The 273,958-nt window shown below is 41.0% G+C and overlaps 40 protein-coding genes, 1 long non-coding RNA gene, 2 other non-coding genes and 1 pseudogene across 55 annotated transcripts in view; 18 read left to right on the top strand and 26 right to left on the bottom strand.

Moving 5' to 3' along the window:
• The window catches only part of LOC127772933 (uncharacterized), an 822-nt gene extending 42 nt beyond the window's left edge, over positions 1-780 (bottom strand). The window contains exon 1 of the mRNA XM_052298929.1: positions 1-780. This exon is cut by the window's left edge and continues 42 nt beyond it. Within this exon, the coding sequence (XP_052154889.1) occupies positions 289-693 (405 nt within the window). The 5' untranslated portion in view covers positions 694-780 and the 3' untranslated portion in view covers positions 1-288.
• Positions 781-3,360: 2,580 nt separating this feature from the next.
• Positions 3,361-5,124, bottom strand: LOC127772513 (E3 ubiquitin-protein ligase RDUF2-like). Its single transcript, XM_052298441.1, has one exon. It carries the CDS (start codon positions 4,801-4,803, stop codon positions 3,643-3,645), a length of 1,161 nt encoding a protein of 386 aa, XP_052154401.1. The 5' UTR covers positions 4,804-5,124; the 3' UTR covers positions 3,361-3,642.
• Positions 5,125-18,835: 13,711 nt separating this feature from the next.
• Positions 18,836-24,860, top strand: LOC127773698 (pumilio homolog 1-like). Its single transcript, XM_052299833.1, has 9 exons — positions 18,836-19,600; positions 20,023-21,284; positions 21,681-21,822; positions 21,904-22,011; positions 22,539-22,751; positions 22,845-22,955; positions 23,595-23,789; positions 23,923-24,097; positions 24,193-24,860. Exons 1-9 carry the CDS (start codon positions 19,199-19,201, stop codon positions 24,234-24,236), a joined length of 2,652 nt encoding a protein of 883 aa, XP_052155793.1. The 5' UTR covers positions 18,836-19,198; the 3' UTR covers positions 24,237-24,860.
• A 645-nt stretch (positions 24,861-25,505) lies between these two features.
• LOC127773699 (uncharacterized) lies at positions 25,506-31,755 on the bottom strand. The gene is made up of 3 exons (XM_052299834.1): positions 31,482-31,755; positions 26,423-26,637; positions 25,506-26,084 (listed from the first exon to the last, which is right to left on the bottom strand). Exons 1-3 carry the CDS (start codon positions 31,753-31,755, stop codon positions 25,506-25,508), a joined length of 1,068 nt encoding a protein of 355 aa, XP_052155794.1.
• A 3,713-nt stretch (positions 31,756-35,468) lies between these two features.
• LOC127773347 (uncharacterized) lies at positions 35,469-43,929 on the top strand. The gene is made up of 3 exons (XM_052299412.1): positions 35,469-35,751; positions 42,703-42,917; positions 43,351-43,929. The coding sequence occupies exons 1-3, from the start codon at positions 35,469-35,471 to the stop codon at positions 43,927-43,929; spliced, it is 1,077 nt and encodes a 358-aa protein (XP_052155372.1).
• LOC127774650 (uncharacterized) lies at positions 38,033-39,500 on the top strand. The gene is made up of 3 exons (XM_052300929.1): positions 38,033-38,187; positions 38,269-39,219; positions 39,287-39,500. Exons 1-3 carry the CDS (start codon positions 38,053-38,055, stop codon positions 39,437-39,439), a joined length of 1,239 nt encoding a protein of 412 aa, XP_052156889.1. The 5' UTR covers positions 38,033-38,052; the 3' UTR covers positions 39,440-39,500.
• Positions 43,930-46,607: 2,678 nt separating the features above from the next.
• LOC127774651 (cytochrome b5) lies at positions 46,608-48,533 on the bottom strand. The gene is made up of 3 exons (XM_052300930.1): positions 48,172-48,533; positions 47,154-47,220; positions 46,608-47,034 (listed from the first exon to the last, which is right to left on the bottom strand). Exons 1-3 carry the CDS (start codon positions 48,259-48,261, stop codon positions 46,778-46,780), a joined length of 414 nt encoding a protein of 137 aa, XP_052156890.1. The 5' UTR covers positions 48,262-48,533; the 3' UTR covers positions 46,608-46,777.
• A 3,938-nt stretch (positions 48,534-52,471) lies between these two features.
• Positions 52,472-54,722, bottom strand: LOC127774075 (cysteine protease XCP2-like). Its single transcript, XM_052300346.1, has 2 exons — positions 53,798-54,722; positions 52,472-52,902 (listed from the first exon to the last, which is right to left on the bottom strand). The coding sequence occupies exons 1-2, from the start codon at positions 54,656-54,658 to the stop codon at positions 52,687-52,689; spliced, it is 1,077 nt and encodes a 358-aa protein (XP_052156306.1). The 5' UTR covers positions 54,659-54,722; the 3' UTR covers positions 52,472-52,686.
• Positions 54,723-61,432: 6,710 nt separating this feature from the next.
• On the bottom strand, positions 61,433-62,865 carry LOC127774480 (uncharacterized). The gene has a single exon (XM_052300738.1). The coding sequence runs from the start codon at positions 62,558-62,560 to the stop codon at positions 61,640-61,642; it is 921 nt and encodes a 306-aa protein (XP_052156698.1). The 5' UTR covers positions 62,561-62,865; the 3' UTR covers positions 61,433-61,639.
• A 1,450-nt stretch (positions 62,866-64,315) lies between these two features.
• On the bottom strand, positions 64,316-69,279 carry LOC127774151 (probable serine/threonine-protein kinase WNK2). The gene is made up of 9 exons (XM_052300435.1): positions 68,969-69,279; positions 68,838-68,875; positions 67,672-67,899; positions 67,137-67,360; positions 66,906-67,063; positions 66,034-66,211; positions 65,885-65,965; positions 65,644-65,790; positions 64,316-65,555 (listed from the first exon to the last, which is right to left on the bottom strand). The coding sequence occupies exons 1-9, from the start codon at positions 69,239-69,241 to the stop codon at positions 64,831-64,833; spliced, it is 2,052 nt and encodes a 683-aa protein (XP_052156395.1). The 5' UTR covers positions 69,242-69,279; the 3' UTR covers positions 64,316-64,830.
• A 13,752-nt stretch (positions 69,280-83,031) lies between these two features.
• LOC127773162 (uncharacterized) lies at positions 83,032-87,468 on the top strand. Its single transcript, XM_052299195.1, has 15 exons — positions 83,032-83,513; positions 84,198-84,371; positions 84,466-84,574; positions 84,666-84,809; positions 85,009-85,113; positions 85,466-85,549; positions 85,684-85,799; positions 85,893-85,994; positions 86,083-86,196; positions 86,318-86,374; positions 86,488-86,554; positions 86,643-86,696; positions 86,784-86,858; positions 86,958-86,993; positions 87,080-87,468. Exons 2-15 carry the CDS (start codon positions 84,343-84,345, stop codon positions 87,191-87,193), a joined length of 1,206 nt encoding a protein of 401 aa, XP_052155155.1. The 5' UTR covers positions 83,032-83,513; positions 84,198-84,342; the 3' UTR covers positions 87,194-87,468.
• A 726-nt stretch (positions 87,469-88,194) lies between these two features.
• On the top strand, positions 88,195-92,587 carry LOC127773161 (uncharacterized). Of its 2 annotated transcripts, XM_052299193.1 has the most exons (10): positions 88,195-89,082; positions 89,656-89,711; positions 89,794-89,876; positions 90,066-90,144; positions 90,481-90,591; positions 90,706-90,765; positions 91,092-91,201; positions 91,320-91,403; positions 91,921-91,958; positions 92,138-92,587. In XM_052299193.1, the coding sequence occupies exons 1-10, from the start codon at positions 88,248-88,250 to the stop codon at positions 92,206-92,208; spliced, it is 1,527 nt and encodes a 508-aa protein (XP_052155153.1). In that variant the 5' UTR covers positions 88,195-88,247; the 3' UTR covers positions 92,209-92,587. The 2 variants fall into 2 exon arrangements, with proteins under 2 accessions (XP_052155153.1, XP_052155154.1); XM_052299194.1 differs by lacking the exon at positions 90,706-90,765 and having other exon boundaries at positions 88,196-89,082.
• A 115-nt stretch (positions 92,588-92,702) lies between these two features.
• LOC127773163 (protein DEHYDRATION-INDUCED 19 homolog 6) lies at positions 92,703-95,052 on the bottom strand. 2 transcript variants are annotated; one of them, XM_052299197.1, is made up of 6 exons: positions 94,833-94,898; positions 94,139-94,157; positions 93,962-94,074; positions 93,483-93,560; positions 93,080-93,324; positions 92,703-92,972 (listed from the first exon to the last, which is right to left on the bottom strand). In XM_052299197.1, exons 1-6 carry the CDS (start codon positions 94,896-94,898, stop codon positions 92,867-92,869), a joined length of 627 nt encoding a protein of 208 aa, XP_052155157.1. In that variant the 3' UTR covers positions 92,703-92,866. The 2 variants fall into 2 exon arrangements, with proteins under 2 accessions (XP_052155157.1, XP_052155156.1); XM_052299196.1 differs by lacking the exon at positions 94,139-94,157 and having other exon boundaries at positions 94,833-95,052.
• Positions 95,053-98,095: 3,043 nt separating this feature from the next.
• LOC127774084 (transcription initiation factor IIA subunit 2) lies at positions 98,096-104,363 on the bottom strand. 3 transcript variants are annotated; one of them, XM_052300357.1, is made up of 4 exons: positions 104,227-104,363; positions 103,857-104,097; positions 103,712-103,762; positions 98,096-98,613 (listed from the first exon to the last, which is right to left on the bottom strand). In XM_052300357.1, the coding sequence occupies exons 2-4, from the start codon at positions 103,983-103,985 to the stop codon at positions 98,473-98,475; spliced, it is 321 nt and encodes a 106-aa protein (XP_052156317.1). In that variant the 5' UTR covers positions 103,986-104,097; positions 104,227-104,363; the 3' UTR covers positions 98,096-98,472. The 3 variants fall into 3 exon arrangements, with proteins under 3 accessions (XP_052156317.1, XP_052156319.1, XP_052156318.1); XM_052300359.1 differs by having other exon boundaries at positions 103,857-104,005; positions 104,227-104,355; XM_052300358.1 differs by having other exon boundaries at positions 103,857-104,000; positions 104,227-104,354.
• A 4,016-nt stretch (positions 104,364-108,379) lies between these two features.
• Positions 108,380-120,160, top strand: LOC127773361 (ABC transporter D family member 1). The gene is made up of 26 exons (XM_052299425.1): positions 108,380-108,588; positions 108,835-108,917; positions 109,038-109,320; positions 109,590-109,814; positions 110,868-111,065; positions 111,256-111,710; positions 112,705-112,843; positions 112,918-112,996; positions 113,791-114,029; positions 114,138-114,442; positions 114,526-114,631; positions 114,725-114,889; positions 115,375-115,474; positions 115,559-115,667; positions 115,935-116,025; positions 116,326-116,450; positions 116,561-116,710; positions 116,806-116,878; positions 117,555-117,735; positions 117,829-117,987; positions 118,373-118,513; positions 118,609-118,815; positions 118,926-119,080; positions 119,175-119,227; positions 119,318-119,396; positions 119,576-120,160. The coding sequence occupies exons 1-26, from the start codon at positions 108,526-108,528 to the stop codon at positions 119,660-119,662; spliced, it is 4,050 nt and encodes a 1,349-aa protein (XP_052155385.1). The 5' UTR covers positions 108,380-108,525; the 3' UTR covers positions 119,663-120,160.
• A 274-nt stretch (positions 120,161-120,434) lies between these two features.
• TRNAL-UAG (transfer RNA leucine (anticodon UAG)) lies at positions 120,435-120,514 on the bottom strand. The gene has a single exon. It is a non-coding gene; the product is annotated as a tRNA-Leu (tRNA).
• A 951-nt stretch (positions 120,515-121,465) lies between these two features.
• On the bottom strand, positions 121,466-121,537 carry TRNAC-GCA (transfer RNA cysteine (anticodon GCA)). Its single transcript has one exon. It is a non-coding gene; the product is annotated as a tRNA-Cys (tRNA).
• A 283-nt stretch (positions 121,538-121,820) lies between these two features.
• Positions 121,821-130,635, bottom strand: LOC127773707 (uncharacterized). Of its 2 annotated transcripts, XM_052299845.1 has the most exons (16): positions 130,175-130,635; positions 129,843-130,056; positions 128,455-128,744; positions 127,794-127,970; positions 126,872-127,648; positions 126,708-126,781; positions 126,534-126,596; positions 126,347-126,435; positions 126,153-126,248; positions 125,376-126,035; positions 124,652-124,726; positions 123,538-123,608; positions 123,395-123,452; positions 122,927-123,131; positions 122,781-122,831; positions 121,821-122,652 (listed from the first exon to the last, which is right to left on the bottom strand). In XM_052299845.1, exons 1-16 carry the CDS (start codon positions 130,417-130,419, stop codon positions 122,162-122,164), a joined length of 3,636 nt encoding a protein of 1,211 aa, XP_052155805.1. In that variant the 5' UTR covers positions 130,420-130,635; the 3' UTR covers positions 121,821-122,161. The 2 variants fall into 2 exon arrangements, with proteins under 2 accessions (XP_052155805.1, XP_052155806.1); XM_052299846.1 differs by lacking the exon at positions 122,781-122,831 and having other exon boundaries at positions 121,822-122,652; positions 130,175-130,634.
• Positions 130,636-131,111: 476 nt separating this feature from the next.
• LOC127774708 (uncharacterized) lies at positions 131,112-132,421 on the bottom strand. Its single transcript, XM_052300990.1, has one exon. It carries the CDS (start codon positions 132,309-132,311, stop codon positions 131,295-131,297), a length of 1,017 nt encoding a protein of 338 aa, XP_052156950.1. The 5' UTR covers positions 132,312-132,421; the 3' UTR covers positions 131,112-131,294.
• A 2,053-nt stretch (positions 132,422-134,474) lies between these two features.
• Positions 134,475-137,018, top strand: LOC127772490 (pentatricopeptide repeat-containing protein At3g51320-like). The gene is made up of 2 exons (XM_052298418.1): positions 134,475-135,551; positions 135,667-137,018. The coding sequence occupies exons 1-2, from the start codon at positions 134,477-134,479 to the stop codon at positions 136,257-136,259; spliced, it is 1,668 nt and encodes a 555-aa protein (XP_052154378.1). The 5' UTR covers positions 134,475-134,476; the 3' UTR covers positions 136,260-137,018.
• Positions 137,019-137,083: 65 nt separating this feature from the next.
• LOC127772491 (uncharacterized) lies at positions 137,084-140,466 on the top strand (annotated as a pseudogene).
• Positions 140,467-141,855: 1,389 nt separating this feature from the next.
• LOC127775190 (uncharacterized) lies at positions 141,856-144,300 on the top strand. Its single transcript, XM_052301509.1, has 5 exons — positions 141,856-141,870; positions 142,579-142,814; positions 142,881-143,508; positions 143,667-143,819; positions 143,944-144,300. The coding sequence occupies exons 1-5, from the start codon at positions 141,856-141,858 to the stop codon at positions 144,298-144,300; spliced, it is 1,389 nt and encodes a 462-aa protein (XP_052157469.1).
• Positions 144,301-145,166: 866 nt separating this feature from the next.
• LOC127774108 (PH, RCC1 and FYVE domains-containing protein 1-like) lies at positions 145,167-150,396 on the bottom strand. Its single transcript, XM_052300387.1, has 6 exons — positions 149,858-150,396; positions 149,218-149,327; positions 146,878-148,938; positions 146,601-146,747; positions 145,868-146,415; positions 145,167-145,472 (listed from the first exon to the last, which is right to left on the bottom strand). Exons 3-6 carry the CDS (start codon positions 148,798-148,800, stop codon positions 145,337-145,339), a joined length of 2,754 nt encoding a protein of 917 aa, XP_052156347.1. The 5' UTR covers positions 148,801-148,938; positions 149,218-149,327; positions 149,858-150,396; the 3' UTR covers positions 145,167-145,336.
• A 4,207-nt stretch (positions 150,397-154,603) lies between these two features.
• On the top strand, positions 154,604-157,090 carry LOC127773263 (actin-97). The gene is made up of 5 exons (XM_052299300.1): positions 154,604-154,759; positions 155,114-155,187; positions 155,279-155,672; positions 156,005-156,618; positions 156,743-157,090. The coding sequence occupies exons 2-5, from the start codon at positions 155,128-155,130 to the stop codon at positions 156,806-156,808; spliced, it is 1,134 nt and encodes a 377-aa protein (XP_052155260.1). The 5' UTR covers positions 154,604-154,759; positions 155,114-155,127; the 3' UTR covers positions 156,809-157,090.
• A 141-nt stretch (positions 157,091-157,231) lies between these two features.
• Positions 157,232-159,634, bottom strand: LOC127773264 (uncharacterized). Its single transcript, XM_052299301.1, has 6 exons — positions 159,475-159,634; positions 158,948-159,034; positions 158,528-158,624; positions 158,083-158,374; positions 157,916-157,970; positions 157,232-157,593 (listed from the first exon to the last, which is right to left on the bottom strand). The coding sequence occupies exons 1-6, from the start codon at positions 159,556-159,558 to the stop codon at positions 157,516-157,518; spliced, it is 693 nt and encodes a 230-aa protein (XP_052155261.1). The 5' UTR covers positions 159,559-159,634; the 3' UTR covers positions 157,232-157,515.
• A 4,006-nt stretch (positions 159,635-163,640) lies between these two features.
• Positions 163,641-166,001, bottom strand: LOC127774386 (WAT1-related protein At5g64700-like). Its single transcript, XM_052300618.1, has 6 exons — positions 165,746-166,001; positions 165,581-165,643; positions 165,385-165,501; positions 164,891-165,302; positions 164,289-164,440; positions 163,641-164,167 (listed from the first exon to the last, which is right to left on the bottom strand). The coding sequence occupies exons 1-6, from the start codon at positions 165,916-165,918 to the stop codon at positions 163,933-163,935; spliced, it is 1,152 nt and encodes a 383-aa protein (XP_052156578.1). The 5' UTR covers positions 165,919-166,001; the 3' UTR covers positions 163,641-163,932.
• Positions 166,002-170,565: 4,564 nt separating this feature from the next.
• LOC127772987 (WAT1-related protein At5g64700-like) lies at positions 170,566-172,556 on the bottom strand. Its single transcript, XM_052298992.1, has 4 exons — positions 172,173-172,556; positions 171,993-172,055; positions 171,740-171,856; positions 170,566-171,498 (listed from the first exon to the last, which is right to left on the bottom strand). Exons 1-4 carry the CDS (start codon positions 172,343-172,345, stop codon positions 170,697-170,699), a joined length of 1,155 nt encoding a protein of 384 aa, XP_052154952.1. The 5' UTR covers positions 172,346-172,556; the 3' UTR covers positions 170,566-170,696.
• A 10,631-nt stretch (positions 172,557-183,187) lies between these two features.
• Positions 183,188-185,185, top strand: LOC127772605 (V-type proton ATPase 16 kDa proteolipid subunit-like). Its single transcript, XM_052298554.1, has 3 exons — positions 183,188-183,382; positions 183,461-183,746; positions 184,800-185,185. The coding sequence occupies exons 1-3, from the start codon at positions 183,301-183,303 to the stop codon at positions 184,930-184,932; spliced, it is 501 nt and encodes a 166-aa protein (XP_052154514.1). The 5' UTR covers positions 183,188-183,300; the 3' UTR covers positions 184,933-185,185.
• Positions 185,186-186,866: 1,681 nt separating this feature from the next.
• LOC127775166 (zinc finger transcription factor YY1-like) lies at positions 186,867-190,230 on the top strand. Its single transcript, XM_052301487.1, has 6 exons — positions 186,867-187,151; positions 187,235-187,293; positions 187,415-187,614; positions 188,218-188,307; positions 188,749-188,889; positions 189,306-190,230. The coding sequence occupies exons 1-6, from the start codon at positions 187,030-187,032 to the stop codon at positions 189,903-189,905; spliced, it is 1,212 nt and encodes a 403-aa protein (XP_052157447.1). The 5' UTR covers positions 186,867-187,029; the 3' UTR covers positions 189,906-190,230.
• A 445-nt stretch (positions 190,231-190,675) lies between these two features.
• Positions 190,676-194,185, bottom strand: LOC127775153 (serine/arginine-rich splicing factor SR45-like). Of its 2 annotated transcripts, none has more exons than XM_052301474.1 (11): positions 193,898-194,185; positions 193,716-193,804; positions 193,286-193,332; positions 193,112-193,192; positions 192,817-192,985; positions 192,396-192,615; positions 192,252-192,317; positions 191,683-191,799; positions 191,516-191,588; positions 191,365-191,402; positions 190,676-191,261 (listed from the first exon to the last, which is right to left on the bottom strand). In XM_052301474.1, the coding sequence occupies exons 1-11, from the start codon at positions 194,074-194,076 to the stop codon at positions 191,189-191,191; spliced, it is 1,152 nt and encodes a 383-aa protein (XP_052157434.1). In that variant the 5' UTR covers positions 194,077-194,185; the 3' UTR covers positions 190,676-191,188. The 2 variants fall into 2 exon arrangements, with proteins under 2 accessions (XP_052157434.1, XP_052157435.1); XM_052301475.1 differs by having other exon boundaries at positions 192,396-192,612; positions 193,898-194,184.
• Positions 194,186-202,807: 8,622 nt separating this feature from the next.
• Positions 202,808-204,012, bottom strand: LOC127773144 (protein PHOTOSYSTEM I ASSEMBLY 2, chloroplastic). 2 transcript variants are annotated; one of them, XM_052299173.1, is made up of 5 exons: positions 203,849-204,012; positions 203,596-203,748; positions 203,415-203,474; positions 203,277-203,323; positions 202,808-203,132 (listed from the first exon to the last, which is right to left on the bottom strand). In XM_052299173.1, exons 2-5 carry the CDS (start codon positions 203,716-203,718, stop codon positions 203,045-203,047), a joined length of 318 nt encoding a protein of 105 aa, XP_052155133.1. In that variant the 5' UTR covers positions 203,719-203,748; positions 203,849-204,012; the 3' UTR covers positions 202,808-203,044. The 2 variants fall into 2 exon arrangements, with proteins under 2 accessions (XP_052155133.1, XP_052155132.1); XM_052299172.1 differs by lacking the exon at positions 203,849-204,012 and having other exon boundaries at positions 203,596-203,842.
• Positions 204,013-205,412: 1,400 nt separating this feature from the next.
• On the top strand, positions 205,413-212,433 carry LOC127773310 (YTH domain-containing protein ECT2-like). Its single transcript, XM_052299360.1, has 8 exons — positions 205,413-205,593; positions 206,928-207,066; positions 207,164-207,282; positions 208,356-208,748; positions 208,885-209,700; positions 210,502-210,714; positions 211,078-211,260; positions 211,974-212,433. Exons 2-8 carry the CDS (start codon positions 206,928-206,930, stop codon positions 212,025-212,027), a joined length of 1,917 nt encoding a protein of 638 aa, XP_052155320.1. The 5' UTR covers positions 205,413-205,593; the 3' UTR covers positions 212,028-212,433.
• A 358-nt stretch (positions 212,434-212,791) lies between these two features.
• Positions 212,792-217,116, bottom strand: LOC127773311 (uncharacterized). Of its 3 annotated transcripts, none has more exons than XM_052299362.1 (6): positions 216,851-217,116; positions 214,976-215,143; positions 214,783-214,853; positions 214,020-214,125; positions 213,231-213,363; positions 212,792-213,125 (listed from the first exon to the last, which is right to left on the bottom strand). In XM_052299362.1, the coding sequence occupies exons 2-6, from the start codon at positions 215,053-215,055 to the stop codon at positions 212,991-212,993; spliced, it is 525 nt and encodes a 174-aa protein (XP_052155322.1). In that variant the 5' UTR covers positions 215,056-215,143; positions 216,851-217,116; the 3' UTR covers positions 212,792-212,990. The 3 variants fall into 3 exon arrangements, with proteins under 3 accessions (XP_052155322.1, XP_052155321.1, XP_052155323.1); XM_052299361.1 differs by having other exon boundaries at positions 214,976-215,137; XM_052299363.1 differs by having other exon boundaries at positions 214,976-215,137; positions 216,997-217,108.
• Positions 217,117-219,364: 2,248 nt separating this feature from the next.
• On the bottom strand, positions 219,365-225,066 carry LOC127773738 (tubulin-folding cofactor E). The gene is made up of 15 exons (XM_052299905.1): positions 224,737-225,066; positions 224,097-224,267; positions 223,309-223,355; positions 222,707-222,853; positions 222,550-222,624; positions 222,184-222,293; positions 221,960-222,087; positions 221,690-221,751; positions 221,371-221,478; positions 221,258-221,292; positions 220,968-221,036; positions 220,490-220,581; positions 220,325-220,401; positions 219,840-219,917; positions 219,365-219,692 (listed from the first exon to the last, which is right to left on the bottom strand). The coding sequence occupies exons 1-15, from the start codon at positions 225,035-225,037 to the stop codon at positions 219,594-219,596; spliced, it is 1,599 nt and encodes a 532-aa protein (XP_052155865.1). The 5' UTR covers positions 225,038-225,066; the 3' UTR covers positions 219,365-219,593.
• Positions 225,067-225,646: 580 nt separating this feature from the next.
• LOC127773740 (GTP-binding protein YPTM1-like) lies at positions 225,647-229,075 on the top strand. The gene is made up of 8 exons (XM_052299908.1): positions 225,647-225,870; positions 225,964-226,036; positions 226,160-226,207; positions 226,323-226,370; positions 227,266-227,337; positions 227,588-227,743; positions 228,092-228,195; positions 228,720-229,075. The coding sequence occupies exons 1-8, from the start codon at positions 225,857-225,859 to the stop codon at positions 228,823-228,825; spliced, it is 621 nt and encodes a 206-aa protein (XP_052155868.1). The 5' UTR covers positions 225,647-225,856; the 3' UTR covers positions 228,826-229,075.
• Positions 229,076-229,196: 121 nt separating this feature from the next.
• On the bottom strand, positions 229,197-231,475 carry LOC127773739 (ras-related protein RABA2a-like). The gene is made up of 2 exons (XM_052299907.1): positions 231,182-231,475; positions 229,197-229,875 (listed from the first exon to the last, which is right to left on the bottom strand). Exons 1-2 carry the CDS (start codon positions 231,350-231,352, stop codon positions 229,384-229,386), a joined length of 663 nt encoding a protein of 220 aa, XP_052155867.1. The 5' UTR covers positions 231,353-231,475; the 3' UTR covers positions 229,197-229,383.
• Positions 230,496-233,557, top strand: LOC127773741 (uncharacterized). Its single transcript, XR_008017627.1, has 3 exons — positions 230,496-230,608; positions 232,750-232,802; positions 233,304-233,557. It is a non-coding gene; the product is annotated as an uncharacterized LOC127773741 (long non-coding RNA).
• A 4,241-nt stretch (positions 233,558-237,798) lies between these two features.
• LOC127773737 (methionine S-methyltransferase) lies at positions 237,799-247,736 on the top strand. 2 transcript variants are annotated; one of them, XM_052299903.1, is made up of 12 exons: positions 237,799-238,116; positions 242,460-242,653; positions 243,029-243,235; positions 243,328-243,423; positions 243,643-243,831; positions 244,044-244,232; positions 244,306-244,542; positions 244,625-244,759; positions 245,006-245,311; positions 245,422-245,601; positions 245,894-246,859; positions 247,188-247,736. In XM_052299903.1, exons 1-12 carry the CDS (start codon positions 237,861-237,863, stop codon positions 247,503-247,505), a joined length of 3,273 nt encoding a protein of 1,090 aa, XP_052155863.1. In that variant the 5' UTR covers positions 237,799-237,860; the 3' UTR covers positions 247,506-247,736. The 2 variants fall into 2 exon arrangements, with proteins under 2 accessions (XP_052155863.1, XP_052155864.1); XM_052299904.1 differs by lacking the exon at positions 237,799-238,116 and adding an exon at positions 240,394-241,375.
• A 1,522-nt stretch (positions 247,737-249,258) lies between these two features.
• On the top strand, positions 249,259-251,971 carry LOC127772746 (E3 ubiquitin-protein ligase CHIP-like). Of its 2 annotated transcripts, XM_052298707.1 has the most exons (8): positions 249,266-249,561; positions 249,665-249,732; positions 249,817-249,880; positions 249,953-250,051; positions 250,484-250,617; positions 250,803-250,947; positions 251,044-251,154; positions 251,587-251,971. In XM_052298707.1, the coding sequence occupies exons 1-8, from the start codon at positions 249,445-249,447 to the stop codon at positions 251,710-251,712; spliced, it is 864 nt and encodes a 287-aa protein (XP_052154667.1). In that variant the 5' UTR covers positions 249,266-249,444; the 3' UTR covers positions 251,713-251,971. The 2 variants fall into 2 exon arrangements, with proteins under 2 accessions (XP_052154668.1, XP_052154667.1); XM_052298708.1 differs by lacking the exon at positions 251,044-251,154 and having other exon boundaries at positions 249,259-249,561.
• A 1,437-nt stretch (positions 251,972-253,408) lies between these two features.
• Positions 253,409-255,601, top strand: LOC127772634 (eukaryotic translation initiation factor 3 subunit F). The gene is made up of 6 exons (XM_052298586.1): positions 253,409-253,723; positions 253,827-253,906; positions 254,299-254,528; positions 254,926-255,047; positions 255,126-255,239; positions 255,328-255,601. Exons 1-6 carry the CDS (start codon positions 253,505-253,507, stop codon positions 255,415-255,417), a joined length of 855 nt encoding a protein of 284 aa, XP_052154546.1. The 5' UTR covers positions 253,409-253,504; the 3' UTR covers positions 255,418-255,601.
• A 1,056-nt stretch (positions 255,602-256,657) lies between these two features.
• On the bottom strand, positions 256,658-256,981 carry LOC127773346 (uncharacterized). Its single transcript, XM_052299411.1, has one exon. The coding sequence runs from the start codon at positions 256,979-256,981 to the stop codon at positions 256,658-256,660; it is 324 nt and encodes a 107-aa protein (XP_052155371.1).
• A 238-nt stretch (positions 256,982-257,219) lies between these two features.
• Positions 257,220-259,054, bottom strand: LOC127773268 (polygalacturonase inhibitor 1-like). Its single transcript, XM_052299308.1, has 2 exons — positions 258,961-259,054; positions 257,220-258,651 (listed from the first exon to the last, which is right to left on the bottom strand). The coding sequence occupies exons 1-2, from the start codon at positions 259,052-259,054 to the stop codon at positions 257,399-257,401; spliced, it is 1,347 nt and encodes a 448-aa protein (XP_052155268.1). The 3' UTR covers positions 257,220-257,398.
• Positions 259,055-259,070: 16 nt separating this feature from the next.
• LOC127773267 (probable phosphoribosylformylglycinamidine synthase, chloroplastic/mitochondrial) lies at positions 259,071-264,931 on the bottom strand. 2 transcript variants are annotated; one of them, XM_052299305.1, is made up of 4 exons: positions 264,682-264,931; positions 264,148-264,263; positions 259,878-264,064; positions 259,071-259,454 (listed from the first exon to the last, which is right to left on the bottom strand). In XM_052299305.1, exons 2-3 carry the CDS (start codon positions 264,211-264,213, stop codon positions 259,883-259,885), a joined length of 4,248 nt encoding a protein of 1,415 aa, XP_052155265.1. In that variant the 5' UTR covers positions 264,214-264,263; positions 264,682-264,931; the 3' UTR covers positions 259,071-259,454; positions 259,878-259,882. The 2 variants fall into 2 exon arrangements, with proteins under 2 accessions (XP_052155265.1, XP_052155266.1); XM_052299306.1 differs by having other exon boundaries at positions 259,071-259,410.
• Positions 264,932-266,252: 1,321 nt separating this feature from the next.
• LOC127773269 (polygalacturonase inhibitor-like) lies at positions 266,253-267,292 on the bottom strand. The gene has a single exon (XM_052299309.1). The coding sequence runs from the start codon at positions 267,290-267,292 to the stop codon at positions 266,264-266,266; it is 1,029 nt and encodes a 342-aa protein (XP_052155269.1). The 3' UTR covers positions 266,253-266,263.
• Positions 267,293-273,958: the final 6,666 nt, after the last annotated feature.

The following is a 273,958-nucleotide window of genomic DNA, read 5'->3' as shown; positions in this document are numbered from 1 at the left end:
AGCAGCGAGAGACAATGAATATGTATATCAGAGACAAAGTAGCTCAGCAACACAAGTACATTGAATTTAAGTAGCGATTGATATATAGCCGGCTTGGAACACTGGAATTAGACCATATATATGGAATTATTCCAGCGTTCCAAACTAACGATTATAGTATATAGTTATATAGACGACGCACACAGATGGTGAGATACACACATGTATATAGTGATCAGATGATCAGAAGCTGGCAGCTGGATGATGATGGATGGATCGTCGATGAAGCAGGTAGGTAGAGATGGATGATTACTTGTCGATCTGGCCGAGCTTGCCGAGGCCGTTGCAGTTGGGGCAGACGATCTGGGGGAGGTCCTTCCGGGCGGCGTTGGCGCGCAGCGTGGCGCCGCCCTTGCGCACGAACCCGGCGCCGTCGCACTCCGGGCACGTGTCCTTCCGCGAGAACAGTATCGGGAACGCCGTCCCCACCAGCGCCACCGCCACCGCCCCCGCGATCAGGTACGTGTTCCCCTCCGCCGCCACCTCCCCCACCGCCGCCGCCCGCCACCTCCTCCTCCTCCTCCCCATCGAAGAATTGTTATTGTTGCAGCAACTCCAACTCCAACTACTCCTCCCCCGCGGCAGCAGCAGCCCGCCGGTGGCCGCCGGCGCATTCACGACGGCGGCGGCAGTGGAAGCAGGAGAAGCAGCCATGGGTGGCTAACGACGAGCTAGCTAGAGCAAATCGATCAGTGCAGTACGCTAGCTGCAATATGAATATGATCCTCACACTCAAGGCAGGAAATGCATGGCGAGAGGATAAGGGAGGCGATTCCTCTCCTCCATGCGATGCGGATAAGATGACCGGGTCCCACAGTCCAGTCACAGTCAGCACTGACACCCCTAAACTTAAGGGTTTAGTTTTTGGCCCAATTAGGGCCGCACGTAAGTCCAAGCCCACCTTCATCTCCGGCCATGGCCTCCGCCGCTTCCTCCCCTGCCGCTGTAGCACGCCACCGCCGCCTCCGCCGTCAAGAAAGCCCGCCAAAACCCTCCGCCGTCGGCTTCTCATTTTCCCAATCCAACACGGCCCGAGGGGGGTTCGGAGAATAAAACTCCGACCCCCACCCACAGCCTGTTCGATGGAATGGCAGCACGGTGAAGAAGAATCAACGTGGTCGATCGGCTCAACATGCATGGCCGGCCGTGTGGGTCTTGAAGATGTGTGTGATCTGTCATGCGCATGGGAATTGGGAAATCAATCTCACATGATTCACATTGAGATAGTACAGATGCAGTACAAGGTAACAAGGCTGAAGCAAGAGCAATGCGTCCGTACCAAGTGAATCGTGCAAGGAGGGAGATGGCAAGTTGTTGTGACCATCTGCAAACTGATCGTGTCTGTTTCACCCACTTCATTTACTCTCTAACATTTCTCACCCAACATCAAAGCAGTATATATATACTGTCCGTCTGCCTGTCTGGTTCATCACATATCAAGAATTTTCTGGACCTAAGCTAGGAATAGAAGTTGCAAAGCCTGTAATTCATCGGAGCTGATCGAACACATATGGTTTTCTTCATAGACATAACAGAGGTGAAGAGTGTGATTGCATCCGAGCTCCAATCTTCAAGCTTTACATGAAGGTAAAAAAAAAGGTGAAGTAGGATGTTTACTACATCTGACAATGCGCTGGAGATGTCAACACACGCAAGGAAAGAAAATTGACTTTCTCCGTGTTGCTTGCGGTTATAACTCAGCCACCTAAGTAAAAGGAATCAGGGAGAAAATCCATGTATATTACTACAGACTTTCAGGAGTTGGAGTTACCGAGTCGGGCAGAGACTTATCATTTGGAGGCTTGGAGCTGCACTAAACTGCAATTAAGGAAATGGGAGGTAAAGAAAGAGAATAAAAACCAGAGCAATCGGTCAAGGCTAGGACTATGCATCAATGCATGTGTCATGCGTGAAAGCAACATATCTAGATTGATTCCAAGCATGCCCAACAGACCAAGCTCTCTCAACAATCCGGAACAAGTTTCTGAAAATGCTCCAAAGGTGGGTCGTTTTCAGGTTTCCTGAATTCCTGAGCTAAAGATCTACACAAGACCACAGTAATATTGCAGTATTTTCCACATGTCATCACAACAATTTTGCTTGCTCAGTGAATGGAACCAAACTTTGCCCTTTGTTCAACTCAATGGACATCCACCGAGTCACCAGTGTGGTTTTGTAACAACTGCAAACAAGCATGTCCATGTCACCCCAGGAAAGAATCTGAAACGTGGTAAATTCAGATGCCTACCACCACTTGCTTGATTTCTTCTCATCACAGGACAATGACTTCCACTCGAGTAAAAAGAGCAAAGCAGAGACCCTTTTTCTTCCGTTTCAACATCACAGTCGTACAAAACAAAGCCAGAAACTGTTCAGGGACAAGATGATGGCATCAAAGATACTGTGCCAATACTTGCCTGTATATTCTGCAGACAGAACTGAACAGAAAATTAGCAATCGTACCTCAACTTGGACCAACCCTGCTCGCATGCAGTTGCAGCTCAACTACCAAAACAGACATCAGTGGCAGGATTAAGGGCAGGGCTTAATCATTGGACCTAACCTACGTACCAGTACATGCATACATACACTGCAATGTTGTGCAAACAAAAAAAAAAAAAGGAAGAAGGAATCGTTGCAGTTTAGTAGCTGCATTATGCCTGTATATGGGCCATGCATGAAAGGAGCATTTCTTGGTTGGTTTACCAAATGAAATAGTTGTACAACGCTGTCAGTACTATTCAAGGACTACTACAAGGTAAGGTTTCAAAGGAAGGCAAATTTTACTGCAGAAGGTAGTCAACCATGGGGAGAATGTACAAGCCAAGCTTTTACTGCACAACACATATGAGATATGTGCTCAGATGCAGGAAAGGAACTCAAATGCAGTACAGGAGAGTAATTCCATGTGCCTGCAACTTTCTATGTTGACATCAGGACAATGATGTGTAAAAATCTTGTCTCAGATAAGTCAAGGAAAAAGGAAGTACTACTAAAATATCTGCTACATGAGAAAGGCTACAGACAAATTACAGTGGTGGATTTCGTGAAACTGAAGTTCTTTGGTTCAGACAAATGAAGCAAAGACGTGACAAAAACTGGATCCAGGAAATATGATCATCAAACCAATTATAGAGGTGATAACGTAGCATGATAGCAGTCCTCCAGAAACTATCAAGCCATGAGACGTCTGCATTTCAACAGAAAGCTGATGAATAGGTCGAAATTCAAGAGGCCAAGAGATTTTCTGGAACAAGATTTTTATTGAATCCTGCAAGACTGCAAACATCAAAATGGTTTCATTCATTCCGTTCTCACAGATGCAAAGAATCATTGCCACAATGAATTTGAATGAATCATAGAATTCCAAGCGACATTTGCTACCAGCAAGAGCAAATTCATCACTCTAAACAACAAATGCTCATTTCAGAATCACCATCGTGGGCATCTTCTTCCCTGCAAGTTATCATCTACTAGTAGATGTGATGCTGCTCCTATGTACAACACCAATTCTCAATTCTGTTCTACTACAAATTTCTTTTCCTCTAAATACATATGCGCGAAATGGAAACAATCGACGACCTTCCTTACTTCAGTTGAGGCCTATCTTTGCACCATGGCGTCGGCATGGCCATCTTCGAGCCTCCAGCTCGTGCTCCGGCTTCTTGAGCCATGGCTGAACACGGCGCTCCGGTCAGACGCATCGTTCAACTCCGGCCTCGAATGCGAAGACGAGGCCTGAGAATTCGACGAATGGCTGCGACCAAAGCACGAGAACACATTGCGGAAGATGCGCCTAATGGCACTCCTCTCCGTCGATCGGCTCTGCCTCGAACCCCAGGAGATCCTCCTCGGCGCGCCGCCGTTGTTGAACCCTCCATCCATCTCGGTGTACACAACTGGAAGCTCCCTCTCCTCGGGCCTCCTCCCTCCGGCGAACCTACCGACGGCGAAGCCGCCTCCGGGCAGCCTCCAGATGGTGAGGCCGACCGTCTCCTCCTCTGTGCCGGCATTGCTGGGCCGCGGGCGGGCGGCGTCGGTGGGCATCTCGTGGCGGCAGACCGGGCAGGAGTTGCGGAGCGCGAGCCATGGGAGGATGCAGTCCTGGTGGTAGATGTGGCTGCAGGGCATCTCCCTGGCCTCGTCGCCGAGCTCGAAGGGCTCCTTGCAGACGGCGCAGTGGGAGTCTGCGCCGACGTGGGAGGCGGCGATGGTGACGGTGGGCATGGACTCGACGGAGGCCTTGGAGGCCGGTGGGTTCTCCCTGGCGCGGGCGAGGCCGCCGGCCTCGATCTGGGTGAGCTGGTCGAGGAGGCGCTCGAAGCCGGAGCCCATGAGGAAGTCCGACATGGTCTCCGGGAGCGGGCGGAGGCCGGAGCCCGCGCCGTCGTCGTAGAAGAGCTCGAAGCTGGTGGCGGCGGCGAGGGAGTCGTCGTCGCCGGCGGCGGCGGGGGAGCGGCGAAGCACGATGACGGGGTTGAACGGCGAGCGGTCGCCGGCCGCCGCCGCCGCCGCGGCGCGGCGCGTGCGGCGCAGGCGCAGGTCGTTGGCGTGGTGCGCGCGCGGGCGGCGGAGGTAGGCGGCGCGCGGCGGGGGCGCGCTCATCTCCTCGAGGAAGCCGCCGCCGCAGTCCGGGCAGGCGACGGCGGAGTCGTCGTGGGGGGCGGGGGCGCGCACGAAGCGGTCGCAGCTGTAGCACCAGTAGGAGGAGGCACCGGCGGCGGAAGGGGGGGAGGAGGAGGAGGAAGGGGAGGAAGAAGCCATCGATCGAGACCTTCTTTTGTTTGGTGTGTCTCAGATCTGCCCGGAAACCACCGCGCGCAAGAAGGGATGGATATTGTGTTTGGGTTGTTGCTGTTGACCTCGCCTCCTCTACCGGCGGTGGAGGTGGTGAAGGGGGTTGGTTGCCGAGGCTCGGCGGCGCGGCCGCAGCAGCAGCAGGAGGAGGAGGAGAGGAACGGCGTGGTGGTGGGAGATTGGGCGGAGGAGAGGAGAAGAAGAGGGGAGGAGAGGAGAGGAAACGCGTCGCGAGGAGGAAGAGGAGTGGAAAAAGGAGTAGAGAGAGCTTTGTGTCCTTTCTTCTTGTGTTCCAAGTTGGCAACTTGCTTTGCTTCCTCACGCCGTTATCCTCCCAAACCACGCGCATTTCCTCATTTCCTCCCTCCCTCTCTCTTTTTTTTTTTGTTCTTTTTTCTTTTGCAAATTTCAAACACGAGATTGCCTGATTAGCATAGCATCTGATTTAAAGATTTAACCTTTTTTTAAAAAAAATAAATAATAAAAAGTAGGTTTGAATAACTTTTACTTACTACCTCCGTTCCAAATCGCTCTGGCTAGCTACATACATAATCATGAATGCTTGAATTTTGGAACATATGAGTATCTTATTATGGTAAATAGAATGATAAGCAAAATCCATAAAATCAGTCCTGCAACCAAAGTTCAATTCTTTTTTAGAAAAAGAAAAAATGAATTAACCTAGGAGTAGTAATTATGGTCTGTTTGTAGTAAAAGTATGAAATTTCGTGGTATGTTCGGAATGAATGCACGTGCACATCTCGACGGAAAACGTTTGACTGGGGTGACTGTTTCCAAAGGAGAAGAAAACGCAAAGGCATTAACCATGAGAAATGGACATCAGCGCAAGCAGTAAGCTGGACACAGCTAGAGCTAAACAGCTTTTAGCTAAGCTTGTTGTTTGGTCAAGTCATCAGTGAGGACAAGTCGTCGTCAACCAAACCCACCGCCACGCGGACAACCCATCGCTACGACGCCGTCGTCGCCGGCGGAGCCCACCACCGCACCGCCATCATGCGCCGTTGGATCGCCGACGACCAGCCATGTCCGTCCATCGCTGTCTCCACGCGCGGATTTACCATAATACCCTCCAACCATTGGTAGCTGGCCCACTGCCATCGCGGGCCCACCACCAATCACTTACTGACTGGCTCAACGTGTGGTAGGAGGAGGAGTACGGCCGTACCCCGTGAAACTATTAACTGCTGATAATAACTGCTTTATTACACACCCACATTTATTTTGCATTCATACTACTACAGTAAGATTATTATTAGCATTTTCTTTTTTAGGTAATTGTACAATTTAAATTGCTCTTTTAGCTTTTCCTGACCTTTTTTATTTGGTTTCTGTACACTATTTTCTTTTAGCTTGGAGTAGTTTGGTGATTTCATAAACGGTCAACGGGTTGGGCAGCAAAAGAGAAAGCAGGAGTAGTACAAGTAGTGTGAATGGAACGGTTGCAATTAAAAGGGAGAAGTGTCTCGTGGTTTTTTTAGCGGACAGGAAGGAATAAAGGAGATTAATTATTTATTAGACAGATGTTCCACCGAAAATTTGGATTATAATTGAAACCGGAGTATTGCGGTAGTAGGAATCCTATGCCCATTTCCACCAAATCTCTTGGACAGGTGGCACCACCAATATTAAGGCTGGGATATTTCTTCTTTTTTTTAGAACTTTTTTTTAAGAACAACTGGGCTATTTCTTGGTGCCCTTTTATAGACATGTTGTCGCGTCTCCACGCACGTCCTTTTATTTTAGATTTTTACTGATAGTATTTTATTTGTGACCGTGTTTTTTTTCGAAAATACTATAAGTACGATTTTATATGTACGATCATTATACGATTGCTAACATACGTTAAATGTTATGTGTTGCTTCGTTAGAAACGGCCAGAAAATACCATGGGATTTGACTGACAGATGTTACATTGTACAAGTATCGTACGCAAATAATCGTACGTATAGCAGCTCTCCTTTCTTTTACAATGTTTAAAAACTTGGCGATAAATGGTAGTTACCAATGAATTTGTATCCACTAAATTTTCTTGAAGGAAAAAAAAAACATATACTCGTGGAGCTAGCTAGCAGCTAGGCAGGTCAAACTAACCGAAGACCGAAACTAACCCACTTAATTAATCTGCGAATTAATTAATTAATTACTGGTTAAGAGTTCGTTGTTCTGGTCGATGATTGATTGTTGTATATTCATGCTTATGATCGGCGCGGCCAAACTTAACGCGCGTTGACACGGCTCAAAATTAACCTACTCTTCCATTCACCTATAGTGCTCTAACGATTATAGGATTAATTAACCTTTTTCTTTCTTAATTTTGCCTACGTGTCTTGTTTGATTCAGATACATAACTAGCTGGAGTACAACTAGTACAAGAGGATCGAGGTTAAGGTAGGACAGCTTATTTAATGAAGAGTAATTAACTGTGATACAAGACAAATATGTTTTGGCGCTCTAGATGAAGCTAGCAACTCAATTAATAGTATTACTCGATCAAAGCTAAATTAGCTTCCTGGCCAACTCCTTGATTGGAGGAAAACTAGCTAGCTAGCAACATACATGCATGTGCATATCATATAGTACAAGGATATATTTATGCATGCTTAATTAGCCACCATTTAAGCTCGCATATGGACTGACCTGGTTGGCTTAATATTATACTTAGCTCAGGGTTCATCGATGAACATGGATATGAGTACCATACAATTATTGGCAGCTCTAGTTCATGGATGATTTTTTTTTCTTCAAAGACTTTTTTCCGCGGATAGTTTAATATATATGGTTATTAATTTCGATGATTCTACCGATTGATATGATTTCTACTTTCAGCTTGTAATGTACCCTTTGACTGAATTCTTAACTTGTCACTATGTTTTAAATTATAAAACGTTTTGCTTTGTTTTCTAATCAAACCTTTTTAAAGTTTGATCAAGTGTATAGAAAAATATAGTAGTGCTTTTAACATAAAACAAACATATTATCAAAATATACTCAATGTTATTATATTTAATAAAACTAATTTGGTATTGTAGATGTTGCTAAATTTTTTATAAAATTAGTCAAACTTAAAGGTATTATACTAGAAAAAGGTTAAAACAACTTATAATATTAAACAGAGGGGTACGATGGATGTGAATGGATCAACTCTTGTTAGTTAAGCTATATAATTATAAAGTTAATCCACATTGCTTAATGTAGTTACTATTACCTTACATCATCTTAATTGTTTTTAACATTTTAGTCATTTATCTATAGTGTGAATTGCCTTTCTTCTCTTATGAAGTCGCGCACATACATATCATCTCAATTATTTTTAGTTTTTTTTTGCCACAATCACCTCAAATTATTTTTAGCATTTGGATCTGATCTTTTATTAGTTTTCTCTTATGAAACTACATCATCTATATTTCCAGTGTCAGAGGTTCACCTTATATTATTCTTTAGCATTTGGATTACTACTACTACTACTACTACTACTACTATTATCTATTTTCTCTTATAAAACTACATCATTTATATTTCTACAATTATAGGTTCTATTTAGGTGTTATTGGGTAAACAATGTGAAGGCAGATTGTTTCTATGTGGTTTAGTTTGGTGATAGATGATTTCTCTAGATCCACTCGTGATATTCTATGACATCGATCATGCATGTTACAAGTATACTTTAGCTACCTGTGTCTCCGGTGCCTTTCTTTAATTCTTTTTTTTATGTATCTGTGCAGCCTATTTTAAAAATATTCTCCGGCCGGCTATTAATTTGTTAATTAACTAACTAATATGACCTTAGGTGGATTTTGTTTGCAAATGTTAATTAGTTGGCATATTCAGGCCGTGATAGGTCCCTAAAAGAGATATATACATATATCGATCGTCATCAGCATAATAAGTAGTTGGGGAGCTAGCCCAAGTTGCTAGCTAAGCAAGCTTAACTTATCTTAGCAGGGGACACACATGCATGACATATCATCTACTAATTAATCATCTATGCTACATGTACGTACTAGGGCAAGGGTTAGCTATCTATATATTAGCTGGTCAACGATCCATCTCAATTATAATTGCCTTGTTTATTGATATTGTGTGTATATGTACACAATTATTTATTGATACTGTGTGCATATGTACACAATTAATTAATTTGAGCTATTTAATGGATATGTTATATCAATTTTTTCCATGAAAACATTTCAATATTATATACAGTGGTGGAGGCAGCTTCTGAGCAACTGAGATGGCTGCCTAGGCTCCGCCACTACCACCTCCACTATCGATCGACCATCATTAACATTCATCAAAATTGGTCGATCATACTATGAATCACCATTCAGTCGTCATTCGGGCTTGACGGTGTCGTTGGCTCCGTCACTGGTTAACTAAATGGTTATATACATATTTTTTCACTAAAAATGATGGTATATGCAGCTCATGGGTTAACTACTTATATATACTACAAGATGACCGCGTGTTGTTGCAAGACTTGGTTAACATCAATTTATTAGATAAGAGGTATAATCTCAAGAAGAAACAAATAGCTTTCTTGGAGAAATTCATTTTAGCAGCCCTATCAAAATTTGTAGATAATTTAGGTACCACATGTCAATTGAATGAGCGTTCAGCCATAAAGCTCTTTTATACGGATTGACGGCTGGATACATGTAGATATGTGTGGAGATGGGCCAATGTGTTTATGTGGGCTACATTTAGCACTGAGGAGACGAAGAGACTCACCCGGTGACTGATGGGTTGGGCTCTAGGCTGTATTCCATCCAACGTCTAAAAAGTAATCTAATACATTCATCCAATGGTTTATAACTTGATGATGACGTAGAAGCACGAGGTTTAAGTTTTTAGCCTTAACTTTATAAAAAGAAGGGATAAGCAACGACCAGCAGATAGCTAGCTTAATTAGCTTGCATTGGAGGTGAAGAGATAAACACGCACGTAGCAGCTAGTGACATGGACTTAATTGAGGGTTTAATTTGATTAGTCAAACATGGCAACTCATCTCACACGTACGCCTCATATCGATCCCTCTGATCTGAAGCTAGCTTAATTTGGTGCTGCTGCCAACTAATAATTAATTATTTAGTGTGACTTAAATATTACGAGTACTTAAGATTTTGGTTGGCCAAATCCTAACTCTAAAGTGAGTCATACATGCATGACAAGATGATGAAGAACGTATAGTACTTGTGAATTGTGATGGTATTCAATTCTGATGGATCGATGGTACCAACACAAACACCTCTACCAAACTTTATGAAACATGTCACACGCGGTTTTGCATTAGTCTAGACATGCATGCCAATCACATTAATTAATTTTAATTAGTGATTAATTAATTTGCAAGGCTAATTTTTGTGAAGATACTAGTATTTTAGACGAGAGGAAAGGGAATGTGGTTTTTTAATTAATTTCTTGGCCAACCTTTCAACTCTCCCCTTGCATATATGCGTACGTGGTTTCCTGGACTCTGTCAAAAAACTGAAAAGGCGATTACTTTTGTTCTTAATTGAATCGGCAGCTCTCTGGCATTCCTCTCTCATTTTTTTTTTAAGAAAAAGCCGATCGATCGAGCTAAGGCACATTAATATATATCGCATTTTAGGCATTTGATAAAATTGGTACTCAACAGCTATATTTGTGCTGCTTTAATTGGTTGAGTTGAACTGATCTAATAACGTACTCACCCATCTTATGGAAGCAGACATGCATGTTAATATATATTCAGCGAAAATTAGAAGTACTTTTACCATAGGCAACAAGTCGATCACCATATATTTCAGAGGGAATATTAGTACTATATAGTACAGGGTGATGAAGGATTTTTTTTCATTTTTAATTTTTTTAATATTTACAGAAATATTATATCGGCGAAAAGATTTACAAAAATAGACCCTGCCGCCCTCCATTTGGGCGGCAAGTTGTGGCACATGGACACATGACGGTCATTTTGGGGCTGTGAATTTTGCACGTGGCCCCCTTGCCGGGCCTCCGTGCAAAATTCGCAAGGGAAGCAAGGGGCTCCAAAAAGAACTAGTGCCGCGTGCCACGTCAGCTTGCCGCCCAAATGAAGGGCAGCAGGGTCTATTTTTGTAAATCTTTCCACCGACATAATATTTCTGTAAATATTAAAAAAATAAATTTAAAAAAGAAAAAAATTCGTGATGAAGCGGCTTTTAGTTGGAATAAGGCCCAAAAATTAATTGTAAAGTGCTTGGATGTGATTAATGGGCTGGGCCATATGCGCACTACCCTGGATAGTAGATAATGGGCCCAACAACAAAACGAATATGAACAAGTTCACCTCTCTCCCCTCAACTTTACACCGAGTTTGTTTGACATCCTTTATCCTCAATACTAGAAACCTTCACTCCTAATTAAACTATATAATTTAGGTCCCATAGCAGTATAGATGTCTGGTTTCGCTGACGTGGCATCATAGTAAAAAAAAAGTATGTGGGGCCCACATGTAAATGAGAGAAAAAAAATGTGAAACCAACATCTCTTCTTTCTTTTCTTTCTTCTCTTCTCCGGAGGTTGCCGGCGGCAAATGGGGGAGAGGCGGCCACCTTGAGAGGCTCCGTTGCCGCCACCGCCGCCGCACCCGACAACGAAGCAGAGCTTCCACAGTGGCGACAACGGCAGTGGATCGGACGCCGTTGATGTCGAAGGCTAGCGCCGGGGACGTAGCTTGGGCGGCCGATGAATTCGAAGCGTCACGGTGGGCGCGCACCATCGGTCGCTGAGCGACTTCGTGGCGTTCCTCGAGGGCGGGTCATTGGCCCCAGGGTCCGACAATGGCAACAACGACGGCGGTGACTAGCACGCCGTGACGCATACCCGTTGCTTCACTGTGTCCAGCTCCACAGCCATGAACCTGTTGGTGGCGTTGCCGTCGGTGGAGGTGTTGGTGAGCCCAAGGAATTCATTGTGGCTATCAACTGGCGGCTCGTGGGCGCTGCTCTCTTCACAGCCACTCGGAGGCTCACCTCCCTTCACCGCATCACAAGGCGGAGGCGGAGGCGGTGTGACAGGTGGAGGCGTTGGTGAGGCCAAGAAACCCGTCGAGGCTAACAACCGGCCGCTCACAGGCGTTGCTCCCTTCACCGCAGCAGCGGGCAAGCGCGGCGGTGGGCGGAGGCAAAGGTAGCTAAGGCGGGCGGAGGTGGTGGCGGCTCCCCCGCCCTGGGAATGCTGTACAAATTCGACGTAAAGTTGAGGGACGACGGCTTATTACAAACGAATATGTTCTGATTAATTGCAGTATTTCCTGAACTTCAAGTAGCAATATATGAGCTGGCCATCTATGTTTCCTTTTAATTGAATATTACCAGAGCTTCACTTTCTACGGCAGCTTAGCAAGCTAACTCTGTCCCAAATTAACATGTCCATACTGGTAGCCATAATCTTTTTATATTTTTTATTTTAAGACAGAGGTAGTATAAATAGGTGGTACTATATTGCAATATTAATTACTTTCGTGTACATCCCTCTAAAATCTTTTATATTATGGGTCGGAGGGAGTAACATTTTAGCACAAAAGGAATACACTGATATTTATGGTATAATTTATTCAGATGAATTTGCTCCATGCAAATTTGTTTCATGCAAAATTCCTATTCGGCCAATACATACTCTGCGTATATATAACTAACTAGTTAGATGTTGGTGTGGATTAGGTGCTAGCAAGCTTCTTAATTTAATTTCTATCAACTACTGGATCGATGGACACACAAGTTGTTGAGCAAGTTGGATATATAGTTACTACGATTAATATACGCAAAGTTCTCGATGAACATATATACATATCATCAGCTCGATCGTCGTGGGTCACGTGTTCATATATATGCTTGCTCTATAAATACACATCAACCAGATGAATCCTTTCAAGCCGTGCAGAGATAGATTAAGATTAATTACAGACAGAGAGATCATCAAGCTAATTAAGCCAGCTACGTATACTAGTTAGCCGGCGAGAATGGGCGGTGGTGTGCGTTCGGCGGCGGCGAAGAGGTCGTGGCCGGAGGTGGTGGGGATGACGATGGAGGAGGCGAAGGCGGCAATTCTCAAGGACAAGCCCGACGCCGACATCGTGGTGCTGCCGGTGGGGGCGCCGATGACCCGGGATCTGCGCCCCAACCGCGTCCGCATCTTTGGCAGCGCCACCGTCGCTGAAACCCCCAGGGTTGGCTAGACTAATTTACTGCATGTGTCCCTTGCCTGCTATACTTATTAGCTTAACAATTTAATTTACTGCTTGCATTGTTCTTAATTAAGAATAAATTAAGTAATCGTAATGCGTACTTATGTGTCTACTGGGATGGATCAGCATAGAATATGCAGTAAGCCAGCTTGGATCCATGGCCATATATATGTACTATCGCGGTTGCCTCAGTGTACGTGTTTCCATTTTCCATGTTATGTATCTGTGTATTTGCTTACAAATTAATACAACCGTAATGCATGATTATGTCTACTGGCGGGATGGAGCATGCAGTGATCCATCTTACTACTCCTGCCTGTGTTTCCATTTTTGTGTTATTATTATTCATATATAATATGTACTCCCTCCGTATTTTAATGTACGACGCCGTTCACTTTTTAACTAACGTTTGACCATTCGTTTTATTCAAATTTTTTATGCAAATATGAAAATATTTACGTTATGCTTAAAGAACATTTGATGATTAATCAAGTCACAATAAAATAAATGATAATTACATCATTTTTTTAATAAGACGAATGGTCAAATGTTAGATAAAAAGTCAACGGCGTCATATATTAAAATATGGAGGTAGTATTTGGTGTATTTATTTGGAGTACAACATGATGACTGTTACCATTGCTTATGTGGTTTTCGCAAGCTGCATTTTTTATATGTAGAAAATTTATTAAAAACTCTGCATGGTTCCGCATAAAACCAAAGTGCACCTACATCCCCGAGGCTAACACCATGCTCTCTAAAATTTCAATGCAATTCATGGACTTTTTTTTTTGGGTGTTTGAATCTACTGAAGATAGAGATGAAGATAAAGATTAAGGCTGCGTTCGGCAGAAGATGTTTCCAACTCCTCCTCCTCGTTTTCCGTGCGCACGCTTTTCAAACTGCTAAACGGTGTGTTTTTTGTAAAAAGTTTCTATACAAAAGTTGCTTAAAAAATCATATTAATCTATTTTTGAAAAAAAAATAGCAAATACTTAATTAATCACGTGCTAATCGCTACTCCGTTTTCTGTGCCGGGGAGGGTTCCCAACCCTCACTCCTGAACCCAGCTTAAGTATTTCACACAAAATGAGATGGTAATAACGTGTGATTAATTAAGTTTTAATTATTACAAACTTCAAAAATAGATTAACCTTATATTTTAGAACAACTTTCATATAGAAAGTTTTTGCACGAAACGCATTGTTTAGCAGTTTGAAAAGCGTGCCACTTTTATTAAAAAGTTTATCCAATTTTTGTTGGAGAAAAGAACATGGCATTTGTGTGGATACACTGGGTACCAACCTAGCAACCTTGTGACCTTGGGTTAGACTGTGTACTTTTGGAGCAGTTAAGAATCCTCCCCCCTCACATGCAAAACTGAGCGACAAATTAACATATGATTAATTAAGTATTAGCTCTAAAAATTAAAAAAATATTAGTATGATTTTTTTACAACAATTTTTATATAGAAACTTTTTTTTTAAAAAAGGTATGGTTTAACAATTTGGTAAGTATGCGCGCATAAACAAAGTTAGATAAACAAAGTTAGGTGACGTTGAGAGCCTTGAGGGAAGAACACATCCGACTAGAGGTCTCCGATTAGCACCATCGGGTTTTTTCTTTCTTTTTGATGACCGAAGAACTTTCATTTCTTACCCAGCGGCAGGATTACAATCATATTCTAAGCATTGCCGTAATGGGTTAATTAGGTGGGTCAACATCCCACTCTCCCCTGTCCGAGTACACACAACTAGTTTAGCTCATTCATGTGCAACTCTATTATAAGATCGATATGAGAGAAAATAAACTGAACCTCTATAAAATTCCAACTTAGCTCCTCTCTTTGTTTCAAGATAGTAGACACTTCCTAAGTTGGCTCATTAATCAACCAGCATCTTACACTGGTGGAGAAACCATCTTTGGTCGGTCGACCAAATTCTACAATAGTCCCGATTTAATTAAAAACCGGGATTAAAAATGATTTTTAGTCCCGGTTAAAAAAAAATTGATCTTTCCAACCGGGACTAAATATGATTTTTTAGTCCCGGTTCATCCCCTGTCAGAGGCATGTTAGGGGGGCGAGAATCATTAGTCCCGGTTGATACTACCAACCGGGACTAAAGATTACCACTTTAGTTCCGGTTGGTACTACCAACCGGGAGTAAAGATCATTTAGATCTTTAGTCCCGGTTGATAATACCAACCAGGACTAAAATTCAACGTAGTATATAATCCCTAGTCCTTATCCTCTCCTCCACAATCACAACCACTTCCTCACCCACAGATCGATCGTCCTCTCTTCTCCCCCCTCCCCTCTCCATCCTCCCCTTCCTCCTTCCTTCCCCCTTCCCTTCCTCCTCCCTCCCCTGGAGACGGATGAGGCCTCTCCTCCTTCCTTCCCCTTCCCTTCCTCCTCCCTCCCCTGGAGATGGATGAGGCCGCGCCGCGCGTCCTCCTCCCTCCCCTGGAGACGGATGAGGCCGCGCAGACACGGTGGATGGACGGACGCACAGGCGTGCGGCGCAGACGGCCGTCTCTGTTTTTTTTTTGATATTTTGTGATTCACTGAGACGTAATTTTGTGATTCATTGTATGGATTTGAGATGTATAATCTGTGATGTATTTGATTTGTGTGTAATTTGTTTAGGATTTGTGATGTTTTAGATGTGTGTGTATAAGTAACTTTAAGATTTGTAATGTGGATTTGGGATTTGTGATGTGGATTTGAGATGTTACTTTATTTGGGGATTTGGGGTTTGATTTGGGATGTGCATGCCATCCGATTCGGGAGAAAATAAAAAAGTAACAAAAAAAGAAAAGGAACCATCCGGGATTGTCCCTATCCTCTCTTTAGTCCCGGTTGGTAACGATCCATCTCTTTAGTTACCAACCGGGATTAAAGATAGATCTTTACTCCCGGTTATTTCACTCGGGACTAAAGATAGTGATCTTTAGTCCCGGATTCGTAGTCCCGGTTAGGAAACCGGGACTATAGGGGGTTACAAACTGGGAGTAAAGACAGTTTCTCCACCAGTGTTACAATCTGTTTCCAAGATCAGCCTTTGCACCTCTTGCTTTGGAAGCAAATAGAGAACACCACCTCCATCACCAAAGCGCTAAGTGAGAAGTCACACCATTATCTTCTTAAGAATTGTGACAACGAATGTCAACAATATATCTTTCTTAATATTAAGAGTGATATATCTCTAAAGTGTAGACTTTATGGTGGCGTGTATATATTTTTCTTTTCATTAGTAGACTTAATTGTCAACAATAACTATTAGCATACACATATATTAGAATGACAATAACTATTAGCATACACATATATTAGAATATTAGATGACAGTACAAACATGACCAATTTATCTAATAACAAATATGACCAATTTATCTAATGCCTTGGGTGAATACATGAATAAGTGATCTACCATTGTGATTTGGAGATATTTAACTATTTGCCACTCTTATGAGTGACAATTAAGAATTTAACATTGGACCTACATATTATAGGCACATAAGGGTTCATATGTCATAGGTTGTGAGTGGCAAATCTTTAATTGCCACATCTTAAAAGTGACAAAAAGTTAAATACCCTTGTGATTTGTAACACAAAAATAGGAGAAACGACTTGTTACATGTGAAATCCTTATATAGGCCATTTGACAAATATATCGACAGTATCACAAACCCTCCCACTGGGACAAAATAATACTACCTAAAAGTAATGATATACTCCCTCCATTTGTGTTGATTTGACATTGTATAGCTCAAAATTGAGCTAAACTATTTGCAGGAGGAGGTAGTATATTTTGATGATTATCTTTATTTTCCTCTTCCCTACATTTGCCTCGGTAAATTAATCCTCAATGGTATTTTTGTTCCTCTACACTCATCCTCCCTAGCATGTTTTGCGACAAACAACATTTGGCCACACCATTATTACAAGGAAAAAAAAATAACAAGGTGACGGCAACAGCTTTACTGCAGTGTAATAAGGCCCAGCTATCAATTTATCTAGTGGGCCGGTCCGGGCTGGGCCGGACAGGATGTGCAGTAGATGCAGATGATAGCCCAAGGCCTGGAATGGATGGTAGTAAGAGAGAGAGAGAGAAAGAGATGAGCACTTGAGCAAAGAGGTACACAAAGGAAAGAAGTCTCTGGAGGAGATGATGGAGTCACGTGCCATCCCATCCGTTTGGGATGCCACGGCCACTTAAGCTGACTCGTGCAACAAGAACACCACCAATAACTAAATAACTACTCCATCCGTTTCGAAATGTTTGACGCCGTTGACTTTTACCATTCGTCTTATTAAAAAAATTTAAATAATTATTAGTTCTTTTCCTATCATTTGATTCATTGTTAAATATATTTTTATATAGGCATATAATTTTACATATCTCATAAAAAATTTTGAATAAGACGAACGGTCAATCATGTGCTAAAAAAGTCAATGGTATCAAACATTTTGAAACGGAGGGAGTATAATAAGAGCAAGTTTAATAGTATAGCCAACTATTGATCCAAATTATCTATAGCTAATCTAATAGCCAATTCATACAATAGTTAACTATAAAAATATACTACACCATTAATACTATGTCCCACCTCTCATACACACATAACATCTTGGAGTCCGTGTTGCAGCTGGCTACAAATCTGCAGCCTACTTTCTTCTCTCTCTTCTCTTTTCTTCTCGATACGTGGTTATAGCTGGTTCATAGCTTGCTATTGTACCTGCTCTAACTATAGTATTATATATACCAATATTTTAATCTTAAAATATAACTAGTAAATGTTTATTTTACGAATATAATGGCTATATATCGCCTCTACTCTACGGGCTTGTTCACTTTGTTACCATTTTGAACCTTACCAAGTTTTGGCATTGCCAAATTTTAGTAAGGTTGCCAAAATTTTGCCAAGATTTCATATGTACTTATTAAAATTTAGCAACAAACTAAATATAGCTAAAATTTTGACAACTTTATCAAAAAAAAAATGGTATGGTTGAAAATGACATCAAAATAAACAGGCCCTACTAATAGAGTACTAGAAGTAAGTGCTACCGTTTTCCTTTCTTTTCCTCTTCCCTTGTCCACGATTTCTTTTGTCTCCCAGTCAACCCTCTTCTTTTCATAAAAAACAATTTATTCCGATTTTCACATTATCATAAAAAAAGCAAGTTTTAAATTGGGTTAGTGGTTATAACCTATATCTTTTCACTCAGCCAAATAAACTTTTGCATAGAATATGTATGTTCAATATATCATGGGAAGTTTTAATTCTAGTATTCAAACAACGAAAAGAATATAAGTGGGTAATCTTTTTTCCCGTATATAAAAGTTTATTTTTTGATTTATTTATAAAATTTGGAAAGAAAACATTGAAAAAGTTGGAAAAAAATCTACTTATTTGTCCACTATATTATTATTTTATGAAAAATTTACTCGTAAATTTACATAGTTCACGAGTTGTACTTGAATCGGAGTAAAGAAGTTGTAGCATTTTCTTGGAAGCATGTCGTTGAAGAGCATGAGCGCTGCTCAACCAAATCTCCATTTTCTAAATCAACCAAGCCTTGACCTAGCTTGCTACCACCATTCGTGCACACACATTCTCTCTTTCTCTCTCAGCAATGGCAAGGGTGGGAACCTCAAAACCCTAGGGCCCAAACCCTCCAGAAGATCTGGAACATCCAGCCAGAAATCCGACGGCCCAAATCACTCCGGCCGTTGTACTTAACTGAGCCGCAGCCCAGCTTCCTCCTCTCTTCTTCTTCTTCTCGCCTCTTCTCTTCTCTTCTCTTCCCCCACACTCTCTCACTAGCTTAGCTTAGCTAAAAAAAAGAAGAATAAATAAACTAAAATGGGAGCTTGAATCCCTCCCAAATCCGCACCATTACGCGCAATCCGTACACCTGCTCGACCCGCACATGGACCTTTCTTCTCCGATTCGCCCGCTCTGAGCAACCGGGATCCGTTTCTGCTGCCCATTTTTTGTTCTGTTTTGTTTTTGGTTTCTTGGGGGTGGAAATCTTGGCCATCTTTCTTGCGACTGTAATGGCGGGGGTTTTAGCTTGGTGAGACACTGTAGATCTCGTCGTCTTTTTTGATTTGGGTTTTTCGGATGGTGACGGAGATGGCGACGCGCGGGGAGGCGGCGGCGGCGGCGGCGGCGGCGGACCGGGACATGGAGCTCTTCCGGAGCGGGTCCGCGCCGCCGACGGTGGAGGGCGCGATGGCCAGCGCCGCCGCGGCCGCCGGCGACGTGTTCCTGGACGATGAGCTCCGGGCCGACCCGGTGTACCAGAGCTACTACTACTCCAATGCGCACCTCAACCCGCGCCTCCCGCCGCCGCTGCTCTCCAAGGAGGACTGGCGCTCGGCGCAGCACCGCCTCCGCTCCTCCGCCCTCGGCGGGATCGGCGACGGCAGGAGGCAGCCGGCCGCGGCGGCGCAGGGGGATGGGCTCGTGGGGTTGCCCGGGATCGACCTCGATCGGCAGGGGAGCTTCTCCAGTATCTTCCAGGTTGTTTGCTCGCCCTTTTGATGAATTAAAGATCTCATCATCTTCTTCTTCTTTTTTTACTTACTTTTTCAGTAGTATATGTCCATCTTGATTCAGTACTGTATGCTATGGGAGATGATATTCTTGACCTTGCAGCTGTGTGCATTTGTTGACTTTATTGCTACATGTAGTAATGTTTTTGTGTTCAACTACCATTTCCCCTTGCTGTCTCACTAGTCCACCTTACCCAATATGGTTCAACCACTTAATAAGCTTAATTGTTCTTATGATGGTCACAACTTCTATGGTTTTTTTGGCTTGGTTTGCTGATCATAAGCATTTTAGTACGCCTTTGTGAACTGTTGGTTTCCTATTATTCAGTTTCATCTTATCCAATCCAAGGTAATTGATCAGAGCTGTACAACTTGTTGCATACTATGCAGGAGAGCTCGTATCAGCTGGACATGGGTAAGCAGGGCGCCGACCGCAACAGTAGTGACTTTCTGGATTCTTCTCGGCCACAGTATGCTCTGCATCGTGAGACTAGTAGAGCTATGGGTGGTCTGCAGAGTGACAGCAATATACAAAGCTTGGCTGAAGTTCAGAACAATGATTCATCAGCACATACATATGCCTCTCTTTTAGGATCATCTCTTTCTAGAAGCGCATCTCCAGATCCTGAGCTTGTTAGGAGGGTCCCCAGTCCTTGCCTCCCTCCAATTGGTGTGAAAGTCAGTGCTGATGATAAGAAGAACAATGGTGGTTCATCTTCCTTCCGTCGAAGTTCGTCTGCTATTGGTGAATCTGATAATCTGATAGCTGCTTTATCTGGGATGAATTTATCATCATCTGGAGCAGCTAGTGGACAGCAAACTGTGACCCAGTCTGAGCTCTACCAGGATGTTGATAATGTCCGTAAGTTTCTATTTGATCGTCAGGGTGATCAATCAAATGGCAACCAGCAACACTCCTACATGAAACATCCCGAACAAGGACATTTTAAGGCACCTGATGGTTACTCTGCAAACTCGCCTAATTCTTCTATGATAAGAAATCAAATTAATGCTGCTAGTTTCACATCGTTTGACAATCTGTCTGCTGGATCAGGCTTTGCTTCTCCTAGGATCGGTTCTAGGTCCCCAGGTGGGACTTTATCTTCAAGGCAGAATTTGGTTGGTGGATCTAACTTTCTGAATTACAATGGAATTGGAAGTCCAAATGCAGCAACTTCTCTTCAAACAGCCATTGATCCGTCATATATTCAGTACCTTCAGGCAGCTGAGATTGCTGCCCAACTCGCAGCTAGCTGTGATGATCCTCTCATGGCCAGTGGCCATCTGGGAGGTTCTTATATGGATTTACTTGGTCCTCAGAAAGCTTATGCTAGTCCATTGCTTCAGTCACAGAAGAACTGTGGCTACTATGGAAACCTTGGATTTGGCCTTGGTTATTCTGGAAGTCCTTTGATGAGTCCTGTTCTTCCCTCTTCCCCTGCTGCACCTGGTAGTCCACTTAGGCATGGTGAACGCAGCATGCGCATGCAATCAGGTATAAGAAACTTTGGTGGTTCCTTTGGTTCATGGAATCCTGACCTAGGTGGAAAGATGAACATCAATATGATGCCTTCACTCCTGGAGGAATTCAAGAGCAACAAAAGCAAATCTTATGAGCTCTCAGAAATTGCTGGTCATGTTGTTGAGTTCAGGTACACTTGTCAATTTCATAACCTTGTAGCTTCTATAGCCTGCTGAATTGCAGTACTCAAGTACAGCGCGGCTACTAATGCTTTTGACTAGTTTCTTTTTTAATGATCAACCAAAAAAGGCTTGACATGAATAATAATATGGTTAGATTTATGATTTGGTTTAATCTAGTTTGTTCTCCATTTATTTCTTACAACATGTTTCTATCTATTTCCGGGGAAGAAAATGTTAGAGATATGCTTTGACATGTGCTACAGTATGTAAAAACATTAGTACAAGACATCAAGACATGTGACTGTTTCCATCTGATCTGTCTCTTGTTAACTATGAATTGTGACAACGCTTTTGTCCTTATTGATGTTACATGGTTTATCTACTAATAATTGACAAACTTGTAGTGCTGATCAATATGGAAGCCGATTCATACAGCAAAAGCTAGAAACGGCCAGTACTGAAGAGAAGGACATGGTCTTTTCAGAAATCATGCCTCAAGCTCTCACGTTGATGACCGATGTATTTGGAAATTATGTTGTTCAGAAGGTAAAGGGGTTAAGGGGAAAAACATAATCTCTTCAAGTGTTACTTTGTGATAAATATTCTTATAGTTTGTCATTTGACTAGTTCTTTGAGCACGGAAGCCCTACCCAGATAAAGGAATTGGCCGACCAGCTTATTGGACGTGTTCTTGCTCTCAGTCTTCAGATGTATGGATGCCGGGTTATACAGAAGGTGGTTATTACTGGATCTTTTCTTTAACCTTGGAAGTTATTAAGAGTTCTTGCTTTTTTGGAATTTTTTATCTGATTAATCTGTGTTATTGCCCTTTTGAATGGGTCCTAGTTGCATTTACTATTTAATGCACTGAAAACTTGTTCTACCTCTCAATACTTCCCAAGGACCATAAACAACTCCTTTTGCTTACTTATACAAATACATAAATGGTCAGAACCAAACCATTGGAAGAGCAGAGCAAAACAAAATCGTCGTGACTGATTGAAGTTGTGTGTATTTTTATCAGTGAATGGTACAATTCCTCACTTCTGATGTAAGACACCTCAGATGTATTCTCTGTCATCCAATAACAACAGTACCAAACTATGGAACACTTTCAGGAAATATTTTTATAGGCATTGATGTAGTCATGACTTGCTCTTATCTATACAAAGTACAGACCCTTTGTTAAGTGTATGAATGCATAAATGATTGAAGGATATCAAGGAAGGCAAAATCTGATGTCATGGATGATATATATGCAGGCTATAGAGGTTGTTGGTTTAGATCAGCAGACTAAAATGGTTGCTGAGCTGGATGGACACGTCATGCGCTGTGTACGTGATCAAAATGGGAACCATGTAATACAGAAATGCATAGAATGCATCCCTCAACATGCTATCCAGTTCATTGTCTCAACATTCTATGGTCAAGTTGTGATGTTATCCACTCATCCATATGGTTGTCGGGTTATACAGGTATGCATATAATATGCGTGTAATCAGTTTATGTTGAGGTTTACAGATGTTAATATGCAAACTCACTTGTCATCCTTCATGTGAAACTCCCAGAGGGTGCTGGAGCATTGTGATGATCCTACAACACAGCAAATAATGATGGATGAGATTCTCCAGTCCGTTTGCTTGCTGGCTCAAGATCAATACGGCAACTACGTTGTTCAGGTCTGCCCCATGACATTGTTGCAAATTGTATGATTTGTATCATATACCTTTTGAACCTAACCAAACTTCTAGATTGTTTTACCATTTACATAGTGTAACGTAATTACTTCAAAATGATTTTACTGCTTCGCAATTACTATGTGTGTTCTAGTTGTTTGATGCTTTCTTAAGATTTAGATATTTCTAGTCTTATGCTTTCTTAATGGTGACTTGCAGTGAAGTGAGGTAGACCATTTTCTGATTTTGCAGTAGCATCTTTAGGTTGTTTTTTTCCTGATCTTCCAGTATCGTACTCGTCCTGTCACAGTAATATGTAAATGAATGGATGGTTACTGCTAACTATCTGCTGTTGTTGAAACAACAATTATGATATTCCTAGTAGTTTTTCTAGTTTTTAATTAAGCCATAATTTTGTAATCCACGGTTATTCACCCTGTAAACTCTGTAAGAATTGGTTGTAGCTTCTCTGAAGTAAAGACCAGAATGCATTCCATTATCTAAAAAAAAAAGTGTCTGCTAATGTTGAATTCTGCTTCACTTTTCAGTCTTAGTTCTTAGAATCTTGGCATCCTATGTTAGTTTGAAGGTGTTTTATTTTCACTCTTTTTTTGTTTTAACATTGAACACACTACTTTACAGCATGTACTGGAGCACGGAAAACCACATGAGAGATCTGCTATTATCGAGAAGTTAATTGGACAAATAGTTCAAATGAGCCAGCAAAAGTTTGCCTCAAATGTCATTGAGAAGTGCTTAGCCTTTGGGAATCCTGTAGAACGACAGATTTTGATCGGTGAAATGCTTGGATCCACTAATGAGAGTGAACACCTTGAGGTTTGCATTCTTAAAACTTATACAAACCAAATTTGGCTTAAGATTTGTCCAGCTGCAAGTTTGCTAAATCTTGTAAGATGGAAAGCTGATTTTAGAGACCTGATGGAAGTTAACTGCGCTGCACCTGTTGCAGGTAATGATGAAAGATCAGTTTGCAAACTATGTGGTGCAGAAGGTGCTAGAGACTTGTGATGATCAGCAGAGGGAGGCGATCCTTACAAGGATAAAAGCACATCTGAACACGCTGAAGAAGTATACCTATGGGAAGCACATAGTAGCACGCGTAGAGAAGCTTGTTGCTGCTGGAGGTATGATTGTACTGTCTTATTGTCATTCAGCCATTGTTTCTTGCTGCCATAGGGACTAACAATGTTTAATATTTGTTGTTGCGACGCAAATGCAGAGAAGCGACTAGGGCTTCAACCAGCATGCACCAGTGCCGCCTGAAGGGCAAGCAATGCTGTACAGCTAACAGTGGCTAGGTTTGGTTTGCACTCACGTTTTCGTTTTTTGCAACTAAAAACGTAGGCCAGTATGGCCTATTTGAGAAATAATAAAAATACGCATCTTAAAATCGCTTGCACTGGAGAGTGTATATTATGTAGTTGAGGAGCACGCCGCAGGCAGCAGGGATGGATGATGGATTGAGTGAGTGAGTGATGTGTGCAAGTGCTAATCCAATATGGAAGGAAGAAGCTGTAAAGATGAGGAGGAAGAAGAAGATGAGTATACGTACTCTGCTGTACAAATTTTATTTAGCACTAGAGAGATGAAAAGAAAAGAGAGAGGAAGCTGTTAGCTGTCAATATGAGTGAGTGATGGGTTGTTGTTGATGCTGTAACATAACTAGAGTACTACTCAGGGCACAAAACTAGCCTAAGCCCTAAGCCTTGTTTTTAGTTTTTACAGTTTAAGCTGAAGTTATTAGTATCAGCTTTGCTGAACTGTTTGTTAATTTGTTGTGTCTGCCGTGTCATTGTGTGTTGTTAATCCAGTCATGTGTACTGTACTATGGTGTAATGTAATGTAATCCAGGATGATGTTGATGCACTGTTAATTCGGTGCAAGTAAGTTTCTTTCTTTTACTTGTCTCTGATCTGATGATGGAAAGTGTTATATATGTACTTTTGTTTTTTATTTTGTGCTTGAGCATGCATTACTGTTTTCTGTGCAGATTACGTGAGTTATAGGTGTCACAAAAAAAAAGAGGAGGATTGGGCCTGCCACCTGAAGGCCCATATCCTGCCCACCATGACAGAACCACCCGGCATCAGAGAAAGCATATCATGACGCCATCAGAGAAAGCATATGGAGCCGGAGCAGCAAGACGAGGAGGAAGCAGCAACAACACATCCCAAGACGTCTACCCCTTTGTCTCGTAATATAAGAGATATTATCTCTTCTACTTCTACAGTATAAAAGATTGTGTCATATTCATCAACTCCAATTCAAAACCTATTTTAACCCCCAACTACCCACTCACCACAACCAAAATCACATTTAATATGGGTATTGCAGTTTTTTTCCATCCTTGAAATATCGCTTATATTATGGGATGGAGGGAGTAGATAGCTTGTGCGACCTCACCACCTTCCACCTCGACTAGCATTTAATTATTTTAATATAGCACATAGTAACTACAAATATGACTTAGACTTAGAAACAAAAAAAATAAAATAGGTCTTAGATTTTTGGATGAAGGGAGTATATTCTATTCTAACCCTTGAAGACTGACCAAACAACTTTCACCTGCATCTTGTAAAGATCGCAATTGATCACCTCCTCATCTGCCCCTCTAGCAAGTGGAGTGAACCTCAAAGTGCGACTGGATACGTTATCATTCTGGTGAATATTATGGGCATGAATATTCAGTATCAATATCTCATTTGCTGATACTGCTACAACACGTCGCAGCAGTTGCATAACTCTGTCATCCCCAACTGAGGTTGCACCACAAACATTGCTATCATACAGTACAATATAATTCGGAACATCTGTTGTGCAAGCACTAATTTTTCCATGAAAAACTTTAGGGCCTGACAGAATCGTGATCTCAACAGTGCCCTCCAGGGCTTCCTTAACACAAGCAGATACAAGTTCCACCTCACTGAGCCTACTCTCAAAGGTTTCACTCACAATCTTAGACTTACGAGTGTGAAACTTCATCTCAAGCAACCCTTTACTAAATTCCTTGTCATTGCACTCTTCATTTTCCTTAATCTTCAAATTTATCTCAAAAAAGATATCATGGAAAACAATTCCTCTAGTTGGGCCCGTGAGAATTATATTTTCATTCTGCAAGAAAAATTACATAAGACATTAGCAATATGTCATACTAATGCTTTATATAATAATAAATTATAGAATTATCCATAGAATATAATATTGTTATTATTTAAATGACATGACTAACGAAAGTATAATACAATAATGTTACTTAATATTCAAATCCACGAAAAAGAAATAAGTATTGGTATTTCATATGAAACTAGGGATACGGTGGATGCATATAGACAGCATAAAAGTAGCTAGCTTCAGTATGCCTTAACTGTACAGAACTGTTAAGAAATTAGTTCAATGTATCATGTGAAATAGGGAAAATTGGAAGTGTTAAGAGATATTCTTTGAAACACCTCTGACTGGATAACTTGGCAATTGTTCCTATTGCGCCGGAAGATGAAGTTGCAGTTAAAATCTAATCCATCTCTGACTATCACAGTCCCATATAGATTGATAGGGTAACCAACATCTGACGATTTCACCTTCAGCGAAAGTACATTTAACGAGCCAGTCAACCTGTGGTCTTCTCTGATAATTGAATCTGTAAAGCGCATTGGACCATATTGCGCTGAGAAAAATGAAAATGTAGTTAGTTTGCAACAGGGAAGAATTTAACTGAAGTATACACGAGATAATGTCTCTGGAGTACAAAAGTCTCTAGAGGACATAGGTCTGCATAGGGTAAATAGAGTTTATCCTTTGTTTTGAGCTGTTGTTAAAATTATTTTAGCTGTTTCAGAAATCAAATTATTGCAGTTGGGACAGTATTTCAGCCATTTTTAATCTACCATGGTTGAGAAAGTTCCTACCATGCACCTGTCCGTTTGCTCAAATAGATCTATGAGCTTCAATAGCATACTGCATGCAAGTTAAATTCTGGTATTTTACCACCAAGGGGTATGATTGGATTGCCAATCCCTGCTTATCTTAGCAAAGCCAGTATGAGCTGTCTAATTCATCATATATATAACAGCTTATCTGTGTTTGACTTTGACCTGAGGCAAACTAGAACATCTCCGCCTGGTATTCCACTTCATCCCTGACATAGCGTTCCTAGACGTAGCATGCGTGGGCAGACAACAGCACCGTGATTTCCCTCCTCACCCTCCACCCTGGATTAAGCAGTCAAACATTTTATGCCTCTACACCCGCATCTAGAGCTCATGGCCAGCGTCTAGGCCCTCCAGTGCAAGGTCTCCAAGAAGAAATACAACTCACCGCTAATTCACAATCACTGCAGAAACAAGGCCCCTAGCAATGAGCATGTGGATTGGCCCATGGCAGCTGGTGGTCCTAACACTGACTATCAAGGGCAAGATGGTGAAATTGTGCCACCGAACCAAATTCCTTCTTCTCAGTCACCATCGCAGTTTGATGCTGCATGGGAGGTGAGGAAGGAATTGGGACAGACGACCATTTCATACCAGAAGTGGCAAATAGTCAACTGCCTTCAAGTGATCAATTGCAACATAAGGAGGGGGGAATGATCATGTGAAGAAAGGAATAATCAATTTTCCCCAGTTAGTGAGGATCCCACCTAGCTAGTGAATCTTAAGGAAACAGTTTTCTTCACTAACAACAGCTCCCAAGCAGATACATGGACCATGGTAGGGTTGGAATGGTAAGAATATATTTGTCTAATCTATTTTTGATAGAATGTGAACAAAATGTTTATCATTTAATGAACTGTATTAATTTTTTTCTGGTGCTTATTGCGTTGTTTCCTGTCCATATGTAGTTGAAAATTATTGACCTGCTATTCGCTGTGTGTGAGTTCAATCGGATTTCCTGGTTGAGAGGTGTCAACAATTTGATCCTGCGTAGTAGGCATTGCTTTATGGAATATATATGGCTAGAGATTAGTAGACGGCCACATACTACCTTTATTATTATTACAACTAGCTGGGTGGCCCGCGCAATTGCGCGGCTAGCATCTATATAAATTTATCTACTTTTAATATGATTTTACTTAAAATTTATTAAATAGTCATCTCGTTATATTAAGATTTTGAAGGACCAAACCTTATCATCCCCGTGTTTTAAATTTTATAGTTTTTAAAAGTCATCCATTATTTTTTTGTTGGCTCGATCTACCATTGTTTCTATTCATTCTCCTTGGAACCTTTGAAAATTGGATCTTATGATTTCTAGAGTTTATTGTCTTATTGGGTTTCGTTTTTATAATTTTTAGAAGTCCCATCAAACGCTGCCACTATACTCCTCTACGATCCGTCCGTTGTCCCATCTCTTTATTGTCATTGGGACTTTAATAATCAAACATAATTATTATTTGGGATCATTTTTTACTTTCTAGAAGTCCCGCCAAACAGAGTGGCTTGCCATTGTACTCTTCTGCGGCTCACCCGCTACCTCCTCTCTTTATTATCAATGAGATTTTAAAATCGAACATGATTAACATTGGGGTTTATTTATTTTTAATTTTTAGAAGTATCAAACCTTTTAAAATGGACCTTATAGTTTTTATAGTTTATTGTCTCGATGGGTTTTATTTTTATAATTTTTAGAAGTCTCGTCAAATGCTGCCACTATACTCCTCTATAGCCCACCTGTTGCCTCCTCTCTTTATTATCATTGCGATTTTAAAAATTGAACATAATTATTGTTAGGGTTCATTTTTTATTTTCTAAAAGTCTCGCCAAATCATTAACGGCTTTGCCACTGTTCTTCTACGGCTCGCCCGCTGCCTATACTCTTCTACAGCTCACCCGCTGCCTCCCCTCTTTATTGTCATTCAGATTTTAAAATCGAACATGATTATCGTTGGGGTTTATTTTTATTACTTTTTAGAAGTTCCGAACCTTTAAAAATTGGACCTTATAGTTTTTAGAGTTTATTGCCTCGTTGGGTTTTATTTTTATAATTTTTAGAAGTCTCGTCAAACGCGCCACTATAGTCATGTACGGCTCGGCTGCTTCCTCATTGATATTTTAAAAATCAAACATAATTATCATTTGGGTTCATTTTTTACTTTTTAGAGGTCCCGCCAAACCATCAGCGGTTTTGCTACTGTACTCATCTACGGCTCGCCCGCTACCTCCCATCTTTAATGTCATTGAGATTTAATCAAACATAATTATTATTGAGGTTTACTTTTTACTTTTTAGAAGTCTTGCCAACCACTGTGACTGTATTGCTTAACAACATATCTGTCATCTCTCCTTTTAATCATTATTGGGATTGTATTTGGGGTTTTGTTAATAGTTTTTGGATGTCCCATCAACCATCACAACTCTACTCATTTACAGATATGTTGCTTCTCTAATATTTATTGTCATTTGTCATCCGTGTTCTAGATGAAATTTTTGTTTGAAAATTTCATACTTTTCATTCCAATATTTTTTTATAAATCATATTCCTACGTGAAATCTTATAATTATTTTTCTATTTTCGGAATTTCTTTTATTTTTATTCGGAATTTTAATTAATCTCTTCACGTGTTCTACATTGTCTCCTCTTTCAATAGTCTTTATTTTTTCTTACGAATTTAAGTTATTTATAAACTGTATTCCTAGTTGAACTCTTATTTTTATTTTTCTAATTTCGGATTTTATTTTATTTTTTATTCTGAATTTTAATTAATCTCGTATTGTGTTCTCTATGGACTATTCTTTTAATATTTCTTATTTTAATTCCAAAGTTATTTTTAAGTTGTATTTCCACTTGAAATCTTATTTTCTTTTTTCTAATTTTGGATTTTATTTTATTTTTTATTTCAAATTTTAATTAATCTTGTATTTGGTTATTATATCAATGTTGATTATTTTTAATTCCGAATTTTAGATATTTCTGAATTGTATTCCTATATGGACTCTATTTTTCTTTTTTTTATTAATGTGGAAATTTCTAGCCCTACAGCGAACGTGGTGTCTTCTTTTAAAACTGTTTTAATAATATAATAGATAGATAAATATAATTTATCTGTATAAAACTATATCGATCAATATGCATCATATTAAAATCTAGATCCTGTAAATATTTCACTCTTTTACTATTAATATGGTAATTTTTACCGCTTTTCAGCTCTGCCCCATCCTCAGAGTAAGAACTTTGCCATATGGATCCTAAATATAGAGAAAACTATTAGGGAAGCTCGTTACTAAGAAAATTTAAAGAAGAAAACATAATGTCTCTACTCTCTAGAGATCACGGGATAGTGCAAAACTTGAATATGGTTGAAGGAGTTTGGCTGTCCAGCTGGTTTGCCTTCCATGCACATGATTTTGTACATGACGTGTCAATTGTGCGTATATACAATTTCTAATTTATCTATGCGTACAGGACGTGATTGTCTCGTGTCAGTAAATTAAGTTTGCTAATCTGATTTTGATTTCAAAGGGTACTGCGTAGAGCACACGTCAAATTCTATTTCCACGCTCTTTCATAAATACATAGTCAAGCCTTTACACATATTTTGATTAAATCTCAACTCTTATAGTCTAGATCTATTATAATCTAATGGTGTAGACTTTGTATTTCTCTCTTATTTTCGTGAAAATAATTTATAGACCTCTAGAGCAAACGTGATGTCTAATTTTAAACTTATCTTAATAATGTACTTCCTCCGTTTCAGCTTATAGGTTGTTTTGACTTTGGTCAAAGTCAAACTAATTTAAGTTTTACTATGTTTGTAGACAAATATAATAATATTTAAAACACCAAATTATTTTCATTAAATTGATAATTGAGTATATTTTCATAATATATTTGTCTTTGGTTTAAAATGTTATTATTATTTCTACAAACTTGCTCAAACTTTAAGCAGTTTGATTTTGACCAAAGTTAAAATGATTTATCATATGAAATGAAGGGAGTATTTTTTTAATGATGCTCATATAAAAATGCAGGGATGATTTGTCTGTAGAAATTTAATTTGTCGTGTACATCTTAGTTCTTATTTGTTTGAATATCTAAAAGGTGCTTGGTAGAATTTAAGTTCAGAAACTTGAAAGCAAAAGAGAACCCATATAACTTGCAAGTATATTTTTAAAATTAGCATGTGCTAGTCATTAAGAGCTTGTTGTAATCAGCTCAAAAGAACCTTTCTGCTTGGCTGGGAATCCGACTATGAACAGGAGTCCAAACATGATTTATATTGTTCGTGCTATATCTTTCTAAAATCTGAATAGGACTTACATATATATACAATCAATCTCAACCGTTGTAATCTAGATCTACTATGATCTAACGGTTTAAATATTTTTCTTTTTCTATGATTAATGTGGGAATTTCTAGTCTCCACAGAGCGAACGTGGTGTCTCCTTTTAAAACTGTTTTAATAATATAGATAGATAGATACAATTCGAATAATTATAGGAACAACATCATCCCAGTAATCTTGCAGTGTGATGCGATGATAATAACAACATACTAGTTGAGGTGTAGAGTACATACTCTCCTTGTCAAGGTCGAAGGTGGTGAGGTTGCAGAAAACGGCGCGGGTGTAGTAGCTGATTCCCGTCTTGGGGTCGTGCTCCCAATACTTGGCCGCCAAAGCACTATGCCTCGCCGACCTCTCCCTCATCTCCGGCGTGTCCAGAAACCACGGCTCCCGAGGCCGCGGCCGCCGGGGCTTTTGGCTCTCCTCCCGCCGCCTCTGCTTCGCCGCCGCTGCCGCATCCTCGTCGTCGTCCTCCACGAACAATGGAAGATCAAACACGTCCGCCATGGTGGCAAATAGCAAGAGCCTCCCACCTCCTCTCCTCCGCCGCCGCCGAAGCCCTCACCATCTCCACCGTGGAGATCGATCGATCCAGAGAGGAAACGAGAGGGAGAGGCTGGATGTATGGGCTGTAGATGGGTTGAGCCCTTCACGAAGTAGACCCAATTCTAGTACAGGAGAAGGAATAAGTTCACTTTGGATCCCCCCAACTAGAAAATGGTTGGCGTGATATTATAATTTATTTATTCAGAATGTATATATAAATATTCGGAAATGCTAAATACCGGTATACTGTCCCGACGGGATAGCATATACACCAACCAATCCACTCTTCTTCTATCTAGCTATTCTTTCTACAACATCTCTCTCACGCGTGCTGCTGCAACTAAGTCAACGATGAGCTCCGGCGTGGCATGGGTGTGGATGACGGAGGACGCGGTCGCCAGCGACGAGCTCCGACGCGACCGCCCCCGACGAGCCCCCGGCATCACGGACACCGGCGACGAGCTTCAGCGTGGCGTGAGGCACGGGCGGCAAAGGATGTGGCCGCGGCAACGAGCCGCGTGGCATGGGTGTGCATGATGGAGGACGCGGTCGCCGGCGATGAGCTCCGACGCGGCCGCCCCCATGAGCCCCCGGCATCGCGGACTCCGGTGACGAGCTTCAGCGTGGCGTTAGGCATGGACGGCGGAGGACGTGGCCACGGCGACGAGCCCGGCGTGGGGAGCGACGGCGGAGGATGCGGCTGACAGTGACGTGGTTGTCGGATTGCTGCCTGCAGCTCCAGCACCGCCGCCCACCATCCACGGCGCCGCTGTTAACACTCACCTCCAGCTCCATTCGCGTGGCCGGCCGGTGCATCCTCCGCCAGCGCCCCAACTCCGTCGCGAGCCCTCTCCAGTCGCCGCCTTCGTCGCCGGCCGTCGATCCCGCTGCGAGTCCGGGCCTTCATCCTATCCATCTGCTGCTTCGGGGGAGCAAAGAGACAAGACGGGGTGCAAAGAGCTTGTTGACCTGGTCATGGTTGGCTATGGAGTGTGGTAGAATTATCTTCTACGTTGTAAGAATTGCATGATACCTGATAGGTATCATCTTCTATGTTGTAAGAATCGTATGATACCTGATAAGTATCATCTCGATACCTGATAGGTATCACTCGATACCGGTTAGGTATCAGGACCTGATACATCGCAAGCATCACCCACCACGTGGTAAGAATCGCATGATACCTGATAGGTATCATCTAATACTTCGCAAGTATCACCTGATACGTGGTAGAATCGCATGATACCTGATAGGTATCAGGACCTGATACATCGCAAGCATCACCCACCATGTGGAAAGAATCGCATGATACCTGATAGGTATCATCTGATACGTCACAAGTATCACCTGATACGTGGTAGAATCGCATGATACCTGATAGCTATCACCCGATACCGGCTAGGTATCAGGACCTGATACATCGTAAGCATCACCCACCACGTGGTAAGAATCGCTTGATACCTGATAGGCATCATCTGATACCTCGTAAGTATCACCTGATACATGGCAAAAACGCATGATACTAACCGGTATCATATCGTTTTTGAATGGAATTCCGGTATATAGCAGCTATGATACTGGGATTGATAACCAGCAGGTATCGTTTATCAAGACCGATACCCACCATGTATCAAATATGATACCTGGCCATCCGGTTATCTGGTACTTGATACCAACCGGTATCACACACGATGCCTATTATGAGGCATGGCACCCACTCGGTACCAAACGTGATACCTGATAATAGACTTGATGCTCATCCGACGGTATCAGATGTGATACCTACCCAGTATCAGATTTGACACCTGGTAGCTAGGTAGGCTACTACTTGCTATACCGAACTAGCTTAGCTATCACATGAAAATTTTTTTTGCGTATGCGCGTGGACAAAATGACAAACGATGGGTTGATGGGGTGACATGACACACCTTTTGAGACACGATGACAATACACATGACATACTAATTGAACGGAAGGAATCGTCCGGTAAACTGCTTGTAGGCCTATACTGTCCGAACGGTATACCGGTATATAGCAGCCCTCATAAATATTATATGTCCCATAATATAAGGGATTTTGAGTTTTTGTTTGTATTGTTTGAACACTCGTCTTATTTAAAAAATTTGTGCAAATATTAAAAAAAATGAAAAGTTGTGCTTAAAGTACTTTGGATAATAAAGTAAGTCACAAAAAAATAAATAATAATTCCAAAATTTTTTGAATAAGACGAGTGGTCAAACAGTGCAAGCAAAAACTCAAAATCCCTTAAATTATGGGACCGAGGGAGTACTTTTTAAGTATCTACGAGTTGGAATAAAAATGAATCTAGTGACGGTAATTGGCGATGGTATTTCTGATATCTATATTTGAGAAATCTAGGAATTTTTATTTCCTTGATAAACATATTACACGAGCGTGGAGTTGCACCATCCTGCTGTGGCACCAGCGGGATGATGACAGGGGAGCGGCGTTGAGGAGGCCGCGGGCGGCAAGCTTCGTGGCTGGTGAGTTGGGAGGAGGAAGGAGAGCCCGGAGCAAGAGGCGGCATCCTCCTTGTTCGCCGCTCCGCCCCACTTTGGTCGATGAGAGAGGAGCCTGAGACAGCGATGTCGCGGAGAGGTTGACACCGACGCCGCCTTGGTAAGCAGTAGGTGCCCCAGCCTGCTCCCGTCACCGCCGTCCCTAGGGATGGCAATCGGGCGTGACGGGCACGGGTAGTGCCTACCCATACCGTGTCCGTGAGATTATTTGCTCCCGTCACCACCGTCCCCACCACCCTCGAGCTCCGGCGCCGAGCTCCGTCCCGCCACCGCCTCTCTCTCACCACCCCTCCATCTTTTCCCGCTGATTCCCAATCTTGTCCCCACCCCAATCGATAATAGCGGCATTGGCGGGCTGGCGGCTCACATCCAGGCCAGCACCGCACTGCTGTCTCCGTTGCCGCGGCTCACAGGAGGGGATGAGCCAACCGAAGGAGGAGGATAAGGCGGCGACATACGTAACAGGTGGCCTCGCACTCGTTAGGCGGGCCAACGCGTAGGTCCCATGTCTCCGCCGCCGCCACTCCGGCCCCCGCGCCGCCATCACTGGCCCCTGCTCACCGAAGGGGGAGTGAGATAAGGAAGAGAGAGGGAGGAGAAAGACGGGATAGATTGACATGTTGGCCCCACATGTCAGTGGGCCCCATATATATATTTTCTTTCGTGTGAATGACGAATGGGTCCCACGTGTATGTTTTCAATTCAAATGCCACCTATGCACCACGTCAATGACAGATCAGGTCAACACTTTCACGTAGACGCACGTCAGTGAAACTGCTCTCCAAAACCACTGGTTTTAACAGAGTAGGGGTCAAGATAGTGTTGCGGTTCAGGTTCACATATTAGACTTTTTAAGGGAGCCAAAGTGAACTTATTCCTTACGGAAACGATAAATTGGGCCTGGTTCGTAAAGGCCATTTTACCTCTACCTCCCAATCCTAAAACGAAAAGCCCAATCCAACCTCCCTCTTCTCCACGAGGGCGAGTGCGGCAGCGGCGGCGGAGAAGAGGAGGTAGGAGGATTTTGCCCTTTCTAGCTTCCAACCTGGTTCAGTCCGATCTGTTTCAATTTTATGGATTAGGGTTTCAATTTTAATTTTATTTATGGATTAGGGTGTCCGCGAAGGAATCTCCATGGCGGAGCCTGATCAGCAGCAGGTGGAGGAGGAAGACTTTGATCTTCCGTTTTTCGTGGAGGAGGAGGAGGCGGAGGTGGAAGCGGCGAAGCAGAAGCGACGGGAGGAAAGCCTGAAGCCCCAGCGGGAGAGGCAAATGACGTCGACGGAGGCGAAGGAGAGGTGGGCGAGGAGAAAAGAATTGTCGTCCAAGTTGTTCGAGTATGATCCCAAGACAGGAACCAGCTTCTACACCCGCGCATGGTTCCTCGACCTCACCACCTTCGACCTCGACAAAGAGAGTGAGTTTGCTCGACCAGATTAGCATGAGGTACAAGGTACATCGGATTAGTACTTATTTGTCGAAATCATGAAAATCACCATTAAACAGGTGGGATTGCAGTTAGCTGAGGGTTGTAGAATATCTGATTTCATAGTGAAGGGTTGATTTCGACTTGGCTAGAGTTGATAGGGGCAAAATATACGTCACCTAGAAAATAAGCACACAAAAAAAAAGCATAGTTATGAACTGAACTTAACTATATCCAATATTTCACCCATAGCGATATACAGTAAATGTGCGTGACATCTGAAGTATTATTATTATTAGAGTAAATTTCACTTTGTGCCAGGTTTAATAGCCAAAGTTTCAATATGGACCAGGTCTAGGCCCATGTTTTCACATAACACCGGGTAATATTACCTTCCATTGCACTTTGGATCGGGTTACACTGATTTGGGCCGCCACGTCGTCTTCAGCCCAATCTACATGAGCGGCGGGTGGTGGACTCGATTCACGGAAGAATTGTGCGGAGCCGCCGAGACACGATGCGTGGAAAACTCAGTAAAACAGATGGCCTGAAAAACTCTGGTTATGGCGAGAGGAACCGCGCGGGAAGTCACGCGGTAGGGCGTGAAGCCGAAGCTGCGAGGGTTCCAGCGCCACGCCGCCGACGCAGCGAGGGTTCCAGCGCCGCACCGCCGGCAGCGTCGCCACCCACTCAGCATACGGCAGCCCTCCCTCCCCCAGGCTGCAGTACTGCCTTGATTTGGATTTGGTCGGCCTAATCAGGATTTCGCCAGCGCTGCTCAGTGTGCTGTGGCCGCTCGGCTGCTCTCCTCTAATCAGGATTTGGTCATCTGTTGTAGCCATCAAGCAGCAGTGGCTCCATCATTCTTGATTCTTGCACGGATTGTAAAGGTAATCTACTTTAATCTTCTTCTCTCCTGTGTGTTGGTCCCAGAAGGAGCACCTTTCAAAGTTCAATCAGTGCACTTTGTATGCGATGCAATACTAATTAGGATCATTACATAAATTGCACACACTATATAGATGCACTAATAACAGAGGTTCTGCAATTGTGTACTGAATGAATTAGTTTAGTTTTTGAATGTGTGTGCATTTGCACAAGTAAGGTTGCAACCAACTATATAGTAAGATGTAGCTGTCAGTTTTGCCACTGAAAACAAACAAAGGAGGGCAGGTATATGTGCATATACCTGATGGAGAGATGAGATGAGGCCTTGTACACTGAATTATTGCCACAACATAGCAAAGATTGTACTTGGGACAATTTCCCCTTGCATTGACTTCTTGTCTTTAGTGGTACTTACCTACAAAATAAAACAACTTAAGTGACTGGTATCTTAATTGGCTAGTAAACTACTTATAAATTAAAATAACTAATCATTTAAACATTTTTTCCTATAACATAGTTTCCGATGTTATATTGGTTTAAATGAAGTTGTATTATATATGTTAGCTTCTCCTATGATTTATTTAAACAATTATTGCAAATAACATTTATATATATATAAATATAAATAAATATATATATATATATATAAATAAATAAATAAATATATATATATATATATATATATATATATATATATATATATATATATATATATATATATATATATATATGTTGCTGATATAGGATGGCTGGTGAAGTATAGTCAAGATAAGGTTAAGTGTGATTTCTTCATTAGAGCATCACAAGTTGGGAGCGAGAAAACCTTCATGGTTAGAGAGATGATTGCTCCCCACACATGTCCAAGTCATAGAAACTGCACCGAGTTGACAGCACATGGCTAAGCAAAAGATATGAGGATGACTTTTGGAGTGATCCAAATTGGAAGGTTGAAGCTTTTATGGCCAGATGTTTGAGGGAAACAGGCACATACATATCAAAAAGTAAGGCTTATAGAGCAAGGAGAAAGGCTACAGAGAAGGTCCTGGGCAATAAAGAAAAGCAATACAAGAGGATTAGAGACTATTTGCAAACATTAATTGACACCAACCCAGGCACTACAGCAGTGGTGACAACCATCAATAGAGATGTTTTAGGATTAGCACCAAGATTTAATGGACTATTTATATGTTTCAGTGCTCAGAAAGAAGGCTTTATAAATGGTTGCAGGCCTTTCATAAGTGAGTTAATAGTATTTGTAAGTAATTGATGACCTACCTTTGTATGATGTCTTTCTGTACTAATATATATATATGACTGTAAATTTCAAGTATTGATGGTTGTTTTGTGAAGCTAACAAATGGTGCACAGGTGTTGACAGCTTCAGCAAGGGATGGGAATAACAACATGTTCCCAATTGCATTTGCAGTTGTCGGAAAAGAGGACACAGACAGCTGGACATGGTTCTTAGAAATGTTGAAGTGTGCAATTGGATCTGGAGAAGAACATGGTGGTTGGACCTTCATGTCAGATAGGCAGAAGGTACATTACATGTCTAGATTAAAATCATTTCTCGTTAAGTAATGATATTCTTTCAATAAAAATGATCTTATTACTTTGTAGGGTCTTATGAATGCAATCCCAATTGTTTTTCCTGACAGCGAGCATAGATATTGTAAAAGGCATTTGTTGCAAAATATGGGCAACAAAGGTTGGAGAGGTGAGAAATACAAGGGTTTTGTTGATGCTACAGTTTATGCCACAACCGTGTGGGACTATGATAAAGCTATGGAAGACCTAAAAAAATTGAACTTGAAAGCTTGGGAATGGCTTATTGCAATTGGCAAGGAACACTTCAGTAGGCATGCTTTCTCACCTAAAGCAAAGTCAGACCTAGTTGTCAATAATTTGAGTGAGGTGTTCAATAAATATATTCTAGATGCAAGGGACAAACCCATTGTCACTATGGTCGAACACATAAGGAGAAAAGTAATGGTAAGGTTATCTTTAAAGAGGCAAGGAGGGGATGCTGCACAGTGGGAGATTACACCAATTGTGGCAGGAAAACTAGAGATGGAGAAGAATCATGCAAGATATTGCTGGTGTTATCAGTCTAACTTAACTACTTGGGAAGTTCATTGCTCAGATAGATCTTTCGCAATGGACATAAGTGCAAGGACATGTGCATGTCACAAATGGCAACTAACAGGAATTCCTTGCAAACATGATGTTTGTGCTTTATACAAGGCAGGGCATACACCTGAAGATTATGTCGCTGATTATTTTAGGAAGGATGCTTATATGAGAACATATACTGCAGTTATCTATCCAGTCCCTGATGAGCATAGATGGAAAAAAACAGATTCACCTGATATTGATCCACCAAAGTTTGACAAACATGTTGGAAGGCCAAAGAAAAGTCGACGTAGAGGACCAGATGAGGGTCCTAGGGTGCAAGGACCAGCGAGGAAGACTACAAGTACATGCTCAAACTGTAGAAGGGATGGACACACATATCGTACTTGTGGAAAACCTCTCAGGCCTGATCTTCAACTTAGGGCAGCAAACATTAAGGTTAGTTTGACTTTATCAATTTTACGGCCAATTTTTATATAAACAACTAATCTTTTCTGTTGTACAGGCAAGAAAACGTGGGGTTGCATCTTCGTCCCATGAAAACTCAAACGAGGCTCCTTCTCTTGGCATGATTGGTGGCAGGGGTAGTGCAAGGGGCCGACCAAGTGCAAGAGGGAGGGGCAGAGGCAGATTGAACACCTGGTTCTCAACACAGTGATGTCGCAATTTATTTTGTCTCAACAGAAGTCTAGGAGCAAAGAAAGTGGCCTTTGTTTTGGAGTACATAAGATAATGCAGGCTGTAGTACTTGTATAGGCCTTTTGGTTTATAGTTACAATGATAAACTAAAATCCTAGTAGTTATATAACTATAGACTTCTAATATATTGTAATAGTACTCTGCTATATTGTATTGTCAACCTTAAACTGTTAAAATAGGATGGAGTGCTTCATGCGGGTTTGCTCCTTCTATTTTGCTCAACATTTGTAATGCAGTACACTTTTGTGGACTTGTAGTTATATAGCTTTAGCCATGAATCCTTGATGTCAATTTGAGTACTCCCTGTGTCATCTAAACCATTAGAGGCACACCCTTGCACCTACAAATTTGGATGCTACTATTGTGTACATGTTAAGTTGCTCATATATTAAAGGTTCTCAGTGGTTGATTTTTTTTCCTTCACGGTTCAGTAACTGCAGCTGCTCTTAACTTTCGTATTATAGGGATTGAGAATAAATGCTCCAATTGTAGTCTACCAGAGAATGATATCCATCTGTTCTTTCAATGTCAATTTGCCAAACTAACCTGGTTTCTTTCAGATCTTAATTTTGACTATGGATCAATCAGTTCCTTTTCAGCTATTCAAGACATTTTGTCTCACCTTCTGTCAGTAACTCATGTAGATCATAATCTTCAGAAAATTTCAACGTCTTGTCCTACAATGGAGATGTTATTCTCCAATCCCTTTGGAGATGTTACCTAAACCATGTACTTTGCTTCTAGCTTAATAAAGTTGTTAAGTTCTCAAAAAAAAGATGGTTTAGTCTGAGGACAACACAGTCAACTTCATACTGTCCACATTATATTCAAGAGATAATAATATCCTGACCATAGTATTATCATTACATTTCCAAGCAGCTCCTATCTATCAAGGCTGGGCTACAAAAGAAAACATTACCAAAACGATCAGATCACAACTGGCCATGGGATGTCCTTGATACTTACAAACTACAAGGTCACCATCCCTTCATACTTACAAACTACAAGTTCACCAGCATACTGATCGTACTATAAAAGAACCACATTACCAAAGGACCATATCACAAACAACTACTCTAGTGATGTCCTTCAGACTACAGAGTCACAAACAACTTAGCAACAGCACTTACAAAAAGGGTCACCATCACAACAAGACCAATTAACTTGATCTTGACTAGGTCATCACCAATTGACTTGATCTTATCTAGGTCATCGACATGATTGATCCTTGCATCGGCCAACTTGCGTCTCTAGATGTCATCCTCGCGCAGCTTCCTCGCGTACAAAGACATCCAACTTTTGTTCACATCATCGAGCGACTTCTCAAGCACAATGTTTCTCTCACTAAGTGATAAAATTGTTTTTGCGGCCAGCTCATCCTATTCAGGATCCACCCATTTAACAAAATGGCACTTAACCCACTGCATAAAACACATGCTGATAAAATCAGTTTTGCACACAATATTTAGATATCTAGGTAGATGACTTAAATAAAGTACAAATGGATCAATATTTTGGCATAAGTAAAGATTATTTCACCTGTTTTGTTCAAATAATAGATAAATGAAGGACATTACTGAAAGCTTCCTCTATGATATGCATTAATTGACTTTTGCCTCAATATGACAAGCTATGGAAAATAAAGGCACATGCTTCGAATGGCACAGTACTACCTTTTTGGGGCAGCCTAGAAACCGTCTCCCTATGTTAACTCCTGAACTCGCAACTCGACGGGCTGGCCTTCTTTGACACAAGCATCTTAAATCTGTATCATGTTCTTTGCCATGATAATTGGGATCATGTTTGTACTCTAGCAATTGGTCGACTTCATACTCCTGCACTCAATATGGACAAAATTCCATTGCTTAGCCGTCCAAATACACACAAATCAATCTATTTCAACCAAAACGTACTCAAGTTTATCCTAAATAAACAACCCCCAATTAAATCCCAAACCCTAACTTACCCTTGCATCCTGCATCTTCTTAATCATAGAATCGATTGGCACATTGTCTGTACACGAAACAGACAAGGACATGCTTGATGCACACGAGATTATCGGCGATTCAACATTCACCCCTCGATTCGACCAATTCGAGTTGCTCGATTCCACTGCTACTGTAACCTGCTTGAGGTGTCAATTCACCGAGAATCACTAAAGTTGACATTAGAGATGGATCAAGGGTGGTAAATTGGATCACCTGGTGGCTGCTGAGTAGTGCTCCCATCGTGCGAGCTTGTGTAGTCCCCTCGGCGGTGGTGATGGAGACGGTGGCGGCCGCAGCAAAGACGGCGATGGTGGCGGACGCGACGACGACGGCGGCGATGGCGATGGTGGCGGACGTGGCGGCCGCGGCGACGACGGCGGCGGGGCTCGTGGCGGTGGCAGCCGCGGCGGCGGCGAGGCGCCCAGCCTTCTACTGCGCTAGTTTTCTCTCGAGCGGACGAGGCTGGCGCTAGTTTTATACGCGTCGTGTCTCGGCTGCTCCGTATGATTCTTCCGTGAACTGAGTCCACCAGCTGCTGCTCACGTGGATTGGGCTAAAGACGACGTGGCGGCCCAAATCAGTGCAGCCTGGTCCAAAGTGCAATGGAAGGTCATATTACCTGGTGTTATGTGAAAATATGGGCCTAGGCCTGGTCCATAGTGAAACTTTGGCTATTAAAACTGGCCTAAAGTGAAATTTACTCTTATTATTATTCTGTTTTCCTTTGTTTTGTGATGATTGTTTCATCAGTTTTCTGCATCTTGTGATTAAATTTTACAAAGGCTTAACAAAATTAAATACTACTAGCTAAATGCCCTGCATTGCAACGAAATTAAAAATAAATTATGTCATTACTTTTTCCAATGTTAATTGAAAAAAAAAACATATTTTCTTTGGAATTCGATGTGAATGGATGATGCTGGTTCATATGGCTCACCTTTTGATGTAGAGTGGTAGATGATGGATTCACTCATTTGAATTTCAAGCACAACCGTGGTTACACTGACAGCATGAACCTACATCAGTGGATAGGTGATGGTGGCAGATTCTCCACCACCCCCATTGAGGTCTTTTAAAGGAGTATATAGAAACCTACTGTTTTGACCGAACCCACGCTTGGAGCCTTTGCAAACTTCTCTCATTTTTGTGCATTATCAGTAAATTTCAGTACTTGCTTCCGTTAACGTACTATTCTTCCCCATGCGCAAACTTACTATATTTTCATTTCTCTCAGCACAACATGGTCCAATGCGCTTTGCAGATTCCATCATCAAAGAGGACCATCAATTCACTAGCTCCTTAAATGTACTCTCTGTGAAGATATTGTCCTCAGATGTTGGCTATCCTATCAATTTGTATGGGACTGTGATAGTCAGAGACATATTAGATTTTAATTGCATCACCATCTTCCGGCGCAATAGGGACAATTGCCAAGTTATCCGGTCAGAGGTATTTCATAGAATATGTCTTAGCACTACAAATTTCTCCCTATTTTATTTGATGATCGAACTTATTTCTTTACAGTCCTGTATGGTTGAAAGCATTCTAAAGCTAGATATGATTATGACGTTATCATATTTAAGTTGTCTATATTCATGTCTTGTGTGACTACTACATTTTTGTGGATATCATCATTATAAGTCATGTTTTGGTATCATAATTTCATTAGTCTTGTCATTATATTATAATTGTTGCAGCCAAATTACTGCATTTGATGAGCTCAGCCATAGCAATTCAATTTAATCTGAAGAAAGTTCTTGATCTGAGTCTATATGTTAAGGTGGTCAATATAGTAACAGGATTATATTCTATGAATAACTGGCATCTGCTTTTGTACGTAAAATTAGCGTGACATTGCTGACATTGTGTAATCCCCTTGTAGAACGAAGATCTAATTCTGACGGGCCCAAGTAGAGGAATTGTTTTTTGGGGTGAAATATTTTTTGAGATAAATCTGAAGATCAGGGAAGATGAAGAGTGCATAGACAGGGAATTTAGTAAAGGACTTGTTGATATGAAGATCTATTTTATTGAGTCTCAGCCTAAGATTGTGAGTGAAACCTTGGAGAGTAGGCTCAGTGAGGTGGAACTTGTATTTAACTGTGTTAAGAAAGCACTGGAAGGTACAGTTGAGATCAAGATCCTGTCAGATGCTCAAGTTTTTCATGGGAAAATTACTGCTTGCACAACAAATGTCCCAAATCATGCTGTATTGTTGTATGACAGCGATGTTGTTGGTTGTTCAACCACAGTTGGTGACGACAGAGTTATTCAACTACTGCGACGTGTCGTGGTAGTATCAGTGAATGAAATGTTGATACTGAATATTCATGCTCAGAATGACAATGTCTCCTCGGGTTGCAGTTTGGAGTTGAGTCCATTCACTAGAGGCTCTGATGAGGAGATTAGCTGTGGTCTTTGCAAGATGCGTGTGAAAGTTGTTTGGTCAACCTTAGAATAATAAGTACTGGTAGTATAATAGTTAATTAAATGATCTGTAAAATATTTGGTTGGTGTAAATAATAAATATTTGAGTAAATTTCACAGAACTAAAAATATTTTGTTCAAACTAAAACAAACAGCAGATTTAAAATGTTAAATCACAAAATTACAAATTCAGCATCAAATTATCGTGGAACTACTATTTAAGATGGAGTTTCACAAAACTACAGATTAACTAATAAATTTATCACAACATGTTTAGTGCTAATTTAATCATAAAAGTATAATGTTCATAGCTTCAATATAACGGTAGTGTTAGAGATTTAAACTCTAAAATATATAGGTTTATGATAACCTAAATATTAAATTTGTAGTTGTATGATACTTGGTCTAAAATCCATAGTTTTTTTTATAAAATTAGCGCTACATTTATAGTTCTGTGATATAATATCTTAAAATCTGTAGTAGATTTTGTGAAATTTACACTAAATATTTTAACCTCATTTCTCTTTATCTCCCATCACGTAACCCAAATTGTTTTTCTTGTTCCCTTGTAAAGTCGGAAAAAGTACACCGCAGGTCCTGAACTCGTCATCGAGTTATAAAAATGTTCTCAAACCGTAAAACCAGATATCCGACGTCTCTTAACTAATCAAAACCGGTCACAATAGCTCCTAGGGCAGTATTGCATCCGGTTTTATCCTACGTGGCAGCTGACTTAGCATGGGACCTATGTGGGTCCCACATATCAGCATGTTCTTTCTACTTCTCTCTCCTCCCCTTTCCCCTCCCCTTTCCACGGGTGATGGGCGTGATGGAGAGGCTGGGCACGATGTAGCGGGCTCGGCCAGCGGGGGAGGAGCTTGGCGCGGCCGGCGGGCGATAGGGAAGAACTGAGTGGCGGCAGTGGGGGAGGAGCTGGGGCCGTTGGGCGCAGCCGGCGGCCGGCAGGGGAGGTTGGAGAGGATGTTGAGGTCGGTGTCGAAAAGTTATATGGTAAACAAGTTAGAGTTCTACATGTCAGCCGTTGACCATGTAGTGGCATTAGTAAGATGTAGATGTAGACCTAGGGGTGAGTTCGGCACCTCTTTTTTCCAACCCATCTCCTTTGTTTTTCGCGTGCACGCTTTTTAAACTATTAAACGGTGTATTTTTTTAAAAAAAAGTTTCTACACAAAAGTTGCTTAAAAAATCATATTAATCCATTTTTGTAAAAAAAATAGCAAATACTTAATTAATCACGTGCTAATGAACTGCTCCGTTTTCCGTGTTACTGTTCCGCCGGGTTGGGAATCAGCATATGCGAACACACGCATGCTTGTATCATCTTCGGTGATAGCTTTTATAATTTATATGACGTTTCTACTTGAAATTGTTGTTATATTTATTATTACAGTTGCATTCAAAGTAACACAACATTATCATGCATGTTACTTGATTCACAGGACGATTCATGACTGGCCCAACTCGAGGACTCTTGGTACAAGACGCTGTGTATTTTGAGGTTGATCTCAGTATTAAGGATGACCGATTAAGAGGGAAGAGAAAAGGGCACAGCAAAGGATTGCTTATGATTGATGGCATTCAGAGTAATATAAATTGTCGAAATTAAGGTGAAAAAACAACACTTTTGTTGGTAAGCTGGGCACTGTGGAGGTTTTTTTTTTTTAAGTTTAGGGTTTAGGTTTTTTTTTAAAAAAAATCATGAACTCTTTATTCAACTCACATACTGGATAGCAAAGTTCGAGAGACTGAAATTGTCTCTAATATGATTAGCATAACATCTCCTGTTATGGGATATATTTTGACAAGAGTAAGTTGGATTTAGGCACCGTGGAGTTGAGATATGCAGTGGTTAAAGAGGCAGTGGAGGCTACTGTTGAAATCAAGGCTGTCGAGGGATGTTTCAGTGGAGAAGTCGCAGCCTGCACCACCAACATCCAAGATGGAGTAGTTCTTCTTGATAGCACAATAACATGCTGTGTGATGGATGACAATGGTGATGTCCAGTTATCTCGACGTGTCATGGCTGTCCAATGTAAGGAGAAACTTCTGTTGACCGTTGTTAATCAGGATGATATGTAGTTCCAACTGGCTGTGTTACGGAAACCATTGTTTTATTACTCCAAATATGCTTGTGAAGGTTACTTGGTCTGATAAAGCTGGATATTTTTTTATAGATAATGGAAATGGTTACGTATAAAGCTGGACATGTAATCTCTGTTGTGGCAAAATCAATTCATGTGGCGTGACTATATGGTTAACAACTCAGCCTGTCTTGAGTCTTGACTTGGTTAGGTTTCCCCTCTTCATCTGGTGAAACTCTACTATATTATCTAGTCTAGCCAACATCCTAGTACAATGAATCTAAATAGAGATATGTCCAAATTCGTAGTACTAGGATGTGTCACATCTAGTACTATGTTGTTTTTTTATAGGACTAGTACTAGGTTGGTTGGTTTTTTATGGTACGGAGGGAGTAGACATCCACTACACAATCCACATTATCGATCAGTTATAGAAAAGCTAGCGACACAAAAAACAAGCAAATGCAACACCTGTTAAATCTGCATTCCTAACAAACAGAAATTCAATAGAAACACCCGCCAATAAAATCACCACCTTGTGTATGTATAGGTTTCTAACAATTAATAACAATGAGCAGATCCATCATCAGAATGTATAACGATTAACGAGTACTTTGAATCTTATCGATCTTTACCGAAGTGGACATCCCAGGACCACAAAACCCACAGCATCTTCAGAACATTCGACGAATTCATGACATGTTACACTGGTATGAATCACACAAAACTCTTGCTAACTTATTCGGTACCTTCCACTCTTATAACACTAAGAGAACAGCACTAAGCGGACTCCGACTTGGTGTAGATCCTAATTGCAACAGCCAGGCCCAATATGGCGAGGGGAACCAAGAACTGGAGGATCTTGATGATGAACTCCGGGGTCTTGTCCTGGTTGTAGTGTGGTTGCTTTGGGGGAACGTACTTCGTCCTCGCGGGTATTGTGGATGTGTCGATGTCGCCAACGTAATACTCATCCATCATCGCGCGAGCAGTCGTGCTGTGCCCGACATCCTCAAAATCGTCAGTCGCGTCCTTGCCTGCAGAAGGTCCATGTATATTTCAAAGTGTAAGCTAAACCATCCATTGCAAACTCAGTTAATTCATCAGTAGTGGTCACTACTCAGAAGGCCAGAACATGAGAATTGAGAAGGCGTACCAGTTGAAGATAGCAAGACATCATCACCTCCTGGATGGTCCTCAAGGAATTTCGACACATTGTATACCTGGATAGTATTGCAGAACACTGGTGAGATCAGGTAAACAGGGTAGGTTCATCAATAGAAGCACTGTTACCAAGAAAAAACATTAATAATAAAAAACAGCCATATTATTCTTATCATGTCCAATATAAAAAAAACAGACTCTTAATGAAGTGTGTTTTAAGGCCAATCAACATGATTTACTTAGTTGAGCTGAGCCTTTCCTATGAAACATTCATTATTCTGTCCAGATGCCAAGTTGGAACAGAGGATTGATTCTTCAGTTGTACTAACAAGAAGCTCTTGCAGAATAGGCGCAGGGACAAATTTTGCAGTGTTTTACTGACAACGAGTGAAGAGTAAAAGAAAAAACAGCATGTAGAACAGGTTTTCATATGGAACTTGTTTAGGAGCAGTCAGTCCATGATGTTTGAATCTGCTAGCACTCACCCCTGTTTCCAGGTAAAGCCCATGTAGACAATCCAATCAGCAGGAAAGAAGAGAAGAATTCACAGGATTGGACCGATTCCTCAGGAGGTGCGGTGGAATCAAACAAAATTCGACTTTACTGGGCAGATCTGCCATGATCTAGCCACCATCACAGCATCAGAGAAGCAATAACCAACGAAACGAATCGAAATTCTATCTCGCTTATTTGGGGTTTAGTGGCCAGTCGATGAACAAGACCAAGGTTGGATCGAGGAGGGGAGGAAGAGGTTTGGTGGCTGCAACCAAGGGACAAGAGAAGTTGGCCACCGTCGGAGAAGACCAGATCTGGCAAGGTCCCCACGCCGGCGGCTGGAGGGCCAGATCTGCGCCGCGGCCAAGATCTGGTCGTGGACTCCGACCAGATCGAGGTCTCAGGACGTTGTTGGAGGATAGGGAACCAAGAACCAACGAAACGAATCGAAACATGAAATCGAATAGTACAAGTAAGTAAAAGCGTGAAAAGAAAAGAAAAACAAAAGATGAGACCTTTCCGCCGATGATGAGCCAGCAGTCGTCCTTGGAGTTGTGCTTGGCGACCTCCTCCAGGGTAAACACCTTCTTGTTGTCGTTCGACATCTTCTTCTCCTTCCTTTCTCTGTCTGTGTGTTCTTGGTTGGGAATTGAGATCCAAGATCAAGAACAGCAGGAATCAGAGGAGGGAGAGCGCGGCGAAAGACGAGATTTTTGCTAGGTTTCTCGTCTCGTGGGGATTCAGACTCAGAGAAAGAGAGAGAGCCCAACTCCTTCCTTAAATAAAGGAAAGCAATAATAAGAAAAGAGGAAAATTTCTGAGCCACTGAAACAAGGGAGAGAGAGAGAGAGAAACAAGATCGGAGTTTGTGCTGTGTTGGTGTAGGAGTGGAGAGCTTATATTAGCTTACCTACCCCCATCTCACCTTTCAATAAACGGCTAAACCCACACCTCTTTTCCTTCACCTTTTCCCTTTTCAATTCAATTTCTATTATCATAATTCCAAAGGGATTGGTCTATAATCACTGTCATTGCTTAAAATCCTTAATCGAATATATGCTACTAGCTCCGTACCCTAATATAAGGAATATTCACTATTTTTTTTTACGTTTGACCACTCGTCTTATTCTAAAAAAATTGTGCAAATATAGAAAACGAAAAAGTTGTGGTTTAAGTACTTTGGATAATAAAGTAAGTCACAAATAAAATAAATAATAATTTTAAAAAATTTTAAATAAGACGAATAGTGAAACAGTACTAGGAAAATGTCAAAATCTCTTATATTTAAGGACGGAAGGAGTATATTTGTCCCACCCAAACCGTTAATAAAAAAAAGCGTGCATGATGTGGTAGACGTTGTCGTAATAACCATGCGAGAAAACATAGTAGAATTTTTTTTCTTTTTGGAATCGTAAAACCGAGCAAGTAAATGTTAATCTTTTCTAATTGTATTTGAACTCTGGTTTTTATTCTTGCTTATTTGGAGAAAGGAATATTATGTTAGCCGCTCAAAAGTTGTAAGGTTGGTGGCTCTGCTGAGAGTCCAATTGAAGCACCCATTGACAATCCAAAACATATTCCAACTTTGAAGTCATTTTCTCTTATGACTAGTGACCATAGCAGTATCAAATCAAGCATTGTCTTTTTCTTATCCTATGAATTTATTTACAATTGTTTTCAGATCTACATCCTCATTTGTCTTTCAGATCCACATCTTCATGTGGATTACTCAAAGAGGCTATTTAACTTTCACATAAAGGAGTTATTGTTATGATATTTTATATATAGTTAAGAACGTTAATTAGAACTTTGTGGGTTGTACATGACGCAGGGTGCTTTGCATGTCTCATCTTCTTCAGTTGGAGGGAGCTAACACACCTACCACTAACTTAGTACTATCTAGATTACACATGATTCAGTGAACTTACAAACAAATTAAATGGCAAACCATCAAATTTTAGCAATATAATATAATGATATTCAAGTAGGCCCCAAATTAAATGCTAGTGCTAAATTAAACACAGTCCACAGAACATTAGAAGAGAAGATGCTATCAGTTAACAGGACAACAGAAGCTTCTGGAGTGAGTAGATCATAATTTGGAAGGTTAGCTGGACAATCTTGACAGGGAGAGGATAACTGAAACAATTTCAAAATAAAAATTAGAAGAAATTTGTGGCTGAATTTTATTTTCCCGGTGGCGCCCCCGGATTTGAGTGCTGTGGTCAAAGGCAAACCAACCTCTGCAAATTGTTTATGTCTAGCCTCTACTGCCTCAGTCAATTAGGAGTATATGGTCGACGTTTTCAGCTAATATTTCTAACATTTCACATGGCTTTTACCCTTAATATTTTTTTGAAACCTAAGACGGAACTTTGTTCCACTTTTATAATTAGAAGAAGAGAATTGACCCAGTTTATAAGGAAAATCGGGCCCGAAAACCGTACAATTGCACGGTTAATTACAGGAAAACCGGCTAAAACCCACCGCTACAGATCTAACAACGACAGCGGAGCCCAAACCAGGACGTCGCTGCTAGGCTAAACACAAAAGCGACACAACAGCTCCCAAATCATAGAAGAGGTGTTATCGTTGCCGAGCTAGCCGCCCAAGCGACCCAGTAGCACCGACTTCACAGCCGCAGCGACATTGAAGGCACGAAGGTTGCCAAAGCGAAAAGCAACTCCGACCTCCAACAATGGACATCAGTCAAGCCATCGAGGAGCCACTTCCTTCACACGGCCAACACCAGAACTCCTTGGAAGAGACTGCAACATGTCATCGTTGCCAAGCATCGCCGCACCCCATCAGCGAGCAGCTTCGACTTCATCAGCAAAAACAACCGAAGAGCTTGTCGCCGACCACAAGAAAGAAACGGACCCAAGAAAGCGAAGGCCTCGCCGAACTAAGGTATGAAAGCTTTTGAACCGAAAAGACTATCAACAGTCGTCGATGCGTTGGAACTTCTCCGAAGCGACGCCCCCAAGGAGGACACGACGCGTAGCGCCGCCGCCGCTTGTCCGAATTCGGAACTAGGTTTACACTTGGAGATTGCGGGGATATGAAAGAACGCCATGACAACGCCTCCAAGAAGGGAAACGGCGCCCGCGGGCGCCGTCGTCGTCGAACCGGCCAAAGGCACGGCAAGGCTTTCACCAGCATCTTCACATCACCCACACAAGCACCCCCACATCGATGACCATAGATTAGTCCAAGACGTCTCACAAGCAGCCATACCAACTCCACATCCGCCCATCGCCGCACATGAGCACGAGACTCGCCACCGCCAGAAGAAACCCCCTACAGAGCAGGAGGCGAAGAAACCCCCTACCGAGCAGGAGGCTCGCCGCCAGCAAGCAACCCCGCCGGAGCTCACGTAGGCGACGTCGCGCAGCCGCCGAGCTCGCCGGAGCCCACCCGAGCTGTGCAACGCCACCACACGCAGCCACCCCGTGCAACCAGCTGCCCTGGCTCCATCACCCGTACCACGACACTGCCCCTCACAAGCCGGTGACGTCCGCGCCACCGCAGCATCCGTCGTCACGCGCCGCCGCCAACGGAAGCCGATGCCGACGACGCGACCTCGGCGCGAGTGAGCCGCCGTTGCCAGCCGCGAAACCGACGCCCGCCCACCACGACGCCGCCCCTGCCTGCCGCCAGTCTCCGGGCGCCCCGCCAGATCCGGCCGGAGCCAGCCCGGATCTGGTCGGGGAAGTTGTCGCCGCCGTGGCTCCCCGGCCTCCGCAAGCGCGTGCCCACGCCGACCAGCCGCCGACATTCCGCGTCGCCCTGCACGCCGTGCCGCCTCCTCGCGTCTCCCGACGGCCGCCCACTACCAACGCCCGCGCCGCCATCCTCGCCGGCCGCCAGATCCAGCGGCGGTGGGCCGGATCCAGCCGCGTGGAGTCGGGACCGGCGGCGGCGGCACCGGCTCCCAGCCACGCGCGGCGCCACCGCGCGGTTTCCTGGCACGCCGCGCCATCTCCTCGCGCTGGAGACGGGCCGCCGCCAGGTTTTAGCCCCGCCGCCGCCATCCCGGCGAGCCGCGCGGTTTCCAGCGGCGCGCTTCGGCGGCGGCGAGGTGGGGGAGAGGAGGGGAGGGTGGCGGCGGCCGGGGAGTAGGGTTCGCCCCCGGTCGCCCGCGCGTGGACGACCGTGGGCGTCAGTTCACGGTATCACCTTTACCCTTAATATGAACAAGTTAAAATGATTCACACTTGGCCTAAACATGAAAAATGTTGAAACAGTATTACTAATTGATAAGTTGAGTGCGTGCAGTGTGCTACAGTGTCTCTACTTGAATTCATGGGCACTAGTCCTTCAATAATTCTTGCATTTTTTTTCATGGATTATTGACCATGATGGGCTCAGATGCTGACACCAAGTCTTCAAAACAAGATGCTGACTTTACTTCCTCCGTCAAAAAAAAGATTTAATTTTAGTCATGAATCTGAACATATAATTGAACTTTTTTTTAACGAATGGAGTAAGAGTATAGCTTGTATGCAGCAAATTACAAAATGTCGATTTCATTGTTTAGAAATACGTAAAAGATTTACACGCATCTTTGTACAAAATGTCGATTTCATGACATTTTTCTCCCGCGTGATACTATATTGTCTCCCATGTGTTTTCCGTTTTCGTACTTATGTACCTCTAAGTGACTTAGACTAAGTCCTACACATTTCAGTCGTGATTGCATATAAAACCAAACCATCAGGAGCAAAAATCAAATGCACACAAAACTTGACCAAACAAGCACCCTTATGAATGACTTTGGAACAGACAGTATCTGACTTTGGAACAGACAGTATCTTAAAAAGAAGCTTCTGACATTTATTATTTCATCGAATACAAACAAACAGCTTGTGCTTCTCTCTCTCTCTCTCTCTCCTCCAAATCTTTGGAAAGAAGAAAAAACAGTGGAATTAAAGGCTAATAAAACAAGAGGAGAAGAGAGAAACTTTGAAGGACCATCATATGTATGATCCTCATGTGTTGATTCAATTGAGTTATTTAGTAGTAGGAGTTTAGTTGTCCTTGGTGGGGTAAGAGGCCATCTTGTTGATGCCACATAGACCTTCACCTTTGCCAGTGCCCCTCTTCATGCGGATGTACCCCTTCTCGCCCCAATGTGGGCCCCATGAGTTCTTCACGATGATGTAATCTTGGCCCTTGCTTGTACCATATCCAACGGCCGTCACACCGTGATCCAGTTGCTCACCGCATGGACCATCAAACACACCCTGCATTTATATATCACCATCCATGATCATCATATAATTCTACTAATAAATATCACTTGCTCATCATCCATTTGGCTCATACAATGGTATACAAATATGTGGTTCTAAAGATACTATAAATATTTTTTTTATATGATAAATAGTAAAAAAGAAGTCCGCCTAAACATAATTATTTGACGTTTATAACAAAATTTAGTCTGAGTTTAAAATTCTGGTCATTAACAGTTTTCCAAATGCTTAGTGTGATAGACAAAACAAACGGTAAACGCACATTTGTGTTCAAATGTACTACCATAATATTATAAACTTATTGTATTTTGTAAATGCAAAATTCAAGATGCCCATAGCGAACGAAGCGGATTTAGACAGCTCATGTGATTGTTTGTTCGTCATGTTCCTCGTGCGGCTTGGTATGTTTTCTTTTCTATGTTTATAACATATTTTAGGCATTGTTAAATGGGAATTTACTTTAATATAAAATTGATAGTTAGAATTTTAAATTTTTGACAGAATATTTACTTATGTTAAACGTTTTAAATATATTTATTACAGAGAGAGAGAGAGAGAGTAAGATAGGAATAATATATCCTAAGGGCATGTTTAGTTTGCGAAAAGAAAATTTTTGGTGTCACATCGGATATTTGACCGGATGTCAGAAAGGGTTTTTGGATACAAATGAAAAAACTAATTTCATAACTCGCCTGGAAACCGCGAGATGAATCTTTTTGAGCTTATAACGGATTAATTAGGCTCAAAAGATTCGTCTCACGATTTCTCCCTAACTGTGCAATTAGTTTTTTTAATCTATATTTAATGTTCCATGTATGTGTATAAAGATTCGATGCGATGTTTTTGGAAAAAAGTGTTGGAGAACTAAGCCAGGACTAATACTGACCCCGCTGTAGAACTGGAAGTGGCGACCGGATGCTTCAATGGCGACGCTGACAGGCTGATGCGCCAACGCCTTCACCAGCGCTTGCTCGTCGTTGGCCGGCACGTCCTCGTACCCGGAGATGGTCACCACCGCCGCGCCCTTCCCCTCGTCGCAGTCGCCCTCCTCCATGGCGTACGGGTACGCCTCCTCCGTGCGCAGCCCGCCGGTGGAGGCGATGTAGGAGAAGGCGTAGTCCATGAGGCCGCCATTGCACCCGTTGTTCCCGTCCGTGCTGCAGTCGATCAGCTCCTGCTCCGACAGCGACGTCAGGTTCCCCGTCACGATCGCGTTGATCCCCTCCACCGCCGCCACCGTCGAGAACGCCCAGCAGCTGCCGCACTGCCCCTGGTTCTTCACCTCCGTCACCGCGTTCTTCTTCCTCCAGTCCATCTCCTTCGGCACCTCGCCGTCGCTCATCTTCCCGTACCTGAACTCCTCCGACGAGTAGTGCTTGCTGTTCGACCTCGTCGGCGGCGGCGTGAGGCCGAGGTAGGTCGCCTTGAACTCGTCGTGGGTGAGGTCGGCGAACTCGTTGAGCCCCAGCCAGTAGCTGGTGACCTTCTTGTTGATGTCGTCGATGTGGTTGAGGTTGTCCTTGAACACCTCGAACCTCCTCACCTTCTCCTCGAAGCTCGCGTACGCCTTCCGGTACTTTGCCACCCACTTCTCGAACAGCTCGATCAGCCGGTCGTGCGACGCCAGGTCCTCCTCCGAGTACCCGACAATGGAGAACTCGCCGCCGCTGCGGCCGGCGGCGCACGCGGCGCCGCCGCACAGGCACAGCAGCAGGAGGACGACGCCCACGGTCACCTTCGTCTCCATGTCGATCTCTGTCTGAATTTTTCCTCTTCTCCTTCTTCTTTTTTTAACTGAAGACGAAAGAAACTGTTTCTGAATTGAAGAGAGGATGCATGCAATGCATGGGGTATTTGTAGCCATTGATCCGGGCAATTTAATTTGCTTGGAAGCAAAGGCTCCGAAAGTGAGAACAGTTTGAGTGTTTGCCGAATCATGCCAAGGCTTTAAGCTTTGCTCTGAATGTCAGGCCGAGACTTTGCTTTCAAGCATGAATGCTGGGTGCAGATCGAGCTGCAGAAAAGATGGCTTTCTTTTCTTTTCTTTTCTTGGTTACATAGCTGCAACTTGAGAGAAGATAGATAGATAGATCTATCTGAGTGCGCATCAACATGGCTGAAAGAAAGCAATCGAGAATGGATGCAAGCATGCGAAGTCTCAACTGAAGAAAGATTGTACATGGAACCAACTGCAACCTGATGGATGAACGATCTGCATCAGTAAGTGCTTTTCAAGATAGTGGTTCCTGCATCTGCTGAAGATAGTAGACAGTGAGGACCGATTTCTATCTCTGTGCCATTGTTAAGTTAATGCCATCTCTTTCGTAAAGAGGATGTTGTCTGTTGGACCATGGTTTCTACTTGGAGTAAAACAGGGGCATCAAGTTCATCATACCATGTCATCTGCGTGCATACATCATTCTCTGACATACTATTTTTCTTCTGCACAAGATGCAAAAGTCAATATAAACTCGCTGGCTGAAGAATTGAAGGAGCAATGCAAATATGTTCTTGTTTTGAGCTTGTTCACGACCTGTATGCTCACTGTTAAGGTTGATACACAATTTACTAGTAAAAAACAGAGAGCCCTTTTCTTTCTTCTGAATTTTCACTTGAAATTACTAGTGTACAACTGTACATCAACAATGTGAATGCTAACTGAGCGTGAAATGCCATATACTCCTATCTTTTACCATTCGTCACTAATAAAAATATTCCGACAGATAATGGAAATAGTAGGCAGGAGAAGAGGGGAAATAGTTTTTTTTTTTTTTTTGAAACTGGGGAAATAGTATGTTAATTGTACGCAGAACTTAATGCAACTAATATGGGCCGCACGTGACCCCCCATCCCATTGTTGGGCCGCGAGGAATCTATATCCCCCTTTTGGCCCAACTAACTAATATGGGCCGCAATCCCCGTTCAGCTCCACGTAATATGGGCCGCCTTTGATCCCGGCCCAATAACCGTCGCCTTACCCCCAATCTGCTCCGGCGAATTGAAGAAATTCAGGCATTCAGCTGCCAACAGACCAGCATTGCCATCAGACTCTCTTCTCCAATTATGCTCAAAATCCCATCCTTCGGAGTTCAGATGATATAATATAATGTCGAGAGAGAAGAGAAAAGGACATCAAGATTTAATATCAGCTGAAAATTCCACAAGAACTGGATCGACAGACAGACAGTCAGTCAGGAAGATTTATTCGGCCGAATTCCACCATCACAACTCGACTTGTTTCTGATATTAAAATACAGTTATTCCATTACAATCTCACAGTTGCATTATCTATCACTCTAAAAGTGGCATTCTGATACCGAATGTCAATCATTCTTGATTATCATGAGTGAGATGTGATGCTCAGAACTTATCACTACTCCACATTACAGGCTTAACAACAAACGGTGGTATGTTTATATGGGAGTCTGATAGTTCATGATGGTTTCTCGTAGCTGTTCTGGTCCCTGAACTCTGATATCTTACTTCTGATCATATCCGCCACGTGAGGCTGGACGAACATGTGCGTTGGATCAAGCATGTGCAAGATGAACTTGTCTGATGCGGGCATTGAAGCATTCAGATTGACGATGAACTGTGCCATTGGCACATCACTGCAGAAGGGATTGCAAGCTGCTTATGCAAAGGAAACAAAAATCGATCGAATTAACCTGTGTTAGGAGCTTAATTACCAGGAGATGAACAATCCCTTGATTGCATTAACCATCTTTTATTTTCTGTGCTCTGGGCAGTAAAATATGACCTGGTTGGCACACAGAAAAACCATATCAGTGGAGTAGCAACAAAACTGCCAATGTACCCAACTAGCACAGTTGTATTGTAAAAATCGTAATAATGTGATGGGGTTACTAAAAAGCGGGAAAAGGGAGTTTGGCAAGAACAATGAGCCAAACAAACACTCACAAGTTTGCTCCTTGTAACACAAACTGAACAGGGTTTCTTATTGGTAGCTAGGGAAGTTATAAATCTTTTGGGCAAATAGAATGTGTGCCAGATCACTGGAGTAATCAGGGGCGGATCCAACTTGGGACTTTTCGGGGAACAAACAAACTGTTACTTGTATTAAGGTTAAGGCTCTGAAATTAAGGGAAGAGAAGCTAGGGTTAACGAACGAACGAACGCAAGCAAATTCCAGTCCCGATGGGGGAGAGAGAGATGAATCAGAAAGAAAGAAAGAGGCTCACCAGGATCCCCTCCCCTCCCCTCCCCTGCTCTGCTCTCCTCGCCAGATGGAGATCGCCGCCCCTCCCCTGTGTCTTGGCGGCGGCGCAAGGAGCGGAGGAGACAAAGAGACGGGAGATTTTCTTCTTTCTTTTACGCCACACAAAGGGAAGGGGAAGACATTATGGTTGGGAATTAAGAATTTGCTGCCAGGTCCCACATGTCATATACACATGAGGACCTACGTATCATGGACTGTAAGTAGTAAATTTTTAATTACCATATTTTAAAAATAGCAAAAAGTTAAAAGCCCTATACAAGTACTCTCAGCTTTATCTCAATATTTTACTATTTTAAGACTAGCTGTTGCTTTATAATGACTAGTGGCCCACATTCTAAATATTACTCCCTCCATTCCAAATTGATCTACCTACAGTTTTTTTGAGGTTATTTCTAAATGATCTATATATTTGTGTTCATTTATTAAGTCTATTCGTTATTTGTGTATTGGAGTAAATGGACATTGATGCATGCATCCATGCAGACAAGTATTTATAATCTACATGCAATATCTTGATTTACTATTGGATAGAAAATAGTGGAGATTGTGCATGCATTGAGTTTGTTGCTAGAGTAAATATAGTATGAGAGAGTTATTAGCATTTCTTGGTCTTGGTGCACCTATGAAATATGTAGATCAATTTGGAATGAAGGGAGTAACAAATTTGGTTAGCGATTTGTGTCGACAACAAACTCCTCATACTGCCAGCAACCACCAACTGTTACTCCACGCACCATCACCACCGCTCTTTCTTCATGAGCCACCATCGTTCCTCCTCTCCGTCTTTGTACGCGCAACCACACCCTTTAGTTACACTCCATGAGCCACCTTTTTTTTCCTCTCCCTCTCGCCATGCACACTATTGTAGGGACTCACGGAGGCAGGAGTCGACCTGATGAAGAGTGGAGACGCTAGATCCAGGCTTCTTCTTGCTGGATCCGGATCTAGCGATTCCCCATTTGCACAATTTGCATGTAAATTGCGAGACGGATCTTTTGAGCCTAATTACGCCATGATTTGACAATGTGATGCTACAGTAAATATTTGCTAATGATGGATTAATTAGCTTAATAAATTCGTCTCGCAGTTTACAGACAGAATATGTAATTTGTTTTGTTATTAGTCTACGTTTAATATTTTAAATGTGTCCGTGCATTTTAAAAAAAAATTTGGCACACAAAATGACCAGTAGTATCTTTCTCGAACGACATAACTCAATGCTACCCAATCTCAAATTCATTTTATTTTTTTGAGAAGAAAAAAATAACAAAAAAATGCATATGGTGGTGCCTACCTGCCTGCTGTGGATTGACAATGGCAAGTAAAAAAGAATTAAAGAAAGATGGGTGATGGCCAACAAAAAATGGACACTTTCTGCTGAAAGCTTGCAAAAGGGGAGGCAGGGCGACGTGTCACTCATGGTCCACCCCATAACCAATAACTGGATCATTTCATTTTGCTTTGTTTATACAAAGGCATCCCAAGAAAAAAGCACATGTAGAGCTACCTCAGTTCTCCCTTCTTCAGTTACTTCAGTTCTTCACTTCCACATCTTTCTTTTCTTTTCTTTTTTTTTATCATCAAATTAATACCTCCTCCATATCACTGTATCAGCCACATATGAATTAATATTTAAAGTACTAGAACAAGGGGAAAGATTAAAACTGAAGTCTGGCTGCATTTCATCGACGACCTTCCATTTGAATGGCAACAAGCATGCTAGATTGCATAAGCTACAAGCTACACAAGCTGTATTTATTCAGTTATCGTTGGTTGCGTAAACTTGAGCATTCTGAGCTGGAGATAGTTGAAACCACACATGTCAAATTGCTAATGTGCCTACGCAAGATCTATCGATATACATGCATGGCCATATGTATGCATAGTCATTCAGAGAATGTATTGTAACGAAAGAAAAGGTTTCTTTAAATTCAATAATTAATTTCATGTTGAATCATTCAGTCATACCTGTGAGCTTGTTGTCATACATGGCTGCTACATCACTACAATGCATTCAGTCATACCTGTGAGCTTGTTATCAAATTCAATTGATATGATGAACATGTAGCAATTGCAAACCAGCTAGCAAATGCATGTGCAAATGGGTTGTTGGATTAAAAACATTTCAGTTCTTCAGGCCACCTCAAATGCAAGACCCCTGTCCGCTGATCCCGGGCACACAACAAAACACAGACGCATGGACTCTAAACTAAATTAGTACTCCAGCTGCATGCTAGCCCATAAATCAGTTTCACACAATTCCAAGCTATAGCTAGCTTAGCTACCCACCATTTTAGTAGGAGTACTAGCTGCTTACTTAGTCCACAAACATACACCAAATTTAAGATCTTGCAGCTAGCTACAATAATATCTTGGATCACAAGCATAGCTTTCTTAGCTACTACTACATTTGTCTGTGATTCTTAATTAGCTTCTTCTCTTTTTTTTCTTCTAATACATTCGGCTGCAATGTGTGTTGATTTTGCTCGATCCCATTCTGCTACAAGTCAGTAGTTTCTCCATAGAATACTTTATTGAGAAAGACAATAGTAACAGTAAGTAATTATTTAATTATCTTAGTAGCTTTTTTTGTACAAGTCAATTGTGATTACAGAGGCCGAACCTTACTAAACAGGCAACCAGCTCTGGTTTGACCAAACTAGCTTGTGCAGAGGAAAAGGGATCAAACAAATGCAGGAGTCCAGTGGAGTGTCAGAAAACTGTTTTGCAGGTTCAAAACAAAGGGGATGGTTCAGATTAGGTGCTGTTTCCATTTGATTTGTTACATGTAGCTAGTGTGAATATTTTCATTTTATAAATGTACATTTAGGAGTTTAGATACAATTTGTACCCTCCTATCAAGTCACATTCCTGAACAAGACATAGATTTAGTTGGATGTTGATCTGCAAATTAAAAATACAAATTGAACTCACCCTCTAGGTCAGTCAAACAGTCACTGCTCTGGAAACAGAAATGGAAGGATAAAGATTAACATTTCCTCTTGTCTACATTAAACCAGTGAACTAATGATATCCTTTTGTTGTATATTAACTAATGGGGATTGAACAAATGCCTTGGAGACAAATGGCAGCAATCAGAATATAATCTTGTTAATTCTATCAATCAAAGTGTTGATTGGCACCAGCTATATCTTCCAACAGATGCAAGCTGCTAGCAAGGGAACAAATTGGATGTAGTTTGTTTATCCCCATTTTCCTCCATTGTTTTCCCTTGATGGAATCTTTACAGCCTTTTGGCATCTCACCAACACACACACGTCTCATATGTAAGATAATAAATAGGATACAACCTTGCAAATCAATTTCTCATGACAAACTGTCTAGGTACAATCTCATGTGGAATTATTATATATTCAAACTTTTCATTTTGCGCAACTAAACTACAGTACAGTAGGTATTTTCGGTAGAGCCCACATGTCAAGTGAGCAAACAGAAAGAGCAAACAGGAATTTTAATATTAGAATCCAATAAAAATCTCTTTTTTTTTCTATGAAACTCCTTTACCATTCGTAAACAAACTATGCATAAACTGTGTTTAATTAAGGATAATATGCATAGAGATCTCCACATTCAGAAGGTGATCATCATCAGGAACTAAGAGGTGAGAGGCATCAATCGATCACTTAGGATACCCTGGATTAATAATGTGAATATTTGGCAGATTATAGGGAAGAATTAATCAATTGGGAGGGGCCAAGAAGAAGAAGATTAGGATGGTGGATCCAATCTGTCACCTTTTGCGGTGGCCAATATATATATTTTTTCTTGGATCAGTAGTCATCAGTCTGATGAGTCAGTCCACAGCTGCTGCTGCTCATCACTGGAACCCACTCTCCCTCATCATCCCATGTGCTGCCCACCCAACAAACACATTGCACATTTGCAATGCAAACCTTGATTTCTCTCTCTCTCTCTCTCTTGCATATGCAATTAACTGTAAGACAGCTTAGTTATAAAGTGTTATACGCACAGCTAGCATGTACATTACTGATCACTGAATATGTGGTGTGGTTATCTCATAACTAAAACATCAACTTCTTGTCTGGCAGGAACTAACTGATCAGAGAGAGGTGAAACAGAGTTTTGACTAGACAGTAGCCCAGTACTGTGATCTACTACAAGAGATCTCAAATGAATCAACAGGAGATCACTAGGTTGCTCTCCTCTTGGCAATGGCATTACTATTTTATCATGTCTCTTGTTATTGTCATTGAGCTGATCAAGAGAATGGAGCAATAATGTATGTATATGCAAGGGCTCTTAATTAGAAGAATTAATTAATTATATCCAATTATATATGTTTCCTTCCTTCCTCAAAAAAATTATACAAAACCGAAAAAAATTCTTACTCCTCCTCCCCTTTGGCTCACAACTTCGCATTTTCGTTTCGATCGAGAATCCCCGATCTAATCAATATGGTATCAGAGCCAGCCGCCAATGAAAGAAGCTAGCTAGCTCAATAATGGATCAGTCGAGCTTCCAGGCGTAGAGGTAGAGACAGAAGCCGGTGGCCGGCGGCGGCGGCGGCGAGCCGTCGAGGAGCATGGCGGCGGCGGGCGCCGAGGCGCTGGAGAGGACGATGGGGCGGAAGATGAAGAGGGCGGGGCGCATGCCGGCGCTGAAGAGCCAGTCATGGACGTCCCAGTAGATCTCCACCTTTGCTCGGCTGAAGGTGACGGACTGGTTGCCTCTGAACTTCCATTGCAGGTGCTTCACCTGCACCGCCTCCTCGCCGTCGATCGCGATCGTCATCTCCATGTCCGCGTCGCCGCCCTCGCCGCCGCCGCCGCACTCGATCGCGATGTCGTGCACGGTGCCCTGGTCGTGGAACCGCGCCTTGGCCGCGAACCGCCGCTTCCCGAACACGTGCTCCCGCCGCGCCACGGGGACGGCGTCGCACGCCGCGGGCGCCGCGCGCGGCGACGCGCGCCGGAGCGCGTCCTTCCGCATGTCGCCGACCACCAGCACCACCTCGCCCGCGGCCTCCACGGCGACGTAGTAGCCCGACCTCGGCTCGGGGAGCCCCGCGCCGAACCGCGCGCGGCGGAGGTCCCACATGACGCGCACCGTGGCCGGCGCCGTGCCGGCGAGCTCGACGCGGCGTGAACCCGCGCGCCGCCAGAACTGCCAGGGGCGGAGGTCCACCCTGCACTCCGCGGAGGCGCCGTCGACGCCGGTGACGGACACGGCGAAGGAGTGCGACAGCATGTCCCGCGACCACGACACGGTGAGGACGCGCGAGTGGCCGGCGATCTTGGCGCGGTAGACCGACGCCGTGACGGCCCTCCCCGGCTTGTGGCCGTTGACCGGGATCTCGTCGGCGGCGATGTCGCACGACGGCGCCGGCTGGTCGCCGCTCCTCTGCTGCACGACGACGTGGTCCTGCATGGCTAGCTAGCTGTGATCGATCGATGGCTACGTACTACAAAAGGAGCAACGACGACGACGACGAGGATGACGTCATGCGCTAGCTGGTGACGACGATGAGCTTAGATGATCGGAGGCGAAGAAGAGAGAGGAGAGAGAGAGAGGAGGGCGGCGGGGAGAGGAGAGGGGGATATATACTCCAATGCACGGAGAAGAGAGAGAGAGAGAGAGAGGTGGTTGCATTATATTGCAGAGGTTGATGGGAAACAATGATAGGGTGGGTGATGAGATGAGCTCTCAACTTGTCAAGAACAATCGACTTGAGCTAGCAATGACCGAGACAGAGAGATTATGCATATAAATATAATTATTAGTATTGCTTATCTCTTCATTCACTCAAATTGACATGCTAGCTTGTACTACCTGCGTCTTTTGATGTACGATGTTTTTGATTTTTTTCATAAGTTTTGACTAATTTTTTTTATTAAAAATGTTAGTATAAATATGTAAAAGTATAAGTTAGTATTATAATTACTTTGATGATAAAACAAGTCAAGGTTAAATAAATGGCATTTATATAATTAAAAAAATGGATGGTTAAACGTCACGTTAAAAATCAACAACGTCGTATATTAAAAAACAGATGGAGTATTTGTTTATGGACTTGCTTGCAAGTTGCAACTTGGCTACTATACTAGTATTTTCCTTGTTAGCAACTGTAGTAGTACCACGAATGGATTCATTCATTCATGGAGTATAGTTTTTATATATAGAACCCAAGTTGCATGTGTATTTGGGTAAAAACCTGGTCTTTCTGCACAAAGATGTGGTTTTGGTTATTGCCTTATTGGGTTCTTGATGATGTGCCTTTTACTCCTTAATTGGTTTGGGTTTCTATCTGTGTGAAAAATGAAACAGTAGACTACTGATTAAGAGCGACGTGCATGGATTGGGGTGTTGTCATTTTGCTTTCAACTGCACTTGGACATGTTTCTCAGTTTGATGCACTGGATCCATATGCTATCATGGACTGAACTAATTCTAATTGCCATACACATGATCCTGAAATGGATAACATTACGTTGATCAGATGATGCCTAAATATAAATGCAATTAGCCAATTATGCATATTTGAAAGCCAGGCTACCATGAATTGATGTAGCTATAGCCCTTTGACACCAACATGTAACAGGATCAATAGTATATGTGATGTACACACTACATGTCCAAATATCATGGAGAGAGACAGATGAGCAAAAAATATATATGAACAGCTTTCATGGTCCACAAGTTTCCACATCTCCCTGCCTTGTATGGAGGAACTGATCATCATTCATTGATATACAATAGATCGATCCCAAAATATTGCATCGGAGGGATGGCTCATGCCACTTTTTGTACATCAACACAGATCCAAATTCTGTGTGCAGCAGCTAGGATCCCCAAACCTTCCTTGGGTTGGGGAGCCTCAGGTTTTCAGGTACACAGATTCAGATGCACACAAAATGGGATAGATATAGATAGATGCACACAAAAGAGCAGCAGCAAATGTGATGCAAGGGGACACACAAATCTGGGGCATGTGAGAGATGCTACTGGAGCATGTGTTGCACATATGTTGTTTATGCCATTGGCCATTTCAGATCTGCTGCTCATCAGTGGATGAAGCTGGAGATGGAGTGGAGACTTCCACAGCTCCATCCATCCTCCATGCATGGCACACTTGCAATAAGAAATGCAGGTATGTGTACACACAATCATAGATATCAGTGAAGGGAGTAAGTGCATAGTACAGCTCTATGGACTTGGGCAAGCATGTGGCACAAACATAATGGAAGTAATTGGAACTTATGTTTTTTCATTGCAAGTAGTAGTATGAAACAGCTCAAACACTGATGTAGTACATCATTAACATTAATTCTTAGTTCCAAAAATCATCAAATTACAAGGAAAAAAAAGAGAGGGAGAAAAACAAGGAGGTGCACTTCTCATGAACAATTCAGGAATACAGTAACACAATGGTATCTGCAGATTTTGTTTGGTGAGCAGAAACCTTTTGTCTTGCCTTCAAGAAACAAAAAACAAAAACAAAAATCCAGACAGCTACATCAGTATCGTATATGTATTGCACCGCTTGGTCACAGATTCCACAAACACTTGCAGCTCCTCCATTCCATGAAAAAAAAAAAAGAACAGTGAACAGCTGAGACCACCTTTTGCACAACAATAGTTCTAAACAGCTCCATGGCACCGGTACAAAAAAATCACACGGTGAAGATAATGTGTTGCAGCTAAGGTTTGTCTGATCTGTTTCTCTCATCTGCCTTCAGCCGGCACCTAGTTAAGGTTTCTTCGCGATGCTCTTCAGGCACACCTTTCAAGATGACTTCTATGTCAGCCTTGTGCTTCCTTCGCAGCACGTTGAGCTCCTCTTGCTGCTGAGCTAGCAAATTCACTAACCTCTCGCTAACATCTGCTTCAATATGCTCATCATCAAAAGACTGAGGACTGGTGCTGACAGAAGCTACTCCAGATTTCCTGTCAATCATAGATGGGTTTGGCAAGTCCACAGAAGTGCCAAGATTGCTGACTGTGTCATCAGTGTCATTCTTCTTCAATATCCCATTAGGCATATTACCACCAATATGTGGTTTGACTGCGGAGTGAGACATTTCAATGTTTCTTCTGGGCGAGTCCGACCAATACTTATGTCCGGAGGGAAGGTGTTCTTGGACAAAACCATTATGTGTAGCATTAGGCTCATTACGCAACTCAGAAGTTTCATCATCTGCTTCTGAACTGTCGGTCTCAGAATGAGCGCTTTCATCCCCTTGGTTTTCAACCGATTCTTCTAATGCCCAATCAGGAATATGAGCCCGTATTTCTGCATCTATCATTTCTGCAATCGCTGTAACATCCTGGTCAGTGAGATCTAGCTGCACGACCATCTCAGTTGCAACACTAATGGAAGTGTCTGCTTCAATGTCAAATGGGAAATGGATGTTTTGAGCATGACCTGCATATTGCATTTCAAAAAAGTGTAATAGAGGACAAACACCGAACAACATAATGAGAAGTAAAATGGGAATCCACAATAAAAAAACCTGTTGAATCAGCAATTCTCAGTTTCAAAAATATCGTATTCAGATCTTTCATCTGACTCTCGACTGTAATTATTCGACCAGCAGCTGCTTGTGGATCCATGGTGCTGTGTATGTACCTATCACTTGGGTGTTCTTCTGCAAAACTACCTGCATTTCATCATAAGATTGATATGTAAAAAGGAGAGAAGCTTCAGAACAATGCAATAGTGTTCACATCACTGTCACGTCATTGAACTTCTACCTGTGTGCTCCCGAATTGCCATAGATGATGCATCTCTGTCATATTTGTAACCCATGCTTGAGTTTGAACTGCCAGCACCATCTGCCATGTTTATCTAAGGTCAGATGGGGAAGGGAACAATTTTATAGTGTTGCCAATTCAGTCATTACCTGATGCCTTCGTATTTGACTGCAATGGATAGAATATTTTTTCACCATCATCTCGGAGAAATGGGTCCATCAATAGCTCTTGTGCTGATAGTCTTTGTGAAGCTTTAGCGATGCACTTCTCGATAAAAAATCTAACCTCAGGATCTTCAATCTTAGCCAGAGAACTAGGCTTTTCACCCTGTTGTACCAGCATCAAGAGATTGAGACAGTAATAGGGTGTAACATGATTCAAGTTTTAAAAAAAGGATGTAACATGATTTTCTACAATGATGATTGATCAAATAGGAAATCAATTGCCTTGGGCATATGCGACACATACAAAACAAAGTAATTTCATCAAAAACTTTAAGTTGCCAATGGATTTAGTACAATGGTGTTCCAAGGAATAGCTACTGAAAGTTATAGTTAATTTGTATCTGTGAGACTGTGACCAAGGTAGTAACTGTCACAAAGAAAAACTATTCAAACACCACCCATATGATGGTGTAATTTATCAATGGACCCACTATGACAGCCCAAAGTAATACAATTAAAACCTACAGTTAAGTCAACTTCTGGTACACAATAAAAACCTGAAAAACCCTGAAGCTACTTCTGCAATTTGTATGGCAATAAACCATGATTTCAACACAATCCTCGTTGAGAAAAAGAATCCTAGATACTGTCTTTAAACCATGCTTTTAATTCTCAAAATGGAAATTCATCTTCTGCCTACACCAGGATGGTATAGGGTAAGCAATGAATAAACCTTTTTGATAAAAGAAATATATATAAAATACGCCTTCAATATAAGCCTACAGGATCATTACCTAATCAAATCCAATTTTCAGAAAAGAAATGGTAAAAGCAATGGAGAGGATAAGTAGACTAACATCAGATACTTTCTTGTATATCTGCGCTGCATTGGAACATTCACAATATGGGTACTCAAATGTAACAAGCTCCAGTAAACACATCCCAAATGCATAGATGTCTACAAGCTCATTGTATTCTTCATCATAGAGTTCTGGAGCCATAAATTCTGGTGTGCCTACAAGAAAACAGAGGTTATATGAAAAATAAATTCAATTCCTAGTAAAATAAAAAGAAAATAAAATGCATACCAATGATACTGTGAGCTGAGCGTGCATTATCTAGGATGGTTGCTAATCCAAGGTCTCCAATCTTTACTTCACCCTGGTTTCCGTTCACAAATATGTTGTCACATTTAAGATCTCTATGAATTACTGGTGGATCATGACTGTGGAGGTAGACAAGGCCACTCAAGATTTGCCTTGACCATTTCTTTAATGCTCTAACATCTACCTTCTTGTGCTTAATACGGTACCTAAACAATGACAGAGAAATAGGAAAATTCTCAGTGAGAGAAAATTTGGGCATCCTATAGACCTGCATGTGTCTAGCATGCCGGTTGGCTCTACAAAATTTGCCTGTTTTGGTTATTGAAGCCATGCTAGGACCCGAAGAGTGAACTTGAGAACCAGTACAAACTTTCATTGATAATGTATCATTTTCTTTGACTTAATACTGACATACACAGCAAACTAATGTTAAATAAGACATGTCAGCGACAGAGTGCAGTTTGTTCATATTATTCAAAGAGCATAGTTATAATCAGATGGGAGCAAGAGAACAAACTGGCGCAGTGTCCCTGATGTGAAGACTTCTGTGATGAAATTTATGTTGTTGTTTTTCTTGTCGAGCCAAGAATTGTAGAACTTGATTATATTCTTATGCTTGAGGGTCTTCAGCAACCGGACTTCTGATCTAAGTCTCTCCAAGTCATCATTATTCCGAAGTATATCACCCACTTTGATCTGGTTCCAAGCAACTTCCAGACCTTCCAGTTGATCAAAAGCCTTATAGCTATGCCAGTAAAATTTGAATTAAGGATCTCAAGTCCATGTCGAAATTGGAGAAAATAACAGGAGAAGTTCACAAAGATACATGCTTTGTTTTGAGCATACTGCAAACATCTTTAAAAAAAAAAGAACTAATACTGCAAACACCTAGGAAGAAGTTTGTTTTGCTATCGTATCAGGTTTGACATTCATAAGTAAATGAACTGTGCACATGAAAACGACATAAGTACATAACCTTGATAACACTACAAATACATGATGATAATATGAAATTATTTTATCAAGCTGGTAGTCATCATGAAGATTACCCTTCTGCATTTTTAGTGTAAAGTAGCAACATAGTTTAGTTTTACATATAACAGCAGTTGGAATCCTGACGGTAGTTAATGCCTTAATGGACGTGGACAGTTCTGAGTGACATATTAAAACACACTATGACAAAACAACCAACCAAAGATTCACAGCAGCTTCCCTGTGCATTTCTCAAATCAGTTGTTGAATTAGAACAAATGTGAGATAGATCATAGGAGGATGTAAATTGATTGGAACACTAGCCAACCAGTCAAATGCACCCGATAAGAAGAGAGAAATGAAAGAGATCCATTCAGTCTAGAAAGAGGTAATGGGAGCTTGACATGACAAATTGGCAATGTTGATTCAAGTAATCATAGCAGGCAATGCCAAACACACATTGAAATCAACAAAACAAAATACTAGTATTCAAATCCCAAAAGAGGAGATGTAAAAAAAGTCGAAGGAATGTGAATTCAGCGCATCAAAAAGCTCTGAAGATTATTTATCCTCCCCAAGAAAAATGCATCCAGAACCGAAACAAACACCATGAGCTGCACCAAAATCGAATCTTAGACGCAGCACAACGGCCCGGGAACCATACGGAATCGCACGTCAAAGCCCAGAAATCGAGCGTGGGAAGAAGGATACACCGTCTTGAAGGCGCCCTTGCCGAGGACCTCCGTGTACTGCAAGAGGCGGTATGCATCACCGAATGAGTCGAAAGGATGGGAGGAGAAGCGAATCGAGGAAGAAGAAGAAGAAGAAGAAGGCATTATTACCCTTCCGTAGCGGGCGGTGGGGTCAACCTCGGCGAACTCCGGCTCGGTGTCGAGGAGGTCCAGCTCAGGCGGCGGCGTGGGCGGCATATCGATCTCGATCTCGCCGAGGAGGGGGTCGCCGGAGGCGTGGGGTGGCGGTGGCGGTGGCGGGTGATTAATTGGGATCACAGGGGTCTCGCTCTCCTCGCCTCGCAAAGGCCTCCCTTTTTTCTCTGCTCGACCTCGAAAGCGACCTTTTTTCCCAAACGCCAACTTCTTCCATTTCACCATCATCACATCACTGCTTCTTGCAAAGGAAATGGACACTTCTTCGATGATTCCTCCTCTTCCAAATTTGGCTTCTCTCGATTTTACCCCCACACTCTTGACTGCAGCTAAGTTGTTTGTTTTGTATATTTCACAATTCAATCCTTCGTCCAGCTTTAATCCAACACATAGATATATAGGGTGTGTTTAGTTCACATTAAAATTGAAAGTTTAATTTAAATTGGAACGATATAACGGAAAAGTTTGAAGCTTATATGTGTAGAAAAGTTTTGATGTAATGGAAAAGTTGTAAGTTTGAAAAAAAAGTTAGGAACTAAACAAAAGTTTTGATGTGATGGAAAAGTTGGAAGTTTAAAAAAAAAAGTTAGGAACTAAACAGGGGCATAGAATCATCGATCAAATAAATGATAAACTCTTTTGTTACATGGATAAATCTTGTGTGTCGTATGCTTCTCACTTTCGGTCGTTTACTCTACGGATGATAAACCATGAAAATAATAAATGAGTAAATAAAAAAGTATTAATTATGAGTAAACTTTTATAACTATATTTTTAGGGACTTAAAATTAAATGATGGAAAAAATTATGGTGAAAAAAAAACAGAAAATAAACTTGAATTAAGTTTTTAAAATTTAAATCATGGTTGTGCATGGTTGATAACCCAACGGATTGAGATTCTCTAACTTACTTCCCTCACTGACTCAAAGTCACTCAAAGTCAGAGGGAAGTAAGTTAGAGGATCCTCTTCCTAAGCCAACTAACAAAATGATGAGACACTCTTTGCCAAATGTCAGAGATGAGATAAATTTTTTCTTTTGAAAAATCAAGAGATTCTTATTGATAGTATTAAAGAAATGAGTTTTTACATGGCAAGTTTGTAGGCGATAACTATATCATTGTAGCAATTTATGATATACGATATCACCTTCATATGTTAATGCGTAACTTCATGTCACATTAGGCAACAGTATGTATGCTTCTAAAATATTTGACGTTTAGGACTAGATTTAGCTATACTTTTGAAATTTCTACCATCAATAATTTCTCAAATTCTTAGTTTAAAAACTCACATTGTCTTACGATATTGTTTCTCCTTGTGACTTGTTTGAATCATATACTGTTGACTAGAGGTAATAACGGTATGGTTAAAGATTGTTGACTCCGTATCATATTGTGTTAGGGAGAGACTCGCTGACATTTGAGAAAGGTACTAGGTAGGGGTGCTGTGTCGTGAGCGCATTGCAGCGTGAGAGGAAGAGACAACGGGAAAAGTGTATGTGGTACTGTTTGGCACAACTCCACATCTCAAATCCATGGTAGATTTAAACTTTATATGTGTTATAGGCATATCACAAGTGCCTTCAACCGAACCTACCAAAACAATCAATAAGTTGTGAGGCAAAGTACCAAAGGGCGAAGCACCTGCCAGCGGTGAAGGCGAATACCAGGCGACGAAGCATCTACCAAGCGGCGAAGCGGCGAATACCAGGCGACGAAGCATCTACCAAGCGGCGAAGCAAAGACCCTTCACCAGCATGTGGCGAAGCCAGTTAGGCTTGAAACGATTTTTTTTTATTTTTAATTTTTTTATTAAAATATTTACAAAACTAATTTTGTGTTTCAAAAATTTACAAAACTAGTCGCCCAGCGCCCTTTGGGAGGGCGATTTTAATGACATGGGAGATGGCTGTCGCCTCATAAGTAACGGACAGCAAAGGGGCCTGCCATTTTGCAGGCGGCCCCCTTGCGCCCTTAGAGAGGGTGGTTTAACACTGTGCGGAGGCCGCCTGCAAAAGGGTGGCGAGGGCGGCCTGGCTTTTTTGCAGGCGGCCCCCTTGCCACCCTTAGGGAGGGCGGTTTAACACTGTGCGGGGGCCCTTGCAAAAGAGCGGCGAGGCGGCCTGGCATTTTGCAGGCGGCCCCCTTGCCGCCCTTAGGGAGGGCGATTTTAGCCCCTCCAAGTATAAAACCCCTTCCCACTCTCTGATTTTTCATTCTATTCGCTCAAAATCCGAAAAAAGAGAAAGAGGGAGGGGCGAGGGGGGAGGAGAAGGGGAGCGGCGAAGCCCTGCTGGTTTGTTGACTCTATCACAGGTAATATATTCCTTCGAAATGTGTTTCCAGGTTTTTTTTGCATTTTAGTTTTATTACCATATACTTTAGTAGATCTGGAGCACACACACCCTATTTTTAGAATTTGAGACATAGGGCAAACAACTTATGTGTAGGGTCTTTAACTTAGGGCGTAGTATGTTTTTTGAAGAGATAGGGCATAGTATGTATTGATGAATGCGGCGTTAGATCTGGTTAGTATGATATGAACTTAGTTAACCTAGTTTCATCAGGCACAATGTCAAGTAAGGTCATGTTTCAGATAGTTCACGGTGAAGACAACCTTAGATTTGGTCCTGTATGTGTTGATCTGTCAGATTTTGTAATGACATTGAAGGGCATCGATAGGCCTATTGAGAGATCATTTAAGTCAATTTATAATTGGTTGAAGCAAGGATTTAGAATAGACTCAGAAGTCCACACAATGTCAGTATCTGTTTGTAGTGAGTCGTGCAACGGAAGGTTATTTTTGGGAACTCATGCCGATGCATATCACTGTTGCTTGGAAACGGTATCTGGAGATGGCTTTTGAAAGGTCATGGCCCTTGGTTATTTTTGTGTCAGTGCATGAAAATGATAGAAATCTTGCAATGGAAACCGAAGATGTTGAGGGTCCAAGCCATGTTGGGGATTGTGTTGAACCATGGGGGGAAAATGAGGGAAATGACACAGGGGTGATGCAGGCCATGGGTGTAGCGGATGAGGGGGAGAGAATCAGTACAATCATTGATGAAATGGAGAGGGAAGATTCGGATAACGAGCAAGTGAAGAGCGATGCATCATCCGACGAGAAAGGTGATGTAATGCCCACTGATTGGACAAACGAGGACTTCTCAGGACTTGTTATCTCAGAGGGGCATCATGTACCCTAGGAATACAAGGACAATGAGGTAATTTAGGGTGCTACGTATGCTCATAAGGAGGATATGAAGAAGGCAGTTGTCAAGGTTATGGATACCACATACCTAATAGTAGTTGACTAAATCTCGGCAGGACCCACCACATACCATGTCTTATACGGAAACAACCTTCGGATATAGGAGGAGTTCCGGATAAGGAAAGACAACTAGAGTTCTACATGGAAACGACAAGGACTACTCGGATTGTAACCATATTGGTTTCCCTAGTTCTATTTGGATAAGGGGACACCTATGGGTATAAATACAAGGCCCCCTAGGAGGAGAGGGGACACGGAACAATAGATCAAGACACAAGATCAACATATAAGCCAACATACGCCAAGACAAGACACCGGATATCGACTTTAGAGATAAGCATGGCTAGTCCCCTACGGTGTCTACGAATACTGATAGGAGAGACATAGCGCTGTCTCTGATCTCACCAGACAAGGATTAGAGGAGGAAGGCTACCCTGTTGTCGACTACGTGTCAGCACTTCAGACCGCCATATCGACAACAGATAAATAGGCTACCCCAAATATTGTACTGGTGTGATTATGGTAAATAAGAGCAACGGCCGGCTTCGGCCAACAGGAGTAGGGTTATTACCTGACAATTCAAGGGCCTGAACCTGTATAAAAATCCCCATCTCCATCTTTTTTACTACAATCTCGCATATATCATAGTACCAACGATCCCCATACTATGCAATACCGGAATCGCGACATCAAACGTCGACAGCAGTGAAGCATTGGCGGGTCTCATTGATGAGAGAGTTTAGGGTGGTCAAGTCAACCAATTATGTGTATGAAGTAAGGTGCGTGAAAGAAGATTGTCCGTGACGGGTTCATGCATATAAGGGTAAATGGAAAGATCATTGGAAAGTTAGCATTGTGACGAGCACCAGTGCCACTTACAAGGGGTGGAGAAGTATCACCGCAACATCACATCAGCTTTTGTTGCAAGTGAGATGTACAACAGTGTTGTCGATTACTCTGGCTTTGAACCAAGAGCAATTATTAGCCACATTGAAGACAAATTCAAGTACACAATGATGTGACCATGGCTACCACGGATACATCCGTTGCTCACATCATGGATGAACAACAAGATATCAAGTTCAAGTCCTCCAAGTGCTAGAATCCGATTCGGCCACCTACTATACTGCTGACTTCAAACGGCCGCCGAATCTTCATACGACCTCCGTTTTCGGCCCGTGAGTACTTGATGGAAAGCTCTCGGAGTCCTCTTTCCAATGCATCAAGCCTCATTGCCAAATTCCATCTTAGTAGGCAGCAACTGAAGAAACAAGGTGCTGCGACACCTGTAATGGGCCTATGGGTTTGTAACTTCGTCTGGGACCCCGGCCCAAGTGGGGCCCATGTGGGGTGCGCCCCAATCAGGTGGAGGACGACCTAGGGTCCTCCTATCTCTATAAATAGCTTGGTACCCCTTCAGGGTATTGCGGGTTTTGATTAATTGTAAGTTTAGCCATTGCTACTTCGCTTGCAGCGCGCGTGTCGGCTAGACCGTCCGTCTGCTTGTTCGGAACCCCACTTTATCGTGTATCAATTTATCTTTGTGCGTCTTGTCTATCTAGCAATTCAATTGCTTTATATCTTGTTCTTGCTTGTTCTCAATTGCTTGCAGGAATAAGGTTGATCTGCACCGGTAAGATCAACAACCCACGGAGAGGTGTATCGATCGCTAAGGCGCAATGCAACGTCTTGTACGGTTGTATTCGGATCGTCAACGTTTCTCCCAAATCGTAGTTATCACAACTCACCGAAAGATCGGGCCAACAACAGCCTTGAGTGTCGAGAGGAACTCAGGGTCCATCACACCATAACCTATGCCAAGGCTTGGAGAGCAAAACAGAAGGTTTTAGAGATGAGGTATGGCACTTTTGAAGCATCATATGATAATTTGCAGCGTCTGTTAGCCACCATTGCCTAGAGGAATAGCAATACATACTATGATGTGCATACATTTCCATTTTACTGTTGATCCTACCAAGAGTGTGCTACAAAGAGCATTTTTCTCATTGGGTGCTTGCATCAACGCATTTGTGCACTACCGGCCAGTATTATGCATAGATGGAACTTTTTTGACCGTTAAACACAGAGGTCAGATATTGACAGCGATTGGAGTTGATGGGAACAATCAGGTGTTACCAATGGCTTTTGCATTTGTAGAGAGTGAGAACACTGAAAGCTGGTACTGGTTCTTGGATAGAGTGTAGAGGGAAGTCGTGCATATGAGGCCCAATGTCTACCTTATACATGATCGTCATGCGGGCATGTTGCGGGCTATTGACTACTTGCAGAACAGTTAGGATGAGAAGGGAATTCCAGCTAAGTGGCCCGACCTTCGGAGTCGGTGGTGCATGAGTCACATGGGTGCTAATTTCTATAAGCAATTCAAGAACAAGCTCTAGAATGGCAGGTAAATCCCCTAGGACTCCCCACATGGCGGGAACATCCAGAGTGTCGTTGTGGTGACCGTTGTCAGGTGATAAGGTCCGTAAGATAACGAACTCGAGGACAAAGATGCTTCGTGTGTCCTAACATTGACGACGACGATTTCGTCGTAAGTATCTTTTTTTTGGGTACCACTAATCACTACTTTCATGCACTTACCTCTCCTTACGCAATTTTTCAAATAGGAGGAGGTTAGGAAATGTCAATTCGTACAATGGATCGATACGGTCAGAGTTACTTCCATTGGTGGAACGATAACGCAACCTGAGACGACCACGCAATTCATTCAGGCATGGATGGAGTACGAACGTCAGGTACAAATTGCAAGCTTAGACTGGAGGAACAATCCATTAGGTTTACCTAAATGGTCGGAGCGTCCAAAGTGCGGTTGTAGAGATCGCTGCCAAGTGGTTACCTCATTTGCAGAACAAACAATTGGTAGGAGATATTTTGTCTGCCCCAATGTAGACGACAATTTCGTTGTACGTCTAACAAATTCCAAATTTAACTAGCATCTGCTTATTATTATTATTCTATATGACTAACTATGTTTGTTTCCTAGGGCAATCCAAGGAGGTGCGGATTCACTTTATGGATCTACGATGTCAATCCAACATATGATGGCCAAAAGATAGCTACACAGGTAGAGTACCAGCGAGAGAAGGACCATCAAAATGCAATACATGTTGAACGACACAGAAGGGGTCGGTAGATAAGCTCAGGCTCGATTTGACAGGACCGACAAATTTGTATCTTTTATCCATGGCACTTCTTAACTATCTTGTCATTATAATGTTTCATTATTATGGTGTGTTGTTGTATGCGTCACGAATTATAAATTAATGTGTTTGTATCATTCCAATTTCCAAAGTTTCTTTGACGCCACGGTACGTTGTATCCTTATATTTTTATAACTTCTACCTTCAAATGTGTACATGATTCAACATACGCGAGAATTATACATAACTGACAATTTATAGGTAACAAACCCCCTCATCACCCTCCAATCTATATGAAAAATTAGATTATTCAAATTTTATAAAAATGTACGTACTTTGTTCGTTTCAAAACGATATTTTACCTAATTTTAAGTGCTAAAAAATCAGGTTTATGTAAAATACCTATTTCGTAAAATTTTAAGTGCAAAATAGTTAGGTTTATGTACTGAATAATTTGAAACCATTCCTCCTTCGATTTCGAAACGATGATTTACGTAGTTTTTAAAGTAACAATTAAATATTTCGATGTAAAAACACCCCTCGTTGGGTTCCAAACAGCCTAAACAAAGTACCATTCAATTCTAATAATATTTTTCTTGTTTTCACAATTTTTAAAGTGATGATTTACTACATTTTCTAAATGAACGTAGCTAATCGCCAGGGGCTGCCCTTAAAGTTGGCGGCCCCCAGCACAGTACAAAATCGCCCTCCCTAAGGGCGGCAAGGGGGCCGCCTGCAAAATTCTAGGGGCCCTCGCCGCCCTTTTGCAAGCAGCCCCTGCACAGTTGAAAATCACCCTCGCCGAGGGCGGCAAGGGGGCCGCCCGCAAAATTCCAGGAGCCCTCGCCACTCTTTTGCAGGTGGCCCCCCAAACAGTGTTAAACCGCCCTCCCTAGGGGCGGCAAGGGGCCGCCTACAAAATGCAAGCCCCTATAGCCGGCCGTTAGGCATGAGCCAACGACCGTCTGCCACGTCACGAAAATCACCCTCCCAAAAGGCGGCGGGCAACTAGTTTTGTAAATTTTTGAAACACAAAATTAGTTTTGTAAATATTTTAATAAAAAATAAAAAATAAAAAAATTCGGCTTGAAACAAGCCTACCACTCAAGAAGGCCCAACAAGAAACTTAGGACGGGATCTTTAGAGCCCATGGGCCCGCTAGTTGAGCAAAAAGACTATTGTTACCCTTGTAAATATCCTTGTCATAAGGATGGTTAAGTAAATTCCCGAGTAAACAAACCCTAGGGTTGCAAACCAAGGGTTGTAAAACTATAAATAGACTCCAAGAGATACGTAATAGGACATTAAATTTTTTAAGAAATCGATATATATTCCACTTTACATTCCCACATAATAGAGTGTAGTTTTCCTTTCAACAACGTATTTGTCAATCGACAACAATATGTTAAATTATAGTGTTTATTAAAGTTTTAAGTTTTATCTAAAATAGAGACAAAATAATTTATCCAAATGTTATCAATGTAATCGTGGATCTAAATCCGTGGATTTATAGAGCTAATAATCCCTATCTCCAAAAAAATTTAGATTCAGAATTGTGCAAGAGTAGATGTGGTTATGATGGAAAGGGATAAGTAAATGCTGATGGAAAGGGATAAGTATCGATAAAGTGTCCACGCGAACGCTTGTGAAACAGGAAACCCATGCTAGACTCGTCATATATTATAACTATTCACACATACTCTAAAATTAGATTTGGCCTAATAATATTAGTATATTATAGTGTATTTTAACCAACAAAATGACACAAAGCAAGATTCTATTGTTTAGGTTTAGACATAGTAACGGTGAGCCGATACCCACCCACAGATAACGGTAAAAAATCGGGACTGAAACCCTAATAATTTCACCTAAACAAATCAGGTCTCCTACAAGACATCTTCCTTTCAATATTCTACCTCATATTCCTCTTTGCGTCCATAAAAACTTTCTACACCTTTTTCTTTTCTGAAGCCACAATTCTCGGTGCTATCCCAACATAAGTAAATAATAATAATAATAATAATAATAATAATAATAATAATAATAATAGTGGTAGTAGTAGTAATAATAATGATAATAATAATAATAATAATAATATGCATCTTACAAAAATAACCATACATAAATCTCACTTATCACATAACAATGTGTGTATTTTGTAGAAAAAAAAAGAAACATAATTGTTACGTATATACCTTGTTGGTCGGTTTACTTGATCAATAGCATATTATTAACCTCAGAAACCATTTCATCGCTAACCTAGGTGTGTATTTCATTCCATCTAATTTCACCCACTTTACGTAGTAGAAAATTTATGCCACACGTGTTCTATTGGAATATTTACGTATTCTGCAGCAACAACACAACATTTATTGTTATATCCTTGAGATAATCAGTTTAATTTGCAGTTGATAAAAAACTAAAATTATCACCAAGTAAAGTCATGTATGAACCAAAGATCTCTTGAAAAGAAATACACATACAACAAGAATTACGGTAATATTGCAAGATGTGAGGACAAGTTCCAAATTTCTAAATTAGTTTCGTACATATGGATGGGAATACGCTTCTGTTGCCTTAACCACTCAATCATCTACTAAAATACAAGCATAAATGACAATGATTTATAAAGTTGAAATAGTGAAAGTGATTGGATACATTACTTATTTATTCTAATTGTTAGAGATAAAACACATGCATAAAAGAACACCACCTAAATATATACATACTGCAATATCATAGGTGACAAAGGGACGTCTTGGTGATGTGTAATTCTGGAGTGTATCATGTATTATTGGATGCCGCTGCTTATCTAAACGTAAAAAAGAAATGACTTAACTTATTTAACCATCTTTGTTCACTCGGAGATTAAGGTTTTCTTATTTCTCAAACACAAGAAAGAAACAATAAATGATTAAATATGTAAATTGTTGAAAATAAGGATGGAAAGATTTTTGAAATAAAAATAAATACAAATGGAACAATATCTTATTTGATATATAATAGTACTATCTACTCTTTGAACTTGAATTTATTAGGCTTTGCATACTTATAAGAATGCAATGCAGCACGATTTTGTATTGGCCACCAGTTAAACTCTTAAGATAAGTTATTAGATATATAATTTGACTATCCCATCACTATAGGAGAAACTGTTTGTTGTTGCCAGCGAGAAGATTTATCCTTATTTGCAATATAGTGTTTAGTGTAAGAAGAAGAAAATTTTTAGACAGATTGAGAGAGGGAGGCATAGAACATCACTATAGGAGGAATTGTTTGTTGCCAGCGAGAAGATTTATCCTTATTTGAAGTACAGAGTTTAGTGTAAGAAGAAGAAAATTTTTAGACAGATTGAGAGAGGGAGGTATAGATACATGCAAGGCAACATCATTAAAATAAAGATGAGAAGCAGCAGTAACAATTTCATTGGCATTGACATGAAAAAACTAATCAAGATAGGTCTGATACAAGGGCATGTCATCAAATGAATCCCGCATAGTGCTCAAAAGGAATGAGCCTGTCCCATCCTCACATATTCTCGAACGCAATTAACATAAATAAATTAAATAAAGAAAGAAAAAACACTCAACTGGATCATGGATGGACGGATTCGAGCTTTAATCCATAAATAAATAAAAAAATTGAAAAAAAAATTACCAACTGGGAATTTGATGATGATAAGTGACGGAGGAGATTTGCATGTCCACATTTTGTTGAATCCAAGAAAGCAATTTCTCCAACTCGAAATCAGTGCACTTAACATCTAAGGTAAGGATTCCCAAATGTAGCCTGGTGTTGTCGAATCACTGCTGCTCATCCTACATGACGCTGCCGCAACTGCTTTGGGCCTTCATCTCTCTATCTCTATACGTCGAATCACTGCTGTTCATCCTCCATGACGTCGTCGCCACTGCTTTGGCCTTCATCTCTCAATCTCTATACGACACCATGATGTCTCAGGGTGGGATTTATTTTGTGATCGCGGCAGAGATTTGGAGGGAGCCGATGACTCGTTGGAAGCAAGTTACTCATGTATGTGGCATATGCCCTGACTCCGACTAGAAAACAGATATGAGATGATCTCCACCACAAATCAAGGGAACTTTATGGGAGCAACTCCCTCTGTCCAAAATATAGGTCCATTCATTTCATACCAAAACATGCCCTACCATTTTATTGGCAAATTGAATAATATATGTGTTAGTTTGGATTAAGGCTTAATATTTGCCCATAACCACCTATCTGCTCATATTTTAGAAGTTTATCTACCATATGAGTAAATTTCATAAAACTACATATACTTTGCACGATCTATCACAAAACTACAGATTTAAGAACTTGTAGTTTTGTGATAAACGGACATACTAAATCTGTAATTTTGCTAAACAAGCTCTTAAATCTGTAGTTTTGTTATAAATTGTGCAAAATGCCTGTAGTTTTATGAAATTTACTCCTACCATATCAATCATCAATATTTCTCAAATAAACTGCAAGCTGATTTGGTCCAAATGATACTCCAGTACAAATAAAAAGAAAAGGAGATCCATGGACTTCCAAAGAACTCTCGATCGGAAAGATGAGAAGAAGAAACGAAGTTGTAAAATATGAACATAAACAAACTGATTTGTAGATTGGGATAAAAAAATAGAAAAAGAAACCGACAAACTGACCAGTTGCAAGTGCGCCGAAATTGAGCACATGCATGCAATGCACGCGGTGACTAACAGCTAGGGGTGGAAAAAAAGCTCGGGCTCGTGAGCTCAGCTCAGGCTTGGCTCGAGCTTGGTTGGCATGGCTCAGCTCGTAAGCCAAACAAGCCAAGCCCAAGCCTCCTTTTCAGCTCGTTGGTGAAACGAGCCGAGCCCGAGCTGGAGCCTAGGCCATCATGTGTTTATATCGATTATTTATTTTTTATGGAGTTATTATTTGTCAACTTGAAATTTTTCATTAAGATTTTAAAGAATTGAATATATAAACTTGTCAGGGTTACGGATAAGGTATACCCTCTATCCTTAGATGTACGTTGTATACTGATACGGTATACCCACGCGTATGCGGATAGTTTCCGTATACATTAAGGAAATCTATCACGTGATAGGGATGGTATTTACGGATGGAAGGAGTTCTACTCGGACAAGACTGGGTCTTTACCATATTATGAGGGGTCTGATATCTCCGAGTCCTACTTGGAGATCAACTGACCCGTGGTATAAAAGGGACCCCCTGGGCAGGACCTAAGGAATTGAATCTCACCGCCAACACACCCACCACAGCCTATGGAACTGGAGCGCGCAGGAGCCAAGTCACCGGGAGATCTAGTTGGATCAACTCGACTACGGTCTTGTTGGTATCATCAAGTTCTGCTATTCCCTTTGTAATCTGTGGTTTCCATCATATAAACCCATACCAACTGGATTAGGGCTATTACCTACCAAGGGACCTGAACCAGTATAATCCTTGTCTTTTGTTTGCTTGATGTTGTACTACGTAGATCCTCGTACCAACGGACCCCAATACCCTCTATATCCGGTCTACGGGTATCCCCCGTCGACAAAACTTATTTAAATTTTACAAGTTGATGATTTGTTCTTGCTTTTTTTAATAATTACAAAATATATATGAAGAGGTGTTTCAACAGGAAGGCTTGCAAGCCAGCTCGAGCTGGCTCGAGCCAGGAAACAAGCCAAGCCAAGCCGAGCTCAAGTTTTAGCTTGTTTCCCGAGCCGAGCCGAGCCGAGCTCAAGTTTTAGCTTGTTTCCCTAACTGAGCCGAGCCAAGCCAAGCCTAGTTTGTTGTGAGCCTGGCTCGGCTCGGCTCGTTTCCACCCCTACTAACAGTAGTAGCGACCACAAGCCCGGGCTCTACAGATTCTAGAGAGAATAGGGAGGGAGGAAGAGGCCGAGCAAGGCTATAGGACGATAACCGGCTCGAGACTTCGTCATTGCCTCCGCCATCATCTTGACATCTTCATCCTCTTCTTCTCGCTATTGCTGATGTCGGTTGCCGCTTCTCTTATTCGCTATATCCAGTACTTTAGAATGCTTTTGAGGGATACTAGACCATGGGATGCCATTGGATGGGACTGCTTAATGAATCAGTCCCAACCTCCCACCTCTCACATTGACCGCATCTCGAGCTCCCATGCCACAGAAGAAATGAAACACCGCATCTTGCAATGTATATATAATCAAAATTATTTTTCACCCATCGCAACGCACGGGTACTTTTGCTAGTAAAGTATATATATAATTATGTCATCTAGCTATTTTACACTTTATATGTTATCTATACTATTTATCATATAGAATTCCTGCAACAACACACAAGGTTTCATCTACTTAAGAGCATCCCTAGCAGCTCCTCTATCACGTACGCCATCCCGAAAATAGCGGATGAGGGAAGAAAAACGGGCTCCAGCAAACACGCCATCGCATCCTCTAATTTTCGCGCATCCGCCATTCCGGAGAGAGGAATGCTAAATTTGGCGATTCTCTCTCCTCACGCCAAATCACAACCGCTGCATCTGGGTCAAGCTCCCGCCCCCATCTAGAATTCACAGTGGCAGCAGAGGATGAGAAACAGGGAGGATCAGGGGCATCTCCGGCTAGATTGGCTATCGGAGAAGGAAGAAAGGAGGTAGAGAGGTGGCACCAACCAGATCTGGGCTGGGGAGGTTATTGGAGAAGAAGCACCGCCGCCTCCCGCAATCCGCGCCGCCGCTCCTCCGCCCGCGACCTCGCCGCCGTGCCGCCGCTCCTCCGCCCGCGACCCCACCGCTCATGCCGCCGCTCCACCGCCTGGCGACCGCCCGCCCCCGCCCGCGCTCCTCCGCCTGTGATCCCGCCGCCCGCGCCGCTCCTCTACTCGCCACCTCGCCGCCGTGTCGCCACTCCACCGCCCGGCGCCTGACCGCGCCCGCCGGCCATCACGGCCGACTGCGCTACGTCAGTCGTCGCCCGCGTTGACGGACAGAGAAGAAGAGAGAGAAAAGAAGGTTTGAGAAGGGTAGAGAAGAATGGAGAAAAGGCTGAAAAATAGTGCTTCAAATATAATATAAATGTATGGTAGTTAAAAAATATTACTAAAATATAGGAATGTGTGATATGGAGAATGTAATATGGATGATCCATTGGAACGGGAAGGGATATAAAGGAGAAATTTTTTTTGATGGCCATCCATATAGGCATTTAGAGGATCAAATTTGAATGAGCTGCTGTGGATGCTCTAATCATGCGTTATTGATTCATTTCGTTTTTCGAGCCGCAAAGCCGAACTGCAAACGGCTACTGTTTCCTGACGATGGGCTTGTCTAATTGACCGGCAATAAGATAGCACAAATTTAAATTTAATGAAAATTATCCACATTAAGTTTTACATGGTATTACTTCAAAATTATCCAAAGAAGAAGAAGAAGAAGCGGTGGCAGTAGGTCCCCAAATTAGACAAGAACATGTTATACTGTTAGGTAGTTGGCTACTTCCAGCTAGAAAAACAAAGAAACAAGCAAAGAAACATATTTTTGGAGAAGCCCCTGCTGCTGAGCATGAGCTACAAGTCTACAAGGATGCACATGCACGTTGTTCGTTGCATACACGATTTCCATGGTGGAGGGAGTCTGGGCCGTGCAGTGCATCGGGTGCGTGGTGGCCTGTAACCGGCGGGCGGGTCCACGTCGGCGTTGGTTGGTTGGAATCCTGTGGTTGGTTTGGCTGCCTGCCGTTTCTTCTCGCCTCGCCAACTTTCCCTTGTCCACTTTGGTTCCTTCTTCTTCCATTCCATTGTGTTGATGAGTTGAGTTGGCTCATCTCATCGTCGCCGTCCTTGAATTGCCGCCTCCCATCCCACGAATTCCGCCCCTCCCACCCTCCTGAGATCTCTCTCTCTCCCCCACCTCCGTATTTAGGTAGGCGGCGGGCGCATCACGTTCTAGTGCCCTCTCCTGCCCGCCGCCGCCGCCGCACAGCCGGCGATCGAGCGGAATTCCCATTCCTTTCCGCCCGGTTTCCGGCGCTGCCGCCCCCCTCTTACCATCCCGGGGGGGCCCAGACGCCAGGAGCTGTCGCCGGAGGTGAGATTAAATCATCAATCTTCATTCTTTATGCTCTTCTTTCCTTCTTCTGCGCCCCGCCCGCAAAAGAAAAGATCTTTCCTTTCTCCCTTTTCTTTTCTGGAGGCAAAAATAAAATTAACTTAAGCTCACCCTGTGGGTAGTAGTAGTAGGTAGATGGTTTGTTTGGATTTGGAATTGGAATTTCATATGGGCCCTTTGCTCTTTATGTTCAATATTATTTTTCTATAATAATAGATTGTATTTTTTTAATGTTGGGAATTGAATCTGGAGCTGCCTACCTTCTGCAGCCGTAAGCATAATTAGTGTTCAACTTGTTTGCACTCTTACATCATTGTATTACCTGGCATCTCTTAGGAGGAGTAATAGTAAGTAATTTATTCCCATAAATAGAAGCAGGCAGGTGTCTTCACTTAACATCAAAGAAATTTAGAGTTTTCATCCAGCTGTTCTCTCTTCATTCTACAGGATGCCATTTCTTAGAGCACTTGAGTTTCACTTGCAAATTGAGGAAAACGCCTTGTCTCTTGTTTTGCTAGTAGTATTAAATTAGACGTCACTGTTTTTAGAAGCAGTTGAAAAGGGTTCTGTTTGATCTTTACTTTATCATCATGTCATGCACAAGTTATGCACATAAGACAACTTCTTCAAAGACTTCTGACCCTCTGAATGCATGCACTCTAGGATTTCAATTTTTCGGAGCCATTTGATGCTAATGCCACACCACCACTCCTGCTAAAGCTGCCCTCATTATGAACTCGCTGGACAATGAGTAGCAATTGCACATTGCTGATTTCCATCTCCTGCGGTTACATTCGTACACGACAGCATGGGAAAACTTGCAGCTGTTGTTCGCAGGTTTGTATACTTCTCTTTTTATTTTGACCCCCTACACCCTCAGCACCAGAACTAATATCATCTCCTTGTTCAACTGACATGTTGATATTTGCAGTGTACTTAGATTAACAAATGAAAGCATGAGGATTGTTATGGTAACAATTATTGGAGTGCTCTTGGGCTTCTTCATTGGAATTTCATTCCCATCAGTCAGCATAACAAAGGTAAGTATAACAATGGTTTTGTCAACAGAACTGCATCATGTCAATTGACCGTAAGAGAATAACTTAATTATCTCTGTTTGAAATATGCCAGCTTCACTTTCCTTCTAGCTTTGTATCATACATAGAAGACAGAAACTCTGGGCTCACAACACAAGCTTTGCTTAATCACGCCTGGACTTCCGCCCGAAATGCAAGGGAAAACAGTTCTGAACCAAGTTCAAACACTACTTTGAAGGTACTTTATATTACTTTTCTGCACTATTAGTTTAGCTGTAGAGTACCATGAACCATTAGAATTATGTATATTCATTTGATAGTTGTCACAAAATCCTCTGCTTGAGTAAATGATGGTTTGCAAGTAATAGCTTGTATTCCTTGCCGCTGTTCATCCCAAAAGTATAAGGTCCATTGTAACAAAGATTTTGCTTTCACAGATTTATGTCCCAACGAACCCCAAGGGTGCAGAGAGACTAGCACCAGCTATTGTTGTGCCAGAAACTGACTTCCATTTGCGCAGGTTATGGGGAGAACCAAGTGAGGTATATTTTCTTGCTCAACATACTCGTATCATTTTATTGCCAAAAATATTTGGAATTCTGGAATCTTATCTTTGTTTGTTATTTGTTCTTACTTTTATCAAGCATATACTCCTTAATCCTTTTTCAAAGGTTTTATTTTACTGTGCCTAATATGTCCTGCTATTGAGAAATTGTTGTTATATATTATTACCATGTGTCTCTTCTTGTTCATCATATTCTGATAAGTAAAAACTAAGAAACGTTAACCTTATATGTCCTGGTTTTCAAGTAGTTCAAAATAGAAGACCTAAACTCTGTAGCTTTCCAAGACTGTGTTGGTTGGCATGCTGATATTATGATTTTGCATATGTAGGACCTGCCCTTCAAACCAAAGTACCTTGTTACTTTCACTGTTGGATATGCACAGAAAGAAAATATCAACAGAGCAGTGAAGAAGGTAACGTTGTTGTAACTTTAGTTTGCTTAACAACTAAAATGCTGCCATCCCCAGTTTGTTTAATTTGCTTTTCAGTCTATATCCCATTTCATTAAACTCACAGGGTCTGATCATTTTGTTGTTCCGTTCTGCAGTTCTCTGACAATTTTGCTATTCTGTTGTTCCATTATGATGGTCGGGTGAGTGAGTGGGACGAGTTTGAGTGGTCGAAACGAGCCATCCATATAAGTGCCAGGAAACAAACTAAGTGGTCTGCTACTTTGCTCTGATGCTATTGTCATTCTCTCAGGTGCTCAATTTTGAAGGATATCTTCTAAAGATTTATTTATGCACATACATGTAGGTGGTATGCCAAAAGATTCCTGCATCCTGATATTGTGGCAGCTTATGAGTACATATTCATCTGGGATGAGGACCTTGGGGTGGAGCATTTCAATGCGGAGGAGTACGCTTTTGCTCTTGATGTTTCAGTTGACCACTTGTTGATATGCCGTCATGCCGCACTAACATATGTCTGTCGATGTATATGATAGATACATCAAACTTGTCAAGAAATACCATCTGGAGATCTCTCAACCTGGTTTAGAGCCTGATCGGGGATTGACATGGCAGATGACAAAAAGAAGAGGTGACCGCGAGGTCCACAAGTGAGTAAACATGTTCTGCTCTGCAATAGACATTTTTCAGTTAGCAGAAACCCGCTATTCTGTTAATACTACTACCTTTTTGGAACCTAGCAACTCAAGATGCAATCTTTTCTTGTCATAGGGTTACAGAGGAGAGGCCGGGCTGGTGTTCTGACCCTCATCTTCCGCCTTGTGCTGCGTATGTGATTATTTCTCTGTCCTGAGTTTTGTCTACAGTACATCCCAATATGTATGGCGTGAAAGTGCTATCCACTTGAGTTAGGCTAACTAATCTATATTGCTGTTGTTCAGCTTTGTTGAAATAATGGCTCCAGTCTTCTCTAGAGATGCATGGAGATGTGTATGGCATATGATTCAGGTTTGTATTTCATAGTAAGCTCAATTAGTATCTTCGGGCCATTCATTTTTTTTCTTCATTTATTTGATTGTGTTAATTTCCTCTGCAGAATGACTTGGTTCATGGATGGGGCCTTGATTTTGCTCTCAGGAAATGCGTGGAGGTATAGGTTACCTTTTGGCTGTTAAATTTCACCGGCCTGGTAGAACTTCATTATGAATATGCTCACCAAATGCTTTGTGCATTTCAGCCTGCTCACGAAAAGATTGGGGTTGTTGATTCACAGTGGATTGTTCACCAAGTGGTTCCATCTCTCGGGAACCAGGTAAATGAGACATCTTCCTTTTTATTTTTTTTCCAACCAAGTGTTTGCATAACTAAAGTATGCTCATTTGATACGTTTTTGCATCCAAACGATTAACAGGGCAAGTCAGAGAATGGAAGACCAGCATGGGAAGGGGTAAGAGTCTTTGAAATTTTCCGCAGACATGAACACACTAGAACTGCGAGTCCCCTTGTTTGTAACCATAATGTTTGTTCGTTCAGGTGAGGGCGCGGTGCAGGAAGGAATGGGGGATGTTTCAGACGAGAATGGCGGAGGCGGAGAAGGCGTACTACAAGATGATGGGCATCACCCCTCCGAACTCCACACTGGTGTAGATCTAAGCTAGGCTGATTCTTCATCTTCATCTTCACTCCCATCTCTGCCTGCCTCTGTCTGAATGACGAGGATTCTGATGTGTTTTACCTGCTGTACAGACAGTTCTGATGAACTGATGATGAGTGTGTAGGTAGGTGGTCAGATAGAGTGTGGATTGGATGGTGATGATTGTAGAGCATACATTTACACATGAGGGAGGGAGGGCCATCGATCATGAGGAGGTGTTATACATACCATCTATAAAATCGATTATTTTGTGTTTTTGTGGTGGTAATATTGTTTTTGAGTTCTGATTGTTACTAAGGAATGAAAGGAATGCATGCACGCTTTAGAGAGAGTGCAATATGATATCTGGAGCATAAGAACTCTGAGAAACAAACATAAAATGGTGTAAATTACCTGGAATTTGTGATATCCATTCCAAATGAGGTGGTATCGGGCTTGTTTGGTTTGGAGCCAATTTTGCCCTACCAAAATCTTGGTAGTGCCAAAACATTGGTAAATTTTGGCACTATCAAATTGAGTAGTATTCAATTTGAACTATTGTGGGTAGAATTTGGTAGCAAACCAAACGTACATTTGCTACTATTAAAGTTACCAAAATTTTGGTAGGGTAATAAATTGGAACCAAACCAAATAGGCCCATTATGTCGTTCAAATTCGACGGCCCTATCGTACATATTTACAAACGAACAATAATTTGTGAATGAAACTTCTATATATATGTGTGTGTGTTCTTAGCGATCTAAAAACAAATGCTAAAAAATAAACTTCGGTGAAAAAACCCTAAAAAATCAAATTCAAATTTAAGGGTGGAAATTGAAATTTTGTCCGATAAGTATAAACATAAGCGTACAAAAATGAGGCCCTAATATCAGTGTTGGGAAATTTCAAATGCTATTTGATCCGAAACAGGGACTATTCTGCAAACAATTTCGGATCGTAATCAGGGGCTATCCTGCAAAATAGATTGGCCGCGTGCGTGTGCGTGTCCACCCTGATCGCCGTTGGATCTCCCCTCCTCGCCGTCACTCGCTGCCGGATAAGGAACCAATGCTTCGCACCGGCGGCGGAGCGCGAGCCACGGCGGCGGCGCAGCTGCTCTCCTCCTCCTCCTCGCCGCCGCCGCTCCGCCTCCCCCGACGCTTCCTCTCGCTGACGGCCACCCCCTACCCGCTCTACTACGACCTCCTCCTCTACCGCCCCTCCTACCCCAATCCGCCCAAATCCTCCGCCGCCGATGACCGCCACACCCGGCCCACCGACGACCACCTCGACCGCGCCAAGCGCCGGTACCTCCGGAAGCGCCGCAGCCGCCTCCTCCCCGACCCCGACGCCACCACCGCCAAGCCCTCCTCCTCCTCCTCGTCGGAGTTCGTGGAGCTGAAGCCGGAGGTGGTGGACTTCCCGCGGCTGCACGCGCGGGAGGAGGCGCTCTACTTCCACGACGCGTTCGCGCTACCCTGGGAGAAGGACAAGCACTACCGCATGCTCTACCGCCTCGAGAAGAAGTACTTCCCGGACCAATCCCTCGACAACGCCTTCGTCCCCGCCGACGCCTCGCCGCCTTCCTCCGACGCCGCCGACAAGGGCCTCGTCTTCTTCGACGACGACGATAACAACAAGGAGGCGGAGGTGAAGAAGAAGAAGGATGGCGAGGATCGAGGGGAGGTGTTGGAGAGGAAGGTGGAGGATTTCTTCAGGTCATTGAAGAAAGGCCCTGGCCATGGCGAGGCTAACGTGATGAAGGCGAAGAAGAAGGAGCCTCCGCAGGTGAGGCACGAGGCGGATGAATGGCCGCAGCCGCATCTCGCGAGCAGGAGAACGGAGCTGCCGCCGAGGTGGAACGGCCCGACCGGGACAGTCGTGCTCATCGACAAGCCCAAAGGTGATGCCTCTTTATCCTCTCTTGATGAACGGTCTAATGCACGTTTCAAGAGATTGCATCAGAATTTGGTTCTGGTGTAAGAAATTAGAATGTTACCACTATTTACACAATTGCGAGCTTGTGTGCAACATTGCAGTTATTCGTGCCAAATTATTAGCAAATAGGTAGATATAGTACATCGTGTGCCAACACTAATGCTTGCCGACAGCCTTTGTTTAAAATGGTGACTGGATGGATATAATACACTCGTACATTTGAATTTGCTGTATGTTTACAAATATAGTTTATGTCATGGTTTCATGATGAGAATCTTACCTTGAGAACTAGAGTTGTTGATTTTATGTATGTTAGGGTGGACATTTTTGAGCTGACAATTCATTTATCTGAGTATGAGCAGTACATATGTGGACTTTTAGATTAGTTCCTACTAGCAGCCGTTTTTGTTAATTTGTGCACAACAAAGGTGATTAGTAAATGTCTAAAAGAGACTTGGGGATATTGCTAGAAACTTATAACCTTCTTGTCTTCCACTCCAGTTTATGGAGCTCAACATATGCCTTTCTTGTAAACCAGGCTGGACTTCATTTACTGTTTGTGGAAAGCTGCGGCGATTAGTGAATGTGCAAAAGGTAATTTTGGGATTTTTATGGTAGAATACTGTGGTTTTAGATCTTTGCTCTACAGACATGTTTATTGAATATATGATGTCAGGTCGGGCATGCTGGTACTCTGGATCCAATGGCAACTGGACTGTTGATTGTTTGTGTGGGTAAAGCAACCAAAGTTGTTGATAGGTACTCTAATATTCTCAGTGAAAGCTATTTTGTCAGATTGCCTGGGACAATTTCCTGTGGCTTATCTTATTTCAAGTTCTTATTTGTGAGGATTTCAAGCGCTGCTATGTTAGAATTTGACCTGCAGTAAACCTCCTGTTCTAGCATTCTTGAAAACTTTCCTGAGTGAATGTCCATATGCTTTTAAAGATATCAAGGAATGGTTAAAGGCTATAGTGGTGTTTTTCGACTTGGAGAAGCTACATCAACCTGGGATGCAGATTCACCAGTATGTATCTTGTATTCTGATAAAATGACCTACTGCATATATTTCTATTAGGAACTTCAAATCGGGTTTACTTTTAACTTGTATGACACGTGAGGAATTAATACAGTAAGACAACTTATTAAGTACACAATTAATACAATTGTGTTGGTTTGGCCAATCTTGATTAATAGAACTTGAAGTGTGGAAGATTTTTATTGGGGAACAATTAAGTTAAATCTGGTTTTTTTGCTACATTTAATCCTTGTTAAACTTTCTACATCTATATTGACTTTGGTTCAAATTATGCTTTTTTTCTGTTTACATGATGGTTATGCCTAACCATCTATGTATCATCAGGTTATCCAGAGAGAACCATGGGAACACATTAAAGATGAAGATATTAGAAAGGTAGCAGCATCATTCAGGGGCGAGATATGGCAAGTTCCTCCAATGTTTTCTGCCATTAAGGTACACTATCTCCTATATTACACTAAACCTGTTATTGTTTCCTTGTAGATAAAGAGAAGTTGTTGCTAGAATTCTTCTGTGGGATTTGCTAACCTCGCAGTATCTCCTATACAGTTATGCTTGATAACACAGACTACAAACCATTTGAATTATATGCCGGTTGCACTATCTCAGGTTCTCAACATCTGTTGCTGTACTGTGAATTTGTGATTGCTGTTGTTATTCAACTTGTTAATGGCATAGGTGCAGTCAGGTTTGACTGTCCCTGGTTGGCCATTTGTACATTAGTTATTATCTTATGCAAAATGCAGAATTTGTTAATAGTTATACTTTAGGTCTCACAAGAAGATGCTGCGTAGTAGTTGGTAGAATGGTAGTTAACTGTGTAGCTTAAAGAATACATAGTGTCTTTAATCGTTATCAATCTATTGGGAGGAAAAAAAAATCCTCCAACTTGTGTTGATCAACCACAGAACTGCAATTAACTAAATAGATATCAGGTTGGTGGTGAAAAAATGTATGACAAAGCAAGGAAGGGTGAAACAGTAGAGCTTTCACCAAGGCGAATATCAATACACCAGTTTGATATTGAGCGCAGTTTAGAAGACAGGTATTCTTCCTAGTTTCCCCCTTTTTTACCTTTGACTTCCTTGAGCACAGATCTACATACGCTTGGTTCATACTGTTCGAGACTCCACCTGACATGATTTTTGTTTGTGTATTTCCAGACAAAATCTGATATTTCGAGTTATTTGCTCAAAAGGAACATATATTCGATCCCTCTGTGCAGATTTGGGGAAAGCGCTCGGAAGGTCTGCTTATTATTCGGATATTCGTGTACACAGCCTTTGTTTTCATTGTTTTTTTTTTTTTTTGGTCTTTCTGCTTCAGGCGGTTCTGCATTGAATGAGTTGATCTATGCATAGTAGTTCAATTGTTTAAAAGTGCAGAATAACCCATCTCCTTTTTAGGTTTCTAAGATTGTGATATCATCATATTAGGCTAGAAAATCACTTTATCCACTCTGAAGATAATAGAATTTCATTTGCTACAAGTATTTGCATGACATTGAACCAGGGGAAGATATTTTGAATTTATCTATTGCATTGTGGTCGGCTAGTTTCTGGTGTTGGTTCCATCATGATCTAATAACCAAATGCCGCCTTCTTTTCTTATTTTTAGGGCATGTAGTTAAAGATCCACTTATCTTTCAGTTGACGTCCGAGACTTGTCCTTTCTTTCCATTTGAGTTGCTGTTGTTGGACGTTTCCAACTTTACATCTCCTTTACATCGTGGTGACTAAATCAGATATCCATGTTTGCCTGCAGCTGTGCTCATTTAACTGCCTTGCGGAGAGACTCAATTGGTAAGTTTTCGTCTTGTGAATTTTGACTGGTTATGCATGATGATCAATTAATTTTACTGTAATTTGAACATCTCGTTCCTCAACAGTGAATTGTATATCAAAGTTATTCATACATATTTTTAAGGGACATAAGTTCCTTTGGTCCAGATCAGCCATCATATTTTAGTTTTACTTCGCAGGCGACTTTTCAGTCAATGATGCTTGGAGTTTTGCTGAGCTGGAGGAACAAATCACAAAGGGATATTTATGATTACTCACCATGCCATTTGGCAAAATTGCAGCCATCGTTGGGTTCAGTTTGAGTTTCAGCGCTTAGCGAACAATTGCTTTCTTCCAATCTTCCCTGGTAGGCAATTGGTCGTTGAGTACTGAGAAGCTATTAACCAACAGTAACGCTCAACCCAGAGATCAGCACTTAATCTGACGTTTCAGACCTTGGGGGAAAGGAATTCATTCTGGTGTCCCTGGACACTACGGATGTAGCAGCTTTATATATTGCAATGATGCATACCTGATGTAGCATGCATCCTAAATTTTGATGTGGAACATTGTCAACATTACGATGAAATAGAATGTGGTTATACTTGATTATGAATTTATGATGAAATAGAATGTAGTAGTAGCATCTCTTCTTTGTCGAGCCAGTTCCAGCGTCGTGTATATTTTTTATGCGCCAAAATGTTTATTACTGGGAAAGGTGATGTCCAACAAAGGTATAACTTGGTTGTCTCTCATCATAATAACTAAGGTTAAATTGATAGGATTACGATTGATGATTATATAGATATCCAAACATTGTAGGTATACATGTGCCGAAGGTCAGCATAAATGGCACATCATTCTGCACTTGTCCCAAATCCTGAAAAGCCTACCCAAACTGCCGAAATGAACCCTAGAGAAACAGTCTTCTAATAAGCAATTGTTGTCATCAGCATCTGCTTCACGAACTCGATTATCTGCAACCTCTCCTCAAGCTCCTCCTTTGATGCATCATCCATCACACCCTGCTCTCTCCTGCAAGCATCAAAGATTGCATTTGGATCAGTCAGCATTGTTCAGATTCAGCACAATTGTTACCAAATTTCAGGCTGCTCCAACAGCACCAACTGCACAATTCTTACCTTTTTTGATCATCTGAGGAAGATGAACCATGGCCCTCGGCATCGGCTTCGCTGCGGCGCGGCGAATCGACCGGAGGAGCGAGGCTGCAGCAGATGAACTGGGAGAGAAGAGGGTCAGGAGAGGAATCAGGAGCCGGCCTGCCCATGCAGTGTGAGGGTGCTTCAAAGTAGGAGTCCTCTTCATATGATCCCTTGTCAGCTGCTGCTGAGCTTGGCTTGCAAGAAAAAGAAGAAGACTTCCTCCTCTGTGGATCATGATCAAAATACCAAATGGCAATGAGCTACTACCAGTAGTAGATTTAATCTACAGGAGCTCCAATGTGGTTTGCAAATTGCAATGCCTGATCATGGCACTAGTAGCAGTGAAATCACTGTGAAAGCAATGAGAAATTGAGTACTCTACCTTGAGTAGATGTGAGTGCTGAACCCTGAAATGTTCATCAGTGTCCTTGTCAAGGTTGTCGGCGCAGATTGGACACACCTGGAGGAAAGTCATTCGATCAGATCATCATCATAGAGGAACTGATCCCAACAGTATCACCAATCTGAGAAGAATCACAATCTACAGTAAATCTTTGGAGAATATTTTGCTTAGTGAACTGTTCACCAAGCACCATTAGACTGAACAGAGGTGAGGACTATTTACAAGTTCACAACTACAGTGAACAACTTGTGTGTAGTTTACTACTCCTACTACACTGTGCAGTCTCATCAATGGATTATGGTACAGACTGGAAGTTTTTCCTTGTGAATTTTTACTGAAGTTAACACTGAAGCTTGATTCATCAAAATTCAGAGATGCATCGACAGGCACATGAGAATGCATTTGCAGCAAGAAGAGAAGAAAAGGAATAGATAGCAGGTACGGTGCGTTCTTCTTACAGCATTTTTCATGTCAAAGCAATGCTCCTCCTGGAGATGGTCACAAAGGAAAGGAACCTCCACCTCAATGTAGCAGAAGGGGCAAGGGATGTACTCCCACCACTCATCATCTCCTGAAAAAAAAAAGGAGAAAACTTTTAACCGGTAAATTCACAATTGCAGTTCTTTCTCCCACACCTGCAATTTCAGAGTACATCTGAAACAAACAAAAGAAAAGGGGGGCAATATGTTTTTTTAGGAAAAAAAATGAAGCTCACAATGCATATAAATTCCAAGCAACAGTGAAGGTTCCTTTTCTGAACTTTTTGTGTGACATTGTGTTGGTTATTTGACAATGGTAGTAAGTTCACACTAAACACCAACAATACCTCTCTCACACACACTCTCATGTGATCCGCACTGCGAACCTTTCGATTTACATTCACAAAAGAGATTAAACCGGTAAACACCACATGAAAATGCATATAATGATCCTGAATTAATTCTCCTTTTCTCTGAAAGGAATCCTGAATTAGTTCCAATGGAACAGATGTCAAACACCAGGAGAAATTCTCGCCACAAAAACCTCCCAAAAATTGCTGATTCTTTTGATGATAAGAGATCAAACATATGCAAGACAGGAGGCCATTGTCAAGAAATCAGTAAACATGGAAAAAAAAGAGGAAACACAGACAAGAGAAAACACTCCGAGAACTGAACTGAACTGAATACCCAACCATAAGAACCACTCGAGGAGCTCAAAGGATCCACCAAGAACCAAAATTTCCTTGGCACAGCACAAAACAAAGATCACCAAACAAGACATACTGGCAGGCCAAAGAACATTCAACAACCAACCAAGAAGAGATCAAAGTGACCAACATGTAGATACCTGAAAGTTGATAGTGGGGATGGCCATAAAGGTGTTGCCTCCCTGCTGCTGGTGGTAGGAAGCCATGGTGAGCCTCCACTTCCATCTCTCTCCCCTCTCACCACTCACTATTCACTAGTACTACTCCTCTCTTCAGTCTTCACTATCCTCCTCTTGTTTACCTCCACAACAACAACACATGCAAAGAGAGGAGTTGGAAAAGCCTTTGTTGCTCCTGGCTCTTCCTGTGTATTTATATGTGGCTGTCAGGACTTCAAGAAGCCTAGCCCTTTTAGCTGCAGGAATATTTCAGTGTGCATCTCAAAAGGCAAAGTGGAAATAAAAGGCTGGTAAAAAGGCAAAATAATGAGATATTACTTTCTACTTTTCCTCAGAAATTATTAAACAAGACACACCAGACACCACTGCACATTCTCATGAGCCAACATCACATGGAAGCTGTCTTAAGTATATGTAGAGAAATATCTCCATGTGTTAATGAAAGTAATATAATAGTGTAATGCAGTAATCATCTGCATTTGCCAGCAATTTGAAGAGTCAGCTAGAAATTAGTACTACGTATTAAGATAGGTTACTCTCATGCATCTTGCTCTTATCCAGAGTGTCCAACTTTAGATTACACAAACATGTGGGGTCAACATAGAGGCTTAATTTACTTCCGTCTTATTTTAAATGCAGTTATGGATTTTCGTGTCCAATATTCACCGTCAGCTTTATTTAATTTTTTTTTTAAAAAAAAGTCACACATAAAGCATTATTCATGTTTTATCATCTAAATAAAAAAAATACTAATCATAGAAATCTTTCAAATAAGACGGATGACTAAAGGTTAGACATAAACGGTGCAAAACTACGGTGTTTCTGGACGGAGTTAGTACTTTGGATTACACAAACATGCTGAAGCCTGATCAAGGCACTTTCATCTTTTGTCAGCTATCACTAACAAAACACACTGCATTGTACGGAACTCCATCAGAAAACAAGAAAAAATGGTGTAGAGATCATTGGGGGCATGTGGCATGTAGATAAACTAACATTGCAACTTGTGCTGCTAATTAGTGAAAGGAAAAAAGGAACAGTCAAGCTAGCAGAGGGTCGTTGCTGATTAGCCTAGTGTTCTTTGTGACCAGTCTTGCTCGTGTCTTACTTTAAATGTTTCATTTTTCTCCTTTTATGGTTGCCTTTTATCGCGTTTAGATAAACCTTTTTGGAAACTTGGAAGCCAAGTCTAATGGAAAAGCATCAACAGGAGGAAAGCTATAACAGAACACTTTTATGTATGTCCCTTTCACTAATTTACACATACATTTTTCTTCTACTCCCTTCATCTCTTTTTTGTTTGATGTTGAATTAATCAATGTCATACATTTTATTATTGAAAAAAATGCCATACATTTGGAAACAGAGAGGTAGTATATGCCAATTGTCACACAGAGCTCTGCATTTGTAAGTAAATACTCCTTTATAGGGGGATGAATTTTCTGTTAATTAATGTAATAAACAATCACAAAATCCTGGAATGTTGAGAACTTCAGTATAGGAGGATTGTTTCCCATTGCAACACTCGTCACTCGAGACGGTTTCCGGTGAACCCGGAAGGCCGGAAAAAGAAGTTGCAGACTCGCAGTTACTCTTTCTATATCAAAATAAACCAATTTCATATGAGATGTAACACCTCAGTTTATATTTATCAGATTTATCGTACGAGTTTGGTTTATTTTTGACGGAGGGAGTGCACTGAACACCACCACCACCACCCCGTTCTCCGTGAAGTGTGTGACAGTATCTTTGGTGGTCAGCACAGCACGGCAGCAGCTAGCCTGGGGCAGGACTGCAGCAGCAATGAAAGCTGAAAGGCGTCCTGTGGAGTTGTGGAAGCCATCTCACCATTGCCATTGCCATCGCCATTCCTCTCTCTCTCTCTCTGGCCTCTCTTGCCACACACCTTACATCCTCAAAAAGCAGACAGATAGAGACAGCCATTGTCAGGGTTCTCTGATTCTCTCTCTCTCTCTCTCTCTGTGAATACGTGTGTGTGTGTGTCCACTCAGCAGTCACTCCCTCAATGGCAGTGAGGTTGTGATGTGCGTGTGCCCAGCTTTGTGTGTTGGAGTAGTAGAGTCTTGCAGTGTTGTGTTGCACCGCAATATTATGGTGGTGTTTGTTTCTAGCACCAAATATGAAGATGGAAGTTTCCATTATCTAAAGAGAAATAAAGACGGAAATTACGTAAACAAGAAAGCTATTAATACACATGATTAGTTAAGTTTTAATTATTATATCTGTATTTTATAGCGACTTCTATGTAGAAAGTTTTTTATGAAACATATTGTTTAGTAGCTTAAAGACATGCTAACGGAAACTAATGTAAAATCTGCGTTTAATTAAGAAAAAACATTACTATGTGAAGACCTTTCGACTGGAGCTTAACTTGGAGTTAGAGGCCACCTTTCTCTCTCTGTCCTGGGGTTTAGGGGAAAAAGAGATTAAGGAAAACAACTAGAGTAAAAAATCATGTTTTTTTTCTCTCATCGTCCTTTCTTGAAGGCAGATCCATCTGCTTGCTTGTCTTTTTCCATGTTGGCTTGTGCATGCCATTGCTGAATGCTGATCAGCCTCAGCTGTGCAGTGCTGTGCTGAGCTGATTGATTCCCTGCAGTGCTGGCCTGTCATGCTCATGCCCTCTAGGATTGTTGTTACTGGTAGGAAGAGTACCTTGGTACTAGTTGTACTAGCAAAGAGTTGGCAAGATATTTCCAACTTTCTCAGACACGTTTCGACCGGTGGCTCTTCTAGTTCTACACCCTTAATTAATCTCTGTGTCCTGATGATCACCTTGCAATTGGCCATCAAACTGTCGCAGATAATTATAGTACTTACTTTGTACTGACAAGGATTAAACTTTTGTCCTTAGAGAATTCTGCCACACATGCATGCTTATGACCAAGGTCTGACTCATTTCATCTCTAATAATGCAACTGGGGAACAAAAATCCATCCAAGTTCTGCAAGATTATGAGAACACCTCAACTGGGTAGCAGGACAGTATCATTTAGAACATTAATCAAGTTATAATCCAAACAATACTCTGAATCTTGATATTAAAAAAGCAGGTAAACACAAAGCACCAAACATTTCTGAAGATCCAGCACGTTTGATTTGTTACCACTTCCAACCATAGCAATTTTTTTGGCATTTCGGTAATGCCAAATGTTGCTAGGGTTGATTTTGGCAAGAAATGAAACATGCCCAAAGAGCACATCATAATGTAAAGGTACCATTAACATAGGATCCGAAAAAAAGACGGGAAAGGAGGTATTTGTTCATGTTACATACAAAGAGTCATACAGAACCAAAGGGTTCAGAAATGAGGAAGGGGGAGGGTGACTCCGCACAATTTCTACTACTCCTCGTTTAGTCATTTATATCACATTATCAACACAGCAGTAGCATAACAATTACATAAGCATACAAATTAAAACAGTTGCTGCTGTGATATACTCTGGTAGCACATACGATTGTATTGACACACATTGATTATGAAACAAACAATGTGGTGGTACAGTACACTTCAGGCGGAGCCAGGTCTAGCAGAAGAGACTAACAAATACCAGGCAAACCCTGATCTCGCAGTTATCAATTTATTGGCTGAGTAGTTTGGAATCACAGGCCACAATCTTCACCTTGCCAACTTGTTCTGTAGTCTCCTCGTTCTTGAATGATGCTTCAGTCAAGATGAATGTCCATACATTGTCACAGAACCTGTAAGTGTGCAGGTGGCCCTGAGAAAAGAACATGCATCAGTAAACAGCCCAGCTACAAAATATCTGAAATACAGGCTCAAAAAGTTAGTCAATCATCCATCCTATCTAAGCTGTACCAGAGAACTTATTCTTAAATAAACAAAAAAAATCCATCAAATACAGGTCTGTTCGACATTGCGTCCAAAATGACAAGAGGCTTAAACTCATGTAACTAGAATGGAAAATTTCTGGAGCAGGATAGCAAGTTAGAAAAATAAAGAGTAAATTTCACAAAACTACATGTATTTTGTACAATTTATCACAAAACTACAGATTTAAGAGCTTGTTTCACAAAACTACAGATTTAGTATGCCCGTTTATCACAAAACTACAGGTACTTTGTACAATCTATCACAAAACTACAGATTTAAGAACTTGTTTCACAAAACTATAGAATTAGTGTATTCGTTTATCATAGAACTACACATTTAGTGTCTTCATTTATCACAAAACTACAAATTTAGTGTCTCCATTATCACAAAACTACAGGTTTTGACAATGCTAAAACCTGTAGTTTTGTGATAATGAAGACACTAAACCTGTAGTTTTATGATAAATGAAGATATTAAATCTGTAGTTTTGTGAAACAAGTTCTTAAATCTGTAGTTTTGTGATATATTGTGTAAAATACCTGTAGTTTTGTGATAAACGAAGACATTAAATTTGTAGTTTTGTGAAATAAGTTCTTAAATCTGTAGTTTTGTGATAGATCATGCAAAGTATATGTAGTTTTATGAAATTTACTCAAAAATAAATAAAACAGAGATTAATTCAAACTCCAGTTCATGATTTTTAAAATGGTAAAATTTCCATTAGCAAAACTCTAGTTCATGATTCTAAAATAGTAAGTCCAGTTTATGACTGATAAAACCATGTACATTTCTTAGCTAATGGTTAATGGAATGCCAGTTCTCCTGCATTTTCGTCAAAAATAAAACAGAACACGTAACATCTCAACACCACATATCATAAATGACATATTGTAGAGGTGATCCCTTCCTAATACAGCAATTCAGTGTGGGATTAACAATTCTTTGGAAAAGAAAAAGAGAACTGCGGTTTGTCAAAAGAGGGATTTCTTAAACCCACACAGTGACAGTTGTAAAAGAGTGGCCGGATATATGAATTTATCAATTATCGCATGTCTTCATACACTGGACATTATCAGGTAAAACACCAAAACAAATGAACTGGTAACTATGCTTCAACCATTTTCAGGCTAAACATACAAAATGGCTATGCAAACATTACATTTTACAAGTAAAAATGAAAATCAGAACATGCAATCTCCTTTGTGAATGTATGTCTTAGACAGCTGAATAGGTCCCAGCTGATGGGAGATTGGTCGAGAGTGCTCAGAGTTGAAAATTGAAAATTGATGGCCATGGTTGGATCATGAGGATTAAGTGTACTGCTAAATTGGAAAGGCCGAAACAACTTAAGGAACAACTAAGAAGGGGCAAGCAGCAGATTCACGAGAGTTCAGATGCCGACAAAACGTCATCTGCAATTTTGTAATATCATAAATGCTTTAACTGAAGATTTTTCCATAAGCCAAAACTAGAAATGGATGATAAAGGTGTGCCGTATTTAGAAGCTATAAGATAGCGTTTACCTCCTTTTGTTATGGGCATGGACCAGGCCCATGCAGCAGTTTAGGCATTATAAATTAGGAATTACTCATATAAAGGTAGGAGATTATCTAGTTAGGAAAGAGATGAGGTCTATTAGAAAGTTAGAGATAGAGATTGCACTGGTTTCTATGGTACTAGATATTAGTTCCTTGGATATCAAGCCTGTCCTCCCTATATATAAAGGGGTCCCACGTACTGCATTATCAATCAATCAATCAATGAATCTCTAAAGCTAGCCCTAGGCCTCAGAGCCTCTTAGCTCAGCAGGAAGAAGCCCTGCCTCTGCTATTAGAGGGCGAGTGCCCTATCCCCCAGTCTTTGCACCCTTACCCTAGCCAATCCATAACATTTGGTATCAGAGCCAACTGATGCTCCACCCTCGATGGCGTGCCGCGGGGATTTCAATTGGATGTGGAGATTTCGCCACCTTGAACCTCTCCCAACGTTCAATGGTGAGGATGATCCGCAAATTTGGTTGGAGAGTATTGAGCAGTTCTTTGTTGAGCAGCGAATTTATGGAGGAAGAGAAGTGGTGGATTGCATCAAGCCACCGGACCAGGTTTGCCGCAATGTGGTATGAGTTGATTGAGCGAGCCTACGGAATTCAAACTTGGCCAGAACTCAAGAAAAATATCAAACTTCGCTTTGATGATTTGCCGACTGCTACCATTGAAGTTCTTTCCAAGAAGATATCTGCTAGTGCTCGAAGACTATCTGTCCGCGAGGGGTGTAGTGTTATGGGCATGTACCAGGCCCATGCAGCAGTTTAGGCATCATAAATTACGAATTACTCATATATAGGTAGGAGATTATCTAATTAGGAAAGAGATGAGGTTTATTAGAAAGTTAGAGATAGAGATTGGACTGGTTTCTGTAATACTAGAGATTAGTTCCTTGGATGTCAAGCCTGTCCTCCCTATATATAAAGTGACCCCATGTACTCTTATCAATCAATCAATGAATCTCTAAAGTTAGCCCTAAGCCTCATAGCCTCTTTTAGCTCAGCAGGGAGAAGCCCTGCCTCTGCTATTAGAGGGCGAGTGCTATATCCCCCGGTCTTCGGACCCTTGCCCTAGCCAATCCATAACACCTTTCTAGTCTCCGGTAGCAATAGAGATCAATTCTTGCAAAACTATATCTAGGATAGCGTTTTACATACTTATCACATGGGTGCATGCATGCACCATAGCCCAGCAGGTTGTCATGGACAGATCTGTTCATCATCCAGGTGGATAGCTGCTATCAGGTAGTCGAATCTACAAGACAAACATGATCTTTCCAGCTATAACTAATTCTTAAATGCTATAGATTTAGCCCAACTCTTTTAGCATGGAGCAAAGCTCACCGATAACAACTACATAGCTACAGTAATATAATGCTCTTGATGCACCTTTCGTGAAAATGAGTCATATACAAATGCATCAATAGAATAACAAGAACAGTGCTGAACTATCTAGTGACTAATGGGACAAGAATAAACACGACAAAACGATTCACCCGAACTTGGTGAGCTGCCTGTTGCGTCTACAAATGGCCCAGAGGACTGATTGATACTACAAGCACAGTTAGAGGAGCAGAGCACTGAACTATGACAAGAATGGAGAACAGGGAAGTGTGATTATCGTACGAACCCAGCGATGAGCCCTAGATTGCTTGTGATCAGAAGGGAAATTGAGATGTTGAGTGGTCAAGTCGCTTCTTGGCACAAAAAAAAAAGGTATCTAGCAGAGTACCGTCTTATGTTTGGTACGGTTTCTAGCATCATTACTGGTTTGTTATTGAGCTCCAACGCTGTTTGCGGCTTGTTTCTCTTGCACAATATTGCAGATAAAGAAGTTCTAATAAATATGTACACACCAGGGTCACTTAGTTACTTTATTTCTTGTTTTGGTTTATGGGGAAAAATCAGTGTTTTAATATGGGCAATATTGCAATGTGTGAGTTTTTTTTTCTCGAAACCACAGGAGGACTGGGATTCATTTCATTAAGAAGAGAAATTGTACAACCGAGTGACCCAAAGGACCCCTACAGAAACACAAAAAAACATCACGGAACGCGACGTGCAACCGAAACACCCCCTAGGAGAAACTAGCCGTCCAGGGGGAGCAACCCACACAGAATTTCGAGGAGTGCCTTTGCTCCAGCAATACACCAAAGAGAACTCTCTCTAGCCACTGCATGCAAAACAGCCGAGATTCTCGGGGAGGCACCATTGAAGACACAATCATTGGGATGCTTCCATATTTCCCATGCCACTAGGATAATCAAAGAGTTCAGCCCTTTCTTTACCTCTTTAGGAGTATCCTTAACTGTTTTGAACCACCAGCTAGACAAGCGATTCATTGATGGTTGCAGTGCTGCAGCGCCCATCCAACCATTTGGAAGATTAAAAACCATACTTGCCAGGAAAAAACACAAGTCACCAAAATATGCTGTATAGTCTCCTCCTGATCGCATAGAGGACACACATCCGGGTGTGGCATTCCTAACTCGCACATGGTTGCGATGTGGTAGTTAGGGTCTGAGGCTATTGTAATGTGCGAGTTGCCTATATTTTGCATACTTTTGACTTCCATTTATAAAAAAGGGGCAAGGGGCCAGGAGTAAAGCGGATTACAGTAAGATACGTAAACAAGTCACCCATTGTTGGGCAAAAATATCAGTCCATTTCTGTGATTACCCCCAATTCACAAACAAAAAAGAATCTCTATCATGCCATAGAATAACAAACTACATGGGTATCAGAAAGAATGACACTAATCTTTATTCATAATTTCATTTTGGTGAGGATTATGCTGGCAAGAAAAGATCTTGACATTTCTCAGGCTTGTTTATCCAATAAAAGGTTTTTCTTTCTTTTCTTTTTTTTTGGGGCCAAACACAGATGAGCAGCTTGGAATCTGAGCAACTCAAGGAGTACTTGATGTGTTGCAAAATAAGATAAGTGGAAATATGCTTGTACAGCCGAAAAAATAAAAGCATATATGTGATAAGTGCAAGATTTGTCTGGTTATGCCCGTGTATTATGTTGCTGATAGGTCTTAATTCTGTTACTCGCTTACTCATTACTATAAAGTTTGTGCAATATCCCTCAGAACTCAGAGCAGCGTACACAGGACAGGTACGTGTCGAACGTGAATGGATTCCTTTATGAATAATAATAATAATAATATAATATATGCAAGAAACAAATTTTAGACTTGATTCCTTTAGCAAGGTGTGTACGGAAAAGAAAATCGAATGGCAACGCTGAATCCACAACCAAGTGTATCAATTCTAGCACTGGAGAAATTACATCACAAGCGCATATGAGTTCTCAAGCATAAATAATGAGTAGGCTCGAAACAGATAGAGATTAAAGTTATGCACAGCACAAGTAAGGCTTGGTTTTTTTTTGGGGGGTAGGAACAGCAACATTGCAACTCCGTGATAAGAGCAGATACCTTGATAGAAACCTTGCTCTTGACTTGGTTCTCCAAGGCTTCCGTCATAGACTAATCACATAGATGATAACAAACAAAATGAGGAGTCGAATTTTTCAATAGTATAGATAGTAATAGGTGGAAGGAGATATGGTAAGGTAGATACCTTATCAAACTGGACAAGAACTTGAATGGCGAGCTCCGGGCTGAGGGTGCCGCTGGAGACCATCTCGTCGAGCGTCTCAGTGAGGCACATGCCAATGGTGGACCTCCGGTAGAGCTCGAAGGTGGCCATGGGCGATGCGTGCGCCTAAACTTTTTGGGGTGGGGGGAACAAACAACAAAACTGTTGTTACTTGTAGTATTAAGAGAGGTTAAGGCTCTGAAATTAAGAGCTTCTTCCAGATCTAGAAGAGAAGAGAAGAGAAGCTAGGGTTAACGAACGAACGCGAGCAAATTCCAGACAAAAGTAGAGAGTTCCGGTGGGAGAGAGAGAGATGAATTCAGAGAAAGAAAGAAAGAAAGAGGATGGTCACCTGCAGGATCCCCTCCCCTGCTCTGCTCTGCTCTTGCCCGATGGAGATCGCGAGTCGGCTTGTTGGCGCAAGGAGAGGAGCGGAGGAGACGACGAGACGCCAGATTTCTCTTTATTTTACGCCAAAGAGAACCATTACTCGAGTTATTTTACAGGGAATATTTGCCACTCTTGGAAATGCTGCTATCCGCCCAAAACCAATTTTGGAAAATTTCAGGAAACGAATTCAGATTTTCTTTTTCTCGAAATCGGAAATATTTAGTATTTATAATTGCAATTATAGATAAATATAGCTCTTTTTCTCCAAGAAAATAAATTATACACCTAGTTATATTATTATTAATTGATAAAAATTATAAATATCGATTTATTGTTTCAGAGAGATATTGAGCTATATCTCTTCATGGATTTTAGAAGTTCAGCTTAAGGGGCTTTTATATTCCGATAAATATCTGTTACCGTATTCGCTCCATTTTCGTATTCGATAATATTTGATTCTATTTTTGTATCCGTGGTTTTCGTTTTCGAACAAAATATGGAAATGGAAACGATAAAAGAGTTTTTCGTCTTTTTCCAAAGCGTTTTCATCCCTACTCGAGTACTCCACCTTTATCTCAATTTTTTTACTACTTTAAAACTAGTTATTTCTTTATGATTATTGATGGCCCACATATATTGATAGTACTCAGAGAAAAAAAATGCAACAAATAAGGTTGGGGATTGTATCAACGGCAAACTCCTTAGACCACCAATAACCACTAGTTGCCGCTCTACACACCGCCACCACCACTCTTTTTTCCATTAGCTACCACTATTGTTCCTCCTCTCCGCCTTTACATGCATAGCCACACCCTCTAGTCATCAAGATGTCTTTTCCCCTCCCCCGTCATCATGCACACTATTGTTATGGTCACCGTTGAGGTTAGGGGTTGTCGGGTTTGCAGGGACTTGGAGTGGCAGGAGCTGGCCCGACAAAGAGCGGGGAAGCTAGATCGGACTCCTTCTTGCTGGATTTGACGATTCCCTAGCTTTCAAAAGGAAAAAGGAAAAGGCAGAGAGAGTTAGTGCGCGGAATGGTTGTAGAGCCACCGGACTTGAAGATGGATAGAATGGGGTAGTCCAAAATGAAATGTAAAGTTAGATGTTGTGTATATGAAAAAAAATGGTTAAACGATGATATAATATGAACACTTTCAAGAATATACAGTACAAACTACAATTTACCTTTTTTTTTTTCTCTAGCACAATTAAATATGAGTTGTCCATTACCCGATAGTCGCGCGATATGCTAAGCACACTACAGTTATCATCTGTGCACATCCATGGAGACCTTGACATCCAAGGGGGGGACGAAGTATACGCGGGCATAGCGACGACTAGGGAAATACTCTGTGAAAACGAGCTAAGTGTTGAAAACTCGTGAAATCATACCTAAAAGTTTAGTAAATTCATGAAACATTTGCTAGAGATATGTGTAGATTTGAAGTACATTCTCACCAAATGTCAAGTCCAAACTCAGCTTCATTTGAGAGTAATAAAAATGACAAATTTCAAGTGGATTTTCATTCCCAAATAAAGTTGAGTTTATTTGTCTTTTTTACCATTCACCTGAAAATAGTTACTATTCACCTAAAAATTATTTATTTTTACTCTCGAATAAAGCTAAGTTTGAACATAAGATTCGGTGAGAATGTAAATTTTTTCATGATTTTTCACGAGTTTTTAATACTTAACTCGTTTTCACGGCATATGTCCTCAAAATTTAGAATCAACAATTAACAACTTGTTACTGCTACGGGTTATCTTTTGGTACCAATATAATTAGGTGTACTACTTTATGTTTGATGTACTATTCCGCTGCACGTCGTCATGTTGACACTTTCACTACAGTAGATAGATAATCATATCTTCTTCCTCTTCTTTTTTTTTTAAAAAAAAATCATTTTCCTTCTTAAACAACACAGCATGAACTGCAGGCTGTAGATGCGTGCCGCCCTGTGCTTGATGATATGGTTGCGTGTTCGTATATGTGTTATATGTAATTAAGGTTGCAAAATATAAACTAAATAGAGATATAGCCGACCGACAAGGTGTATATACACTTGAATAATTAGATGGCCACTGCAGGCAAGCAATTAGACCGCAGAGGCACATCAGGGGAGGTATGAGGCAACTAACCATGTTCAAGGATTGTAGTTGGAAGCTCCAGTACCAGCCATCGCTATTGTCATTTTTGTCATACAATAAGCACTTCCAATTATGAAGCATTAATTAGCGGTCAGCAGTTTAAGCCATCGATTTAGTATGAATTCTGCAGGGTTTTATAGAATTCTGTGAAATTCTAATCAGAAAGGAATTGAGTGTTTTCAAGGAAAACATACGCCTGTAATTTGCAGGCTCGTGCATGAAATCCAACATACGGATTTTATCAGGTGATGAGAATTTGGAGAAAGATAAAGCTGGATAAACGAAGAGAGTGATTAAGAAACGACAGACAGCTAAGCATTCTTTTGTTTCTTCTTCAGAAAACAGATGGGCATTGTCACACTACAGTAGCTGTATGTAGCAGTCTAATTTGATACAATGAATGGGTAGCGGTGCAATGTTCAGCTAAAATTTGAGATTAAATTCAACCTTATTTTTAGCGAGGAAATTCAAATTAAAAGAAAAAAAAAACTAAATCTTTAGATGTCATCTTATAACTCAAGAAAACTTACAACTCAATTTGTCAAGCATTCAACTCAGATGTTCCAATTCTCATTTAAAAATAGCGTATCCCACGATTCAAGTTTTTTTAACAAATCCAAAGCGTTATAGTCGAGATAGGAAGCTTTCACTTTTGATGGAAAAAAAATCCAATTCGGCAGTTACAAATCGGTTAATTATTTATTTAGTGGTAATTTCGAACTTCTATTGTTTTAATTTTTAAGAAATGACAAAACAGCTAGTAGCAGCTATCGAGAACTTGTTTTATTTCTTCTTCAGAAAACGGATGGGCATTGTCAGACTACAGTATAGGATGGGGAAATCTAATCCCTTGTTTTTCAGATGATGGGTCCTCCCTGGAGTGTGGGAAAGGGTTGCAGTACAAATTTTAGGTTAAATTCAACTATTTAAAAAATAAACCTTGTGATGTCAGCTTATATCTCAAAACAGAACTTATGACTCTATCAAATTTGTCAAACACTCAACTCAAGAGATGAGCTTTCATCGAAAATATAGTACCATATGCCTCGATTTCTTACAATGTCCAATGCGTTATAGTCGAGACAGGAAAATAAAACAACTTACCATTCGACAGCTACAGATGGGTTAATCAATTTGTTTCCTGGTAATTTCGCAAATAACCGCCTCATCTTCTAGAAATGCAAAGAGTTTGTCGCGGGGAGAAAAGGGTTGGGGGGCCTTTCTTCCTGGGTTCAGTTCAGTAGACTTGCCGTTTAAGTTCTTCAGACTTGACGATGATGATGCAGCAGCAGCAGCAGCAGAAGCTTTAATAATGCTTGGAGCCAGCAACAGCAAAGAAAGGGAAATCCATCCATTAAAAATGACATTGCAACCAACCAAAACCAACAATGGACTACTTCCATACAGACCCTCTCAAGATTCTTGTACTCCCTCCGTTTCAAAATATTTGACACCGTTGACTTTTTAGCATATGTTTGACCGTTCATCTTATTAAAAAAATTTGTGAAATATGTGAAACTATATGTGTCCATGAAAGTATATTTAACAATAAATCAAATGATATGAAAAGAATAAATAATTACTTAAATTTTTTGAATAAGACGAATGGTCAAACACGTGCTAAAAAATCAATGGTGTTAAATATTTTGAAACGGAGAGAGTCCTACATCATTTTCAGGAGTTGTATTGTAATTCTGACAATTAGAGGATAGTTGTAGATTTATTATAATAAGGTTGATTAGTTCTCTGTAGAATATACCATTTGCAGAAATGGTCTCGAACGACTGCAGGAGCCAATAGGAACTTAACAAAGAAAATTAAGAATGAAAATAAGATTCTTTTTTTTTTTTGTTGAGAGAGAGAAGTTGCTAGTACAACAATCTGCAGATTTGAGAAAAAGGAAGAAAAGTTTTGGATGGGTTTGCAAAATGCAGAGAGAGAAGAAGGAGGAGGAGGCGGAAGAGTTTGTGGCGAGGAGGCTTCCAAATCAGTCGCTATCATACATCTCCCTCCCTTAAATCTCATCAACCCCCCCAAAATTTGTTACTTTCGGAGTATTTATTTACTAGCGCGACAGTGCCAATTTCGCGGCATCTACTGCTTCTGCTGCTGCATGCTCCTACTCGTCGCCGGCGATCTATCTCGCCGCCCTGCCTCCGCCGAGATCGACATCCAGGTACTTACTTGAACCCTCCTCTTCCCTTTCCCGGCTATAAAGATTCGTTTTTTTTTTCTCTCGATCTCCTCGCACCCCTCTCAACTCGCCCAAATTCGCCGGCGTTTCGTGGAGGTGGCGGCCTGGTTGGGGCAAACTCCTTCCGTTTAATCTTTCCAATTCCAATTCCAATTCGGTGGATGCAGCGGCGATGATGCTTTGCGGCGTCGCCTTGATTCCGCGCTCGACAATCTACTGTTTTTATAGATAAGATCTTCAGTGAGCGAGATGCCATCCCTGCAGCTGCTGCAGTTGACGGAGCGTGGCCGGGGACTCTTGGCCTCAAGGAGGTAACAAAAGTGCTTCGCCCAAAATACTTTCTTCTTCTTCTTCATCATCCTTTTGCTCCAACCTGGAATTTTATAAGAAGAACAAGGAAAAGAAACACATTCTTGTTTGTGTGGGAACAGGAAAACTCTTGCGGTTGTTTCTGGCGCGCTGCTTGCCGGAGGAGCTTTGGCGTATGCACGCTCAAGCCAAGGCCAACGGAGAAGGCGTTCAGAGGGTGACGATGCCACCACTGCATTGGCCAGGAATGGGGACAGGATGGGCCAAAATGGTGTGGATGGTAGATTGGCCGGAACAAAGCGAAGAAAAGGTGGCCTCAGATCTCTTCATTTCCTTGCTGCCATCCTACTGAAGAAGATTGGACCAAATGGCACCCGCTACCTTCTTGGCTTGACGTTAACTGCGGTAATTTCTGCCATTCTATGCTGCTGCTGCTGCACTCATTTCTCTATGTACATTCTTTTTTTTATAGAAAAAAATAAGATCATGATAAGTTCGTATCAGTAGTTCCCACGAAATAATTTCAAGCATCGAACAATTTGTAGTGCATAGAGAAAACATTCTATGATATGTAATAGTACCTAACACTGGATTTTCAAAAGCTATACATAACCTTATTAACTAAACAATAATATAAAATATTATTGTCAGCATTATAACAATTTCTTTTGCAGGTGTTACGTACTGCTGTGGGACATAGATTAGCAAGAGTCCAAGGCTATTTGTTTAGGGCAGCATTTCTTCGGCGTGTTCCAACCTTTACACGCCTAATCATCGAAAACCTAATCTTATGCTTTCTTCAATCCGCCGTATACCAGACCTCAAAATACTTAACAGGGTCTTTGAGTCTGCGCTTCAAGAAAATTTTGACAGATCTTGTCCATGCTGATTATTTTCAGGTACATTTTGGATCAATGTTGATTTTTTATTGGTTGAATTATTTGTTACTTCCCATTGCACACGTACCTCACTTGCATTCATCCCCTGTAATATCCTAAGAGTACCTTCCTAGCTTCTGTCTATCAATGGTATTATTCCAGCTGGTATGCCTGGGAGGACTGTGTCGTACATTGTTATAATGGTTGAAGAACTAAACTAGTGACCACTGCAGCCAAGATAATAGCTGATAAAACTAGAGTTTTTCATGCAAAGCATAGCTTTGCTATAGAACATAAATTTAAAAAATATCCTAAAAGTGTAGTGAACTGGGGGTTCACCATGCTATATTTATGTGCCAACCCTTATTTATAAGAATGTGTAATTTCATTCAACAATTTCAATCATTCCGTAGTTGATAGCCAAGGGTGTATTATTAATACTCGGCGGATATCATCAACCGTGCTAATCTTGGTATGGAAGTAATGTACAAACATGATGCTCACAACTTCCTGATATGTCAAAAAGAGATGTCTTTTCCTCACTGAGAAATCCAAAGAACCGGAAAACTTTTAAATGATCCTGTTGAATTTGACTTCATATTTTAAAGTACTGACTCCTGAAACTGAAATTGTTGATTCATATGTTTCTCATACCCCATCGAGAAAATTGATTTTACCAGTTTCTGCCTGAGGTTATCTTCCCTGGATTGGTTAAGAAATAACTTTCTATTTGTTCTAGCTGGTTTCGGTATTGAATTATCATATTTCTCATTTGTCAGTGATTTTCCTATGCTATTGAATTTTGCAACAAATTATAGATATGTTACTAATTACATTGTCTTGTCATAATTAAGATTGCGAGGTTTCTTCATTTTTATATTTATGTAGTTCCAGATCAGATTAATTTATTTTTTTTGTTAATTATTGTGGAATTACAGTTGACTAACTTGTGTGTGCATCTTTTAGGATAGAAATTAGCCCATCTTTTGATAATTTACTTAACACCTTCCATTATGATATACAACCTTAATAAGGTATATCACTGCTTCTTTTTTGCTGTATGGACAATTGCAGAATATGGTTTACTACAAAATTTCACATGTGGATCATCGAATATCAAACCCAGAGCAAAGGATTGCTAGTGATATTCCAAAGTTCTGTTCTGAACTAAGTGAACTTGTACAGGATGATCTAGCTGCAGTTGCAGAAGGATTAATATACACCTGGCGTCTCTGTTCTTATGCAAGTCCAAAATACATGCTCTGGATTGTGGTAATTTTCTAATTGAAAAGCTTGATTGCCATTTCATCTAGTAATGATACCCTTTAACAATTAGGATTAGTGATCAAATTATGCTACATTCCTCTTCTTTTCACTGATTCTGTAATGTAGATGGCCACTGCTTTCTCACCTTGTTATCTTATTAGAATATTAGATATTATTAAAAATAAATGCTTTTCAGGGATATATACTAGTTGCGGGTGGAGCAATTAGAAATTTCTCCCCTGCTTTCGGAAAGCTGAAATCCACAGAACAGCAACTCGAAGGAGATTATCGTCAACTTCATTCACGATTAAGAACTCATGCTGAGAGTGTGGCATTTTATGGTGGTGAGAACAGAGAAGCATATTATATCATGCAGCGTTTCCAGGCTCTTATTGGGCACCTGAATCGTGTACTCCATGAAAACTGGTGGTTCGGCATGATTCAAGATTTCTTTCTGAAGTATTTTGGTGCAACTGTAGCAGTTGTCCTCATTATTGAACCTTTCTTCTCTGGCCACCTCAGACCTGATTCATCCACACTTGGAAGGGCTGAAATGTTAAGTAATCTTCGATACCACACAAGCGTAATCATATCACTGTTTCAGTCTCTTGGGATCCTATCTATAAGCACAAGACGTTTAAATATTCTAAGGTAAAGCCATATCTTCTGCACACTACTGATAACATATAGGTCCAGTTCTGTCATTGCAGGCGGCATTTTGCATGCAGAAATTAGTGGGTGCTGTGTGCGGCCTACCAATCTAATTATCTGAATCTGTTTTAATGTTTTCTGTAAATGCATTTTATCAATTGGCAAGTCTTATGCTGCTAACTAAATACCTATTTGTTGCAATGATTTCAGATAAACATGTTAGTTCCAAACTTGATAATTTGCAACTGCACATCAATGCAGAAATAATGGGCTTGTTCACTTTGTTGCCAAAATCAACATTACCAAAATCTGGTAATGCCAAATTTTAGCATTGGATGTGTTTGGTTTGATGCCTTTTCAAATTTGGATGGTGTTTTTGTGAGAGGAAGCTTTCGGAACTACCAAATTTTGGTAGGATGACATTGGTAAGCGCATGTTTAGTTTGTTCCCCTACCAAAATTTGGTAACACCAAAATTTTGTAGCGTTGAAAGTGGCGATATAGACATAAAGTGAACAAGCCCAATCTTATTACAAGCTGCATGCACAAATGAACTAGTTGTCCAGTGAAGATTCTACCAACTAAAGAGGTGGTGGTGGGATGACAGAGTCACCACCATGACTAGGTTCTTTAGGCAGGAGAGATTTTGTCACAAACCATAAAGATCATAAACCAGTTGCCATTCTCCATTTCTCATGAAGAGCATTTCACTTCTTGGTTGCTATTCCAAGTATAACTCATATATTTGTCTGTGTATTGTTTCGGTGGAATATAAGTATACATGTTTCCTGTTCCTAATATATTTTACATATCTTTGCCCTTTTTAATATTTCATTGTTCTGTTGAAATCACACAATTTATGACATTGTATGCTGTTCATGGGGCAAACTTAATGGTGACCTTTACCACCATGGGTTGCATTTGCTATCTTTGAATTACTCATTTTCTTCCAACATGATTGTGACGCAAATGAACTTCCACTATTTTTTTTTCAGTGGCTATGCAGACCGCATTCGTGAGTTACTGGATGTTTCACGTGAACTGTCTGGGGTTCGTGATAAATCGTTAAATCATAATTCCTCTGCTGGAAATTATATCAGTGAAGCAAACCATATCGAATTCTCGGGTGTTAAGGTAATAACTGCATAAACTGAAGGAGGGTCATAGTCGCTATCTACTTCCAAAGTTCTCATATCAGGTCCTTGCAGGTGGTGACGCCTGCTAGCAATGTCTTGGTTGATGATTTAACTCTCCGAGTAGAAAGGGGTTCTAATCTTTTGATCACTGGTAATCCTCCCCTATCAAATGAATTTGGTTTAGCAACTTTTAACTTTTGTGATGTAAGCTGCACTTAACATTAAATTGATTGAAATTTGACCTTCTAAACAGGAGAAGATTGGGAATATATGTACCAGTGCATCTGTGCATGTATATTTCCTTTATATTTTGTATATCATCCTAAATCATCTGCTGTTATTTGATTACGTGGTTATGAAATAGTATGTGTCATGAGATGGTAGTTGCTATATCCACGTCTACTCTAGCCTCTGTTGATACCACTATGCAATTGTGAACTGTTCCCATGATTGCCTGTGCCTTCCCTCCCAACACATCAAATATGTAAAGTGATTCTGTTATTATTTCCATTCTTACTTTGTATTTGTCTATTCTATTTTCAATTCACTATCTGTGCTCTTAGGGCATAAACAATAGTTTCAAAATCGTAGGTTCTACAGTAGTAATTGAAAAGTCTTGTTGATGTCAGAAATTTTCTAAAAGAAAACCAATAAAAAAATACTGGCCCAAGGTTAACTACAGCATCATATTGCAAGTTCTGTGATTACATTAACGAAAAATTGCTGCTGTCTCGAAAGGCACTCATTTGCTAGTCATATTAGTTACCAGAGGTGCTACTACCAAGTTGAAACCATTACTGCTTTTGAAGGGCATGCTCCAAATTTACTGCTTAAAATTGTTGGATTATCTTATTTTGCATGTTGTGTTACAGATATTTCAAGTTTGATACATCTTTGCATGATATGATAACAAACTTAATCGTCCATTGACTTCTCTTATTTCAGGTCCGAATGGTAGCGGAAAAAGTTCTCTTTTTCGGGTCCTTGGAGGCTTATGGCCATTAGTTTCTGGTCATATTGTCAAACCGGGTGTTGGCTCTGATCTTAATAAGGAAATTTTCTATGTCCCGCAAAGACCATACACAGCTGTTGGTACACTTCGTGAACAGCTAATTTATCCTCTTACAGCAGATCAGGAGATTGAACCCCTTAGCTACGATGGCATGGTGGACCTTCTAAAGAATGTAAGTAATAGGATTCATATTGATACTCAATTTCCATTTATATTATGCTTTATTGATCTACTACTGAGTACAGGGACCTGCTGGATTGTAACCTTGCTCCTTATGCAGGTTGACTTGGAATACTTGCTAGAACGCTATCCTCTTGATAAGGAAGTTAACTGGGGTGATGAATTGTCCCTTGGTGAGCAACAAAGATTAGGAATGGCAAGGTTATTCTACCATAAACCAAAGTTCGCCATCCTTGATGAGTGTACTAGCGCTGTGACAATTGATATGGAAGAACGCTTTTGCAAAAAGGTTCGAGCAATGGGAACATCATGCATAACGATATCTCATCGCCCAGCTTTAGTTGCGTTTCATGACATTGTTTTGTCTTTGGATGGTGAAGGAGGGTGGGATGTCCAGCACAGAAGGTTGTAACCCTGAAATAACTCACTGAATGTTTGCACTCTAAAGTTAATTCGGTAGAAATTTAATTTTGCTCATGATTTTGCAGGGATGACTCATCCTTTTCTACTGAAGAGTCTGACTATACATTATTGGAAACTGATCGTAAATCTGATGCGCTTACTGTTCAAAGGGCATTTATGGGCAGGGCAAAGGTATATGATTTCTGAACATTTCTTACTTCATATTCTTTTGTTAATAACTAATATTGTCTGTGCCGCTGTTTTATGTGTTTTTTTCCATACTAGAGCAATGCTTCATCAAGGTCCAAAGAACATTGCTACACTACAAAGGTTATAGCAACTTCTCCCAAGTTGGAAATAGAACAAACAATACAAACACATAGAGTCCCGCATTTACAGTGCTTCCCAAGGCCTCTGCCTGCCAGAGTAGCTGCAATGGTCAAAATATTGGTATGCTATGTTCTGTTTGGTACTTCGCTAGTTTTCTCTCGTTGTTATTCCTCAACAAGTCAATATTCAGATAATACGGTACCCTAGTTACTGCAGATATTATTGCTAGGTAATACTCGGTTGCTCCTGTCTGCAAGTTAATGTATATCTGCAGATGCTAGAAATTTTAGTTTCTTAGTATACTAATGTAAGTATATACTTATGGAACTTGACAATTCCTTAATCCTTATTTGCCACTGGAATTTCCATGCAATCTCTTATGTGCCCCTGATGTCTCACTGATATCTGTCCCTGGACCCACATGTCATTGAAAGAACAAGGGGCAAATAAGGGAATGGGTAAACTTTCAGGGGCAAATAAGGAATTTATCTGGGTAAACCTGGACATATATCTAACCAAGCATATGGATTTATCTCATGGAAGCTTGTCTCAGATGTTAATATATTACTTAATTCTAATGCTGTTCTGATTTCCTTGCTCTTCAGGTTCCTAAGCTACTTGACAAACAAGGAGGGCAGTTGCTTGCTGTTGCACTACTTGTTTTCTCTCGAACTTGGATCTCAGACCGAATTGCTTCACTGAATGGTTGGCTTTGTTCAATATCTTACTAATGTCAGAACTCAGAAGAGCTGCAAATGAATTTCTTTCTGATACATCTCATTTTGTCAGGGACAACTGTTAAGTTTGTCTTGGAGCAGGACAAAGCTGCATTTATTCGTCTGATTGGTATCAGTGTCCTGCAAAGTTCTGCAAATTCTTTTGTGGCCCCATCTTTGAGGTAATCTGGGAGTACCTTCATTTCAGAAATTATTTTGCACTTTTATCATGGTATATTGAATAATCACTTCATGTTCCAGTATGAATAAAGCACCTGATGCTTTCTGGTCAACTCTTTGTCTAAAATATTATCATCTTCTCTAGTTGAGAGCTATTGACCTGTTGTAAAATTGAAATGCTCTTTGGGTGAATGTTTAGATGCTGGTAGATTTATGACTATTTCTCCATACAACTGAATTCATGGTTTTAATAATCTGTATTTTCACAGAACCCTTACTGGAAGACTTGCCCTTGGATGGCGGATTCGCCTGACCAATCATTTGCTTCAATATTATTTGAAAAGAAATGCATTCTACAAGGTACATCCTCTAGCGAACTGCATAGTAATAGTCTTCTTTTTAGTTGATGCTCAGTGACACTCAGAAGGGACGGTCTTTAAACATTAGGAAGGGTTGTCCGCCGGACTTGGCCCCTTTTATGAGGTTTAGACAGTGCGTTTGTCACTTGATGTCTCAACACTTGCTAAGTTCGCACCTTGTTTTAGTTTGGTGTGCAGTGGACCTGGGTTTTAGAGTTTAAGAATGAAAATGCATATTGCAACAGATGTAATACTAAGGGATTTTTGACTTAGGCTAAGTTATTCTAGTATATGCTTTTAGGTATTCAACATGTCAGGTAAAAGTATTGATGCAGACCAAAGATTAACACTTGATGTGGATAAATTGACCACCGACCTTGCTGGCTTAGTTACTGGAATGGTAAAACCACTTGTCGACATTCTTTGGTGAGTTATCTTTGGTATCAAGCATTCATATCTATACTTTGTTTCACTTGGTACATATCTATCATATCTAAAAACTCACTGTAATATAAAAATCAAAACAAATTTACTAGGTTTACATGGAGAATGAAGCTTTTGTCTGGGCGAAGAGGAGTTGCTATATTGTATGCTTACATGCTGCTAGGTTTGGGCTTCCTGAGAGCTGTATCCCCAGACTTTGGTCATCTTGCTGGGCAAGAACAAGAGCTTGAAGGAACTTTCAGGTTAATACTGCATACTTTCTTTCGTCTTTGCAGACCTGACTGCTTTGCTGATTTTTCTAGTTTCCTAGTTTTAACCTGGTGAACTATGTTACAAGGTTCATGCACTCGAGACTGCGAACACATGCTGAATCAATTGCTTTCTTTGGTGGTGGATCAAGAGAGAAAGCTGTGAGTTCCTTCACACTAGATACATAATACTTAAAATTTGTTTATGCCTGCTTGCCATTGTATTTGTTATCTGTCTTCTGGTTATATTATTTTATTGTGAATCATGAATAACAATGGGTAATTCAATGCCAGTTCCGTATTTCATACTTAACAATGATATATATTAACCATGATGTCTTGTTTATATTTTAATAGTTGGCTTCTTTAGATATATCCAGTTATTAAGTTTGTTCTGTTCTGTTTGACTTGTTTATATTCTAGGTAATGAAATAAACTATGATTCCTGTTTCTGTTTTTTAATGCAGTTTCCCTGTTATGACCCATTGTTCTTGCATTTATTGAATCCTTTTTATCAAAACAAATCTTCAGAAGTTAGCTTTTAGGAGAAGCTAACACATAGCTATTGCACCCTAAGACAAGAACATTCATAAGGCATCCTTTGTTGTTTGTATGCTTTATGCTTTGTTATTTTACATGCTGTGTTCCATAAAGTATCAATTGACTTGCTGACTCCATAATATGATACAATGGTGTACGTTACCTTTTGTTCTTTCAAGTTTTTACTTAGCTAGACTTTTTGGTTTTTTATTTTTCTTTTCAATAGTGTTTTCTGCACTATTTTGTTAGATATGATGAACTATAGTTTTTCTGCTAATGATTTATTCTCATATATCAGATTGTTGAGGCTAAATTCATGAAATTGCTTGACCACTCAAAGATTCTGTTGAGAAAGCAGTGGCTTTATGGTATTGTTGATGATTTTGTAACAAAGCAACTCCCTCACAATGTAACATGGGGTCTTAGTTTGTTATATGCTCTAGAGCACAAGGGTGACAGAGCTTTGACTTCAACTCAAGGTTAATAATCATCAAAACTCGAGGGGAGTTGGCACAACCACATTATTTCATCTTGAACTACACTAAATATTCTACTTTTATTTTGTACAACAGGAGAGTTGGCACATGCTCTGCGGTTCTTGGCATCTGTTGTGTCACAAAGTTTCATAGCCTTTGGTGACATTCTTGACTTACACAAAAAGTTCCTTGAACTTTCTGGTGGGATTAACCGGATTTTTGAGCTTGAGGAGCTTCTTCGTGTATCTCAAAGGGGTATATTTCAGATGGCTATGACTTCATTAATTTTTTCTTTAATTTCTTGGTGAAAGCATTCTTTTCCAGTACTTCATACATAGTAGGGTACAGTGATCATGCATTTCAATAGTAGCATTACAACCTTACAGGGCAATAGATAATCTTCTAGTGAGGCTATTCTATGGTATGCCCCTGTTTTCCTTAAAGATCTATTACATTATCCTATGACATGGCTTTTCTTGAGGAGTCTATAAGTGCTGTGAAACAACCTGTCTGATTCGGTTGAATGACAATTTCATGTTCATAACGTTATCAATCAACTGATGATATGCTCACTTTTTGAGCTTTCATTATATCTATTCATGGTAGCTAAGTATTGACTTTCGAACTGTTGTTTCCCTAGATACTTTTGTGCCTTCCGATGCCACTAGTGCAGAAGAAACCATTTCATTTCACGAAGTGGATATTGTAACACCATCGCAGAAACTGTTGGCTAGCAAGCTGTCGTGCAATGTGGTACAAGGGAAAAGCCTTCTTCTGACTGGTATGTGGCCTTTCTTCTGGCAACCTTTGAATACCTTTAATTGAGCAGTAACGGTATGCTGACATTTTTTTTTCTTTTTACCTTGGTTCCTGCAGGCCCCAACGGTAGTGGAAAGAGCTCTATTTTCAGAGTTCTGAGAGATTTATGGCCAGTGTGTTCCGGGAGAGTTACCAAACCTTCAGATGGGATGTTTCATGTTCCTCAGCGTCCATATACCAGCTTGGGTACTCTGAGAGATCAGATCATATACCCTCTCTCAAGGGAGGAAGCAGAGATGAAGATTTGTTCGTTATACAATGATGGTAGGTGTCACTTACCTATTGGAATATCTGGTGTTGAATAAATAACAGCTGTATATTTCAACCTTGTATTGTTCTATTTACAATGATACGGAAACTCAACGGCAATCCAGGTAACGGGTCTAGTGCTTCTAATCTGCTGGATGATCACCTGAAGACAATTCTAGTGAATGTTCGGTTGGTCTATCTTCTAGAAAGAGAAGGATGGGACTCAACTTCAAACTGGGAAGATGTTTTATCGTTGGGAGAACAGCAGAGGCTTGGGATGGTCAGTGTAAACTCTGTTTCAGTCTGTTAATTGCGATGACCAGTTGCCTCTTAAATCCCTTTTTATTGAAGTTGGAGCTGCTGTTTTCTTGCAGGCCCGTTTGTTTTTCCACCATCCTAAATTTGGTATTCTTGACGAATGCACGAAGTATGTGCTGAGCCATGACTTCGATTGACATTTCTTCTCTTTATTTGCTGATAAATTAGTGCGGTTCCTAAAAGATATACTTCATTGCAGTGCTACAAGCGTTGATGTTGAAGAGCATTTGTACAAGCTAGCAACTAGCATGGGCATCACTGTGATTACTTCCTCGCAAGTAAGTATTGACATGATTCTTGTGATAATGACCTGCTGTGATCATCATGATTGTTGGTAGCAAACATTAGTCCACTGTAGCACTGAAGCTTGTCCATCCTGAATGAATGGCTGAATCTATGCTAGCTACCAGACACCTTAGCTTTTAGTGTTGCTGAATCCTTACCCTGTTGTTAGCAGAGGCCAGCTTTGATCCCCTTCCATTCCTTGGAGCTGAAACTCATCGACGGAGAAGGAAACTGGGAGCTATGCGAGATCCACCAATGATTTGTCTGACCGGTTCGCATTTCTCGGCATTCGGCTTCCCAGTCCCAGCTGCTGGCCTGCTGCTGCTTGTTGATGTCAGGCTGTCTAGAAGTGTGTACAATTGCAAAGCAGCTGTTGTGAGTGAAAAGTACAGGTTTTCAGTCTCATTGTCTTTGAACAAAGAAAAAAAAAAGACCTTGTCGACAATTTGGCGTAGAACATGGCATTTGTAGTTTAGTTCATACGGAGGTAGGTGATGGGAGTTGCAGGGATGAGCATAGAGAGATGTGGTATTTGTTTTTAAGTAGATAATAAATGATAAGGTGATAGTACAGTACAGATCTTCCGGCATTGTTAATATTAATTCGATAAGTAATAATGTGGCTTCCTTCTTGCTGCCATCAAGTTATGGCATATAATGCATGAAAATATTGCATGTAAATGCCTAGTGATTCTTGAATATTGGGTTTGAAGTTGTATCGGAGTATCAGACTGCTGCTTCTTGTCCCCTTCTTGCAACTGCGTTATTGATTCTTCAAGCTTTGGGTTTGTTTGTCTTTACAATGCTGGTTCCTCATGAATGCCTGTGTAATAAATTATTGCTCTTGGAGATTCGTAATATTTTTGAAAAATGTATGTAATTGATTATTGTTATGGGAGATTCATAACATTTGTGAAAAATAAAATAAAAGCAAGAATAGTTGCGAAAGGAGGAATTACTGTTCTGGGAGATTCATAACATTTGTGAAAAAGAAAATTAAAGCAAGAATAATAGCAAAAAAGGAAAAAAAAATGACAGCTGTGGGATTTGAACCCACGCCCTTTCGGACCAGAGCCTAAATCTGGCGCCTTAGACCACTCGGCCAAACTGTCTTTGCTGGCTTACTGCATATAAGAATATTTTAAATGGTTTATAAAAAATTGGATTGACTAAAGTTTCTGCATGACAGAAGAACAACAAAAGATGATTTTTACTGTTAAAACACGTTAGAAACTTGAGTGTTTTATAGCCATACTCCTACTCGTATTGTGCAGCCTTTGAATTTGAAGTTCTAATTGAGTTTTCATACGAAGTGAGTATAATTCAACTGATTAGCTTACTTATAATGGAACTTGTCCACCGGGATTTAAGTCCTTGAAAAGAATGCTTGTATTTATTGCTGTTTCTTTTAGTGGTAGGTGATATACCCACAAACAATGAGGTATCTTTAGTGACTTCGTTAATCTTTGACATATGTTGGTCCAGTCTTTTGAAAGTGCCCGTAGGAGTAAGGTGTGTATTCATAGGGGTGAATATGCGTATATTGTGAGCGCATATATTTGTGTATTTCTAAATTAATTTTACGTGTTGTTTGTTTCCTACTCCATCTGCCTTACAATGTAAGCATTTTTGAAGTTTTTGATGGAGATTAAAAGAGAACTAAAATTTATGGTTGTGATGATAAAGTAAAAGAATAAATTAAATGTGAGATTTTTGTGATTTTCAAGATGATTAGATGAGAAAGTCCGTGGAGAAGTTGCTAGACAAATTCTATATGCTGTAAGTTGTATTTTAAGGTAAATGGAGTTTCCTATTTAGCTAAAAAATAATTAGATGTTTGAAGTTCAAAAAAGCAAAAATAAAGGTAATTAAAGAAGTTGTCATATTCTGGTACAAATTTTGGGTGTTATTTTGGACCAAAAATTGAATGTTAGAAGTGTTTGAAGTTCAAAAAAGAGGAATGTTTGAAGTTTACTTAAAACCAAATAATTAGATAACTAAAAAATTGATATATCTAAACATCAATGTTGAATTTGGAAAATTTTAAAAAAGACAACTATATAAGGGCCCATCCGGGTTCGAACCGGAGACCTATTGATCTGCAGTCAATTGCTCTACCACTGAGCTATGGACCCAATTGCTGTTAGTGCTGATTGTATTTTATTTATACTGTATAGTGCTACTGAGCTATGGACCCAATTCAATTTTTTTATTTTATAAATTAGATTAGATAATGGTGTGGTGCTTAGAACTATTTGCGTGTCCAGCAAAGCTAATGACAAAAGAAAAGGAAGGCGTTGCTTTAATTGCAAATAACTTTGCGGTACCTTTACGTGTGTACGCAGCTTATTTTTATTTTCCTACCAAACTTGCGTGCTACCGAGATAACTTAGATAGAAGGAAAATTGTTATGCACATAAGTCACATTGATTACAAGAACGATTCTTCTTTCCAATTGGCAACGAACCAAGCTCATTCATATTCACAAGTTGATAAACTCAGCACAATCACGAGGAATCAATAGAATACCTCGTCTTCTTCTGCCAATAAGTTTACCTAGCGGCTATCAACAGTTCAATGAGATAAAAAACGACCGACCAACCTAGTTAAACACTTAAAGCTCTTGCCAGATTGAGGCAGAGAAAACAATCGGTTAACTCTACTTATACCCATTAGGTAGGGTAAACCTACTAACATCATGTCCAAACTCCCCACATATTCACGGCGCAGGATAAAGAACAATTGGTTCGTTTCCTTACTTACATAAAACCCAGCTCAGCAATGTCGTCCAGTGGGATTTCTAAGGCGCCTGAAAGATCAAAGTCTTGTGGTACATCAAGATCATCAGTAAGCCAAGAACTGATATCGTTGCCCTGTTCGCCAAGCCCTTCTGTTCCAGCAAATATATCAAATAATCCAGGCAAATTGGTCAGGGGAGCCTCCGGCAATCGTGAAGCAGCATTCTCAGGATGGTTCCTTGGTTGCTGGGTAATTTTTGCACCCAGAGGAACTGACGGTCGAGGGGGCTCCTGCATTGCCGGTGTTGGAACCGACTCCACAGCTCTAGCAAGAACATTTCCAGAAGTCGATAATAGCTGTACTATCTTTTGCTTCGGCTTTGTCTTGTTTTTACGTTCACCACTCCTCCCACTGCCTGATGAATGACGCCCTGACTTCATACCAGAACCCTTGGCAGATGCATCTCTGCTGTGTTCCCTTTCCCTATCACTCTTGTTCCATTTTGTGCCACCTAAAAACGGATAAAGGACAAATTGATTAGTTTATGAAGCACGAGTGGACTTCTAGTACTGCAAATAGCACCTTCTAAATTTTCCCTCATGATTCCCCTAGGGCCCTAACACGGAGCGTAAGAATTACCATGATTTAAAGTACTTCTGTCTTGCTTTTGATGCTTCAGTCTCTCTACGCCTTAATACCAGAACGAAAGAAGGCATGAAATTATATTTGATTGGGAAGAAGAAAATGCATACTAATCTCTCTTATCAAAGTTGCACATGTATTACCTTCTGTAGATTTTGTGCCGCTGCTTGGCAAGGGCGCAGATAGAACACTCCAAAGGGAAGGCTCACTGAAGCAGCTTTTCGTTGTTTCCTCAAATTTTTGGCACCGCAAGAGAGTACGCTTGGCAAAATCCAAAGCAAGCTGTTTTGCAGCCTTGCTGGCAGACTTACTAGCACCAGCCTTGTGACTAGAACCAGTTCGCCCACCCTACAATTCATAAAGATACAGTCAGTGTCCAAGTCAAACAGTTTTCATCTGCATTACCCTTTCTTTTTGCTGGAACAAAAATATTGCAATTAGAAGGCATCATCAACATGGGTTGACCTCATAGGGATTAATAAAGAAATAAAAAATATCTATGACTCAACTGATTAACTTTGCATAACTATTAAGGGAACTTGGATTTTAGAAGAACAAGTAGTCCAACATAACTTTGAAAAACCAATCATGTAGAGATAAGTTTATACTACCTTAAGTTTTCGGTATGCCCTTTCAACCAATTTATTCATTGCATGTTGCTCCAAGCTCCTGACAGAAAATCTTAATGTTAGCCAGTGAAGCAACTCAATGCACTAAGCCTCTAAGATCTAATCCAAGAACATAAAATCCATACCTCTCCTCGATACTTTTTGTATCTTGAATTGCTTTCTCTAACTTACTTAATTTACATTTCTTTTGCTTCACCTGCAATGGTACCATTTTGATATACATAAGAGGTAAAGTGAAAATCATAAAAGTATTTTTATCTTCCAGAATATAGTAATACGTGAACTGATCTCAAAACAGGATAACAAGGATCATCGGCCTTAGCCAGTAGGTTGAATCTAGAAGGTTTACTGGCTTAAATCTAGAAGGTTTACTGGTTTAGAGCCAGTCATTGGAATTATTTTAAATGACTTATTTGAATTATTCCACTTTGCATATATACCCTTTCATCTTATAGTGATCTGCAGCCTACCTTGTCACCTTGATATATATATACTATTCCAATTTGGTCAAGTGGCTGTGACGCTACCAGCATTACAAGCAGGAATTAATCAAAGTACGATGGCATTCAAATAACATCTGATAGTTATCCCAGAAAATAATCGATGGCGCATTCTCAATCTATATTTTCCCATGCCAATTGATGTCACTTAATGCATAATTTCCATGGCTCCTATACTTCTAGCACATGTTGTATTATGGCTGGAAATAGAGGATTGATAGGGAAGATCGCCCTCAAGTCGCCGGCTTCTCCGGAAGACCGAGGCTCTGATCTGATTGACTTAGTGGGCAAGGCCCTTAATATCTTTATTGCTTAGTCCTTAATACAATAGCAGGCCCCCTTTATATACTAGGTGCCAATCTAATATTTAGGAAATCTAAGACAAACTAGGAATAGGAAACAGAATCCTAAACCAACTAGAATTAGATATATCTACTGATTATTCCTATTCCTATGGTATTTGATTCCATAACACCGGTCTATAACATGTTGATACAAGATGGGCAAGCCAACTTCAAAAATTGTCCACATGTGTTTCAAGAAATATTTTGGAAAAGAAGTCCTTAGACCAAAACAAGTTTCAGTAATATGACAAATATTTTGATGGTTTACATTTTACAAGGATCTAACGCAATCATTGTAACACAATGAAAATAATAGATGAGTAAGAGTAATAAGGTAAGCATCCAGATATAATTAGAGTTGAGGACATAATACTAGGAGTGGTTGTTGTTATAACCTGATCATGCAGCCTTTTCCTCAACTCTGAAATCATTTTATTGATGTTATTGTCCTCTCCATCATCTAGCTTTGGCTGAAAAGGGTAGTATTTGCAAGATAAGACAAGAATCACAATAGGAATTTACTAGGTAATTACATAAACTTCAACAGCCTGTGAAAAGATTTTACAAAGAATGCAACAGAAAATGACATTAGTCACCAGAAATAAATAACAGTTGTGCACTAAATGCAATCCTATAGATTCTTTTTCATGGATAACTAACAGAGTATAGTGACTGCATACTGTGACTACCAATGTTTAGGCTTAACTGATAAAGAACTGAATATCTTTCAGAAATCATCAGTGTTGATGGCTACTTTACAAGATTCCTTAAACTATGACAAATAACAACCATATAGCACAGCTTCCCACTTTAACCTTTATCTTGCTTATGATGAGATTCACACTGTCCGACAAAAAATAATTCTATGCATAAACCACATAAGGAAGGATGGCAGGGTAAATAGATGCAACATTAAAGAAAGAGAAAAACTATAATCACCATCAAACCAGAAACACCATACATTACTAAAATTTTGTCAATTACAAAGTTGCTACTTTTAAATTTTAACAAGTTTCCTAAAATTTTGGCATACAGACTTAAAAGAACTGCAGAAAGCAGAACTGAAGTATTGCGATGCAGATACTTTCCCCAGAAATGCAGAGTTTTAAGTAACCATACCACTGCCTCCGGGAAAATGCCAATACTTTGAAGCTCAATGAAAATCTTATCATTCACAGACATCTGTCCATATTGGTATTCATGTGGAGATGAAGAGAAGTTTTTTCCTGGCTTTTGACGTAGTGAAGAAGTCTGCGGTATCAAGTTATCAAAAGGGCCATTTTCAGGGTATATGAAATTGACTTCATCTGACAAATTATCATTATGGACTGAACTTTGACTACTTGAACTGATGAAACTGCTGGAAGATGTGAACCCATTGCTCAGGCTTTGATGTACAACCGAAGAATTGTTTGAGTTCATGAAATCAACACTCAATCCAAAATTAGATGATATGGCACTAGCCTGAAGTTCATTTCCTAAGAATCTGCTTGCAGCGCAAGGAACATGGCTATTAGAAAATTCAAAAAGTATATCTCTTTGTACAACATTGGGTTCCGAGATGTCCTCTTCCATAACTATAGCTGAAAGGAGTCTGTGTTCCATTGGGACCATCTCATGAAACCATTTGTCAGCTTCTATCTTTTGTGGTACATGGTGTTGGTTTTCCTCACTAGGAGAAAAACAGTCAATAGTTCCTTTTAATCCAACTCCATTGGTTTCGCTTTGCTCAGGTAAGATAGACGAATTAGATGGAACTAGCTCCTGACATGAAAACTCCTGCAGATTTTTGGGACATGCGATGTAAGGATACACACTCCATGAGAGATGAATTGCATGAAAGGAGGGAAAGATTTCCCTCTCTTCAAATAGCTAATGGCACAAAAAGTAACATACCGTCGTTTGCTGCCTGCTGTAATTGGTGGGTGCTAAAACATATTCACCATCAGGCACGCAAGACATGCCCAAATCAAGCTCTTCAACAATGTCAATCTGTCCACAAACTCTAAATAAGTGAGAATCCATCCCAATCCAACAAGGAAATAAGTAGTCAATCATCATGACACATCAGAAGCATACTGGGTACCAACCTGTTTTTTTAAGAAAGACAAATTTTCAGAGCTTATGAAAGTTAGCATGGGTTCCATTTTCTTCCAAAATGGGCCACAATATGCACCAACTGCACAAAAAAAAGGAATAAGAAAGGTATAAAGTGTCAATCCAAAGAGATGCTGACAAAGTTCATCAGGCAAAAATCAGATAAGACTGTATACACACCAATAGCGCCGCGAGCAGCATTTACAGCAGCTAAAAGTTCTTCTCGGTCATCTGTGTGTTCACCTGCATTGCACCACTAGTTAGTAAGATATATAAGCTAATGCCAAAATTTAATGTAAACAGCCAAAGTACATAGATAAGCGTTTCAGAAAATCTTTAGATGTCTAGACTCACAATTAAGAGCCTGAGGGAAACATGACAAATCGTTTTGATCAGAACCTTTCTTCATTGTGGGACGCCCCACCTTACTGCACAGACGTTTAAAGAATCAAATCAGTTCTACATCGAAAGTAAAATGCAGCAAATTGCCAACCCTTACCAAAAGGAAGCATGAGTACCTTTCATTCTTTTCAGATCCAGGTCGCCCACCTTTGTTTGGCTTTCTTGTCTCTGCAGCATCTAATTTTTCTTTCGATATGGAAGAGGAAGAGTACTCTTTAACATGCATAGTACCTCTGCCACTCCTCCCTTGACGACGGACACCACCATCTTGAAGCTCTTCTTTCAAAGGAATCGTATTTTTGTTTGATGAAACTATCGATCCTGCTGAATTACGGACTAGATTTGCAGCCTCGTTCTCCACCTCACCATTGTTTGTAGCTTTCTCCTTGACCTTGCGTTCTTTAACAGCTGATCCCTCACTTTCTGACAATCCAACAGGAGAAGGGATATCATTCATTGTGTTTGCCATTTGTGTATTGCTACTAGTTCCCTTTTTTGTAAGCACAACACCGCAGGACTCTGTAGATGTTGGTTTAGCGGCAATAGCTGTATCAAGTGGTGATCCTTCAGATAGGACTTCATCAAAATTTGAGACCGGAGAAACAACGTTTGCTCGTCTTGTCCGTGACATTTTCTGTGGACGTTGACCGACCCAAGCAATAGGAGGTGAAGAAGCATTTGAATGTATGGAACGTTTGCGGTTTGTCATGCCTCCCAAAAGTGATGCTTTATTTGAGTATGGTATTTCTTCCCATTCGTCGCTTCCTCCAGTTGAACGTTGGAAACTAGAAGCTGAACCCATGCCGTGTGAACCGGTTCTCGGTGCCCTGCATGCTTTAGCCTTGGGCAAAGGACTGATGCTTCCAGTTTGCATATCTTCAGAAGCTTGTGCTCTATACATGTAGAGAGTTAGCAAATCATTAGAACAATGATAGCATTGTACTGCTCATTCACACATATATAAAAACAATAATTGTATACTATGAGGAGAGGAATTCTATGGGTATACGCCAGAATGAAGTAATGCACTGTGCTTACCTGTTCCCTTTTACCATACCCCGCTCCTTTTCAATTCCAACATATCGCTCTCTTCTTTCATTTGGCAGAGTGGCATGATCTGTATCTGTCTTGCATAGAATACGGGATGAGTTGCTATTCTGCTGAGAACTTCCATCCATCCTGCTACCTGCATATTCCATGGCAGATGCTCCATGTCTGCAATGTAAGGATAAAGAAGGGTGAGTAGAGACAATAAGCTGGAACAGATCAAATAACCACATATAGTTCTGGAAGAGGATTAAAAGTGGAAACATAAACAGCATATATTCAATTGCAGCTTAATACAATCTGCATGGGCCAAACAAAATAAAGAGCAGATCAGCCCAAGGAAGAGGTCAAAAATAAAAACTCAAAACCAGTCTTCTGATGAGGGGCATATATATAGCAATAGAACCAATGTTTGACTTAACAATGTAGTGCATGCCAGCCCTGTTCCCTATTCAATTCAGTGTACTACCGCTCAATTAGTAGAGAACTCATTCACCTAATTATTTGTGAGTAATTTCCAGACTATTGAGCTTAAGTTTGGTATTCAATTAGACTGATTTTGAGAGAAAGTTGAACATGGCTGATCTGTCACAAAAAAGAGTTGTCTATATTGAAGGAACAAGAATAATGGTAAGCACACTGACATGATTACCTATGTGAAAGACCATCACTAGGTCGTGGGTTTGCTTCATTGGCTGGCCTGTGTTGACCCCCGGATTTAACATCTCGATCAGCATCGTTGCCTCTGTTAAGCACTGTTCCAATGGAGCGCTTGCGTTTCAATTTTTTCTCCCAACCTTCACCTCCAGTAGATAAACCCTGTAATTTGTCTTCGGACAGCCCAGATGTTCGTCCACAACTTTTTTCCTTCTCCACAAGTGAGCTTTTCTCATTATTAACTAAAGGGCTTTGCCTTGTAGAAATATTACCGCGTCCTTCCAACTGAAATATGCACATATAATGAAATAAGTTCTGAAAAATGGCAAATCGTGTCACAGGGAATATGGATACATGAAAATAATCTATTATAGAAGTTGTATAAAATGCAGAAGACAACAAGTGTCTTTTAGAACTTGAGGTTTTAAATGTCTTCTGGCACTGAAATGTGCTGGGCCACAGTAATTCAAAATCTCAGATATATTTGTTCAGCCAGTGCCAGGAACCCATTATTTACAGACCAAGCCCGCCCTTAGGAAACTCGCAAGCTTGCGGTTTGGTTCAAGTTTGAGGACTGTGTGTGAATTATGTAATGATTAAATTAGTCAGAGAGATTCAAGGTCTGATAGCAAATAAAAGTTATTCAGTGGTGAATTAAAGCACAATCACCGCCTGTACATCCTTGTACTGTATGGTCTTCTGGGATAACTGTGTGGTTTATTATGCAATCATCCCATCATTCAACATCTCAACTAATAAAGTTAACTGGAATTTAAATGATTTCCACCACTAAATAACCAAGAATAATGGTAGGGCAGTGCAGATGGCACGAAGCCAGGGACTAGCAGTTCAGCACTTTAGCAGAACAAAAGGTACTACTTGTTTAAGCTACACATTATAAGGAAGATCAGGACTGTAAAGACTACCATAGTGAACTCAACCTATACATTACATCTAATATTGTTGCAAATTGAAAACAATACGTTGAGGCCATAAGTGAGTAAAGACATTCAGGATTATCAAACCAAACCAATGTTGACACTCCACATTTCAAACTCCAAGGGGAATCAATACAAGATAGGGCTGTTGGTTCTGGTTTCCATCCAAACCATTTGCACCAACTGCTAACATGCGATGCTCGGGTCACGGGATCGCGCTCGCCAGACATGCAAGTAGTTGATGATCTTACGGTGGTTTTGAATACCCCCAAACTCACACAGTGACTACGACTACCCCAATGTAAAACATGTTGGTTGACTATGAACAAGAGTCGAGAGAGGCAGACCCTCCTAAAATACATGATTTTGATTGGAGCAAGCACAATTAATGTATAGTAGAGTTAAACAGAAATGGCGACGCAAGCAATGGAGAAAGCACACGAACCCGTCCATCCGCCAGCGAGGAGCGGACACGCTTGCTCATGACCGCAGAAGAGTTGCTGTTCTGGGCTCCAATCCTGAGTGCACCGGAACCAGAGGGCTTTTCAGCCCCAGCAGCAGCAGCAGCAGCAGGCTCACTCCTCTGGCGCTTCCGATTGAGCACGTTCCTGCACCTGTCCACCTTCTGCACCGCCTCCTGCATTGACCTCACCTTCTCCCTACTCGACTCGATGCAACACCACCACAAATTAAAATCGAGTCGAATTAACTGACACTGTGTATGACAAAATTGAGGAATTGAGAGGGGATGGCAATGTGGAGGATGGTTTGGAGTACCTGGCCTTGGAGGAGGAGTCGGCTACGCTGGCGCGGATCCGCCTGAGCTCTTGGGGCTTGTCGTCCGCCTGGTGCTGGAGCGCCCTCCTGAGCTCGCCGTGGCGCGAGTGCTTGGGCTCCACCCAACCAAGAGGTTCCAGCGAGAGGTACTGGGCGAAGGGCGCGGCCAAGGGAGGAGGAGGAGTAGGAGTGGGCGCCGCTTCGCCGCCCGACCCGGCGCTGGGGTCGCGGAGGGTTCCGGCCATGGGGGGCCGAGACGGCAGCCTCCTAGGGCATGAAATGCGGCGAGCGCAGGCGAAGGATTCCGCGGTTGCCGGAATTAATCGCGCGGAGGCGGAGGCGGAGGCGCTGCGCCGCTCCGGCGAGGGATTCGCCGGCGGGGTCTCGATTGATCTCGCGCGAGGCAAGGGAGGAGATGGGGGTGGGGTGCAATTGCAATGCAACAACACGAAGAAGAAGAAATCGCACAGAGTCAACTTTCGGCGCCTTCTCGGTCAATGACGGTAGCTTGCGAATTACTATTACAGCTTTTTTTTTTCCTTTTTCTTTTTCTGAGAGGTGGTAGTAGTAGTAATTGCTTTTTAAAAATGAATGAATGGATTCTTAACGGAATCAGATTAGCAGAAAAAGGGAATTCTTACAAACTCTTTTTTAACATGTACATAAATACACCACCGTTTTAAAATAAATGCAACCGTGGATATCCATATTTTGATTGTTTGCATTGTTTAAAAAAATATAAAAAAATAAAAATAGTAGTCACATATAAAATACTATTAATATTTTATCATCTAATAATAATAAAAATACTAATCATAAAGAAAATTTAAGTAAGATAAATGGATAAACGTCGAACAGTAAAACTGTGAACGAAGGGAGTAATGCTAGCTGGTAGTACTTGCAAATCAAACAAATCAAAATTATTATTGCTCGATATTTCAATTAAATATAATTGTCAATACAACAAATACCTTAGTAGTAGTAGTAGATGTGTTAATTATTATTCGTATACCGGCGACAGCAAGACAGTTAATTTTGTGTACGTACGTACGTATACGTAATTAAGTACGTATTATACATTAATTGTCGCGAGCGAGCGATCGTCTCCGTCCTCGTGTGTCTACACGTACTTGGCGTCGGTGACCATGGAGATGCCGGCGCCGGTGCCGGCGACCGTGGCGGGTTTGGCAAAGCGAGCGACGGCGCAGTCGGTGGCGAAGAGTCCGGTGGTGAGGAAGTTGGCGGCGCCGCCCATGACCGGCATGTTGGAGGTGACGTTGAGGGTGTTGACGTAGTCAGAGCGGTAGGTCTGGCCGAGCACGCCATGGACGTCGTCGGTGAGCGCCTCGAACTTGAAGCCGAGGTCGAGGTGGACGAGGCAGTCGTCGTCGGCGACGCCGTAGTTGTGGGCGCGCGACTCCTCCCGCGTGATGGGCACCGCGCTGGCCACGATGCGGAACACGCCCCGGAGCTCCACCACCACGCCGTTGGCCGGCGCGGTGCGCGTCACGGACAGCGCCGGGGCGCCCGGCGGCGACCAGCGCGCGCCGTCGTGGCGAGGCAGGTCGACGCGGTCGTCGTCGAAGGTGAGCTCGAGGTGGTCGGCGGCGGGGTCCCAGCGCGCGGCGCGGGCGGCGGCGAGGGCGAGGCGGTGGTGGCGGGCGCCGAAGAGGACGCCGAGCGCCTGGATCCAGGTGAAGTCGCGGGACATGGCGGCGTTGCGCTTGCCGATGAAGTGGGCGTTGACGTGGAGGGCGGCGTCGGAGAGGAGGCAGAAGTCGCGGTCCTTCTTGCCGTGGAAGTAGAAGTTGTTGCCGTCGCCGCCGGTGAAGCGGGGGTCGCCGCAGGAGACGCCCGGGTAGAAGTCGCAGAGGCAGAAGGTCTTGCAGGTGGGGCAGAGGACCAGGCACTTGGTCCGGCACCGGTCGGGGCACGTCGCCATGCACTTGGGCCGCCGCCGCCGGGTGTCCTCGCACGTGAACGCGCTGTTTCGCTTCCCCACTCCTCCCTGCTTCGTCGGAGTGATCACCACCATGCTGCTCGGCTTCGGCGGAGTCGCGGCGGACGCCAACGCCGCCGCGCACACCACCAGCACCGCCGCCGCCGCCATGAACGCCGCCCACCGCGGCGCTGCCATTGAATCTGATTATTGATCGATTCGCGGTACTCTTTCGATCGATCAATCAAGGGGAAAAAAAGCTTAATTAATTTGATCAAGTATACTAACAACACTATATATGGTTGGTTATGCTCAATTAGCTAGCTAGTGATCTATCGATATATATATATACGACGAATGCAGCAGCTGTGTCTTCTTAATTAAGTGGCTAGCTAGCTTAGCTATAAGGAACAAATTGCTGGGGGGCGTTGACCATGAAATTAATGCGTTCGTGATGGGTCAGCAACGCAGTTGACTACGCCTTCCTTTCTTTCGGTCGTCTACCTAAGGCAGTGAAAGTAATTATAATTAGTAATGCAGTACACTTGCAGGTATAGCTAAGCTAACTATATGGAGTAGGAGTATATAGTGTAGTGCTCTGCTCTCGATCGGTTGAACGCCTTAATTTCCCTAGCTTAATTAGCACTTATAATTATTTTTTTTGCATTGCTTTGGGAGTAAAACAGAATATGATATATAGAAACCGCGTGTTGTCTCATCATGTCATGTGCAGGTAATCTTACTTACTACGTTGCTCACACTAATTTAATTTGTTAATTACCACCCACACTTTCGAGTCTACGACGACGTCGACGTTATTAACTAGCTCATTACGTACGTGTTGCATTGCTTGAACAAACACGTACGCCGTAGGCCATCTGCATGGTCAGGTCAACTGCCAGCTCGCATATGTACGTAACGTGTGCTGTCATGTACGTCTATATATACATAAATACACACCTACACATACATGGGTTGCATATATATACAGTACATAATTGTAGATCGATCGATCGCTTCGTCATCACTGGTCAAAAGCCAGCCTTAATAAAGTGTTTCAAGAAATATTTTGGGGAAAAAAGAATCCTTGCACGAGAACGAGTTTCAGGAATAGTTTGATTTTGACTGGTTTGCATTTTACCAGGATCTTATGCAATCAATTAATTCAACAAGGTAAAAGTCATCCCCTTACCAAATTCCCTCCGCACACCAATGTGATGATGGTGTATTGCGATTGGATTTTAGTGAAACAAAGTCATTTATTCCACAATTACTATACCAACCTCAATCTTCAGTGAGAAAAATATTTTTGAAAACAATTACTACAAAAGCAGCTTAATCTTCCGTAGTCTTGTCCTGCAAATGTAATTAACCGATCGCCTCATCTTAGACGACGAGAATCGGTGAACTATAACAATTCCCTATCAATATATCTTTCTATTAAGCATTATTGTGAAAGCAAGACAAGAGCTCCTACATAAGTCCATAATTTATTTCTAAACATTTATATGTGATTAATAAAAATACAAGGTTTCCCTGTTTTTTAATTTTTATGTGTTCGTTATTTTGTTTTAAAAAACAACACTAGCTATGGTTACATGCTCTATATATATATATATTCTCTTTGAATGTTATATTGATGAAGTTGATTTGCTGGAAAATTTTCTTGTAACCACTCATAAAAAAGGTCAAAATACATGTTTTCTTTGTGAAACGGGTTTAGTACTTGTTTAAAGAGACATTAGCTGATTATCATAGGTTACCTTGAAAACTGAGCTTGATATCGAAAGTGAAACATCCACGGGCGGATCTACAGTAGAAAGGTCAGTGCCAGTTTCAGCAAAACCTATAACGAAACTGTTTATCTATATGCTATAACACCATGATCTAAGCATAATTAGTATACTAGGACATCGATAGACACGTTCTGACACCACCGAATCGATTATCTGAATCCACCACTGGAAACATCGTTTGTTCTTGTCCTTGTCTGGGGAGTTTTATAGCCGCAATAGATTCAGGTAGGATCTTCAGCCTCACAAATAGTTTAACTTAGCAACTAATATACAAAGAATTTGTTATAGAACTTAAAAAAATGTCAAATCTCACATATTCGCTAGTCATGTCATAGAATCTTGAGTTACGTTAAACAGGGCCTTTAACTTATGAGCAATAACCAAAACTTAAATTTTTACACTTAATTTTGGAGTCCTTTTATTTTAGACTTTTTTAACATTATCTTTTAAAATACAAACAACTCAAAAATAAAAAATGTTTTGCACTTTTGCCCCTGTTCCATTCAATTTTTTTTTTCATTGCTTAGGAGCGGCAAAAGGTTCAAGAGAGCAAACGCCTAAACCCCGATGGCGCCGGTAAGTCCAGCAGTGATGGCATCCCGGCCGGACCCCGGCGAGCTCCAAGCCTTCCTCCGCGGCCTCCGCACCCACCACGCCGTCCTCTGCGCCCACGCCTTCCTCCTCCGCCGCGGCCTCCTCCTCGGCCACCGCACCACCGCCGGCATCCTCCTCTCCGCCGCCACCTCCGCCTCGCGATCTGCCCACGCCCACGCCCACGCCCACCTCCTCCGCCTCCTCCTCCACCACCTCCCTCCACCCCTCCCGCTCTTCTCCCTCGACAACGCCCTCCGCGCCCTCGCCCCGCGCCTCCCCTTCTCCGCCCTCCTCTCCCTCTTCGCCGCCCTCCTCCGCTCCCACCACCCCGCCTTCCCTGCCCGCTTCTCCTTCCCCACGCTCCTCTCCAAAGCCTCCTCCTCCTCCTCCCCGCGTCTCCATCTTCCTTCCGCGCTCGCCCTCCACGCGCAGCTGCTCCGCCGCGGCCTCCTCTTCTCGCCCCCGCTCCACGCCGCCAACGCCCTCCTCCATTTCTACGCCGCCGCCACCCTCCTCCCCTGCGCCCGCAACCTGTTCGATGAAATGCCCTTCAGGGACGTCGCCTCCTACAACACCATGATGACTGCCTACGCTGGCGCCGTCGACGGCATTGACGCCGCACGACACCTGTTCGACGGAATGCTTCTGAGGAATGTGGTGTCATGGAACATCATGATCAACGGGTATGTGAAGGTGAAGCGCCCCGAGCAAGCTCTGGAGGTGGTGCGGTGGATGGCGGAGATTGGGGTCAGGGGCACAGCTGTCGCAATGGTTGGGGCAGCCACTGCGTGCGCAAGGCTGGGCAGGTTGGGGGCTGGGAAGGAGGTACATTGTGCTTTCCTGCGCCGTTTTGAGGAGCGTAACCTGCTGTTCTCGACTGCATTGGTCGATATGTATGGAAAGTGTCGGAATGTGGATGCTGCGAGGAAGGTGTTTGATCGGCTGAGCTTTAGGAATGTTGTTTGCTGGAACGCAATGATCATCGGCCATTGTGTGTATGGAGAACCTGGTGATGGGATTCGATTGTTTCATGACATGATTGGACAAGGTGGGTTCTGATTTCTGAGATTGGTCAAGATAGCAATATCCTGCTACTTATTTTGTTCCATGTTATTTCTAGTTCCTTATTGATCTTACACCTACCTTTTCAAGGAATGATCTAGACGATCAACATGGGCTGCTACCAGACGAAGTCACTTTCATTGGTGTCCTCTGCGCGTGTACCCGTCTAGCTCTCTTGGATGACGGGAAGGCATATTTTGAGCAGATGAGCACCATGTACAACATCAAGCCAACATTTGCACATTATTGGTGCATGGCCAATCTGTATGCAAGTGTTGGGCTTCTGGAAGAAGCTGAGGGTCTCTTAACGAGTATGCCAGAGGAGTTGAAGGCACATGCATTGGGTGGTTTGCTTGGGTTGTGCCGGTTCCGAGGGGAGTGGGAACTGGGGGAGCGGATAGTCCTGAGGTTGATTGAGTTGGAACCAAGCAATAGTGTTCACTATGCCCTGCTGTGCAATGTGTATGCTTCTGCGGGGAGATGGGAAGATGTTCATAGGGTGAAGGCTATCATAAAGGAAAGAGACGAGAAGCTCAGTCCTGGACATCGCCTGGTGAACTTAAACGAGATTCTTCATCAATTTAGGGAGAGGCAACCTGAGAATCAAGAAATATATGGAATCTTGGATGGCTTGGTGTCAAGACTGAAGTTAACAAGCAGAGTAAATGGGCAAATTGAATCTGGAGTTAAATAGCTCAGTGTACACTCACAGATTGATTTGAAGCTGTACAGAATTTTTTGGGGGCAACTAGCCGATTTCAAGTGGCTTATGGTTTTGATTTTTTGAGGGGTGTTCAGGAGGCTATGTAGATAACCCACATGTCTGACAGGGTTTCAAGAAGTGGATACTCGAGTGTGCTCACTATCAGTCCAAAGCAACTGAAGAGTCGGTTGGATCAGAAATGTTTTCAGGCTTTGAGCTGATATGTGCACATCACATACATACATATGCACCAAACAGCAAGTCTCTGAATATACACTTGCTTAGTGCCAGTGGAAGACAATTATATGAATAGAGAGAATTCTCATTCACTTTATAAATGCTCTCGATAACTAGCGCCTGCGTTCATCTGGTTTGGGCTTTGTCTTTTGTGGCATAGAAGAAAGGGATATATGTTATATTAAGTTAACTGTGATATCAATATCTGATAAAGTAAATTATAAGTATTTGTAATTTGTAGAATGGATTTCTTGCGGATGACAAGACATAAAATTTCTGACATATTAGTAAAGTAAAGATACATGAACCATTTCTATTGAACAAATGGAATTGATTATAGTTTATAGAGATACTACTAGTAAATAAAACATGATTTTTTTTCTATTAGTATGCTGATGAACAAGTAGAAGAGACGTGAAATTATTGACTCATAGGTAGATATGAGATTTCAATTTTTACTACTACTCCCTCCGTTTCACAGTGTAAATCATTCCAGCATTTTCCACATTCATATTAATGTTAATGTAGTAGTTAAGACTGAAGAGAGATGGCCCATACATATACTCCTACTTTTTTAAGTAGAACTAAAGAGAAAAAAAAAGGAAGGAAAAAAAAAAGAGAAGAAGCTCGTCGTCAATCGTCATCGCTGGTCACCTCCTTGCACTCTCAAGTCCTCTCTTCCTCCCCCGCCCTCCGATCCCCAAGTGCCCTTGTGCTACCCCGCGCCGCGCGCCGTCACAGTCGACGCTTCCGCCGCCGCCGCCGTCGTCGTCGTCGGTGAGTTCCTACCACTTCCCTCCCTCCTCCTACCTCTCCCGCAGACCAGTCAGTTGGATTTTCCCCCCCTTTTTTTGGGTGCATAATTATATAATATAATAGTCAAGAATCAAGATGGAATCCGTAAGAACCCTAGTTTGTTTGCTTACACATTCCCAATCGGTTTCAGCTTAATCCAACCGAACTAGAGGTAGATTACGATGAACCTGAAATCAGAAAGACCACCGTTCTGTTCTGTCTATCTATCTCTACATTGGATTGGATGGAGCCCCTGCCTCTTCCTGCCAAATACTTGCTGGTTTTGGTTTCTTTTTCTCTGCACTGCATGCAAATATAATCTCGTCTCGTTGATCTTCCCTTCATCCACGCAGGCAGGCAGCTCATGGAGGTTGCTACGCCCAATAATAACGCTGTAAGCCCTCCTTGATCCTCTGTTACTTAATTTATTCATCCTTGTACATAGTTTCTTTTTCTTAATAAACTAGCTAGGACCTGGTTAGGTATTGAGATAGCATTGGCTTCTCTTTTTGCCTGCCTGCAGCACCAGGTCATTGATGAACTAGTATCCAATGATGATGATGACGATAGGCTCAGCACCCTCCCAGATGAAATTTTGATCGACATCCTCCAACGCCTGCCGCTGCGCACTTCAGCACAGACCACCATCCTCGCAAGGCGATGGACCCATCTTTTCCCATCCATGACACATCTCAAAATAGATATCAATGAATTTGTACCACACATCCTCACTAGGCACAATGTGGCTCGAAGTATGGCCATGTCGTGGTACACCCAAGCACTAAGGACATTGCTAGCTCCTACAATTGACCCTGATCGGACCATAAGGACCATGCATCTACGCTTCTACCCCACAGACTCATACCTGCTCTCCATTGCCCGCATGGTCGACGATGCGGTTCAGAGTGCCAGTGCCAGCAAGATTGAGGTCCTTGACTTTGCCATTCTGAATGAGGTGTCCGAGGTGCACTGCACCGAGAAACAGATGTCACGATACGGGCGACGCTTCATGTCCTTCTTTCAGGCTTGCCCCAATGGATTCAGGTGCCTAACAAGCCTCTCTCTATGGGCCCTCAGGTTTCGGGATTCAGATATCCCAAGCCTACTAGGCTCCTGCCACCAGCTGCAGCACCTCCTTCTACGGGCTTTGCAATAGCGGTCGCAACTCTGTGCTCAAGATTGACGCATCACCATGCTCACAGCTCAGGACATTGAGGATGATCTTCTGCAGTTACATCAAGGTTGAACTCGTCCACGTTCCAAAGCTTGAATCAGTGGATTGTGATACATGGGTGGGTGTCAACCCTCCTGTTTATTTTGGTTGCGTCCCACTGCTTGACAAGATACGCTTCTCTTCCACCTGCCTTAAGATGCAGCAACCATTCGTGCTGAGCAGCTGGCTGTCCACTGTGCCAACTCTAACTAGTTTGCATCTGGACTTCCAATATGAGATGGTAATGCACCTCCATCTGTTTTATTCCTGCATGCATATTCATGGCTTCCATGTATATGTTTTGATGTTGGTGATTTCTTGTTTATTTTGCTGCCTGCAGGTTTGGATCATGCCAGAAGAGCCAAAGAAACTATTCCCCATATTTCGCAATCTTAAGGATGTATATCTTTACAACATTAGTAATGACAGTGGCCTCGACTGGACACTGTTTGTCCTTGAAGGCGCACCCTCCCTCAAGAGTTTTCATGTTAAGGTAAACCATGCATGATAATATATATGCTCCTGCCCAACATACACTTATTATATGCATGTGCCTTCTGTACCTGTACGTGCAAAATAAATATGTGCAATAGTTTAACTTTGGCCAATACTAATTATGTATTCCTTGTAGATATCTCACCACATATGTGGGGGGGATGGTTTTGAGCACAATGCTGGCAGTAGTAATGTTGTGTGGGAAGCATCATCTGACATCATCAAGCATAAAAACTTGAGGTTGTTGGATATAATAGGCTTTGACACAGAAGAGAATCTGATCAAGTACATAAGGCTCGCCATTCAGCGAGCTATCGCTTTACAGAGAATTCACTTGCATGAGAAGGAACCATGTGAAGACTGCGATGATATTTATCTCAATACGCCATCTCTGTCCAGAACTAGATTCCCTAACAATGAGCAAGAGAAGGATCTATTAAGAGAGCAACTCCTGCAGGGATTCTCATCGTCTATAGAAATAATAATAGGTTGTTACTAGTAATTGTTAGATTTTCTTTTCATGCCAGTAATTTTTCTAAACATGAAAATTTTGAATTTTGATATTCTTATATCATGGGGTTCAGAATGCAAAGTTTCCTGTAATTTCAAAATTCTTTACATTATTGATTCTAAAATCCCAAAATTTGAAATGCCAAGCAGGGGAAGACTGATTTTTTTCGGGCACTCAGTGCCACACAGGAGTCATCTGAAGGTGATGGCGTAGAAGATTTGAAGTTAGCTTGGTGGTGACATGGAAGGTTTCTCTTTACGTAGAATTGACTACTACCTTTACCAACGGTATATAAGAAATTCTCTCTTAACTTACAGCGCACAAGAACTTTATTTGGGTCATATGGTACATTTCTTTGTTAAATCCGGACATGTACTATGGCGTTGTTCTGATATTATGAGGTGATTGTCTTGTATTTCCCCCTTATTTTGTGTATCGCTGTAACCAATTGTCCATGTTGCCGTATCATTTGCAAGCAGTATCCTGAAATGTTTGCTCCTGGCTGATCTCATCTCAAATTCTCACTTGTATCCTGACCAGCATTCCAAATAAATCAAGGAATAATCTTGAGAAGAAAAATGGCATGGAGAAAAAAGTATTCTCTAGAGTAGAGAGATTATAGCTAACAACTGGAGTGAGAGCTTTGGCGTTGTTGGTGTAGGCTTGCAGCTTCAGACCTCCTGTCCTCCCGGGGCAGAGAAAAGAGTGGAAACATTTGTATATGGAAAGTACTATATAATTTGGCATTTAGAATGATCATGGGGGCTTAACTGTTTTGAAGAAAGACTACCCATACATCATGGTAAATACGTGTGTATAGTTATGGCACATATGCTATACGTTGGCAATGTCATGTGGTACTATGAAGAAATGAGGAGCATCAGAGCTCCTTTAAATAAAATCCGGAACACTTCTAGGAAAATGCCATCACCAATTTTATCATTTAATAGAAAACTCAACTATAATTGTTCATAAATAAAGAAACCATGAATAGAGTGGAAAAAAAAGGAGAGAGTTTAAGAATTTTCATAATAATGTGGTTTGATATGTTAAATTAGTACTTAAAAATTCATTGCAAATTTTATTTGAATGTACTGTATTTTTCTAAGTTGAATAAAACTGAACTAATTCTTATAAAACTTTGCAAAATTTATACTGCCCCTGTACTTAAAATAATGTCATTTTGAAAATCAACACAAACTCCTTTACACATATTTTATCATTGTTTTTACAAACTATATATCTATAAAAATGAAAATACAATTATACAGATAAACAATCATTTCTCAACAAAGATAATGCTTTTTAATAGCATGAAATCAAATACACGGGCTATAAAATCGACACACTTATTTTTTGTATAATAGAATGCTCCTTAGAAGCCAATAGGCGCACTGATCCTGTCGGGATTGCTAGCTGGCGCGTATGCGCCGCCGGCGCGTGTTTTTGTTGGGATAAGGTGGTTATACTAGTATTAGTCTTAGATAACGACACTTTGAGATAATGACAGCAGTAGATAAGATTTTCTTTTTTCCGCGAGATTTTTTTTAACTAACAAATTAAAAAGAAAATCTATATCTGAAGTCAAATTTTGAAAATTTTAAACCCACATTTAAAAACTTTCAACTTAAAATTTAAATTTTTTAAGTCAAATTTTGAAAATATTCAACTTTTCATCTCAAATTTGAAAACTTTCAACCCAATTTGAAAACTTTCAACTCGGATTTGAAAAGTTTCAATTCAAGATTTGAAAACTTTAAACACAGATTTGAAATTTTCAACTCGAGATTTTAAAACTTTCAACTCAGACGAAAACTTTCAACTCGAGATTTGAAAAGTTTCAAGTCCAGATTTGAAAACTTTTAAGTTAAGATTTGAAAATTTTCAAGTTTAGATTTAAAAACTTTCAACTCAAAACATTTGAAAAACACGTGTGCTAAAGATTAAAAAATAATCAGAAAAAAGGGAAAAAATCGTAGAAAAAACGAAAAAAAGGGCGTGGGGGAGGAGGCACAGCTCGCACGCGAATTAGCAATCCTGATTGTGTCATCTCCTACAGTTTCGCGTTGCTCCTCCTCCTAAACAAATTAGTAAACAATTTATACTTATATTTATACATGGATATGGATTTCCAATCAAATAAGGAGTCCGCTTCGGTCTCCGAATTCCTTCGCGTCGATCCTGAAGCTGACAGATACTTATAAACAAGAGCATCGTCCTGCGCTGCCCAAATTGACACTCCGGCCTCCATTAGAGTGGAGTAGTTTTTGTCCCCCCTGCAAATCTCGTCGATCCCTTCCCTCATTCACCCAGGCAGGAAGCTCATGGAGTCGGCAATGCCCAATAACGCTGTAAGCCCCCCCCCCCCCCCCCTCTTATATTGAGATTTTCTATGGATGGTCCTTGGCTAGTACTAGCTGTACTTATATTGAGAGGCAAAGTTACATTTAGGCCTTGTTTAATTCACGAAAAGAAAAATTTTTGGGTGTCACATCAAACGTTTGACCGGATGTCGGAAAAAATTTTTTGGACACGAATGAAAAAACTAATTTCATTACTCACCTGGAAACCAGGAGACAAATTTATTAAGTCTAATTAATCCGTCATTAGCAAATATTTATTGTAGCATCACATTGTTAAATCATGGCGTAATTATGCTCAAAAGATTCGTCTCGTGATTTACATGCAAACTATGCAATTGATTTTTTTTCGTCAACATTTAATGCATGTGGCCAAACATTTGATGTGACAGAAAAGTTGGAAGTTTGAAGAAAAAAGTTTGAATCTAAACACGGCCTTTGCAATTAGTTTTTCATTTTATCTATATTTATTGCTCTATACATGTGTCCAAAGATTCGGTGAGATGTTTTTGGGAAAAAAAAATGGAACTAAACAAGGCCTTATACCTCCTGATTATGCCATACACTATGAAATGAAATACCCTGATATATATGCCTCTCAAATACCTGGAAACATTTCTGCTTTCATTCATTCATCTTTGTTTTTCTTAAGGCCAATCCATCGGTATTGACAAATAATGTATCTTTCTCCATTACCAGCAGTGCCAAGTCGTCGATGACAGGCTCAGCGCTTTCCCGGATGAAATTTTGATTGACATCCTCCAACGGCTGCAACTGCCGACTGCAGCCCGGACCACCACTCTTGCAAGAAGATGGACCCATCTTCTCCAATCCATGAACCATCTTGAAATCGATGTTGCCGATTTCATACCACGCCGGTCTGCTCCTTCCCTCAAAAGGAACACCATGACTCGAGTCAAGGTGGCCATGTCAAGGTACACCCAAGCAATGAGGACATTGTTGGCTCCAAGAGCTGAAAGCCCTCAACTCATCATCATCAGGACACTGCACCTGTGCTTCTACCTCACTGACCCTTACCTGCACTCCGTTGGGCGCATGCTTGAGGATGCAGTTCAGAGTGCCGGTGGCAGAGCAAGCAAGATTGAGGTCCTTTCCTTTTCCATCCTGACCGAGGTGCCTGAGCTGCTTTGTACCGAGAAACACCTGGCACGATATGGGAGACGCTTCATGTCCTTCTTTCAAGCTTACCCCAATGCATTCAGGCGACTGACAAGCCTCTCTCTGTGGGCTCTCAGGTTTGGGGATTCAGACATCCCCAACCTCCTAGCCTCCTGCCTCCAGCTGCAGCACCTCACCCTGCAGGATTGCGATAATGGCAAGAGGTCTGTGCTCAGAATCGATGCACCAAACTCGCAGCTCAGCACGCTGACGATGGCCTTCTGCAGTTACATCAAGGTTGAGCTCATCAACGCTCCCAAGCTGAAATGCGTGGACTGTGATACATGGGTGGGTGCCAATCCTCCTGTTTGTTTCGGCTGCGTCCCAATGCTTGACCGGATACGTTTCTCTTCCACCTGCCACAAGATGCAGCTGCCATTCAAGCTCAGCGACTGGCTGTCGACCGTGCCAACTCTAACTAGTTTGCATCTGGACTTCCAGGATGAGATGGTAATGTACTGCCACAGTAACTGTTTGATTTCCTGCATTCATTCATTTGATTGGTCCTCTGATGCTATGAGGATTAACTGTTTCTAATGGATCCATTCCACCTGGCTTACATACGATGTGATGTTGGTGCTACTTTCTTGTTTATTTGCTGACTGCAGGTTTGGATCCTGCCAGAAGAGCCCAAGAAACTCTTCCCCATATTCCGCAAACTTAGGAATGTATATCTTTGCAGCATTAGTCTTGATTGTGGCCTCGACTGGACTCTCTTTGTCCTTGAAGGCGCACCCTTCCTCGAGCGATTTCATGTTAAGGTAAACCACACATGATAAATATGTTTCCTGCTCAACATACATATATATTGCCTGTTCCTGTAACTTGCAAAATCTGTGAGTGACAATGCAATAATCCTGGCTACTACGTATTAACTCCTTGTAGATATCTATCCACATATATGACGAGAATGGCTTTAAGAACAGGGCTGACAGAAGCAATGTTGTGTGGGAAGCATCATCTGAAAGCATCAAGCATAAGAACTTGAGGTTGCTGGATATAAACGGCTTTGAGACCACTGAGAATCTGATCAAGTACATAAGGCTTGTCATTCAGAGAGCTGTGGGGATACAGCGAATTCACTTGCATGATAAGGAACCGTGCGAAGATTGCGATGATATTTATCTCAATACGCCATCTCTGTCCAGAACTAGATTCCCCAACAATGAGGCAGAGAAGGATCTGTTAAGACAGCAACTCCTTCAGGGATTCTCCTCATCTATAGAGATAACAATAGGTTAGTACTAGTAATTGTTCGAAAAATGCGAGTTTTGAATTCTGATATTGTCATATCATGGGTTTTAGAATGCAAAATTCCCTGTAATTTGAAGTTCTTTACATATTGTTTCTAAAATCCCAAAATTTGAAATGCCAAGCAGGGGAAGATTGATTTTTTTTGGGCATCCAGTGTGCCACAGGATGGCGTAGAATTGGTGGTGACATGGAAGGTTTCTTACGTAGAATTGACTACTACCGTTACCAACGGTATATAAGAAATTCTCTCTTAACTTACAGCTGACAAGAACTTTAGTTGGGTCATATGGTACTAACATGTGAAGAGAAAATGTTAGCTAATACATTTCTTTGTTAAATCCGTACATTAACTATGGCGGCATTCTGATACCATGAGGTGATTAATTTGTGTATCGCTGTAACCAATTGCGGCATATGCTATATATGTTGCCGTATGTATCGTTTGCAAGAAGTGTCCTGAAATGTTTTGCTCCCGGTTGATCTCATCTCAGACTCACTCTCACTTGTATGATCCTGACCTGTCCAGTATCTTGGAATTGCCAGCCCAGCCCAGCCAAGCCGAAGCCCACATCCCAGCCCAACCTACTAGGAAACCAAACCAAAGCCCAGCCTACTGGGAGCTGGTAGTGTATGGTTGGGCTTTTTTTTTCTTTCGGCCCAAAATTTCTCATGTTTTTGGCAGAGTATGGAAGAGAAAAGAACATGATTTTGGCACACAACAAAATTTGGCTATTGACATGGAGTATCATAATAATATTATGGTACAGTAAAGATCGACAGGCTTTCTCCCAGTATATATATATATATATATATATATATATATATATATATATATATATATATATATATATATATATATATATATATATATGATGACGATGATGATCCTAGCTACTAGATGATTAGTGCCTCATCAGTTGATCATAACATTTTGCAGCCATTGAGTAGCCTTGCAAATCAATCTTGCAGTTTTTTTTTCTTTTCTATGCAAAAACAGCTTGTCCCAGATCCAGCAGCTTGTGGATCAATAGGCTGAGCGGGTGGAGGCTGCTGAAGAAGAAGACACTCTTTCAGAGCTCCTCACGTTGTATCTCTCGTACACCTTCTCACGGTTCTCGTTCCACCACTTCTCAGCCTGATGCTCCCCAAAACGTCTCCGGCTGCAAACAATTTTCAACACCCTAAACTTAGTATTATCGTTAGATAATAATCTTTCTTTTCACACAATCAATTACTCCATCCGTTTCAGGTTATAAGATGTTTTGACTTTGATCAAAGTCAAACTGTTTTAAATTTAACTAAGTTTATATACAAATATAGTAATATTTACATTACCAAATTAGTTTTATTAAATTAATAATTAAATATATTTGTATAATAAATTTATCTTGGGTTGAAAATATTACTATTTTTTCTATAAATTTGGTCAAACTTGAAACAGTTTTACTTTGACCAAAGTCAAAACATCTTATAACCTGAAACGGGGGTAGTAATTCAGTACTATCATCACTGCCAAACACAAAGCAAAATGACTTGTAGTTTAAAATTTATTCACCTGAAACGAACCCTCTTCAGATCCCGAGTCCCATCCAAGAGTGTTGTGAGTGTTATGTATACACCTGGTTCATACTGCTCGATCCATTCGGCCTGAACTTGGCTGCTGGATATTGATGATACTGTGCCTCGAGGCTTGTATCCATCCTCACCATTCTGAAGGGACATTGCATCTATGCTCACATTATCATCCCCTCTATGACTCGCAGTCAGCATATCGTCGCTGTTGCTGTGCGCTCTTCGATGAGGAACATCCAACTTGCAGGGACTAGTAATTCGATGGCTTTGAGCGCTGCCTTCACTAGCTTCGGTAGCATTACCTAGTAACCTGTGTTGGCTTGAGATTCCATTTGGATGCAATGATCGTCCAGAGTTCAGGCTTTGCGCATTTGAAGCATTGAGGAGCTCATTCCGTGGCTGGTGAGCTACGTTTATGCTAGAGTAGATTGCAATATGTGAATCAATGCCATTCGGAACGTGCACTGGCTTTGCCTCACTGACATCGTAAGTGCCCTGTTCTGGTGGTATCCGCTCAGCCATATCCTTCAGCTACATAATTTAGAGAAAGAGAGACACAATTATTACTGTATGATTTAACAACTCTTTATGATGAAACAGAGATATCCTACTCTTATTACTTTAGCCAACATATAGAAAGGAAAGATGCCAAGATGGCCATGACATGGTTTTAGAATTGTAGTAATCGAAGTGAACACAGGTGAGTTTGTTAATACCTGCGCTGTTAGAGATTTGATAACCTCTTTTGCAGCTTTAGATTTTGCAGATTCCTCTGCAACTAGTGTCATGGCCTCCTGAACTTTCTTGGCTGATTTATGCAGCTCAACTTCTTGATGCTCACAACGATGTCTGAGGTTATCAACCTGCACCAATAAAGGTATTAGCTACTAAGTTTCTTGCAATATTTACTCCACCAAAAACTAAGCTTATTGGCTTATTGCAACATAATAAAGCATCCAAGTTAATCTCTGCTGAATAAAGAGAAGTACATACTTGCGCATGCAGCCTATCGATTTCCTGGTTTAAGAGCTCATTTGTTTTTGCCAGATTATCGGTAGCACTTTTTGAGAAAGAAAGGCCATGAGTTGTTGGAACTGGTGTGGTTGAACGTGGTGGACTAGACTTTCGAGAGAAAGGGGAAACAGCTCTTGAAGTGGTTACTGACCGAACTGCTGATGTACGCACTGCTCTTGGAACTGATCTGTTCATATCTGCGCTACCAGACAAAGCAATATCTCTCAGCTGCAGTAGTGAACTAACTTGAGGAGTCCGGAGAAATGACAATGCATCAGTTTTCTTCCCCTGTCTTGCTGCCTTGCTATCCAAACTCCTAATTATATCCATATTGCTAGACAAGATGGTTTTCGATGCTTTGGTATCACCATTGCTTTCACCTGCAAGGTGGGAAACAATGTCCTTCCTCTTATTAAACGAATCAGAATCCGAGGCGTTCTTCAATTTCAAGAAACAAGAATCACAAACACGGTAAGGTTTCCCTGGATTAGGAGCCAATGCTGCTCTCAAAGCCTTTCTTGAGGTGCATGCATTACAATGGACAAGTCCACAATTATAGCAATTATGCCTCTTTCGAGTAAATCCAAATGGCTGTTGACATGATGAGCACTGTGATTGGTCAGCTCCAGAAACCCATTTGTGAAGACATATAGCAGCAGTGAAGTTTGCACCACATGCTATGTGCCGAACCGCTCTATCTTTCAGTGCCTCAACCTGTGTAGGTACCTTCCGATCCTCTATATCTCCATGGCCTAATCTTCCATTAGCTCCCTTTCCCCATGTAAAAACTTCACTCCTACCTGTCAATACTGCAACATGGTAGGATCCACAAGCAACTTGGAGAACATGTTCACCTGCAATCCTATCTTCGACCAAACATGGAAGCCTTCCATCTGAATTAGGATTTCCGAGCTGACCATAAACAGAATTACCCATGCTCAACACTTTTCCAGAAGTTGTCAAGCATACAGTAAGACTGTGACCACATGCTACCCTGTAAAAATCATAATCAATAAGCGAAGCTACACAGGTGGGCTTGAGTCGTGATTCCTTGTCACCATGGCCAAGTCGATGCTTGTCGCCATCTCCCCAGGTGAATAGCTTTCCAGCAGACACACTTGAACTAGAGTGAGTGACAATGACCTCCACAATAGCTGCAGTGTGCCATACACCACATGCAACTGCTATTGTTTTCAACCCTGAGAGTGACTCTACCTCCTTTGGACATGAAATGCTTGTTAGATTCCCATGGCCTAATACCCCGAAAGAACCATCTCCAAAAGTAAACAATTGGCCCATCGATGTAATCAAGGCTGTATGCCAGGTTCCACAAGAAACATAAGCAACTGGAAGACCATCCAGTGCTCCAGAAATTCTCTTGGGTATCCAATGTCCTGCATCAGTACCATGTCCTAGAAGTCCAACATTGTGAGTTCCATCTCCCCAGGTATATAGTTCGCCTGTTGTTGTCACAGCGCAAGTATGAAACTCCCCACAAGCAACAAAATCTACATTGCAAGCCGCTAAAGACTCAACAAGACGAGGATGGACAGAATCTTCTCGTGTTCCATGTCCGAGGCGACCTCCAGAATCTTCACCCCATGTGAAAACGTCTCCATTTCTTGTGACCAGTGCAGCATGCCTGACCCCACAATCTACATGATAAACATCAAGAACTAATCTGGATTCCAACGGCTTTGGGAGTAGGAAATCAGTCTTCTCCGTTGATCTAATTATAGTATCAGAACCAACTCGTACAGAGTTTTCGCAAAAAACTTCACCCCACACGTAGACATCACCTAAAGAATCACAGTCATCTTGTGCAGAACCATGGCTAGATGTACTAGGTGCACTAGAAATGCTTGCTCTAAGAACATCTGAAGATGCTCCCCTTGTGTGCATATTTGTCACATTTGATCTCCAGGTAACTAGAAATTGAAGATAATACTGTCCATATATTACTCGGTACTGTCTGGGAGTGCTTGCAAACAAAATGCTGATCAAACTATACGCTAAAATGAGTTGGATATCATCAATTGCCTGCACATAGTTAAGAGTTAAGTGAAAAAAATGCATGTAAACACAACTGAAATTTTTATGAAAGAAAGAAATGCATAAAGTTATGTGCGTATTGTAGCTTTTTGGATACCACATACTACTGTGCCTGTCATTTGAAGAAATGGATGAATAAATTCAAGACTGTTTTTCCATACAAGCACTAAAAATCCATAGCATATTCCATAGGCCATGCCACATCAAGACAGGGATTACTTGAAAAAAATAGGACCATGTTCCCAGTTCATAGGGAGAAGAAAATACCTTGTCAGGTGGTTAATGAAATGTGGAAATAAAACAACTGTATATAGTGTTGCTGTGATCCTCCAGAACAAGAAGAATGATTGGCTTCAGGCAACTATGTTCCTTGACATCTGAAATCAGGAAAAAAAACAACACCTCAATAACAACAAGGAAATATTCTGCGTGCAACTTGTAATGCACAAGCACATCAATTCTTTGGGGGAAATTAGATCACAACTTACAATGTGTGAAAATTAACATGACAAACATTTGCTTCAAGAAAAGCAAAATGGCTCTGTACCACTAAGATACAAATGATCTTACAACTAAACCGCGACAACACAATAACACTAGGATCTCTTTAATTCCCCATACATATGTAGCAAGCAGTGCAAAACACAAACGAGTGGTGTCCACAGTTGGAGCAAATATGCTCCTCTACAATTGGAGCATCTGGACCGAATGCCAGTAATCAGCAAATTTTAGCCCCCATTCTTGCATCAGAGAGCTACTAGAAACAACCGCCCAGTTAACCACAGAACACTAAACTTCACACAGAATGCAGAAAGGAGCTTCCTTTCCTGCTGTCCCAGCATCACCAGTCGCCCACGACGAACCCCAAACCGCAGAAAGAAGCAAATTTTGCGCAGGGAAGGCGTACCAGAGATGCAGCACGGGGCGGAGAAAGCATCAAAAGACAGCATCCATGGACTGAAGAAACCGCTCCGCTTCTATCTCCAAGATCCACATCCACCCCGTCGGAAGGGGACAGGTTGCGCGGCGGCTGTTGATCCACCTCGCTCTCTCTTTCCTTTTTCTGCTCAGTTTCTTGGCTGTTGATCACGAGGGATGGGGCTCCTCCTCTGCTTGTTCCTTGCTCCCATGAGCTCTCTCTCTCTCTCTCTCCTCCTTCTCTGTCACTACTCACTACTAATCTATAGTGCTTTTCTTCTCTTCTCTACCGGGCGGTGTTGCTGCAACTGCGGTGGTGTGTGCTCATCATCATCTCTCCCCACATGCTCTTCTTGTGTTGTTGCTTTGGACTCTTCACTCACTCACTCACTCTCTTTACTGCTGCTACTCCCTTTTCTGTTCTGATCTGTGCTGCTGTGCTGTTGAATATGGTATCACAAAGGTGGTACAGCTGGTCTTGGCCTGTTCCCTGTAATTTTTATCCTAATGACACTAGTATGTGTTTAATTACTATTGAGATCTGGTTGCCCCCTTGTTATTATCAATCTTCATCTGATTCATCCACATGCCTCTTTAGTTTCTGATTTCATCAGTGCTTTTATGAATGTATCATCTTGCTATATTTAGTTGCTGAGTTTTAATAAAGCTTTCATTATAAAAAAAATCGATGTTTTGATGAACTTAATTTCAAGTCCTAGAAAATGATGTGTGTTTTGGCAGGTACTCTTGTAACATGAATGATGGTAGGGTGATTGGGTCATCTTGGTTGAACTGAAATGGATTAGTGAATGGATGGCGTTGCTTACAAGAAGATCAAGTTGGGGAACAGGTTTTATATTAGAGAATCAGACTCTTGATTACAAAATGCACATCAAAATCAGTGGAGTACAAATCTCCAGTAACTTGCTGATGCTAATTAATACTCCTATAAGTTTAGTTTACTAACTATCTGTCTGAGCAGGCAATGTGGTTGCTTCTGACGAACTCCATCCTGTTCTTGGAGTCAGTAGTGTGTTGTCTCCCCTATAGAAACAATAGAATGTTTGCAAAGATACTCACTCCTAGCTAAGCTAAAGCCACATTGGTTCTTTTTAAAGCGGATTAGCAGTGGAGAAGAAGGCACATTATGTCAATAGGATATAAATACAATTACAGAGCTTAATTGTCCTAAGCTTTTCAGTCAGTAGTAAAGCAGTTTGTAAAGCATGCAAATGTTTTTTACCCACCATATGTACAGTACCTTCCTACCTGCAGCAGGTTCATAAAGGCTCAAGTACAGTACTCCTGTGTAAATTAAAGCAAATTAATTAAGATATGACACTTTTAGTACAATTGTTAGTGCCATGGCGACTGTCAGTCGTACTGTATGCAGTATGTCCTTGACGCATTTAAGGTGATCCAACACAAGTTTCATATGAAACCCATCTTCTCATTGATCATTCAATAATGTTGGTTGGAGTTCACATGACACTTGAGGATGAATAATCCACCTTCCTTTGTTTTTTTTTCCTTTTCTTTTGATCCCATTTTTATTTTGATGGTATATATAGGAAATTAAGTTCGATAGATATTGGGATAGAAAGATGTCCTTTATATCTGGTTTTTTTATAAAAGGAAATAATTGTAGTAATAGCAATAGTAGTTAGTCCAGACATGAATATTGAATAGTAGCAAATTAATTCCATGCACTGCCCATTTGCTAATTAATTACTCTAACAATCTGTTTGGTTTGGTGGACAAGTGGATCATTCAGACAACATAAGCACTCTAGGAACTGGCAGTTTCTCGGTCGCATCGATGGATCAAATGTGATTGGAATTTGACAGGACATTAGCTGCCATTTGGTTAATTATCAATTCACTTTTGTGTAGCTAATGAAGGGAGCAACAAGTACTTAGTGTGATTCCATTACCAATTACTCCACGCCAAGAGGCAAGAGAAGATCTGGTACTATATATACGTGTCAAGCATGGTCCAAGAAGAGCCATCCCAATATATATAATCCCATTTGCTCACTTATATATATATATATATATATATATATATATATATATATATATATATATATATATATATATATATATATCTTATTATCTAAAAAGTAATCCCATTTGCTACTATGCAAGATGCACGCGTGCATGTATATATTCTCGTAGTACCAATACATGATCTATCTTATCTATCAGAACAGAAGATCGAGTTGGCAACTCATATCATTGCTAGCCTTCAAACCATTGCCTCCAATCAACAAAAGTACAAATCGCTGGTCGCTAGCTAGCTCGACCAGCAATTCAATAAACAGATGCTAGCTGCGATGCTACGATGGCGATGCCAATATTGTCCGTAATGCATGGATTTTCCATGTCCTTTTTTTTTCTGCAAGGAAAAGAAGAGGAAAAGAATCATATTTGATCCTTCCGATCTACTCTCTCTGTCCAAAAGAAGAGAGAGAAAACCACGTCTTGACTCAGCCTATTCAACTATTTGCTCACCCTTAAGTCTTAACACATGCCTTTTTTTATTACCAGAATCATGTGAAATACCTACTTTGCCCCTTCCCTTTATCATGTGAAACTGAGTGGCGGCGTAGCGGTGGAGTTTGGGCTTGACGAGACGGCAAATGTGATGGCTTGGGCCGCTGCATTCCATCTTGTGCTGGACACATGCATCACCATCAAGTAGAAAAAGACGTCATGTTGCTCGGTGAAATCATTCAGCACGACGAGTACATGATCAAGATGTGTTGTGGAGATGGCACCACCGTATCATCTTAGGCGATAATGTCAAGATGGCTAAACTCCTACTCGAGCATGGTGCCAACGCGGAGGACATCAATGGCCTAATCTTGAGGACCATCGCTGAGAAGAGTGACCACACGTATGTGTAGCTTGTTTCCGTGTCGCACCAAGAAACAAGAAGACAAGCCCCCTCCCCCCAGCTATCTTCGTCGTAGCAATCATAGATAGACTGCAGGGGCGTGGCAGCGATCGTCCCAAGAGCATGGAATCATTGCCATTGTTTGTCGCGGTGAGGATGCACGTCCTCCTTATCCTTCGGCAGAAGCCACAATGACCCTGTGGATTCGGAAGTGAAGGCTGCCTCATCATCTATGGAGTCATAAACATGAACTTGGAGGAGAGCAGGTTGAGGTCTCGAGGATAGACTTAGAGGACAAAACGGTCATTTTACATGGCTCCATTGACAAAACCAAAATTAGGAACAATAATAAGTGATAAATAGTTAAAAATGGTTGTGGTGACTGCTTGCTACTACTGGGTTGCCTCAGCCAGCAAGGCAGGGTGCAGTTATTATAGCACCTAGCAGCAACAACAACGGCCACTTCACTCTTTTTACTTACTTGGTTCGAGATTGAGATTGGAGAAGAAGGAGACCTGACTCAGATCTCATCGCCGCCACCACCGAAGCTCTTCGGCGTTGAGTTCCCCTACCTACTGCTGCGCCAATCTCCACTCCACCAGCACAACACCGCCACATCCTCGCCGGTGAGCATCCATCCGATCCGTTAATCCTCTTTCTCATCTCTCTCCTCTAGATCTACCCTCGCAATTTTCTTTCTCGGATTTGCTTGCATTAAGCTTAATAGCTAGCTATCTTCTAGATTTGGATTTGGAGACTACTTTTCTCTTAGAGAAATTTAACAAAAGCTAACTTTATAATTTTGTTTCAACTTGGATCACCCCATTCTATCCATCTCTAAGTTCACTGGCTCTACTTCCGCTTCACCTCCAAGTCTAGGACTCTCTGTCACCGCTTCGCACACTAACTCTCTTTCTCTCTCTCTCTCTCTCTCTCCTTTTTCTTCTTTCCTCCGATAGTTGAAGAACCGTCAGATCTAGCAAGGAGGAGCCTAGATCTAGGCTCCTGCCTCCTTGAGTCCCTATAAGCCCAACACCCCCGGCCTCAACAACGACCATAGCAATTGCGTGCATGACGACGGAATGGGAAGAGGCATGTCGATGGCTATAGGGTGCAGCTGCGCATGCGAAGCGCGAAGAGGAGGAACAATGGTGGCTCATGGAGAAAGAGGGGTGGTGGCGGTGCGTGGAGTGGAAGCTAGTGATTGCCGGTGGCCTAAGGAGTTTGTTGTCGACGCAATTCTCTACTGAGTTCATCACATTTTTTTCTCTAAGTACTATTGACATGTGTGGGTCACCAGTCATTATGAAGAACTAGCTAAAGGTCTGTGCGTTGTAACAAATATTATAAGAGATAAAAGTAAAAGCAAAAATTACAAGGTTATAACATAGTTAATTGTTTAGGTATACAATGCCATATACAAAACAAAAGTATTCACATGTGAGGATCTTATGGATCCACATGTTAGCTTGTGACATTAAAGGTAAACTCGAACATCAACATTAGCATCATTTTAAGTAGTAAGTATAGATATACTTCATCCGGATTAATAATACTTGTCATTTTGGATAAGGACATGGTTTTCAAAAAACAACATTTACCACTATTTTTTATATAATATATGTAGTAATATTAATAAATATAAAAATTTATTGAAGTACTTTTAAGAACAATCTATATGTACGGTCACCGTATTTCCAAGACAAATATTTCAGATGTAATTTATAGTTAATGTTTTGAAAGTTTAACGATAGGCTTATCCAAAACGGTAAGTACTACTACACCGGAGGAAGTGCATGTGTAGTTTTATAGAGTATGGTAAAAAAAAAATGGAGATAAAGGCAGGTGTAGTGGAGTATCTATCTTCCCACCTTGGCGTAAAAGAAAAGAAAATCTGCAGTCTGTGTCGTCTCCTCCGGTCCTTGCGCGCAAGACCGAGTCGCGGCTGCCGATCTCCATCTGCCGATCGAGCAGAGCATAGCAGGGGATCCTGGTAAGCATCCACATCCTCTTTCTTTCTCAGAATTCATCTATCTCTTTCTGGGGATCTGGAATTTGCTTGCGTTCATTAACCCTAGCTTCTCTTCTAGACTAGATCTGGAAGAAGCTCTTGGATCTCTTAGTTCCAGAGCCTTAACCTTAGTACAAGTAGCACTTCGTTTGTTCCCCAAAAGTTGGATCCGCCCCTGCGAGTTTTGTGGTTTTTCCGGGTGCAAACTAGTATAGTAGAGCTTAAGAAATGAAGTACTCATCAATGATTTAGTTGAAGAAATGCGTCGTCGTCGAGTTGTATAGCAACAATGATCAGGCACTACTACTTGTTAAAGTATTAACTCCTTCGCTGCAGCTCTTCTGTAGGAAATGGCTGACGGTGAGGACATCCAGCCTCTTGTCTGTGACAATGGCACTGGAATGGTCAAGGTCTGATTTTCCTTTTCTTTTTTACTCTTATGTAATGTAATGTATGTCGTCTCCTGCTGAATATTACATTACATTACATTTCATCATGTAGGCTGGTTTCGCTGGGGATGATGCACCAAGGGCCGTGTTCCCTAGTATTGTTGGCCGTCCTCGCCACACCGGTGTTATGGTAGGAATGGGGCAGAAGGATGCCTATGTTGGTGATGAGGCACAGTCCAAGAGAGGTATCCTCACGCTCAAGTACCCCATCGAGCACGGTATCGTGAGCAACTGGGATGACATGGAGAAAATCTGGCATCACACTTTCTACAATGAGCTTCGTGTGGCGCCCGAGGAGCACCCTGTGTTGCTCACTGAAGCTCCTCTGAACCCTAAAGCCAACAGAGAGAAGATGACCCAGATTATGTTTGAGACTTTCAATGTCCCTGCAATGTACGTCGCTATCCAGGCCGTGCTTTCCCTCTATGCCAGTGGCCGTACTACTGGTATGTATGAACTCATCTCTGTCTTTTACTTCAATGAGGAGGGTTTGCTCAATTATGCACTTGTATGATCCACCTCTGCTGCCATACACTTTTTTTTAATCATTGCCAAGCTTCTACAATTAATGTATGATTTGCATCCATCTTTATTAATATGCTCATTTGCTAGCATCCTTTAGATACACTTCAATCTTGATATAAATGTTTTATTTGGATACACTTCAATCTTGATAGCAAGCTACCTGCGACCCCATTGTGTCCAGGCCTGAACAAACAGCTAACTGTCGACAAGTAATGTTTTTATTTAGAGGAGCTTATGTTTCTCTGCTCTGCAGGTATTGTTCTTGATTCTGGTGATGGTGTCAGCCACACAGTGCCCATTTATGAAGGATATGCGCTTCCTCATGCCATTCTCCGTTTGGATCTGGCTGGTCGTGACCTCACAGACTCCCTTATGAAGATTCTGACTGAGAGGGGTTACTCCTTCACAACCTCCGCTGAGCGGGAAATTGTAAGGGACATCAAGGAGAAACTTGCATATGTTGCCCTTGATTATGAGCAAGAGTTGGAAACCGCCAAGAACAGCTCCTCAGTTGAAAAGAGTTATGAGCTACCTGATGGTCAAGTAATCACAATTGGTGCAGAGAGGTTCAGGTGCCCCGAGGTCCTCTTCCAGCCATCCATGATCGGTATGGAGGCTGCTGGTATTCACGAGACCACCTACAACTCCATCATGAAGTGCGACGTGGATATCAGGAAGGACCTTTATGGCAACATTGTGCTCAGTGGTGGTACAACCATGTTCCCAGGCATTGCTGATCGTATGAGCAAGGAGATCACTGCCCTTGCCCCGAGCAGCATGAAGATTAAGGTCGTTGCTCCACCTGAGCGCAAGTACAGCGTCTGGATCGGAGGGTCGATCCTAGCCTCACTCAGCACTTTCCAACAGGTAGGAAGCTCCTGTTCATCTGTAGTTGCTACAATAATTGTTAAACTTTACTTTCTGGAACATATGTCTCATGATTAACCTGTGGTAACATCTAAAATCTGTTGTATGTCGTGTTGGTTTGCAGATGTGGATATCAAAGGACGAGTACGACGAATCTGGCCCAGCAATTGTCCACAGGAAATGCTTCTGATTTTCTCAAGTGCTCTGCTCTTGTCATCTGTAGTATCGAGTTATGTTTGATTCGTTTTTCTAGCTATGTATTGGAGATTTGCAGGCTATGTTTGTTTTTCTTTTTGGAGACGACTTCTCTATGTGTTCGATCAGTGTAAGAGTATCCTATGTTTGTGTCATCTCAGATTGTTTGTTTGAGTTCACTTGTCAAACTTGGTTCGTTTGATTGGTCAGAACTGTCTGTATGAGCTTATTGTTCTATACATTGCTCCAAGGGTATAATTATGTTAAATTTTGGATCTATTTCAATGTGGATTGTACGGTCTATGGAAGTATTGCACCGCAATCATGCTGAGACCCAATTTATTGGCTAGTACAAACATGGATGCACAAGCCTACCGCAGTAATATGCCATTAGTTTAGAATTAGAAGAGACACTGTATATTGCCTGGCACTCCAAGAATAAATTGGAGCGCTGAAATTTGTTTCGCTTCAACTGATTTCATGAAATTATACACGAATAATCGCTTCCTCAGTGACCACTCTAAACAAGTTTAATTGTTAAAAATGCCATCGAGAGCTGGTCTGACCGTCTAACAATCTTCTACACTTTTTTTTAGCAGATTCAACTGTCTCTTAGTGTGTTGAAGCTCCAGTAACCTCGTTAGTGATCTCCAGTAACATCTTTAGTGATAGTCTTCAGATTTCATTCATGAACAGACAGGGTTAGTCACTTGGTTTGAAAGCACCAGACAATGCCTTGTATGCTTCTACACAGCGTTTGAACCTTTCCTCAGCTTCAGCCTGCAATAATACATTAGTGCTCAGACTTCTGAGGGCAACATATGAAGTACTAACCATGATAAGGAAAAATGATGTAGCTCTTTCCTTTTCGCTAAAAAAATACGGCCTTTTCCTAGTATCACTGCTAGCAACTAAATTAGTATCCCGTATTTCTTGAGGTTAAATAACTGACAGCTTATAAGATGGACAGTATCCCAGTGTGGCTAACTTTATAACTACCAATCAGTCAATCACCTGCGGCACACTACTGATTTCTTACTAGAGAGCATGTGAGGATACCACCAAAAGAGTGTCAAAAAATAGCAAGGACAGCCGTAATGACCTGTGATGCTCCTTGATGTTTGTCTGGGTGCCACTTGAGAGCCGATGCACGAAAACTGCAGAAAACATTGCATCGAGAGTCTGAGAGATACAACCAATTAACAGCTTCAAGATATAGAAACGATCAAACTATGAGCCAATGCTGCAAGGAATGTTCATAACACTTACGCGGACTTAATATGATCAAGTTCTAAGGGACCTAAAGGTGGCAAACCAAGTGATATTCTATGGCTGCGAAGATTATCATAGCAAGGCTCTTCCTCATCTACATCACTTTCATTCCAAACTCTTTCCCTTGATTTATTTGATTGAGACTCATCCCGCCACTGAAATCCACTGGGACTCCCACTTTCGTCATCCTCCCCAGGCCAGTACCAGGTAAAAGATCTCTTGCCGCCAAAATTCCCATAAGGGGTATCACTGCAATCATCTTCATCAAAGTTTTTCCACTTCTGCGCACCTATATAAAACAACATAGGGAATTTTTTATTATCCATATATACCCTAGAAATGTGGAGCAATACTCTCCGAAAAGAGAAGAGAACCCAATGTAAACATAATCCAAGAAAATAAGGCAATGTAGTTTTAAGGAAAAAGTTCAGGAAGAACTTACTTTTGCCTTTTCTATGTGGATTTTTTCCATAGCTGGAGTTTGTAAGCTTTGATTTACCGCTACCTTTTTGTTGCCTCTTTTGTTTATTGCTGCCTTCCTATAAAGAACAGATCATGTTTGAAAACTTTAATCATTTGTCAACTGGGAGGAAAAAAGAAACCACACAGAAAATTTTTTTTCATGTTCCATATATGTCGAGATGTATCTTTTGTGCCCACCAGCTAGACGAAGATGAAAAAAAATACTTGATACAGTAGTAGTCATGGGAGAGATCAGCATGTACACTATTCCACTTAGACTGAGAAGGATTGAAATGTGTGATCTTGTTAGTTAAATCAGTATGGTGTAGGTTGTGATTTAGAGATATGTGCACGCGCGCACTTGACAGTTAACAGAACACAATGAAAGGATTACAAGCACCTGACAGGGACCACCGTTAAGTAGAATGTTCTTCAGAGCAGCCTTAGCATCAGCGCGCTTTTCGCGGACGGCAAACCTGATGTGAGGCTGTCCAGGAAAACAAACTCCATTACTTGATGATATGCATATATACAAAGTGAAAGTGGCAACGCACGAAAAAAAGAAAACGCCTATCAAGAATTACAGTGACAATGCCTAAAGAAAGAGGCGTGGTTTCATCTTGTACATTGAATTGTAGACCGTCTGTTAGAACCGTGTCAATTTTCCTAAAAACCAAACCCCAAAGTACAGTATTGAACAGTGAAAATACAGGGCTTTACTAACACACAATTGGAGGAGCGGCTGAAATGAGAGGTCCATGGCAGACAGTGGCACAAGTATGGGTAGTCTGAGGAAGCAGCTAATTAGCAAATCACAGTGCGTCAGCGGTATCAAGTAAAGTTTGCTGCTACTTAATTCCTCGACGTCCACGGGATGAGGGGAGGGGAATGAAAGATCGAAGGAAGGGGAACGGGGTGGGATCGAACCGTGGGTTTGGAAAGAGCGGCGGCTGTGGAGTGGAAACATCTCCATCTCCATCTCCATGTCCACGTCCGTGCGGCAGCCTGCATCCCGGCGGCGGCGGAGGAGGAGCAACGGAAGGAAGGAGAAGACGAGAGGAGAGTAGAGTGGGTTGGGCTTGGGCTTGGGCCCTTGTGCGCGTGGATCTCATGGGATGGGCTCTCCACCCAGGCTGTCAGGTGTCAGCCCACTTGGTTTTTTCTCCTCTGCCGTGCTGTGCTGCTAGTATTATACAGGAACTCATTTTTTTAGCTGGTAATCCATAATTAATTGAGCATATGTCGTCATCGTTCATACGTTCGCTCGACTAGTAGTAGTGTACAGCTCCGATTATTCGGCACCAAATTCCACACGAGCTAGCAGACTGCAGATATCCCTTAATGGCTCTCTAGCGATCTACTCATTTTTTTAGCTGACCAACTTAATCGGTCAGTTATATATATATATATATATATATATATATATATATATCACTAATCAGCCACTAGCATCATGATACATGCATGCAGGCCATATTTGTGTAGTATGATTCGATCCGCACCACCAGCCCAATATATACGTCTCTGTCACGTACTCTCGCATACTCTTACTTCTTCTTCCCAAAAAGAAAAAACAAATTCAAAAACTCGGAGTACATGTACCTTTGAAATACTCCTTCCATCCAAAAATCAATCCATCTCCCCGTATTCCAGTCGTTCCACAAAGACTAATTATCTTTAAACAATCAATTAATGCACTAGAGTCTATATATTAAAGTGCTGATAAATACATTAGATTTTGCTAAAGTGAAAAGCATTCTAGTTTTTTTTTGTTTTTTATTGATTCGTGTAACATGGGTTAAAATTAAAGTCTTTCAACGATGGTTTATTTTAGGATTTTTTTTTCATAGAATATTTTGAATTCTGTGGAAAATTTTTAGTGGTCTTTCGAAAGATTAAACTCCAAGTATCCTACAAAGTTCACATAGAACGGCTCACAGCAAGGAGATTTTTGTCAAAGAGTAGCATGAGGTCTAACCTTATGAAAATTCACCTTTATTTTTTACTTTTTTTTCTCATGGTCTATTTAAATGGTTGTTCTTTCATTTTTTTAATTCTTTGTTTTACACTTGTATTTTTCTCTAAATTCTTTTTTCTTATTTCTATATTTTCTCAACCTCGTGCTTCCTCAAAGGGGGATCAAATTGGTCCAATGGGGTACGAATTTAATTTATCCACAAACCAGCATATGCGTTATCAAATTTAGCTATATATGCATGTTCGTAAAGCTACTTTACAACTGTTTTTGTCAATTTTTAAGCTATTTTACAACTGTTTAGCTAGCATGTGATTCGCATAGAAGGTAACAATTAACAAACAATCAGCATGGAGTAATTTATATATATTTATGGTATATCGACCGCCTTGATTAGTTTATCCAGCAGAGAAGATCGTTGCAGGAACCAATTAGTAATTAACTACTAATTAATATATTTGTCCATATAATTTAAGTGTACGAAATCGCGTTCCGTTGGCGTTGGTCAATCAGGTGGAAAAAAAATAATTATAACAAGACAAAATAGCAGATCCAAGAAAGCGTGCAGGGCAAAAGCATCGGCAAGCGGTTCTACAATTTACTACTAGTAAGATCTAAATCACTTAAATTTATCTGTCATTTCGTATTGTGAGCTATACTAGCTACGGACACGATGTCTACAACTTTTTGTGTGGCTAGATCTGTTTTACAGTAGTGCACTACTGTGCACACTTTAAGAACTCCTTTGGAACAAAGAAATTTTTAGAGGAATTTTGAAGGATTAGATTCGTATGAAAATAATTCCTATGCGTTTCTTTGTATTAATGAAGGAATGACTCTTCTAAATTTCTTTGAATGACTCAAATCATAGGAATTTAGAATGATTTTTTAACATGAGGTATCAACTTATTCTAAAAAGAACTTTTTTTCTCTCTCCTAGCTCATGTATTCGTTCCTGCAATTTTGCAGGATTTGAGACGTCCAGGCGCTCGAATTCTACGGTTTTCATATCCCTATTTTAAAAATCATGTGTTTCATAGAAGTCCTAAAACTTTTGGCAAATTTTGCTACAGTATATCGTAATTGTGTGTATTTAGCTCAGGGACACCGCGAAAGTGAAATTTTGGGGGAAGACATCCCATAATCGTGGATATTTGCCGATGGACACCGCGCCGTCTCCTCTCCACTTGACGTGCTGACGTGGCAGACGGGAGACTGTTTTTTGACGCGGTCGGACGTAAATACCCCTGCGCCTTATCTCCAAGAACATCCTTCTCATTTCTTTGCCTGAAGGTGTTTGATCCAATCTTAGAGACCTTTGGTGAGCTTCGCCGCATTTTATCCATGGGAACGTGAACTACTTCCTCTGCCTGATCTAGCCATGTCCTTGCATCCTAATTTAGTGCAGACATGAAGATGCGCTCGTCGGCGTTCTCGGGGTCCAGGGCGCCGCCGTGCGTCGCTTCGCCGTTCCCGTCGACTCAAGCCATCGTTGACCGAGCCACTGCGCCAAAAGCATCGCCGGCATCCCAGAAGGAGGTCTGCCGAAGGAATCGATCCGAGGCACTGCCGTTGAGGAGATCGAACCTTTCTTCCTCAAGTCCGGCCGCCGGCTCATTCCTTCAATTCCTCACTCCCGAGTGAGCTTCGGCGCAATTCCTCGCACATGTAGCATTCTCAGACGGTCTTTGAATCGTTTCCCTCCTCCCTTTGATAGCCTGAAGGCCAGAAGGAGCCGACACCGTCGACCTGCTATTCTCTGCCGCCGCTGGAGCATTTCGAAGGTCGCCTCGCCGTCCATCCATCGCCGAACCTCAGACGACCTTTAGTGAGTCTCCAAGAGACCTGTAGCCACGCACGCATGTACTCACTCACATGGAAATGAGCCGGAGCTCGGCATGCACTGGCATGCCGAGAGTCACTGCCGCTCGCGTCGCCGTCGACAACTATTCCGGCCACCATATTGCACAAAACCACCACCTATAGATTCGCAAGGATGCCCTCTCCACTTTCTCTTTTAGCCGCATCATAAGAACCACCACCGATCGCCGCCGGTGTCGGCGACAACGTCACCAGGCGCCATCGGCTCTGCCGCTGCTCTGTCTACCGAGTGCATATGAGGAGATAAGGCACAGGGGTATTTACGCCCGATCACATCAAAAAATAGCCTCCCGTCTGCCACGTCAGCACGTCAAGTAGAGAGGAGACGGCGCAGTGTCCATCGGCAAATATCCACGATTTTGGATGTCTTCCCCCAAAAGTTCACTTTTGCGGTGTTCCATGAGCTAAATACACACAATTACAATGTCCTGTAGCAAAATTTGCCAAAACTTTTAACTATCTTTTTCAAACCAAAATCAAAGTATCAAGCATATTTGTACTGAGTTATTAGTGCAACGTTCTTGTTTATAGGAATAATGAAAGTATATGCCAAATTATGCCCCTCAAATCAATGCCTATATATTGTTGTGCATACAAAATAGTCATTTCACTGATCGATGCACATTTTTTTATGCCAGTGTTGGCATGTATATTGAGCACACAATTCGTCCCAAAATAACTCATTTTTAAACCCCCCCCCCCCCCATTCACTTGTCCTAGAAAGACTTCGAGCTCCTTTAGAACGTAGGATTTTAAAAATACGGGAATAGGAATGAATAAGATGTCATGTGTAAGCAAATCCAGAATGCAAAAAAACAGGAATTTGCAAGATGATGTGTTTGGATAGCTCACATAAAAATGACACATGAATTTGGATTGATTTTTAGAGAGAAGAGAGACAAAGAGAGAAGAAGCTCTTGTGCAAAATTCCTACGAATTGGAGTATAGGATTGTAACAAAAGAATTTTCGTATGCCTAATACCCCAATTCGTAGGATTTTGGAATTGGGGTATAGGTAACGAGTTGGATTAATTAAATTGCATGCCTATTTGCGATGTACGAGATGCAATGGGAAAATATTACTCCCCTCTCTTGAGAAAAACAATTTTAGAAACGAATATGGACATGAAAAACCTAATTCTGGATTATTATTATTTTTTTGGTAGAGGGAGTATCTAGGGAACAGTTGCCAGATAAAAAAACAGAGAGATACTAAAACATTTGCTAATGTCTTGGGGCTTGACCTCGATTAAAGAAGCCAAACAGTTACTTATATATGTGAATCTCTGACCGAAGTCAGTTCCTTTAATTTGCTGTACTGGTACTATACTAGTCTGTGATTTAATACAGATGGAGTCAAAGTTAATTAGTAGGTCACATGGATGGATACGGGCACATTTCCTTCACGTAAAAAAAAAAAACTAGAAAATGATCTAATATCAAATAATTAAAAAGGTGACCCCTGGTCATTTCTCATTTCCTTCACGTACGTATCGATGGAGCTAGTTAGTAGATCGATCACACTATAACTATACTTGCTGAAGCGGTGATTTTGTTGGTGTGGATTGTTCATTATTATTCTGATCCTTCTCTTGGCTGCCACTGATCATCGTCTTCTCCACCACAACCATCTCTGTAGAAATTTTGTGGTGGGATTGCTGCTGCTGCTGCTGTTCATCACCATTGTCATTCATCGTCATCTCGGCGCTCTTACCCCACAGCACGCTGTAGAGCCCTCCCACCAGCAGAATCCCCCCTATAATACTGTCCATGAATTCAATTAGCTAGCTATATAGGCCATTGATAATTGATTGAGTAATTAATTTGCAACAGTTAATAATGTAACCGATCGGTCGGTCGGGTTAATCAGCTGTAGAGTAATTACCTGCCGAGGTGGACGATCTCGGCGAGGAAGAAGGAGGAGCAGAAGATGGTGAGGAGCAAGCAGAGGGGGTTGGACATGGCCAAGAACACGGGTCCCTTGAGCTCCACGCACCACGCCTGCAGGTAGTATGACACCCCCGTCACCACCAAACCCTGCAATTGCATTTGCATCCATCCATGGAGATTAATCTATCGAGATCGATGAGCTAGGACGACGACAGCGAAAACGATGATTCAGCAATAGTTAGCAACTCCCTCCATTTTGAAAAAAAAAAAAGGCCAACTTCTGCATATGAATATAGATATAGCATGTGTCCAGTTAGGACGGAGCTAAAACAAAATGGAAAGGTTTCACTCGCTTATTGTACTCTGTTTTGAATCGAGTTTAACTTGATATGAGTGTCTAATTAAGTTTCGATTGAGGATGTGTATATATGGTAAAAATAGATAAATTATAGCTGAAAAAAATTTTCTAAACTGGGTTTCTGAGTATCCGTTAATACACAAGTAGCTCCATCTCTGTTGTCTAGGATTATAGCCAAAAGTTATTATTATTTTTTTTTGGACGAAGAGTGTAGGTCATGTCTAGTATAGCTAGCTTACGGTGTAGAGGACGGCGAGCAGGCTGATGTCGAGGCGGAGCTTCCACCTGGCCATCTCCCTCTCCGCCGCCGCCGCCACCACCGCCGTCTGCACCGTGGAGAAGACGCACTGCGCCGCCGTCACCAGCATCTTGTTGGGGAACTCCCTGAGCACCGCCGCCTGGAGGACGATCCAGATGGACCACGTCACGTTCGCCAACACCATCAGGAAGATGCCTCGGATCCACGCTCCCCTGCTGCTGCTGCTGCTCCGCGCGTCGCCGGCGAAGCTGGCGATGTGGTGGTGGTGGTGGCTCACTGGGTTCAGCGCCGGACCCTTGTACAAGGCGAGCACCATGACTCCGGCGAAGCAGAGCGCCACGCCGGCGAGCTTGGCTATGCCCGATGAGCTCCTCACCTTCACACACTCCATCCTACACGTATATATATATACTCATGTACTAACGAGCTAGCTATAGCTAGAGAGATCAGTGGTATATACGTATGTACTCCTACCTGGTTATGAGGGCGAGGAAGAAGGTGATGACAGGCAAAGAGTTGCTTGCTGCAGATGCCACTGTTGCAGATGTGAACTTCATGCTTACGTTGTACAGATTCAAGCTAAATGTATTCCTGCAGATTAATTAATTGATGATTGATCTGAATCTCAAGACGCATGCCATGTACGTGTATATTGCTAATTAATTTGTACCCGATGAAGGCGCAGAAGAAGAGCTTGATGAGCAACATCAAGGACATCGATCGCGCGTTTTTCCTACACATACAACACCATACATTCAGATCAATGAACAGCTTAAGATGCAATTAAGTAACGCATGCATGCATGATTAAAATAATTAATCAATTAATTAGTTACCTCTCGAGAAGAAGAGCGAGAGGAAGCAAGAGAAGAGTGGCAGCAGCCTGGCGATAGAAGATGAAGACGAAGGTGTTCACCCCCTCATCGAAGGCGGCCTTGGTGACCACGAACATACCCGCGTAAATCACTTGTATTAGCATCCCTATTACGTATGGCTTCTTCTCCTCCATCTTACTCACTTCTGATCCGCGTCTTGATTGTAATTAGCGACTTGATATATTGCTTTAGTCAGCAAGCAGTCTGCTGTCTCTATACATGCTCACTTTGGAAAAAAGAAAAGAAACAAAGACACAAAGAAGAAAGAGAGCACAAGGATGCTTCTCAGTACTCACCTCTCTAGCTATTGTGTATTGTGGACTCTGAATCACCGTACCTACCTAATCTATTAATTGATTGATCATGTGTGCATTTGGACTCTGAATCATATATGCATGTACATTGATCGATTGGGATTTATTAACTTTCTGACGCCAGGGGTCCAGTCTCCATCTGCTTATTATAATACTTCCTCTGTTCCTAAATGTTTGACGTCGTTGATTTTTTTAAACATGTTTGACCATTCGTCTTATTCAAAAAATTTAAGTAATTATTAATTCTTTTCCTATCATTTGATTCATTGTTAAATATACTTTCATGCATACATATAGTTTTACATATTTCACAAAGGTTTTTGAATAAGACGAACAATCAAACATATTTAAAAAAGTTAACGGTATCAAATATTTAGGGACGGAGAGAGTATATATACTCTGTTTGTTCTAAAATATACTTCCTCTGTCTTGTTAATGTATGACGCTGTTGATTTTTGAGATACGTTTGACCATTCATCTTATTCAAAAAAAGTTATATGTAATTATCATTTATTTTAGTGACTTAATTTATCAAGTATTCTTAAGCATGATTTAAATATTTTTATATTTGCACACAAATTTTGAATAAGACGAATGATCAAATGTTGATTAAAAAGCCAATGACATTATACATTAAAAAAATAGAGGTAGTACTATACTAGACATCTTATCGTCCATAAAGTCGGTATTTAAATTTTTTGATAATTAATTGAACTATGAAATATATGTAGTATCATACATATAGTATTTTTAGCGTACTAAAAATATTATATATATATATATATATATATTAATTTGTAATATATTATAAAGAAATTAATGATCAAAGTATGATGTTAAAAGACGGTATAAAAAGCTAATACGCCTTAGAAAGTAAAACAAAGCTTAAGTTGTGTTTTCCATGTGCATGCTTACCAAACTGTTAAATTGTATATTTTTTTATAAAGAAAACTATAGGAAAGTTGCCTTAAAAACATATTAATCTATTTTCTTTATTTTAGTCAATATATAAGTAGTCACATGTTAATTTGTCATTTCGTTTTGCATGCTAGAAGAAATATAATGTTTCCTAACCCATTCTAACGAACACAGCTAAGTCGGCCAATTAAGCCAGCAAATGTATCAGTATCTTGTACAACTACTGTAGTATAGTATACTAGTATTATACAATCATCAGCAAATTAATGCATGCTCTTAACGAGTCAGCATATATATCAGCTAATGAGCATTTTCCAAAATAATAAAAGAAATAAAATAAGAAAAATAATCAAGTTGTTAGGATAGAAATGACGACCAATCATACATGTAATTTTCAATTAATCAACATCTCGTGATCGATCGAATCCTCCGTCCCGTGGAAGGCTTCATTTCTAATGTTTAAAATTTGTCCCACGATCGAAGATCTTATTATAGGGGTTACAACCAACTAAGATATATGCATTTAATTAATTTGGACCGAACTAAATATAACCAAAAATTAATAATAAGAAGCATCACGCCCACTACTTAATTCATCTAAGAATTGCTAGAAATAATTAAATCTTTGTGGACGGAGGAGTACATATTTACTCTCTCCATCCCATAATATAAGGGATTTTGGCATTTTACTTGTGCTGTTTGACAAGTCGTCTTATTTAAAAAAATTGTGTAAATATAGAAAACGAAAAGTTGTGCTTAAAATACTTTGGATAATAACGTAAGCCACAAATAAAATAAATAATTCTAAATTTTTTTAATAAGACGAATGGTCAAACAGTACAAGCAAAATGTTAAAATCCCCCTTATATTAGGGGACGGAGGGAGTAGAGTATAAGGTGCTCAAAAAGATACAAAGAAGTACACCCTATAAGTATTCCCTTCATGGACCAATCTATAAAAAAAATGACATACTTAACATGTTTTTAACCAAACTAATTTAATGTTGTATTTGTATTAGTACATTTTCTATAACTTAGTCAAAGTTAAAAATATTTGATTTAAGATAAATAATGGATTTACTCATAATATGAAAACGAAGGGAGTACATATATTGTGCAGAGGGAGTATTAATTTTTTATACTTCAGCAATAGGTTAGAATTATCGAGAACCAAAAATTTATGATCAATATATATATAGTGATGCGAGATGCTTTTTGTTGGAGTCATAAAAGAACACATTGTACATGTACATCTCCTGTTAATTAACAAATTAATTAACCCGTCATGTGCTAGCTAGCTGATTAGCTGGAGACTAGTAGCTGATTATCGATCTGTCAGAGTTAACGCTTGCTTAATGGACTACCTATGTATATCCGTCAATAACAAAGAATATCTTTGTACTACTCTAATGTTCACTCCTTGGTTTTGTATCCAGGATTCCGGAGTTCTAGGTTAGTTCAAAGTGTGAATACGCATCACCGAATTAACATTTCAAACTTTAGGGTGCGTTTGTTTGAACGAACCTTTTTCCATGCACACGCTTCTTTGAACTACTAGACAATAGACAATATGTTTTCTTAAAATAAATTATTAGATATTACTGTTATATTCCTAATAAAAATAGTGATAAAAACCGAATAAAATCAATTGTATCATATATTTAGTACATAGGTAATATATGTACGATGGGTCAGGTCAAGCCACCAAGGAAAAGTCCACTTTATGTCCCACTCAACTATGATGAATTTTATTCGTGTCCCTCAATTGTAAAATCGGGTATGGAGCATCTTTTGTTATCAAAATTAGTGCAAATCAAGTTCATCAAACATTTCATGCCGCGTTGCATCTACGTGGTATGTTGATTTGGTATTCATCCCATATAGCGCTTACATAACATTAGAAGAAAAACTAAAATTAAAAAACTCAATATATAGATCCACATTCAGTTAGACAAAAGTAATGAAAAATAATGAGCCCGGCGCCTCTCTCACCCTTTACCTCTCTTTTTCCCTCTTCTCTGTCTACCCCTTCTATTCCTTAAGATCTTATTTGGTTTGGAAGGGATTAAAAGGGATTGAAGGGGATTGAGAGGGAATAATCTCCTTCAATCCCTCCTCTATGGGATTAAACGAACAAGGCCTGAACAAGGCATAACGGTGGAGGGGATGAGGGAACCGGGGCACATTGCATGTAAACAATCACCATTCAAACGGCTCTTGGATTCGATTTGTACTGATTTTAAGGAAGCTTTATATGTGGTTTTGTGGTTGAGAGGCCTTAATGCAATTTGGCCTGGACCTTTTTTCATTAATTAATGCTAGCTTGTACGTGCATGTTTGAGGCTTACTTTCACGGCCCATCATTGAAATTGGTGTCCATGTTAATTGGGCCTTCATTTGATCCATTTGGTCCAAGAAATGATATATACGGAGCCATCGTTTCGCTTATTTGCGGAATAAGCGAAAGTGCATATTTGCAAACGAAAAGTAATTTGTGAATAAAACTTTTATATACGTGTTTTTAGCGATCTAAAAGCAAAGGCTGAAAAATAAACTTTGATGAAAAAACCACAAAATCAGCTCCGAATTTAAGGTTAAAAATTTAAATTTTGGCTGATAAGCATAAGCATAAGCAAAAAGATGAGGCCATGAGTTTGATTTGCATTCAACCTGCAAATAATGAGGGCCAGAATTCAAACCACTTAGTGTGGAGCATTACTTTCATTTTCTTTTGAGAGGTATATATAGCATACATACATGGGAACGTGTCTTATCCACACAAGTTTTCCATGTACATATCGTGCACAACAATTAATAAATTTCACCAAAAAGTTAGAAAATGTAAGCTCAACAACTATGTTTATTAAAAATATTTATCTTCTCTCAGTCAATAAAATTATTTGGGGCACTTCTTCGCTGCCAACCCGGCGAAAAATACATAATATAAAAGTTAGTCAAAAATTTTTATTCTAGTCCTTATAAAAGTTATAAGTATTATTGAGAAGTATTCTCACAAAATAATAAAGTATAAAGAGGTCTGAATACCTGTTAATTAGGATGTAGTATTAGTTATAGGGATTTGATAGATTTCAGGCTCTGAAAACAAATTTTGAGTTATGTAAACTTGCACATTGCGAAGCTTAAAATTACTGTGCTATGCAACGCGTAAATTTAGTCCAATTTAACTATAATTATTCTATTATATACGGTTTTACTTTTTTAATCTATGTTTGATATTTCTGATTTTGTATTTTTTTATGATTTATAATTTACTGTAGGTTGGAATAATTTGTTGTTCAACATTTGATCCAAAGAAGGAACTTTGTTAAAAATAACTAATAAAGGAGTGATGCGAACAATTACAATCCTTAAAAGTTTATTTTGTAGATATTAAAATTTGGTACCTGGAGGTGTTTTAGTAGAGATACCAAATTTTAATGTGATACCTTAAGATATCATTTTTTAAAAAGATGGGAAAATTGCCTATTAGATTATCACCCAAGGGACGAGAGAAATGTGACTAGTTTTTTTTTGAATTTTGATACGACTGTGATCTAAATACTCCCTTAATTAATCATATCGTCTTTAGATTGACACGAGGTATATCTCTCGATTATCAACACTAACAACTTATTAGGTTCTAGCTAATTAATTATGTCATTTATTAGGTACAAAAGCTAGCTACACTTGTTGCTCCGGCGACGCCGCCATTTTCCCCTGCTGCTGCTGCTTGATCTCCTCCTGCTCGTCGCCGCCGGCGATCTCCATCTTGTGATCTTCCTCTTGCCGCTGTTTCACTTGTTCGGTAGAAGCGGCGGCGGCGAGCGTGAGCTGCATATTGATGTTGTGCTCCTTGCTCTTACCCCAGAGCACGCTGTAGAGGCCGGCGACGAGCAGGACGCCGCCGACGATGCTGCCAAGGTGGACGATCTCGGCGAGGAAGAAGGAGGAGCAGAAGATGGTGAAGACGAAGCAGAGCGGGTTGGACATGGCCAGGAACACGGGGCCCTTCTTCTCGATGCACCACGCCTGGAGGTAGAAGGAGACGCCGGTGACGACGAAGCCCGTGTAGGCGACGGCGAGGAGGCCGGCGTCGAGGCGCAGCCGCCACGCCGCCGGGTCGGCCCGCACCACCGCCGCCGCCAGCAGCAGCGACTGGAGCGTGCTGAGCGCGCACTGGATGAGCGTGGCGAGCAGCTTGTTGGGGTACTCCTTGAGCAGCGACGCCTGGAGCACGATCCACAGCGACCATGTCGTGTTGGATAGCAGCATCAGGAACGTCCCCTTCATCCACCTCGCCCTCGTCCCCGTCCCCACGCTGCTCTCTGCTCCATGGACGCCGCCGCTCAAGGCGCGGTGGTGGTTCAACGGGCTGATCGCCGGCCCGGCGTAGAGCGCGATGACGAGCACGCCGGCGAGGCACAGCGCCACGCCCGCCGCCTTCGCCACGCCAGACAAGGTCCTCAGCCGGATCACTTCAAGCCTGCAAACCCCCACAATTTTTTTTATAGATAATAGAATAGAATTATGTAGGACACAAGAAAAGACCACAAAATTATTGAATTCTATTTCTGAATCTCCATCTAAAGTTGGCAAAAGACAGCATAACCGTTGACATGCATGCAATATGTATATTAGTTACTGTCCCTAACTGAACAAACTCATATGAATGATTAACTAGTTCAGTCGTCGTTCAGTGTTAATTATGGATTGAAAGATTATACCTTAGTAGGACAGCCAAGAAGAAGGTGACGACGGGCACAGAGTTGCTGGTGGCAGATGCAACCGTCGCCGAGGTGTACTTGAGACTTACGTTGTACATGTTCATGGTTATTGTGTTCCTGCAGCCAAGCTAATCAGTTAGTTCAGTCATGTCAATTTATATATTTGATGATGATTAGTTCATACCGATCGACATATTTACGTAAATGAAAAGTAGCTAGCTAGGTTATGCGTACAGTGGTGTCTTAGTCTTACCCGAGCAGAGCATACATGAAAAGCTTGGTAAACAGCCGAAGCGACATGGCTGGCGCATTTCTCCTGCATATCCATGCATGCATATATATATGAAACATTCAAATTAATTTTACCTTAATTTCATCAACAACAATTCCAACAATACAGAGACATGCACAGTTAGCTACTTCTTCAATTTACCTTTCGAGAATAATGGCGAGAGGCAGCAAGAGAAGAGTGGCAGCAGCCTGACGATAGAAGATGAAGACGAAGGTGTTCATCCCCTGATCGAAGGCCGCCTTGGAAACAACATACAACCCCGTGTAGATCACCTGTATGATGATGGCGATCACATATGGCTTCTTGCCATCCATGGCAGCAGCAACTTATTACAGTACTAACTAATTAACTTGCTTTCTGATCTGCTGAATATAATCCTGAGACAACTAGCTAAGTTAATTATCTTAGCTGAGGTTTCAGTGTTAGTAAGTAGCAGCGTGATATATGTTTGTTGAGAGAGACAAGGAAGATAGCCGGCCTTATATAATAAAGCGAGCTTGCAAGATTCTTCTCATCTTCTTCTTCTCTGCTACTGCTGCTGCTGCTGCATATATAATGCGTTCTAGCTAGTAGCTCTCTTGCAGTATATGTGTACGTTGATGTTTCAGAGCAAAGCAAGAAAGGAGGAGGAGGTAGCTTTTCCTCTCTGGCTTGCTCTGATTCACAATTTCACATTCATTTTCGGTTGTTTTTGGGATAGATAGAGGGCTCACCCTATTAGATCATCCTCTTTGTCTTTCCTCCTTTTCTTTCCTTTGCCAAAGATAAAATTGATGTGGTTGCCTTTGGCACTAGCAGGCTGGATTACTGGTGCACTTAACTAAATTGGGAGTGTGACTTCGTTCCACTCGATCTACTTTTATAGCTATAGCTAGCTAGCTCCCTTGATCTATGATCTATCTAATCTACCGTTAGAAGAAATATCTTGACTTACTTCCAGCCATATATATGTTGCCATGCATGCCAGCTGATTTAGTCAATTCATACACATCCTCAATTTTCCTACAAACTATATTTTTTTATTTTTTATTTTAGATTACACGGCAGACACAAAAGCGCACACACACCACTACACATGCAACATATATATCACCGATCTCACTAAAATCCTGTTAAAAGTTCACCTACATCTACGTAATATTCGTGGGCACCAGACCAGATTTGAACCGTAGTGAATGGAGTCATGCACCTACGACTTCACACCACACCACTAGTGTTTTCCCTACCAACTATAATGAATTGCTACAAATTAAGATATTTTTATACTCCAAGTGCATCGTCATCATCATATATGAAAATGTATATCATGACACTCTGCCACGCACTAGCTTTTATATTGAATTGAATCATCAAAAGCAGTTAAGCATCGATCCTTTTATCCTTTGCGTGAGATAATATATATGTATAAGTGGAACATCCATATATATATATATATATATATATATATATATATATATATATATATATATATATATATATATATATATATATATATATATATATACACATATAATAATAATAAATCCATGTAATTACACAACCATCCGATCGAGGTGCCAGACAGAAGGCACCAGAGCTGAATTTCCATGTTATTATCTTTCCAATGCTAGGCCAGCACTCAGCATATAAATTACTGTTCATCCGTTGGACATTCTTCCTTTTTCTCCTTTTCTTTCTATCTCCATCTCGATATCTTTGGTCCCATATCTTTCGAAATGACATGGCCTTGTCGATTTGATGCTCATCTCTCTTTTCAGTAATTGTTTCTCCATGATGTGTTCTAGTTTCAATATAATTTACTGTGTGGCCATAAAACACCCCGGGCATTTTTATCAAATTCTAGCACCAGCACAAAAGGTTTGTGGAGAATTTTTTCTTTCTGTCAGCTAAGAAAGAATATATGATTAAATTATTATTTTTACCTTCAAAATGGAAGAAGGTAGAATTTGGAAAGGTTGTGCAAAGGCAAGTGGTAATTATATTGATGTGAATTGGGTGGAAGCAACCATTACATCTTCGCCTAGTGTCTATCTAGGTAATCTATCAATTCGGTTGGACATTACTCAAGTGGAAGGAAAATCTCTCCCTTACTAGTAATGGCACTAGCTGCTTTTCAATCAGTTTGAAGGAGATCGAAGCCATGCTACCTTGTAGGGAGTTTGGAAACAGCACTGGTCCTACTGGATGCATGCTGCATTCAGCTAATTTATTTATTCTCTACATGAAATTTGCATCATATTATTTGTACACTTTAATTATTAGAAGATGTAGTACTAAAAAACCATACATATAGAGCATGTTGTGGCATTTACACACAAAATTATTGGGAAAATTTTGATTATGTACTACCTCCATCCCCCCAAAAAATGTCTTTCTAGCAAATTTCAGACAGAGGTAGCATTCAACACAAATGAGAAATGACCGTGCGCCATGCTGCTATTAAGTGTTGTTTCTAGTGATTCAGCTAGCACAAATGAGCATGCACATATCTATACTGTTTATACATATTTTGGACCCACTAGTTAAAAAGAAAGTTCAGACAATTAGTTCACCTTATATTAATTAGTTGGGTTCCACCTTGCCTGAAACACAATTTTTTAAGGATAAAATTTAAATGGTAGGAAGATTTTTTTTTTCTACGGAAGTAGTATCTGCTATAAGAGAGACAGAAAAATCTCTCCTGTAGCTAAAATGTGAGAAAGCTATTTGTATTTTCCGTACAATACACACGTGGCACAATCATACATTTGCTTTAACATATATTTATATCTATACAACATGCATATGCGCTTTGGTTCAACTTTGGTAAGCTCACCGGCAACACGTGGTTTTGCATTAACCTCATACTCCTACATACTCCCTCCGTTTCAAAATGTTTGATACCGTTGACTTTTTAGCACGTGTTTGACTATTTATCTTATTAAAAAATTTAATTAATTATTTATTCTTTTCATATCATTTAATTCATTGTTAAATATATTTTAATGTACACATATAGTTTTACATATTTCACAAATTTGTTTGAATAAGACGAACGGTCAAACACGTGCTAAAAAGTCAACGGTGTCAAACATTTTGAAACGGAGAGAGTATTTGTAGCCACAGCCAACACGAGGAGACGTTTGAAAGTCAGGCACATCGATCACAGTTATGGCAGCATATACCAACATACTCCCTCCATACTTATAAAGGAAGTTGTTTAGAACAATGTTTAAGTCAAACCTTGGGAATATAAATCACGAATAACTCTCAAGTTATTGAGTTTGAAAATATAAAAATTATATGAATAGATTGGTCTTGAAAAATACTTTCATAAAAGTATACATATATCACTTTTCAATAAATATTTTTATAGAAATAAGAAGTCAAAGTTGTGTTTGGGAGACTGTGTTGCTGTCCTAAACGATTTCCTTTACGAGTACGGAGGAAGTACCACTTGTTACTTTCTTCTTTTTTATATAATTAATATGCACTAATTAATAATTAATACTGATACTTTCTTCGTTTTTTTTAAGTTTGATACCGTAAGTTAACTTTTAAACAGATGTTTGATTAGTTGTCTTCTTCAAAAATTACATAATTATTTTTGTTTTGTTGTAGTTTTGTTTGATCATTAAAAATAACTTTTAGTACGACTTATATTTTTTTCATATTTAAATAAAATCTTTAATAAGATGAATAACGTACTAAACACATATTAAAAAATTAACAGGTTAAATTACCATTAAAAACCAGGAGTAGTATAGTCAGTTGGGGCTCGACTTTGATCGAGGAGAGTACGTAGCTTTATGGCCGGCCGTTTGATTTTTAGAGATTCAAAGTTTATAGGATGGGAGTGATCCATCATGGGACCACATCCTACACATTTTGTGCAATGCCTCTCTATTATTTTCTATTTTTCCACTTATGTATTATAGTGTGCAATTTATGAGGGATGAGGGCGATAGATAAACTTAATGACTCATTCGAGAATGCTCGACTGATATATCATCTAGGTACAATTTAGGGAGATTTGCTCCGGTCCAACAAAAAATATCTCGAGGTACCTGTATCTTACGATATCAAATCGTTTCCGATCGTTGAATGATCGGAAACGATTTGGTATCTCGAGGTACTTTTTGCTGAACTGGAGCAAATCTCCAATTTAGGTACGTGCATCCACTACTACCGAAACATGCTTTTGCACACAGTCAAATGCTCCGCCCGTAATTAATTAAATGTCTATGAAAATCATCGATTCTTATAGGCAAACGTTAATTCGCCTATATATATGAAAATCGATTTTCGCAGACAACCACCACCCTAAGAATCTCACATGTGAAAAAATCGATTCTTAAAAGCGGGAGTTTTTAGTCCGCTTGAAGAATTAAAACTCAGGTATTGTCAAAAACCTTTTTGTATAGTGATCACACCATAGACTTGCATAACTTAGCGTGCATATATACGCATGTACAACACATGCAGTATGTAAGTGTACGCATCACATGCATTCTATTGTTATGTTGCTGTGATCACACGACTTTAAAGTAAAGGAAAGTAAGCCAATACACGTGCCCATGAATCGAAAGTATATATGTACAGTCAACCAGTGCCAAAAAGAAATCAATTTAAAACACGTGGCACTTATACAAATTTATATACTATATGCACAGCAGAATTTATCAATTTAACTGGTTGCAGGCAAATTACTAATAGCAAGTTTAATACTAGTATAGCCAAATACTAGTTCCAAATAATCTATAGTCAATTTAATAGTCAATTCATACAATAGTTACCTATAAACATATACTACACTATTAATATTTGATCCCACCTGTCATACTCACACCGTGTTTTGGAGTCCGTGTTGTAGCTGGCTATAAATTTGTAGTCCACTGCTATTCTCTCTTCTCTTTTATCTTTTTAAAATATGTTTATAGCCGGCTTATAACCTGCCTATTGTACCTGCTCTAACGGTGTGGTGTGGTGAGGCGTGTGTACATGCATAATCAATACTCTTAACTCCACCGAGCATATGCAATTGTCATTAATTTGGAATTCATGAGGGTGAAGCTAGTTAGCCCGGCCTAACACTCTGCAGGCCATATGTACATTATTTTCATTTGTAGCATATATGTTATATTGTAAGTGATGGTATATTTCAAATGCCAGCGAATAATTTATGATCATATCTTTGTTTTTCTTATACTGTTACGGAAACTATATGATCATAGGTAGAGGGTGGTTCCGATGGTCCCCGGATCACCCAAAAAGTACTAAGGCAAGGGCCCATATATGTAAAAGAAAAAAAAAACTCTTGAGCAGAGAAAAAATGCTGCATTATTTATATATCATGACGTACATGTAACCAATTTTACATTTTATCGTACATTATTATATTTGTGGTAATTTATAATAATTATGTAAGTTGGTGCACTCATATCTAAAATTGTGTCCGATTCATCCGTGATATATGAAGCTATTCCTTCCGCCCACAAAATATATCTTGTTCAGATGCTGGAGATCAGTTACATTAGTTGAGTACTGATATGACTTTTTTTTTTTCAAAATATAAGACTTAGACACATGCATATGGTTTGGGAGCATCTAAATATCTGTTGAAAGTTCTTTTAAGACAAACTTACAAATGTAACTACAATATAAATATAATATATATAATTAATTTACATTGTAGCTTATATGTAAATTGATGGATAAGTTCCCTCGCTCGGTTGGCTAGTAGTGGTTGTTCCACATACATGAGGTCGCCTGCGTGAGCTGTGAATTTTGCTGGAGATCAAACCCTCGAAAGCGTGTGCTGTGAGCTTTTTTTTTCCACTGCTCGATCGTCTGCACAAATCTTAAAGTAGATGTAACGGTCGAGAAATCAAAAGTACGGTTTTACACAAACGCGATATGATCGATCTATATATGATGAGGATGGATATATAGCAAACAATGTCGATCGATCTGGCCCGACCATTAAGTAGTTAGTGTGTGTAGAGAGAAATCTATGGAGACCGACGAGATTAATTAGCTTAGCTATACATGTGTGCCTATTTCTATGTGCGCGTATATCGATCAGTTGGAAAGGATGGACAATATATAAAGGGGAACCACTAAGCTAGTCTCGTACGATCGATATGCATGCCACTATGCCTATGCTTAGTTCAGCGCAAAGTTTAGATTTTGGTTAAAATTAGAGATGATGTGACTGAAAAATTGTGTATGTATTACAGGTTGACGTGATGGAAAAGGACTGAAGTTTGGATCCAAACTTTGGATCTAAACACAGCCTATTTGCACACTCACATCTCGTACGGCGCCCTAATTCTCGGCCACATCTCATGCATATATAATTAAGGTGGCTAGCTAGCTACACAGCTTAATTAGTAGTCACAAATTAATATTTCACATACTATAATTATTATAGAACATTTAAAATTTGTGTAATTTACTTATGCACATTATAAAAATGTGTAATGGTTGGAGGACACTTAAAAACTAGTAATTAATTTGCAAATGGACGTTTCCAGCCCAAGTAAAAAGAAAAATTCTTAAAAGGATGTGCACTGGATTGAAGATGGAATATAATATATGCACGCTAGAAATGTGCTTTGATTGACGATGAATTTAGAGCGTGTATTTTTTAAAAACTTTTACTCTAACACCATGTTAGAAGCGTGTGGTTTTAGAGACATTTTCGTCTATTTGAAAATTTTCTCTTTCCAAATTAAGCCAGAAATATCTTCTAGTAAATTACTAATATTTAGATGGCCTTGTTGTGGTGTGTTTTTACAATGTCTACCAGCAAATTATATAAACTTTAAATGTTTTGTAGCAAAATTTCCCTAAATATTTGATGTTTATATGACAAGTTTTGAAAAAAAAATCTAAGGTTTTGACCACCAATTTTAAAGTAATACTCCTATAAGATTAGAAAATCTAATAAGTATATGAATTATGATGAGAATTTTCAAAGCAAATCTAAGAGTATCATTTTTGAGAAGTTATTGATGTTCAAAGATTCAAAAGGTTATTTTTCAAAATAATGTAAAATATTTATGACGGAGGCGAATACCTATATATATAGCATCGAGCTAGCTAGATAGGTACCGGCATAGATCAATATGGTCGAGAGGAAGAAAATTAAAGATGTGGGATCGGAGCCGTAAAGCTACTGCTATTTTAACTTTACGATAAAGATCGATGTACGTCTACATGGCTGGCCGGAAAGATGCAGCAACATAGTATATTCAAGCATTATTGGATCGATCCATCTTCCATGGAGGATGGAGACAGGCAGACCAAGAACGAACTTACAGCTATTTGTCTGCATCGATCGATCTATAGCTACTTTAAGCTTTGGGTATTGTTGACTCCCAAATTTAAATTTAGGGTCCAAATTTAACCCTAGATGAGATATAGTAAGGTTTGGCCAAGTTTGAAAAGGATATGAGCATTTTGCACATGGTTTATCCGACCGGTGATTTAAGGCTGGTCTAATAGGAGAGCCCTATATGAGATCGAGTCTAATTACAGTGATTCTCTGTTTTTTTTTTACTTGGGCACAAGGTTTCTTGAGTCATAATCTTTATCTCTATCTTTACTACTATAAAAATTGAAGATATTTTTACCGGTATTTTGGTACGTCATCCGTATTTAAGTCGGTTTTTAAGTTCTTTCGCTTGGAAATACATATATGTGTTTGAGTCGGATTTTAAGTTCATTTGCTTTTGGAAATGCAAAAGGTGCCGTATAAGAAATCTCTTAAAAAAAACTCGCATGCTAACTTGAGTTGAAAATTGGACTACTATTTGCAGCTTATGATTTTTTTAAAAAAATATACAAGCAAATTCCCACAATGAATTTCTTCCTAACTAAACCATACAATAATAATAAGATTAAAATAGTGTTCACCTGTTGCAACACACGGATATTTTTTAGTCAATCTATAAGCCTAATAGAACATGAAGACCATCCTTGAAATAAAACTAGCCTCTTTATAAGGGCTATGACGGTTCAGTTGAATAAAATTAACAGCCAATTGCAACAAGACAATTAGCCAATTAGATCGTTCTATCAATTCCACATCTACTTTTTTTTTTCATATTTCTATATTTTTAGTTTTTACGCTAGGTCGTCCATCTTTATTGGTTTACACCGTAAGCCGTTCGTCCTTGATATGAGAGGGCGAATCACTTCGTAGTTTTGTCTCAAAACCTTTCGTTCCGTTTATAAGATGGATGTTTACCCCTAATGTATTTAGTTAAATCGGCTTCATTTGTTAGTTTTAATCTCTGAACCTATTTTAGTTAGGAGTTTCTCAAGATTAAGGTGGTTGGCAACTATAGTCAACACAGTGATTAATCATGATCACGCAAAAGCGATGCATGTGCATCTAGCTAGATCGATCAGATCAGTGCAAATAAAGCAGACATATGCATTAACAGTGGTCAGTATAGTATATACTGTTGTGCTTAGAAGGAGTCGATCGAGGATCATTGTCGATCGAGGATCTTGATCGTCGACCTAGAGCTATGTGGTCTTTAACTTTAGTCATGTACTACATATATATAGCATGTCCTTCTCGATCTTATCTTCATCTTTTCTTGGAAAGGACTAGATGTGTTGTTCTATAGGACTTTTCGGACATGTGGTCAATATCCAATATATGTCCTACATGTTCCAACTGTTCACACCGTGTATAAGATGTGCGTGTGTTTGAAAGAAAAATCAAATATTTATAACTTTTCACTAATAATTAAGCTAAAAATTAATATAATAGATTCATATCTAAAAAAGTTTTTAATAAAAGGTCACTAGCACAACCATTCTCATTGGTACCAGGTCCGAACCTTCATATGTGTCGGTTTGGTGTCTGTTTCAAATCCGGCACGTATAGGGGACCAAAGGTGACAGTTTTATTAAAACTAGTACATATGGTGTGATGTGTCGGTTAAGTGGAAACTTGGATTCTCACTGCAATGTGCTCGAAATGAGCGGTGTGCGCCAGTCCTAAGTGATCTCGATGTCCACGACGATTGTGTCAGTCAGAGTAGTAGTATGTTGTCATGTCATTAAATAGCAATTTAAGGAGTCAATTGATAATCAATAGCAATCTAAAAGGCTTAATTATTTACATATCTTCTTATCAATTATATGCTTATGCATATCCATCTATCCAAAATAGTCTGTTCTAAAAAAACTATCCAAAATTGTCCATTTATGCTTGTGCATCTTGTTGTTCTCTACTAGCTAGGTAGCCTTTGATAATCCATTGATGAACCTACATTATTTGGTAGATAATATAATTAATGTAAGCTATGCAAATTCAAAGGGCGCGTAGTCCTAGCTAGCAATTTGGCAAGTGAATGCATATATACTATGGTTGAATGCATGGGTAGTGGGGTGCCTCTTTTCCCACAAATTGCTTATTGGCTGCATATGTTGTGTCTCCTCCAATCCAAAGGCAGGCGCACTATAGTACGATATGGATAATTTTCATGCAAATTGATACTACTAGTGGTATAGTGTAGCACCACGATCAAATTGACAGTTGTACGGTGGCGTTTGGATGCAAATTGGGCAGCAACAAATTAATTGCATGGGCACTCCACGATGAAGAGCAGTGGACGAAAACATTAATGTTGCTGCAGAATACTTTCTACATTTTCTTTCCTGATTTCCCCGAGTTCTCATTATTTTTTAGCCTGAATTTCAAAGATGGCAGCGTTAACCCTGAATTCAAAAATGGCCAGCGAATTTGCCTGAATTTACTGTTGGGACTATTCTGTGAATCATATGGACAACAATGTAAAATCTCATAGTAATTCTTATTTAGGTTGTTTGCAGAAAGTTAATTTGGGTCAACTGAAATGAAAGCTTGTCTGTTGGCTCTCTCACTGAATTGACCCCATTGTAATTAATGCATATAATTGGCCTATATATTACACTTTCAATATCGTAAAACCTTTTTCTTTGTACACTTCACCTAGTTGATCTAGTATCTGCCGGACTCATCGGGCTTATCTTGTCAATGAACAGTAATAAGAGCTATGTCGGGCTGTTTGGTGTGGGCTTCTGTTCAACCAATTTCGACACATAGTACTTTGCGAAATCGGGAATTGGGAAGCTTGGTGTGAAAATTGGCTGTGCTATCATGATGATGGCCCATGAGCCCACGAAACCTCACGACTCTTAATTCATTTTTACTTGTTTCCGGTTAAGAGAAATTGTTTCAGATATTTACAATGTTTTTGAAATATAAGTTTAATCCGTCTCAAAGGTTGTTTTAATAACTATTTTTTCTCTGTAGAAATTCTGATAAAATTATAATATTATGAAACTTTTTTTAGGAAAGTTCTACGCATATAATTGTCATGAATTTAATAGAAATGTTTATAGTGAAATTAATGTCCTAAGATTCAAACTTTTCTCTTACAAATATACTCCATGCTATGTTTTTACCAAAAGATCAATGAGGTATTAGCATATAGTAACCAGCTCACAGGCGCTCGTATCCGTCAGGGCGCTCTAGACCTCCATCGCACAGTTTCTATCCGATCACCTTCATCCTCCGTCTCCAGTAGTAGGATCCAATCTTTCCCAAGTATTTCTTTATCTTTATTTAAGTTCCTATAGAATTAGGTCTATTAGGTTGTCTAGGGTTTGTCTTCTAAATTTTTTATGGATCAGATGTGTAGTCTTTTGTTTCTTCTATTTATTTATTCTAGTTACCTTATTGAGGTTCTCGGTGAAAAACTAGTAAGATTTGTATGTCGGGTTGTCGATGATCAAGCCAGTGACACGCTTTAAGGCTTGAGTCGCTAACTTTTTCGTGGTGATGGTTAGTTGTTTTGTTGTAGGAATAGAGATGGTAGCATATACTTTCATATTCAATGCTTTTGTATGTGCTAGAATTTGTTAATGGTGTTGGCTTCACTCATTTGCTAATGTATAGGAATTTCAAGACGTGGAATCTCTTTGGCTGTGTTGCCAGATCAAAACAGGCCCAGAGAGTTTTAGAGTTAGACAAATATATAATAAGTTTATTCTGTATTGAAAATATTATTATATTTTTTTATAAACTTAATTAAACTTAAAAATGTTTGATTATAAAAAAAATTAAAGTGATTGTAATATGAAGAGAGCAAGTAAATATAAATGAAGTGAGGTCCACACACGTTGACGAGGCAACGAGATACGGCACCAATACCAATCTCTGACTCCTCCGGGCTCCGGCGGCCGGCGAGAGAGATCCCACCCTCACCGACGGCGAGCGACCACCATGTCCTCCTCCACCTTCAGCGGCGATGAGACCGCCCCTTTCTTCGGCTTCCTCGGCGCCGCCTCCGCCCTCGTATTCTCCTGTAAGCTCCCAATCTTCCCCTTCACTTTCTCGGGGCCAGATCTGATCTGAGATGAGGTTGACACACGACGCATGCAAGGCATGGGCGCCGCCTACGGCACCGCCAAGAGCGGCGTGGGCGTGGCGTCCATGGGGGTGATGCGCCCGGAACTGGTGATGAAGTCCATCGTCCCCGTCGTCATGGCCGGAGTGCTCGGTATCTACGGCCTCATCATCGCCGTCATCATCTCCACCGGCATCAACCCCAAGGCCAAGCCCTACTTCCTCTTCGACGGTTACGCCCACCTCTCCTCCGGTCTCGCCTGCGGCCTCGCCGGTCTCGCCGCCGGCATGGCCATCGGCATCGTCGGCGACGCCGGAGTCAGGTACCCTCCCTCTCATTCCCCTCCTCAGTCCCATCTACTACTACTAATTACAACAAGGGAGTAGTTATTATTATTAAGCTTTCAATTGCTGTTAGCCTGCCAACATTTTACTAATCCGAATCCTGATGACTGAACTATTAGAGTAATAGCATGCGACTACATTCTTTGTTGATTGCTAGATGCTGGTGGAGTCTTTGATCAGAAGAAGAATTCCTCTCTTTTTTTATCTGCTGAAACTTCAAATTTACACTACAATGTTGTGCCTCAACCTGTACGTTCATCCTAGCATGCATGACAGACAATGGGCATGCTAGTGTTTTTTTTTTTTTTTGGATAATCACCGGAGGGGAGAGGTTCCCCCACCTGAATTTTCCATTGATAAGAGGTCACATTACAAGGGTAATTACAGGGATTGGGCAAGCGACAGCATTGTTGCCATTACATATCTTGGCATGCTAGTGCTACATTCACACCGAATTGTAGAATGTCTTTTAGATGTGATTTCAGACTGGGTATGGGTGGTTCGTCATTCATGGTTCTTCCTATGGTATCAGTTCGGTTGTAGCTATTGAAATATTAGGCTGGATATTCTCCACAGGAGTATATGTGCTAGGCATCTGTCTTGGGGGCACTCCGGAACATGGGTTGTGTGTCGTAGGATCCTGATAACCCTTTTCGATTGCCTATTTGCCTACAAGTGAAAGTTAGCTTCTTTTAGAAACTTTACTGCCCCTTGAATTTTGTGGATAATGATTACAAGAGTTACAACTCCTATCTTCTATGATTTACGGTGCAACACCCATACTGCTTTGATTCATATATACCATCGCTACCATTTAACTGTTATAAAGTCAAGGAGGATTCACACTGCCCCTTTTTACATCAGCATATCTATGTTGTAGTCCTGAGTACAGACTATTGAGATCTATTCAAATCAAACTGGGATCAAGAGCAAAATAGCAGATAGAGTTTCTTTCTATCTGTTACTATTGTAAGTAAAGCACTCTTGTTTGCAGGAAATTGACATTTGGTTCTGGTTTACCTCCTCTGCAGGGCCAATGCGCAGCAGCCAAAGTTGTTCGTGGGCATGATCCTCATCCTTATCTTTGCAGAAGCTCTTGCTCTGTATGGCCTGATTGTTGGTATCATCCTCTCCTCTCGTGCGGGCCAATCTCGAGCGGATTAGAGGGTTTTGGAAGAACAAGACACGGTTCACCATTGTATTCTATTCCAAGTGTTAATTTCTTCTTATAGACTGCTTGGTCTTGTCTGTGTTTATACTCATTGTCTGTATTCAAGCTATTGTGGGTTGTTGTATTTATTATTTGAATTTTTGAAGTAATAATCGGTACCAGGCCGTCCGAGATGTGATTAATAATGAATGAATAAATAAATAAGCAAACAAACAAGCTAGACTTAGTTTTAAGTCTGTTCTGATCTTTTGAATCTTCTTTCAGTTGTGTGTTTGAAGTGCTAAATTATGTTGTAGGACTCCCTCCATACTCAAGGAAGTCGTTTAGGACAGCGACACGGTCTCCAAAACACAACTTTGACTTCTTGTTTCTATAAAAATGTTTATTGAAAAGTGATATATGTATATTTTTATGAAAGTATTTTTCAAGACAAATCTATTCATATAATTTTTATATTTTCAAACTCAACAAGTTGAGAATTATTTATGATTTATATTTCTAAGGTTTGAGTCAAACATTGTTCTAAACAACTTCCTTTATGAGTATGGAGGGAGTATCTGTTTATGATGTTTCGAGGGACGGAGTTTTGAGTTGCCATCGTCAGGGACGGAGTTTTGAGTTGCCATGTGACCATGTCAATGAATTTAGCCGAATTAGGAACTTTCATAATTCTGTTTGATTAAAACTCTTGTTTGCGTGCATATGAATATATATGTAGGGGAGCAGAGTAGAATAGTGATTTTCTTGGAAACCTATCAAAAAGGTTAAAGTGAAAACTGAAAATGATATAAGAAAATTGAAATGGAATTATTCGAACATTATTGACAATAAAATGATAATTCATGTTGGAAACTATAAGCTACTCCCTCCATCCTAAATGTTTGACGCCGTTGACTTTTTTAAACATGTTTGACCGTTCGTCTTATTCAAAAATTTAAGTAATTATTAATTAATTTTCTATCATTTGATTGATTTTTAAATATACTTTTATATATACATATAGTTTTACATATTTCACAAAAGTTTTTGGATAAGATGAATGGTCAAACATATTTAAAAAAATCAACGGCGTCAAACATTTAGAGAATGAGGGAGTATAAAATTACATGTGCAACTAGGCAACTTCCCTAGGCACTCAAAAGAAAAGGTGTGGTAGGAGAGTCAATGGGGCCCTCTATGCTATGGGTCAAACCAAGACACATACAAATATGGTAATTATAGTACTATAAAGTTTTTTTTGTGAAATTACGAAAAAACAAGGAAATGATAAGTAGAACAACAAAACCACTTTTATTGATTTTGGTTATAATTTTTGGATGGTTCAGTCAATAAAATATCATGAACTGTGGAAAGCACCCGTAATATGGTGGCGTAGTCATGAATGCATGATTTCACCCACCACGATTTAAATCCTGATGTCCACAAATATTACTTAGGCCCTGTTTAGTTTCTCTAAAATAGCAAAAAATTTGCTGTTTTGGAGCACTTTTTTGCAAAAATGGATCTAAACACTGTAGCACAAGTTGGCAATTTGGCATTTATCATTTAGAAGTCTATAGTAGCAAATTTTGCCAAAAAGTACGTTTAGAGCCGTGCAATCTCTCTCTCTCTCTTTACTAGTAAAATGCCAACACTTTACAATACATCTAAACACCAACTAGCAAAACTTCAATGTCAAATCTTTTGAAAAAAAAAAAAATACCACAACAAATTGATCTAAACAGGCTCCTAGAGAATGTATTAGGAAGCATATTCGTGAGAATGTGAGTGTGGTGTTATCTATATATAGTATAGTATGCGCGTGCATATATGTATGCATTGTAATCGTAAAAAAGAAAAGAAAAAGAAATACAACACCATTATCATCACAAGAGAAGGAAGAAGGGGCTAGAAGAAAAGGAATGTTGTTGTTTCGGCCCAAACAAAGATCAAGAGCATTTACCTCCCCTCTCTCTCTTTTCCGGCACGCCCACCGCTGAACAAAAAAAGAAAAGAAAAGAAAAGAAAAACCCTAGGCCGCCTAGAGAGAGAAAGGAGGAGAAGGGTTCGCCGGCGGCGGATCGGATCGGCGGCATTCACTCGTCGTCTCGATGGAGTACGCGGCGCCGGCGGGGGCGGGGGCAGGGGCAGGGGGCTACTACTACTACCCGCCGTCGCAGCAGCACAAGCCTCGCCGTCCTCCGCGGCCCGCCGCCCGCTGGGTCAAGCACTGGTATGGTATCCACGCTACGCCTTTCTTCTCGATGATTGATGTTCTTCTACTCATCATATCGTGTGGTTGGTTTTGCATTGCAGGATCCCGCAGGATCTCGCCACCTCCTCCGGCAAATGCGCCCTCTACAAGTGGGTCAGGGGTAATCTTCTCTTCTCTTCCTTTAATTTTCCCCCAAATTTTCTTTACCACATTGCAGCATTACATTACTTGTGCTTGTCTTGTTTCAATCAATTTCTTTCTTTCCTTGTGCGTGCGTGCAGAGGATGTGTACAAGAATCTCAAGGACGGCAAGGCCGTGCCGGAGCCGGAGGCGGTGAAGCCTGAACCCACCACGGAGATCCTCTTCCTCTGCAGCTATGAAAACTGTGGCAAAACCTTTGTCGATGTCGCCGCCTTAAGGAAGCACGCTCATGTGCACAACGAGAGGCAGTATATTTGTCAGGAGCCTGGCTGTGGGAAGGTAGTATCTCCACATTTTGCCCCCACCTTCTTCCATGTATCATGTAGTATGTGATTATCTATTCTCTAGTGCCCGCTACATCACCGAAATGTTTCTAACCAATATGTCTGCCTCCTTTCCACCAGCCCTTTACCCTGATTATTTTCCTTATTTTGTTCTCTCTTTTTTTTTTCATAGAATAAGCTCCATAGTTACAATCCAGCAAATTGCCAGTAAGCCATACCTGTAGGTCTGAGTCCTTGTATTATTTCCTATACTTACTTCCTGCATTACAGCCAGTGCAAACCATGTGTTTGATCTAGTGCCGATCCTGCTGTGTTACTTGTAAGCATCTTTCCATCTTTTCCACCAGCCCTTTACTTTGCTCACCTGATTATTTTCCCTATGCTGTTTATTTCTTCTCATAGAATAAGCTCCATGATTACAATGCAGCAAATGGCCAAGTTACCCATAGTCCTTGTGTTATGACCTATACCAACAACCTGTAAAACTGGCAGACAGCTGTTATATGTGTGCTCAACTTCTAAGGAAGAATGTTTGTCTTAAATTACTTATTCCTTTTCGTTATACATGCGATGAATCCTATTCCTTTATTTCATGCAGAAATTCGTAGATAGCTCCAAGTTGAAGAGACACCACCTTATTCATACAGGACAGAAGGATTTTATCTGTCCCCATCCAGGCTGTGGTAAGGTGATTACCTTATCCCTCTACTCAAAGAATCTCTACCGAATGACTGCACTTTTGCCTTTACTTCTCCACATACTACTTGTTCTTTTACTTTTTTTTTCCATAGTAATCAAAGCTAACCTTAGCATATGTTGTGTTAAAGGTGCAAACCTGTATGTGATTTCATGTTAACTCTACCTGATTGAATACTTTCCCCTGATCTGATTAGTTGAACACTTGAGCTGCTTTATGGAAATTTACCCTAGTCCTTCCGGTCTGTTGTTTGTTTGTACACTGACATGCTGTCTACATTATTGCAAAATTTGGAGACAACATATGCACACCCACAAGTGGCTGATTTGAGAAGAAATGTAGCATAAATTCTCAGGCCTTTTAATTAGTGAGTCTTTTGACCATGTTGCAGTGCATCTTCATGTTCTTACAAAGAAATCCTGTGAATTTCAGGCCTTCTCATTGGATTTTAACCTGCGTTCGCATCTAAAAACACATGCGTTGGAAAACTATCATGTATGCCCATTTCCAGCATGTGGCAAAAGATTTACGAGTGACTCCAAATTAAAATCCCATGTCAAGGGCCATGAAAAGGTATGCTCTATGGTGCACTGACTTCCATTTGCTGTTTTTTCAATTGTTTTTATATGTAACGACTAACTTGAAATCTCATTATAGAAGCCATATCAGAAATAATTAAATTGAAACTGGTAAAGATTCTCATAGCTATTTTTCAAAGAAAAGTATTACAACACGAAACTGCCTGCTCCCCCAGTGTACTTGTTCAGAATGCATGCTCATTGTTGTTCTGATATATTATAATAAAATACAGTTGCAGCAGCAAAATGTAGTCTCGGGTTAATGCCATACTGATATATTGTAATAAAATGCAACTAGAAAATCTTTTTCAAATCACCTATTGTGTTGCATCACAAAATTTACGATAGTTTGTAGAATTTTTATGTACTCCCTCTGATTTACATAATGCGCTCAATGTGGCCATGATGCAGACTGGAACTCCGATCACAGCACAATATGTGCCATCATCAGATAAACCACAAAGCAGCAGTAAGCCTGCGACACCAGCAACAACTAAGCCTACAACACCAGCAGCAACGAAGACGACAACACCTGCATCAACTAAGCCTACAACACCAGCACCCACAAGCTTTGCTGAGCGACCATATGTCTGCCCATATGATGGTTGTGGGAAAGCCTACATTCACAGTTACAAATTGAACCTTCATCTAAAAACTCAGCATCCTGAACATGGTCAAGAAGAGAATGGTAGGATTGCTGCACATGCAAGTGAGCATGCTGTAAATGATCGTGCCAATCAGTATAACTATGCTGAGATTGTCGACCTTGCACCGAATCCAAAAAGGAGCAAGACAAATTCAGGGCATAAGACCCCCTCATCTAATAAAGCCTACAATGTCAAGATTTCTAGCGTGTTGCCTGCTGATATCAGTGGAGTGAAGAATCAGTGGCCAGGTAAGTATGAAGATGACAGTGAAGAGACAGAAGAAGACCAGGGCAACAACATTGAAGATGGCTGGAGATATGGTAACCAGAATGCCGATGATGAGGAAACAGAATATGAAGATTAACCAAACGATTCTCTTTTGTCCTTTACTAACATCCTGCTGCAATATATGCACTAACTAGACAGTAGACGTGGTGGCTGATACCTTTACTAATCTGCGTGCATTCTGAACCCTGGAAGTAGATTAGAGAAGTGCTGTTCTTGAGAGTAGTAGAATCAGATGGCCGTGATTGTTTGGTTTGGTCATAAATAGTCTTTGTATGCGACTTATTCTCGTTCAGTTTTTTATGCTCGATCTATGTATTCAATCATAAGTTGTGTTATCATCGTTTTGTGGTATGATTTGCAATTGCCCATGATGAGACAAAACAGTTGAGAATTCAATGTTTGGTAGTGCTCACGCCTTTCAAGCAGCAGCTGGGTGCTTTGTGGTATTTTGCATGAACGAGCTGATAGCAGAGATAAAACGATGGGGGGGGGGGGGGGGGGGGGGGGGGGGACGTGCAGCTCTCATTTTGATTAGAAGAAGAGAGTTTTTACAACGCAGAGATAAGGCCATAAGAAGTTTTGTGTCTGCTTTTGAAGTAATATTATAACCTGTTCATCCGTTGTCAAAAAAAAATTATTTTGGTCGTCTCATGAGTATTCACAGCGGTTATGAAAAGGTGATCTTAATGTAACGCAATCATGAGAAACAGGAACCAATTCTCCGACCCTCAGTGCTATCCAAATTTAATTTCATTTTTTTCCTGTCCGCCAAAACATTGATAGTCAACTCCATGACAAGATCTTTTTGGAGATGATATCATCTCCACTGGAATCTAAAGGTTCAGATGTCCAAAATAACTCCACGTAGATAACAAAACATAACCATTACAAAGAGAAATTGTCAAGTCAATCTTGCCTTCAGGTTCGACAAGTGAGTGGTGAATTCAATTTCACCAGTAAATGTTGGTGCTCCTGGATTCCCAACCCACAGAAATGTGTGCTTTAATAGGCTACTACAGAATACTAATGTACTCCACTTTATTTACTGCAGCATTGACATGCATAAGTCATCGCTCCCTCCAAGAGGAGAAATCCAGAGTTCAGACAGAGCCTCCAAGAAGCTTGAAAATGTTTAACTTCCAGCAATATCTAAATGTTCCAGTGCCAGCTTGATCGTAGGGAACGCATGCACCATCGCGCAAAGCCCCAAACTCACACGAAGAACCAAAGCTTGACAACAAAAACAGCAGCAGCAAAGACAAAAGACACAAAATCAGCGATAAAAAGTGACGAGACGGAAAGATTTACCTACCAGGATCACCACACCATTCCATTCCATGCCATGCCATGCCAAGAGTTTTAATTGCGGATAGGGGAACCTGAGCTGCTGCTACTACGGCTGTAGCTAGAGGCACTTCTTCCTCTTAAAGGCCTACCACCATTGAAAAGAAACCATATGATGCTTCAATGTTCTATTTTTACGATGCCACACATTTAAGCTGCTTGAGAAGGGAAAGGCACATAAGGATTACTACCTTCTAGGACTGCGACTTCTGAGCACCCTTCTTGGTCCCTGCACAAGAGAAAAATGTTTGTCTTGGTACAAGAAGAATAAATACACAGACAAAAAAACATTTCTTTCTCTTCTTCCAAAAAAGATAATGACATTTATAGTTATGAGTTTACCCTTCTTGGAGGAGTAGGTGAATCAGAATACGATGAGGATGACCGTCCACGGCGCACAGGAGGACCCCGACCCCTGGTTCCATTATTTGATGTAAGCTTTCATCTGGTAGAAGATGCAAGGCCACTAATCTAAAACGGGGTAAAAGGGCGATCAATCCTAACATTACCTGCGTGGAGAAATCGATCTGGAAGGGGAGCGAATTGGTCGGTGAATGGGAGATCTACTGCGATGGCGAAGTGACTGTGGTCTTCTGGGAGGACTCCACATCCTCCTTGGAGGAGTCCTGCAGAAATAATTAATGGTCAATGGAATAACAAAATCCCAAAATTAGTTTACTAGGCAAGAAAAGGGGGGGGGGGGGGAAAGCCTCCAGGGGAGAACAAACACCTCTTTCAGAGTTATTAGAAGCTAGAGAAAGCAAAATCTTGGCCCAGAAGCATAGAATAAACTAATCAGATTTTCAGCTCAACACTCTGATTATCCACTCTAAAATGTTCAAAAAAAGCTAAGTAGAGCAACCATCCAAGAAACCCAGCATGGTTTAGCTTCTTCGTAACAGAACAGTAGAAGCTAGACCACTACAGACTGAAATGAATAAAGAGCAAATAGCTGTGCAACTTAAAAAAGATATACACAAAACTCATATGCCCCCCACCTTCTCCTAAATTCATAATTCAGATAACATATGAAATACTAAAGAAAAAAACATCAACTAGACAAGCTTAAAATACTTACAGCCTTCTACGAGGCAATGGGGAGCGCCTGCGGATTGGACTGCCCCGATCTCTTCTTGGTGATAGGCTGTTGTTATTATGAAATATTTCAGCACTTCCAAACAAAATGCTGATAACAAAGAGAGCGCACAGACGCATTACTCACCGCCTTGGTGATCTTAGTCTTCGAGGGGGCGGAGAGGGTGAGCGCCTTCTGATTGCGGATCCTGGTCTCTTGCTAGGAGTTCCACCACGCCTGATTGGAGAGGGAGCTGTTCGACGGCGAATTGGAGGAGAATCAGGCCTACGCCTAGGTGATTCAACTCTTCGACTTGGAGGAGATCGCCTTCTTGGAGATGGAGCTGGCTTTCTTTGAGGAGATGCTGCTGAAAGGAAACAAGTGAGGTTTCAAAGTTCAAACACTATGTTTTATCACCCAGTAAAAATACAAAGACTGGTTATGGTTCAAAATCAAAGTGGCAAACAAAATTGAAGGCAAGGTGACTAGCAAAAATAACAAAAAATTGATGCTGGTCCAGAGAAAGAGTAGCTTGAAGAAGGTTACATAAGAAGGAGCAAAATCTTACGTTTCCTGGGCTGCTGTTTGGTGGCCTTTTCAGCACTAGGACCAACTTTATTATGATCAACCACATCCCTTTTTGGTGAAGAGTGAAGAGCTTTTGGAGAAGCAGCAGCTTTTTGCTGCTGTGGTGGAAGCGCGAATCTGACTTTAACAACATTTCCATCAATTTGGCCCTGTGAAGATTTGTAAGTATTTTAAGTTTTAATGCTATGTTCATACTAAAATTCCAAATGAATGTTGCAGGAAAGAATTCATGTACTCTTCCATTATCTAAAAAAAAAAGAGGAAAGAATTCATACACCATCCAAGTAAAGAAGAGCCTTCTCTGCATCAGCTCTATTCTTGAACTCAACATATCCATACCCACGGGGAAGATTGACCTGAATCAAAGTAAATGATGAGTATATAAAGATGAGACAAGAGTGATGAAAGTTTTCCCCCTGCCTTGTGCATTACTGAACCCATTTACTTACCACCCTATCCATGGAGAGCTCCACATTGACGACTTCACCATAATTTTCTGCAAAACAGCAGAAGTATGAGCTAAAGAAGCAGCAATGTTGTTGAGTGCAATTCAGCTCTATTACATCAGGAACCGTTCCTATTATGTGAAAAGTGAAAATTAGAAGACTAATAGCCCCAGGATCCCAAGGGCTCTCAGCCATGGTCTTGGAACATCAGTTGGTTATGATTTTATCTACTTTAAAATGTTGAGTAAAATGAACTCCAGCGTAGACGCGAGCGTTGATCTTGCCAAGGAAAAATGTGTAAAGATTCAGGTTTTTGAGCCAAAAACTGAGAAGATGATAACCTGCATACAACAGCAACAACATACTCGGTGTACAAAGCACTGAGAAATAACAGTGGAGGAGAAGGATTTAGGAAGGAAGGAAGGAAGCTGACCAAAAATCTCCTTGAGATGATCCTCATTGACGTTCCTGGAGAGATGGTCAACATGGAGGACGGTGGACTCAGGGGGCGGAGACGCTTTCCTGCAGCAGCAGCAGCAACAAAGTTAAGGTAAGGCCAGGGTACGCAATGCGGAAAGAAAGCTCAACAAGTCTACCAATCGGTGCTACGCATACCTGGGAGGAGGCGGTGGCGGCGGCGGTGAAGGCGAGCGGGCCCCCCGCGCGGGGCGGGGAGGGGAGCGGCTGAGCGACGGGGAGGAGGAGAAGGAGGAGGGCGATGCGGGGGAGCGCGAGTAGGATGTTGAGGAGGAGGAGGAGAGCGACGGGGAGCGGCGGCGGGGCTTGGTGGCCATCGCCGGAGACGGAGACGGAGACGATGAGATGCGGTGATGGATGGGTTTGGGTTTGGATTTGGTTTCTTTCTTTTTGCTTTTGCTCTTCTTTTTTTTTTTTTTCTGTTCTCATGGGGAGATACCAGATTTGCGGTCGGAATAAGCTAAACGGTATATTTAAAAAATAAATTATAAATATAATTTTTATATACGTATTCTTTTAAATAAATGATGCAAAATAAATTTTGATAAAAAAACTTAAAATTTTAAAATTAAATTTTAAGTTGATGAAGATAAGTATAGACAGAAAAACGAGAAGATGATGTCCTTGGGATTGGTTTGTTCCAATTTGTACGTACGGGCCCATTTTATCCTCATTTCAGTACAGTACTAGGCTATTATAGCAGTTGAAAAGGTGGGTGAATCAATCACTCCTACTAGTTCTCAAAAAAAAAAAAATCAATCCTACTTTACCTGCCCAACAAAATTCAGGCACTTTCTTGTGTATTCTTTTTGGGCACTTTTGCATGGTAAAATGCATCTTGTCTCACCTGTCAGTCAAAAAAGACAAGGCAATTTCACCGTGCAATTCTGACTCTCGTAGCATGATGTTTAGTCCATTTTCTTATTGTGTGCAATTACTTCAAAACTGATCCTAATTTTCTGTTCTATGCTCTCTTTTTTCACATTCTTTCTTTCTTATATAGTAGTTCTTGATATAATTTCATGCTTTTTACCACTTTATTTTAATCTTTTGCTTTCTTTTTCTCTTTCTCATTCGGAATTTCGGATGTTGGATGTGGGTTAGTTGATGAGTTGTTTTCAACGGTGCCCATTTGATCTCCATCTCGTTATCTAAGGTCACTATACGTAGCCTAGTACCGCTAGAAAAGGTAGGTGAATCTCAATCAATCCTTATTTCTACCACCAAAAAAAAAGTTCAGGAATCTCTCTTTTTCTTTTTTTTTCAGCACTTTTACATGCAAAAATGCATTTGTCACGTGTCAGTCAAAAAGAGGAGGCAAGTTCTCCTGTGGGCTATGGCTTCTATTATAACTCTTTCCTTTATATTGTACACTAGTGTTTGTTTGTTAGGTTTCCTATTTTCTACGTATTGCTGCAGGACAATATTGTAGAAATTAAATACAATAAATAAAAAATATAATATAAGGTGTAATGTAGAGTCCATGGGGTTGCATTCCTATAAAAAAGTGCATGTATGTTATTATAGTGTAATAAATTATTTACATGTTGAGTTTTAGGTGTTTCATAAGTTGATGTGACATTCTTTAGAATGTAATAATAATTGATATGTTTACATGTTGAGTTTTAGATACTTAGGTTTGTAACTATATACTATAGAAGATATCGATTGAGTGGTAATTGCTCCTCGTTTGTTACATCCCCGATGTACCCTGCGACCAAATGCCATACACACATATGGGGCAAAAAAATGAAAATAAAAAAATAAGCTGGAAATGGGAGAAGGTGCTACCATATCGATATCTACTAAGAGGTAGTGAGGCTCGAAGTAAAGTCGGCTAGCCTAACAAACTACGATGCTAGCATTTAAAACTTCATGTCTTTCACAAAATTGAAAATATCCCTAAGTCGACACTTCTTATACTTGGTTTCTTCGCCTATATATTTTAACTTTGCCTATGTTCTAAACTACTTTGTAACACCCTGAAAATTCCTGATAATAAAAATCACTAAAATTTCGAACTTTTTAAAAACTTTTGCATCATGCTGGTTGTTATGATTCCTATTGCTTGCCAAACCATAAATGATCACCAAGAAAGTAAAGAAAAGAACTACATTTAAGCAATAGATATGATTTACGAGAATATATTTAATCCTACAAATAATTATGCACAAGATATTAAAATCAAATAAAAGAAAAGTTATTATTAACCTATTTTATCAAATATTAAAATATTTGAATAATGTAGGTGGGTGCCATAATATGAGTACACATGAAATGATGATTATTCAAATAAACTGAGCTCTCTGTATATATAATAGAATTATGGGAGTATTTAATTCGATATGTAGATCGATATTACACCAAGTTCCTAATTGCATTTAGGGATTGAAATTTAATATATTAAACCCCTCCATATAAACTAACATATAAATAAATTGAACTAATGTGCTATTGTGTTAATAACGGTCTCATTAGAAAATTATAGAATCTTTAATAAACCTTAAATATTGGACAATATTAAATTTTGGGCAAATTCACATTTGAACACTTAATACGGTCACCCAAATGCTTAGGAGTAAATACAAATTTAATTTGCAACTTTTCTCAATTTATAAATCAACCAAAACCCTAAAAGAAGAAAAATAGGAAAACTTTGAAAAATATATAATAATAATAAGAATATGTTCAATATTAAATTTGAATATAAATTTCGATGGAATAACTTAGACTTGGTGTATTTTAGGTTGTGACAAAATTAGTGGCAATAGTATATTTTTCCTAATTGCAAAATACCTTCTAAAAACAAAAATGGCCGGCTAGCACTGTTCATTAGCCCCCTAGGTGTTCGATTTGGTTCCTAGCCATCCTAGCCCTCTTCCTCCGCACTGCCGCCGCCGCGTCATGTCGCGTCGCCGTCGCCGCACCGTCTCCAACCCGCCGCGTACTGTCGCCATCGCCGTCGGCTGCGCCACGCCGAGCCCCATGCGCCATTGCGTCGTCATCACCGTTGCCCGCGCTGCCGCATGTTGCCATCGCCCGTCACGTCGCCCTCGAGCCCCGCGCCCCCACACCGAGTCGTGCGTGTCGCGTCGCCGTCACCCGTCGTGTCGCTCTCGAGCCCCGCGCTCCCCCTCGAGCCCCGTGCGCCATCATGTCGCCCTCGAGCCCCGCGCGCCATCATGTCGTCCTCGAGCCCCGCGCGCCATCATGTCGCTCTCGAGCCCCGCGCGCCATCATGTCGTCCTCGAGCCCCGCGCGCCATCATATCGTCCTCGAGCCCCGTGCGCTGTCCGTCGCGTCGACCATTAAGCCACTCTTCCCACACCCTATAAATACCCCCTCCCATCTCCCTTCTTCCCTACACCCTCTTGGCTGCCATCACAAGGCCCCAAGAGCCCCCGAGCTCGTCCTCCCCTCTCAGCCACTCCTCCTCCCTTCTACACATTTCGTCGAACACCTTGTGGGCGTGCTGCATCTTCTTCTCTACTCCACGGCCGCGACATCGAACTTCGTCGTTCCTCCATCCCTCGGTAAGTCCTCGCTCCTCTGGCCTCTCCTAGTTCCGTAGAAACTAGAGCCCCCTTTAATTTCGCCAATTAGCAACCGAAGCCGTGCCGGTTCGGCCGCCGTTCCACCGCCGGCGAGCTCGCCGTGGACAAGCCATCCTGGAGCTCCTCCTCTCCATCTAACTAGCAAAATGGAATCCCCATACGCCGTAGATGCTCAAGCCCTCACCAATTTGGTCGGAAACCCTCCCCATCGCCCTAGCACCTAGCCACCCGTGCCTAGCCATGGCGGCCATGCTGTGCCACTCGCCCCCACGCCGTCCTGCGCCGTGGCAGCCGGCGGGAGATCGCCGGAGCCTTGCCGCACCCTTCCCTGGCCGCCGTCGGGTCGCCCTCGGCCGGCCTTGCCGTGCGCGTCGTGTTTCCCCTGCTGCTCCCGCTCGGTCGGGAGGAAGAAGGAGAAGACCAGCCGAGCCACTGACAGGCCGGGCCCTCTCCTTGCTTTTCCCTAAGAAAATTAATTCGGTAGAAAAAGAAAAGGAATTCTGGGTCCCACCTGTTGGTCACTAGGGTTATGGATTAGATTACGGATTAAAAAAAAATCATTTATGAACAGTAGCCTTTTACAATTTTTCGGATTTATTCCAATTTGAATCTTTAAACTAGCGTAACTTATTCGTTTTAACTCCGATTCGAGTGAAACTTGAACCTAAATTCATCTAAATTCATAAGCTTTCCAATGGTATAAAATTCACTATTTAATAAAATATATTTATAATTATAAATTAATTAATATCAAATGATTAGATAATAGTTAACCTAAATAGTGTGCCAATAAATAAAAATGGATATTGTACAGTAGAATAATTATCTTTAATATGTTTTGTCACTGTAGCAACCACATAAATTAATTATAATCAATGTTTGAAATTAATGGATATATAGGAAAATAATAGTGCCATTTATTAATCTATGTCCAAATATAATTAAAACCCATGACTTATTAGTTATTTAAATAGAGTTAGCCTTATAATTATTAGGTAAGTAAAATATAGATACACATAGATCGTTCCTAAGCTTGTTTATGGCAAATAATAACAGAGCTAGTGTGATTAAATCACCTATATGAAATTAATCAACGACATATCCCATATAATAGCGTATAGTAGGAGAGGTGAGCAACCCTTAGTTAACCAAGCAGTAAATAGAAACTATTCAAATAAATGATTCAATATATTAAGATATTGTGCACACATATATTGTACATCCCATTATAGATATATGGTATCGTATTAATTTGCTTGTTGCATATATTAATTTAGAGGGAGTATATGACAAACATGAATATTAGATAAATACTAGTTATACATCTTGTCCTCGTATAATTACAGATCAACTGTAAATTTGGATTATTCATTGTAAAATTATGTGATGGGATAATCCGTAACCATAATATGATTAACCTAAACAATTCTAACATACAAAGCATGGGTAATTGTTAACCTTTTATAATTTATTTTGATAAGTAAAATATGTACATAATTAAAATAAAGCCTCCATTAATAAAATAATAATACAAATGATTCACAGTAATTATTTGACCGATCCAAAATCCATCCGGCAACAGAACCTCTAGTGTATAACCGTTCTATTTAGATAGATGCATGTGTAACCATAATCCTTTCTTAGCCATTAGCTAGACTGAACCACCATGACAACAGAAAGACTAAGAAACCTTAGCTCTTAGCTTGATTAGAGTCCATTAGCAAGCGCGAATAATATGAGCAACCTTAGGTTCGACCTCAGCAAATATATTTTGTTTGTGCATATTTGATTGTTGCTTGAATATTGGTTTTTCTCGCGTATTATAGACTTTGTGTATCGGTTAGTCGTGAGGCAACGTCTGCAACTTCCAGGAGGTGAAGGTTGATCAAGATTATATCGAGAATAAGGATTATCCTGAGCAGGCAAGTCATCACTATTCCTTGAACATGTTGATCCCAATTGCGAAATTATTTTGTTTATAAATAAAATTGTATGCAATAATGAACATCCTACTTGTGATTATGCCATGCCTTGATTATTATTTATCCCTTATCCCTTCGTAACCATGTTTACGTATGAGTCCCTAGTCAATTATGACAATTGCTTAGAAATGCTATTCTAGGATCATGCATACTCATATTTATCAAATGCTAAATGCTTGGGCAATTACCTTTGGGAAGGTAATTGAGATGCTGCATGTGGAGACATGAGCGCCACATTGCCATGAAATTGATGACATGATTTGTCAAAGGAAAAAAAAAAGTGAAAACAACTGGTTTCGACTGGGGCGGACGGAGGATTTGGGTGGTATCTGGAAAAGGCTAGTACCGTCCCCAGTCAATTAAGGACCGAGCCATGAAGTTAAGCATGAAACGACCCCCGTACAACCGCACTTCTCGTATGGGTATAGACCTAGCGGGTTAGATAGCCGAGCGGAGGCAGTATCCCTGCATAGATGGTTCACCCCTGAGTGAGGCAGGTGCGCTACGGTGGGACAGCCGTTGAGGTAGGGCCGAGAGGCGTGCCCTACATCGGTGTCGCCATTGGTAGGACTGCCATGAGTGTGTGTGAGAGAGAACTTAACTTGAACCATAATTTAATATGTGTGTGAGACTTCTCTTTCCCGGGAGCGCCAGAACTCCTCTCACTGCTAGAAACATGGACGCCTAGAGTGCATGAGGATTTAAGTTCATGGAGCGGGTACTGCCAATGCGAGGTTATCGAAAAGCTTTGCCGTGACGCGTCTCATGTGTTGGGACGAGGCTCATGTGTTGGGCAGTCGCGGAGTGCGGGTAAAGTGTACATCCACTGCAGTGTGAGTAAACCAAATCTATTCGAATAGCCGTGCTCGCGGTTATTGAGCACCGGGACATGTATTACACTTGGCTAGACTCTAAATTCTTAACCTGTGTGGGATGGGATATTGCATGATGATTTTTATGCTGATGGAGCCACTTCCTAAGAGGAAGGAAGGTGGACGTCCTCAGAAAACCATGACGACTCAATGGCGGGAAGCTATCCCTGGGATCACAATGGATGGTGGACAGAACCATCGTTGTTTAATGTGAACACTGGTATTAAAACTTGATCAGTCTATGCTAGGTCTCGTGCTTGTGAAAAGATTTGCAAAAGCTTGCTTTACGCAAAAGAACCTGGAGCCCTTCCTTGAAATACCCTCTAACATATGCATTGTTGTTGTGGTGGCTTGCTGAGTACGGTTGGTACTCACCCTTGCTATTTATATATCTTTTAGGAGAGTGTTGAAGAGAAGCCCTTGTCAATACGCTTGCGTATCCAACAAGATGATCGGAGCGCGGTCTTGTTCTAGGTCTCGTTCCCCAGTCGACTGCCTGTGGCATGTTAACCGGGCCCTTATATTATTTTGTCTTCCGCTGTTGTTCTCTGATAGTTGTTGGCCTACCTGGCCCTAACGTAAGTATTTAACTCTTTTAGCCTGAATTCATTCATGATATGTTGTGATCCAACTATGTATGTGTGTACCAACTACTGATCCAGGGATTGGTACGGATAAACACAGAAGATTTCCGATTTCCAAAATCGGGGGTCTACATAGTTGAACCCTCTCCTTTTTCTTTTCAGATTTTAGACTATCAAAAAGTCTTCTTGGAATAGATGACATTGTCAACTTCTAATCAATTATCCATCTCTATGCCTATTATGGCATCCCTGAATAAATGTTGCATCTTTCATGAATAAAATTAAACAATATAATCTGCACGGTGGAATAACTGAAGTGAGGACAATATTATCTTAACACATTGTTAATCCCTTCGCAAATATTTAATTTGATATTTTTTTCAAGCACATGTATATTTCATACTGGTATGGTATGTATCTTGGACAACAATAAAACATGTGTGTTCATGCAAGATTCTCTCATCGTTCTAAATTATTTGACATTTATTTTTAAACTAACATCTTTTTTATTTAAAAGTACTACAATTTAATTTACTCCAAGATTATCGAACTTGGAGTTTAAGTAGTGGGGGCAGGCACGGAGGTAGAATATGTGGAGGGTGTTTAGGAACCGGTCAAAAAAAATTTTTAGCTATATCTCATCTATTTTTACCATATGTGTATCCTCTCATTACAAACTTAGATACTCCCTCCGTACTCGTAAAGGAAGTCGTTTAGGACAGCGAAACGGTCTCCAAAACACAACTTTGACTTCTTTTTTCTATAAAAATATTTATTGAGAAGTGATATATGTATACTTTTATGGAAGTATTTTTCAAGACAAATCTATTCATATAATTTTTATATTTTTAAACTCAACAACTTAAGAGTTATTCATGATTTATATTCTCAAGGTTTGACTTAAATATTGTTCTAAACGACTTTCTTTATGAGTACGAAGGGAGTACATGTTTAAACTCAATCTAAAGTTAAGTAAATTAAACATGTGGTATTATTCTTATTTCTTTTTAGCTCCATCCCTGGGGAAACGTAGAAGGCGTGGCCCATCGCTTTTGTTTGGGTTTGAGTTGGACTTGTCTTATCCATTTTTGCCTTTCCACCCAATTTTTTTTTTTCTCATTGAGGTGTCAAATGTGTTTGGTTGGCTGGTTTCAACTTGTACGGGTCCCAATTGATCTCTATCTCGTTATCATCGTCTTATACAGTGGTATTATACTAGTAGTAGTAGCAGCAGTTGAAAAGGTGGGTGAATCAATTCGATCAATCTTACCACTACTACAGAAAAAAGATCGAGGCATCTCTCCTTTTCTTAAAGTTTTCTCTTAGGCACTTTGAAAAATGCATTTGTCATCTGTCAGTAAAAAAGTCAAGACAAGCTCACCTGTGCCGTCTATTTGTCGCTTTTTCATATTTACTTTTTGTATGTATGTATTGTACACGTTTTTTTTCCAGTCCTAAAAGAAGTTGAAACTTAATATTGAACCTGATTTCTTCAACTGTATATTGTCCCCTCTTTTCCAGAATTTAGACCACGTAAAATGTCTTCTTTGAATAGATGTCATTATCATCATCTCATGATAATCATTATGGCATTCCAAAATAAATAATGCACTCCTATGAATAAAATGGAGTGATATTCTCTCCGTTTTCTAATATATGTTGTTGTTAACTTTTGGACATACGATTTGATCTTTGTCTTATTAAAAATCCAGTATAAATGTGAAGGTCATTTTTAAAATATCTTTAGTGACAAAACAAATCATAATAAATATATGATACTTACATAGAGTACTTTATAAGACAAATGATCAAACATATGACTAAAAGTAAACGGCATCATATATTGAAAAATAGAAAGAGTAGTAATTATCTGCACAATCGAATAACCGGAGGAGGACAATGCCATTTTAGGCAATCTGTTAATCCCAGCACAAATGTCTAATGTGACTTATTTTTCAGAGACATGGATTTCGTATGTATTTTTGGACAAAAGACTCAAATTAGACATGTAATTTTACCCTATACCATATACTTTTACTCCAAAGTATACACTGTATTCAGATTTAAGTACACAGCTCGACCTGACATATATTTATCTGAGTTTGGATCTCAAGCAGGGTGCAAATACACAAGTTCTTTTTGCAACAGTTCACATACAGTACACAAGCTTGCACTCCATCTAATCTATAGCTAAGAAATTACCACTAGATAATTACATCAGAACAAGCTTAACCATAATGATACTGGCATGCAAGTGCAGGGTGTCTGTATTGTTCTTGTCAATTAATTTGTTCTATCTTTCACCTCTCTGCTCCGGTGTGAGCCCTCCCTTGCCACAGCTAGGACAGCTCTTGAGCCCAAACCCTTGGCAATCGAAGCACCTGAACACATAATAATCACACAACATAAATACTACATGGTTGGTTAATACTACTTCATTTGCTAGTTGATATAAAGACATAAGAAATGTAAGAGTAAACATATAGCAGAAGCATGAGTCATGAATGGTGTATAAATAAACCTACTTCCATCTCTCGAATATGTTGCCATTCTTCTTGTTCCTTCCAGTGCCCTGCATCAGTTGATCATTTCAGTCATCGAATCAAGGCATTCATACCTAGCTCACTTGTTTGCTTTAATTTGCAGAGATCATATATACTTACCTTGCAACCTGGGCATTCTACAGCTCCCTTTCCTCTGCACGTCTTGCAACCGGCAGAGACCTGCAGTGCACAATACAGCTCATTCAGATTCAGAGAACATGTAGTGCCAGCTGCTTCCCAAAAATTGAAGAAAAGTTAGGAGCAAATGTAATTAGAAGCTAGTACTGATCTTCAGTAAGACCTTCACTTTGGCTCCAGGTTTGGATGCCATGGTTGGTGCCATCCTCATCCTCCTCTTGATCTTGGGTGAAGTGAATGCTGCTGCTGCACCAGTTGCTGTGAAGGTGATCAGAGAAAGCTCCATGATGCTATATTGCTATCTATGCTCCTGAAGCTGAATTCAGAGTGGCAAGAAGAAGATGGAGCCCAAATAGTTAAGCCTAGGAAGAAAGACAGAACAGGGAAAGAAGAAAGAAAGAAAGAAAGCGACTTGCCGTTTGAAGGATTTGGAGCCACAAAACATCCATAGATGCACCAGTATTATTAATTCTGTACCAGATTTTGATGCATGGTCCATGTGTTGTGAGGCGTTGTGGCCATATAGTCTGGATAGGGATGCGGCTGCTTGGCCCGGATGGGATCATCAGCCATCTACAGATTCAGGTTCCTTGTATGCATGTGAGTGTGCTGCTAAGAGCCAAGTGGCACTGATGAGTGATGGCTCCTAGCTCTGAATTGGGCATCTCCATATATATAATTGCACTGATGTACTCTACCTGTCATTGTTGGCTCTGCCTCTGCATGATGTATGTAAATTCATGTTGATGAGTTTTTGATTCAGAAATTCAGTTAGCCAGCACTGATAATTAGCTCAAGAAGTATAACAAATTCAGCACTTGTTTCCTTTGAGGCTTGAGGGCTAGCTTCAGCACCTGCAGGATTGATAATTTATCAGTTGATATTATTAAGTGTTTACCTCATTAGCTTTTAAAAGGAGGAAACTGGTTTCATGTAGTTAAAAATCCTACAGATTAATGTATTTCAAGGACACCAAAATCTGCTCCTAGAATATCTGACAAGAACTCCAATGTCAGCTAGATCATAACATGTTAGTAAAAGCATCCATATACAAGCATCAATTTTTTTTTTCTCGGTGATCATATTAAGAGTTCTGAACAATCGGGTTAACAAGTAGTTCAGTAGCACACAACCAAGCCCGTCACATGGAAAACATGTTGCGACCTCAGCTAAGCAAACTTATAAGTTTAAAATCGCTTATAATTGTTAAAAATTGCCTATGACTGTTAGATTGTAAAAGACTATATTTTACACATGCCACAAAAAGGCATAGGTTAACTAGCTCACTCAAGTCTTACTTAAGACGGTACGGCTAATTATTCTTTACGTGGCACACAACAAACCCGTCAACATTAAGGTTCTCATGATGACTTCGTCAATACCAATATATGCCCATTTAGTTTTTCAGAGAATGTGTGTGCACAAGCGCCTAAATTTGTAATGTGTTTATATAAAAAGTAACTTCTTTTTCACACAAGAGCAAATTCTGATTAAAAAAAACTAGACTGTTACAGGAGCTGTGTTTAGTTCCACGCTAAAATTAAAAGTTTGAAAAAATTGGAACGATGTGACGGAAAAGTTGAAAGTTTGCATGTGTAGAAAAGTTCGATGTGACGGAAAAGTTAAAAGTTTGAAGAAAAAAGCTGAAATCTAAACAAGACCAGAGATTGAAATGAAACCTAGAACAGGATAAGGATATGAGAGTTGAACCGAAAAATAAAAAAGAAAAATCAGACTCACCTCAAAAGCTTGATCTGAGCCGTCGGTATACAAGATCCAACGGCGCAGGGCACAAGCTGTAGGCCTGTACCAGTGCACCGAGAGTTGGGGGGAAGATTGGTGGCATTAAATGCAATATCTGAGCCGTTGTTTTGTGCATTGGATGGCCCAGATTCGATGTAATGTCATCAGTGCAGTTGCAAAAGCCCTACTACTCCTATACCTATACTACCTAGTACTCCTAAGAGAGAGAGAAGAGAGAAGAGAGAGAGAGAGAGAGAGATTGCAAGGGAAGGGAAGGGAGGAAGAGGAAGAAGCTTTTTTTACCCTTCCCACGAGCATTCAGGGGAGAGGGTACGTGCAGGAGCCAAGGTCCAACAAAGCGATACCTCCTTCTCCTACTCCTCCTCATCCTCGTCATCAGATTCGCCGCACGCGCACGGTGAACTCCTCCTTCCTTCCTGCATTTCGATTCCCTCTTCTTTATCGCATTATTTCCTGCCCTCCATTCTTCTATTTCCTGCCCTTTCTTTCTTTCTTTCTTTCTAATAATCGATGGCAAGATCGATCAACCTGTTCGTGGTTTTGGGTACCACTGCCGATTTCCCCACAATTCCGGGGTAAAAGAGCCATTTTTTGGGGGGTTATTTTTTGGGTTAAAGATTCCCTTTTTGTATCACACTGGGGGCCATAACTGTGTGCAAGTGCTCACCTGATTTTAACTGGTGAGGTTTGATCACCTATAAGACCATTTTAATCGTTTGGATTTAGGGCGTAATCGGACAATGTTGCCTTGTTCAGAGATAAAATTTGTATCTTTTGTGGTTGAGCGTTGATTTACTGAGGGGACTGAGCTGTATAACTTTTCCATCCTTTTTCTGCCCTCGTTATGTTTTGATCAGATTGATTATGTAATGGTGGTCTATTGCCCTATCAACAATCTCATTTAAACGAGCAAATAAAAGTTCAATCAATTATGGCAATCAGTTACATATCTGCTGCTGGGAGAAGTAAGGGTTGTAACCCTTTGTGGGAAATGGCTGACTATTCATAACTATTATGATTATCAAATTGTTCATTCGTCTTTCTGTTCTCTCTGCCTCACTCACTGGTGGCCTGGTGGAGTGAATGAGTGAGGGTTTACTGCCAATGGTACATTTCCTTTTTCCATGTAATAATCCCACATTATCACCCATTTGAACAGAAAAATACATATAGGAACTCTGCTCCAGCTAGTCCTCCGCAGAGGATAAGTAAAGGGAGAATTTCTCATAACATATAGCTGATGCAAGGATTTTGTTCAAAGTCACCTTGTCAAACCATTTTTCACAATCTAGAGAATATATTGTTTGGTTATTTAAACATGGCTTTCTTGATAAATATTTGATGAAATGTCGCATTGAATTTTGATCCGTCTAGGCAAATGAGTATTCAAGATTGATCTCTCTTTAAAGGCTAGCTTATATATACATATATATTCTGCCTGATGATCTTTTATTTATTTTCCCTGATGACTGATGGATGATGTCGGATTATATCTACAGAAGCAGCGATTGCATAAAATGTGCATGCAGCTGCTTCCATGTGAAATTCTAAGAGAAATATGATCACCCTCTGCAATAATCTTACTGCAACCTATCTTCTGCTGATGAGTTTGAAGATGCTTTGCCGTAGTTGTTCGCCAGTTGCAATATTTGAATAATAATAACAACAAGAAATAACCATCTTATTATCAGTTCTTTTCTTCCATTTACATACTTCTATTGTGATTGACAGATGCAGGAAGAATTCGATTGGCCAACCTTAGTGTTATCAACATCACCAGAAACAGAAAATGTTACCTCCAGCTCTGTGAGAAGCACAACCAAGAATGACGTGGTTGTTCAGCAAGGTTCCATCTCTTCATACTGGCCATGTATGCATCCGGCAGTTTCCAAATAAATATATTCTAGTTGAGGCTGTTTTTTGTACACCTTGTTTTATTCTGTGAAAATCTCTGTCTCATTCTGCAGGGGATGTCATGAAACTTGAAAACGACACCCATTTTCTGTCTCATTCTTCAGGAGATGGGATGAAATGCACAAAGGCTGACCATTTTCTATCTCATGCAAACAGGGGTTCATTGAACTTGGTATGGTACAAAACTATCTGTTCTACTATCGTTGATGGGAACATTTGAAGGGACATATTGCTGAAACATAAATACTGGGATGGGAATGGGTCACAGGGTAAATATATGGATACCTATTTGATCCACACTAGTTCAACTAAATACACAACATAAACTAGAAAAAAAAGCAATTTTAGTTGATCAGCTTGCTTGAATTAGAGTGGCTCAATGGGCACCCATATATTGACCCACTCCCATCCCTAATAAAGAAGTTTTGTAGGTAAAGAAATAACACCCTAATATACTGTACTAATCACTCAATCAGTTCAGCAATTGATATAGAATTTCAAATTGTTTGCATTATTTCAAAATTTTAGTTCAGTTGAAGTTAACAATAAAAGCAAGGACCAAACTGTAGCCAAGTTGGTTGGTTGGTCATGCAGGTGTGCATACCACCCACCTAGGTTAAATCTTACTCCCTCTGTTTTTTTATAGATGATGCCGTTGACTTTTGACATGATGTTTGACCGTTTGTCCTATTCAAAAATTTTATATAAATGTCAGTTATTTTGTTGTGACATGTTTTCTCATTAAAGAACTTTAAGAATGACTTGTACTTTAGCATATTTACACTATTTTTTTGGAATAAGACGAGTCAATGGCGTCATTTATTAAAAAATGGAGGTAGTAGATCAAAGGCAGGGAGGCAAAGCAAGCAATTATATTCCTTTAATTAATTAGGAGTAGCTGCTGGATTTTTAGCCACACTGCAGAGTTTCACTTGATTTGAAACATGCCCCTTTATTCATCACTATTTTTTGACCAAAGGCTAGAATTGCTCTGCTTCTCATTAGAATCAATGTATATTTACAGTGAGTGATGCAAGTTGTGAAAAATCTTTCCTTTGTTAGTAGCTGTAATCAATATATTATAGTAAATAAAACCATCATCCAGGTTCAATGTGGTAATTCAATTGTGTTTCAATGTTAATATGCAATTTATGGATAACATGCACTGCATTGAAACGTAAAGCTTTGTTCATCAGGTGACCCCTTTTTTCTTTTTGTTTTGTTTTGAAACAACTCCCTTCTCAGGATTATCAAGAACAACCTTCAAAGTCCAATTTTGCTACTGACCTTGGATCACATGCATATTCTAAGGAAGCCAGGACACTTGGAAGAGTATATCATGGGCAGCAGCCTTACTTTTCCCCTTCAAGCTGTTCTTGGGAAAAATCTTCTGCATTAAAAGTAGTGCCAAATAGTCCAGATGCATCAGGGCATATAGTTGGGGAAATGAGAACCAAAACCAACATCCTCAGTGCAAGGTCAAATTACCTTTCATATCCTACTGATGTTCCTCATATAAGGTATCGAGATGAAGTTAAAGTTGGTCTTAGCCAAGATGATAATTCCAAACAGTACAGAAGACCTGATCAATTTACTGCCTTCTCAAACTTCAATGGTCAATCTTCTGAACACCTTGAGGTACATCTGTTGATTGTGTTAATCATAATAGAGTTGTTACTTCTATATACATCTCTCTATCTGGCATCAGTAGAAAATAATTAAGATCATTTGAATTCGGGAGTATTTGACCGTGACAATTTTTTTGTTGAAACAGACAGCCAAAGGGGCAAACTACATGGATGAGATCACTCCAATTTCACGTCAATGGTGCTTTGATAATAGAGGCCCATCACTACCAAGAGGGCTGGACTATGGTGATGAGATACCATCGCTATCTTCTAAGAAGTGTAATGGCAATGTTGCATCATCATATTCAAGAATATGGGATTATAGTGCTGAAACCTCATCAGTCAGACAATGCTATGGCGATAAAATCCCATCTTTGTCTCACCATTGGCACTACCGAGATAAGATCCCCTTGCATTCTGGTCAGTGGTGCCATGATGCTGAGGCACGCCCATTGTCGAACTACCAGCAAGGTGCTTCTTATGGGAATGGTCGTTTAAGAGATAATATTTCCAGGGGTGGTAGGAATGAGCAAGTCAACATTATCTCAACCAGACGTACTATGACAAAACCTAGGGTGGCTAACAAGGTTGTAAGCAGCACCGATCACTACAAGATTAATAAGGATAACCTATGGAGAAATTCTGAGGATATAAGGGATCAAGTTCGTGGCCCCCGGGCAAATAAATTAAATAATTCTTCAACATCATCTATCAAGAATAATGCCATCCCTCCTTTGGTCTGTAGAGATCAAATTAATAGACCAGAGTTCACAGTTCAGTATGAGCATGCAAAGTTCTTTATGATAAAGTCATATAGCGAAGATGATGTTCATAAAGGTATCAAATACAATGTTTGGGCAAGCACTCCAAATGGTAACAATAAGCTGGATGCTGCTTTTCATGAAGCTCAGATTTTAATGAAGGAGCAGGGCAAAAGGTGCCCTATATTCCTATTCTTTTCGGTCAGTAAGGATGAAATTCTCTTCTTCTAAGTATCATCCTTATTAAGAAAAAGTCCACCTAAAATAACGCTGAGATATATTATTTGGCGTCCTAGTACCTGTTGTGTTTGATGCTTAAATATGATAGTTAAGTGAGACATGCCGGTGCTTTTTTTAGTGCATGTTTGTTTGTGTTTAGTTTATTGTCTTCTATTTAGGAAATTGAGATGATTGGCTGTTGTATCTTCACTCTTCACTTGCGGACATTTTATGATTTTAGTTTTCATCGTGAATGAGTATTCTTAAGAAAACTATAGTGATTGATAGCCATGGATCCAGCTTCTACAGACAACCTGCTCCAGATTTTCTTTTTGACTTGGTTAATTATTTCAACAATACATTGAATTTCCTTTGAGCTTGTTTGATTAGGAGGGATTAGATTCTGATATCTTTGTATTGTTAAGATTTCAGTAGAATTACTTGCTCAGTCATAATCCCCACCGTCTGAAAGAGCTGATTTTACCTGAAATATTGGTCACAATGTCCTGCCATTAGATTGAGTAATGGGCTTCTCTAGAAGATTTGATCCACTGGATACCATTCACCAAATATGCCTGAAGCATTTTTTGTCTTCTTTAAGTCCGTTTTATCATGTGACAACCAAAAGCTCTTGAAGCAGCTCCATATCTCGTCTGTTGTATGGCTATTTTTATCATATGGTTACTACATGTGCCTGAAGCAATTCCTTATTATCTGTTTTATGTTTTATCGTCTGTCCAATTTTCAAGATAGTTAATTTTATTATGATCCCTTTTTTTCCAGGTTAATACCAGTGGGCAGTTTGTAGGATTAGCTGAGATGTTAGGTCCTGTTGATTTCAAGAAGACCATGGACTTTTGGCAGCAGGATAAATGGAATGGATTTTTCCCTGTAATGTGGCACATTATAAAGGACATTCCAAATCGGTTCTTCAAACATATAACTCTTGAAAATAATGAAGGCAAAGTAGTTACTTTTAGCAGGGACACTCAGGAGGTACCATGCTTGTAGCTTTGTTCTGAGACTTTTTTTTTTTGAAAGGGTTCTTATAGTTAGAAATGGAATACTCTCTTTTATAATTTGTTTAGTCGTAGTCTCTTTTATATTGGTACAATCAAGAACATAGAAACTAAAAAGTATTCCATATCTTTGAAAATGAAATGGACACTTAACTATTTTAAATTAGGTGTCTATATCAGGTTGCCAGGTTTTATTTCCAGTCCTCTGAAGAAAGGTTTCCCTGTCAGATTATGAATATTCTACATGATGTCAAATGCTGTTATTCCATGCTTTGATTTTTTTTATCCATTTGTATTGTTGATTCGTTTTTATCCAGCAACCTTTTGTCCTTCTATGTAGATTGGGCTGCCCCAGGGTCTGGAAATGTTGAAGATTTTCAAGGCATATCACCAGGGAACATCAATTCTGGATGATTTTTATTTTTACGAAGAAAAGGAAAACATGCGCCATGCCCAGAAGGGAAGAAATTTGGAAACAACCAATCAAGATTTGTTCTCTGATGACTTCAGATCAATATCAGTGGTATGTGCTTTCTATTTAGATCTATGTTTTGAATGGCTACTTGATAATAATTTTAAGACAAGATGATACTTTTGTTATGTAAATATATTTACGAACACCATGGGCATTTTGTGAACACTGATTGTGGTTGCTTGCCAAGTCCACGTCATTATGCAGAAGTGCTCTTGATTAGAACGAATAATCTTCAAACCCTTCTTAACATAACGCTTTAAGGAGAAACTTCACGGTTTCCAGTCTATCTCAAGGAGAGAATTAACATGTATAGATCCTACTGTTGGAAACCAGATGATCCTGAACCATGTCGTTTAAGTTCTCACTATTTCGACCAACTAAGATACATAGAGAAAGTGAATATGAAAAAGGACTGTTGGAACTTCTCTGGATATTGTGCCGGTTTCTGCCACACATGGTCCGTGGTTGGGCTCATTGCTGCAAAACCAAACCATTGTAGCATGTAGCATCTCTTACAATTTGTGAAATATCTTCTGATGTAGATGGCAACTGGAGCTAAAGATCTTGAGAGTTTATGGGTCAGGAACTCGGGATAGTTTAGATCTCTAGTGTCCTTTGGTCACTTTTTTCTTCTGTGGCGTGTCTGTTTTAATGGAATGTAGGTTGTGATGTACTGTTTGTTTAATGGAATGACACGCAGCTCTCCTGTACGTTCGAGAAAAAAAGTTAAGTCTTCTGATCCTGCTTATTTCCATTTGTAGGAGAATTTGGAGGCCAGCATGCAGAGCTTGAGTTTCTATGAAACTTGGGAGTAATTTAGATTGTTCTAGTGTGCATCCAAAATCAGTAAGTTGACGAGTCAGTGAAGCAGCTCAAGGCTTGACCCTCCTTTGCAAAATTGGGTTGATCCAACGACGGGATAATACACAGATGAATCCAAACAATTTTAATGATATATATATATATATATATATAGTATTTTGTGTAGAACCACGTATGATTGTGGGTAACCTTAGAACAAGATTTGAACACACCGAATGTTTGTAATAGTTACTTATCTGGTGGCTACAGTGACTTTCCATAGACTAGATGAATTTGACGAAACTGGCAAGAACAAAGCACAAGTCTGTAGGGAATAATGCCATATTATCTGCGTGAACAATCATGTTGATGAATGTGCATCTCTTCTGATGTGTATGTGATGTCGGTTTCCTTCCTGTTGACATGAGCGTTAATGTTAACTAATGTACTCTGATCACCACGTTGTTCGTTGGTGTTGATGACACAGCTACAAGTTTCCATCCACAGAGATACTACCATGAGATTGTACCATAGCCCATAGGCTTTCTGTGATCATCAATTGAGGAGCAAAAACATAATCTAGAGACAGTAAAGAAAGGTTTGTTGCAGATTTCCTAGGAAGCATTTTGAATTGCTTGCCATGAACCACAAATCCACAATTAAACGCAAATTAGCAAATGAATGCTCATCTCAATGAGGTACCATGGCTGTGAAGAGCGAAACACTAAACCAGGTCGACGAGAAGGCTTCAGTTTTGACTCAAATTTAGAAGGAAATATAACCCAGGCAGACGCCTGAATGCAATACGCTGAATCATCATATATGCCTCTGAAGATAGATTTTGTTCATACAGGCGTCCAGGATGGCCCAGCAAAATGTTGGCAGGGACCAATCTCAATCTGAGGACATGACAAATTATAATTGATATATACAGCTTCAGAAGCGTTGTATTGGACAGATCACTCTCCACATCACGGCTACACTAATTTGATCGGCGTCCTTGGACTCGACGGAACGCCGCCAAACCTGTCGACCATAAGCTTGAAACAAGGGATGAAAACCATGTACAGCGCAGCAAGTGCGAACGGTGCAGCGATCAGCCACCCGAGCATCTATGATCCGCATTGGCAGTAGAACTCATGTCAGTGTTTCCTCAAAGGCAAAGCAATGGCCATATCATCAGCTAGATGGATAATAGATGAAGTTTGTTTACTAACCGCATGCACAATGCTGAGCATCACATCCTTTGAGGCCTGGCCAGTGATAACCTTCTTGAATGCATCTGAAGTCAAAGGGAAGTGTCCACTGCCTGTGATAACTTCTCCGAAACGCAAGAAAGGGACAATCAAGCTGAACAGAACATAATCAGTAATGAATTAGCAAAGCCAAACACATGGAAACCAAGTGAGGAATCTGGCAAAATGACAAGGTCACCAGCAGTGGTAAATCAATTCAAAGATTGTCATGGGTCATAAATCTACACTGTTGCACTAGGTACCGTTAGTCATTTACAGAGAAAATATACATATAAATGAAAGTGCAAAGGCAAAGACCTGAAGTAAAGCAGTTCATGGATACATCAGAAATTGTAACATATCCAAATATTCATACAGAAGGCATCAGATGCAAGCAATGAGCAACAGCAAATGCATTTACAAAAGCCATAAATAGCTAATAAGAACACAAAAATGGATTTGGGAGTGTATGCACATGAGGATTATAATATGTAAAGATGCAAACTGTAAGCAAGATAATACCAGAGTACCAAACAGGGGAACTCAGGCTACACAAACTCAAAAGAAATCAGATAGCCTGGCCTATCATAGATTCGTATCATAGAGCAAAGCTTGACATAGAAGATCAAGCATTTACAGACGTCTAGGACTATTTTATGATGCAAAAGACCACCATACTGTTATGAACAAAGTTTGGCGTATATACAAAAGAACATGCAAAGAGATAGCACAACAGGAATGTGGCTTCTCAATAATTTAATACAAGTTTACCTTAGCTCAAGGGGAGTAACAACGAAATTTAGAACCATGACAGTAACAGCATTGCAGCGACTTCCCAACATTGCTATTGCAACTCCACAAAGAATAACAGTGGTCCCTGCAATCATGAAAGCTCAAGATGCATCATGTTGTTTTGAGGAATATATGACATGCTTGCCACTTTACCAGTAGCTCAGCAGGCACGATGCTTACAAGTTACAACTTCATGCCACACAGTGAAAAGTGTTGACAGTTTCACTTGCAGGATTATACACAGACATGATTGAGCATCATCACCACAGAAATATTGTGAAACTTTTTAACTCGGTAGCTACTCCACATCATAATTACAAGTGCTCGAGAATATAAAACGGATCCTCCAAACTTCTAAGATAACAACCAGAATTAATCTTTCTAGAACCAGAACACTATTACCATTGCATCGCAACAACACTGAACTTCGAATTTCACAACAGATTAAATACACGTACTCTACATGTATCTGTAATTTACCAAAAAGGATTGTGTGCTATTTCTTCAAGACCATGGAGCAGGAAGTCATTGTTTCAAGAATAAAAAAAAGTTAGTGCCCCAGCTTATCAAAAGCCACAATGAAACTACACAGCTTAAATGCGCAAATTTGTATCTAATCATAACCTCCTTGGCTGTCTAAGGCCACTTAACTCAGTTAATTTGGATATCTTCTTTTGTTCAGTTAAACTATGAGAAAAATCTGGTACAATGAAGACATGCTGAGGCTTGAGAGGCTCCTTACCACATATCGGAAAGATCCCAAGGGTGACACCAAGAGCAGCAGAGAAAGCCAGTTGCTTCGGCTCAGCTCCCCTGCACAACATTACATGAAAGTTGTCAGCAACGCAAGGACAAAATGAAAACAAACCATTTCGCGAAGAAGTTAAGCAGATCTAGCCCAAGATGTGACACCGGATGGAAGGGGGAAAACTTACCTTCTAACTACTTGCATTAGGGGATCGACGACCTTGTTCTGTATCCATGGCCAAACGCCAATCCTCGTGAAAAACGACATTTTCTTGGCAAACTTTTCAAGAAAAAGAAGAGTCCAGCAAAACGCAATAGCCTATCTGTTGCGGGCACCAAGAAACCAGAACCTGCAACTTTTTATGATCAAATCGCGCGGAACAAATAAATGTCTGGCCTTGCATCATGAAACAATCCAAGAAATGGTGAAGTGCAACTATCCAACCCAACTTGTAGGGGAAGGAGACGAAGGAGGAATTGGATTGGAAGCGGGGGTGAACAGGGTGGGTGTCTTAAATTGGAAGAAAGGCTCCACCTTTGGGTTTGGATTTGGATTGCTTGTGAACAGGGTGGGTGGCTTAAATCGGAAGAAAGGCTCCACCTTTGGGTTTGGATTTGGATTGCTTGTGCGAAAAAGATTTTTTTTTTGCTTGGAAAGATGGGAGCGGAGGAGTTGACGAAATCGAGCGTGTGGGCAACACTTGGCAAGATCTGACAAAAAAGGTGACTGAATCTCTTCCTCAAATCAATCGAAGAGGAGATGAGGTGGGGAAGTAGAATTAATTTAATGGGGAAAGGCACTTTTACATATTAACCCCTATCTCCTCAAATCAATCGAAGAGGAGGTGAGGTGGGGAAGTAGAATTAATTTAATAGGGAAAGGCACTTTTACATATTAACCCCTATCTATCTAGTTGCTAGTTTTTGGAGGTGAGGTGGGAAAGTGGAATTAATTTAATGGAGAAAGGCACTTTTACATATTAACCCCTATCTATCTAGTTTTTGGATATTAAAATTTCAAGTAAATTGGTGTTACATATGCATAATTACCATTCCCTTAGTATATACTACTCCATTTGTTTGGTTTAATTTAGGTGGACTAGCAAAATGCCTGTGCATTGCAACGGATGAAAACAATACAATTTTAATAATTAATCTGTCACATGGTAAATCATACATTTCACTCATTGACATTTAATAAATAATACGTGAAAATATTTAGAAATACATCAACATCATTGTTTATTAATAATATTTTTCCTTTAATGATTTTAACTTACATTTTATTATGTTCTCACTTACATATAAATTTATATTTTTCTTTAATTTTATGTATGAATCGTACTTAAAATTTATAAAAATATTGAATTAATATTGTTTCTAACATTTTATTGTTATTAGATTGTACTTGGCACATATCATTTTGCATTTTTATTCTAAACTATAGTTTATTTGAATTTATTAATTACCTAATTTAAATATCTATATTATTAGTCTAAATTATTTTTAAAATTAAAAACATTAAAATATTATAGATATATCACAATGTTTTAGGGACGGGAAGACAAAGTATGTTCAATGGTTTCAATTTATAACCTGATAAAGAAAGAATGTTAAATTAGATTCATGCAAGTGGCACAAATGTCTTTTAGAAAATTTATAACCTGATAAAGAAAAAAAAGTTAAATTAGATTAATGCCAAGTGTGACAGTATGTCCTTTAGAAAATTTTGTGGAATGAAAATTTCTTATAAGAATATACCTTGATAAAAAGATATTTTGTGTGACTATGAGTAGTTTGTGGTCTAGATTCTTCTTAAGAAATTTATGTGAGTTTGGATGAGTACAAATTATGTGAGCTTACATGTTTCGTTCTAAGGGTGTTTGGATGACCAAATTACATCTGCTATAATAAAAATGGAAATCAAAATTAACAACAAGTTGGAAGTAGGTGGAGCTGGGCAGAGGCAGATCTAACCCTGTTTCGGTTGAACCCCCAAACTTTTTGAGGGATAACGCAGAATACCTGATGTGGTACGGTGTGGGTAGGGAGGGGATGCTCACCGGCGAGCGACGATGCGGTGGAAGAATTGAAGGAGGACGCCGGGCGCCACCTCTGCTCGCAGGATGGGGATCGGCGCAAGCGGCGGGCGAGGAGACGAAATTCGAGGCCGAGGCCGAGGCCGGATGGGATGGATTAGGATGCTCACCGGCGAGCGAATGCGGCGGGAGCAGGAGGACGCCGGCGCCACCTCTGCTAGATGGAGATCGGCAGGCGAGGAGACGGGACGGGACGGATTGCGGAGGCGGAGGTCGTGCAGCGCTCTGCTGCCGCGGTATGGGTCATATGCACAGGCCCATGAGGCTGGAGTTTTTTCATATCCCAAAAAAGTTCATCTAAGGTCCCTTATCTTGTCGTTGAGTTTTAACAGGATCACTTTTAATTGTTGTTGTTGTTCACGTGGCGGCTGAGTCAGTGTAGGGCCCCCACAAGCCAACCAGCAATCTTCTTTCACCTCACTCCCCTCTACTCCCATCTCAACCTAAACCTCCAGGGCATTCGCCAATGGGTAGGGAGAAGGTGTCGGGCGGTGGGGAAAAACTCGACGGCGGAGGCCGTCGGCTGACGTGGCTCCCAATGGCCGGGAGCGCTCACGTCATGAACGGGTTGCACCTCGATCGAGCCGAGGATCCCTCACACCAACCCCGCGTTCTTCATGCTCTCGGGCGGCACAAAGCCGGCGGCTAGACCTCGATCTGACGAATCAACAATAGCGCTAGGGCGAGGCAAGGTGGCGTGGCACGACGGTTGGCGGGGGCTCGGTCACCGCAACGACAAACCCGAGGTGGGGGATTGTTGGCAATCGCGATGATGATGGCTGTGAGGAAATTCGGTGGCGGTGGTTGAAAGGGAGGGGAGGAAGATCACGAGTAATGCAGAACATGGAGCAGACTGTGGGCGTTTGATGCGTATACAGAGATACAGGAGTGGTAGGTCGAGACGAGAAAATTGATATTATACCATCTTTGAAAAATGTGGCTTCGCTAAAATGCAACTCTCAAACGAGTACAATTTGCTGCTGGAATGCCATTCATTTTCTCCATTTTACATGAATTGAAAATGTTTTGGCACATAGACAGACCTTTTTGCCCCTGGCGGGCAGCGGTAGGCACGCTATCTGCCCGTTGTCTGTTGTTCTTGGTTGGTTGGTGAGAGGAGGGGAAGAAGCCGGCGCGACGACGAGGGAGGCAACAGCGTGGGTGCGAGGGCGGTGGTGAGGCGGCTGGACAGGATCCGGAAGCGGGGCACACTGTCGTCGTCGGCCGGCTGTGCTGCTGCGATGGAGTGGAGGAGGGGGCGGCGCAGCCATGTCGGCGAGGAGGCTCGTGGGCGCGCGCGTTCTGGCAGATGAACAAGGAGAGGCTGGCTGTTCGGGGAGGATCGAGGTGGCGCGCTGGAGCATCATCTGCTTCCTCACGGAGAAGAGCAGCCGTGCTGTCCATTCTGATTATTCACACGAACGAAGCCTACCAACCCTGACCACCTTATTGTCTGAAACAAGCCCTTGCTCTGTATCATCATTGAATCGAATGGGGTAACAAAATTCTCTTCAGAAGCCTTGCATTGCATGCAAGGAAATCAAGAATGATGCCATCAACTTGACCATGCCTTTGCTTGACCATGCTTTGAACCAACTGGTTGGAATTGGATCAAGCATCTATTGATGAGCTAGTTAAAATAGCGTTCACCAACTTCATATGAAGTCTGTTAACCCTTGTTCTTCGAGAATGAATCCTTCTGCGATCCATCTATTTATCAAACGTTGTTTGTTGATCTCATTATCTTCTGGAAATATACTCAGGTACAGCAAACAAGCTCTCAAATGGTGAGGAACATCATAGTAACTGAGAGATAATATCATTTTCATGATATCAACATCTGGGTCCTTTGCAAGCACGAGAAGGAGCCAAGGAGAATGGTGGCGGTGGCTCACCGGTGATGGGAACAAAGCAACGAAAGAGGGGATGAAATCTAGAGGGGGTATTTTGGTCAGCTCATCAAGAAAAACAAGGTAAAATTCATGTAATTTGATTAAAAAAAAGAGAGGAAGAAATGGCATTCCAGCAAGTTGTACTGGTTTGAAAATGGTGTTTTAGCAAAGCCACATTTTAGGATGGCATTCTAGTGAAACCCAATCCTGAAGATAGCACAATGTCAATTCCGCAGATGCGATCTAAACCGTTGCGTGAGAACCGAAAGAATGAGTGATGACTGAAATCATTTGTTGAACTATGGGGTAGATTTGACGAATTCACCATCGCTGGATGGAGAGCGACGCGGCAGATAGAAAAGGCTTGGAGAATCATATGCTACATCCAGTTTTTTTTTCTTGTGCAAACAAGAAAAAAAAATAGTACTCCATCCGTCTCACAATATAATAACTTTTAATTATATATCTTGATAAAAAAATATGTCTAGATTTACATCTAAAAGTTACTATAACCAGCCCGCCATTATGATTAAAAGATAAACAGCAAGATAAGTTGCTATAACCAGCCATTATGCTCAAAAGGTACTAAACAGCAAGAATGATTGTCTGTCTGTCATGACTCATAATGTGGTCGAGTCGAGACTCGAGAGCACGTACATGCACACACATTTGATGGCGTTAAGCTGCCGAGTGTAAGTTACTTGAGCATTTGTACCATGTTACAGGGACTTTGTTTTCTCCAGCTCAACACACCAAATTTACTCAAATAAATCAAATTAAAACGCACACAAAGAATGCCAGTAAACTAGATTAGGCTAGCTTTCTTCGTCCACGATAATGGTCGATCCCGTGCCGATCCCAAGCTCCATGAGAGAAACCGTGTCTTCCTCGAAGAATTGCGGCAGAGGGCAACCCTGTCAAAATGCAAATCGATCAGATCCCAGCCGTTCCAGCATGCAAGTATTTTACCCTACCTAGCTTTCTGCCTCTTCTTTTCTTTTTTTTTTTTCCTTTCTCGACAACATTTTAATACATGAGCAATGAGCACAAATAATCCATACCTCTTCCTCAAGATACAGTCTCAGTTTAACGTCCTTCAGTTTAAAGAAGCTCTCGCACAAAGATTTTAACTTTCCAACCTATAACATGCAAATCATAGGCAATTTAGCCGTCGTAGCAAAACAGGAGAGCATGTTATATCACTGTCAGCAAGTTGCCACTAATATCTCGCATGTGAAAGCTAAACATAACCAACCTGTGTTTGAGAGGAAAGGAAAGGAGAAGATTGAAAAGATACACCAAATGAGGTAAGTCATTAACACATGATTAATTGAGTATTAATTATTTCAAACTTGAAAAATTGATTAATATGATTTTTTAAAGCAACTTTTCTATAAATAATTTTTGTAAAGCACACACCATTTAGCAGCTCGGAAAGTGTGCATACGAAAAAAGAGAATCGTTTTTCTCTATCTGCTGGTCTCAAAGACTCAAACACGAAAAAAGGACAGCTAATAAGTAGTAATAGGACCCAAGAAGTACTTACAGTAGTTGCAGGAGGCAGCTTCTTTGTCAATGGTTGCTTCTCACCCATAGATGGCCCTACGCATTTCAAGGTGATACCTGTGTGCAACGGAGGAAAAGAAAAACTCACTTCCTCGCATGCATACCATACAACTCTCTTGCCTTAATTATAGTTCAACATTATTACTTATAAGCCCAGAAGCCATTTTTTGAGGACCAGAAGTCCTTGAACTCGGCTTCTCATCCTCAATACCATGAAAGGCCTTCAGCTCAGCAAATCTGCATTGACAAATCGTTATTGCCTAAGCATAATCCAATTAATAATTGGTGCGTCACTATGATCAGGTATCTGTCCCAGCCTAGTCCCAGGGAAGTTAAATTTAGCAAATGAAGCCAAGCAACACAAATTTGGAAGCGCGTGTAAACATCAAGATAGACATATAATCCTAATTGTTGAATAACAGGTATAACTGAGATCATATAGGCTGGAATTGACTAGGTAGAGCTTTTCTAGTTAGTAAGGTCACAGCTCATGTGGTGAAATCATTTAAGTAACAACATGTGTCCTTTGCAGCAAAATAATGGCATATGTAGTGAAAAATCCTTTGGTTATATCATGGTCATGTGGTGTCAAAAAGTAAAGAAGGGAAATTGGACAACCTTACCTAGGGTGCAGCCGTTTGATCTCTTCAGGATCATATGATTCAGCTTTTCCCATAACAAGGCGAACATATCTATGTTTTTGCATCAAAAGTATCAGATATCGTAATTGTGGTATTCCTTCGAGAAAAGCAAGACAATATAGATAAGTGCAAAAACACTTTCTAGAAAACCAGAAGAAAAATTCACCGTTGGCATGGATAAACACACATGTAAATAATGGATGGCTAGCCATATACTGAGGCCCTATACATCATAAAAGAAGGTAATAAATTTACAGAAGGGATTAACTGACCGTATCTCTGCTTCCCTTCGCTCACGTGGACTTATCTGGATATGGAAAAGAAAGATGAAGTAACATATTTGTACAACATACATGCTCAAGAAACATCCAGGGACTCAACATACCTCACTACCATTCAGTATTTTAACTTTTCCTAGTCGGGCGATAAGCACAAATCGAGGCACGCCGCCCTTGGCAGGGTCAGCTACAGGATTATCAGAAAGCCTGACATCCTTTAGAAAAGTAGATATTAGTATTGGCGTGCTAAGCCATAACTAATAAAAATACAGTGTGGTGTACATCATAACATTCTTGTAAATCTAAGAATCGCAGTGTATCAAAATCTTGCAGTTCTAACTGTTCAAACCTCATAGAAAAGGAATTGAACATCAATACTAAATTTCAGAATAATAAACACAAACCATTAGAAAGAAACTTGCTTACTGTTAAACTCGGAAAGAGGTTAAGTGAATCCACAGAAAGGACCTCATCTATCTGGTTAGATCCTGAGGCATTTGAAAGTGATCATTAGCAAGTCATTTTGAACTTACTTGAATTAAAGGCAGTTCTTAAACAGAAAATATTATGGAAAACATTTCATGGCGCATGATCAATTTTCCCAAATAGATAACGGAAGCCAGATATTACAGAAAATATCTTAGATTCGATATTTTGTTATGGAATAGATAAGGGAAGCCAGATCACAAAAAATACCTAAGAGAAGAACTCGTAGTTTTTCAAAAGGCAAAACAGCTGCATCGCCAAGAGATCCTAGTGGAGGAGGATTGGATGGATATGTTACATGTTTTAGCATGTTCTTATTCAAATGGAGTTGTTCCAAGCTGCCCCAAAAAAGAAGGAAAAACATCAATATCTACAGTTCTGAAATGCAGAAGTAACATTAACTTAAGACAAAAGCTTCAGTTATACATTTGTACCTTCTTAAGTAAGATAGTTTCACAATTTCATCCCATGAATCAATGTGATTGTCTTCTAAATTTAAGAGTCGCAGTGTATTGAAACCTTGAACAATATTTCCAACTGGAGTCTAGATAAGCGGACACATGATAGTTTATAGTTAGTTCTTCAAAGCTGTTTCTTAATGTACACAAAGTTGAAGAAGGAAAACCTTGCACTGCAAGATTTGGAAGGACTACCTATTCAAATTTCCAAATGGATCATTTTCCAGTTAGCCAGGGGAAAACTTTTATGAGGAGTTTCTGTTTTACTTTGGATGAATAACAGTAAATGAAGCAGTAGGCATAAAATGCATGGCAAAAAAATGTACAAGAAGAAACGCTAACCATCATTGCTTTTATCCTGTTCGTCATTAGATGGAGTTCACTGAGACATGAAAATGAGACTTTAATCTTTTCAACCTGTTCACATAAATAAACATCAACTTATACTGTGATTGGCATCAATAAGTAGAAGCTTAATTGTGTCAGCCAAGGGGCATACCAGTTCCCATGTTACACCACAGTAGTTGAGAACCAAAACACGGATATTCTTGACAGATGAACTGTCAGTAAAGTCATTCTCCATGGTATTGTTTGTCAAATCAAGAATTTCCAGTGATGCCAGAGCTTCACACAGAGAGAATATATCCTGTGAAAGAACAAAACTGTTCAGCCAAATGCCAAAAGAAACATAACATTAGCATCAATTGTGAGAAAACATAACAAAACAATTGAAAGTTCAGGATATCAAGCAAATCGTGACCTGTACTGTCAAGTGAGTAAAAGATGCTAAATGTGCTTTCAACAGAGGTGAAAAAGATAAGATGGATGGTGATGATTACATAGCTTACCAACGCACATGAGAAGTATTAATAATCCAATACAGGGATATACCACAAGTTTTACTTCTAGGTCAAAATAACATAAATTTGAATAAACTCCAAGCTTATGAGTAATGAAGTTCAACAGCACAATGTGGCACCATTGTAATGAAGAGCATACAGCCTTTTGATGTGCATGTTTCAATTTATGAAGTTTTGTATGTTATATCCATACTAATTAAAAATTGTGCTAACCATAATGTTAGTCTCTTGAGGTACATACTTGCCACTGAGAGAGAAGATTTCCAGTTAAATCAAGCTGTCTGAGATCTGAAACGAGCAAAACTATTGTCAGTACTCATCAGAATTCAGGATAAACATAGGCCAAGTATGCATGACAGTCCTGCCAGCAAATTTCTAATGAATGTTTACTAGTAAAATCATCCCTCCATTGCTCAGTGCCTACTAATGGCCTAAGAGAATTCATGCCATTTTCAAATAGATTATGTAATGGTGATACAACTGAATTAGGTCCTAAGGGACTAGTCTTAACCCAGAACCTAGATGCTAGAGGTGAGCCAATACATAATGTCATCTTTATAGGAAATATGAGAATATTGTAGTTGAAAATGACCCAGCTGTGGGGTGAACACATATTTAGTTTGCTAAAGGAAACTTTAATAAGAAAATGCAGCTAAAAGGTATTTCAACTCAGTTATTGTAGATGCCGACGTTGTTACAGTCGGTCAGTACATCGAGTCTCAAATTTACACTCAAAGAATAAAAAGTGACACAAATACGAAGTACTTTAGGTTACCACCCTTTTAATTTTGCATACGTTAAGAAACTATAAACTCTATTCCATTATCTCATTTCCAATGCCAAAATATGCAGTGAACTAAATGCTTTAGCTGCAGAGCCTCCAGTGAACCAAACAAAATATATACATTGTGTTCCCTCTAAGGAAGGTAACGTTTCCAATATATAAGATCAGGAAGCTTGACATGTATCGCTGGGTTGCAAAACAATCAAATAAAAGAGATGATTTAAGGATTAAAGGATAGTAAGTACTTGGAACCAAATTCTTTAGTTCATCTCCTGGCCCAATTGAGCTTACTCCCATGTAGGATACAGATGCACTGGTCAGATCATTGAGGTTTTTCAGCTTTTCCTCAACTTTGTTCTTGCCAACCAATTCCACTGACACGCGCTTCTGACTTGTTGAGAAGACATACATTTCATCTGGACACAACAAAATGTTTATATCGGGTATCATTATAAATGTAAAAAGGTGTATGCATATTGCTTTTACAAGCAACGGAAAATCTTCTGCCCTTGAAACAGGGAAAAGAAAACAGAGTAGCTGGAAAATCTTACGCCAACCCACCAATAGCACATGATTTTGAAATTTTAACACGAGGTGTCCCATACATGCTCTCAAGCAATGAGCAACTGTCAAATTCAAGAGTAGTACATATACACATGCCAACATGAATGCTTGAGCCTAAGTTGTATAATGCAACAAAAAAAAATGTGTAGCCAATTTCTCGAATGCTATATACAACGCATAGAAGGTAGAAAGTATGTACTAGGATGAATTTTAGCAAAAAATTAATAAGTGGAATGGGAAAAAAAAGAAAAAGAAGCTAGCTGGTGGAATGAAGAGCAGCAAGATTTGGATTTGGAAGCCGAGGAATCGAGGGATGCGGACCTTGTTCCTCCTTGGTGAATTCCTCGACACGGTAGCGGTTGCGTATGGCGTCGGGGAGCGTGATCCCGGCGCTGAGCGCGGTGGGGCGCGCGAAGGAGGCGGAGCGTTCCCCGGCGGCAACGAAGTAGCGGCGGCCGGCGAGCGACCCGTCATGGCGGCCGCCGGCGCCGGCGTCCCAGTCGACGCCCAGCCAGTCTCCGGGGTGGCCGTCGACAGGGCCGAGGTAACGCACGGTGCCGACGCGGGCGGGGTCGCCGGCGGCGTGCACGCGCTGTCCCAAGCGGAAGGCGACGGCGGCCATGGATGTCGTCTCCTACTACTACTACTACGAAGTGAAGTGAATTGGGAGTTGCCGTTCATTTCTTTGGCCCATTTAGCCCCATCGCTTCACTATTTTGGGCTGTGGGCTGGCCTTATCCGGCCCAAATTTGGAAGTTGCAACTGGGAGAGATGATTTTTTTATCACCATCAATCAAAAAAGAAAAAAAATACTCTACTACTGTACTAGATGAAAACAAAACCTTTATATGTCAAGCTTTCACCAGCTTTACAATCTTTAACTAATAATAATACACCATTGGTAGCAATAAGTAAAAAAGACCTACCACAACCAAACCACTTTGCATTATCATACAAAATTTCACAATATACTGTATCATGCAAGTTTGTACTAGTATTTTCTCCGTCCTAAAATAAATATACATGAATATGGACATAAAAAAAAGATAAATATAGTAATTTTGAGTCACAGCCTAACTTTAATTTGGACTCTCAAGGGAAGAAATTGACTGTGCTTAGTCACCTGTCAATGAAAAGCTCCCAGTCCTTTTTGACTCTTAAAAATTCCTTTTTAGCCGGCAAACCGAACCCACTTTGTTGTGAGTTGGGAGTTCCTGACTTGGGTTTATGGCCTGATAAAACGGATGCGACCGCACCAAGAAAAGAAGCAACCTTTTTGTTCGCTTTGCTTCCTTGGTTAGTTTCCAAGGTTGCCTTCTTCTTGTGATCCTCCTTCCACCTGTCTCTTCCTCCCCTTCGCTAAAAAACCTCGCCTTTTTAGAATTCTAGTTAGTTTTTCGTCCTCCAAATCCGTCGAGACCCAACAACCCAAGAGGACGCCATGAGCATCGAGTAGTAAGTTCCCGACTCTCCGCCGCCGCGGCCGTCGTCTCCAATTTCCCCTCTTTGTGAAACTGCGATTAATGGTGTTTGCGTTTTCTGATGCAGCGATTACCTGTTCAAGCTGCTCCTCATCGGCGACTCCTCCGTCGGCAAGTCCTGCCTCCTCCTCCGATTTGCTGTAAGAAAGCCTCCATCTTAATTTCGCTCGGAAACTTCTCTTCTTTATTTCAATAGAGTAGCACAGTTCGGTGTTTAATTAACTTCTCGTCCTGACAAGTTCCGGTTCGTTTGATTCATACAGGACGATTCGTACATCGACACTTACATCAGTACCATCGGTGTTGATTTCGTCAGTACAAATCTTCCTCTTCTCTTGCTATTGATGAACCATTGAATTCTGCAGTTGCTATCATCTAACTGAATCAAATTTCGTTAATTTGTTAGTGAATGTGTCACCTTTTCAGAAAATCCGAACCATTGAACTCGATGGGAAGACAGTGAAGCTACAGATTGTAAGTTCATTCCTCATCGAGACAATTCTCTTATGCGAGTTCAGACCAATCCATTTTTTAGATAATTGCACGATTAATTCATGCCTGGGATGCATGACTTTTGATGATAATGCCTAGTTCTAGAAACTTTGGAACTCAATCTACTATGGATTAGGGATGCTTGGCTTGTATCCTCCCTTAGCATTATCCTGTCAAAACTTGAGTCATAAGTTGGTTTTCAGTTCCTTTTTGCCGGACCGGTGTTTTCAGTTCTTACTCCCTTTGTTTATACTCTCTGGATATTCTAAAACGTGGTGCTAGTTCCAATAATCCAAAATTGTAATCTTAGAGGAATACAATGATAGAACCATGGTGATGGGTGTAAAATTTAAGAATTTTGCCATCTGTGCAGAATATTCTTGAATGAAACAACTTGTCCATGCTTTCTGAGTTGTTGACCTGCCATTTTCCTCCTATTATTGTTGAAGGGAGAATGGACAGGAAATGGAGCAATTACCATGCAGGCATGCATTGACAATTACCCCTAAACTAATTTGAGGAACTGGACTGTTCAGCAACTTTGTTTTTGGAGGGAACTGGTACAGTTGATAGGAGAGGTTTTCAAGATCTAGCTAATTAAGACCACATAGCTTAGAGTTATAGTCAGGGAGAGCTTATAGTTGGGACCCTAAAGAAAAGCTTAGAGTTGGGACAATGTACTTGCCAAGCAGCTGATTTACTGCATCAGTTCACATCAGATTTAGATTACACATGCTTGCCAAGTAGACATATATACATAAACAATTGGAAATTATGGTCTTAATGTTTAATTGTTTGGTGAGTATTGATGCTTTATGAAATATACCTTTATTTGTTCAGCCCTCAAATTATTATAATGATGTTGTTTCTTTTTCAGTGGGACACAGCAGGTCAGGAAAGGTTCAGGACAATAACAAGCAGTTATTACCGGGGAGCTCATGGAATCATTGTAAGTCCTATTGAGTTTTTGCAGTTTATAAGATCTTTAAAATCTTACACTGATTTTTTTAGCTGTACTGTTTTTCTTCCGCGATGTAGTACTGAATGATTTACGATTGACTGAATAGGTTTACAGTTTACGTTGGTTGTTATTGAATTGAATTTCTTCCTTCTTTCTTTTTGCATTATATGCTGTGTTCTACTTTTCAAGATCTAGACTTCCACGCATGGAGTTAATACATCTTACAATACTTTTTCAGATTGTTTATGATGTGACAGACATGGAAAGCTTCAATAATGTGAAGCAGTGGTTGAGTGAGATTGATAGGTATGCCAGTGACAGTGTATGCAAGCTTCTAGTTGGGAACAAGTGTGATTTGGTTGACAGTAAGGTTGTTGATACAGAAGAAGCCAAGGTAATTTATAGTTTTAAAGAAATCATAGGAAATTTCTGCAGTCATACTACACTTAGAATGTCATATTCACTGATTGTTGCTGTCATCAACTTATCAGAGATGTCTGTTGTTAGCATACATAGATCAATGTAGTATCCATTGAGCTTATTGAAGGGATATTGTCATATTGTATCCCTGGTTGTGAAAATATTTCCAGAAACCACTATGTAGCATGTACCTTCTTTTGTAGACCTATATCTTTGTATGTTCTTGGTATATATCTTCCTGAATGCATTTTCAGTCTCTGCTCTTCAGGACTAAAGACTGAACATGGTATCAACTGACTGAAATGTTAATGTTTAATTGCAGGCTTTTGCAGAGTCATTAGGGATTTCTTTTCTTGAGACAAGTGCAAAGGAATCCATCAATGTGGAGGAAGCTTTCTTAACCATGTCGTCAGACATCAAGAAAAGGTAGGAGTAATCCATTTGTGCACCCTTGGAGCCTTGGAGGCCCATATTTTTCCCTAGCTTAATTTTGAACTTCTTTCTCAAATTTTGTCATGAACCTTTCCATCCTTTGAAAGGAAATTCCAGTTTTGCACTCGACCATGAAATTTGATTTCCTAGGCTATGACCATTCTGAATATTGCTTCTTTATAGCTGATGAAAGTTTATGACAATTATTTGAGGGTGCAAATGAATAAATTTAATATTAGAAAGTTGAAATGTTGATTTAAAAAAATTCTAAGAAATGCTGGTGAAGAAAGTTTTTAAAGAAATGGAACCATTTAGGAACTTGGGAAACGTGCCCACGATAATCCATAATTCCTAAGCTGAAAATAATAGGACCCTCTTCATGTTGAATAATAAATGCCGATGATGCAGTTTATGTACCTTTTGTACTCCTAGTTCCTTTCCGTGCCTTTCAACAACAAACGAGGGGTCTATGTCTACCTGACTGACTAGTGAATTTCCTTGCCGTGCAACCTCTGCAGGATGGCAACCCAACCTGCCATGGAGAGGAAACCAACTGTCCATATTCACATGAGAGGCCAGCCCATTCAACAGCAGAACAGCAGCAGTAGCTGCTGCTCATCATGAACTCAACAAGACGCCCTTCCTGTCATGGCACTAGCCAAAGGTTGGAGGATTCATTTCGTCACAAGGCTGGAAAAAAAAAGCATTGGATTGGATGATACTTTAGCATTAGACAACATCATCATGCGTGCACAAAGTGTTCGTTACTTGCCACAGTTTGTGATATCATCGGTTTGTTAAAACAGTTTATAAGCCTAAATTTAATATATATGATGCATGATGTTGGAACTGAACATCATGATGCTTGATGCAAGCTTGTCACTCTTGTCATTTGCTGGTGTTTGGAGGCTTGTCAGTTTCTGCTTATTAGCAGGATGTTGACTGATGCAACCCTGAAAAAATGGACAAGAGTAATGCAGGAGGAACCAATGATCTTGACATGATACTACTGTATATGGTAGTAATTAACTGCTTTAGGTAATATATGACTGTCAGGTATAGCAAGGTAAATATTTATCTGACAAAATGAATCAACGAAGCTTTAATAAACTTAAAAAGAAAGAACAATCACAAGCACCACACAAGGTACACGAAATGACATCTGAAACTGAAGGATTCGTTCTAAGTTGAGCAGCATTGCTTCTTTTCACTATTGGCATCACCGGCAGCGACATTGATCGTCTTCCCTTCTTTGACACCTCCAGCGGCACCTGCCCCGCCTTCATCTGATGCCACGGGCTTCTTGCTGATGGCCCTGTAAATGTCACCGAGAATCAGCTGGAATGCCTCCTCCACATTTGTGGCCTCAAGAGCTGAAGTCTCAATGTAGGACAGCCCTTCTGCCTCAGCAAACTTGTGCGCATCGTCTGTCGCGACGGCCCAAAGGTGCTTCAGATCAGTCTTGTTGCCGACGAGCATGATTCTGATGTTTGCATCAGCGTGGTCGCGAAGCTCCTTGAGCCACCGGCTGATGTTGTCAAAGGTTGTGGGCTTGCTCACGTCGTAGACCAGGACTGCTCCTAGAGCTCCACGGTAGTAAGCGCTGGTGATAGCTCTGTATCGCTCTTGGCCTGCGGTGTCCCAGATCTGCGCCTTGATTATCTTGCCCTCCACCTACATCAAGTCAAAGATTTCATGCAAATGGATCAGTTTCAATTTTTCCAACGCTAATGCATTTGTTTACATTCAATAGAGAGAACTAGTGTTCAGTAACTATCCAAAAAAGATAAAATTGGGAGGAGAGGCCATAATTTGGAACTTGGAAAGAATCTGAACTGGCTGATGAGTTGAAGGCCAAACTCCAAATAAGCATGACGCATATGGCACTGGAAGTTTATTACTTTATCATGGTAAGTTCATTAGAGGGTGCTATCCCAAAGTGTACAATTTAGTACAATCTGACTAGAACTGCAGCCTATTATATCTTCAAAGTATCATAGAGCATGGTGTCACAATTCTCTGTGTTGGTCCATTTTCAATTTCTTGGTCGGTATATAACAAGTGTGTGTTGATTGTCATTAGCATTTAGCAGCTTAAGCCTCGCAGCTAGACACTGTCAAAGCCTAGCAGGTACAACAAGAAAGAAAGAAAGAAACTTTAAGAGGTTATTAATATTACTGTGGAAAGTATTACTTTTGTTAAAAGGAAATTAAACTATTACTGTGGACAGAGGTACTAGTAGCTGTCAGGCAGTTGCTAAGCCAGGTACAGAATCGAGTGTGACAGTGAGATGAACGAGTAGTAAAGGTGGTGGCGCAGTTGGGATTATGGCCTATCAGGATATCACAATCAAGCCATTGGATCCCATAAGGCACACACGCAGCTGGCACCTCGTCATCGCCCACATGTATGTGGATGAGCGCTCCGCTCACACACTGTTGTTATTTTTTAAGCAGGAGCTGCAGCAACTTGTTACTCCTATCTCCATATTATTATGTATGTATGTATTGAGTTCCTCCTCTGGTTTTTTTTTTTAAAAAAAAAGAAGAAGAAGAAAGAAACTGTTTTCTGTGTGTTAAACGAAATTAGTGGAGTAAAATGATGCAAGTAGTGGAGTGGCGAGGTAGATGTGGAATTGATGAAATTGGTGATAGTAGATCATGGTTGAGCAGAAGCATGTGTGGTAGATCTAGGTAGCAAAGCTCACGTTTTTTTTAGCAGGAGAAAAAAGCAGAATGCGACAGAGAGGGGATTGCAGATTGGATCCCTGATCTGGATTTGTCAAAATAAAAAAGAATTGCTGGTTGAAGAGAAAGATCGGATCTAAGGTAGAGGAGGGGTTGCTTGCAGAAAATGGTAGATCGCGCGAGGAGAAAGAGGAATTGAATTGATTGAGAAAGGAATTACGAAGCAGCTAGGGTAGCTAGAGCTAGTGGTAAGTACAGTAAGCAGGAAGGAAGGAGATGAAAGATGGACATACATGGAGGGTGCGGGTGGCGAACTCGACGCCGATGGTGGACTTGGACTCGAGGCAGAACTCGTTGCGGGTGAAACGGGAGAGGAGGTTGGACTTGCCGACGCCGGAGTCGCCGATGAGAACCACCTTGAACAGGTAGTCGTACTCCTCCTCCGCACGCCGCGTCCCCGCCATCTATCCAATTCCCTTCCTCCCTTCTCTTCTGCTACTGCTACTTCTTTCTACTGCCTCTTCTTCACTTCCTCCTCAACAACAACAACTCAACTCTCAATAAAGCCAGCTCACTCTAGTCTATTGGGAGACTCACTCCTAGTAGTACTCCTAGATGACTTCCCAGCCGAATCAACCACCTGTCTCCACCGTTCCTTCCCCTTCGCGATTCGTGCTCCTTGCTTGCCTTCACGGCAATTCTTACATCATCACATCTACCCTACAGTTCAACAAGTTGTTTTACTCATTCATCGTGTGACACATCCAACGATCCAAAACCAACAGATGAAGTTGATCCGACGGCTCCGATCGATTAGAAATCACGCACCTCCCTCCGTTCCCCATCAGCATCGCACAAAATGCTGCCCCACCCGGCTCGTAGGGCGCTGATCGCGCAACTCCTCATCTCCTCTCGCATGCGATCGATCCTCCGCCCTCCTGTACGCGTTACGGCCGACTCCCGACGCCTCCGCTTCGGCCAATCAACGCCGTCATCCTCTCCCGCCTCGCCGCCGTCATCCTTGCCGATAGGATTATAACCGGGCGTCGGCGCCTGTCTCGCTGCCGTCACCCCGCGCCGACGGGTGTGGCACTGTGGCGTCCTGACCGTATTCACAGTTCCCCACCACCTGGACGGCCGAGAAGGAGGGGATCATGATCGACCAGGTCGGCTGCACTGGTTGAATTACCTCCAGCCTGACGTGTGACGTCAAGCACTGCAACTTCAGCGCCAAGGAGCAGCTGCAGAACCTCTTTGGTATTCAATCCTGCCGATCCCCTACCTCCATGTCATGGGTTTCTTGAGACAGTTAAATTCTAGCAGGGGCTCTAGCAATTTACAACTTGATATCGTAGTAATATATGATTGTTTTTTGTTTATTTCACAACTATTTAAAGAAACCTGATGGATTTTCTTCTGTATATATAGGTGAGATGAGAATTTTAACCAAGCTGAGTGGATATATATCTTTTCACTGCTTATGAGTGGAAAAGATAGCATTACAGTTCAATAATTTGCAATGCAAAAATTATAAATATAGCTTCTCAGGATAACTAGAATGTCATATTGTGATAACAATGCTGAAATTTCTTTCAACGGAGTAAGTAGTGTGCCTATTGATTGTCTGCTTTTCTCTGACTTTCCTGAAAAATACTGATACGAACTTATGGCTAATTCTGATATTGATACCATGATATGTCTGCACTACCAAAGTACCAATTCCTGATGAGTGCACACTAATTTTGAGGAAAACGATTGTAGTTCCAACTAAAATTAGCTTATTATTATTTGTTGAGTGCATTATCATAACTGGTTAGTCTTTTGAATATCTTCTGACAGTTCAATTCAAATGTATATCCAGATTGACCTGATTCAGGGTTGGGCATGCAATGATGGTCCTGTGACTACCCGAAGGTATTTATTTCTTTACCCTGTTTCTTCTTTCTTCTGATTGTTAGCCACTTCTATTTTGTAGCAATCTACAATACCGGAGCTAATTGCCACTACTCTTGAGAAATGCAAATTAAGCCTCATACTGCAAGATGCTGTAAGGCATCGTTAATAGATAGAGAATCTACTCAGAACATTCTCCATTTTGATGTTTGCATGCAGATTGATCCTTGAGAAATGCCATGCACTATAAGATGATTATATAGAAAATTTGGATATTTTTAAGATAAATTTGCAATATAACATTGCTATGGTCATCTTATATCATTCTTATGAAATGTTTTATTTTAGTTATTTGTCCAGCTGAGCCTAAAAAACATGATTGAGAAGCATCCGCGGAATCAATCGTATTATGCAGGATAAACATAATATTTTCTCCTGCAATGTAGAAGAACCTCCCCTAAGGGCTCTATGTATTTGCTCTACTCATTGGACTAATTGGAGATCTTTTTGATTTTTCTTCAGAGCACAATCAAACAACATGATGTAAGCACCATAAAGTTGACAGACTTTTGGCCACAGCGAGAAAGGGCACCGACAAAACCATTGGGTTGATGGTCGAAGGTGGCCAGTGCCTTCGTAGGTGAGAGAAATATGGATTTGCCAATTTGCAAAAAAGATAGTAGTGTTGCTCCTCCTAATGGTGACCAGGTCATGTGAACAGGACAAAATAAAAGGTCATGTGAACAGGACAAAATAAAAGGGAAAATGTGTTTGATGGGAGGTGAATAGGAATTGCCAATTATTTATGATTTATAAGAAAAATGGTAAACTTCTTATTGTAAATAATGAATTCTATTGTAAACGAGATATAAATCAAACATTGGATGGTGATGGATGGTGTGGACTTTTATGTCTACTCACTGATTATCAAAGTTGTACATTAGGAATTACATGGTTTCAGAAGATGGAACAGTTATAATATCATTATTTTTCTAAAAAACTAAACCTATCTCATTTTATGCTTGATAGCCAAAACATATAATTCTCTTGATTGTTTGATTTGCATTACTAAATACTACTGTAACGTTAGTACGGGCATATTACTAGTATACTATATTTGATAAAATACAGTGATAATAAATTTAGCATGCATCATCATGAAGCTGACACTTAGTAAATAAATGACAGCTTCAAAAGTATCCTCATGTGAAATTTGATTCTAAGACAAACAAACTTAGGCCCTGTTTAAGACCTTGTTTAGATGGGATTAAAACCTTTTAATCCCTATTGCATCGGATGTTTGGTCACTAATTATAAATATTAAACGTAGACTATTAATAAAACTCATTCTATAACCCTGTACTAATTCGCGAGACGAATCTATTGAGCCTAATTAATCCATAATTAGGCTATGTGATGCTACAGTAAACACACGCTAATTATAGATTAATTAGGCTTAAAAAATTTGTCACGTGAATTAACTCTCATTTATGTAATTAGTTTTATAAGTAATCTATGTTTAATACTCCAAATTCATCCGATATGACAGGGACTAAAGTTTACTCCCTGGATCTAAACACCACCTAAATCCCACCTCAAAATTTTTCACCCTGTCACATCGAACGTTTGAACATCTGCATAAAGTATTAAATTAATGCTAAAAATATAACTAATTGCACAGATTGCGACTAATTTACGAGACGAATCTTTTAAGCCTAATTACTTCATGATTTGATAATGTGGTGCTACAGTAAACATTGGCTAATGATGGATTGATTAGGCTTAATAAATTCGTCTCGCAGTTTACAAATGTATTCCGTAATTTGTTTTATTATTCGACTACGTTTGATACTTTAAATGTGTGTCCGTATATCCGATATAACACGCCAAAACTTTACGCTACTGGATCTAAACACCCCCTTAGCATAAGATTTTGACATATCATAATTTGTAGTGTTTCTATTTAGTTATTATGATAATCTTATATTAGATTTGTTTATTTTGGAACGAATACAATACTTGCCTTAGAGATACGTCGCTCCAAAATTGTGATGTCAAAATAAAATGCTATGTACGTAAATCTATGTCTTTTAGCTATTCTCTTCTTCCACACCAAGTCACGACTCACGACTCAGATGTTACATACGACAATATTGATGTATGGATTTCACTAATTCACTGCCTTCTATAAGGTGTGGGAGAAAATATTGCACTCCTTTGTATAATATTTTCTCTGTCCTAAAATATTACAATCAAGATGCCATTTGATCTATCCTACTTCCATCCAGATTCGTTAGATTGCAAAATTTTGGAGCAGGGGTCAACAAACCACGCTATCAGAAACCGTTACCCAAACCGCCGAGATAGTTAATTTGACATGAGAGACATTTATGGTTGAGAGATGTGATTCAATCGGAATCAAAATATTGAGGGAGATATAATAGACTTATTCGTATACATAGACATTCGTGCAAGGAGGTCATGGCCTTTCTTTTCAGCCTGCTGGCTGCTTAATCTACCGGGCTTTCTTTCATTCATTCCGTATTATAAACTATTTTGAGTTTGTCCTAAATTGATATTTTTATAACCGAGTTTAATGTATATTTAATTAAACTAATTTGATACTCTAAATATTGCTACGTTTCCTTATAAACTTATCAAACTTTAAAATTAATTGACCTAGGATAAACTTATAGTAATCCCTCCCTCACAAAAATAAGTTCATTCTTTTTACCCATCCCGCACATACCGTAAAGATTAGATTAGAGTATACTAATTTTTTAAGACTGCATGTAAATTTTCACTACCCGGCTTTTTAAGAAAGCCTGAAACATAACAGAGTCTTGCATGAAAACAAACTGAAAAGGAAAACGAAAACACATCAGTAACGCTGCCCATCTCCACGCAAGGAGAACCAAAGAGTAAACAGCAAAAAACCTCTCCTCCCAGTACACCAGTCAACAGCAGCACTATCCAATCCCCAAGTCATCTGGCAAAACATCTCTAGGCCCAAGTTGTGCCATCTATTCCATTAGCTTAGCTTTTTAACAACGTTGTTCAGCGGAGCACAATCTCCTTCCAGCGTTGCATCGTACACGACCTGCAAAACAGATTTAGGTAATTTATCTTCAACTAAAGCTCCCAACAAAGACTTGCAATCAGACCAACTTCACCCCCCCCCCCCCCCCCCCAAAAAAAAAAACTTTTGCTTAACTATTCTAACACCATCCCAAAAATCCTAATGTGATTATTCATTTTCTTTATCTACTCTCGATATATTTATTTTCTATTTTTATAAACTCGGATACAATTACTGTTCAACAACGAACTTATTCTAGAATAAACAGGAGGGGCTAAAAATGATCCTGTTGTGAGATGGAGCGGTACTGTGCAACGGAAGGATTAATAAACCGGATGGAATTGGATATACACACGCGTGTGGATATATTCTGGCATGGTAGGCCTCTCGCGTAAATTTATGATTGCAACATCTAATTAACACATGGGTAGAACATGCATGTATATGCATTAATAACAAGTTGGAAGCAGCTATCCGATCGCTAGCTGGTTTCTTGATTGGCACATACTATATATGATGGGTTGATATATGATCGATGATAGGTGAAAATAACTTGCAACTGATCCATCGATCGGGATTCTCCCTTATAAAAAAAACCTATTCATCGATCAATCCATCGAGAATCGAGATGATGATGACCGGGTGGACTATATACCGTCAACACAAATATAAAATCGTTCGTACGAAGGAGCGCACACTAATTCCTATTAACGTATATGCTCAGACTCTAGCACCTTTAAAGATTGGCTACATCATTAATTAGTGGTAGGCGAGTGACAATCGGTGATTTGGTTTAGTGGATACATCATATATGCATCGATCATTTTTAGACATGCAAGGCATATTAATTATATATATAAATATTAATACATCATATTTTAAATATAGTAACTTTTGATTATGAATTAATTAATCACATAATTATTTATTAGATTTATAGCTAAAATTGTTTGTATGTCGAAACGGAGAGGAGTACTATATTATCATGATGGTGATGGATGGATCGTCAACATGCACCTCTCACTCTCGGGCTATTGTCTGTTCATCCACCATATACATACGCGTATCCATATATTTATATGGTCGATCAATCACGCATATTTTACACACGCCGCCTACTGATCGATCGATCTCTCTGTCTCTTTCACAGGGACGATACAAACACGTTAGCAACCCAATAAACAAAGGAAAACACAGTGCATATATATAATTGCATCGATCGGGATTCGGGACCAAACATCATCATATCCATGAGATGAGTGGCCAGAGCGCGGAAACAGGGGACGAGCCGAGGCCAGGCAACCTCAAATATTAGTCTCTCTATCTCAGATATTAGTATCATTTTTTCTCATGTCATAATATAAAGTATATACTCCTTCTGGTTATATATTAATTGACGTTTTGGACAAAGTTAAGGTTAAACTTTTATAACTTTGACCATCAATAACTTTAAGAATATTTAGTTTAAAGAAACTAGAAAAACATATATAGATTTTTCTTTCAAAACACTACAATAAAAATAAATATGCATTTACTTATTGTATATATTATAATAGAAAAATAAGGTCAAATGTATATCTTGTAGAGCGTGTCATTGTCCAGTGTCAATTAAAATGAAACCGGAGGGAGTAGCTATTATCTCTTTATTCTTTAAATTTGATTTATTTTAAATCCTCTACCATTAAACCCCAATCATGTTACTTGTATGTACGCATGTGATCTAATTAAGGAGTAATTAAATTCTTTGTTGGTCTTCGTGTTAGAAGTGGTTGAGCTTTATATTTTGGGATGGAGGTAGTAGTGTATTAGATCCCTCCATATCTTTAGTTCTATATATAGAGACATGTGTTGTATGGTGAAGTAGGTAGTGGGCTCCACAATTACGCGCGCACTGCAGGGCAGCTATACTATATATGCATGCAGGATGCAGGTGAGGGCGGGCTTGAGCTCACCGTCGACACTAACAAAACAAAAGAAAGCAATCAAGAAGCTATATAGGTATGGGCAGCGCCGGCGTGGAGGATGCAGCGGCGGTGGCGGCGTTCCTGGAGCGGTGCGCGCCGTCGGGAGACGCGGCCTACGGCGAGCTCAAGGCGGTGCTGGGGCGCCTCCACGAGCCGACCACTCGCCGCGCCGCCCGCGCCTTCCTGACGGCGCTCCGGCCTTTCTGCTCCGGCGGCGACTCGCTGGCGCGCCACGGATTCCGCATCCACGACCTCTCCCTCCTCCACTGCGCCCACGACCACCAATTCTCAGGTACTCCGATGCATCCATCCATCGATTGGAGTAATTAGCTAGCTAGTCAGTCTTTTGCTCGATCGATCGATCCATCATCTGCATGCATGACTGCATCGATCGATCGTTCAGGCACCTCCATCGGTATTAATTTTTAGTTACTCCAATCCTAAGTAGTAGTAGTAGTAGTAATTAGTAAAGTAATTAAATTGACTGCCTGCGCCTAGGCCTGAGGAGCTAGCTACTATATCCATGGATCGATCAGAGTCAACTGAACTAATATAACGTCCGGCCTGTTCGTCATCGGTCCATCTCCTCCTCTCATTTCATCTACTTCTTCTTCAAAAAAAAAAAAAAACCAAAACAATAAGCTAGCAAACGGTCCTTGTCGATCACTTGTACATCATCTCAAAAGTCTGAATAATGCAGAGCGCGCGACGGCGACATCCGACCAATCACAGACATATGCAACTTGTTAACAAATTAACATTCTACAAGGAATTAAGGCATCGTTCGATCATCACAAATAATACCAAAGCTAGCTATAGTGTACTCACTTTCTAGCTAGCCATACATATATATACTACTGTAGTGTACATCTATAGATCGACATGACAATGCAATTAGTCCCTGCCATGGAATTTCAATTGCGTGCCGTCCAGTCATCTCCAACGTACTCCGATCGATCCTTCGATCAGCGAATATTTACTACCATACCTGTCGGCCCACAAGGATCCAATCGATCCATGGAATCATCGATCGATCATGCATATATGTATTCCACATATTATATATGGAATTGACACATGTCTTTTTCTCTCTCTTGTCTGCCCCTTATGGCCTTATCACCCCCCTCCTCCGATCCACCCATATCATTTGTCGGTCCGTGGATTATTCCAAAAATATACTAGTAAAAGATTAAGAGGAAACGCTAGCTATGACTAGCATCATATATATTCATATGTAGGAGCTACCGTACGTTCCACACATGCAAGAAATTAAGGTCCTGTTTGGTGAAGCGTCTCGTATCCATTGCTACTTTCAGGATCTTTAGCTCCCACCATTTAATATTTTTTTTTAGATAAGTACCATTTATATTTTGGGACTTAGCAGCCAGAAAAATGTGAAGCTCAAGCATCTTTACATTCTCTCTGTAGCTAATTATACTCACCCCAGCTTCCCAGATTAATAGAGCATAAGGTAGGTCCATCAATGATTGTGCCTAGTTGATCATACATTAATTCAATCCTCGAATATGTGGTTTGGTTTTGACTTAAAAAGTTGCAGCAACACTTAAGGATAGACAAGTAGGGCATGCTACATAGTTGGCTTTGTAGAGAGATGGGGGTGACTATGGTACAATTTTATCGATATTTCAACAATTTGAACTCGATGTTTTAGACGTGACTACATGTTGGACGTTCAATTTGTGAAAAAAAAAACATCAGGCTTGAATTTAAACACCGACAAAATTTCATAAAAATGAATATTAAAATGGTTAAACACAATCCAATCACATTTAAAACATTTTCTCTCTAACACACGAAACATCGGGTTTCATTGTTGAAACATTAATTTATAGATCCACGTGATTAAAGATGAAAAGGTAAGAAACACCATCAAAATCCTGTTGCAGATTTTTTTATCTAACTCATGAAACATCAAGTCAAAATAGTCGAAACATAAAAAATTCACAAAAAGTATTGATTTATATATGGATTCTTACTTCATTCCGAGCGGTGGCCAACGCCTGCCATGACTAAGGTGGAAAATAAGGAGAAGGAATTGACAAGCACTCATGAAATAGGGAGGAAAGTAATTAAAAAACGATGTGAAAAGGATAGAGTGCCGTGTCGATGTGAGATAAATGGATTTACGTTGGGAATGGGTGGCATGGCGTTAGATTTTTATTCCAAAACCATGTACCGGTTAGAAACATTCCCCATGATTATCCCATATATTTTAAACTTTTTAACGTAAAAAAAAATCCATTCATACACATTACCAACTATGATGGGTTTTATTTCTATTTTATAATTATAATCATATAGGATATTTGAACGAGCAACACATACGAATTTATCAAACACAGAGCAAAGAAAAATGTGCAGTAAGTATTTTAGCTAAACAAACAGTTATATGGTGCATTCATGCCACACATATATGTAGCATACTTTTTTTTTCCAATTAGAAAAAAAACCGAGAAAAGTGTATTTCCCATGTTATTTAGTAATATATCTTTCAGCTTCAATGGAGCAAAAGTCTTCGAGAAGATCCAATATACCTCGCACTCATCAGAATAAGTGGTGCTTAACGTGGTTAGAGAGCTGAGGAAAAAAACAATAAATCAACATAGCAACAAGTTAGCATTCATGTTCAAAAAGGAAGAAAAAACCACCAAGTTGGCACCTTTGAAGATTTCACCTAACCCACAAAGGCCACAGCCATGAGTTTATTCCACCTTCCCTTTTATTTTGGAGAACTTTACAGCCAAAAGCAATTGAGAATAATTTGATAGGGACCAAAGAAGACTACTCATGATCTACTAATAGAAGTATTGAATTTAAAAATATAAAGTTTTTCAAAAAAAACCCTAATAGTAATACCTTTGAGAAAATAAAAAAGAGGAAAAGAAATAATGAGAACAACCTCATCTTTTCGCTTATACTTATACTTATAAGCCAAAATTATTTTGCAATCTTTACTTTTAAATCACTGTAAGAACACGTATATAAAAATTTTAATCCTAAATTATTTTTTATTTGTAAATATATTGTTTAGCTTTTTTTTTTCTTAAATATAAGCCAAACGATGATCCTATAAAAGTGTAACAGAATCGGGGGCATATACTCTACTCCTACTCGTACGAGAAAAGAGAAGAGAAGCGTAATTACGGTAGTACCCCTGTCTCCTTCGTCACTGGCCACGGCGGTATATAACTCCCTCCGACCTCCCCGCCAATTTTTCCGCCTGTTTTAGTTTTCCTCCTTTCCACATCTCATCCATCGATTCATCCGATCCGACTCCGACCTAACCAATCCAATGGCCGCCGCCGCCGAGGTGGAGTCCTTCCTGGCGACGTGCGCGGCCTCCGGCGACGCGGCGTACGGCGCAGCCAAGGCCGTGCTCGAGCGCCTCCAGGACCCCGCCTCCCGCCCCGACGCCCGCCGCCTCCTCGGCGCCGTCCGCCGCCGCTTCGCCGGCCCCGCCGCCGGGGAGGAATGCTTCCGCACCTTCCACTTCCGCATCCACGACGTCGTCCTCGATCCCCACCTCCGAGGTATATATCCACCATCTCCACTCCCGCCCTTCCCCCTCGCGGATTCAGGGGTTTAGGAGAACCCTTCGGATGTCTTGTCATGTCACCCGCCCTTGCTTACTTGGTTGCTCGCAGATTCCTCCATCTGCTTCTCAATAATTTTTTTACAGTTTGGTAACTAAATACCTTTCACGATTTACTACTACTCTATTTGCTAGTAATTTGGATTCTTGCTAAAATCTTTTCTTGGCTGCTTGGCTAATTGAGTAATTCGGAACTGCTATTTGGTAGTTGGTACTACTAGTAGTTAGCTGCTAGTAATGGTTTTGTCACCACTCGCAACTGACCAGCCAAGCAAGTATGCTATCACCACATATAGTGAGCCTCTGCCTCCCATGGTAAAGAAAAGGGATAACCTAGATTGGAATCAACAACTGTGCTGTGCACACTGTTCTTTATAAATGACAATTGTATACTGTTGGTTCTGGCCAAATTGCTTACCACGTGTGATGCTGCTGTAAGCATTTCAAGGATGCATGTGCTAGGACAGATTTGATCCATATGTTCAGTTTCTGGGAACAATTCGTGTGGCTACTTGGATAATTTATGCCTTCTGTTTGCCTCATTAAAATAAAGACCCACCAATCCACAATGCTCTGCCTGTACCTTTTTCCTTTTTTCTCTTTTCAATTTTTATTTCTGCTGAAGGTTATTCACCTTTTCTAATTTATTCCTTGGCAGAACTACCTTTGCCCAACTTATCATCATATGGACAAAAGCATGGCATATGAGCCTGGTTCTTAACTTATCTCATAACAACAAAGTTAGGACACAAGTCAACCAACCATATTATTATAACTAGTAGTAATATTGGACAGCGTAGTAGTCTTTAAATCTGAGCAATTTCCTAGATTGTCTCATTGTCTGGAGTATGGACCTGACATGAATCCTCTTCTATCGTTTTGTCATTGTTATATTTATGTGTGTTGGCTCAATGGTAAAACCTTCCTATTTTTTATACCAATACATTACCCCTTTTTTCCCCCTCTTGTATGGTATTTATTGTTTGGTTTCCATAACTTACAAAGTTATCAACTGTTTATAGGATTCCAGCAGAGGAAGAAGCTAACGATGATGGAAATACCTAGCATTTTCATTCCTGAAGACTGGTCCTTCACTTTCTATGAGGGCCTCAATCGGCATCCAGATTCCATTTTCAGGGATAAGACAGTAGCTGAGCTGGGATGTGGCAATGGTTGGATATCCATTGCACTTGCAGAAAAGTGGTCCCCTTCGAAGGTTGGCATCTCTTTCCTGTGTACATTTTTAATTCATTGCTACTGTACAGAGGTGGGAGCTACAGCACTTAGACATTTACTAAGTCACAAGATATGAGTTTTGCTAATCCAATGACGGTCTACCTTGATTTGGTACGTCTAGAAACAACTATTGAAAGTAAGGCACTGCTCTATACCACAGAACTGTTTCAGTCTTGGTAAAATGTTGGCGTCCTTTGAGAATGAATAGTAAGGAAAACTAACATGTCATTTGATATTTTAAACTGCATGTACCACTGTATCTAATTAATTAGCACTTGCTCTATGTTACCTCACTTGTTCAACCTTTTTTTTTTTTGCCACAATCCAAGCTGAGCATTGCTTGTTTCTTTTGAAGGTCTATGGACTGGATATAAACCCAAGAGCTGTCAAGATTGCATGGATAAACCTTTACTTGAATGCACTAGATGACGATGGTCTCCCAATCTACGACGGGGAGGGGAAAACATTGCTGGATAGAGTAGAATTCTATGAATCTGATCTTCTCTCTTACTGCAGAGACAATAAAATTGAACTTGATCGCATTGTTGGATGCATACCACAGGTACAGTCATGCTAATATATTCTTTTTTGAAAGGAAATTATAGTAAACCAGACGGAAGGAAAACTCTTACTCCCCAAATCCTCCCTTTTCAGATTCTTAACCCAAATCCAGAAGCAATGTCAAAGATCGTAACTGAAAATTCCAGTGAGGAGTTCTTGTATTCATTGAGTAACTACTGTGCTCTTCAGGTAAACTGAAGAATATTTTCAGTATATTCACCTCAGTGAAAATGAATAAATATGCATGAAATATAATCCATTCAATTTATCTAATAACAATGGTGAATTATCTCCAAGCTATTGGAATATAGGACCAAGGCGTGAACTTCTACACTTGATAGATCTTCATATTCTTTAACCCCAGTAATCCACTGCCTGTTATCTTAGTGCACACCTTATTGCATCCAGGGTTTTGTTGAGGACCAATTTGGCCTTGGGTTGATTGCTCGGGCTGTTGAAGAAGGGATATCAGTCATAAAGCCTATGGGTATTATGATATTTAACATGGGTGGTCGACCAGGACAAGGTGTCTGCGAACGACTATTTCGACGCCGTGGATTTCGGATCACAAAACTGTGGCAAACAAAAATTATGCAGGTAGTGATGCTGTTATGAATCAGATGCTGGTATTATGCAGGTGTCTTTCATGCTGACATTATGGGCTGGTTTGGTCAAGAAATTGTACTTTATGTTTCACAATATCTTTTACTAGGCCTAGACTTTTCATCGATGAGTTTATGCTTTTACATCACATGTCCATTTTATTTACCATCGTTAGTCATATTACTAACTAGTTGGGTTAATTGCAGGCTGCTGACACAGATATTTCAGCTTTAGTGGAAATTGAGAAAAATAGCCGGCATCGCTTTGAGTTTTTCATGGATCTTGTTGGGGATCAGCCTGTCTGTGCACGCACAGCTTGGGCATACATGAAATCTGGTGGTCGTATTTCACATGCTTTGTCAGTGTATAGCTGTCAACTTCGCCAACCCAACCAGGTTCCTTGTGTATTCTTTAGATTTCTAAAAGCAATGTAATGACAGGAAAAATACTAATTCATATAACTTTCAGGTGAAGAAAATATTTGAGTTTCTTAAAGATGGGTTCCATGAAGTCAGCAGCTCCCTGGATTTGTCTTTTGATGATGATTCTGTTGCTGACGAAAAAATACCCTTCCTAGCATACCTAGCTAGTTTTTTGAAGGAGAATAAATACAATCCTTGTGAACCACCAGCTGGTTGTCTAAACTTCCGGAATCTTGTTGCTGGATTTATGAAGAGCTACCACCATATCCCATTAACTCCTGATGTAAGACTTGGTGTCTGTTATAGTTATAGTTACATTCACTCATTAGAAATTAAAATAATTGATATTTTTTATCGTCCTCCAGAATGTTGTTGTTTTCCCTTCCCGTGCTGTGGCAATAGAAAATGCTCTTCGATTATTCTCACCAGCGCTTGCGATCGTTGATGAACATCTGACCAGACACTTGCCAAAGCAATGGTTAACTTCTTTAGCAATTGAGGTACATTAATTTCTCTCTTTTCTGTGAGCGAGTCTTGTGCACATTGACCAGAATTTGTTTGGCGCATCTGAGCTCTACTTTAGTAGTCTCTGTCATCTTCTTTTTCTTTGTTTTACTTTCTTTTGTTTTAAAAATATCTTTTTCATAAGGAGAAGTGGAGAAGAAAGTATGGACAAGACTCATAAGACACTCATTCTATTATAGAATGCAATAATGTTGATGCTGCTACCTCCTTTTGAATTTCAGGGAAAAGCCAAAGATACAGTTACTGTAATTGAGGCACCACGCCAATCTGATTTGTTGATTGAGTTGATCAGGAAACTGAAGCCTCAGGTGGTTGTTACTGGCATGGCTCAGTTTGAGGCTATCACAAGTGCTGCTTTTGAGAACTTATTAAGTGTAACGAAGGATGTTGGTTCTCGGTTATTCATCGATATTTCAGAGCATCTGGAGTTGTCTAGTTTGCCAAGCTCTAATGGTGTATTAAAATACCTTGCTGGAAAGACCCTACCTTCCCATGCAGCTATACTATGCGGTTTAGTAAAGAATCAGGTGCCTGTAACTATTGCAGCAGCTAATTTTAATTGAGTGAGCTTAAATTTCTCTACTATATTGTTTTCTTTTGCATTTGCTTTATCTTATTTTGGATTAAATCCCTGCAGGTTTATTCTGATCTGGAGGTTGCTTTTGCCATTTCTGAAGATGCAGCTGTTTATAGGGCATTATCACAAACTATTGAGCTATTGGAAGGGCATACGTCTCAGATCAGCCAGCACTATTATGGTTGTCTTTTCCATGAGCTACTGGCATTTCAAATTGCTGATCGGCATCCACAACAAGAAGTAAACATGACTTGTCTCTTATTCTTAATCTCACGCATCCTTATGGTGATCTTGGATATGTAATGGCAGAAACCAGCTACTTCTTAATTTATGAATTGGTCTTCCTTTGTTGGATAAAACACACTATAGTAAACAGCTAAATTTTTTAGAAGAGTTTGATGTGTTTTTTACTTATTTTATCTTATGTCTAATTATAAGCGAAGTTAATAATTTTCCAGTGGACTATTTTTGTGAACTTAAAGTATCTTTTTTGGTTTGTGGTCTTTATTTTTTTTTTCTTGCTCTTTTTCAGAGACTGCCTGCAGAAGTGATACCTCAGAAGATGATAGGATTTTCAAGTTCAGCTATGTCTACCCTAAAAGAAGCTGAATTTTTCATTCCTGACTCCAAAGAATCCAGTGTCATTCATATGGATTTAGATCGCAGCTTCTTGCCAGTGCCTTCTGCAGTGAATGCCTCCATTTTTGAAAGTTTTGTTAGGCAGAACATTACTGAGTCTGAAACTGATGTCCGTTCCAGCATTCAGCAGCTGGTGAAAGATAGCTATGGTTTCCCAGCAGATGGTTGTTCTGAAATATTATATGGCAACACCTGTCTTGCACTCTTCAACAAGCTTGTCCTTTGCTGCATCCAAGACCAGGGCACCTTACTTTTCCCCTTGGGTGCTAATGGTCACTATGTCTCAGCAGCAAAGTTTGTGAATGCAAATACACTGACTATTCCGACAAAGTTAGAATCAGGCTTCAAGATTGAACCACGGGTTCTAGCTGACACACTTGAGACAGTATCTAGGCCATGGGTTTATATTTCTGGCCCCACAATTAACCCTACTGGTTTCCTGTACAGTGACAGTGATATTCAAGAGCTCCTTTCTGTTTGTGCTAAATATGGAGCTAGGGTAGTAATAGATACCTCCTTCTCTGGTCTGGAATTCCAAACTGATGGCTGGAGTCGATGGAATTTGGAAAGATGTCTTTCTGCTGTGAATTGTCCAAAACCCTCGTTCTCTGTAGCTCTTCTCGGAGAACTGTCCTTTGAGCTGACTGCTGCAGGGCATGACTTTGGGTTTCTGATTTTGAATGACTCATCCTTGGTTGACACATTTCACAGTTTCCCAAGCTTGAGTCGTCCCCACAGTACGCTGAAGTACACTTTCAAAAAACTACTGGGCCTCAAGAATCAGAAGGATGAACACTTCTCCAATCTCATTATGGAGCAGAAGGACACACTAAAGAGTCGTGCTGACCACTTGATAAAGGTTACCTTCTCATAACATTCTGAATGATACTTCCAATTAAGCTTTCATTCACAATTCTGATCCCTTTGGAAGTAAGATCAACGGCAGGGCTTAAAATATGAAATTAGTAACTTTATGTTTCCATGATATTATATTCAAAAACTAGCTAGACCTATCTTGGGACATTGAAATGATCTGGCTAGAATTTGCTAGGCATACTTTGCACAATGCTGCAACTTACTAGACATACTAGACTCTGAGATTTTTTTTTTTTGACTGAAAGACTCTGAGATTTTTGCAGCTACGTATGGCGGTTTCTTCATCTCTTTGTTTTTTTTGCTATGAACAGACACTTGAGGGCTGTGGCTGGGATGTTGCTGGCAGTCATGGTGGCATATCGATGCTGGCGAAACCGACTGCCTACATCGGCAAAACTATCAAGGTGGATGGTTTTGATGGCAAGCTAGATGGCTGCAACATCAAGGAAGCCATTCTCAGGTCCACCGGGTTGTGCATAAACAGCAGCTCATGGACAGGAATACCGGATCACTGTCGGTTCAGCTTTGCTCTGGAGAGCAGCGAATTCGAGCGTGCAATGGGCTGCATAGTTCGCTTCAAGGAGTTGGTTCTTGGAAGCAAGGCTTCTCATCAGATCAATGGTAACTAAATGAAATTTCCCATCGTCGTGGAAACTGAATCCTGAAGAAATGTAGCCACTACATACATATTATTATCCATTGTTAGCCTGTCCTGTTCGGGGCTGATTGAACATTTTTGTGCTTAGAAAAAGAATAATGAGCACAGGAAGGCTGGTATGAATGTAGTAGCAAACTGGAATTAAGTCTGAACGACGTATTGGCATGGCATATTTCTCCAGAAGATGATGCTTCTTTTATTTTCTGCTATCTTTATGCTTACGTTTCATCCATATTTATCCCTACTTGCTCGTTAAGATGGCACCACAAATATGCGGATGAGATTATTGTATTTCCTTTATGGTAGTATTATTATCACTTTTTTCTTTAATAATACGAAATATCTTGATGTAAGTTTGCTGCCTTCCTTTTTTAGTAATCACAAAAATAAAATGTCTAAACAAAAATTCCATGGCATTGATTTATTGATTTAAAAAAGGAACAACTTTTCCTTAGACTAGTAATATCTAGTAACAAACAAACTTTAGAAAAGCGTAAATACATGACCGTGTTACCTTTTAGATATATATTTAATTATTTGTTTCATTAAAAATAGTTGTACAAATATGAAAAATGTAAATCATAATCAAAGTTTTTTTATAACAAAACGATATGCAAGAAAATAAATAATAATCACATATTTTTAAATAAGACAAATGGTTAAATATATGTTACATATTAACATTGTCGTGTATTGAAGAAAAAGAAAACAATAATACTTAGGTTAAAATATGTGAAAAATCAAAGGCATTATATATTTTAAAAAACAAACAAAGGAGTGTAATCAGGCCTGGTTTAGTTCCCTAAATTTTTTTCCAAAAATATCACATCGAATCTTTGGACACATGTATGGAGCATTAAAATAGATTAAAAAACTAATTGCATAGTTAGGGGGGAAATCACGAGATGAATCTTTTGAGCCTAATTAGTCCCTGATTAACCATAAATGCTACAGTAACCACATATGCTAATGACGGATTAATTAAGCTCAAAATATTCGTCTTGCGGTTTCTAGCTGAGTTATGAAATTTGTTTTTTTTATTCGTGTCCGAAAACCTCTTTCGACATCCGATCAAACATTCAATGTGACACCCAAAAATTTTCTTTTTGCGAACTACACATGCCCTCAATGGCCGAACCAGCTCCTAGATTGGTTAGGCGGTAGTCTAGTCTGAGCTTTTTGTCGCCAGGCTTGGATGTGGCCGTTAGGGGGTGTTTGGGAGAGAGGGACCCTAGGGACTAGGGACTTATTTTTTTTAGAGCTCCCAAACACCCCCCCTAGTTGTATCATTGGCTAGGTAGGGGTTGTTTGATTGTTGCTTAAGATTGACATGACTTGCTTGCCAGAAGTGTGACATAACACACATAACATAGTCCACACAAGTATACCAATGTTTGGTTAGAGAATAAGACCTCGTCCTTTTCCTTTTGCTTATGCTTAGCGGCCAAAATTTAAAATTATAATCTTGAATTTAGAGCTGATTTTGAGGTTTTTTCGTCGAATTTTATTTTTTAGCCTTTGTTTTTAAATTGCTATAAGAACACATATATAAATATTTTATTTATGAATTATTTTTTATTTGTAAATATGTCGTTTAGTATGATATGTGAGCCCATGGAGCACCAATATGTGGCCTTCCAAAATTAAAATAAGCAACCAAACATTGCGACATGGCTAACGTATAATGTGTGATCATGTAGCAATATGTGGCACTCAACAAGATAGGCCGGTAGGATTACTTGTTGGGATGGATCGTCTCCTTTTTTTGGGTCCTTGGGGATGACGCGTTCTCAGATTACATACAACTCCAAGTTCCAATCAATATCTTAAAGAAAAGAAAAAGGAGGAAGAAGTGTTCAAACCGAAGCAAAACGGGAAGGAAAACCAACCAAATCCAAGAAGCTGCTTCTATGGCGACGGCGGCGGATGGCGTGGCGGTAGCGAGGCAAGCGGAGCTCCGGCGGATCGAGGGCAACTCCTGCTTCAACAAGGCCCGCCTCGGCGCCGCCATCGACTGCTACACCGAGGCAACCTCCCTCTTTCCCCTCCCCCTCCCCAATCCCTAGCTCCCCCTTTCCCTTTCCTTTTTCAATCTTTGGCAACCGATATGATTAACTCCACGATCTCCAGGCTATCGCTCTTTGCCCCGACGTCGCCGTCTACTGGCTCAACCGGGGCCTCTGCCATTTCAAGCGCAAGTATTTCTCTCCCTTGTTTCTTCCCCTCCCTCACTATCTCTTTCTTGGGGGAAAAAAACTTGATTCTTTTTTAATGTGATACAGGGAATGGGCTAAGGTCGAAGAGGATAGCAGGAGAGCTCTTGCCCTTGATGACACTCTGGTCAAGGTAACATCATCTCAATGTCCCTTGTTCATACATAAATCAAGTGATTGTTACAGGTCTTCAACTTTGGTCCAGGGTCACTATTTGCTGGGATGTGCCATGCTTGAGAAGGAACAATGTGCTCTTGCTATCAAGGAATTCAACAAGGTTTGTTATTATACTTCTATGGCCCTTGTAAGTTTGCTTCAGCTTCTTCTGAATCATATCCTGAGCTCTTCACCATGTTATTGTTTAGGACAAATCTTAACATAAACAAAGAATTTTGGAATTGAGAAATAGCTTAAATGACTTTGTTTCCCTTCATTTTACTACATTGGAAAAGATGGCTCATTTATTTGTGAAAGGGGTAGAATTTTTTTGGCTAGGGCAATCATGGAAGAGAAGATGAAAAAAAAAAAGCCTAAAGTGACTTGCATTTACAAAAGGCTTGAGAAGACTAATACTACTTACATTTGGAATCGAAGGGGATATTTACTAATGAATGCTAATGTTGTGTCTTCACGCACCTACATATTGATATTTTGTTGCTACATTCATGTTGAAATGGGATGTTGATCTCTTGCCATGCTATTGCTAATACCATGCTTATGTTATCATGTAAAACAGGCTTTGGATCTTCTTAAGTCTTCGAATTTGGGGGACAAAATGGCGGAGGACATTTGGCAGGTTCTTGCGAAGGCAAAATACCAAGATTGGGAAATACACTCCACTAAGAGAGTTTGGAAGATGCAAAGTTTAAAGTATGTTATACATGAAAAATAATTGCAATAATAATGTTCCATAATTGTGTTGCAGATTAACTGTAGTGTGAATCTTGGGTATTGGTGGCCAATTTACTCCTATAACAACCTGGACACTCCCTTTATTATCTAAAATTTGTGATGCTTTAAACTTTCTAACACCACTGTGTCACATGGACAATTAGGGAAGCATGTGAAAATGCTTTGCAGGAGCACCACTTTCTTAGTGGCACACTTGTGGGAGATGGCTCAACCAATGAGTATACAGACCAACTGAAATTGTTATCAGAAGTCTTCACCAAAGCTACAATCGACGATACACCAACAGATGTAATATTATTATCTATGTTATCTCATGTTCAACATCTTTGTGCTAGCATATTTTTTTTCTCTGTGATCTTAGGCTGTTGCTACCTGAAAATCTAGGTGCCTGACTACCTTTGCTGCCAAATAACCTTTGAGATTTTTAGAGATCCAGTGATCACACCCAGTGGTATAACGTATGAGAGGTCCATAATCCTTGAACATCTTTGCAAGGTACACCTCCCTTGCTAATTTGCTATCTGTTTTTCAGAAGGTTTTTGGCTCTGCATATCTTTAGATGTTGTTGCTAATATTTCACTAGAAGGACCATGTATTAGCTGGCTACATCTACAAATAATGTCTCCAACAGATGAAATACTTGATTGTATAATTAAAAAGAATAAGTCAAAATCGAACTAGTTTTTTTTTTTTTGAAAGGAACACAGCAGGGAGGCCCAAAAAAATCGAACTAGTGGAATATTTGAATCAGCACAATGCTGCAATATTTAAATATGAAACTGCTGTAGTTCATATATTGGGTGGATTATGTGTCAATGATCTAATTTAAGCTATAGTAGGATTCAATCTAAACACAAACTATAATTTAAATTGAAATTAAATGAGAATAGTGTGCTCAGTCACTGCAATCTTCCTTTTGGGTTTTAGGTGGGCAATTTCGACCCAGTGACACGAGAGCCTCTGAAAGAGCATCAATTGGTTCCTAACCTGGCTATAAAGGAAGCAGTCCAAGCCTACCTCAAGAATCACAGTTGGGCCTACAAGTTGAACTGATGATGTTGCTCTGTAGTTGCTTAGTGCTAACAACAGGTGTTGATAAAATGTTGGGTTGTCAAGGGGGAATTCTTTGCTTTTCTGATGTAATGTATAAGCAAGTTCATTCGTGCCCTCATGGAATTGATTGATTCTTGGGCAACTTCTGACGAACCTTGGACAATTGTACATAAAACATCATAGCAGAACCTTGGACGGTTTCAGACATACCGTGCCAAAATGACAATTCTCAGTGACAAATTATTCTTTTGTTCGGTAATTCACTGTTACAGCAACCAGCGAATTTAACATGCGTGATACTAGTAAATACCATTTGCAACTGATGAATAATATGAATTGAATACTTCACTAGTACATGTTTTGTTTCTCCCTTGTCAATAGCAAACATGTAGGTTGTATGTTATTTTGGGTTCGGATTGCCTCTCTGTTACCCGAAGGATTCAATGGCCAGAATGGGATATCTGAAGAGTAGGCTGTCTGGTGAGTGACATCAGGAAGATCAGTGTCGCTTGTACTTTCAGAGCAAGACTAATAATACAGCCGACCTGTTGGCTATAAAGTTCTTTATAGTCTTCTTTCAGCCTGTCTATATAATAGTTACTCCATCCGTTTCACAATAGCATTTTCCACATTCATATTGATGTTAATGAATCTAGACATATATATCTATTTAGATTCATTAACATCAATATGAATATGGAAAATGTTAGAATAACTTACATTGTGAAATGGAGGAAGTAGTTATTTACAATTAATACAGGGCCCACTTATCTCTCTCACAGAGTTTATTGGTTCTTGTGTCTAAACCGGCTGTAAGTTTACAGCCCGCTTCTCCTCTCTCTCCACCACCTCAGCATTTAGCCGGCTTATAGCCTACTATTATACTTGCTCTTATGGATGTTAATCGCTTGTACTTGGTGGCACGCACTTTAGTTCGTCTGTCTCAGCCTAAGAGCAAGTATAATAATGAGCTATAAGTGTACTATAAGCTTATGTGGAGGAGAGAGGTAGCAAAAAAACAAGGGTGTTGGTTCTCATGCAAGAGCTAGCTTAACACAATCTCCAAGACAAATACATTAAATGTATAAGTGAGAGATAGAGAGCGGAGAAGAAAATTGTAGCCAACCTTATAGCTAATTATTATATATATTGACTTTAAGATGAACTAATAGTAGGAAGTGAGCTATACTATTATCATGCTCTAATGGTTATCTACTGTCACTCGGGAGTTTATTCGTGAGATCCTCTGTATTGATGCTACTTAATCAATTAAGTGCCATCGTTATCTTTTTTTTTGTTAAAAAAAAGTGTGCAAACATGTAGGAGCCCTATTGGTTACTCATATGTAAAAAGAATAAATTAAAGTTAAAATTTGAATTTTAAAACTCAATTTTAAATTTTATTTTAAGATTTTTCAATATAGTATTTACTTTTAAATAGCTAAGAACACATGAATAAAAGTTTTATTTTTTAATCGCTAATAAACTGTTACGACTTATAATAAGTTTTGGCATAACGGTGGGGCATGTAAAAATAACTGGGCTGCCATGTAAAAAAACAAAATCTTGGGACCCAATTCAATACAGTAAAAAAAAAAAAAGGAAAGAGAGAAGGAGGGATTGAGGCAGAAATTATGCCGTTCTCCAGGGAGCAATATATAAAACCCGAATCTTAAAGACACGAACCAACCAACGAATAAAACCCTAATCAGAAAGAGAAGCTTTGCTCGTCTCCTTCCTTCCGCCGCCGCCGAAGCAGAAGAGGAAGAAGAGAGAAGAAAGAAGCATTGGCGATGGCTGCGGCGGAGGGCCCCGTTCTCCTCTTCCCCTCTACCTCGTCGACGTCCGCCCGGGTGGAGGCGGTCGTCGTGTTCAACATCTGCGACAGCTACGTGCGCCGCCCCGACCAGGCGGAGCGCGTCATCGGCACCCTCCTCGGCTCCGTCCTCCCCGACGGCACCGTCCATGTCCGCAACTCCTACGTCGTCCCCCACAACGAGTCCCCCGACCAGGTAAACTATAAATATCTCTCTTCTCCTTCCGCCCGGCATCATCAGATCTAGGGTTTTACTTCTTCTTCCATTGATTCCCTGAACTTGCCTTTCTAATGTTAAGGTTGCTCTCGACATCGAGTACCACCACAACATGTATGCGTCGCACCACAAGGTCAACCCCAAGGAAGTCATTGTTGGATGGTAAACCCTCTTCTTTTCTTCTATTCTCCTATTCTCCCCTCATTGGTGATGATGTACCACTATGATATTGCTTCTGTCCCTGCTAGTAGTTAGTACAACATTAAGAGTGAACTAGTTTGAGTGGATTAACTTGTCCAATCATGCTCAATACACACACACAGCACATCTAAATCTCACTGGTTCTGTTAGGTTTGATATCAGCTAGAACAATCGCAATGATTTCCCTGTTACTCATGATTATGTCCTGTTTTTACCTAGTGCTGTGCGACAATTAACAGTACCCACAATGCAAACTTAGAGTTGCTGTTATAACTGTAATTTGTTTTCTTTCAGAGTAGGAAAGAAACATTTCAAAAAATGAATGAGCAGTAATACAGTACATCTGTATGCAGGTTCTCGACTGGCTTCGGTGTTTCTGGGGGAAGTACGCTTATCCATGATTTTTACTCAAGAGAAGTACAGAGCCCCATTCATCTCACTGTTGACACTGGGTTCACAAGGGGCGATGCTTCAATCAAAGCCTATATCTCATCCAACCTGTCTCTTGGAGATAGGCACCTTGCTGCGCAGTTCCAAGAGATTCCCCTTGATCTGAGGATGCTTGAAGCAGGAAAAGTTGGATGTATGTCTCACATTCATCATTGCTGACCCATATTTTTTCCCCATTAACCTGAAAGTTTACTCTACACAATTTATATGTTATACAGTAAGATCTTAAGTTCTTAGGATGAGAGGTATACAACATTGAATTAACAGGTTTATATGTTATCACTAGAAATCTATATGGGGCCTCCAAAACCTGAAGCAAAAAAAAAAAAAGTCTTCTTTTGGCAGCTTTGAAATCCTTATGGCTTGAATATTTATAATTTCCTTTTGTTTTAGTTATCCAAATACTGGAGGGCATTAATATTGTGGAACATTTATTTCCTGTTGGAGGAAAACTATTCTGTGTTTTTGCATTTGTCTTGGTTGTACATTCATTTATTTCGTGTTGGTCATTATTATTGCTTTTGTGACAGTTGACATCCTGAAATCTACAATTGTGGAGAAGCTCCCCAATGATCTGGAAGGAATGGAATCCTCCATGGAAAAGCTGTATGTCCTTATTGACGAGATCTACAAATATGTTGATGATGTCGTGGTAAGAACCTTTTGGGGCAAAATTCTCTTATTTCTTATGTAGTGCAGTGTTAAAAAGGCTTTTTCCACCCCTATGTAGGAGGGGCGTGTAGCACCGGACAATAAAATTGGGAGATTCATCTCTGATGCTGTTGCTTCAATGCCAAAATTGTCACCAGCTGCTTTTGACAAGCTTTTCAATGACAGGATTCAGGTTAGTGCTTTAGCTTGTCGGTATGTGAGTAAATGAATATCATTTTCAATTTTCTTGTACATAATCATTGCACCATTTGGTGATGCAGGATAATCTTGCACTGGTGTACCTGTCAAGCATCACAAGGACACAGATTAGCATAGCCGAGAAGTTGAACACCGCCGCCCAAATCCTGTAATTTCCATGTAGTTGGAGCATCTGGGAGTCTGACTTAAAATGCTGTTTTGTTTGTTTTTCATTCGCACGACTGAAAAATTGGGATATGTTGGCAGAGTATGCATTTTTGTACTTGTTATCTGAGGCCTAAAGAAAAGAAACCATCATGTTTCAGATGATAATGTTTGTGTTGGAGGTTGGGTGCACACTCTTGGATTAGTATTTCGATGTAGTTTAAATATTTGTGTTAGCGCTCTTGCTTGATTTCCTCGAGGAGCACTTTTGGAAGGTGCGGTCAATTTTATTGTGCCTTCATTTTGAGGCAGAGATAGACCACCCAGATCATCATTATATATCCCGGCGAATTTGGGCTATCTTTTGGGAGTCACCTGTAGTTAAGTTGTACTCCCACTGTTCTAAAACAACTCAACTTAGAATGAGATGTGACTGTCCAGATAGAGTCACATCCCATCCTAGGTTGAGTTATTTTGTGACAGAGGGAGTAAATATGAAATGGAGTTTGTGAAATAAGGCATCATTCAATAACCTATGAATTGTTGGGAGAGAGGTAGTATAAATATTTGTTCTCCACCAAATTAGAAATGGAGTATGCTGAACACAGTTCAGTTGTATACATTTCTTATCCACTCCACTTCCCTCTAAAGTACCAATCAAAGCTCATCCAAAAATAACACAGGCTGTGTTTAATTCCATTCAAACTTTCAAAAATTCCATGACATCAAATGTTTGAAGACATGCATAGAGCATTAAATGTGAACGAAAAAAACCAATTGCACAGTTTGCATGTAAATTACGAGACGAATCTTTTGAGCCTAATTACGCTATGATTTGACGATATGGTGCTACATTAAATATTTACTAATGACGGATTAATGTTTACAGGTGGAATCTGCAATTTGTTTTGTTATTACTCTATGTTTAATATTTTAAATATGCGTTCGTATATGTAAAAGTTTTGGAAAATTTTGGAGGAGTAACTAAACATGACCAAAATCCCAATCAAAGCACTAGTACTTGGTAGTGATATTTTATAAAGATTTTGTAATCCCATGTGGTTCAATTAAAGATAGATCGTATTCTCAATCAGCAAGCTCGATTATTGGTGGTGAATGGCAGGGCGCAAGCGGAGGTCCACAGAGGCACTCGTTGTGCTGCAGGCTGTACACGTACGTCGCCGTCGAAGCTCGCCACGCCCGTCGGCACCTCGCCGCAGAGGCTGACGTTGAACACCTGCAGCCTGCTCAGCTTCGTCGCCGTAGATGATGCATGTTGTGGCTCACGTCCACGGTGACCACCTGCTCCGGCAGCTCCAACTCCAACTCCAACGCGTTGCGCGACACGTCGATGGCCTGCGCGGCCTTCCCTCGCCCGATCGAACAGCGCCGCCGGTGAGCTGACAGGTCGATGCGCGCCAAGTTGACGGCGGCGAACTCCGCCGGGATGCTGATGCTCCCGGAGAGGTGGTTGCCGCCCTGTCGCTGGGGTGGCATTGCTTCGAGGAGAGTGGAGAGCATGAGGAGGAGCATCTTATTCTTAGCAAGCAGCATTTCCATTTCCATGGCCATGGGACTGGCTATATATTCATGGGGCTAGCTAATCTGATCGAATTATTGAGTTTGGTTAGGAGGATTAGCACTGTCATTGGAAATTAATTTGCAAAAGATCAACCAAAGCACAAGTGAGGAGGTCAAAATTGAAGTCAAATATAGTATGCTGCACCTCCATCTGCATCTGCATGCATGCTGACCAAAGATGGACTTTGCTTTGCCACCAGGCTGGCTGCTCAGCTCAAAGTATCAGTATGGACATACACTCAAAAGATTGATTGACACTAAATTTCACTCATGTTCATCAAGAATGGACCTTAATTATTAGCATTAGCTGGTTGCTTCTTCATTAATTTATCCTATAGTTTTTGGTATTGCTCAGTGATTATTACTACAGTACAGTAGTGGTTACAGTTTCAAGGTCTGGATCAAACATCAATGGCAGGCGGCGAGCGGCGCACCGCAGAGGCACTTGTTGTGCTGGAAGCAGTAGGCGTCGAACCTCGCCATGTTACCGCCGGTGGGCACCTCGCCGCACATCCTGTTGTAGCTGACGTTGAGCAGCTGCAGGTTGCTCAGATTCGCCACCTGCGCCGGGATGCCGCCGCGGATGGCGTTGTGGCTCACGTCCAGGAAGCTCAGCCGCTCCGGCAGCCGCAGCTCCGACATGTCGAAGCTCAGCGCGTTGCGCGACAGGTAGACGCTGCCGAGCTCCTTCTTCCCCGACCCGAACAGCATCGACGCGTCGCCGGTGAGCTGGTTTCGCGACAGGTCGATCTGCACGAAGTTGACGGCGCCGAACGCCGCCGGGATCCTCCCGGACAGGTTGTTGTGTGACAGCGTCAGGAACGCTTGCTGCCCGGCCTTGCTCAGCAGCAGCCGCGGGATGCTCCCGGTGAGCTGGTTGCGGCTGAGGTCGATGGAGATGAGCTTCGGGGGCTTGGCGAGGCTCGCCGGGATGGCGCCGGTGAGCGAGTTGAAGGAGAGGTCGAGAGACTGGAGCGCGGTGAACTTGTCGCCGATGAAGGAAGGGATGGAGCCGGAGAGGGCGGTGCGGGAGATGGTGAGCTCCCTGAGGGCTGTGAGCGTGGCGAGCGCGGCGGGGATGGGGCCGGTGACGCCGGGGACCTTGAAGAACATGAGCTCCTGGAGGCGGGTGAGGCGGGCGATGGCGTCGCCTGGTATGCCGCCGGTGACGTTGTCATCGCGTATGATGGCGAGGCTGAGGACGCGGTCGCCGTCGGTGGGGTCGTAGTCGTAGTCGTCGCCGCCGCAGTCGACGCCGTACCAGTGGCAGCAGGCGATGTCGGGCGTCCAGGACTGGAAGTAGGACGCGTTGTTGAAGGCCGCCTTCACGGCGAGTAGCGCGGCGCGGTCGCCGGCGTCGCAGCGTGGCCGTCGCACGGGCGCCGCCGCCGCCGCAATGGACACCACGAACACGAGCACGTGGGCGAGCAGGAGCAGGGGCCCGATGGCGCGCACCATTTCGACCTCCGATCGATTTTGTCTCAGCTTATCTTGAACGATGTGGGTGTGGGGGTATATATATGTAGACGGAGAGGGAGTAATCAGATTGGCGAGTTGTTCAGATGGAAGGAGTTTGGCGCCAACCGCTTTGAACAAAACAATCAAACGACGCATTCTACAATTTGTGTCCTCTTGCCCCAAGTGCCTTGTTCTACTTCTACCTGCATTATTTGAACACAAGTGCACGACAATCCAGCACACAAGATATTTAGTCCCTGAAACAACTCAGCACACAAGTTCTATTACTAATTCATCCCAAATGCTTAAAAAACTTTTTGACTTCTCCAATTCTCTTGTGTCTATCCCCATATGTATCGATCGCACGGTGAAATGAAACCTCTTGGTGTTGGGTTGGGTGGTCAAACAACAACACAAAACCCCCAAAAGCCACTGACAGTAACCGGTAAACAAGCGTACAATCAAATGTAAATCTACACCTGTAAAATCAACAATCCATAATCCCATATTACCTTCGACAATACGGTTCATCAACAGCAGGACTGCAAATTGCTGTGCATCCAATAGCAGAACCTGAAAAGGATAGCCACAGAAGAAAGATGACATTTAGTATCACCGGATAATCGAACAACACATTACATTTAATTACGGGCATGTATCCTCTTCTGCTAGTCAAAGAATTCCCAAAGCAGCACTGCAGCGCCAACATGATTATTCTCATTACCAGCATATTGCAGGCCTGAGGCCTCCTCGCCTCTGCCTAATAAAACACTACTACCCTTACAGGATTCCTAGTTTCAAACCAGCAGCAAAACTCAAAGCTGCAAGCAAGAATCACAGAATCTGCTTTTAATTATTTCGATGAACCCACTTATTCGATCCTCGGTAACAACAATGCTGACTGCTGAGTGCATCGAACCAGCAAGGTTTAAGTATCCAAAAGAGTCCATAGCTCCAAGCTTCTGTCATCATATGACCATCAATTAGGTCCCGGTATGTTACACAACTGAAAAAACAAAGTAAAATTGGGTGTCATTTGGTACTTCATTCCTACATGAACACTGAACATGCCTAGCACCAGCCACCAATGTACTGAAGTTTTCTTGAGTTGGAAACAGGAACAGAACAGTGTATTATAGAATCAAAGACTCAGGATATCTAACACATATATTGCCATGCCAGACAAATGACTCATAGCACATACAAATCATGATTAATTAGTAGCATAAATCACTACGCATGCCATTTGATGAAGACAGCAATGTTGAATAAACAGCGGCAGATAGTAATTTGATGAAGATAGCAATGTTGAATGTAACAGTGGCATGTAGTTTCAGTTAACTTGCAGCTCGCTAGGGCTGTATTAAACTGAAACTGAGTTCAGCAAGGAAAACCTTATGCTTAAGAACTGAATTCAAGTCTGCTGTACCTGCATTATGAACACCATTCTCTAGCATTCTGGAACATGCGCAGCCAGGGGCTGGGACCACTCTTCTCAAGCTGCCAATCCTTGGGAGACCATGGATATTGCCACATCATGAAGCAACGCTCTGGGTGTGGCATCATAGCAAGATGTCTTCCATCAGGGGAGCAAAGGGCTGCAATGCCAAGTGGAGAGCCATTGGGATTGAATGGGTAGACTTCAGTTATGTTATTAGCATCGTCACAGTACCGCACAGGAGCCAGGTTAGACTTTACAACACTAGCTAGAACATTTTCATCTGGGAAGAAAGCTCTCCCCTCACCGTGAGCACTCCAAATGCCCATTGTAGAACCTTCCATTCCTTTGAACATGATAGCAGGAGAGGCCCCTATAGAGACACTAGTAAACCGGCACTCAAAACGACCAGATTCATTGTGAATAAATCTTGGCTGGGACATGTCCCCACCTGAACCAAGAGAACCTCCAACATCTGATCCTGGTACCCAGCCAAGAAGAGCCATTAGCTGACAACCATTGCACACCCCAAGGCTGAAAGTGTCCGGCCTATTGTAGAAATTCTGGAACTGCTGTATGAGGGGTTGGTTAAACCTGATTGATGCAGCCCAACCTTTAGCTGAATCAAGAACATCTGCATAGCTAAAACCACCGACAAACGCAATCCCACGGTAATCCTCTAGAGAAGACTTCCCAGCTAAGAGGTCTGACATTGTGATATCCCATGGTTCGAATCCAGCAGCATAGAATGCAGCAGCCATCTCCCTATCACCATTGCTCCCTTCTTCACGAAGGATGGCAACTTTTGGCTTTGAGGATGCAGTCAGCAGTTTTTCATCTGTAAATTTGGGAGTGAAAGACAAAGACCATGATGGTGATGTTCTGTGCTTTAATCCTTCTTTCTCAAGTCTGACACAAGATTTCAGACGTTGTAGCCCCTCAAGCTGGAAGCTTGTTTCCTCCCAGATATCCCTGAGATCTGAAGTTTTTTCCTTAAGATGCAGCCTGCCATCAACAACCAGCTCAATATCTGGTGATGCTGTAACTTTTCCAATTACATTAGCGGAAATGCCTCCTGCTTGAAGCTTTTGTTTCACAACACTCAGATCTTTCAAATGCACTTCAAGTAGAAGGCCAAGCTCCTCGGCAAATAGTGCTTGAAGAAGGCTAGAATCTTCTGAGTCAATGTTCAGCTTAACACCGCAATTACCAGCAAATGCCATCTCAAGAACACTCACAATAAGACCTCCATCACTAATGTCATGGCCAGCTGAAATAAGACGCTCACCAAGCAATTCCTGAACGGCCTCAAAGGCTTTCTTCAAGTACAGGACATCATCAATGTCTGGGCAGTCATTTCCAATTTGATCAAAAGCCTGTGCAAGAGCAGAACCACCAAGCCGGCGCTTTCCTTTGCTGAGGTCAATGTGCAGCAAAACTCCATCCTTGCCAAGCTTCAAATCAGGAGTTACCGTCAATGTTATATCAGGACATGTCACATAAGCACTGATGACCAGATTTCCAGGAGCCTTGACGACCTCACCATCACATTGAGCTGCCATGGAAAGACTGTCCTTTCCCCCATCAATTGCAATACCAAGTTGAATCATGCAGTCAGCCAATGCAACAGCAGCATCATACATATCTGCACCTTCTCCATCAAGCTTTGCAGCATACATCCAGTTACCACTTGCTTTGACATCAGAAAGTGATGAAACTTTAGCCCAAACCAGATTAGTCAAGGCCTCCCCAATAGCAAGTCTTGCCATGGCCTTGGGATTAAGTAAACCTTTCGTTGGCTGTTCTCCAATGGCACAGGCACCACCTGTTAGATCAGTGTATGTCTGTGCGATCACAGCCACATCTGCAAGAGGAAGTTGGAGAGGTCCAACTGTCTGCTGTTGTGCAACAAGACCTGTCACACACCTGTCAACTTTTGTGGTTAAGAAACGCTTAGAGCATACAGATGGAAGACTCAATACTCGCTTCAGAGCATCCATGATTGTTACTCCACGGGCAATATCTAAGGGCTCACTGACTACAGAGACTCGCTTGAATTCAAAGGTCTTTTGGGGCATATCTCCTAGAACCTTTTCAAGCTCGAGATCCTCAACAGGGGTTGGAGGAGGAAGGCCATTTAACTTCGCATGCTCCACAGCAGCACTGTCAATCAAAACAATCTTTCCACATCCATTGATTGTCCCAATGACAGCCATTGAAACCCTTTCCCTTTCACAAAGTGACTCTAAAAGGCTTCTGCTCTCAGGCTTCACCAGAAGTGCATCTTGTTCCTGGTACTCAGCACCCCATATCTCCAAGACAGACAATGTATGATCACCGACAACAATTGAACGTATATCAATTTCAGCGCCCTTAGGATAGATTATTTCCTTCACCACATTGCAGTTTCCTCCAGCACCCTGGTCATGAATGCTGATGATAGGGTTGCTCTCTCCCATTTCCGCGCATGCCCTGACCACACGATATAATTTCTGTGCCATTTCAGCATCTCCACGCTGTACTGCATTGAAATCGAGCTCTGCATCATTTTGTCCACTAACCATGCTGGAGGCAGCACCACCACCCATACCAATTCTGTATGCTGGGCCACCAATCTTCACAACTAGCATGCCAATTTCTGGATCCCCCTTAGATATATGTGCATGGTCAATTTGCCCGATTGCCCCACTAAACATTATTGGCTTCAGCCACTCGCGCCGTTCCCCATTAAGCAACCTCGTCCCAAAATTTCTAGTAAATCCCTGAATTAGAGGTTCACCAAACTTGTTCCCATAGTCAGAAGCGCCATCGCTAGCATCAATAAGAATTTGCAAAGGGGAGGCCAAATTCGACGGATATGAAAAGGATGGATCCTCCCAGGGTGCATATGCACCTTCAATTCGGAGATTACCAACACAATAGCCAGCAGTAGAAGCAACAACAAAAGAACCCTTTCCAGTGGCATGTGTGTCCCTTATGCGACCACCTGCACCTGTTTCAGCTCCTGGATAAGGTGCCACAGCACATGGAAAATTATGGGTTTCTGCTGTGAATAAAATATCAAGCTCACGCATCATAACAGATAATGGTGAAGTGGAGCCTGGAACTGTTGGGCGTAGCTGATTTGCTGGATATCCCTTTATTGCACTTGAGTTGTCATTAAATCCGATGACTGAGTTATTATCGGGGTTAGCTTTCAGGGGACTCTTCACTAACTGAAACAAGGTTCTCGGCATGGTCTCTCCATCTATCACAAGCTTTCCATTAAAAAACCAATGCCTGCTGTGCTCACTGTTGGATTGTGCAATGTCGAAAAGTTCAACAGTGGTTGGGTTCCGTTTGATGTCATCTCTGAAGAGGTGGGTATAGTACTTGATATCTTGTTCATCAAAAGCAAGTCCCATCTTCACATTTATTTCTTCCAGAGCTTCTCTTCCCCTTTCAATGACTGGAACAATACGGACAGGTTCAGGAACTACATCTGAATGAAATGATGTGAGCTTCTTAGGATAAACACACTCTGTCATTCTATCATGAACCAAAGCAGTAAAGTCGTTAAGCTGGCTTTCATCAAGTGGACCATAGCCAGGATCCAAGCATAAAAGGTATCTCCTTGATCTCTCCAAGCGAGTTACTTCCATCAATGAGAGAGATTTACATATTGAGACGGCATTGGTTGAGAACGCTGTTGAAAAAGTCATCCGGGGACCAACCTCAACAATGACACTATAAGGGTTCCTAGCGACTTCCTCCTCCAGAAAGCTTTGTGCTTGTAACTTATCAGGTTCATAGGTTTCTGCTAAGAGCCACTGCAGTGTTGCAAGCTTCTCCGAAGCTAATGCATTATCCAATTGAATGTTGAAGCATTGTTCGGTCTTTATACCCACAATATTAGAAGAAACCTTTGCTTGCACTTGCCTGAGCAGCTCAATTGTCTCACTGTCTTGAAGATATGGTATACGATATAATTGAATAACTCCAGCTTCTGATGCATTATCAGATTTGTGAACCAATGAACTGTCAAGTCCCCTGGAAACCAAAGCACCAGGAGTTGGCAGCAATCGGACATTAGGAACTGAAGCTCTTCGAACACCTGGCCAACAAAGGTGTCTATGGAAGCACTGCTGAGATCTTCTCAGTCCAGAACTCCTTGCAGCAATGAAACCATTTCTTTTTCCCTACATAGAGAGTAGACACATAAGAAACACAACAATGTTATGGGGAAAAAAAATCCATCCAGTGTTGTGCAAAGGTCGCTTACCAGATTACAAGGAAAGCCTTGGAAGCGTAATGGATTGCTTACTGACATTTCACCCGGAGATGCCATGTTTGAAGAAATCCAAGGATCACTTTTGTGAAGAAAAAAAAAAGGATGATCTGCAATACATGGTACAGGAATTAGATATTGACTTTGCATGATCCCAAACTTGCACTTGCGATGTTTTTTTTGATAAAGTATAGCTAAGCTCAAATAATACCACGTTGCTTTTGTCCAAATTTAAACACTAAATAATCAAGAAGGGTGCTAGCTATACCCAATTGATTATTCCTGAAAGATAGTGATACAAAATCTGCCTTTGAAATTATTGAAAGACAGAGTTTCTATAGCAGATTTACCACCCATCAAGCTAGAAATGAGCTGCTATGGCCATACATAGAGCATGGATAGCTAAAAGAAGATGAGAAGGATATAGGAAGCTAAAGAAAGCAGTGGACAATCGACTGTGGCGTACTACAAATTAACTTTGTACACATGAAACAGTATATAATAAAAGCAGAGGTAGAGGTGAATTACTTGATCGAACTTGAAGTCTATTGGATTCGATTCTTGACAGCAAGCAACGGGAGATAATATATAAAGGGGGACCGGGGAGATAGGAACGGCGGCTGAGCGGTTCGAGGTGTACCCGTGACGCAGAGGGAGGTGGACAGAAAGAGTAAGCGGTGGGAGGGCTGGCGGTTGCAGCGCGCGGAGGAGGTGGTGGGCTAGTGGGATGGCGGCGGCGGCGGCGGTGGCGGCGCGGGAAGGGGCGGGCGACAGCGAGCGAGAATGAAACGACTGACGGGGGTCGGGGGCTCCTTCCTTTTAATCGACGGCTCTCCATCCGCCCGGCCCGGCCCGGCCCATCTTAAACTCAAGAGGATTCTCCAACAAATTGGCCTTTCCCTTCCGCTAATCTTGGATGGGCCTTGATATCCTCTTTAGATACAACGGTGTTTATTAACGGGTTTTCTCTATTACCTTATAACAAGAAATAAATTTGGTGATGTGAAAGAGAGAAGGAAAAGAAAATATTTTTACTACGCATGACAATGACTCAAAGGGCGAAGAAAAGAAAAGAAAAGAAGGATGATAAATGTTGTATTAAAGGAATTTTTGTTGTACAAGGGTGGAGAAAAGAAAAGAAGAAAAAAATTATTCTGGTGCATTAATGGTTAAAAGGTCTTGTTATCTCAAATAGAATGTTAGTCTCTAGTGTTATGTATCAATACATACAACCCATACCAGACTCTATCTTTGTATATGCTATTACATCTGCCCAACACAATTCACTAATTCTCGTCCTGTTTGTCAGAATTTCAGATCTCAAATCACGATATATTTAAAGTTTTTACGCTAAATTATAGTGATTTAATTTTTTAAAAATAAACTCATCTAAAATGAAAATAAAATGATATATTAAACGTTATCAACGTAAACGTCGATCTGCATCCATAGTTTTTGAACCTAAGAATACCCAGCTTTGACAAATCTTGGGATCCAAATCTATGCCAAAGATGTCCATATAAACGTAGCTTCATACTCTTAGTATGAATCAGACATTATTTCCCGCAGGCATCCCAACCAGGGTTGAAAATTTCGGACTAAAATTTCCAAAATTTCGGTCATTTTGAACCCCTCTAATACGATATTATTTCGGCTGAAAATTTTTAGTTTTTTGTGAATTTTGGTAATATTTGTTCAAATTTAACTAAATTTTGTTCAAAATTTCGGTATATCGGTGACTTCCGATCAAATCGGTTAATTCAAAAAAGAAAAACCTGATCCCAACCTTTAAAACATACTCCCTCCGTTATAAAAAGAATCAAATCCTATCTATGAATTAATCTGGATAACACTACGTCTAAATTTGTAGCTAGGAATTGATTTGTTTTTGAAACGAATGGTGTACATACTATGTGTTGGTGTCCTGAGATAGGTACTCCATATCAAGCACGAACAAAACATTACATCACGCATGAACCTGAACCGATCGAAGGTTCTTATTTATATACTACTCCTAGCTTGCTTTGCTTTGCTAGGATTATTCGATTACTAATTGCAAGCAGCAAATTAAGACTGCATTAATTGTAGGTGGATGATTATGGTCCTCATATCAATGGGTGCAGGGAGAAAGCGGCGCGCCGCAGAGGCACTTGTTGTGCTGGAAGCAGTAGGCGTCGAAGCTGGGCATGTTGCCGCCGGTGGGCACCTCGCCGCAGAGCCTGTTGTAGCTGACGTTGAGCAGCTGTATGTCCGTCATGTTGGCCATCTGCGCCGGGATGCTGCCGTAGATGGAGTTGTGGCTCACGTCCAGGAAATTCAGCTCTTCCGGCAGCTGCAGCTGCGACATGTTGAAGCTCAGCGCGTTGCGCGACAGGTACGCGCTGACGAGCTCCTTCTTCCCCGACCCGAACAGCATCGACGCGTCGCCGGTGAGCTGGTTGCGCGACAGGTCGATCTGCACGAAGTTGACGGCGCCGAACTCCGCCGGGATCCTCCCCGTCAGGTTGTTGTGGGACAGCGTCAGGAACGCTTGCTGCCCGGCCTTGCTCAGCAGCAGCCGCGGGATGCTCCCGGTGAGGCGGTTGCGGCTGAGGTCGATGGAGTTCAGCTTCGGGGGCTTGGCGAGGCTCGCCGGGATGGCGCCGGTGAGCGAGTTGAAGGAGAGATCGAGGATTCCGAGGTCGGTGAACTTGTCACCGATGAAGGACGGGATGGGGCCGGAGACGGCGGTGTGGGAGATGGTGAGCACCCTGAGGCCGGAGATGTTGGCGAGCGCGGCGGGGATGGGGCCCGTGATGCCTGGGACCTTGAAGAAGGTGATGTCCCGGAGGCGGGTGAGGCCGGCGATGGCGTCGCCGGGGATGGTGCCGGTGATGTTGTCGTCGCGTGTGATGGCGAGGCTGATGACGCGGTCGTCGGAGGGGAGGTAGTCGTCGCCGCAGTCGACGCCGTACCAGTCGCAGCAGGGGAATTCGGGCGTCCAGTACTCGAAGAAGGAGGCGTTGTTGAAGGCCGCCTTCACGGCCAGCAGAGCGGCGCTGTCGTCGGCGTGGCAGCTCGGCCCCGACGCCGCCGCACTAGTGCAGCTCAACGCCGCCACCGCCAGCAGGAGCAGGACGACGGCGCGCGCCATTTCCATCCAATACAATCTTAATCTTTCCTTTCCTTGCTGAGTTAATTTATATCCTGAGTTGGTTGTTGGTACGTGTAGTAAGTATATATAGTCAGATGGATCGAGTATGCAGTTTTGGCGCCAACCGCTTTGACTTGAACTCGTTAGTGGAAGACTCACAACTCACAAGTGCGTGCGTGCTTCCTCTCTTCTGTCTGCTTGTTTACTTCGACGACGTCCCCCAGGAATCTCAAGATGGGCCGGATTGGCGCTTCTTCGGCCCAAACCGAGTCTACTGCCGCCGGAGAGAACTTCAAGGCCCATGACCTTTCCCGCTTCAGCCGTCTGGGTCTGGGCTGGAGGAGCGCACTTCACCCACGAGTGGCCCAGCTTTGCAGCCTGGCCAGCCACTCAGTGCTTCAGTTGCCGCCGCCATGTCTGAGGCCGACTTCGCCCCTGCTGAGGCATTGGCTGATCTTGTCGGTCCGCCGGCGACATCCATCCTTGGGAAGAGGCCTCGGCAGCCAAGACACCGCTCTCGCCCAGCGACGTAGCGAACGCCTCGCCGCTCAGAACGGTCTCGGTCACCAGGGCGCAACGCGTCGTGATGAAAAGACTCGGCGTCGTCGACAACGAGAACAAGGTTGAAGAGCAGGACCTCTTGCGGTACCTGGAGCTGTTTAAATCACCCCTCGCGCCGTCTCATGTGCAGGCACTTGCGGCGCTGTGCAGCGTGGCGATCCCTGTCTGCGGGGCGGCCTGATTGCTCTGTTTTCTGGTGGTGGAAGCCCATGAGTCTCTATGTCTTGTAGTCTTTTAGTTTGGAATGTTAGGGGCAAAAGGTCCCTAGTAGCTGATGTTGTTAGAACTTCTAGTGCGTCCATGTTTTGTTGTCAAGAGTCTAAATTGGCTGTTTTGGACCAGCGGTTGCAGAACCAGTCTTGTGGTCCTGTGTTAGACTGTGCGGATTTCATTCCTGAGGGGGCCTGTTCACGGCTTGGAGGAGTGATCTCTTCTCTGTTTCTTGCCTTCATAAAGGAAGGTGGTCGCTCTCTCTCTCAGATTTTGTAATTTGGAAGGCTTACCAATGTCTACGGGCCGCAGTCCGACGGCGACAAAATCCTTTTTCTAGAGGAGCTGCTGGTGGTAGGGCAGCTTGCAGTGGGGGCGTGGTGTGTGGTTGGTGACTTTAACTTGTTGGCCTCGGAGGGTGACAAGAACAATGGCAATGTGAATCGCAGACTGATTAACAAGTTTAGACAAACTATTGACGTTCTGGAGCTCCGTGAAGTTTATCAGTTCAGGCGCCGGTATACTTGGAGCAGTGAACAAGAGCAGCCAACCTTAACCAAAATTGATAAAGTGTGGGGAATGGGAGAAAATTTTCCAGGATGCCCATTTGCAAGCTCTCAGTTCGTCCGCGTCCGACCACTGCCCTCTGCTTTTGACTTGCGATAACATGATGCACCGTCCGAGAAAGTTTAAGTTTGAGTCTTTCTGGACCAAGCTAGATGGGTTTGAGGAAGTGGTCCGGCAAGCTTGGGCGGCTGCGCCGTCGGGCTCCAACTCTGTTTCCTCCCTCCATCTCAAGTTGAAATCTACTGCCACATCTCTTCGTTCGTGGGGGGCTAGGCGAATCAACGAACTTCGGCAGCAGCTCGCAGTGGCTCATGAAATTATTCTTCAGCTGGACAAGGCCCAGGACGACCGGCTTCTCTCGGCAGAGGAGCGATCGCTGCGTGCTACCTTGAAGGGACGATGCCTTGCTCTCGCCTCCCTGGAGCGCATTAGGCTCCGTCAGCGAGCCAGGTTGTTATTCCTCAAGCATAGCGGCACAACGGCACAATTTTTTCGCCTTAAGATCAATGCACGTCGAAGAAAGAAAGCAATTCCTACCCTCTGTCTCTATGCTACCACTGAAGAAGATAAGCTACAGGCTGCATACAACTATTTCCTCAATATTTTGGGGACGCCGTGTCCGCTTTCGGCGTCCGTTAATTTCGGTTTGATTGGTTTGGCGGCCCACGATCTCTCTGAATTAGAGGGCGACATCACTGAGGATGAGGTGAAAAAGGCGATCATGGCGTCACCAAGTGACAAGGCGCCGGGGCCAGATGGTTTTAGCACCACCTTCTTCAAGGTTTGTTGGGGAATTATCAAAGATGACTTGGTTGCGGCCCTTAACTTAGCGTGGAGAGCGAATTCCCAGCACCTACATCTCGTCAACACAGCTTCCATCATCCTCCTGCCCAAGAAAGAGGACCCGAATCAACTAACTGACTTTCGCCCAATTAGTTTGATTCACAGTTTCGCCAAGATCCTGACCAAAATTCTAGCACTTCGTCTCGCCCCGAGAATGGATGAATTGATCGGGCCTGCACAGTCGGCCTTTATTAAGCGCAGAAGAATACAAGAGAACTTCCTCTACGTTCATGGTGTAGTTAAAAAGTTGCATTGGTCCAAAACGCCTGCCATGCTGTTGAAGATTGACATCGCAAAAGCTTTTGATACGGTATCTTGGGAATTCCTTTTGGAGCTGCTTCGACATTTGGGCTTCGGCGCTCGATGGCGTGACTGTGTTTCTGCTCTGCTTTTCACTTCGTCAACCACCGTCACCATCAATGGTAGAGACACTCAAAGGATCAAGCTAGCTCGGGGACTCAGGCAAGGGGATCCACTCCCGCCGTTGCTTTTCGTCATTGTGATGGAGGCGTTTGCAGCTCTCTGCTCCACGGCGGCGAGCCGTGGCGTGCTTTCCCCACTTGCTACGGGTTCCTTGCCACTTCGCGCCTCAATCTATGTGGATGATGCCATCATCTTCTTCTATCCTTCTCGGCGGGACGCGCTGATGATCCACTTCATACTCAAGTTGATGGGTGATGCCACCGGCTTGGTTTCCAACCTAGCCAAGAGCTCGTTGACCCCGATCCATTGCACTGATGTTCAAATTGAAGAGGTCACAGAGGTGTTGACATGCCCAATCAAGCAACTGCCGATTGTTTACTTGGGGCTGCCGCTTTCTGTGCGTAAACCGACGAAAGTGCAAATCCAACCGATGATGGATAGGCTTGCCAAAAATTTGGCTGGCTGGAAGCCCAAGCTTTTATCTCCAGATGCCCGTCTAGCCCTGATCAAGCATGTGTTAATGGCGCTCCCACTCTACTTCATGTCCGTCTTGGAACTACCAGCCTGGGCGATCAACGAAATTGAGAAGAAATGCCGGGGTTTCCTTTGGAAGGATGATGAAGATGCTGCGGGCTCTTGCAGCTTGGTGGCTTGGGAGAAGCTTTGCCTCTCTATCGAGCAGGGGGACTAGGGATCAGAAACCTACGTGTAACACCCTGAAAAATCGACCGATGAAATCAAAACACTAAAAATATGGATTTTCAAAAACTTTTTAAATAAATTGCATCATGCCGATTTTGTTCGACTATTTTGTTGGATTCGGATTTCGGAGTTCATAAATCGCAAATAAAGAACAATTGATTAGGAATAAAACCCAAAATTAAATAAGTAAAATAAATAAATAGAATATAATTTAAAATAAGGTCGAGGTGAGATTGGAAACAAATAAAATATTGTCGCGACCATATTAGCAATAATCAAATTTTGGTACGATGAAATAAGAATTAACCCTAATTAAAAATTCAAATAAATTATATAAATGAAATATGGGTGATATTAAATTAGGGTAAATTTTTAATTAGGATAACACAAATATGGAGTAAACTTCAATTATGCAAAAATTGGAATTTATAGGGCTATATTTAAATAGAAAATGGGCTAAAATTGGGATAAAATAGAAAAGTCACTGTTCATTGCACTCCAGGTGCTCGACACGGTCCCCCTAGCCCCGCCCCCCTCCCCCGCCCGCGCGCCGCTCGCCGCGCGCCGCTCGCCCGCCGCGCCGCCGTCGCCATCATCGCCGTCGCATCGCCGTCGGCCTCGCGCCCCGTGCCGCCGCCTCGAGCCCCGTACCGCCGCCTCGCGCCCCGCGCCGCGCGCCCATCCCGTCGTCGCGCCGCGCGCTCGTCCCGTCGCCGCGCCATCGTCCTTTCGTCGTCGCCGTCCCGCGCTGCACCACCCGCCCATCGCCATCGCCGCCCTGCGCCCCGCGCCCACGCGTCGCTCGGCCGTCGCGTCGTCGCCTCGCGCCCCGCGCCCTGCCGCGCCGCTCGCCCGTCGCATCGCCGCCTCGCGTCCCGCGCCGCGCCGCCCGCCCGTCGCCATCGCCGCCTGCCGCGCTGCGCGCCGCCCGTCGCGTCGCCATAAGCCGCCGCCCTCCCCCTCTCCTCCTCCCCTCTCTACAAATACCCCCCCCCACCCTCTCCATTCTCCCCTACTCCATTCCCTCCTCCTCTCCCTCTTCCCCTCCTCCACACGCCGCCGTCGCCACGCCGCCGCGCCGCCGCATTAGGCCGCCGCGCCACCGCTTTGAGCCACCGCGCCACCCGCGCCGCCGTCGTCCGCGTCGCCGCCGCCGTCGTCATCGTCGCCGCCACTGCCGGTGAGCCGCCTCTCCCCCCTTCGCGTCCACCGCCGTCGCCGCTCGGGTAGGGAGAGAGGGAGCCGAGAGAGAGAGAGGCAGGGAGGAGCCGGGAGGAGGAAGAAGAAAGGAAAAGAGAGAAGAGAGAGGAAGAAGGAAGGAAAAGAGAGAAGAAGAGAAAAAGATAAGAAAAAGAAAAGGAAATAAATAGGAAATTAGAGGGAAATTAGGGAAGTTTAGAAAATCTAAAATAATTAGAATTTAGTTATAGATTAGTTATAGTCGTAGGATTGTGAAATTTAATATAAAATATGGATTATTCTTGGTAATTTCTATAAGAAATCAATTCGCGGTAGTAATTTAGATGTAATTAATAACTAAGCAAATAGATGAATTTTTATAGACTATTATGTATCATTTTTGGATAATCTCTATAAGTAATCGATTCACAGTAGAAATTCGGATTTAATCGCTAGGAATTTTTAGACGTATATTATATTTAATCGTTAGTCATGGACTAAATTAAAACGTATAATATTATAAGATAATTTTAGGATTCCGTCCGACATTTAGCTCGCGATAGAAATTTCTAACCTATTATATGGACATAATGCTCGGGTAGATTAAACTAAAAACTTATGATAACAAAATATTTATACCCGCAAAATAGTTTAGGATATATAAATCGAAATTGGGTGTGCCCTAGTTCGCGAATAGTAAAGTTAATATAAAAGAATCGATTTTCGCGTTCGACTTCCATTTGGATTTATTTGGATTTTTATTTGAATTCTAACCGAATTCAAATCAATTTTCGCACGTAGCTATAGAGCCCGAGGGAGTTGCGGATCCAAGTGAAGGCCAAGACCCGCAAGACTTTGAGCAAGGCAAGTCATCACTATTCCTTGAACATGTTGATCCCAATTGCGAAATTGTTTTGTTTACAAATAAAATTGCATGCAATGATGAACATCCCACTTATGATTATGCCATGCCTTGATTATTGTTTACCCTTAAATCTTTGTAACCATGTTTACGTATGAGTCCCTAGTCAACTATGACAATCGCTTAGAAATGCTATTCTAGAATCATGCAAACTCATATTTATCAAATGCTATATGCTTGGGCAATTACCTTTGGGAAGGTAATTGAGATGCAGCATGTGGAGACATGAGCGCCACATTGCCATGATGTTGAAGACATGATTTGTGAAAGGGGAAATAAAATTAAACAACTGTTTTCGACTGGGGCGGACGGAGGATTTGGGTGGTATCTGGAAAAGGCTAGTACCGTCCCCGGTCAATTAAGGACCGAGCCATGAAGTTAAGCATGAAACGACCCCCGTACAACCGTACTTCTCGTATGGGTATAGACCTAGCGGATTAGATAGCCGAGCGGAGGCAGTATCCCTGCATAGATGGTTCACCCCTGAGTGAGGCAGGTGCGCTACGGTGGGACAGCCGTTGAGGTAGGGCCGAGAGGCGTGCCCTACATCGGTGTCGCCATTGGTAGGACTGCCATGAGTGTGTGACAGAGAGAACTTAACTTGAACCATAATTTAATATGTGTGTGAGACTTCTCCTTCCCGGGAGCGCCAGAACTCCTCTCACTGCTAGAAACATGGACGCCTAGAGTGCATGAGGATTTAAGTTCATGGAGCGGGTACTGCCAATGCGAGGTTATCGAAAAGCTTTGCCGTGACGCGTCTCATGGGTTGAGACGAGGCTCATGTGTTGGGCAGTCGCGGAGTGCGGGTAAAGTGTACATCCACTGCAGTGTGAGTAAACCAAATCTATTCGAATAGCCGTGCTCGCGGTTATTGAGCACCGGGACATGTATTACACTTGGCTAGACTCTAAATTCTTTAACTTGTGAGGGATGGGATATTGCATGATGATTTTTATGCTGATGGAGCCACTTCCTGAGAGGCGGGAATGTGGACGTCCTCAGAAAACCATGACGACTCAATGGCGGGAAGCTATCCTTGGGATCACAATGGATGGTGGACAGAACCGTCATTGTTTAATATAAACACTGGTACTAAAATTTGATCAGTCTGTGCTAGGTCTTAGGCTTGTGAAAAGAATCACAAAATTGGCTTTGTGCAAAGGAACCATAGCCATCCTTTGAATACCCCTATCATGTGCATTCTTGCTGTGATGACTTGCTGAGTACGGTTGGTACTCACCCTTGCAAATATAAAATTAATC

This window comes from Oryza glaberrima, chromosome 5 (genome assembly GCF_000147395.1).
Source record: "Oryza glaberrima chromosome 5, OglaRS2, whole genome shotgun sequence".
NCBI lineage: Eukaryota > Viridiplantae > Streptophyta > Magnoliopsida > Poales > Poaceae > Oryza > Oryza glaberrima.
This window is presented reverse-complemented; position numbering and strand designations above follow the sequence as displayed.

What these genes read in the sequence shown, in the direction of transcription:
- LOC127772513 (XM_052298441.1), bottom strand. Translation starts at nt 4,803, where the DNA reads ATGGCTTCTTCCTCCCCTTCCTCCTCCTCCTCCCCCCCTTCCGCCGCC.
- LOC127773698 (XM_052299833.1), top strand. Translation starts at nt 19,199, where the DNA reads ATGGTGACGGAGATGGCGACGCGCGGGGAGGCGGCGGCGGCGGCGGCG. An exon ending in ATGAGAGTGAACACCTTGAG is followed by an intron (nt 23,790 to 23,922) that starts GTTTGCATTCTT and finishes CACCTGTTGCAG; the next exon opens with GTAATGATGAAAGATCAGTT. An exon ending in GAAGCTTGTTGCTGCTGGAG is followed by an intron (nt 24,098 to 24,192) that starts GTATGATTGTAC and finishes ACGCAAATGCAG; the next exon opens with AGAAGCGACTAGGGCTTCAA.
- LOC127773699 (XM_052299834.1), bottom strand. Translation starts at nt 31,755, where the DNA reads ATGGCGGACGTGTTTGATCTTCCATTGTTCGTGGAGGACGACGACGAG. An exon ending in CTTCGACCTTGACAAGGAGA is followed by an intron (nt 26,638 to 31,481) that starts GTATGTACTCTA and finishes CATTTTTCTCAG; the next exon opens with CGCAATATGGTCCAATGCGC. An exon ending in GCCAAGTTATCCAGTCAGAG is followed by an intron (nt 26,085 to 26,422) that starts GTGTTTCAAAGA and finishes TTTTTCTTGCAG; the next exon opens with AATGAAAATATAATTCTCAC.
- LOC127773347 (XM_052299412.1), top strand. Translation starts at nt 35,469, where the DNA reads ATGGCGGAGCCTGATCAGCAGCAGGTGGAGGAGGAAGACTTTGATCTT. An exon ending in CTTCGACCTCGACAAAGAGA is followed by an intron (nt 35,752 to 42,702) that starts GTGAGTTTGCTC and finishes CATTTCTCTCAG; the next exon opens with CACAACATGGTCCAATGCGC. An exon ending in GCCAAGTTATCCGGTCAGAG is followed by an intron (nt 42,918 to 43,350) that starts GTATTTCATAGA and finishes ATCCCCTTGTAG; the next exon opens with AACGAAGATCTAATTCTGAC.
- LOC127774650 (XM_052300929.1), top strand. Translation starts at nt 38,053, where the DNA reads ATGTTCCCAATTGCATTTGCAGTTGTCGGAAAAGAGGACACAGACAGC. An exon ending in TCATGTCAGATAGGCAGAAG is followed by an intron (nt 38,188 to 38,268) that starts GTACATTACATG and finishes ATTACTTTGTAG; the next exon opens with GGTCTTATGAATGCAATCCC. An exon ending in TTAGGGCAGCAAACATTAAG is followed by an intron (nt 39,220 to 39,286) that starts GTTAGTTTGACT and finishes TCTGTTGTACAG; the next exon opens with GCAAGAAAACGTGGGGTTGC.
- LOC127774651 (XM_052300930.1), bottom strand. Translation starts at nt 48,261, where the DNA reads ATGTCGAACGACAACAAGAAGGTGTTTACCCTGGAGGAGGTCGCCAAG. An exon ending in GGCTCATCATCGGCGGAAAG is followed by an intron (nt 47,221 to 48,171) that starts GTCTCATCTTTT and finishes AATACTATCCAG; the next exon opens with GTATACAATGTGTCGAAATT. An exon ending in TGTCTTGCTATCTTCAACTG is followed by an intron (nt 47,035 to 47,153) that starts GTACGCCTTCTC and finishes GACCTTCTGCAG; the next exon opens with GCAAGGACGCGACTGACGAT.
- LOC127774075 (XM_052300346.1), bottom strand. Translation starts at nt 54,658, where the DNA reads ATGGAGACGAAGGTGACCGTGGGCGTCGTCCTCCTGCTGCTGTGCCTG. An exon ending in ACTTCCAGTTCTACAGCGGG is followed by an intron (nt 52,903 to 53,797) that starts GTCAGTATTAGT and finishes ATATAAATGCAG; the next exon opens with GGTGTGTTTGATGGTCCATG.
- LOC127774480 (XM_052300738.1), bottom strand. Translation starts at nt 62,560, where the DNA reads ATGCAGGACCACGTCGTCGTGCAGCAGAGGAGCGGCGACCAGCCGGCG.
- LOC127774151 (XM_052300435.1), bottom strand. Translation starts at nt 69,241, where the DNA reads ATGATGGTGAAATGGAAGAAGTTGGCGTTTGGGAAAAAAGGTCGCTTT. An exon ending in CTCAGCTCACAGTATCATTG is followed by an intron (nt 67,064 to 67,136) that starts GTATGCATTTTA and finishes GTTTTCTTGTAG; the next exon opens with GCACACCAGAATTTATGGCT. An exon ending in GAGAATTGCTGATTCAACAG is followed by an intron (nt 65,556 to 65,643) that starts GTTTTTTTATTG and finishes TGCAATATGCAG; the next exon opens with GTCATGCTCAAAACATCCAT.
- LOC127773162 (XM_052299195.1), top strand. Translation starts at nt 84,343, where the DNA reads ATGGGAAAACTTGCAGCTGTTGTTCGCAG. An exon ending in GAGCATTTCAATGCGGAGGA is followed by an intron (nt 85,995 to 86,082) that starts GTACGCTTTTGC and finishes TGTATATGATAG; the next exon opens with ATACATCAAACTTGTCAAGA. An exon ending in CTCTCAGGAAATGCGTGGAG is followed by an intron (nt 86,697 to 86,783) that starts GTATAGGTTACC and finishes TGTGCATTTCAG; the next exon opens with CCTGCTCACGAAAAGATTGG.
- LOC127773161 (XM_052299193.1), top strand. Translation starts at nt 88,248, where the DNA reads ATGCTTCGCACCGGCGGCGGAGCGCGAGCCACGGCGGCGGCGCAGCTG. An exon ending in CAATGTTTTCTGCCATTAAG is followed by an intron (nt 90,592 to 90,705) that starts GTACACTATCTC and finishes TCTCCTATACAG; the next exon opens with TTATGCTTGATAACACAGAC. An exon ending in CTTGCGGAGAGACTCAATTG is followed by an intron (nt 91,959 to 92,137) that starts GTAAGTTTTCGT and finishes TTTACTTCGCAG; the next exon opens with GCGACTTTTCAGTCAATGAT.
- LOC127773163 (XM_052299196.1), bottom strand. Translation starts at nt 94,917, where the DNA reads ATGGAAGTGGAGGCTCACCATGGCTTCCTACCACCAGCAGCAGGGAGG. An exon ending in AGCACTCACATCTACTCAAG is followed by an intron (nt 93,325 to 93,482) that starts GTAGAGTACTCA and finishes CATGATCCACAG; the next exon opens with AGGAGGAAGTCTTCTTCTTT. An exon ending in TCCTCAGATGATCAAAAAAG is followed by an intron (nt 92,973 to 93,079) that starts GTAAGAATTGTG and finishes TGATGCTTGCAG; the next exon opens with GAGAGAGCAGGGTGTGATGG.
- LOC127774084 (XM_052300357.1), bottom strand. Translation starts at nt 103,985, where the DNA reads ATGGCCACCTTCGAGCTCTACCGGAGGTCCACCATTGGCATGTGCCTC. An exon ending in TTCTTGTCCAGTTTGATAAG is followed by an intron (nt 103,763 to 103,856) that starts GTATCTACCTTA and finishes CTATGTGATTAG; the next exon opens with TCTATGACGGAAGCCTTGGA. An exon ending in AGAGCAAGGTTTCTATCAAG is followed by an intron (nt 98,614 to 103,711) that starts GTATCTGCTCTT and finishes TTCTTTTCTCAG; the next exon opens with GGCCACCTGCACACTTACAG.
- LOC127773361 (XM_052299425.1), top strand. Translation starts at nt 108,526, where the DNA reads ATGCTCCTACTCGTCGCCGGCGATCTATCTCGCCGCCCTGCCTCCGCC. An exon ending in TTCTAATCTTTTGATCACTG is followed by an intron (nt 112,997 to 113,790) that starts GTAATCCTCCCC and finishes CTCTTATTTCAG; the next exon opens with GTCCGAATGGTAGCGGAAAA. An exon ending in CTGCAATGGTCAAAATATTG is followed by an intron (nt 114,890 to 115,374) that starts GTATGCTATGTT and finishes CTTGCTCTTCAG; the next exon opens with GTTCCTAAGCTACTTGACAA.
- LOC127773707 (XM_052299845.1), bottom strand. Translation starts at nt 130,419, where the DNA reads ATGGCCGGAACCCTCCGCGACCCCAGCGCCGGGTCGGGCGGCGAAGCG. An exon ending in TGCTGCTCGCGGCGCTATTG is followed by an intron (nt 126,436 to 126,533) that starts GTGTGTATACAG and finishes TTTTTTGTGCAG; the next exon opens with TTGGTGCATATTGTGGCCCA. An exon ending in GGGCATACCGAAAACTTAAG is followed by an intron (nt 123,132 to 123,394) that starts GTAGTATAAACT and finishes TATGAATTGTAG; the next exon opens with GGTGGGCGAACTGGTTCTAG.
- LOC127774708 (XM_052300990.1), bottom strand. Translation starts at nt 132,311, where the DNA reads ATGGCAGCGCCGCGGTGGGCGGCGTTCATGGCGGCGGCGGCGGTGCTG.
- LOC127772490 (XM_052298418.1), top strand. Translation starts at nt 134,477, where the DNA reads ATGGCGCCGGTAAGTCCAGCAGTGATGGCATCCCGGCCGGACCCCGGC. An exon ending in TCATGACATGATTGGACAAG is followed by an intron (nt 135,552 to 135,666) that starts GTGGGTTCTGAT and finishes GGAATGATCTAG; the next exon opens with ACGATCAACATGGGCTGCTA.
- LOC127775190 (XM_052301509.1), top strand. An exon ending in GTCAAGGTGGCCATGTCAAG is followed by an intron (nt 142,815 to 142,880) that starts GTACACCCAAGC and finishes CATCATCATCAG; the next exon opens with GACACTGCACCTGTGCTTCT. An exon ending in TCGAGCGATTTCATGTTAAG is followed by an intron (nt 143,820 to 143,943) that starts GTAAACCACACA and finishes AACTCCTTGTAG; the next exon opens with ATATCTATCCACATATATGA.
- LOC127774108 (XM_052300387.1), bottom strand. Translation starts at nt 148,800, where the DNA reads ATGCACACAAGGGGAGCATCTTCAGATGTTCTTAGAGCAAGCATTTCT. An exon ending in TCGATAGGCTGCATGCGCAA is followed by an intron (nt 146,748 to 146,877) that starts GTATGTACTTCT and finishes TTATTGGTGCAG; the next exon opens with GTTGATAACCTCAGACATCG. An exon ending in CTGAAGAGGGTTCGTTTCAG is followed by an intron (nt 145,473 to 145,867) that starts GTGAATAAATTT and finishes AATTGTTTGCAG; the next exon opens with CCGGAGACGTTTTGGGGAGC.
- LOC127773263 (XM_052299300.1), top strand. Translation starts at nt 155,128, where the DNA reads ATGGCTGACGGTGAGGACATCCAGCCTCTTGTCTGTGACAATGGCACT. An exon ending in ATGGCACTGGAATGGTCAAG is followed by an intron (nt 155,188 to 155,278) that starts GTCTGATTTTCC and finishes TTCATCATGTAG; the next exon opens with GCTGGTTTCGCTGGGGATGA. An exon ending in TGCCAGTGGCCGTACTACTG is followed by an intron (nt 155,673 to 156,004) that starts GTATGTATGAAC and finishes TCTGCTCTGCAG; the next exon opens with GTATTGTTCTTGATTCTGGT.
- LOC127773264 (XM_052299301.1), bottom strand. Translation starts at nt 159,558, where the DNA reads ATGCAGGCTGCCGCACGGACGTGGACATGGAGATGGAGATGGAGATGT. An exon ending in CTTGATCATATTAAGTCCGC is followed by an intron (nt 157,971 to 158,082) that starts GTAAGTGTTATG and finishes TGTTTTCTGCAG; the next exon opens with TTTTCGTGCATCGGCTCTCA. An exon ending in AACATCAAGGAGCATCACAG is followed by an intron (nt 157,594 to 157,915) that starts GTCATTACGGCT and finishes GTATTATTGCAG; the next exon opens with GCTGAAGCTGAGGAAAGGTT.
- LOC127774386 (XM_052300618.1), bottom strand. Translation starts at nt 165,918, where the DNA reads ATGGAGGAGAAGAAGCCATACGTAATAGGGATGCTAATACAAGTGATT. An exon ending in TGCTCGCCGTCCTCTACACC is followed by an intron (nt 164,441 to 164,890) that starts GTAAGCTAGCTA and finishes ATGCAATTGCAG; the next exon opens with GGTTTGGTGGTGACGGGGGT. An exon ending in GAGATCGTCCACCTCGGCAG is followed by an intron (nt 164,168 to 164,288) that starts GTAATTACTCTA and finishes ATTCATGGACAG; the next exon opens with TATTATAGGGGGGATTCTGC.
- LOC127772987 (XM_052298992.1), bottom strand. Translation starts at nt 172,345, where the DNA reads ATGGATGGCAAGAAGCCATATGTGATCGCCATCATCATACAGGTGATC. An exon ending in CTCGCCATTATTCTCGAAAG is followed by an intron (nt 172,056 to 172,172) that starts GTAAATTGAAGA and finishes ATGGATATGCAG; the next exon opens with GAGAAATGCGCCAGCCATGT. An exon ending in TTCTTGGCTGTCCTACTAAG is followed by an intron (nt 171,499 to 171,739) that starts GTATAATCTTTC and finishes GGGGGTTTGCAG; the next exon opens with GCTTGAAGTGATCCGGCTGA.
- LOC127772605 (XM_052298554.1), top strand. Translation starts at nt 183,301, where the DNA reads ATGTCCTCCTCCACCTTCAGCGGCGATGAGACCGCCCCTTTCTTCGGC. An exon ending in CTCCGCCCTCGTATTCTCCT is followed by an intron (nt 183,383 to 183,460) that starts GTAAGCTCCCAA and finishes GACGCATGCAAG; the next exon opens with GCATGGGCGCCGCCTACGGC. An exon ending in GTCGGCGACGCCGGAGTCAG is followed by an intron (nt 183,747 to 184,799) that starts GTACCCTCCCTC and finishes CCTCCTCTGCAG; the next exon opens with GGCCAATGCGCAGCAGCCAA.
- LOC127775166 (XM_052301487.1), top strand. Translation starts at nt 187,030, where the DNA reads ATGGAGTACGCGGCGCCGGCGGGGGCGGGGGCAGGGGCAGGGGGCTAC. An exon ending in GCCCGCTGGGTCAAGCACTG is followed by an intron (nt 187,152 to 187,234) that starts GTATGGTATCCA and finishes TTTGCATTGCAG; the next exon opens with GATCCCGCAGGATCTCGCCA. An exon ending in CCTCTACAAGTGGGTCAGGG is followed by an intron (nt 187,294 to 187,414) that starts GTAATCTTCTCT and finishes GCGTGCGTGCAG; the next exon opens with AGGATGTGTACAAGAATCTC.
- LOC127775153 (XM_052301474.1), bottom strand. Translation starts at nt 194,076, where the DNA reads ATGGCCACCAAGCCCCGCCGCCGCTCCCCGTCGCTCTCCTCCTCCTCC. An exon ending in AGCTCTCCATGGATAGGGTG is followed by an intron (nt 193,193 to 193,285) that starts GTAAGTAAATGG and finishes ACTTTGATTCAG; the next exon opens with GTCAATCTTCCCCGTGGGTA. An exon ending in CCATTGCCTCGTAGAAGGCT is followed by an intron (nt 191,800 to 192,251) that starts GTAAGTATTTTA and finishes TTATTTCTGCAG; the next exon opens with GACTCCTCCAAGGAGGATGT.
- LOC127773144 (XM_052299173.1), bottom strand. Translation starts at nt 203,718, where the DNA reads ATGGAGCTTTCTCTGATCACCTTCACAGCAACTGGTGCAGCAGCAGCA. An exon ending in TAGAATGCCCAGGTTGCAAG is followed by an intron (nt 203,324 to 203,414) that starts GTAAGTATATAT and finishes CAACTGATGCAG; the next exon opens with GGCACTGGAAGGAACAAGAA. An exon ending in AACATATTCGAGAGATGGAA is followed by an intron (nt 203,133 to 203,276) that starts GTAGGTTTATTT and finishes TTATGTGTTCAG; the next exon opens with GTGCTTCGATTGCCAAGGGT.
- LOC127773310 (XM_052299360.1), top strand. Translation starts at nt 206,928, where the DNA reads ATGCAGGAAGAATTCGATTGGCCAACCTTAGTGTTATCAACATCACCA. An exon ending in TTAGCAGGGACACTCAGGAG is followed by an intron (nt 210,715 to 211,077) that starts GTACCATGCTTG and finishes CCTTCTATGTAG; the next exon opens with ATTGGGCTGCCCCAGGGTCT. An exon ending in ACTTCAGATCAATATCAGTG is followed by an intron (nt 211,261 to 211,973) that starts GTATGTGCTTTC and finishes TTCCATTTGTAG; the next exon opens with GAGAATTTGGAGGCCAGCAT.
- LOC127773311 (XM_052299362.1), bottom strand. Translation starts at nt 215,055, where the DNA reads ATGTCGTTTTTCACGAGGATTGGCGTTTGGCCATGGATACAGAACAAG. An exon ending in GTTACTCCCCTTGAGCTAAG is followed by an intron (nt 213,364 to 214,019) that starts GTAAACTTGTAT and finishes TGTTCTGTTCAG; the next exon opens with CTTGATTGTCCCTTTCTTGC. An exon ending in TGCTCAGCATTGTGCATGCG is followed by an intron (nt 213,126 to 213,230) that starts GTTAGTAAACAA and finishes TGCGGATCATAG; the next exon opens with ATGCTCGGGTGGCTGATCGC.
- LOC127773738 (XM_052299905.1), bottom strand. Translation starts at nt 225,037, where the DNA reads ATGGCCGCCGTCGCCTTCCGCTTGGGACAGCGCGTGCACGCCGCCGGC. An exon ending in ACAGGATAAAAGCAATGATG is followed by an intron (nt 222,294 to 222,549) that starts GTTAGCGTTTCT and finishes CCGCTTATCTAG; the next exon opens with ACTCCAGTTGGAAATATTGT. An exon ending in ACCTCTTTCCGAGTTTAACA is followed by an intron (nt 221,479 to 221,689) that starts GTAAGCAAGTTT and finishes ACTTTTCTAAAG; the next exon opens with GATGTCAGGCTTTCTGATAA.
- LOC127773740 (XM_052299908.1), top strand. An exon ending in GCCTCCTCCTCCGATTTGCT is followed by an intron (nt 226,037 to 226,159) that starts GTAAGAAAGCCT and finishes TGATTCATACAG; the next exon opens with GACGATTCGTACATCGACAC. An exon ending in GTACCATCGGTGTTGATTTC is followed by an intron (nt 226,208 to 226,322) that starts GTCAGTACAAAT and finishes TCACCTTTTCAG; the next exon opens with AAAATCCGAACCATTGAACT.
- LOC127773739 (XM_052299907.1), bottom strand. Translation starts at nt 231,352, where the DNA reads ATGGCGGGGACGCGGCGTGCGGAGGAGGAGTACGACTACCTGTTCAAG. An exon ending in TCGCCACCCGCACCCTCCAT is followed by an intron (nt 229,876 to 231,181) that starts GTATGTCCATCT and finishes GACTTGATGTAG; the next exon opens with GTGGAGGGCAAGATAATCAA.
- LOC127773737 (XM_052299903.1), top strand. Translation starts at nt 237,861, where the DNA reads ATGGGCAGCGCCGGCGTGGAGGATGCAGCGGCGGTGGCGGCGTTCCTG. An exon ending in AACTTCGCCAACCCAACCAG is followed by an intron (nt 244,233 to 244,305) that starts GTTCCTTGTGTA and finishes TATAACTTTCAG; the next exon opens with GTGAAGAAAATATTTGAGTT. An exon ending in ATATCCCATTAACTCCTGAT is followed by an intron (nt 244,543 to 244,624) that starts GTAAGACTTGGT and finishes ATCGTCCTCCAG; the next exon opens with AATGTTGTTGTTTTCCCTTC.
- LOC127772746 (XM_052298707.1), top strand. Translation starts at nt 249,445, where the DNA reads ATGGCGACGGCGGCGGATGGCGTGGCGGTAGCGAGGCAAGCGGAGCTC. An exon ending in TTGATGACACTCTGGTCAAG is followed by an intron (nt 249,881 to 249,952) that starts GTAACATCATCT and finishes ACTTTGGTCCAG; the next exon opens with GGTCACTATTTGCTGGGATG. An exon ending in TCGACGATACACCAACAGAT is followed by an intron (nt 250,948 to 251,043) that starts GTAATATTATTA and finishes CTGAAAATCTAG; the next exon opens with GTGCCTGACTACCTTTGCTG.
- LOC127772634 (XM_052298586.1), top strand. Translation starts at nt 253,505, where the DNA reads ATGGCTGCGGCGGAGGGCCCCGTTCTCCTCTTCCCCTCTACCTCGTCG. An exon ending in TGAAGCAGGAAAAGTTGGAT is followed by an intron (nt 254,529 to 254,925) that starts GTATGTCTCACA and finishes CTTTTGTGACAG; the next exon opens with TTGACATCCTGAAATCTACA. An exon ending in TTTTCAATGACAGGATTCAG is followed by an intron (nt 255,240 to 255,327) that starts GTTAGTGCTTTA and finishes TTGGTGATGCAG; the next exon opens with GATAATCTTGCACTGGTGTA.
- LOC127773346 (XM_052299411.1), bottom strand. Translation starts at nt 256,981, where the DNA reads ATGGCCATGGAAATGGAAATGCTGCTTGCTAAGAATAAGATGCTCCTC.
- LOC127773268 (XM_052299308.1), bottom strand. Translation starts at nt 259,054, where the DNA reads ATGTCATCTTTCTTCTGTGGCTATCCTTTTCAGGTTCTGCTATTGGAT. An exon ending in GATGAACCGTATTGTCGAAG is followed by an intron (nt 258,652 to 258,960) that starts GTAATATGGGAT and finishes CAAATAATGCAG; the next exon opens with GTAGAAGTAGAACAAGGCAC.
- LOC127773267 (XM_052299305.1), bottom strand. Translation starts at nt 264,213, where the DNA reads ATGGCATCTCCGGGTGAAATGTCAGTAAGCAATCCATTACGCTTCCAA. An exon ending in AAGGCTTTCCTTGTAATCTG is followed by an intron (nt 264,065 to 264,147) that starts GTAAGCGACCTT and finishes CTCTCTATGTAG; the next exon opens with GGAAAAAGAAATGGTTTCAT.
- LOC127773269 (XM_052299309.1), bottom strand. Translation starts at nt 267,292, where the DNA reads ATGGAAATGGCGCGCGCCGTCGTCCTGCTCCTGCTGGCGGTGGCGGCG.